Genomic DNA, 288,358 nt, shown 5'->3' on the forward strand with positions numbered 1-288,358 from the left:
GTTCACTTCATTTATCAACAGAGATCGGGGATATACGGAAATTCGACAGCGGGTTTGAGAGATCGGTAAATGATTTGAGAGATCGGCAGGGCTTTAACAAATGTTAGGACTTAGCATTGATTCAATTCCTTTTAAGGAGAGTTCGGAAATATGGTCATCTGGTAAAGAAAAATAAAGAGGAATCGGAAATGTCATTGGCTGGCCCAGGGAGACCTAGAGCTGGGGATCGGCTTCAAAGTCTTGTTGATCTTGGGGATCGGCCAAAATATGGTGTCGACACCTATCTCCATATATAACTAGTAGGAGCCAACACATACTTATATACCCATACACAGTACAAGTATGAAAGCAGTATCAAACTCAAACCACCTATATACAAGATAACTGTGTTATCTCAGGTCTAAAGATTATATGTACTGATGTGATATATGACAATGCATTGATAAGAGTAAACTCCATGTGCTTGTCATATGCGTCACTGGTTCAGCCTACTTATCATGTATAAGTGCCTATCATATTTGTTATGTGCCCTGAAACTCACCACTCTATCTTATTTATATCTCATATAAATACCAAACATGATTACAATCTTTCTAGATAAGTCATGTCCTGTGTGAAGTATCCTCGATTGTGAACCAATTTATGATACTTTGTGGTAGAAATACTGTCACTCATATTCTTAATAACTTAAGAATAGAATTTATAACAAAATATCAATGGACATTTTCTATTACACATAAATACATTATGTAAACGGAAAAGTAAAATTGCCTTTTATTAATAAAATATATACAAGATACATACTAAATGATATGCTCTAGGGCATACTACTAACAATCTCCCACTAGCACTAGAGCTATTCATTATAATATCTTAGACCCATCTTCTCAAGATGTTGGTCTAACTGAGTTTGTGACATAGGCTTTGTGCGTGGATCAGCTGGATTTTCGGCTGATGCTATTTTTTTCATGACTACATTGCCTTGCCCAATTATCTCTCTGATAATGTAGTAGCGCCTTTCTATGTGTTTGGATTTCTAGTGAAATCGGGGTTCCTTAGCCTGAATGACCACTCCATTGTTGTCACAGTAGAGAGGAACTGCTGATTGAATGGAAGAAACTACGACAATTTCTGTCATGAACTTCTTTATCCAAACAGCCTCTTTTACAGCATCTGATGCAGCAATGTACTCGACCTCTATAGTGGAATCAGCAGTCATACTCTGTTTGAAACTCTTCCAACTAACTGCATCTCCATTACAAATGAACACAAACCCAAAGGTAGACTTTCTATCATCGATATCTGATTGAAAATCAAAATCAGTATAAATATCCAATTGCAAGTCACCACCTCCATAAATCAAGAATAAATCCTTAGTTCGTCTCAAGTACTTAAGGATATTCTTGACAGCTATTTAGTGTTCCAAACTTGGATTGAATTGAAACCTCCTAGTTAAACTAATATCATATGCGATATCTGGCCTAGTACACATCATTGAATACATTAAACTTCCATAGCTGAAGCATATGGAATCCTAGCCATTTTATCTTTTTCTTCTAGTGTCTTTGGAGACATCTCTTTAAAAAGGTGGATATCATGTCTTACTAGTAATAATCCTCTCTTAGAATTAAGCATGTTAAACCTCTTTAACACCTTTTCCAAGTATAGACTTTGGGATAAACTAATTATTCTTTTTGCTCTATATCTAAAGATGCGAATTCCAAGAATATAGGTTACCTCCATGGAGAATGTATTTGACAACCATACCTTGATAGTTGTCAACATACCTATGTCATTACCTATCAATAAAATATCATCCACATATAAGACAAGGAAAGTGATAGCACTATCACTAACCTTCTTATATACACATGGCTCATCTATATTTTTTTATAAAACCAAATGACTTAATGGCTTCATCAAAACGGATGTTCCAACTCCTCGAAGCTTGTTTCAACCCATAAATGGATCGCTTTAGCTTGCACACCTTGGAACTATTTTGGGATTCAAAACCCTTAGGTTGTTCCATGAAAATGTTTTCATCATTGTATCCATTGAGAAAAGCTGTTTTGACATCTATCTGCCAAATTTCATAATCATAGTATTCAGCTATTACTAATAGAATCCTAATTGATTTAAGCATGGCAACAGGCGAGAAAGTCTCCTCATAGTCGATTCCTTGCCTTTGGCGAAAGCCTTTTGCTACTAGCCTTGCTTTATAGGTCTCTACCTTTCCATCAGAACCAATTTTTTTTTGTAAAATCCATTTATTCCCTATAGGTACAATACCTTCAGGTGAGTCAATAAGGTCCCAAACTTGATTCTTATGCATGGAATCAATTTTGGATTTCATAGCTTCAATCCATTTTGAAGAGTCTATATCTGATATAGCTTCTTCTTAGGTAAGAAGATCATCTCCATGATCTTCTTCTTCATGAGTAAACAGCTCTTATTCATCTTCATGAAGAAAACCATATCTCACTGGTGGGTGAGATATCCTGGTTGATCTGCGAGGAATTACTATAGATGTTTCATTAATAGGTGTAGGTTGACTAGATGGATCTATATCCATTTGATCTGTTGGTAGGTCAGAATTCTCCAATTCTAACTCTATTTTCCTTCCTTTGCCTCCTTCTTCAATAAACTGTTGTTTAAGAAATATAGCATCTCTGCTTACCACAACTTTTTGTGATGTAGGCAAATAAAAATAATATCCAAAACTTTTTTTTGGATATCCAACAAATCGACCTTTTTTCTGATCTGGTTTCCAATTTATCAGTGTTTAGCTTTTTGATATAAGCTTGACAGCTCCAAATCTTAACATGCTTAAGACTCAATTTTCTTCCATGCCATATCTCATAAGGTGTGGAAAAAACTGATTTTGATGGAATCTTATTCAGAATATACAAAGCTGATTCTAATGCAAATCCCCAAAAGGAGATTGGCATATCAGTATAGCTCATCATACTGCGTACCATATCTAATAGGGTACGATTTATCCTTTTAGATACACCATTCAGTTGTGGCATTCCTGGAGGAGTTGATTGGGAGACAATGCCATGCTTTTTCAAGTATTCATCAAATTCAGTACTTAAGTATTCACTTCCACGATCTGATCGAAGAGTCTTAATACTTTTTTTCTGTTTGATTTTCTACTTCACATTTAAATTCTTTGAACTTTTCAAAGGATTCATGTTTGTATTTCATCAAATGCAAATACCCAAACCTTGATTATCATCAGTAAAGGTAATAAAGTAATGAAAATAACCTCTAGCCATTTCCTTAAATGGACCACATATATCACTATGTATCAATTCCAAAATATTTTTAGCTCTTAGCCCTTGTCCAACAAAAGGTGATCTAGTCATTTTGCCTTAAAGGCAGGATTCACAAGTTGGAGTAGGTTCAGATCCCAAAGAGGATAAAATCCCCATTTTCTCTAGCTTTGCAATCCTATCTTCTGCAACATGACCTAATCTTAAATGCTAATTATATTTTAAACTTGAGTTGATTTTCATCATGGCATTACATTCATTTAGATTGCTATACACTTAGCAGTTCCTCTTCCAGTGCCCATCCTTCTGGCAGTGGAAACACTTTCCTTTGCCTCCATCAGCTTTGGTCTTTACTTTCTGTTTGCCTATCATCTTGGAAGGTCCAGGAACCTGAGGTTTCCTTTTCTTATTGCGCTTCTTCTTATTGGACTTTCCAGCAGAAGAAGATGCAATCAAAGCTACCTCTTTTCCTTTATTGCTTAATATATTCTTTTAGGCAATAACCAGCATGTTAAGCAACCGAACCAAAGTACACTCTTGCTTTGTCATATGAAAATTTGTCACAAAATTCTCAAATGACTCAGGCAAGGACTGAAGGGTCAAATCCATATGTAATTGGAAATCCATGTGAGAGTCAAGATGTTCCAGCTGCTCAATAAACCGAATCATCTTGTGGACATGATCTTCTATATTTTGTCCCTCAGACATCCTCATGCGGAATAGCTATCTAGATATCTCATACCTAGCATTCCTACTATGCTCACCATACAACTCTTGCCGATGAAGGAGGATCTCACTTGCATTCTGCATGTTTTTATATTGCTTCTGTAACTCATTACTCATAGAAGCAAGCATGTAACATTTGGCTCTCATATCATGCTCCTTCCACTTGTCCAAAGTATCATGTTCCTCTTGAGTGGCCTCTGGAGGTAAGAGACTAGAAACCTTTGAGTCTAGATCATATCCAATACTTTCTGAGTTCAGGACAAGTTTTAAATTTCTTAGCCAATCAGAAAGATTAGGTCCCGTCAACCTATTATGATAAAGTATGCTCGCAAGGATATTGGATAGTGGTGGTTGTTGTGTGCTCATTATTATTAGAAAATTAACTGTAGAAAATAACTAGATTAATTAGTAAATGTATCAAGTAATTAACCAAAATAATTATGGTATTTTAAACAAATTGGTCCTCCCACTAACTTGGCGAATCCTACACTTTCAAAGTAGGAAACGGAAATCCTAGTTTGATGGATTTCTAATGGGTGATTGAATTCTTATAGTTTTATTGATCATTCTCAAGCACATCCATTGTTGGAATTACAATAACTATAAGTGAGCAACTCCTTGCCTATCACATCTCATATGAGATTCAATCATTTATCTAGCCCCTAATGCTCAAAATCTCAGGAAAATCCATTATTGATTTTTCTTGCATTACTTAAGTTGATCCTATTGAGCCAGCAAACATACAAATAATTTTAATGTCCTCAGGCACATCCATTATTGGCCATCAACTATCTACATATTTACAACATTTTATGCTTAACAATTATTCTTAAGAAAATCTCTTAAATTAAATGTATCACATGAAAGTATTTAAAATTTCTTAAAATAATTGCCTCAATGGAGGGCCCATGATATAATTACTTTAATTATACCATTTCTAACTTAGTCATTTTTTTGGAAGATTTAGTGGTGGGCTTAATTACTATTATGGTCTCATTTTGCACATTATCCAATTAGCATGCATATATCATATACTTTGCATATAATCATAGCATACATATATCATCTCATGCATAAATGGATAAACAATTAATATGGTATGATCATGGACTTTCTAAGGGATTCAATTCTGAGCCACCAAGAATTGAATCAGGGCATTCCTAGGTGTATTTCATTCATTCATTTTACAAGAGTTGCTGAAGGAGTACATAATCAATACTTGATCTTGATTTCCTCCCACTGGTCCCACCAATGCTCTTGACCTCCTTGATCTTTTTACAATCCAATTACATTATAATCCTTAGTATACCAAATCGAATTTACAAGAATATGCACTTTAAAGTCCTCAAATAAATGAAATTACAAATCAAATTATTACAACTCTTATAATACATGCCACTAAAATAAAATTAATTATTTTACAACCCAAAGAAAAATAAAGAAATAAATCCAATCACATTGGTCTTTTATTGTCCATGATCATCCATCATGCATATTAAAATTTAGCAATTAAATAAAATATACATACTAAAAATTAAATTGAATATCACATATTCAACCGAAAAATTCATATTTGAATCTCATTCAAATCATTTAAATTTAGAAACCCTTTTCTAAATTTAGCTCTTTGAAAACAATTTTCATAAATTAATTGTGTGATAAAATTTCCTAATTAAACAATTTAATTGGGTATGGGCCTAAAGATATACAACAATTATATATTGAAGCCCAACAACCATGCGCACCTTGAGGTACCCTTCACTCTCTTGATGCTACCACCTTTGATGAATCCAACCAGCATTAGATCAATTATCATTTGATCAAATCACACAATTAAATCTCATAAACAATCCTAATGGCAAATATAGTAGCTTTGATACCAATTGAAGGAGCGGAAGCATGGTAATTGATTCATTGGAGCATTGAATTTTAAAAATTTTCTTCTAGGGTTTCATGAATCATGCCACATTTCTTATGTGCCTAATTAATTTTAATGCTCAATTGCATATTAAAACACTTTTAATATGTATTAGGATCTTCATTTGCCATTCAAGATTGTGAATTAACAAATTAATTCATCTAAACCCTAGTTTGAAAGAGGAGTTTGAGCACTAACCTCTTTGATGCACTATGGATGCAATTGGCACCTTTAGGAAGTACCTAGGACCCCAAGTGTTGTCCCTCTAGCTTGTCCACACCAAGATCACCAATGGGTAGCCTTTAATTTTGCTTCTCAAGCCTTGCCAGCCAATTATAATTTGGGGTTTTGCTTTTAGAGAGGTTATATGTGTGTATAGGACACTAGAAATAATTTCTAGCAATTTTAATTCAAAGGGAATGAATGATTTCGCTTTGAATTGATGAAGAAAGCAAGAAGAGGAGATGGGAGAGAGCAATGTGCCGCCACACTTGAGAGGCAAGAGAGAGTTATTTTGTTTCTTTTTTTTCCCCTTTTATAATTAGGTCAAATAATCACTTAAACCCTTTGCCACATGTCACCACCACATTGTATCTTATTTTTAATTGACTTAATCACACTAAGCCAAGTGTCAAAGTTAGACTTAATATTGATTTTAATCACCTTGCATGATAGGAAGATAAATGGCAAACTTATATGATGCCATGTGTCACCATCTCATGGTGTCACATGTCACCATGTGAAATGACCAAATTACCCTTATGTTTTAATTTTGAGTTCTTAACCCAAAATCATTATTTCTCCTCTTCTAGTCAATTTATATCAAATATAAATTAATTCATTAATCTCTATTAATTAATTTCTCATAATTAAATTCATATTTAAACCCTCTAAATATAAATTTAACTTATACTATACATCCAATAACCTAGATTTGGTTTCAAGCCATGCTAGAGACTTTGCAATCTTATTGCAAACCAAACCTATTTAATTAATCAATTAAACTCTTAATTAATCAATTAAATCGCATTTAACTTGGTGATTAACTTGTGAATGTGTGAGACTTACGAGGCTTATCACTAATTGGCAATGAGATATGATATCAACTATTACCATCATCAAAACTCTTTCTTAACATGAATGATTTCTCTAAATCATTTTAGGCATCTCAAAGACTATGGTTGACACCTAGCATAGCGTGCCATGGCCACCCAATCAGTAACAAAGAATACCTTAAATGAACCTATAATCATATGTTACTATGCACTAGAATCTTTCTGTTACAAAATCTCAATTCGAGTTGGAGTCATGGTTAATGTCAAACCCCATTTGCTATGAATATTATGTTCTCTTTTGATTTCAGTTCTTGATTAATTAGATTTTCTTGTTGACTAAATCTGTCTGTCCTGGCCAGGAACTTGAAACATCAAGAACAATTAAATGAACATAGGATTTTATCCCTATTTATTTAGGGTAACAGATTCCATCTTGATCAACACTTATCTCCATATATAACTAGTAGGAGCTAACACATGCCCATATACCCATACACAGTACAAGTATGAAAGTAGTATCAAACTCAAACCACCTATATACAAGATAACTAGGTTATCTCAGGTCTAAAGATTATATGCACTGATATGATATATGGCAATGCATTGACAAGAGTAAACACTATGTGCTTGTCATATGCATTACTAGTTCGACCTACTTATCATGTATAAGTGCCTATCATGTTTGTTATGTGGTATGAGACTTACCACTCTATCTTATTTATATCTCATATAAATACCTTGGGAACAAACATGATTACAATCTCTCTGGATAAGTCATGTCCTATGTAAATTATCCTCGATTGTGAACCAATTTATGATACTTTGTGCTAGAAATACTGTCACTAACATTCTTAATAACTTAAGAATAGAATTTCTCACAAAATATCAATGGACCTTTTCTTTGATAAGCACAACTGCTCAAGTGTTCTTAATTGATACATATGATGCATTTGCATCATGAATATGAATTAATGGGGATAATCCTCCTTGTGTTGGTTGACAGGGAGTAAAGAATCTCAATAAAGTGGAATGGAGGAAGGAGACCGCTCTGTTGAGCAATTAGTTGAGGCTAAGGCACAAGGGGAAGCCCTAGCTTTACGGAATGCTAGTGGGTCCGCTACACTAGCTCTACCCATGCCACAGTTTTTTGCTCAGTTCGCTCAGCAGATGGCTGCATTATTTCAACAAATGGTTGAAAGTATGCCCACCCAAGTCCCAACTCAAACACCAGCAGTGCAACCCCAGCCTCCGGCTAGACAGTATGATAAGCTGATAAAGTATGGGGCTACTGAATTTAAGGGAACTGTGGATCTGCCAGAAGCTGAGCAGTGGTTGGAGAGAATGGAAAGGGTGTTTAAGAAGCTATACTGCACAGAAGAACTAAAGTTCGAGTATACTATTTCTTTACTGCAAGGGGATGCTTATGAGTGGTGGAAGACCATCCCCCACAGTCTAATGGAGCCCCCAGTCCTCACGTGGTCAGATTTTTTTATGGAGTTTTTGCAGAAATGGATCCCCGACACATATGTTGACATGAAGTTGTAAGAATTTCTGAGCTTGATGTAAGGGGACAGAAAAGAAGCAGAGTATGAAAGGGATTTCTCCAGGCTGAGTCACTATGCTAGGAGCTTACTCACTACTGCTAGAAATCAGTGTAAACACTTTAAGACCGGGTTAAGGCCTAGCTTGAGAATGCAAGTAGTAGGGTTCAGACATCAAAATTTCTGGAACTGATTTCGCAAGCCCTGGAGTTGAAGAGAATTGAAATGGAAAGGGCATCCAAAAAGGGATAAGAGGAAATGGAAAAAAGTGGAAAGACTACTGGTTAAGTTCCTAGTAGTGGGTTAGGAAAGAGAAAAATTTTTAGAAGATCCAGTTCACATTAGTCTGGTAGAGGTAGATCTTCTGGACAGAGACCACCTCGATCCGGTTAGCAAACCCAGCAAACACCTAGAGGTGCACTATCAGTCTGACTTTGTGAAACTTGTGGCAAGACACAGTGGGATATGCTATAGAGCCACAGGAGCATGTTTTAACTATGGAAGGACTGATCATGTTGCTAAGGATTGCACAAGTGCACACCGTTCTAGGCCACCTACTACTTTAGAGGGATCAGCCCAAGTCTCTACCCCGAGGAGTTCACCATCAGTTAGTAGAGGCAAAGAAGAGGCAGAGGTAGGGATAGTACACCTAGTAGTCAGAGTATAGTGAACTAGCTAGAACAGGTGGTACCTTAGATAGATTGTATATGAAATAGAGAGAAGAGGCCGAGACTTTTGATATAGTTGCTGGTACTTTCTCAATCTTTAACCAAGATGTGTACGTATTATTTGACTCGAGGTCTATACAGTCTTATGTTAGCACTAGCATTACTTGCTTTACTGTTGTTCCTTATATGAAAATGGATTTTGGGTGTTAGTGACTAGTCCTTTGGGACAAGAGGTTAGGGTAAACAGAAAGTATAAGGATTGTCCTTTGGTGATCCAAGAACATACTTTTTTGTTTGATTTGATAGACATGCCCTTCAGAGATAATGACATTATCTTGGGCATGGATTGGTTAGCTAGGCATCATGATATGATTGACTGTAGACTGAAGACAGTCACTTTTGGTCTCCCTCTGTATGGTAATATATGGGGAGAGGCAATTATTGACATCAATTCTCATTTCGGCTGCACTAGCTAGAAAAATGATCAGAAAAGGGTGCGAAGCTTACTTAGCTCATGTGATAGACACCCAAGTAGGGAGTCCAACATTGAGGGATATTCTTACTATATGTGACTTCCCGAACGTCTTTACTGATGAGTTACCAGGATTACCTCCGAAAAGAGAGGTGCAGTTTAAAATAGAGGTTATGCCTAGTGTGAATCCAATCTCCATTACTCTGTATAGAATGGCACCTACTAAATTAAAGGAGTTGAAGGTGCAGTTGCAAGAGTTGCTTGACAAGGGCTTTATTTGCCCTAGTGTGTCACCTTGGGGAGCACTGTCACAAGGACTTTGTGGTCGCTGGACGATTCTCACCTAAGTGGGAAAAGTGAGGAGTCGCCACTCTAATTTTGAGGAAAATTAAAGAAAACCATCTGCAAAGATTAAGAACCACTTCGAAAACAGAGATTATGGGTTTGAAGTCCATATATGGGTAGGGAAGGTGTTAGGCACCCTACCTCGTCTCTCGATGAGGGTGAGAGAATTTAATGACGTGTTCTTTATAAGTTGATAGTTTAGGGGGGGGGGGGTGAATGATGATGTTAATCCTTTGTAATGGACAAAAGGAAAATTTAATATTTCACTATCACGGGTTGCTCAAGAATACAAGTACATGAGATGACCCTTCAGTGAATGGATGTTGTATTATAGGCATTTTGAGAATTACTATGAATACTGAAGTTATGATGTTCTTTTTTTTAGGGAATTTTGCTTCATAAGTATGAGCACCTTGAAAAGGACCTTCCATCGGGCCTCAACATAATACTCTAGGTACTTGGGAAGAACTCTCCTGCCAAACCCTTGTTTAAAACATATAGAGAGTTTCGTAACAGAAGTATTACAATTAAAGGAGGAAGGACTCTCTTCCGTTCTGAAATATTTTATTAGAATTTTTTGTTGAGAATTTGGGAAAGGACTCTCTCATGACCTCTCGATATATTTTAAGTTCGAGCTGAGAAGTCGAGTAAGAACTCTCTCCTGATCTCTTAATATGTCTTACTAAAACTTTAAGCTAAGAACTCGGGTAAGAACTCTCTCCCGATCTCTTAATAGGTCTTACTAAAAGTTTAAGCTGAGAACTCGAGTAAGAACTCTCCCCTGATCTCTTAGTGTATTAAGAATTTAAGTTGAGAACTCGGGTAAGAACTCTCCCCCAATCTCTTAGTGTATTAAGAATTTAAGTTGAGAACTTGGGTAAGAACTCTCCTCAAATCTCTTAATGTTTATAAGAATGGCATTTTATTAAAATTCAAATGGCATTTTATTAAAATTCTAACCTAGGGATTCAGGTAAGGGTTTTGTCTCGATCCCCTTCGTATTGAAAAGAATTACCGAAGGCGCGGAGCCCCCTTTAAAAGGCTTTTCCTGGACTATGGAATTCTGTAACTAGACGACGAGCGTTGAGCCGAGCTTCTTGCTAATCTTTCATGTGGTTGCTTTACCTGAACTCTTTGGTTTTGACTCCGTCTCTTTTGGGTCGCCTATCCAAGGTCCGAACTTTGTCTCGATTCTCGATCCATTGTCTTGCCGTCTGGGCTCACTCCAGGACCCAATCTCGTAACTTATTTTTCTCATTCTGGCCCCTTCAGCTTATTTTGCCTTTTTATAACTACTTGAGTTACAGTCGTTTTCTTATTATTTTCATTTGTTGGGACTAAAAGCTATTGGGGCAGTACTTCAACCTATACTTTTGAGAGTATTTTTGAGTAGCCGATGACTCGAACATTTATTTTGGTGGGAAATAAAATAAAGTGACGATAAAGATGAAATTTGTGAACTAACGAAAAAAAGACGAAAATGTTGATTACGAGCTAAGACAACCTACCTAAGATTCAGCGTGATTAGATACCTTAAAAAACTTGAGAAAATGAGCTAAGGATATTCGACAAATGATAGGTTAGACGCTTACTTGTAGAAAGTTGAGTGAGACGACACCGGTATCAATAAATCTTTGGGAGCTGAAGACTAAGATGGTCGAAAAACTGGAGCTGACCTGAGCTGATGGGGACGAAGTGAGGTGGGGTTGGGCTCACAGGGCAATGCCCAAATACTAAGCATGAGAGTTGCAGGGTTTAGAGCTCTTTTGAGCAAGATACTCCAAAAAAATGGTTTCAGAAGTTTCTCCAAACTTTAAGAGCTTTGAATGACAAGTAATGAGGCTATGTCAAAGTTCAGAGTTTTTTCGTGATAATCACCACCCCCCTTTTACAGTATTGCATGCAGGTATTTATAGGGAATGGGTGCTCAAAGTGGAGGGTCAGGATTACATCAAGAGGAGACGGAAGGCCTAGATTCAAAAGGACATAATCTTATGTCTAGGAATTAAAGAGAATCAAAATTGAGGGTTAGGATTTCATTCAGAATTTCTATCCTTTCGCCCCTTGATCCAACGTTCAAGGGGCTTGCCTTACAAAATGGATCCAAAGATTGGGAATAAAAGGTGTCAAATCTGTTGTCTGCTTTTGATCCGAGGGCTCCAAATCCATCCTTACAATTATAATCAACGGTGTAGATCAAGATGTACTGGGCTACTTTAGCCGTTTGGAATCTGGCGGCTAAGAGTATGTCCTTATAAATGAGATGTGTGGTGAGGATCAAATCATGCCTACAACACTTTAACCAACTTGGATCTGATGGTGAAGGGAGCTAATGATCGGAAGATATTTAACTCCCTGAGTTTTTTGATCTTATGGGTCGCCCCTCGCTTTTCTGATCTTCCCATTATGACCGACCCTTTTTAGGGTCATTATTCAGATCTTTATCTCTTGCATCGGGCCCCTTCTTATTTCCCGATCTCTCTTATTCCTGATCTTTCCTGTCCATCTGACCTATATTAGTCAAAGCAATAAATTCTTTAGTTACCGATGCGTCCGCCTCAAGTTCTGCATACAATAAATGCCGGGGCCCTATATATATGCCGAGGGATTTTCCTTCGCATATTCACAACTTTCTCCGGTGAATCTTCAATGTTTCATTCTTCGGTTCTTGGTTTTTTCGATAAGAATCCTCCCCATGACAACCACTTTAATCTTTTTCTGAATGCTTTCTTTGTTCATTTCCTGAAAATGAGCGACTTTGGAGATTAGAGGTTCATAAGGGTGTCATCCGATAATGGTGAGGGAACTGGACTAATTAATCGATCAAGGTCGAAACTAACAACCACATCGATCTCGGGTTGGCCCATTGGCATGGCTCATAGACCGATCTCTAATAAGAGGACCACTAATTTCAATCTTAATATCAGTGACCACCTCTTAAAGTTCACTTAGTTCTTTACCATCTCGAGGGTCTCGATTGCATCTCAGTTCTAGTCGATGACATCGATAATGACGCCGCTCAATATAATGAGAGTCATAGTCACCCTATCTGAGCTGTACATCTGCCCAATATTTATTACTGGCTTTCTGATCAAACACATTTTTTGATTCAGCCATAAGACTAGGCTTTGACATAGGCCAGCATTCTGGGCTTCAGAGTAGTCTTAAGTTAGGTAGAATGTAGTGCTGATTTTGAGAGATTGCCCAAATGATGTAATCTGATCTTTTGAGATCAGCCAAATTATGTAATCTGATCTTTTGAGATCACCCAAATGATGTAATATGATCTTTTGGAAATAAAATGAAATTTTACTTAAATGTTTTCGTTTTATTATTACATTAGTTATTTTTTCGATCTCTGATAAATGTGTACGATCTGATCCCTAGACGAATCGCCATTTGCCAATCCATGGGTTTGGAAACTTATTCAATCTGATGACATTCGTTGACCGATCTCATTTATCCAACCTTTTTACTATGTTTCTAGAATCTTCTTGTAACGTGTTATTGAGGCGGCCCAGTTCCGCTAAACGATGCGTCGCTTGGGACTTTGTAACACCCTCACTGTAGCAATTACGTACATTCTACTGTTTCGGTGACTGGTGTCGGTTCGGACAGTTAGAACGTCTGGAAAAATAATTAGACTAGAGTGAGGAGTCATAAATAACTCAAATATTAATAAGAAAAATTTTTAAAAAATTTTAGAAATAAAATACAACCAAGTTAAATGAGCCGGTGCCCTAGCGATGGGTAACCCAGTGGGAAGTTGCGGTTCTCGCAACTAGAAGCCCTAGACTAGGGAGAAAATTCATAAAATAATTTTTAAGACTCCAGAGAAGAGTCATTGAGGTTTCTATGACATTAGAATGCCAAGAAAAGGTTTAGAAAAATTTTTCAATCGGTACAGACAATTTTAGTCTGTTAAGCCAAACGGAGGGCATTTTGGTCATTTCGTCTTCAGAGATGATTTTTAGCTGACTTGTCCAGTTAAGTAAATAATTATTATGATCTAAAATATGAATAAATATTACTAAAAATTAAATTGAAAATGAGTAGAGAAGAAAAGAAAAAGAAAATGAAAGAAATTGAGAATTATGACATCACATGATGTCATTAACAATGCCTCCACCCAATCACCATTTGACAAACTAATAAAAATGGATAAAAATGAATTTAAAATGGGAAAAAGCTACCTTCTTCTCCAGCAAAATCTGCCGTCCCAATTCCTCCTCACCATTTTCTCTCAATTTTCTTCATTTTCACCATAGATCCACCATTCCAAGCTTTCAAACCACCACCCTCTCTTCACCAAAATTGTTGGAAACCTTGAGGGAACTTCATATCCAGCCTTGAAGTGAAGAAAACACACCAAATTTCCAAGTGAGAAATCTGGCCAGAAGTGGAATACAAGGGGGAAGTGGAGTTTGATTGAAGTGAAGGGTGATTGAAGGTTGCTTGAAGCTAGAAAAATAAGGTTAGTGCTAGAAATTCTCTTGGAATTTAAAATTATTGCAAGTTGATTTAGGGTTTGCTCAAATATGGAATTTTGTGTTGTGAATTGAATTTGATGATGTTGAGGTTGATTATTGACTATTAGAAGTGTTATAAATTTGAATTGAAGTTTGGAAGTTGGGTGAAATTGAAAATTGGGAGTGCTTCTCTTATGCAGGAAATTTGGACCTATGAGTCCAGGGTATTGTTTGACCTATAACTGAGGTTGTGTGACTCCAATTGGTATGAGGCCAATTGGAGGTGAAACTAGACACATAATGGCACAACTTTGGTGAAGAAACCATGCCCAGAAAACCAAACCAACTTGACCAAAAGTTTGCCCTAATTCGGGTGACCTGCAATCTGCCTGGGCAAAATGACCAAATGAACAGTATTTGGTCATTTGGCCATAACTCAATGTAGCAAGGTCCAATTGACCTGAAATTTTACCAGAAACAAGTGAAGATATATACCAACAACTTTCATGAAGAAACATGACCCAAATTATGATCATAACCTAGTCAAATTGCCAACCAAACTTGAGTTACCAAATCTGGCAGAAACAAGTTTACCCAGAATTTTGGGTTCTGCCCAATCCGGCCAGTCATGGTTTTTAGGCCATAACTTGAGCTACAAAACTCCAAATGGAGTGATTCAAAAAAGGAAATTCAACTAGACAAAATAAGGAACAACTTTCATGTTGAACATTTTTCCAAATTCCCACTGCAAAAGTGACAAATGGAACAGTAAAGACAAAGCATGAAAACTGAAAATTCTGCCCAATTAACATTAAGCTTGGAAATGGTATTGGCAACCAATACCAACAAATTTTGAATGCAAAATGTGGTATCTTGGAGAACTTAGGTTCAATAAATTTATTATGTATTAAAAATTCAACAATTTGAGTGAATAGTAATGTGAATAGTAGTACAAAGACACAAAGTATAATAACTAAATTGGTGGAGGAAATTAAGGTATGAAATTTGGAATCCATAAAACATTCATGGATTACTTGGAATAGAAATAGTAATTCACCTAAATGACTTAATGAATATTTAAGTTATGTGAGTATATAGTTAAGAATTGTATTCCCATTACTAGTAGGTCTAAAAAAACATAAGTAATACCACTTGAATATGAAATGACATTAACCTAGATGGATTGTTGAGTATAAATGGGATGAGGTTTACATTAGGATTTATGTTTTCATTGCAAATAAGATAATAACACCTTGTATGAGTTATGAATTCATATAAATATTGTAATGAATAAATGAATCACATAAAAATATGAATGGAACATTAGTTTTCTTTATAAGAGAAAGGAAAAATGTTTTGAGGACAATGGTATATGAACACCATTGTTATGAATTGTGATCAATATGAATGATGTAAGGAATGTATGAATATTATGATGAATGTATAAATTATGAAATTTATCATGAAATAATAAACTCATAAAACACAATATATTAATATTTAATGATATTATGTGCCCTTGTATTGCCTAGACATGTGTGTCAGATTGGATAGTTTGACATGCCAATAGGGTATTGTTTTAGCAGTACTGCGAAAGGCTTTATGCCTGTATTCATGGCTTTATGCCCGTATTCATGGGTTTATGCCTTTATTCATGGCTTTATGCCTGTATTTATGGCTTTTATGCCCGATTATGTGTTATCATAGCCTTTTTAGCCATACTGACTGCATACGTGGTTGACGTTCTGCGTCCCATGGTATGACGGCCCGAGGCACCGCGGTGTCCAGTGCCAACGACCCGTTATCCAGTTTAGTCAGCCTGTCATAGGTTACTTGGGCAGTGAAATTTATTGAAATAAGTTAAGAATATTAGCATTTAAAAATATTAGATATTAAATAAAAGAAATGAGTAAGATGACCTAAAATAAATTAGAATAGTTATTTATTAAAAAGAATCGAAATGAACTGGACTGATATCAAAATTTACTTATTATGAAATAATCCGAGACAACCTAGAAAGTATTGAGAAAATGCTAAAAGATTAACAAGAAAATTATAACACACAAAAATATTGCAAATGTGACTTACATGATAATATAAGCATATATTTATTATTTTTAAATCATTTTTCTTTGTACATTATTACTGTACATTGGCGAAATAAACACTTTCAAAAAAAGAATAAATTAGGATAAACCATATTAAATTTTAGAAACCGCATGTGAAGTATAAATAAATCTTAATTATTTGAATTATGTTTTATTTCTATCTTTATTTGTATATTATTTCCTTGTTATATTATTGCACCACTAAGCAGCAATGCTTAGCGCGATGGAATTGTTTCCTTCGCGCAGGTACTGAAGTTAGAACCCAAGGGATGTTTGACTGGGGATTTTGGGAGTTTTGATCTGCAGAAGTATCTGAAGTATTCAAGGTTGTCACTTCCTCAGCAATGCATGTAGATAGGGCTCACATTAAGCATATCATGTATTTTGTGTATGTTATTTGTTTCTTATATTGTAATGTAAATTAGCAAATTGTAACTAATTTGTATATCATGTAAATTAAGGATCTATTTAATTATTGCAAATGATGTAAATTAATGCAAATTTGAGAATTTTGCTATAAGAATGGAGCATGAATGAATTTGTACAAATGAGTATAGATTTGAATTACATAATGACTTTTCAAATGATGATATGAGTGTGGAAATGATTATGAAATTGAAATGTATGGATGAGATTTGAAATATGAGAAAATTATGAGAATAATTGATGAGATAATTATGATTAGCATGGATAAGATTTTATTTTAGAAATATTGTTGAATTTCAAACAGGTGAATATTGAAATACGCCAAACGATAATAAAATAGGGGAAACTCCGCTGGTTTCCCCGTTGAAAAATAATTGATATTAAATTAAATGAATTCAAAATTATTTAAAAAAAAAGAAGGTAAGATAAGTTAGGGTGCTCCGGCACCGATTGTAGCATGCCTTGCCCGGCTACACTGTAGTCGGGTGAGGGGTGTTACATTTATTGGTATCAGAGCGCGGTTTAGGCATTCCTAGGAATAGATAGATAGAATAAGATTGTGTGCATAATATGCATTGCATTCATATGAGTTGAGGTGACACTAATGCAGATCTGTTTTCTTGGTTATTTTAGGTTAAGGTATGGACTCAGAATCGCAGAGGGCAGTAGAAGAAGAAGTAGTAAGCCGTATCCTGACTGGGAGTGATATTGGAAATCGGGGAGATCCTGCTCCACCAGTGCAAGAGGTGCCTGTACAACCCCAACAGGCCTTGTTTGAGCAGATGACTGAATTTTATTGACAGATGATTGGGGTTATTCCACCACTGCCTCAGCGAAAATCACCTCTAGGAAAAATTAGGAAGTATGGAGCTGTAGATTTTAATGGTAGAAAGGAAGACGATTCTTCAGCTGCTGAGTATTGGTTAGAAAGGACTAAAAGAGTCCTGCAGCAGCTCCATTGCACACCAGAACAGAGTTTGGAGTGTGCAGTTTCATTGTTACAAGAAGCTGCATATCGGTGGTGGGATGTTGTAACCAAGGCAGTGCAACCAGCCAACGTAACTTGGGAATTCTTTCTGATAGAGTTCAGAAAGAAATATATTAGCTGTGTTCATGAAGAGGAACAAAAGAGGAGTGGTGATCATCAAAAGAGGAAATTTGGACAATCTAGTAATAAGAGACCGAGAGAACAGTTAAGTCAGTCATCTGATCAAAGTAGGAGATCTAGACCCAGGCCTATACACAAAAGAGATAAACCAGAGACACTAGTAGTGAGTGCACCAAGACTAGCAAGAAAATGTGGCCATTGTAACAAGTGGCATAAAGGTGAATGTAGGGGATTGACTGGAGCCTGTTATAGATGTGGAGCCATAGAACATCGTTTGAAAGATTGTCCTAAGAGAAATTTACCATGGACCCAAACAGAGGTCGTGGAAGGACCAAGTACAACAGTAACACCACTTCCAAATGTCACCCAAGCCAGAGAGGACCAAGAAGCCCCAAATGTGAATTTGAGGTAAAGTATCCTTCCCTTCTGATATGCCTAAGTGTATAATGATAGATTCAAAAAAACTAAATAGTACCATATATATAAAAGAAGTAGACAGAGGGAGTAGTAGAAAGGTAAAAGAATTATCTCAGAATCCAAAACACCTAGTAAATTTCGAGGACGAAATTTAAATTAGAGGGGAAGAATTGTAACACCCTCATTGTAGCAATTACGTACATTCTACTGTTTCGGTGACTGGTGTCAGTCCGGACAGTTAGAACGTCTGGAAAAATAATTAGACTAGAGTGAGGAGTCATAAATAACTCAAATATTAATAAGAAAAATTTAGAAAAAATTTTAGAAATAAAATACAACCAAGTTAAATGAGCCGGTGCCCTAGCGATGGGTAACCCAGTGGGAAGTTGCGGTTCTCGCAACTAGGAGCCCTAGACTAGGGAGAAAATTCATAAAATAATTTTTAAGACTCCAGGAGCCATTTGTTCCTTTATGTCATTTTCAGACCTTCCCCTAGCAACTTTAACACTCCCTTTCGCTTTCTAAAGTTTTCAGGCACCGATTCACACTCCGGTAAGGGTTTTGATCTTTTCTTGATTGGTTTTCACCTTCGTTTTTCGTGATGAGTTACTGTCCGTCCTCAAGGGGACTGATCTGTAGACTATTAGTCAAGAATACAACCTTCGAACTGACTTCTTTGAGCTCATCAAATGTCATGGCGATCTCTGAGCTGATCATTTCTTTGAAGAAAACGACATGATCATGGTATATGAAGAACAATTGAAGGCTGGGCTTCGGTTCCCCCTGGACGTGTAACACCCCTATGTTCGGTAGTGCGTTCTACTGTTCCGGTGATCAGTGTTGTCCGGACAGCTAGGATGCCTAGAACTACACTTTGATATGAGGGAGGAGACATAAAATAATGAAATACAAGAAAAACAAAGGAAAAATAATAGCAAAGAAATGTAACCAAGTTAAGCGAGCCGAGAACCCTAGCGATGGGTGACCGCACCAGGAAGTTATGGCGTAGACCGTTAACTGGCCCTGGACTGCGGGGAACCCTGGAAAATATTTTTAGGACTTAAAGAGACCCCTATTGAAGTATAAATATCATTAGAAATATCAAATAAAAATTAAACAATTAGTACAAAGAAAAGTGAGAAATCGAAAAACAGACAAAACCCAGTGTTACCGAAAAATCGGGAATGTAACCCGAACAGGGGCATTATGGTCATTTGACATCCCGAAGTGTCTTTTGACCTAAATGTCCATTAAAAATAAATAATATTACACTTGGAAAATATAATAAAAAATTAAATTAGTGGTACCTAAAGTAAATAACAAAAATTAAGGGTTTAATATGGAATAAATGGGAGTTAAACATATAATATGATTAAATTGAGTGAGTGGGCCACTATAGAATAAAGTAAGAACAAAATGGGCAGGTGTAAGTTCATCAAACAATCTGCAAATTCATTTTCTCCAAACCCTTCACCCATGGCCGAATGAATTTCTCCAAAAAGCTCCCATGGCCGCCCACCTTCAAACCTTCACAATCCTATGATCAAGCCTTCTTTTCTCACACCTATCTTCATTAAGTTTTATCTCCACATCATAAGGAAGAGTTTGATACCAAAATCAAGAAGTTTAGTGAAGGTTTAACAAGTCCCAACCATAGATAAGTTTGTATTTTTGAATATTGCTTTGTTAAACTTTGTATACATGTTATGGGTGTTTGATTTGTGAAGAAAATTTTCAAGTTTGAGGAGTTCTTGATATGTCCAATTTTGGACAGCCATGGAGTTCTATATTTGATGAAGTATTCTTACATATATTTGATGTGGATTCATGTTGAGTAGGGTGATTTAATGTCCTAGTAAGTTATTTCCATATGTAATGGTAATGGTGCATTTGAAATTGAAGTTGAGGAAATTATGTGAAACTTTGGCAAGGTAGAGCATTTCGGCAGCCTTGAGACTCCATGGTGAATGTATGAATTCATGAAGATATTGGCAGAATTATGACATTGAGGATTGATGGATATGTATATAAATTAGTTGTGGAAATTGTATGAAATAATGAGTAGTGTTTATGTGTAATTGTGGTTGTATTTGGACTTTATGAATTAGAGTTTTATTTGGTGTGTTAAGGATGTTTGTAATCTGCCCAAAGTAACTTTAAAGTGAAGTGGTATATGGTTTTGGTAATGTACCAAAACAGAATTGGGTTGAGGAGTGGATTTATGGTAAGGTAAATGTGTAATTGCTACATGTTTAAGCAAGGTAATTAAGGACAGTGTGCATTTTGGCCTATAACTCTAAATGTGTAACTCCAATTGGTATGAGACCAATTGGAGGTGAAACTAGGCACAAAATGTGCCAACTTTTATTGAGAAAGCATACCAAAATTCTGCTTGCAATGTAGCATGAAAAATGACCAATTCGGATTAAGTACAATTGAGACCTGAAAATTGACCAATTGGGAAGCAGTTAGTATTTAGGCCATAACTCACTCAAAACAGGTCCAATTGACCTGAAATTTTAACCATGAATAGTTAAGACCCATACCTACAAGTCTTATGAAGACACCAAAGCCCAGAAATGACCATAAGCAAGTGAAATAGCGGGTCCAAAAACTGGCCGAACCAAAGTTGACCAAAATTGACCTAAAATGACCTAATTTGATGCCATTTGACCAGTAATAGTAAAATGACCATAACTTGGTCTACATAACTCAGAATGACCTAAAATTTTGCCCCGCGTTCCATAAGACATAGATCTACAAGTTTGTAGTTTTGACCGAAACCCGAAAACCGAGGGAACTAGGTCGTCTGGCTAGGTTAAACTAGTATCCCGGAATCCAGCAAGTTGCAATAAAAATGCACTAAACAAGGAAATGAAATTGGTAACATGTACCAACCCTAAAAGACTATTGAATGTGACATATCAGTGACACTAAAACATAATTTACCTAGAACGCATCGAGGGTCGATATATTAGGTGATTAAGCAGATAATAGCTTTCAGTGAATTACTTATCAAGCATTATCGATAGACTGAAACACTTCAAATTGTGTTTCTCAGTTACCAAAGACTCAGGGAAAGGGAAGGAAACACTGAGTCCAGACCAAGAGACAGTTATCAGAGGTTTGTGCACAACAGCTATTTCTTTTGAATTATTTTCAATTGAAATAAATTTTGACTATTTGTATATTATTGTTTTAAATTGTGAAACTGTGAAAAATTGTTTGAATAATATTTGATGGATACTTATTGATTGAAAAGCATCAGAATGGTTTGAAACCACAGCTATCATGTATATTGATTGTATTCCTCGCTAGCTTGTCTAGTGGGACGAATTGAATTCCCTCTCTGGCTGAAGTGTTGAGGTGTGTGCCTGTTGAGGATGAATTGGATGAGTACTCATATTTTTGCTAGCTAGCTATGTTATTCCTCATTAGTCATCGACTTTTTGGGACGAATTGAATACCTCATTAGCCATCGGCTTTTGGGACGAATTGAACTTTGGAACATGATTAAGCTGTGTGTGATTTATTGATATGTATTGTGAGATTGTGAAATGAATTTAAACTCTTATTGACATATCTCCTTTTGAATTCAACCATGATCTGACTTATTGAAATTTATTGTGATATTGAGAAATGGAGTTTAAATTCTTGTGGACAATTACTGTCTTGAAATTTACTATGGTTTTAAGTATCCACTATTTATATGATTTATGAATTGTGATTTAAATTGTATTTGGTTAATGTTGTGCACCATTGAGACATTGTCTCAGCGATAGCTTTTTATTGCTACGCAGTAGACAGATGTGGCAGACAGACTAGGTCGCTAGTACCTCCAAATGAGAGATTACCGGGTATAATGAGTATACTAACATTTTGCATTTTGTACTGTAATGTATGACCACTGTATGTACATATTGTTTTTGATTTTGAGCAGTTGTAAATTCAAATTGTACCTTGAAGTTGTAAAATAATTATGAGTTATTTTGGCTTGTAAAAATTGTATTATATTTCTTTTATCTCAGTCTTTGAAAAATCACTGTGGATTTGAGTTGAGAAATATGTTGTGTTGAGAAAAATATTGGAGTTGAGATTTGGAAATATATTGAAGTGCTTTTTACAGGTTTTTCTGAAGAACTGTTTATCCAAAATACAGATGGCACTCTGCCAAAATTTTTACAGAAATTCCAAATAATTCAAATGTGTTAGTTCTATCACTTCAGTTCAAAAAGGTTTTTAACACCTGTAAATAGTGCTCACCACTGTAAAAGAAGTAAGAAAAGTTTTTAAAATCCCTTGTAGTATATTTAATGGGTTATCAGTAGACGGAGTTGGTAATTCATTAGGTATACTACGGGATCATGTTATGCCTTACAGAGGGGTAGGGTGTGACAGGATGAATTCTTTAGAGCCGTTCTAAAGTTCCATCATGTATGCATAACCCAAGTGCACCCGAACTCTTGGCAGACTCTTGTGCCTTTCAGAGGCTTATGCCGAGCTAAAGAGCTCGAGCCTACAACAAAGGTTTTTACTGAGTTGCATAGGCTCGCTAGGCTAAAGGACGACAAGTATTGGTTTTTCCAAGCCAAGCCGCATTGTAGGCTCTTCACTGATCTCTCTTATTCGTTGAAGAATTGGAAAAATCGGTTATTCATATTGAGGAGTAAGATCCCGAATGGCTTTGAGGGTATTTCGTGCAGTTGGCAGTACCTGGTCCCTTCAATTCCAAAGAAGATCACCTTAAATAGAGATGAGGATGCCATGGTAAAGGAATTGAAGGATCAGGCAACCACTCACAAGTATTCATGTTTGGATGTGGTTATGGCCGAACTGAAGTGGTGGCTAATGCAAATGATCGCCCATGAGGTTTATGAGCTGCAGCTCTCTGACCTTGGACTCGGGATCGGTACAACCTAAATCTTTGGTCTTTTGACTTAGGTGATCTCACTAACTTATTTTCTGTGTAGGTATGGCGAGAGGCGAGAGCGCGAAAGAGAGCCATAAGAGAAATAGGGAGATCGCCCAGAAATTGCGAGAAATGAAGATTACTACTGCATCTCAGACGCCAAGGCGTGACTCAGTAGAGGTGCTGGGCTCTTCGTTTCGACCTCTAGAACAGCCAACCCCAGAGATAGAGATCTGTTTGCCAGATTTTACAACCCTGCAAGTGCACGGTTCGCTAACAAGTAATAAAGTGATAAGTAGAGTATCGTTCTCACGAGGACCTTTGTTTAGCAAGCACCAATCTACATAGTAATTGTAACACCCCTAAGTTCAGTAGTGCGTTCCACTGTTCCGGTGACTAGTGTTGTTCGGACAGCTAGGATGCCTAGAACTACACTTTGATATGAATGAGGAGACATAAAATAATGAAATACAAGAAAAGAAAATACAAGAAAAACAAAGGAAAAATAATAGTAAAGAAATGCAACCAAGTTAAACGAGCCGAGAACCCTAGTGATGGGTGACCGCATTGGGAAGTCACGGCGTGGACCGTTGACTAGTCCTAGACCGCGGGGAACCCTGGAAAATATTTTTAGGACTTAAATAGACACCTATTGAAGCATAAATACCATTAGAAATATCAAAGAAAAATTAATTAATTAGTACAAAGAAAAGTGAGAAATCAAAAAACAGACAAAACCCGGTGTTACCGAAAAATCGAGAATGTAACCCGAACAGGGGCATTGTGGTCATTTGACACCCCGAGTTGTCTTTTGACCTAAATGTCCATTAAAAATAAATAATATTACACTAGAAAAATGTCATGAAAAATTAAATTAGTGGTACCTAATGTAAATAGCAAAAATGGGGTATAAATGGAGTAATTAACACTTAAAACATATTAAATCATTAAACTATGGTGAGTGGAGCACTATGGGATTAAAAAATCCTTAAGTGGGCAGGTGTAAACCCACTCACACTTCATCTTCTTCATTTTTCCCTTCTATGCCGAAATGAAACCCTTAAAAATCCTCCATAGCCGAATTGGGTGATGCTTCCTAAACCTCCACCATTTCCATCCTAAACACCAAAGTTACTTCATTAAAGTTTATCCTCACCTTGCAAGGAAGAGTTTGATAGCAATTTTAAGAAGTTTTGGTGAGGTTTTGAAGAATTTCCAAAGTGGTAAGTTTGTGTTTTTTATTATTGTTTTATTAAAGTTTGTAAGGATGTTATGGGTACTTGATTTATGGAGAGATTTTTGAGGTTTGATGTTTAAATGGGGATGTGTACTTTTGGCAGCCATGGAAACTCTTTGAGGACAGCTTATTCTTGCTTGTAAATGGTAGATTAAAGGGTTGATTAAATTTTTATGTGTGTAGGAATTTATTTGGGTGATGTATACTTAGTATATGTGAATGTGTATTTGAAATTGGAAGCTTGGAAATTAATGGAATGTAAATGCATGAATCGGCAGCTTGGTTTGGTGAACCATAAGGATGTTATTTCATGTTTGGTTTATGGAATATTAATGTTGAATTGTAGTAGTTGTTATGGCAGCTTGGGTATATGTATGGTGGTGTGAGGTTGGACATGTAAATGAGCATGATTTGGTGATTAAATTATTGTAAGTGAGTTTGACAAATTCTGCACTATATGGTGTATGTTGAGTATGATTATAAGCTGCCAAAATGATCAACAATATGTTGTAAAATATGTTTAGGTTATGGTATAAACCAGATTGGGTAAGAATGTGTAAATTGGTAAATGCTAAAAGTGATCTTTGATGAGTAATAAAGGAAATGCAATAGGGCAGTTAGGTTTTGGGCTTAGAACTTTAAGTGTGTGGCTCCAATTGGTATGAGACCAATTGGAGGTGAAACTAGGCACAAAATGTGCCAACTTTCATTAAGGAAGCTTGCCAAAATTCTGCTTGTAAGGTAACTTGAAAAGTGACCAAATCCGGATTAGTGCAATTAAGGCCTGAAAATTAACCATTTGGGCAGCAGTTAGTGTTTAGGCCATAAAACTCACTCAAAACAGATCCAATTGACCTGAAATTTTAACCATGAATAGTTAAGACCTATATATACAAGTCTTATGAAGACACCAAAGCTCAGAAATGACCTTAAGCAAGTCAAAAAGCTTGCATAAGTTCGTGTCCAAAAACTAGCCGAACCAAAATTGACCTAAAATGACCTAAAGAGACCAATTTTGATGCATTTTGACCAGCAATAGTAAAATGACCATAACTTGGTCTACATAACTCAGAATAACCTAAAATTTTGCCCCGCGTGCAATAAGACATAGATCTACAAGTTTGTAGTTTTGACCAAAACCTGAAAACCAAGGAAACTAGGTCATCCGGCTTGGTCAAACTAGTATCCCGGAATCCAGCAAGTTGCAATAAAACGCAAAATACATAGAAATGAATTTGGTAACATGTATCAACCCTAAAAGATTATCGAATGTGACATATTAGTAACATTAAAACCTAATTTACCTAGAACGCATTGAGAGTCAACATATTAGGTTGACTAAGCAAATAATAGAATTCAGTGAATTAATTATCAAGCATTTTCGTTAGAGACAGTTTAAATGAGTACTGAAACACTTCAAATTATGTTTCTCAGTTAGCAAAGACTCAGGGAAAGGGAAAGAAACACTGAGTCAAGGCCAGGAGACAATTATCAGAGGTTTGTGCACAACAGCTATTTCTTTTGAATTTTTCAATTGAAATGAATTATGACTATTTGTACATTATTGTTTTAAATTGTGAAAATGTGTTTGAATGGATATTTATTGCTTGAAAAACATTGTAAATGGTTTGAAACTGTGAAAAATTATTTGAATGATATTGATGGATACTTATTGATTGAAAAGCATTGGAAATGGTTTGAAACCACAGCTATCATGTATATTGATTGTATTCCTCGCTAGCTTGTCTAGTGGGACGAATTGAATTCCCTCTCTGGCTGAAGTGTTGAGGTGTGTGCCTGTTGAGGACGAATAGAATGAGTACTCATATTTTTGCTAGCTAGCTATGTTATTCCTCATTAGCCATTGGCTTTTGGGACGAATTGAATACCTCATTAGCCATCGGCTTTTGGGACGAATTGAACTTTGGAACATGATTAAGCTGTGTGTAATTTATTGATATGTATTATGAGATTGTGAAATGGAGTTTAAATTCTTATTGACATTCATTGTCTTTTGAATTTAACCATGATTTGATTTATTGAAATTTATTGTGATATTGAGAAATGGAGTTTAAATTCTTGTTGACATTTACTATCTTGAATTTAACTATGGTTTTAAGTATCAACTATTTATTTAACTTATGATTTGTGATTTAAAGTTGTATTTGGTTAATGTTGTGCACCACTGAGACAATGTCTCAACGATAGCTTTTCATTGCTGTCGCAGGTAGACAGACGGACAGGGCAGCAGACTAGGCTGCTAGTACATTCAGCGAGAGATCACCGGGTATATTGAGTATACCACATTTTGCATTTTGTACTGTAATGTATGTTCACTGTATGTATATATTATTCTTGGTTTTGAGCAGTTGTAAATTAAAATTGTATATTGAAGTTGTAAATTAAAATGTACATTGAAGTTGTAAAATAAAGTATGAGTTATTTTGGCTCATAAAATTTGTACTGTATTTCTTTTATCTCAGTCTTTGAAAAATTATTGTGGATTTGAGTTGAGAAATATATTGTGTTGTTTAACTATTGGAGTTGAGATTTAGAAATATATTGAAGTGCTTTTTACAGGTTTTCTGAAGAACTGTTTTATTCAAAATACAAAGGGCACTCCGCCAAAATTTTTACAAAAAAATTACCAATAATTCAAATGTATTAGCTGTTTCACTTCAATTCAAAAAAATTTTTAACACCTGTAAATAGTGCTCACCACTGTAATAAGAAGTAAGAAAAGTTTTAAAATCCCTTGTAGTGTATTTAATGGGTTATCAGTAAACGAAGTTGATAATTCATTAGGTATACTACAGGATCATGTTATGCCTTATAGAGGAGTAGGGTGTGGCAGTAATTTTGACTGTCTAGGCTATCGAATTTTTAGGGAATGAAGTTCGTTAACTTTAAACACTAGAATAGTAAACTTAAAAAGAAGTAATTTATTTTTGGAGCAATCCTGGAGTTAAGATTTCACACTTGAATCTTATTAGGTATGTTATCTAGTTTATTTACTAAATTGAGGTTCGTTTTCTTTGATGGAAATTAGCCCTAAGTTATCCTAAATCCTCTTTCAAGGCATCTAGGGTGTATTTTAATTAATTCAATCCCTACTTTCGTTGTGATCAAATTAATTAAAATTCTTTAAGATCTTTGACCAATTTTTAGGTTCCACAAAGGTATCAGCCTATGTCTAGGTCAGAATTCCTAGGTTCAAGATCTTGATTTTCTAATATTAATCTTCACCTTTCGGTCCTTTAGTCAACATCTACAATCATGTCTAAGTGGGTACCATCACATAGCATGCATTAGGATCGCAAGAAATTAAATCAAGAAACAAATCTCAAATCCAGTAAATAAAACTTAATGTTCATCTATAATAATAATTACAAGCATTACTCTCCCAAATCCAGAATAAGAAAACTACTCACTCATAGTGAGTTCAACAAACATCATGATAAAAGGTAAAAACAATAAAAAGAAAACCATTTAAAGAAATAAAGCAATAGAAATTTGTCTAGGGAGATGAAACAAAGAAACCGAAGATAGTTCGCAGCTTTGATCTTGTGGAACTTCAGCTGGAGAACTTCTTTTGGTACTGATGCGGTGTAACATCCCCACTGTACGTGTTCTGCACGTTCTATTGCTCTAGTGGCCAAATAACAGTCCAGGCAAGTCAGGATGTCTGGAACTATACTTCGGTGATAGTGAACAGACATATAATGATGAAATAAATAAAAAGAAAATACAAAAAAAATCAAACAAAAATGAAAGATAGAAAATGTGAATTAGTTAAACGAGCCAAACCCGCAGCGATGGGTGACTGCATCGGGAAGTTACGGCGAGGATCGTTGACTAACCTTGGACGTGGGGAAACCCCATGAAATATTTTCGGGACATAATCAAAGGTTTACTGAGGTGTAATTGACATTGAAAATGTCAAAGAAAAATTAGAAAGTTAGTATAAACGAAAAAAAAATAAAAATTAAAGAAATCGGCGGTATAAGGAGTAAATCGGTGTTACCGAAAAAGTCCGAACTTGACCCGAAGAGGAGCATTTTGGTCAATTGACACCTAGAGTTGACTTTTGACTTAAATGTCCATGAAAAATAAGTGGTATTATATTTTAAAAATCCCATGAAAAATGAAATTCAAGATAACATGTAATTTAAGGGAATTGGAGGGCATAATTACAATTAAAGGAAATCATGAATTAATGTAATTTTTAATTGTGATTAGTGGGGCATTAGTGGAGTATATAAGGACCACTAGGACAGATTTTTCCACTATTCATCTTCTTCCTCATTATTCTTCTTTGCCGAATTGAAATTTTTCCAAGCTTCATCCATGGCCGCCCCATATACAAGCCTTCATGCACCATTGATCAAGCCATGATTCCATGCAAGTATCTTCATTAAACTTGGTCTACACATCATGGGCAGCATGTAGGAAGCAAGAAAGAGGAGTTTTGGTGAAGTTTAATCAAGCCCAAGTTGAGATTAGTGCTTAATCTCCCCATTTTCTTTCATTAGATCTTGTTTTGAGCTTTGGGTGAGTTGATTTGTGAAGAAATTGAGTAAATTAATGTATATTTGGTGAGCCCTTCATTTTGGCAGCCAAGACATTCATGGGATTTTGATGTGTTTAAATGATGTAGATGAGTTTAAAGATGATGTTTGATATGGGTATATGTATGGGAAGTGATAGGACTTGAATTGATTGAAATTGAGAAATTTAAATTATGGTTTGAAACAATTATTGGAGATTTGTGTTGTTGCTTCATTTTGGGCAGCCATGAACCCTTTTTGAGTTTGAGTTATTTTTACTTCTAATGAATGAAAATGAAGGTTGATTAATTCAAATGAAAATTGTAGTAAGTTTGTATTTAAGTATGTGCATGTAGTGTTTATATTAAGGGTGTGAAATGGAACCTTGATGCCTTGAGCAAACTGCCATGTTTGGTAGCCCCTAATAGCATAAATTTGTGTGTGAACATGTGATTATTAATGGTATATACTAATATTAAATTTTGGGCAGCAAGTGTAAGTGACATTGAAGTATGAAAATGTTGAAGTGTATGTGTAATATTGATATTGAAGTATGTTGAATTTTGGTGGAAGTGAATGTTGAACTTAATGATGAATTGTGTGCATTGAGCACTTGAACATTCTGCCCAGAATTGTTGCTAGAATTGTGTACAATAGATGTATGGAAGTGTTGTTGATTGAATATTGTAGTAATGAGGAGGAGAAGGAACATTAAATTGGGAGTGTATGAACTTTGTGCAGGTTGTGTATTGAAGGCAGCACCTAAATTAGGCCATAAGTGCCAAACTGTGAACCCAATTGGTATGAGGCTAATGGGGGGTGAAACTAGACACCAAATAGGCCAACTTTCATGTAGAAAGGTTGCCAAATTCTCCCTAGAAACTGACCATAAAAAGTGACCAAATCCGAATTAGTGCATTTAAGGCCTAAAAACTGATCATTTGGGCAGCAGTTAGTGTTTAGGCCATAACTCACTTAAAACAGGTCCAATTGACCTGAAATTTTGACTATGAATAGTTAAGACCTATATCTACAAGTCTTATGAAGACACCCAAGCCCAGAAATGACCATAAGCAAGTCAAAAAGCTTGCACAAGTTCGGGTCCAAAAACTGGCCGAACCTAAAATGACCTAAAATGACCTAAAGTGACCAATTTTGATACATTTTGACCAGCAATAGTAAAATGACCATAACTTGCTCTACATAACTCTGAATGAACTGAAATTTTGCCCCGTGTTCCATAAGACATAGACCTACAAGTTTGTAGTTTGGACCAAAACCCAAAAACCAAGGAAACTAGGTCGTCCGGCTAGGTCAAAATAGTAGACCGAAATCCAGTAAATTGCAATAAAATGCAATACACTTGGAAATGAAATTGGTAACATATACCAACACTAAAGGGCTATAAAATATGACATATTGTTAACATTAGAATTGACTCACGTAGAGTGCATCAAGGGTCAACATTATAGGTTGACTAATGAAATGAATTGAAGGGAATAGTACCAAGAGAAATAGGACTTTAAGCTAGACAAATCTAGCAAACAAAAATTGAGAAATTGACCAAATTTTGCACTAAAGGTGCAATCTGTCTAACTTTAGTAAATTGACCATATCTTGGTCTATACAACTTAGAATGACCTGAAATTTTGCCCCGCGTGCAATAAGACATAGAGCTACAATTTTGCTTCTTTGACCAAAAGCTAAAAACCAAGAGAAATAGGACTTTAAGCTAGACAAATCTAGCACACAAAAAAATTGAGAAATTGACCAAATTTTGCACCAAAGGTGCAATCTGTCCAGTTTTAGTAAATTGACCATAACTTGGTCTATTCAACTCGGAATGACCTGAAATTTTGCCCCGCGTGTAATGAGACATAGAGCTACAATTTTGCTTCTTTGACTAGAAGCTAAATACCAAGAGAAATAGGACTTTAAGGTAGACTAATCTAGCACACAAAAATTGAGAATTTGACATTTACATACAATGATGCTTGAAGCAATTTGGCAATAAATGCCAACTTGTAAAAATGGTAAATTGCACTATATTGGCAGTATATTGAAATGCAAATTGTGACATGTTGATACTAGAATCAACTTATCCATGATGTATAAAAAGGTCAATATTTTCATTGACCAGTGAATTGTGTAATGACCAGTAAACCCTGAAAATAAAGAGATAAATATTTAATCTTGTAATATGCCCTAGTTTGCCTAGTTGACTAGTTTGGATAGGTTGGCATGCCAATAGGATTCTGACAGCTGTTCTGTAAATGACTTTACGTCATATTGTGTTTTATGGCTTATTATGCCATACTATGATTTTAATAGCCTATTGCTATATAGTTTGTGTTATTATCCTCGGCTTAATGCCTGATTGATTATATGGCTTTATAGCCACACTGTTTGCACACCGGGAGATACTTTGTGACCGATGGTGTGATGGCCCGAGGTACTAGGTACCCAGTGCTAGTATATCCGTTTATCCGATGCAGTCAGTGTATAGGCTATATGGGCAGTCATTTAAAACATTATTCAATTCGGGAAGCTAAGTTAAGTTAAGTATAATGAAATTTTAGTACAATTAAATTAAGTATAGAATGAATGAGTAAAAGAAATTAGCAAAAGAAACATAACAAAAATATAAATTGCAGAACCGTAGAGACTTGAAATACAATACAGTGAGAATAATTTGTATACTGGGTAGTATTACTGAAAAGTTATAAACTAAGCACTTCCAAAGAGGAACAAACTAGTATATAAGATCGTTGATACTAGAAATACCATGCCAAATTAAATTGATTCTTGAGTATCTGAATTATGATTTATTTATTTCTTTCATTGTATATATTATTTCTTGTTATACTATTGCACCACTAAGCAGAAATGCTTAGCGCAATGGAATTGCTTCCTCACAGTCTTCAAGGTAAAACCAAGAGATCATCGATCGAGATTTTTGGAGTCCAGATCTGCAGAAGTGTCAGAAGAATTGAAGGTTGTCACCTCCTCAGCAATGCTTGTAGATAGGGCTCATATTTATACATGTTATGTATTTTGTTCATTCTAAGTATAATGTAAATTATTTGCACATCCTGTACTTGACAAATTTATGTAATTAGTTGGCAAATTATGCAAAATAATAAAATGTAAGAATTTTGATATATGAGTTAAGTATCTGATCATGATGATTCTAATTGAGATTGAGTATGAAAAATTTTGAGACTGATTTTGAGTTGTGAATTTGAGTATATATTAAAATTGTTTTTGGCAGGTGTCGACACCATATTTTGGCCGATCCCCAAAATCAATAAAACTTTGAAACTGACCCCCAGTACTAAGTCTCCTTTTGACAACTAATCACATTTCCGATCCCTCTTTGATAGACAGTCACATTTCCGATCTCTCCTCACAAAGAATTGAATCAATGCTAAGTCCTCACATCAGTCAAAGCCTTACCAGTCTATTAGATCGCTCACCGATCTCTCAAACCCATTGTCGAATCTTCGGACTAGTCAAGTATATTCCTGATCTCTGTTGGCAAACGAAATAAACTGACAATAGATCTCTTCTTACCAGTTTTATTGCCGATCTCTCTTTCAAAAGTTTAAGAATGATTAAAGGTTCCATACCGGTTTAATGATGACCCTGATCCTAAGTGTTTAAGCCGATTTTGACCAAGTTCCATTTACCGATCTCATGCTCATTGTGTTTTCCGATCTCTCACACTTAGGTTAATAATCATTTTCAGTTATTTCAACATACTCAGACAATCAAGTGTTTAATAATTTAGAAATTTTCCGATCATAACCATTCATCGAACAAAAAAAGGGCATTCCACTTCATTTCATTTCAAAAATTTGTACAAGTTATTCAGCTGGAGGAACACCCCCAGCCTGATCTACATTTGATCCCTCTTCTCGCTCACCCTCAGCCTCCTCCTCACTATCCTCACCCTCACCTCCGGGAGCCAGGTCGGCCATCCAAGAGAAGTCCTCCTCTGGGTAACGCTTCTGGAGTTCGGTCAAGAGATCCTTGTGAGCGTTCACATAAGCACAGGCTATTCCTGTCACCATCTCTTCATCTTTTGCCTTAAGCTCCTCAGTAAGGTAAGCGACCTGAGCAGCTTTGTTGGCCCGGAGCGCCTGGACTTCTCTAAGAGCATGATCCCTTTCAGCCAGAACATGAGTCTGTTCGGCCAGCTTATCCTCATAGTACTTCATACGCCCCTCAATTTGAGATATGTAATCCTGAGCGGATGAGAGTTGGGATCGGAGGGATGCCACTTCTTGACTTTTCTTCTCGACCTCCTTACCCAGGCGGTGAGCCTCTTCCTGGACTACGTGCTTGTTCACCAGGCACTCTACATTCAAACTCATAGATCGGGTCAGGATGTCGTCAAGATTGTCCGGAGACAGTCTGTCCCGATCCTCCCGAAGGCAGATGGAAGACCCCAAGACTTTGGCAAAATCGGGGTTCTCCCAAACAGTCCAGTTGTTCTCCAGGGAAGCGATCAGCACTTGAGCGCCACGAGAAGGGGGCCTCGCAGGAGGTCGAGAACGACCCCCTTCTGTGCTTGGAACAACTGGAGGAGGTGGAGGCGGCTCTTTTCGTTGAGGAGGAGACCGGACAGCTTCTGCGATCGGTGGTCCCGAAGGTTGGGGCGGGCCTCCTTGCTTCTCCCCAGGTTCATGACCGGGTGTTTTAAGCAGTGCCGAACGCTTCATCTCTTTCACCTTCCGGGAAATCTCTCTTTCTTTCTTCCGCTTCCTGGAACTCTCACCACCCGCCATACCTGCACAAAGAAGAGGTCAGTGAGATCGCTAAGGTCCTGAGATCTGAGATGTAGAAAATACCAATGCCGAGGTCAGAGAGCGAAAGTTCGCGATCTTGGCCGGTGATCAGCTGTATGGTCCAATGGTGCAGCTCGGTAGTCACCGCATCTAAACAGGAGAACTTCGAGTGGTCGCCGATTCTTCGCCCATCACTATTAGGCTTTCCTCCTTGTTTAGGTAATACGCCGAATCAAGGGCCCCTGGTGCCACCAGCTACGAGGGAAGTCCTCGAAACAGTGCGGATTTTTGCTCCTCATAATGACGAAGCGGTTCTTCCAATTCTTAAGGGAGGAGGGCAGATCGGGGAAGAGCCCACCATGAGGCTTCACCAAAAACCAAAGGCTCATCATCCTTTCAATGAGTTAGCACATGCGATTCGGCGAACACCTTAGCCGTAGGACTGATTTCGTTAGCTCGGCACAGGCCTCGGAAGGCTACTAAGATCCGCCACGAGTTAGGGTGAACTTGAGCAATGCACACTCGGTGATATTTTAGGACCTCCTTAAAGAAGTCATCTACAGGGAACCGAAGACCGGCCTTTAACTGTTCCTCGTATACCATAACCATGTCATTCTCTTCAAAGAAGTGATCGGCTCGATGATCGCCGTGACACCGGATAAGTTCGTACGAATCAGGACGAATATTGTACTCCTGGCTGAACGATTGCAGATCGGATTCTTGCAAGATCGATGGCAGCTCGTCCATAGGAAGATTCTCCCTCCCTGAAGAAGGTGCATGCCTTGATGGTGCGATCCGCCCCCGAGCTGGAACGGAGACCCTAGGAGGTTCTGGTTGTGCGCTCGGCCCGACCACCTCTTCTTCATCAGACGACCACGAGAACTGAATGGAAGGAGGGCTCGTCGCTCTCTGACCTTCGGCGCCGCTCATTTTCAAAGGAAATAAAGAATTTAAACTAAAAAGAAGATCAAAGCCCTTACCGGAGTCTGATCGGCGTCGGAAGAACTTGAGAAAACGAGAGAACTTTGAAGTTGTGAGCAAGAGACTGAAAATGACATACAGGAGCAAATGGCTAACCCTTTACCCCTATTTATACTCGTCCGAGCATTTAATGCTCACGATGTCCCAGGCAATGCATCGGTTAACGGGATTCGCCAGCTGTTCTGACACGTCTCTCGAACACTCCAAATTCCATAAAGAGAACGGCTAATTAGAGATCGGCATATTAAGATAAATGTTTCGAATTGCGGATCAGTTAAGGGTTGTTCAGTTAGGAACCAGATCGGATAAACACATCAGAGATCGAAAAATAATCAATGCAATAATAATAAGATGATAATTGACTTTTATTTCCAAAAGATCGGATTACATCATTTGGGCGATCTCTAGGGATCGGAATAAAAGGGATCGGAAGATGGGAGATCAGCATGAGAGATCGGAATAGGAGCATGGGAGGGATCGGAAGGCAAAAAGAATAAGACAAATCCCAAATAACCGCTGCCGAATCGAGACGAGGTAGTTAAAGCGCGTGACGAGATCTCCACCGCACGCCTAAGAATCGCCCGCACGTCGACAGTGCCAGGGTATGTCATGACAGTCCTGTACATCCCAATCTCCACCGTTGATCTCACTTGTAAGGACAAACCCGGAACCCTTGGATCAAGAGAGAAGACGACAAGACCAGCGTCTTTCGCTCTTAGCCCTCAGATCGTTCCGGACAAGAGGATTTGATACCGTCAGATTGAAAGAAGAAAAGGACGAATATTCTGAAGAATAATCTCAGCCGTTCATTTTGGTTCTCTTTAATTCTCAAGCATCCGATCATGTCCTTCAAAATCCAGACCCTCCATCTCCCTCAAAATAAATCCTGGCCCTTCATGGGGAGCACCCGATTCCTATAAATACCTGCCTGAAAATTGTTCAAAGGGACGAAAAAAAAACATATAGACAAGAGGCAGTAACTATAACAGAATAACTCTGAAACTTAATTCAGTTTGTTACTCTGCTATTTTTTTTGGAGTTTTCGTAGAAAAAACTTTTGAAACTAGTTTTCTTAAGTGTTTTCTTGCAAAAGGGATTCTTGAATACTGAAATTTTTCATTTTCAGTTCGTTCATTATCTTGTGGCACTCCCACTTTCTGTCTTTGTTATCCTTTATTTCCATTGTCTAAGCTCAACTCCACTCAAGCTTGGTTATTTTGACCTGTTTACATTTTAACAAAGAATACTTCATTTCGAGGTAAACCATAGTCCTCCGGCTGCCAACCTACAATCTTGCTACTTTTTGTGATTCTGTAGTTAGTTCAATAGACTCGACTCCCTACAGGTCAGTGTTAATATCGCCATTTTATTAAGTCTACTTCTCGTTTTATGTATTTCCTTTTGTCCTCTTTCTTATGCCTGTTGTTTTCTTTAAGTTCATGTCACGCTAAAAAAATACAAAGGAAAGATATGCTCTAGTTTACTCCCGTGTTGGCTAACCCACACTTTTGTTAATCTTTATTATTTCTGAACACAAGTCATCTAGCCCCGAGTTACGTAGAAGTAGCTAGACAAAATGTAGGTAACTGTGTTTAAAGTGTCTCTTTGAAAAAAAGAGGGTCTAAATAACACGTCAGGGAAATAGCAAAATTGAATCACTAGGCTGACATGGGAGGCAATCCGGCATAATGCCATAAGGCAGAATAAAAAATCAAAACTCAGATAAGAAAAAGGGTACAGATGGGATACTGGTAAAGTGACCTTAGGGGAGGTCAGTAAAATTCAGTCCGGTGTCCCTTATTTAGTCTCAAAGTACCAATGAGTTAAAAGAAGTCTTATTTCGACCTTTGGCACCTTTAAATACTAGAACTCTTAAACTAGGACTCCTATGATATATGGCTGTGTCCAAATTTCGAAGAGGTCGGAAGAGAGCCTTTATCCGTTCCTCAAACAAAATTTTTAACAAATAATTTAAATCGGAGGAGAGTTCTTATCCGGTTCTCAATCTAAAATTTAAAATAAATACTCAAAGGAGATCGGAGGAGAGTTCTTATCCGGTCTCAACTCAAAATTTTAATAAATATTGAATAGAGATCGGAGGAGAGTTCTTATCCGGTCTCAACTCAAAATTTTAATAAATATTAAATAGAGATCGGAGGAGAGTTCTTATCCGGTCTCAATTTAAAATTTTAATAAATATTGAATAGAGATCGGAGGAGAGTTCTTATCCGGTCTCAACTCAAAATCTTAATAAATATTAAATAGAGATCGGAGGAGAGTTCTTATCCGGTCTCAACTCAGAATTTTAATAAATATTAAAGAGTTCGGAGAAGAGTTCTTATCCAATTCTTAAATTAAATTTTAATAAAATATTCCTTTCAAATAAAATTAACATACAATAGTAACTCACTAAGGTTGTCTCATTTACTTATGTATCTGGGTGATCCGAATTTAGTGAAAAATTAAAATTTCCTTTTGACAAAAGGATCAACATCTCCATCCGAGCCCTCCTAACTAATTTATGAAAAACGCGAAGTTAAATCTACTTGCCCTTATTAAGGGACGAGGTGGGGTGCCTAACACCTTCCCCACCCGTTTACGGACCCCGAACCTAGAATCTCTGCTTAGAAGTGGTTTCATCTCAATTTATCTTCATAAACGGTTTTCTTTAATTTCTCTCAAAATTAAAGTGGCAAATCCTCACTCTTTCCCACTTCGGTGAGGGTTCGTTCAGGCGACCGCAAAACACCTTGCGATACCGGTTCAAGAACCATAGTCCAAATTATCGCCAAGACTGGATTAGCATTGAAATTTTTGAATTTTCCAAATTGGTCAAATTTTGATAAAAGTAAAAATAGCCTAAACCTCAGATAAAATTTTTGAACAAGTAAATCTAGAACTATAATGAAATCAGATAAGATCAGGTGCTCTGGCACACCGTGTAGCACGTCTTGCTTGGCTACACTGTAGACGGGTGAGGGGTGTTACATGCGGAGCCCGACAGCAGCCTTCTTCAGCAGCACTCCCTGCGACCCCTTTTCTGATGTTTTCTTTTTTATTTATATTAGTTGCTCCAGGTTTAGGTCACTTTGAGTCCAAAGGGCCTTAGGAGTCTCGTTTTTATCCAAAAACAGGAGGGGAATCCGAGTTATAAAACTAGCTGCAGCATAGTACACGGCCCGTGTGTCACTACATAGGTCCCGCAAAGTAGGGCCGTGTAACTTGCTAGAGGAGAATCACGTGGTCTTGTTTTGGCACAGAAAGTTATATGGGTTTGTGCCAACTACACGAACCTGATTACATAGGCCGTGTACTATTGTTCCCATAAGTTTCTTCAAGCTTGCGTTTGGCAGAGACTTACACGGGTCTTTGCAGATTACACGGGTCTCATTACACGACTCGTGTACTTGTGTTTCTCATCGATTCTCTTGGCTTTCTTCTGGCAGAGATTTACACGGGTCTGGGGCTTGGTTTACATGACTCGTGTACTTTGTATCAACAGTAATTCTCTGTCTCTCCAAGCTTTTCTTGCACTCCTATACTTCTGTAGCTTCACCCAAACACCTGAAATGATGCAGAAAACATGGAATTAAGGGCTTTACAATGGAAATTACGAAAACTAATGAAATCAACTATTATGCAAGAAAATACTTGCCTAAATGCTATGAAATAGAATGCAAATGTACTTAAAAACATCTATACAATTCAAGTGTATCAAGATCGCTCCTTCCCCTCCTCGACAAGATGAACCACCACCTCCGCCTGTTTCTTCAAGTGCGGAAGGAGGGTCTTCCCAACCTACTGTGAGGACCATTTCTCATGTTGCCTAGATCCTCATCCACTCACTAGAGAAGAATTGCTCCTTTAGGTCTTGGGTGCCACCATCTGCTTCCGGACAACCGGAATAGACTGACTCCGGATAGTATTGACGACCTCCTAACTCAAACGATGAGCTTGAGTGTAGAGAGCCTTGTGAATCAACATATAATCAGAGAAAAGGCCCATCTCTTGAGACAAGAAATTTTGAAGGCAGTCCATGATGCAACTTTCGCCAAAACTCAACTTTCGTTTTCTCAGGACTATTTCGCTGAGATAGAAGGTCAGACGAAAGTTTTTTAGGATAGGATAGCTGAACTGGAGCAAGAACTTGAAGATGCTTGGGCCTGCCGAACTGCCGATGTCGCTCGCCTTACCGAGGAGATTAAAGTGAAAGAAGAAGAGGCCGTGGTAAGAGAAGCTGGTGCTTATGTGAATGCTCATGGCAATCTTCTGGCCGAGCTTGTGAGGCGCTATCCTGAGGAAGACTTCTCCTGTATGGTGGATCTTGTCCCTAGAGGTGAAGAGGAGAGCAAGGAGGAGCCTGAGAGAGAGAGAGAGAAGATGATAGAACTGATAATATACCCGGAGAGCAGGTTAGGGGAGACCCTCCTGCCGAATGACTTGTACATTTTTATTTTTAAAATGAATTGACGTATTTTATGTTTAATTTCTTGATAAGATCGGAAAGCATCCAAACCAAATTGCCTGAATACTTAATCAATTGAATACAGTTAAACATTAAACCCGAGAGCAGTTATTAATCATAGGATATCAAGCTACTCCAAGAGATCGGAAAAACATTACACGTGAACATGAGATCAGACAGTGTCACACCTTACCCCTCTGTAAGGCATAATATGATCCCGTAGAATACCTAATGTACTACCAAACTTCACCTACCGATAATTCATTAAGTACACTACAAGGGATTTTAAAACCATTTTCTTACATTTTGGAAGTGGTGAGCGTTTTGGTAGGAATAAAAACATTTAATTAAAGTTTCAAAATTAGTAAAAATTTTTATCCATTTTTATTTTTTCGCAAATTTTATAAAAATTTTGACAGAGTGCCGTCTGTATTTTGAGAAAACAGTTCTTGAAATACCTAAGAAAAACACTTCCAATAAATTTTTCCACAACTCTCAACCTGCAATTAATCTCAATTCTCAAATCAAACCACTTTAAAATAATTCATCATTTCATTCAACAAAGCTAATTTACATTCACAAGTTTAATTTACAGATATAAAATACAGAAAAAATATTATTACAATTTATGATACAACTGCTCAACTTTACATTGATACATAAAACATTATAATATTTACATCAATTAACTACAATGGTATAAATAAATACCCGTACAAAAGTGATCAGTGAAGTCCACTATCTCAGTAGTAGCTCACTCTGCTGTTTTTTCCTTGCCCTTATCTGCGACAGCAAAATAAACTATCGCTGAGTATAAAAATACTCAGTGGTGCATAATAAAAATTGAAATGCAATACATAAAACATTCATTGACAAAACACAATTTAAATATTGCACAATTATATTTCACAAATTATCGAAACTCATTATAGCACAATTTTGAGTCAAATAATTTAATAAACACAGTGTTGCCAATTCATACACAACTTAAGCCATAACACAAAATTTCCGATCAATGCTGTGTTGTACACCACGACAAAGCAATCTACAACCCCATTAATCGAAATCAATGAGGGAGGTGGCTAGCTAGCTAATGAGTACTCATCCGATCTACAACCTCAACTGGTAAACCAGAGAGGGAGGAAAAATAATCGATCTCAACCCCATAAATGGGGGAATAATATGGTACTGTCATGCTAAGTGTGAATCCGAAATCAATTTAAAACAATTTATTCAAATATTGCATACAAATATCAAATCAATTTCCAAAGTTATATTTTCATTCACAAAGTGGCAACACAAAAGTTCTTAAACTCATAATGCGTGCTAAATCAATTTTTCAAGGATAAAATGCTGAAATAGGGTTTATTGTGCACAAACCTGACGTGAGTCGCCTCTAGGCCTTGACTCAATCTCTTAGACCTTCCGAGCCTTTTTCAGCTGAAATACACAGTTTCACAGTGTTTCAGTACCATAACTTAGCATAAATCCAAAAATAAATTCAAATTTACTTTTATCTAGCTTATATATACTAAAATTAATGTTCTTTAAAATTTGTGTTTTGGGGTTACTATTCACTATACTATTCAAGTCAATTTGTTGACTTTCTAAGGCTTAATAGGTATGGGAATTCCAACTTCACCCACATACCACATTTTGGTCACTAAATTTGTTGGTTTTGGTTATTTTCTCAAAACTTAGGTCTTTTAGGCAAAATTGTAATTTTTTAGTTTTGGTGTCTTATGTTGCACTGTTCCATTGGTCAATTTGCTCTTAGAATTTGGAAAAATTTTCTTCATAGAAAATGTTCCCTATTGTCTTAAATTTATTCTCCTTTTTGAATCACTCTAATTGGAGTTTTGTAGCTCAAATTATAGCTATTTAAATCATGGCTGCCGGATTGGACTTAACCCAGATTTTTGGGCACCAAACTGGTTCTGGCAGTTTTAGGTCACCAACTTTAAATGGCCAAATGACTTGGTTAAGGGCATAATTCGGGTTTGTGTTCCCCATGAAAGTTTTAGGTCTATATCTCAGCTGTCCATTGGTAAAATTTCATGTCATTTAGACCTGCTTAGCGCAAGTTATGGCAAAATGAACAAACACTGTTTATTTGGTCATTTTTGTACAGGTCAGACAGCAAAAATCCAGATTTGGTCAATTTGTTCACTAGGTTTTTGTCACTTTTTGGGCACTATTCCTGAATGAAAATTGTGTCATTTTGTGTCTATTTTCATTTCCAATTGGTCTCATACCAATTGGACTTGTAAATTTTCAGTTTTGGTCCCTTAAAGGGACCTTGGTCCTACTGCCTGCAGCATGGCTATTTTCAATTCGAATTCACTCTCACTTTCAACACATCTCAATTGGTTACAAATGACCATTTCTCACCTCAAACAAGGTCAAACACACCATTTGACCATTCTTCCAATTTTTGGCTTCCAAAACCCTAGGTCCAAACCCTAATTCACATTTTGGTTACATTTACTTGATTCAAAGCATACCAACATCACTTCCACATTCATACAAACTTACCTACACTTTTAATTCAATCAAAACACATGTATACACCCATCAAACCCTAGCTGGTCAAATTTACTGCTAGTCCTCCAACACTTATTTTTATTTCATTTTAAGTTTATTTTCAAGTTCATTCAATCATAAACATTAGAATTAAACCAAAAAAATTCGAGTTGGATCACTAACCTTTGTGCAGAATTTTAATTTTCAATTCTTCTCACTTTCTTGGTTTTAATGGCATCCAAGCTTCATATCAAGGTCCACTTGCAAGGTTTTCTTAAGGGGGTTAGGGAATTTGTGGCTGAATTCAGGGTTTATGAGAGCTTGAGGTGAGCTCCCATGGTGGTTTTAAGGAAGAAAAATGAGAGAGAGAGAGAGCTAAGGGAGAGGGACGGCAAAATGGAAGAATGAAGGCTTTTGCTAATTTTTTTTTTCTTTCTTTAATAAATTAATCCCTTATGGAAGACCATAATTATCCAAATTTTATTTTTTTAATTATATTAGTGTTTATGACATCATGCATGATGTCATGCATGATGTCACTCATTTCAACTTTTTCTTTTTTTCTTCTTCTTTTTTTTTTAATTTATTTTCCCCTAGTTCTTTAATTTAATTTTTGATTTCAAAATTTTCTTTTCTTCGAATTTATTTGACAGTTAGGTCAGGAGTCAGCTCTTGGGGTCAATTGACCAAATTGCCCCTCGTCGGTTCAACCTAGTTTGCAAATAATTCAATATTTCTTCCGGCTCTCTGACTTAATTATTTGACTGACTTAACAATTCTTTTTCGTGATTTTCTCTTTTTCACTGTGTTGTAATGGTCCTAAGGACCACAGCGTCACATTTTACGGTTTGAAATTTGAGTTTAAATTTACTTCGCAACCCTTCCCGAGAAGGTTACCTATCGTTGTGACTCTCGGCTCATTTAACTTCTTATGTTCTGTTTTTCTTATTTATATTTAACTAATTGACAATTACTAATTATTTATGTTTATAGCTTATTTAGTTATCTTAAGTGTGGTTCCAATCCCCATACTTGTCTGGACCGACACCGATCATCAGAACAGTGAAATTTACCATGCTATGTAAATAGGTGTGTTACAGACAGAGCCATGACCAAATACCGAATAAAACTTTAGAATATTAGAATTGTAAAGATTTGAAAATGACTTGAACTTTTTAAGGTCGGAACCATTATTTAGAGACAGGATAAAACCTTAACTTCATTTGAGGAATATCTGGGCAATTCAAGCCAGAAACCTGATCACAACTTTAGTCAAATAGATTTTTACGATATTTGTACATAAAGAGATTGGAGAACAACATCAGGCAAGATTGGATGGTCTGGACATCCAATAATGACTCGAACTCATCAGATAAAGACTAAGGGATCGGAAAGCAATCTAACTTGAGCGTGAGATCGATTTGTTCCCGAGACAAGCCATTAGTGAGTTCGAAAAAGCTACCTGTGATCGGGACATCGGTCAAGAACGGATAACACAATGAAGTTTCAATTTTAAAAGAACCTTGCATTCGAAGGCCGACCAAAATATGGTGTCTAGAGCTGCCCCTCTTTACATAATTTCTATTAAAGAAAATGAAATTCTCTTGTATATGAATCATGTAAAGATTCAGAACCATATTTTAGGCAGTTGGGATATTAGAACCAAAGGTCGATAGCAAGAAATAAAATGCTGAAAATCAACTTAGATCTTGAACCTAGAGGTTAATGACAGGAAATTAAATGCTGAAAATTAAAATCAACTTGGATCTTGAACCCAGAGGTTGATAACAGAAAAATAAATACTGAAAATTAAAATAAACTTCGATCTTAAACCCAGAGGTTGATAATAGTAACATAAATGCTGAAAATTAAAATCAACTTGGATCTCGAACCTAGAGGTTGATGATAAGAAATTAACTATTGAAAATTAAAATCAACTTGGATCTCGAACCCAGAGGTTGATGACAGGAAATTAAATACTGAAAATTAAAATCAACTTGGATCTTGAACCCAGAGGTTGATGACACAAAAATAAATACTGAAAATTAAAACCAACTTGGATCTTGAACCCAAAGGTTGATGAGAGAAAAATAAATGTTGAAAATTAAAATTAACTTAGATCTTGAACCCAGAGATTGATGACAGGAAATTGAATGCTGAAAACAGGAAATTGAATGCTGAAAATTAAAATCAACTTGAATTTTGAACCCAGAGGTTGACAACAGGAAAATAAATACTAAAAATTAAAATCAACTTCGATTTTGAACCCAGAGGTTGATAACAGTAACATAAATGTTGAAAATTAAAATCAACTTGGATCTTGAAGCTAGAGGTTGATAACAGGAAAATAAATGCTGAAAATTAAAATCAACTTGAATCTTAAACCCAGAGGTTGATAACAGAAAAATAAATGCTGAAAATTAAAATCAACTTGGATCTTGAATCTAGAGATTGAAGACGAGAAATTAAATGCTGAAAATTAAAATCAACTTGGATCTTGAACCCAGAGATTGATGACAGGAGATTAAATACTGAAAATTAAAATCAACTTGGATCTTAAACCCAGAGGTTAATAACCGGAAAATAAATGCTGAAAATTAAAATCAACTTGGATCTTGAACCCAGTGGTTGATAATGGGAAATTAAATGCTGAAAATTAAAATTAACTTAGATTTTGAACCTAGAGGTTGATAGCAGGAAAATAAATGCTAAAAATTAAAATCAACTTGGATCTTGAATCCAGAGGTTGATGACGGGAAATTAAATGCTGAAAATTAAAATTAACTTGGATCTTGAACTCAGAGGTTGATAATAGGAAAATAAATGTTGAAAATTAAAATAAACTTGGATCTTGAACCCAGAGATTGATAACAGGAAAATAAATGCTGAAAATTAAAATCAACTTGGATCTTGAACCCAGAGGTTGATAATGGGAAATTAGATACTATAAAAATCAACTTAGATCTTGGATCCAAAGGTTGATGACAGGAAATTAAAATCAACTTGGATCTTGAACTCAGAGGTTGATAATAGGGAATTAAATGCGAAAAATTAAAATCAACTTAGATCTTGAACCCAGAGGTTGATAACAGTAACATAAATGCTGAAAATTAAAATCAACTTGGATATTGAACCCAGAAGTTAATAACAAGAAATTAAATGCTGAAAATTAAAATCAACTTGGATCTTGAACCCAGAGATTGATAATAAAGAATTAAATGCTGAAAATTAAAATCATCTTGAATCTAACTTAGCCAATTATCTTAAATAAATTTTGCGTATATATCTCAAGTGCTCGCAAAGCAAATATGATGCATGGTGTTATTCCAAATGAAGTTTACTTAACAAGATTCTAAAGACAAACGGTTAATGGAAAAGGTCAGCACAATTTATGAGACTTGGCCCAGGATTTTCTTCAGCATCCCTCTTTGGCTAATACTTCTTACCATTCTTGACTAAGAGTGCCCCTTTTAGGTTTTCACTCCTAGGTTTTTTTTTTTTTAGCACCTTTGCAGGTTTCTGCTTCTTACACGCACTAGTTGCCAAATGATTATTTGCTCCCCCTGTAAATCTCAAAGTAAAGTATATAAAGTTACCTGTGTTTCGATTCTTCTTATATAAAAAGCTCTTAATAAATTAATAGCGCTTAAACCAAAGTGGATAAAATATGCACAATTTTATTCGTGATGTAAGAAGATAATTATATTGTGGTTTTTCAATCAAAAGTATGAGGGTCCAACTTTATGGAAAATGATACAAGGATAAATCTCACAAATGCCCTTAGTTAAATTTAAAGTCTCGTAATTGTTATTGTGTCAAGTGACCTTCCGCAAAGCGTGCTGTGCATTTTACCATCCTCAGATCCTAGAATCTTCTTTGTTTCTTTGTCATCTTTGGTAAGAAGTGCCCTTTCGGTTTTTCACTCCTGGCTCCCCCCCCCCTTTTTTTTTCTTCCTTTTTTAGGGCGTCCTTTCGGATTTTCACCCTTTGCTCATTTTGCAGAAAGCGCCTTTTCTGATTTTTGCCTTTTTTCCCTCATTTTGCTAAGAGCGCCCTTTCGGGTTTTCACTCTTACCCTCTTTTTTTTATGCATAATATCTTTTCATGGCATCCAAATTCATCGGCCTCGACAATTCTTCCCCATCCATATGAGTTAAGATGAGTGCACCATCGGAAAAATGCCTTATTAACCACATAAGGCCCTTCATAAGTTGGTGACCATTTACCCCAGGGATCACTCTAATTTGGGAGGATCTTTCTTAGAACTAGATCTCCTAATTGGAATTCGCGTGGGCGTATGTTCTTATCGAATGCTCTGGCCATCCTCCTTTGGTACAGTTGTCCGTGGCATACCGCCGTTAGTCTTTTCTCATCCATCAAATCCAACTGTCTAACCTTGATTGAACCCATTTTGTCTCATCTAGTTCTGCCTCTTTTACAATCCTTAATGAAGGAATTTCTTCCTTAATTGGCAGAATAACTTCCATCCCATAGACCAGCAAATGTGGAGTTGCCCCAGTTGATGTTTGCAACGTATTTCGGTACGCATGAAGTGCAAAGAGAAGCATGTCACGCCAATCTTTATAAGTGACAATCATCTTTCTAATTATCCGCTTGAGATTTTTATTGGCTGCTTCTACAGCTCCATTCATTTGGGGTCGATATGGCGATGAATTGAGATGCCATATCTTGTATTGATCGCACAACTTTTGAACCTTCGGACCGTTTAGATTTTTGGCATTATTGATGACAAACTCCCCCGGAAGACCATACTGGCAAATAATATTCTTAAAGAACTTCAGAAAGGTATTCTGAGTGATGTGAGCATATGAAGTCGCTTCCACCCATTTAGTGAAGTAGTCGATGGCTACCAAAATGAATCTGTGCCCATTGGATGCTTTCGGATTAATAGGGCCGATCACATCGATACCCCACATTGCAAACGGCCATGGTGAGGCAAAATTGTAGAGCTGATAAGGTGGAACATTTATCTAGTTAGCATAAACTTGGCATTTGTGACATTTTTGAAAGTACTCAATGCAATCCTTCTCCAAGGTGGTCCAGAAGTAACCCTGCCTTAAGATTTGCTTTGCCATCATATACCCATTGCTATGAGTAGCGCAGTTCCCCTCGTGAGTTTCGAATAGAATTCTTCTTGCTTCTTTGGCATTTACGCACCTCAATAATTCACCATTGGAGCTTCTTTTGTATAAGACTTCTCCACTAGGAAAGTATCCCATTGCTAATCTTCTGATCATTATCCTTTTATTCTTGTTTGCCCTAGGAGGATATTCCTATTTTTGATGTAAACCTGGACATCATGATACTAGGGTTTGCCATCTGTTTCTTCTTCGATTATAAAGTAGTTTGCCAGCTCACTTCTTGCTTTGATTTGCAATAACTATGTTATTTGCCCTTCCTCCATCTGAGTCATCACTGCTAAGGTGGCTAAGGCATCAGCAAATTGGTTCTTGTCCCGAATTAGGTGAGTGAAAGAGATCTCCTCAAATTCCTTGATTAGTTTGAGGAGATATTTTTGATATGGGATCAGTTTCGGGTCTTTAGTCTGCCATTCTCCTTTGACTTAGTAAATGATCAAAGTTGAATCCCTATACACCTCTAATTTCTTTATCTTCATTTTAATGGCCGCCTGTAAACCGCTCACGTAGGCTTCATACTCCGCTACATTGTTTGTGTAGCCAAACCTTAGTTTAATGGCTATTGGGAAATGTCTCCCATCTGGGGCAACAAGTACTGCTCCAATCCCATTACCAGTTATATTGACGGCTCCATCAAAATATATTTCCCACACGTCATTTGGGCATTCAGCATCATTGCTCACCGTGTTAAAATATTCATCTGGGAATTCAAAATCCAGGGCTTCATAATCATTGATTATGTTCTCAGCCAGGAGGTCAGCTATCACACTCCCTTTCACTGCCTTTCTTATCATATAGACTATGTTGTACTGAGAAAGTATGACCTGCCATTTTGCTAATCTTCCAGGTACGAAAGGGCTTTCAAATACATACTTGATGGGATTCATCCTAGAGATAAGCCATGTCTTATGATTCAATATGTAATGTTTGAGCCGATTCGCTATCTAAGCCAACGCATAACAGGTCTTCTCTAGGGACTCGTAATCGTTGAATTTTTTGCTCAAACAGTAAATGGATATTTCTTTCCTCCTGGTATCATCATGCTGTCTCAGAACACAACCCATCAAGCTCTGTTGAATTGCCATATATAGAATTAATGGCCTATCCATCACTGGAGGAACTAGCACCGGTGGATTTGATAAGTACTGCTTAATCCTTTCGAAAACCTCTTGACAAGCTTGGTCTCATTTGGCAGTATTATTCTTTCTAAGTAACTTGAAAATGGGTTCAGCCTTGGCGGTGAGGTTGGAAATAAACCTCGAGATGTAGTTTAACTTTCCCAGGAAACTACACACATCCCTTTCCATTTTTAGGAAGGGCATTTCTTGGATGGCTCGAATTTTATCTGGATCTACTTTAATTCCCTTCTCACTTACTATAAATCCCAATAGCTTTCCTGATTTTGCTCCAAACACACATTTAGCCGGGTTCAACTTCAATTAATATTTCCTGAGCCTTTCGAACACCTTTCTTAATACCTGCACATGGCTTTCAGTCCCCCTAGATTTAATGATCATGTCATCCACATAAACTTCTACTTCTTTATGCATCATGTCATGAAATAACGTAACCATGGCGCATTGGTAAGTAGCCCTTGCATTCTTTAGCCCAAAGGGCATCACTCGGTAGCAGAAGACTCCCCACTAGGTGATGAAAGCAGTCTTTTCTTTGTCATAATTGTCCATCAAAATCTGGTTATACCCTGAGGCTCCATCAATACATGAACAACTCCCCAATCCTGCGGCATTGTCTAATAGCACATCTATATGCAGGAAAGGGAAATCATCTTTCAGACTTGCTTTATTGAGATCCCTGTAGTCAATGCATACTCTCACTCTGCCGTCTTTCTTCATCACGGGGACAATGTTAGCCACTCATTCCGGGTATTTTACTACTTCTAAGAATCCAGCATCATATTGCTTTTTGACCTCATTCCTGACTTTGAGCAGGGTGTTTGTAACACCCTCCCGGTAGCAACTCCGTACATTCTACTGTTCCGGTGACCGGTGTCGGTCCGGACAGCTAGAACGTCCGGAAAAATATTTAAACTAAAGTGAAGAACCATAATTAACTCAAATATTGGTAAGAAAAATATAGTAAAAATTTTAGAAATAAAATACAACCAAGTCGAATGAGCCGGTGCCCAAGCGATGGGTAACCTAGTAGGAAGTTGCGGTTCTCGCAACGAGGAGCCCTAGACCCAGGGGAAAAATTATAAAATAATTTTTGGGACTCCAGAGAAGGGTCATTGAGGTTCCTATGGCATTAGAATGCCAAGAAAATATTTAGAAAAATTTTTCAATCGGTACAGACAATTTTGACCCGTTAAGCCAAACGGAGGGCATTTTGGTCATTTTGCCTTCAGAGGTGATTTTTGGCCAACTTGTCCAGTTGAGTAAATAATTATTATGACATAAAATATGAATTAATGTTGATGAAAAATTAATTTGAAGTTAGTAGAAGAGAAAAGAAAAGAAAATGCAATAAAATGCCAAATATGACATATTGTGATGTCATTTAAAAATTGTCCACCAATCACAATTAAGTAACCATTTGACTAATTAATAAAAGAGATAAATAAAGACCAAGGAAGACCAAAAACAAGCAGCCATCTTCTTCTTCAAAACGTGATCCTCTCCTCCATAACCCTCCATGGAAGTTTTCTTTAATTACTTCCATTTTCCCATGAATTTGCACTATAAAACCCTAAGTCCCTTCACTAAAAACTTGTCTCTACCTCTTGGGAAGTGTTTGGCAGCCTAGAAAAGGAAGGAAAGTGAAGTTTTAGCTTGGAGAAATCTGCCCTACAAGAGGTTAAAGTGAGGTTAGTGCCTACTTATATATATACTTCTTTGATTCCATGTTAGAAGCTTGAAATAAGTGAGAAATTGTAAATTAAATGAATAAAAGTTAAGTGTATGCATCCCTTGAATTTTCGGCAGCCCTAGGAAGGAATGAGTTTGATTGTATTAATGGACTTAGAGTGAATTGGAGATTATGTTTAAAGTGTATACATATATATATACAAAGAATGGAAGAGTTAAATAAGGTGTGTTGTGAAAACCTATAATGGGAACTAGGGTTTTAAGGGTGAAAATTGGACTTGGCATTTGAAGTGATTAATGGACATTCTAGTGGTCAATTAGTGACCATTTAAGGCAATTTAATCATAATTTGAAGTGAGTTAATGTATGGCAAAGTGAATGTGTAGGCTGCCTAAGGACAGCAGCAGAGTGGCTGAAATTCTAGTCCACTTAGACTGCCATATCTTTGGATGTGTTGGTCCAATTGGTGTTTGGCCAATTGGACATGAAACTAGGCTTATAATGGCACATTTTTGCTGAAGAAACCATGCCCAAAAGACCAAAGCAAGAGGACCAAAACTTGGCCCCAATCCGGACACCCTGCAACAGCCCCTGCAGAAATGACCAAATGAATAGTAACTGTTCATTTGGCCATAACTCACTGTAGATATGGTCAATTGACCTGAAATTTTTACAGCAACAAGATAAGATATAGACAAACAACTTTCATGAATGACAACAATCTAAATTATGCCATTAACCTAATCAAATCATTGAGCAAAGTGAAGTTTACTGTACTGAGATTTCCAGAATTTTCATTTGAGCAGTAATTTTTGGATGGCTATAACTCTCTCTAGAAAACTCGGATTTAGGCGATTCTTGAATCAATGAAAACCTAAGGCATAGTAGAACATTTCATATGAAGAAAGTTAGGCCAAATTATGAACTTAACTTGATCAAATTACTGACCAAAGTTGGACCAAAACCTGCCAAAACCCAAAAGTGCAGCATGAACAGTGCACGTGAACAGTAAACTTATTTTGGCCATAACTTGAGCTACAAAACTCCAAATGGAGTGATTCAAAAAAGAAAATTCAACTACACAAAATAAGGAACAACTTTCATGTTTATCATTTCCTCAAATTCCCACTGTAAAAATAACAAATTGAACAGTAAAGATGAAGCACCAAATCTGAAAATTTTGTTCAATTAGCATTAAGCTTAGAAATGGTATTGGCAACCAATACCAACAAGTTTTAAATACAAAATGTGGTATGTTTGGGGTGTTAAAACCAATACACCTATTTTCTATCCAAAAGTCAACATTTTTGTTGACCAATGAGGTGAATAGTGACACCAAAACCAAAAATTGGCAATTTTGCCAAAATGACCTAAGCTTTGAGAAAGTGACCAAAACCAACAAGTTTTGAATACAAAATGTGGTATGTTGGGAGTATTAAAACCAATGTACCTATTGTTTATGCAAAAGTCAACATTTTAGTTGACTAATGAAATGAATAGTGACATGAAAACTTGAAATTCAAAAATTGTGAAACTTAAAAGTGCAAAATGCCCTAGTAGGCCTAATGTGATTGGTTTGGATAGATTGGCATGCCAATAGGGTATTGTTTTAGCAGTACTGCGAAAGGAAAGGCTTTATGCCTGTATTCATGGCTTTATGCCCGTATTCATGGCTTTTATGCCTGTATGCATGGCTTTTATGCCCGGTTATGTGATATCATGGCTTTTTAGCCATACTGACTGCATACATGGTTGACGTTCTGCGTCCCATGGTATGACGGCCCGAGGCACCGCGGTGTCCAGTGCCAACGACTCGTTATCCAGTCCAGTATAGGTTACTTGGGCATGGAAAAGTATAACTGTGATTGAACTGATTATTAAAGAAAATACAAAAATTAAGTATCAGGAATGATTACAAAAATACAAAGAAGCTCAAGATCATGAAGAAAATAATTAACGAAATGCATGAAGAAGTTAATATCATAAAACATGATTAGCCCTCGACTAAACAATAAGTTAGTAATTATTCATTTCTTATGAACACAATAGCAAGGAAATTATTATTTTTCTTTGCATATTATATTTTCTTGTATTATTGGCACCACTAAGCTTTATGCTTAGCGCGTCACTTTTGCAACGCGTAGGTACTGAAGATTTGGACAGAGGGCCCAGTAGACCACAGATTCGGTAAGGCAGTTCACAGTTCTGCATAGTGTTCGTGTCGCCTCACCATCCACAGTGCATTGGTAGGACACTAGGTCCCGTTTTGTATTTTGAGATTTTTGTAAATTTTGTAATTAAACTCTTATTTTATCATGTGTATTTGAAACAAATGTAATATAATTTTGTATTAATGTAAATACTTGTAATTTGTGATTATAAATCACATGTGAGAATTTATTTATGATTTGAGTCTAATGATGATGTGAAATGAATGAATGACAAATAGAGGAATTGTTAAGAAAATTGTGTTTGTGAAAGGAAAAGTGAATACATAACTGTGACTTGTACATGATTATCACATGAGATGAATGATTGAGAAACGAATGGTGAAAAATGTTGAGATTTTGATAAATGGAATTAAGATGATTGAATATGAATATAGGAAGTGTTTTTCACAGGTTCCGAAGAACGGTTTTCTCCATTTTTAGCCGGTATTCTGCCGGATTTTCTTTAAAATTTTCGAAACCTCAAATAAATAATAATTTCGATAAATGGCTTAAAATGAATTATATTTCACAAGTTATATTCAAAATTATGATAAAAATTAATTAAGATAAAATAGAGTGCTCCGGCACACTGAGTGGCATTGCTTGCTCGGCTACACTGTAGTCAGGTGAGGGGTGTCACAGTGTTGGGGTTCATTCTTCTCAACTTTTGTTTAACTGGGACTGTTCCATGGATCAAGGGAATCTTATGCGTGACTATCTGAGGATCTAGTCCTGGCATGTCATCATAGTCCCAAGCGAATACATCGATGAATTCCTTTAGCAGTTGAATCATGTCTTCCAGTTTTTCAGTATTCACGATTCTAAGTTCCCTTTTATTTTCTTCTGTCCCCAGATTCACAGTATTCATTTCATCTCCATAGGGTACTAAAGTGAGTTCATCTGCCTCTTTCGGCTCTTTCACAGACTCTTCTTCAAGGTCACTTGAATCAATGGCGATTATGGGACTCTCAAAGTTAACATAAGAGATTTCAGAGTTAATTGGATTATTATGGAGGGGTTGGTCAATGGTCTCAAAATAAAGCAAAGGGATATCTTCAGCTTCCCAATTGTCAAGCTCTTGTTCCTCTGTGGCTGGCGAAATTAGCATTTCAGACATAGCATCCAGGTGCAGAACATTGATAGATGATTTTGAGGTAGATTCTTCATCCTCTTCTTTCAAGTTCTCGATGATCGGTTTGGTGAAAACATCTAAGATCTTTGGGACATTTTTCTTCATTACAAGAGGTTTATCGAATCTCTTATCCTTGAGTAGGCTTTTCATCCGAAATCTTCCATCAGCCAAAGCATCCTCATCATATCCCAGTCCTGAGTGTCCATTCCTTCTAGTGGCTGACAATGTTTCAACAATTCCTTGTAGGGTGACACCCAATCCCTTGCCTTTTTCATAGCCATTTTTCAACATTACCTTTGCAACCATAGCTGTAACTCCCTTGTGTCCCAGAACAGTCCCTTGTAGCTCTAAAGCTTGAAATGAGCTTTCTAGAGATTGTTCAATTGTTTCCACATAAGGGACTGATTGTGGCTTGGTGACTAGCATAGCTTTTTCTCCTCTAACTATAATGATCTTGTCGTTCATGACATATTTGATCCTCTGGTGTAGAGTTAAAGGCACTGCATTTGCCAAATGGATATAGGGCCTTCCCAATAGCATCATGTATACTGGTTCAATATCCATTACTTGGAATGTTACGTTGAAAGTACATACTCCTATTTGAAGCAGCAAATCAATGTCCCCTAACACATCTCTCTTCGTGCCATCAAACTCCCTCACAATCATGGAGCTTTGGCGTATTCCAGATGGGCCTATCGCGAGTTTTGCCAGGGTTGCATTTGGCAAGACATTAAGTGCTGAGCCATTGTTAATCAAAACTTTAGCAACTAAATAACTTTTACACTTGACAGTCACATGCAGAGCCTTGATGTGCTTCAAGCCAGCCGGGTCTATTTCGTCCTTTGAGAAAGTGATGAAATTGGATGCCTGAATTTGTCTAACTATCTTTTCAAATTGCCCCAGTGTGATGTTCGGGGTTACAGAGGCCTAGTTTAGAACCTTTTGTAAGGCGTGGCGATGCACTTCCGAGCTCAGTATTGATGACAACAAGGAGATTCGAGGAGGTGTCTTCTTTAATTGTTCAATTACGTCGTACTCACTCTGCTTCATGATTTGTAATAGTAGTTCATCTTCTTCCTTCCTCCCACTGGATTCCCCCTTCTCCACTACTTTTCCCATTTTCTTCTCAGTCTCAGTTGGCTCTCTACTTCTGCTTTCCCTTTACTTTTCTTTTTCTCAGTGCCGTAACACCTCCCGCTCCTAGTAATAAATTCTACTTTTGGATTTTGAGAGTCATTTGTTAGGGTAGGTTTTGATGTGAATTAGGGAGCAGAGTCATTGGAGGGACCTGCATAGGTCATTTTGAAGTGAACATGAGGAGTGAAACATGGTTTAGGGGCAGTGATGGGTTGAGTGTAGGTATAATTAAGGGTAGGAAGGAAAGTACTGCTGGATGCACTCTGCATATAAACTTAGAAATTATAATTCTAAGGCACAGCATGGGTATTGGTAACAGGCAGCTGTGGTGGGGTACGTATGATTGTCTGAGGTGGTGTTGGCGGTGTTGATGGGGCAGGAACAGGAAAAGACATTTTTGGAGTAGATCTCGTGGTGCCTTTGCCATAAAGGGCAGTGTTCACTTCCTCTTCTTCTTTTGATCTCAATTGGCACCTTAAGATTTTAAGCGATATCATCCTTCGGATTTCTTCCTTAAATTCATCACAGGCCTGCAGCTTATGATCAGTTGCTCCATGATAAGGGCATCCCAAGCCTGGCAAATCATTTCCAGTTTCGTGCCTATAAGGATATAAATACCCTTCCGACGTCGCCATCATGAGAATCTCATCAAAGTAAGGGACTAATAGATCTAACTCCATAACTAAGCCTTCATCCTGGGATTCTATCACATTTACACCATTCCCTTTGCTGTTATCATGGTGGGGTAATGGGTTCGAAGTGACATTAGGAGTCGAGCCATTTCCTTCAATCTTCAGCCATCCATTCCTAATTAGGGATTGCACCCTTCTTCGAAGAGCTCCATAATTATCCGTTGAATGCCCTATAGCCCCGCCGTGGTATTCATATCTGGTATTGGGATCATACCACCTGGTATATAGCGGCTGGACGGGGTTTAGTAGGATGGGCATTATCTGATTGATATGCAACAAATAACGGTAAATTTCACTGAGGGGGAGAGGTAATGGTGGATCAGAATTCCTTGATGGTCTTATGCCAGGTTAAGGAGCAGGTGGTCTGAAAGGAGTATTTTGATCAGCAAGTCTGGGATTGTAGACGGTTTGGGAAGGATATTGGGGGCGAGGATAGTTTGGGGATGGGGGAGGAATATTCGCTACCATTGGATTTTGGGCTAGAGGATATGAATTTTGGGCTGGGGTGTATGGGCAAAAATTATTTTGTGGTGTTAGGTGAGTTTGTCTCGAAACGGAGAAGACATCCCCTTCCTTCCTCTTCCCGAAACTATTAGGCATTTTGTTGGAACCCTTCCCAACTACTTCTTATAACCTTCCTAATTGGAGGTTTGCTTCAATCCTTTCTCCAGTCTGGATGATATCAGAAAAACTATTAGAAGTATTCCCAATCATTAAATTGAAGTATGGGGCCTTGAGTGTCTCAATGAACACAGAGCATAGTTCATTATCCGTCACTGGAGGATATACTTTAGCCGCCTTTTCTCTCCACCTCTGGGCATACCCCTTAAAGCTTTTCCTTTCCCTCTGTACCAGGTTCTGGAGGTCTCTCTTTATGGGGGCAACATCACATTTGAATTTGTATTGCTTAAGGAAAGCATCATCCAAATCTTTCTAGGAGCGTAATCTACTCCTATCCAATTGTATGCACCAACGTAAGGCTGCCCCTGTGAGACTTTCACAGAAGAAGTGTACCAAGAGTCTGTCATCTTTCGTGAGAGCGGATATCTTAGCTATATAAGTGGCTAAGTGGATGCGTGGGTATGATTTTCTGTTGTATTTGTCGAATTCCGAAATTTTAAATTTCAGTGGGACAACCACATCTGGAACTAATCTCAGTGACGACACATCAACTGAGCTGTATATATTTAATCCTTCAATAGCTCTTAGTCTTTCTTCTAGAGCAGATAACTTCTCATTTTCTCTTTCTCTACTCTCCTCTCCTACTGCATGAGCCATTCCCCCAGTTGGAAAATTGGTTGCAGGGGAAACTGAAGGGATTGGTGTTGAAGGATGAAACTCCACATTCAGGATAGCTTGGTGGTAAGAGACAGGAATTTCGCTGATAGAGAATGTTGGATTAAAGGTGATTGTTGGATTAGGGATGGGAGATTGAAAGGTAAAAGAAGCCGAGGCCTGATCATGAAGTTTTTGGGCATGAGTATCAACTTTTGTTATGGGGGGGGGGGGGGGGGGGAATTACTGGTAAACTTTGTTTCGGTGCTGGCCGGGTGGTTTCTTTATTCTGGGACATTTCTCTCATTATCTTCATTAATTTTGAGATTTGTTCTCTTAATTCTGAAACTTGCCCCTGTAGGTTCTGCACTTGTTCTTGCTCTTCCATTATCTTCTTTACTTGGGATCTTGTTAAGTAAACCTTTCTTAGTACAACCGGTTGCTAGATTGGATTTACTTTGGGAGCAATATTTGTTTCTTATAGAAAGTTGCATTATTAGTTTTATTAGAAAGAGAAAAAAAAATTTATTGTGGTTAAAGTTTTGGCTTATCAAAGGATACTGCGATATACAATTGCCGGAAACGGTGTCTGCCTAGGGTAGATTACATTATCCTTCACAATGGCATCATTTGATAGTCCAACCGTGAATGACGAGGTGTATGCGTGATTATGATACATGTTCATATAGTGCATGCGTCTTTTTTGCATTGCTCTAACGAGGATAAATCTCACAGGAGTTACACTATTCATTCATAAGTTTTAAGGTCCCGGAACATAGTTTTATTATTTATGAGGCATACATGCTATTGCCTAGGCTCAGGAAGGCTCATTAAAATACAATGACATCTTTTGAGATACTTATACAATCTCGTTTCTTGTCTCGCAGGGTTGAATGTTTTCAAAGTGTATTCGGATTCAAGCAGCAGTTCTTGTTTCCCTTGTGCTATCATCGTTTTTAACTGGTCGACATTCTCTTGCAATTCTGGGTAGAGGGCAACTTATCTGTCCTTTTCCTTTCTTTCTTTGGTGCACTCCTTTGAGATATCACTAATTAATTGTGCCTGATTTTTAAGTTCATACTTCTTTCTCTTATTTTCTTATTGGTACTCTTCCACCAATATCTCATGATACTCTAGCTTTTCTTGTAATTTGCCATTTAGCATTTCCTTCTCCTTTATCGTGCTTTGGAGTGAAGCCGTCTCCTTCTCCCACTGAGTTTTTCGCTTTTCATATTCCATTTTAGTAGTAATCATCTCCTCTCTAAGTCTCTTTGCTTCCCTTTCTAGTGCTTGTTCTTGACTTTCTAATATTTTTATGTGCTCTTTCAATTGCTGGTTCTTAGTAGTCAAATTCTGAAGAGGGCTCTTCGATCCGATATCAACTCTTTCTAAACAGACTTCTTGGTGAGACATACTTTCCTCGGGCCCTGCTAGTTTGAAGATGTAATATTCTTTGTCTCTCCTGTTTCTCCGTAAGGAATATTCCTTTATTGTACTCGGCCCTTTAGGTGACCATTCCATTAAGGTCACCTCTTCCCAGGATTTGCGCAAAGCCTTCAATTCGTCCTCTCTGCATGGTTCATGATAGAAATGAGTTCGATGGAATTTGTCAGTATTAGGAACAAGTTGAGTCGAGCTGAATTGTCTCATTATCATAGCTGGGATGTAGCTTGTGCATCCGATTAGCCCTATTAACAGTATGAAATGATGATCTCTCGTGCTGACCAAGATGGGTTAGCTCGTGGTCCATAATTTTCTCCAACAGTAATTGTGACTACTAAAATTCAGAATTTGCTCTTGCCATTGCTGTTCATCCCTCCGTCGAATTACTAATTTGACCATCTTTTCAATAATGGATTGGTCAGAGTACCAGGTCAGACCCTTAGTTTTCAGTGGACAGATGTGACTGAGGATCCAAAGGTACAGCAGTGGAATGCAACACTTGATGATTCCTTTACCCTGATGACGATAATATGTCAAGGTTAAGAAGGTTTTAGCAAGAATAGCCAGTATTGGATTGAAATTCTATTTTTCTACCTCCCAAAATAATTCCGTGACACCATGGGTAACAATTCCCAGAGCTAAACTAGTCCATAAATCCCTAGAGCTAAAACTAATAAAGCCTTATCCCATTTCTCACTCTGAATGTACTGATCCAGTTGCTTCTTAATGTAGACCCAAGGCCACCCACGCGAGTTTCTTTTAGTGGTTTCTTTTATTCTAGCTTCCTCTACTGGGACTCCTATAGTGTGCGCGAACCATTTCCATGTCTGTCTGTGATCAAGGTGGAGATAAATACGATTCTGAGCTGCGCAAGGGACTTCTAGCAGTGCCTGATATTCCTCTATCGTAGGTGTCGTGTCGACATCATTGAAAAAAAATACTCTATAACTGGGATTCCAAGTGGAAAACATGGCCTTTATTGCTAGAGCTTGCGCTTTGACCCGTATCAAGGAGGCAATCTTCCCATATTTTTCCTTGAATTGTGCCTGGGCATGATTGGGCAATGATTTCTAAATATTCAATAAGTCATAAAAAACGGCTGTTCTGATCTCAATTTTACTAGGATTCAATGGAGGTAATGAACGGGCTTCTACTTCTATCTCATCATTCTATAGGGATTCGGAGCCATGCACTGATTCGAATCTTTGTCGAGCACCCTGCTTCTATTTTGAAACCCTTTCGGCTGACTGACTCGAAGATGCCATTCTAAAGTTTTCCCTACCCCCCGCAAATGCCAATTTTCAATACCTGTAAAAGAAAAGGTTAGCAGCATAAATTCAGGTAATTTTTGAATTATACTACTTACGTGATCGTATCTACACACCTATCAAAGTAGGAAGGTGTTTGGAGTTATCCTAGTAGTACGATTCAAAATTACCCTCATATTATTTAAGAAAAATCTAAAGATATAATCAGAGCAAGGTAAAAGCGAGTTTGTCCCTTTTGTCCTAAAATAGGGTGACCGTAACACTAGGTAGGTACTATCTAGTCAGATGGTTATACCTTCAAGGATGGCTTATCATAGGCTCTGACCAATGTGACGATTTAGCTCGAGATCTAATTTTCTAAAGCCACAGGTCCCCAAATTTTCCTTATTGTAAACAGTAGAGCCCCATTTCACCATTATGATAATGACGGGAAAAATCCACGGTTATCACGATAAGTGAAATAAGTTCCAATCTGAGTAGAAGTCTTCATGAATACTAACAGGGTAAAAACCCATGGGCACCACTACATGAACCCCTCCTACTTCCTACAAGATAAAAGAGCCGGGGTATAGGGCTAAAGTGTGTGAGGACGTTGTGTAGGTGATTTGTGTGTGAAGGGACATTTTTACCTCTTCCTTATTCAAGGGGATTTAGGCGAAGATTACTGTAATAAATAAAACAATCAAAACAAACAAAATGGTTAGAGAGAATAATAATCAAATATTAAAAACTTTGATTTTATAAGTTACCCCCCTTAGTTACCGACTCATAAGAACACATAATTAAGTTCGCTCTTTGGACTTCTAACCAGGGTTACTTTGGTATTCTTCCCCAGTGGAGTCGCTAAGCTGTCGCAAGAACTTTGCGGTCACCAGACAATTCTCATCGAAGTGGGAAAAGTGAAGAGTTGCCACTCTAATTTTGAGGAAAATTAAAGAAAACCATCTGCAAAGATTAAAAACCACTTCGAAAACAGAGATTTTGGGTTCGGAGTCCACATACGGGTAAGGAAGGTGTTAGACACCCTACCTCGTCCCTCAATGAGGGTGAGCGAATTTAATAAGGTGTTCTTTATAAATTGATAGTTTAGGGGGGGGGGGTGAATGATGATGTTAATCCTTTATAATGGACAAAAGGAAAATTTAATATTTCACTATCACGGGTTGCTCAAGAACACAAGTACATGAGATGACCCTTCAGTGAATGGATGTTGTACAATAGGTATTTTGAGAATTAATATAAATACTGAAGTTTGATTCTTTTTTTTGAGGGAATTTTGCTTCATAAGAATGAGCGCCTTGAAGAGGACCTTCCATCGAGCCTCAACATAATACTCTAGGTACTTTGGAAGAACTCTCCCGCTGATCCCTTGTTTAAAACATATAGAGAGTTTCGTAACAGAAGTATTAGGATTAAAGGAGGAAGGACTCTCTCCCACTCTGAAATATTTTATTAGAATTTTTTATTGAGAATTTGGGAAAGGACTCTCTCCCGACCTCTTGATATATTTTAAGTTCGAGCTGAGAAGTCGGGTAAGAACTCTCCCCTGATCTCTTAGTGTATTAAGAACTTAAGTTGAGAACTAGGGTAAGAACTCTCCCCCGATCTCTTAATATGTCTTACTAAAAGTTTAAGCTGAGAACTCGAGTAAGAACTCTCTCCTGATCTCTTAATAGGTCTTAAATAAAGTTTAAGATGAGAACTCGGGTAAGAACTCTCTCCCGATCTCTTAGTGTATTAAGAATTTAAGTTGAGAACTCAGGTAAGAACTCTCCCCCGATCTCTTAGTGTATTAAGAATTTAAGTTGAGAACTCAGGTAAGAACTCTCCTCCGATCTCTTAATATTTATAAGAATGGCATTTTATTAAAATTCTAACCTAGGGATTCGGGTAAGGGTTTTGTCTCGATCCCTTTCATATTGGAAAGAATTACCAAAGGCGCGGAGCCCCCCTTAAAAGGCTTTTCCTGCACTATGGAATTCCATAACTAGACGGGGAGCGTTGAGCCGAGCTTTTTACTGATCTTTCGCGTGGTTGCTTTACCTGAACTCTTTGGTTTTTGACTCCGTCTCTTTCGGGTTGCCTATCTGAGGTCCGAACTTTGTCTCGATTCTCAATCCATTGTCTTGTTGTCTGGGCTCACTCCAGGACCCAATCTCATTTATTATTTTCTCATTCCAGCCCCTTCAGCTTATTTTGCCTTTTCTATAACTACTTGAGTCACGTTCATTTTCTTATTTTTTTCATTTGTTGGGACTAAAAGCTATCGGGGCAGTACTTTAACCTATACTTTTTAGAGTATTTTCAAATCACTGATGACTGGAACATTTATTTTCGAGGGAAATAAAATAAAGTGACGATAAAGATGAAACATGAGAACATGCTTGCTTCCATGAGTAATGAGTTACAGAAGCAACATAAGAACATGCAGAGTGCGAGTGAGATCCTCCTTCACCTACAAGAGTTGTATGGTGAGCACAGCAGGAATGCTAGCTATGAGATATCTAGACAGCTATTCCGTATGAGGATGTTTGAGGGACAGAATGTTGGGGATCATGTCCACAAGGTGATTCGGCTGATTGAGCAGTTGGAACATCTTGACTTCAACATGGATTTCCAACTACAGACGGATTTGATCCTTCAGTCCCTTCCTGAGTCTTTTGGGAATTTTGTGACAAATTTCCATATGACTAAACAGGAATGCACCTTAGCTAGTTTACTCAACATGCTGGTTATTGCTCAAAAGAATATGCCAAGCAATAAAGGAAAAGAGGTAGCTTTAATTGCATCTTCTTTTACTGGAAAGTCCAACAAGAAGAAGGGCAATAAGAAAAAGAAACTTCAGATTCCTAGTCCTTCCAAGAAAATAGCTAAACAGAAAGGGAAGACCAAAGCTGACAAAGGCAAAGGAAAGTGTTTCCACTGCCAACAGGAAAGTGTTTCCATTGCTAGTAAGAAAGTGTTTCCACTGGCCAGAGTATAGCAATCTAAATGAATACAATGCCATGGTGAAAACCAACTCAAGTTCAAAATATATTTGGCACTTAAGGTTATGTCATGTTGCAGAAGATAGGATTGCAAAATTGGAGAAAATGGGGATTCTATCCTCATTGGGCTCTGAGCCTACTCCAACTTGTGAATCTTGCCTTCAGGGCAAAATGACTAGATCATCCCTTGTTGGACAAGGGCTAAGGGCTGAAAATATTTTAGAGTTAATACATAGTGATGTATGTGGTCCATTTAAAGAAATGGCTAGAGGGGGTTTTCATTATTTTATTACCTTTACTGATGATAAATCAAGGTTTGGGTATTTGTATTTGATGAAATACAAACATGAATCTTTTGAAAAGTTCAAAGAATTTAAATCTGAAGTAGAAAATCAAACAGGAAAGAATATTAAAGCTCTTCGATCAGATCATGGAAGTGAATATTTGAGTACTGAATTTGATGAATACTTGAGAGAGCATGGCATTGTTTCTCAGCTGACTCCTTAAGGAACGCCACAGTTGAATGGTGTATCTGAAAGGAGAAATCGTACCCTATTGGATATGGTACGTAGTATGATGAGCTATACTGATATGCCAATCTTCTTTTGGGGATTTGCATTAGAATCAGCTTTGTATATTCTGAATAGGATTCCATCAAAATCAGTTTCTTCCACACCTTCTGAGATATGGCATGGAAGAAAACCAAGTCTTAAGCATGTTAAGATTTGGGGTTGTCCAGCTTATATCAAAAAGCTGAACACTGATAAATTGGAGACCAGATCAGAAAAAGGTCGATTTGTTGGATATCCAAAAGATAGTTTTGGATATTATTTTTATTTGCCTACTTCACAAAAGGTTGTGATAAGTAGAGATGCCACATTTCTTGAACAACAGTTTGTTCAAGAAGGAGGCAAAGGAAGGCAAATAGAGTTAGAATTGGAGAATTCTGACCAACCAATGAATCGATGGATATAGATCCATTTAGTCAACCAATACCCGTTGATGAAACATCTACAGCTATTCCTCGTAGAACAACCAGGGTATCTCACCCACCAATGAGATATGGTTTTCTTCATGAAGAAGAACAAGAGTTGTCTACTCATGAAGAAGTAGATCATGGAGATTATCCACTTACCTATGAAGAAGCTATATCAGATATAGTCTCTTCAAAATGGATTGAAGCTATGAAATTCGAGATTGATTCCATGTATAAAAATCAAGTTTGGGATCTTGTTGACCCACCTGAAGGTATTATACCTATAGGGAACAAATGGGTTTTCAAGAAGAAAATTGGTTCTGATGGAAAGGTAGAGACCTATAAGGCAAGGCTAGTAGCGAAAGGGTTTCGCCAAAGGCAAGGAATCGACTATGAGGAGACTTTCTCGCCTGTTGCCATGCTTAAATCAATTAGGATTTTACTAGTAATAGTTGCATACTATGATTATGAGATTTGGCAGATGGATGTCAAAACAGCTTTTCTCAATGGATACATTGAAGAAAACATTTTCATGGAACAACCTAGGAGATTTGAATCCCAAGATGGTTCCAAGGTATGCAAGCTAAAGCGATCCATTTATGGGTTGAAACAAGCTTCGAGGAGTTGGAACATCCGTTTTGATGAAGCCATTAAATCCTTTGGTTTTATAAAAAATGAGGATGAGCCATGTGTATATAAGAAGGTTAGTGACAGTGCTATCACTTTCCTTGTCTTATATGTGGATGACATACTGTTGATGGGTAATGACACAGGTATGTTGACGACTATAAAGGTATGGTTGTCAAATACATTCTCCATGAAAGACTTAGGGGAGGCAACCTATATTCTTGGGATTCGCATCTATAGAGATAGAGCGAAAAGAATAATTGGTTTATCCCAAAGTCTATACTTTGAAAAGGTGTTAAAGAGGTTTAACATGCTTGATTCCAAGAGAGGATTGTTACCAGGGAGACATGGTATCCATCTTTCTAAAGAGATGTCTCCAAAGACACCTGAAGAAAGAGATAAGATGGCCAGGATTCCATATGCTTCCGCTATTGGAAGTTTAATGTATGCAATGTTGTGTACTAGGTCGGATATCGCATATCTTTGTTAGTTTGACTAGCGGTATCAATCCAATCGTGTTTGGAACATGGATAGTCACAAGAATATTCTTAAGTACTTGAGAAGAACTAAGGATTTATTCTTGATTTATGGAGGTGGAGACTTGTAATTGGATGGTTATACTGATTCTGATTTCCAATCAGATATCGATGATAGAAAGTCTACCTCTGGATATGTGTTCATTTGTAATGGAGGTGCAGTCAGTTGGAAGAGTTCCAAATAGAGCACGACTGCAGATTCCACTACAGAGGCTGAGTATATTCTTTGCATCGAGATCTTTCAAAGGAAGTATTTGGATAAAGAAGTTCGTGTGAGAACTTACAGTAGTTCCTTCCATTGAGTCAGCGGTTCCACTACACCGTGACAATAATGGAGCGATCATCTGAGCTAAGGAACCAAGGTCTCACCAGAAATCCAAACACATAGAAAGGCGCTACCACATTATTAGAGAAATAGTTGGGCGTGGCGATGTAGCCATGCAGAAAATAGCATCAGCTAAAAATCCAGCTGATCCATTCACTAAGCCTATGTCATAGACTCAGTTAGACCGACATCTTGAGAAGATAGGTCTAAGATATTGTAATGAATGGCTCTAGTGCTAGTGGGAGATTGTTAGTAGTATGCTTTAGAGCATATCATTTAGTATGTATCTTGTACATATTTTTATTAATAAAAAGCATTTCCACTTTTCCGTTTACATAATATATTTATGTGTAATAGAAAAGGTCCATTGATATTTTGTTAGAAATATTATTCTTAAGTTGTTAAGAATATGAGTGACAATATTTCTAGCACGAAGTATCATAAATAGGTTCACAATCGAGGATACTTCATAATAAGGACATGACTTATCCAGAAAGATTGTATTCATGTTTGTTCCCAAGTTATTTATATGAGATATAAATAAGATGGAATAGTGAGTCTCATGCAATATAACAAACATGATAGGCACTTATAAATGATAAGTAGGCTAACCAGTGACACTTATGACAAGCACATGGAGTTTACTCTTGTCAATGTGTTGTCATAAATCATATCGATGCATATAATCTTTAGACACGAGATAGCACGATTATCTTGTATATAGGTAGTTTGAGTTTGATCGCTTTCATACTTGTCTGTGTATGGGTATATGGGCATGTGTTGGCTCCTACTAGTTATATATGGCTGTAGGAGTTGATCTAGATGGAATCTATTCGTCTAAGTAAATAGATATAAAATCCTCTGTTGATTTAATTGTTCTTGATGTTTCAAGTTCTGGCCAGACAGATAGATTTATTCGAGAAAAGAGTTTCGATGAGAAAATCTTTTAATCAAGAACAGGAATTAAAAGAGAAAATAATAATAAAAGCAAATGTAGATTGACAAAAACAATTACTAAACCATGATTTCGGATTTTATAACAGAGAGATTCTAGTGCATGGTAACATATGATTATAGGTTCATTTAAGGTAAACCTTATTACTAATTGGGTGGCCATGGCATGCTATGCTAGGTGTTAACCATGGTCTATGAGGTTCATAAAATGATTTAGAGAAATCATTTATAGTAAGAAAGAGTTCTGATGATATTAAGAGTTGATATCATGTCTCATTGCCAATTAGTGATGAGCCTAGTAAGTCACACACATACACAAGTTATCACCTAATTAAATATGATTTAATTAATTAATTAAAGAGTTTAATTGATTAATTAAATAGGTTTGGTTTGCAATTAGTTTGCAAAGTCCCTAGCATGACTTGAAACCAAATCTAGATTATTGGATGTATAATATAAGTTAAATTTATATTTAAAGTGTTTAAATATGAATTTAATTAATGAGAAATTAATTAATAGAGATTAATTAATTAATTTATATTTGATATAAATTAATTAGAAGAAGAAAAATAATTATTTTGGGTTGAGAACTCAAAATTAAGACACAGGGGCATTTTGGTCATTTTGCAGTGTGACACGTGGCACCATGAGATGGTGACACATGGCACCATGAGATGGTGACACATGGCATAACACATAAGCTTGCCAAATGTTTTTTAATCATGTAAGATGATTAAAATCAAGATTACATATAGGTTTGACACTTGGCACAATGTGATTGGGTCACTTAAACCTAGAGCTAATCAAAGGGTGACATGTGGCAAGGGTTTAATGTGTTAACCTAGCTATTTAAGTGTTGTTATGAGAAAATAAAATACAACCAGCAGCCAAACTCCTTGGTCACGCCATTTTGCAGCCCTCCCTCTATTCTTCTTCATCTCTCATCAATTCAAAGAGATTAGCCATCAATCTCTTGAATTAAGAACACTAGAAATTGTTTCTAGTGTCCTGTTTACATCTTTAATCTCTTAAAAGGCAGAACTTGAATTTCTAATTAATAAAAAAGGCTTTAGAAGCTGTTCAAGGGCTGCCATAGGTGTTCTTGGTGTGGACAAGCTAGAGGGACAACATCCGTGTCTCAAGACGAATCTCAAAGCGCAGACACTGCGATTGCATCAAGAGGTTAGTGTAATCGTTCTTGATTTAATCTAGGGTTCTAAAATTAATCTGATTAATTTTAAAATCTTAAATGGTAAATATAGATCCAAAAACATATTAAAAGAGTTTTAATATGTTATTTATCATTGAAATCAAATAGATAAAAATAAATCTTGCATAATGCATGTGACCCTGGGTGAAAATTTTTGAATTCAATGGTATAAACTTATGTTTTTCACGCTTCCGTTCCTTCAATTATTTCGATTTCGATCTCTATCTCTTGCATCAGGTCCCTTCTTATTTCCCGATCTCTTTTATTCCTGATCTTTCCTCTCCATCTGACCTGTATTGGTCAAACCAATAAATTCTTTAGTTACCGATGTGTCTGCTTCGAGTTCCGTATGCAATAAATGCCGGGGCCCTATATATATGCCGAGGGATTTTCCTTTGCATATTCACAACTTTCTCCGATGAATCTTCAATGTTTCATTCTTCAGTTCTTGGCTTTTCCAGCAAGAATCCTTCCCATGACAACCACTTTGATCTTTTCTCGAATGCTTTCTTTGTTCATTTCTTGAAAGTGAGCTACTCTGGTGATTAGAGGTTCATGAGGATGCATCCGATGATAGTGAGGGAACTAGACTAATTAACCGATCAAGGTCAAAACTAACTACCATGCCGATCTCGGGTCGGCCCATTGGTATGGCTCGTAGACCGATCTCTAACAAGAGGACTGCTAATTTCAATCTTAATATCGGTGACCGCCTCTTGAAGTTCACTTGGTTCTTTACCATCTCGAGGGTCCCGATTGCAGCTCGGTTCTAGTCGATGACATCGATAATGATGCCGTTCAATATCATGAGAGTCATAGTCACCCCATCTGAGCCTTACATCTGCCCAGTATTTATTGTTGGCTTTCTGATCAAATACATCTTTTGATTCAGCCACAAAATTAGACTTTGACATAGGCTAGCATTTTAGGCTTCGGAGCAGTCTTAAGTTAGGTAGAATGTAGTGCTGATTTTGAGAGATCACCCAAATAATGTAATCTAATCTTTTGAGATCGCCCAAATGATGTAATCTGATCTTTTGAGATTGCCCAAATAATGTAATATGATCTTTTGAGATCGCCCAAATGATGTAATATGATCTTTTGGAAATGAAATGAAATTTTACTTGAATGTTTTCATTTTATTATTGCGTTGGTTATTTTTCTGATCTCTGATAAATGTGCTCGATCTGATCCCTAGACGAATCGCCATTTGACAATCCGTGGGTTTGGAAACTTGTTCAATCTGATGACCTTTATTGACCGATCTCATTTATCTGACCTTTTTACTATGTTTCTGGAATCTTCTTGTGACGTGTCATTAAGGCTGCCCAATTCTGCTAACTGATGCGTCACTTGGGACTTCGTGAGCATTTAATGCTCAGACGGGTAGAAATAGGGGGAAGGTTAGCCATTTGTTCCTTTATATCATTTTCAGACCTTCCCCTAGCGACTTCAACACTCCCTCTCGCTTTCTAAAGTTTTCAGGCACTGATTCACACTCTAGTAAGGGTTTTGATCTTTTCTTGATTGGTTTTCACCTTCGTTTTCCATGGATGAGTTACCGTCCTTCCTCAAGGAGACCGATCTGTAGACCATGAGTCGAGAATATAACCTTCCGACTAACTCCTTTGAGCTCATCAAATGTCATGGTGATCTCCGAGCTGATCATTTCTTTGAAGAAAACGACATGATCATGGTATATAAAGAACAATTGAAGGCCGAGTTTCAGTTCCCCCTGGACAAATTCTTTAGAGCCATTCTGAAGTTCCATCATGTATGCATAGCCCAAGTGCACCAAAACTCTTGGTGGACTTTGGTGGCTTTCAGAGACTTATGTTGAGCTAAAAAGCTCGAGCCTACAATAAAGGTTTTCACTGAGTTGTATAGGCTCACTCGGCAGAAGGACGATGAGTATTGGTTTTTCTAAGCCAAGCCACTCTGTGGGCTCTTCACCGATCTCCCTTTTTCATTGAAGAATTAGAAAAATCGGTTCTTCATATTGAGGAGTAGGATCCCGAATGGCTTTGAGGGTATTCCACGCAGTTGGGAGTACCTTGTCCCTTTAGTTCCAAAGAAGATCGCCCTAAATAGAGACGAGGATGCCATGGTAAAGGAATTGAAGGATCAGGTAGCCACTCACAAGTATTCATGTTTGGATACGGTTATGGCCGAACTGAAGTGGTGGCTAATGCAAATAATCGCCCATGAGGATTATGAGCTGCAGCTCTCTGACCTTGGATCCGGGATTAGTACAACCTAAATATTTGGTCTCCTGACTTAGGTGATCTCACTAACTTGTTTTTTGTGCAGGTATGGCGGGAGGTAAGAGCGTGAAGGAGAGTCGTAAGCAAAAAAGGGAGGTCGCCCGGAAAGTGTGAGAAATGAAGATTATTACTGCATCCTAGATGCCGAGGCGAGACTCAGTAGAGGAGCCGGGCTCTTCGTTCTGACCTCCAGAATAGCCAACCTTAGAGATAGAGATTGCTCCTTCCCCTCCTCGATAAGATGAACCACTGCCTCCGCCTATTTCTTGAAGTGCGGAAGGAGGGTCTTCCCAATCTACTGTGATGACCCTTTCTCATGGTGCCCAATTCTTTTTCCACTCGCTGGAGAAGAATCGCTCTGTTAGGGGGAATCCTGGCCTGGCCAATGTCTTGTGTGCCACCATCTTCTTTTCGGACGATCAAAATGGACCGACTCTAAATAGTATTGATGACCTCCTGACTCAAATAATGAGCTTGAGTGTAGAGAGCCTTGTGAATCAACATATAATCAGAGAAAAGGCCCATCTCTTGAAATAAGAAATTCTAAAGGCAGTCTAGGATGTAGCTTCTGCCAAAACTCAACTTCGTTTGCTTAGGACTACATCACTGAGATAAAAGGTCGAACAAAATCTTATGAGGATAGGATAGCTTAACTAGAGCGAGAACTCGAAAATACTTGGGCCTGCCGAACTGCTTATGTCGCTTGCCTTATCGAGGAGATCAAAGTGAAAGAAGAAGAGGCCATGGCAAGAGAAGCTAGTGCTTATGTGAATGCTCATGGCTATTTTTCGGCCGAGCTTGTGAGGCGCTATCCTGAAGAAGACTTCTCCTGGATGGTGGATCTTGTCCCTAGAGGTGAAGAGGAGAGCGAGGAGGAGCCTGAGAGAGAGAGAGAGAGAGAGAGGATGATAGAACTGATAATATACCCAAATAGCAGGTTAGGGGAGACCCTCATGTCGAATGACTTGTGCATTTTTATTTTGAAATGAATCGAAGTCTTTTATGTTTAATTTCTTGATAAGATAGGAAAGCATCCAAACCAAATTGCTTGAGCACTTAATCGATTGAATGCAGTTGAACATTAAACCCGAGAGCGATTATTAATCATAGGATATCAAGCTACTCCAAGAGATCGGAAAAATATTACACGTGAACATGAGATTAGACGGAGCCATGACCAAATACCGAATGAAACTTTAGAATATTAGAATTGTAAAGATTTGAAAATGACTTGAACTTTTTAAGGTCGAAACCATTACTTAGAGACCGGATAAAACCTTAACTGCATTTGAGGAATATCTGGGCAATTCAAGCAAGAAACCCGATCACAATATTAGTCAAATAGAATTTTGCAGTATTTGTACGTAGAGAGATCGGAGAACAACAGTAGGCAAGATTGGATGGTCTGGAGATCCAATATTGACTCGAACTCATCGAATAAAGACCAAGGGATCAAAAAGTAATTTAACTTAAGCGTGAGATCAATTTGTTCTAGAGACGAGCCATTATTGAGTTCGAAAAAGCTACATGTGATCAGGACATCGATCAAGAACAGATAACACAATGAAGTTTCAATTTTAAAAGAACCTTGCATTCGAAGGCTGACCAAAATATGGTGTCTACAAGCACTAGTTCTGTTTGTTAAAAAGAAAGATGGTACTTTCTGTCTATGTATTAATTACATACAGCAGAATAAGGTGACCATAAAGAATAGATACTTACTGCCTCGCATAGATGACTTGTTTGATCAATTGAAGGGTGCAATTGTGTTCTCTAAAATTGATTTGAGATTGGGCTATTATCAGTTGAGGGTACAAGAGCAGGGTATCTTAAAAACTGCTTTCAGAACTCGATATGGCCACTATGAGTTTTTGGTTATGCCATTCGGGTTAACCAATGCTCTAGCTACTTTTATGGACTTGATGAACACTATCTTCAGGCCATACCTTGGTCACTTTGTGGTTGTGTTTATTAACGACATCTTGGTGTATTCAAATAATGCAGAGGAGCATGATAAGTACCTGAGGATTGTGCTGTAGACCTTAAGTGAGAAATAGCTATATGCTAAATTATTAAAGTATGAATTTTGGCTAAAAGAAATTTCTTTCTTGGGGCATATTGTGTCAGCTAAGGGCATTAAGGTAAATTCCAGCAAGATAGAAGCTATCCTTAATTGGAAGTCATCCAGGAATGTTACAGAAGTTCACAGTTTTCTGGGTTTAGCCGGATACTACCGTCATTTTGTTAAGGGATTTTCCATGTTGGCATCTCCACTAACCAAGCTGCTTTGGAAAGATGTAAAATTTCAGTGGACTGATAAATGCCAGCAGAGCTTTGATGAGTTAAAAAGGTGTTTGACTAAAGCTCCAGTCCTGACTTTACCTACATTGGGTAAAGAATACATTATTTACAGCGATGCTTCTTATAATGAGTTAGGCTGTGTACTGATGCAAGACCAAAATGTCATTGCTTATGCATCACGTTAGTTGAAACCACATGAGAGAAACTATCCTACTCATGACTTGGAACTAGCTGCCATAGTATTTGCTCTGAAGATCTGGAGACACTATTTGTATGGGAAGAAGTGTTATATCTACACAGATCACAAGAGCTTGAAGTATTTGGGCACCTAGAAAGAGTTGAATTTGAGGCAGAGGAGGTGGTTAGAACTAATTAAGGATTATGATTGCCTAATAGACTACCAGTCAGGAAAGGTAAATGTGGTCGCTAATGCTTTGAGCCATAAAACCATGGCTAATTTAAAGATTTCTCCTTTGTCCATGGTGCATGAATTAAAAGCACTGCATGTTAGTTTGGAGGTTGATGATGAGGGGCAAATGATAGTTACTTCGCAAGTGAAACCAGTGTTGATAGAACAGATCCAAATGGCAGTCCAGAATGATGAAAAATATCAGAAATTGATGGAAAAAACTCGGGATTGCAAGAAACCCAAATTTACAATGAACGATGATGGGTTGCCGTTATACTAGGGCAGAGTGTGCGTTCCAAATAATGTGGAATTAAAGCAAATCATTATGAAGGAAGCACATGACTCTCTTTTTTCTATGCATCTTAGTGGGATTAAAATGTATAGAATGGTCAAAGAGCATTTTTGGGTGAATGGCCTGAAGAGTTGGAAGAACTCTAAGGTTAAGCGTGCTTGCTTGAGAGAAATCCTAGGATGGGTCACCTCCTCGGAAGTTCTCCATTCTACCTATGGGACAAAACCATGAGATTTATGGCCAAAGCGGACAATTCTTCTAGTGATGGGAGCCTAGCCTGTAACACCTCTATTTGTATTGCCTAGTATATTTCGCTGTTCCGGTGATCAGTGTCAGTCTGGACAATTAAGAAGATTAGAACCATGTTTAAGGCACCTAGAAAAGCCCTGAATGGAAATAAATAGTGAGTACCAGATAGTGAAGTATAAATAAGAAAAATAAAGCATAAAAGGTTAAATGAGCCGGGGGTTACAACGATGGGTGACTTTATCAGGAAGTGACTGTGAGGTCAACTGTAATCATAATTTTGAACTAGAAAAATTGACACCGCGGTCCTAAGGACTATGGCGAAGCTAGTGGAAAAGAGAAAATCACAGAAAAGAGTTGATAAGTAGGTCAGGACTCTAGAAGAAATACCGAATTATATGTAAATCGGATCAGACTGGTGAGGGCCAAATTAGTCAATTTACCCTTAGAGGTGACTCATGATCTAACTATCCAATAAAATCGGAGAAATAAAAATTTTGAAATAAGGAATTAAATTAAAAAACCATGGAAAATAAAAGGAAAAAGAAAAAGAAAAGAAAAATGATTTATGACATCGTCAAGGTCACCTCACCCATGATATCATAAATAAATTTTAATTAAACTAATTTTTGACTAAGTCAATTAAATGGATAAAAACTAAATTAAAGAAACAAACTCACTCCATCTTCTACCTCAAGTGGCCGGCTCATTTCCCTTCCCTCATTCTCTCTCTCTAAAACTCCATGGAAGCTTAATTTTAAGCATCATTAACCCCAAAATTCCCATAAATTCCCCCTTTATTTTGGATTAAACCTTACTTTGGCAACTTGAAAAGAAGCTTGATCAAGAAAAGAAAGGAGAAAAGTGAAGCAATTGAAGAATTGAAATTCAAAGAAAGGTTAGTAAGCTAAACTTGAAATTTCTAGTTAATTTGTTGTGTTTATAGTTGAATAAACTTAGAAATTATGGAAAATGGAAACAAAACAAACTTGTGGGACTAATTGTGAATTTCAGCCAGCCTATATGGGAGTTGAAATTGTTTGAGTTTGATGAAATTAAAGTAATATAGAAGTGTAATTAAGTTTGCAGAATATAGTGAGATACTTTATTTGTACTAAGTGGATGAATTACAAAGTTAGGATTCTTGAGTTCTTGAAAATGGGGGGGAAAATTGAAGGAAATGGTCAATTGATGCAATTAATCTTAATTGAGGTTAGAAATGGTTAATTGTGACCAATTGAGATGTGTTGGAATGAGTAGAAATGCAATTCAATTCGGATTGGAGAGTGTTCACCTTTGGGCAGTATGACCTAGGTCTCTTTCAGGGACCAAAACTAAAATTCTGCCAACCCAATTGGTGTGAAGCCAATTGGATATGAAAGTAGACACATAATGACACAATTTTCATGCAAAAACTATACCTAGGAAATGACATTAAGGTAGTGAACAATTAGGTCAAATCCGGGTAATGTGCACTACCACTATACCAAAATGACCAAATGAATAGTATTTGTTCATTTGGCCATAACTTGGAGTAGGAAGGTTCAAATAACCTGAATTTTATACCAATAGAAAGTTGAGACATAACACTACAACTTTTGTGAAGAACACAAACCCAAATTTTGACCAAAACCCATCCAAAAAGTGAGCTGCAATTTGCACACCAAAACTACCAGAACCAAGAAAGTGCTCAGAATTCTGGGTTTGAACTAATCCGGCTAGCCTTAGAAAAATGACCATATCTTGTGCTAGAAAACTTCAAATGGAGTGATTCAAAAAGAGAATTAAAGTTAAGACAATAAGGAATAACTTTAATGAAGAACACTTAGCCAAATTTCTACAATAACTAGACCAAGGGAATAGTGCAACACAAGGGACCAAAACTGAAAAATTGAGAATTCTCTTAGGAGACCTAGAAATTGAAATGACAACTAAGACCAACAAATTAGGCACTCAAAATGTGGTATATGGGAGTAATTGGAATTCACATACCTATTAAGCATGAGAAAATCAATATTTTGACTTGAATAGTGCCATGAATAGTAACCCTAAAATACAAAGTTTAAGGAGTGCTATTTTAAGCAATTTTAGGGGTGCAATTAAGTAGATATAAAATTTAGTATGGGAATTATTATAAGTTGTGATACTAAAACACTGTGAATTGTGTGTTTCAGTTGGAAAGGATACTGTGAAAGAAAAGGAAACACCGAGTGAAGGCCAAGAGATGACTTGTGAGAGGTTTGTGCACAACATATGATCTCTTTTTAAATATTCTTTTGCAAATTGTGTTGAATAAGTTATGAAAATTACATTGTGACTTTATTTATACTAAAAAGTGTGATTGAAAGGAAAAATGTGTTATTGACCCAAAATGTTGAGAAAATAAATTATATGTGAATAGTTAGCATTTGAATGTTTAGAAAATTGTTAAAATAGTTTGAAATCACAGTGTCATGACTAAATGTCTGAATGCCTTACTAGCTTGACTAGTGGGAGGAATTAGTTTTGTATTCCCTCTCTGGCTGAAGTGTTGAGGTGTGTGCTAGTAGAGGAAGAAATTTGAATAGGTACCCATAGATTTGAGCTAGCTAGCCTTGGTATTCCTCATAAGCCTTTGGCTATTGAGATGAAAAATATGTCGATGGCATGATATAATTGTGTGATTTTATAAAAATTATTTTATGACTTCTGAAGTGAAAATTTCTTTGATTAAAATTCTAAATTGTGTTTTGTATCTGTTTATCAATTCTAATACTGTATTTGGACTAATCATGATTTAATATATGCATAAATTGGTATTTTGTTATGTTGTGTACCACTGAGTAATTGTACTCAGCGATGGCTTTTCATTGTTATCGCAGGCTGAGAGACTAGTAGAGCAGCCGAGTAAGCTGCTGAGGACTACAGCACTGCCTTTGAGATTTTGTCGGGTATAACATTATGCCCTTACTGTACATATTTATTTTGATGTATATGACTATATGTACACATTGTAAATTGGTCTTGAGCAGTTGTACAAAACTTCTAATAATATTATTTTGGATTTTCTGATGTAAATTTAGTTCGATGAATGTAAATCAATTTTTCTTTAATGGAATGTGAATGAAATTCTTTGGTATTAGTTTTGAAAATAATTGAGTTGAAAATTGACTTGAATTGTGGAGTTGAGAAAAATTGTGTTGATTTGAGGTGTGATGGTGGTTGATTTTGATGAAGTGAATTATAGGAAGTGCTTTTCTACAGGTCAAAAATTTTGGTTTTTCTCAATTACAGCTTGCATTATGCCAAAATTTTTACAAAATTTGCGCAAAAATAAAAATAGTGAAAAATTTTATCTACTTTTAAACTTTGATTAAACATTTTTAATACCTGCTAGAAATGCTCACCACCTTTAAAAAGTAAGAAAATTGTTTTAAAATCCCCTATAGTGTATTTAATGGGTTATTGGTAGGTAAAGTTCAGTAATTCATTAGGTATACTATGGGATCATGTTATGCCTTACAAAGGAGTAAGGTGTGACATGTTTTAGTGGTATCAGAGCATGTTTTTAAAGTATATTTTGACTTGTGAATTTGCATAGTTTCTTTGATAAGTGCAACTGCTCAATGTCCTTATTTGATACATATAGGGCATTATATTATAAATATGAACTAACAGAGGAAAATCTCCTTGTGTTATTTGTTTAGGAGATATAATACCCTCGAATTGAAATGGAATAAGGGGACCACTTGGTAGAACAATCAGTAGAGGCTGAGGCACAAGGTGATGCCCCAACTCTTCAGAATGTGAGTGGGTCAGGCACTCCAGCCCCACCAATGCCGCAGTTTCCTGCACAATTTGCCCAGCAAATGGTTGTGATGTTCCAATAAATGGCTGGAAGCATGCCTACTCAAGCTCCACTTTAGGCACCTGTAGTGCAACCACAGCCTCCAGCCAGACAGTATGATAAGCTAATTAAGTATGGGGCTACAGAGTTTAAGGGTACAGTGGACCCTTTAGAGGCAGAGCAGTGGTTAAAGAGAATGGATAGAGTGTTCAAGAAATTGCACTGCACAAACGAGCTAAGATTTGAATATTCAATGTCACTACTGCAAGGGTATGCATATGATTGGTGGAAAACCATCCCCCATAGTTTGGTGGAACCACCAGTGCTATCATGGGATAACTTCCTCAGAGTGTTCAGATAAAAATATGTCCCAGATGCTTATGTGGACCAAAAGCTACAGGAGTTCTTAAGCCTGAAATAAGAAAGCAGATTAGTGGTAGAATATGATAGGGAGTTCTCTTGCCTGAGCCACTATGCAGAGAGTCTACTTTCTAAGAGCAGAGAGAGATATAAGAGGTTTGAGACTGGTTTGAAGCCCAGTCTAAGGATGCAAGTGGTTGGATTCAAACATAATAACTTCTCTGAGCTCATCTTTTAAGCACTTGAGTTAGAAAGAATTGAGTCAGAAAGGGCACCAGTGAAAGAGAAAACAAAGAAGACAGAGAAAAAAGAAAAAGAAAAAAGTGAAAAGTCAGCAGATCAAAGTTCCTGTGGCAATACTAGAAAAGGAAAGAACTTTGGGGGATCAAGCAGAGGTAAAAAGTCTGGAAGGAGAAGATTTTTTGGGCAAAGACCCCTTTGGTCTGGTCAGCAGATGACTAGAAGTTCTCACCCTCCCCACCCTTGTGAGATATGTGGCAAGACCCATGGTGGGATATGTTACTGGGCTCAAGGAGCTTGTTTTAATTGCGGGGGTATGGGGCATCTAGCTAAAGATTGTACCAGTGCCCGTAGATTTGGGCCACCTCCTACTACTACAGAAGGATCCATTCAAAGTTCTGCTACTAGAGGTTTACAACCAGTTAGCAGAGGAAGAGGCAGAGGTAGAGGCAGCACTTCAAGCCGTCAAGGTACAGTAAACCAGTCAGAACAAGGTAATGCTCCAGCTAAAGTCTACACTATGAGACAGCAGGAAGAAGCTGAAACTTCTGACATTGTGGCTGGTACATTCTCTATCTCTGATTGAGAAGTATTTATGTTGTTTGATCTGGGTTCTACCCACTCATATGTTAGTGCTAGCATTGTTAGTTCCCTTGCTGTTCCGTGTGTCAAAATGGATTTCGAAGTGCTAGTAACAAGTTCGTTAGGACAATAGGTCAGGGTCAACAGAATGTATAGAGATTGTCCTTTGGTGATCCAAGGACATGTTTTTCTGTCAGATTTGATTGAAATGCCCATCAAAGATTATGATATCATCTTGGGCATGGATTGGTTAGCCAGGCATAATGTAATGATAGACTGTAGATTGAAAATGGTCACTTTTGGTTTCCCTTTGTACGGTGATGTGGTAATACACGGGGAGAGGCATTTATTGCCATCAAACATCATTTAGGCTGCACTAGCCAGAAAAATGATCAGGAAAGGGTGTGAAGCATGCTTGGCACATGTGACAGACATCCAAGTGGGGAGTCCAGCATTGAGGGACATTCCTATAGTATGCGACTTTCCGGATATGTTCCCTGATGAGTTGCCAGGATTACCTCCGGAAAGAGAGGTGCAGTTTGAGATTGGTGTAATGCCTGGTGTGGACCCAATCTCCATAACACCATACAGAATGGCACCAGCAGAATTGAAAGAGTTGAAAATACAGTTGCAAGAGTTGCTTGATAAGGGCTTTATTTGCCCTAGTGTGTCACCTTAGGGAGCACCAGTGTTGTTTGTTAAGAAGAAAGATGGCATTCTCTACTTATGTATTGACTACCAACAGTTAAATAAGGTGACAATAAAGAATAGATATCCATTGCCCCGCATTGATGACTTGTTTGATTAGTTAAGGGGTGCAGCTGTGTTCTCTAGAATTGACCTGAGATTGGGTTATTATCAGTTGAAGGTGCAAGAGCAGAGTATCCCTAAAACTGCCTTTAGAACTCGATATGGCCATTATGAGTTCTTAGTCATGCCATTCGGGTTGACTAATGCTCCAGCTGCATTTATGGATCTGGTGAACACTATCTTCAGACCATACTTAGATCAATTTGTGGTGGTGTTTATTGAAGACATCTTGGTGTATTCGAGGAGTGCACAGGAGCATGATAGACATCTGCAAATTGTACTACAGACTTTGAGGGAGAAACAGCTATACGCCAAATTGTCAAAATATGAATTTTGGCTGAAAGAAATTTCTTTCTTGGGGCACATAGTATCGGCAGAGGGCATTAAGGTAGATCCTAGTAAAATTGAAGCTATCCTTAATTGGAAGCCACCCAGGAATGTCATAGAAATTCGCAGTTTTTTGGTTTTAGTTGGATACTACCGCCGATTTGTGAAGGGGTTATCTATGTTGGCTTCTCCACTGACTAAGCTACTTTGGAAAGATGTGAAATTTAAGTACACGGATAAATGCCAGCAGAGTTTTGATGAGTTGAAGAGATGTTTGACTGAAGCTCCGGCCTAACTTTACCTACACTAGGTAAAGAATATATAGTTTATAGTGATGCTTCTCATAATGGGTTAGGCTGTGTATTGATGCAAGATCGGAATGTCATTGCATATGCATCACGCTAGCTAAAACCGCATGAGAGAAACTGCCTAACACATGACTTGGAGCTTGCTGTCATTGTATTTTCTCTAAAGATCTGGAGACATTATATGTATGGGGAGAAGTATTATATCTACATAGATCACAAGAGCTTGAAGTACTTGGGCACCCAGAAGGAATTGAATTTGTGACAGAGGAGATGGTTAGAGTTAATAAAGGACTATGATTATTTAATAGACTACCAGCCAGGGAAAGCAAATGTGGTGGCTGACGCCTTAAGTTGCAAGACTATGGCAAGTCTAAGAATTTCTGCTTTGTCCATGGTACATGAGTTGATAACACTACATGCAAGCTCGGAGGTAAATGATGAGGGATAGACAGTAGTTACATGGCATGTACAACCAATATTGATTTGATTAGATTAAAATGGCTGCTCAGAAGGATGAAAAATATCAGAAACTACTGGGAGAAGCCCAGCAGGGCAAGAAACTTGAATTCTCAGTGAGAGCTGATGGCCTACTGCTACACCAAGGCAGAATGTGAGTTCCTAATGACGTTGACTTGAGATAAATCATTATAAAGGAAGCACATGAGTCTCCTTTTGATATGCATTCTGGTGGTATTAAGATGTACAAAGGATTAAAAGAGCATTACTGGTGGATGGGTATGAAAAGGGATGTAGCTGATTTGGTCTCCAAATGCCTAACTTGTCAGCAAGTGAAGGCAGAACATCAAGTACCAGCCAGTTTGTTACATCCATTACTAGTGCCTGAATGGAAATGGGAGTAGATAACTATGGATTTTGTGATGGGACTTCCGAGAACACAGAAGAGCCATGATGCAGTATGGGTTATAGTGGACAGTTGACCAAGTCTGCTCATTTTCTGCCAATTCGGATGGACTACAGTCTAGAGAGATTGGCTAAATTGTACATTGATGAGATAATGGGACTACATGGAGTGCCAGTATCGATTGTGTCAGACAGAGATCCTAGGTTCACTTCTAGATTCTGGGGTAGTCTTCAGAGAGCCCTAGGAACTAGATTGAACTTCAGCACGACATTCCACTCACAGATAGATGGCCACTTTGAGAGGGTAATACAGATATTGGAGGATATGCTACGGGCTTATGTGATTGAGTTTGAGGGCAGCTGGGATACACACTTGTCTTTGATTGAGTTCCCTTATAACAAAAACTATCAATCAAGCATTGGGATGCCTTTATATGAAGCTCTGTATGGCAGAAAGTGTAGAACTCCTTTGTGTTGGGATGAAGTGGGCGAAAGAAAACTGATTGGCCTAGAAATTGTTCAGCAGACAGAGGAGAAAATCAAACTGATCAGAGATCGACTCAAGGCTGCATCAGACCGTCAGAAGTCCTACATTGATCTAAAAAGGAGAGATATTGAATATGCAGTGGGTGATAAAGTATTCCTCAAGGTTTCCCCTTGGAGAAAAATTATGAGATTTGGCATAAAGGGGAAACTAAGTCTTCATTTCATTGGACCATATGAGGTTCTGGAAAGAGTGGGTCCTTTGGCATACCGATTGGCACTACCTCCAGAGTTGGAGAAGATATATAATGTCTTCCATGTGTCCATGTTGAGGAGGTATAGATCAGACCCATCTCATGTGTTATCAGTAGAAGAAATTGAGGTGAATCCAGATCTCACATATGAGGAGGAACCCATAGAGATTCTAGCATATGAGGTGAAGCAGATACCACTGGTGAAAGTGTTATGGAACCATCACTCAGGTCAGAAGGCTACTTGGGAACGAGAAGAGGACATGAGGAAACAGCACCCACAGCTGTTCAGAGACTGATACCAGGTAAAATTTCGAGACGAAATTTATTTTAAGGAGGGGAGAATTATAACACTCCTATTTGTATAGCCTAGTATATTTCACTGTTCCGGTGACCAGTGTTAGTCCAGACAATTAAGAAGATTAGAACCATGTTTAAGACACCTAGAAAAGCCCTGAATGGAAATAAATAGCGAGTACCAGATAATGAAGTATAAATAAGAAAAACAAAGCATAAAAGGTTAAATGAGCCAGAGGTCACAGCGATGGGTGACCTTACCGAGAAGTGATTGCGAGGTCAACTAAAATCCTAATTTTGAATAGGAAAAATTGACACCGCATTCCTAAGTACTATGGAAAAGCTAGTGGAAAAGAGAAAATCATAGAAAAGAGTTGATAAGTAGGTCAAATAATTAGGTTAGGACTCCGAAAGAAATACCGAATTATATATAAACCGGATCAGACCGGCGACGGGCAAATTGGTCAATTCACCCTTAGAGGTGACCCATGACCTAACTGTCCAATAAAATTGGAGAAATGAAAATTTTGAAAAAAGGAATTAAATTAAAAAACCATGGAAAAACAAAAGTAGAAAGAAAAAGAAAAGAAAAATGATTTATGATATCATCAAGGTCACCTCACCCATGACATCATAAATAAATTTTAATTAAACTAAATTTTGACTAAGTCAATTAAATGGATAAAAACTAAATTAAAGAAACAAACTCACTCCATCTTTTACCTCAATTGGCTGGCTCATTTCCTTTCCCTCACACTCTCTCTCTAAAACTCCATGAAAGCTTAATTTTAAGCTTCCTTAACCCCCAAAATTCCCATAAATTCCCCTTTATTTTTAATTAAACCTTACTTTGGCAACTTGAAAAGAAACTTGATCAAGAAAAGAAAGGAGAAAAGTGAAGCAATTGAAGAATTGAAATTCAAAGAAAGGTTAGTAAGCTAAACATGAAATTTCTAGTTAATTTGTTGTGTTTATAGTTGAATAAACTTATAAATTATGGAAAATGGAAACAAAACAAACTTGTGGGACTAATTGTGAATTTCAGTCAGCCTATATGGGAGTTGAAATTGTTTGAGTTTAATGAAATTAAAGTGATATAGAAGTGTAATTAAGTGTGTAGAACATAGTGAGATACTTTATTTGCACTAAGTGAATTAATTACAAAATTAGGGTTCTTGAGTTCTAGAAATTGGGGGGAAAATTGAAAGAAATAGTCAATTGATGCAATTGAACTTAATTGAGGTTAGAAATGGTCAATTGTGACCAATTGAGATGTGTTGGAATGAGTAGAAATGCCATTCAATTCGGATTAGAGAGTGTTCACCTTTAGGCAATATGACCTAGGTCTCTTTCAGGGACTAAAACTGAAATTTTGCAAACCCAATTGGTGTGAGGCCAATTGGGTATGAAAGTAGACACATAATGACACAATTTTCATGCAGAAACTATGCCCACAAAATGACATTAAGGTAGTGAACAATGAGGTCAAATCTGAGTAATATGCACTGCCACTGTACCAAAATGAACAAATGTTCATTTCGCCATAACTTGGTGTAGGAAGGTCCAAATGACCTAAATTTTATACCGATAGAAAGCTAAGACATAGCACTACAACTTTTATGAAGAATACAAACCCAAATTCTGACCATAACCCATCCAAAAAGTGAGCTGCAGTTAGAATACCAAAACTGCCAAAACCAAGTGCCAAGAATTCTGGGTTTGAACTAATCCGGCCAGTTTTAGAAAAAAGACCATATCTTGTGCTACAAAACTCCAAATGGAGTGATTCAAAAAGAGAATTAAAGTTAAGACAATAAGGAACAACTTTGATGAAGAACACTTAGCCAAATTTCCACAATAACTAGACCATTGGAACAGTGCAACACAGGGGACCAAAATTAAAAAATTGAGAATTCTCTTAGGAGACCTAGAAATTGAAATGACAACTAATACCAACAAATTAGGCACTCAAAATATGGTATGTAGGTGTAATTGGAATTCACATACCTATTAAGCATGAGAAAATCAATATTTTGACTTGAATAGTACCATAAATAGTAATCCTAAAATACAAAGTTTAAGGAGTGCTATTTTAAGAAATTTTAAGGGTGCAATTAAGTAGATATAAAATTTAGTATGGGAATTATTATAATTTGTGATATTGAAACACTGTGAATTGTGTGTTTTAGTTGGAAAGGATACTATGAAAGAAAAGAAAACACCGAGTCAAGGCCAAGAGGTGACTCGTGAGAGGTTTGTGCACAACATATGATCTCTTTTTAAATATTCTTTTGCAAATTGTGTTGAATAAGTTTATGAAAATTAAATTGTGACTTTATTTATACTGAAAAGTGTGATTGAAAGGAAAAATGTGTTATAGACCTAAAATGTTGAGAAAATAAATTATGTGTGAATAGTTGGCATTTGAATGTTTAGAAAATTATTAAAATAGTTTGAAATCACAGTATCATGAACAAATTTCTGAATGCCGTACTAGCTTGACTAGTGGGAGGAATTAGTTTTGTATTCCCTCTCTGGCTGAAGTATTGAGGTGTGTGCCAGTAGAGGAAGAAATTTGAATGGGTTCCCATAGATTTGAGCTAGCTAACCTTGGTATTCCTCATAAGCCTTTGGCTATTGAGATGAAAAATATGTCAATGGCATGATATGACTGTGTGATTTTATAAAAATTGTTTTATGGCTTCTGAAGTGAAAATTTCTTTGATTAAAATTCTAAATTGTGTTTTGTATCTGTTTATCAATTCTAATACTGTATTTGGACTAATCATGATTTAATATATGCATAAATTGGTATTTTGTTATGTTGTGTACCACTGAGTAATTGTACTCAGCGATGGCTTTTCATTGCTATCGCAGGTAGAGAGACTAGTAGAGCAGCCGAGTGAGCTGCTGAGGACTACAGCACTGCCTTTGAGAATTTGTCAGGTATAACATTATACCATTGCTGTACATATTTATTTTGATGTATATGACTGTATGTACATGTTGTGAATTGGTCTTGAGCAGTTGTACAGAACTTGTAATTATATTATTTTGGATTTTTTGATGTAAATTTAGACTGATGAATGTAAATCAATTTTTGTTTAATGGAATGTGAATGAAATTCTTTAGTATTAGTTTTGAAAATAATTGAGTTGAAAATTGACTTGAATTGTGGAGTTGAGAAAAATTGTATTGATTTGAGGTGTGATGGTGGTTGATTTTGATGAAGTGAATTATAGGAAGTGCTTTTCTACAGGTTAAAAATTTTGATTTTTCTCAATTACAGTAGGCACTCTGCCAAAATTTTTATAAAATTTGAGCAAAAATAAAAATGGTAGAAAAATTTACCTGCATTTAAATTTCAATTAAACGTTTTTAATACCTGCTAGAAATGCTCACCACCTTTAAAAAGTAAGAAAATTGTTTTAAAATCTCTTGTAGTATATTTAATGGGTTATCGGTAAGTGAAGTTTGGTAATTCATTAGGTATATTACGGGATCATGTTATGCCTGACAGAGGAGTAAGGTGTGACATGGCCGTTACAATTGGTGTCAGAGTTCGATGCTCCCCCAGTACGGTCCGTCGAGCGAGGAAGCTCGAGTCTTAAGGAGGAGGAGAAGCCATTGTGAAAAACTGATTGGTATGCCATAGAAGTGGTAGACCCTCACTTAGGATGGATGGGAGACCCATCCCACATCGGAAAGGGGGCAGAAAGTAATTATATATAAATTGGGGGAACTAATCACTAGAGGCGCTTTTTGGTGGAATGGCCTGGAGAGTTGGAAAAACTCCAGGGTTAAGCGTGCTCACTTGAGAGAAATCTTAGGATGGGTGACCTCCTGAGAAGTTCTCCATTCCACCTATGGGACAAAACTATGAGGCTTATGGCCAAAGCGGACAATTCCTCTAGTGGTTGGAGCCTGGCCATTACATTAGAAGAACTTAAGGAGTAAGGCAAGCTGCTAATAGACTTTACACAGGTCATGTAAACTTAGACTCAGACCCGTGTAACTTCCTGCCTAGTGAAACTTGAAGAAGTGCAGAAAAGCTAAAGTACATGGGCCATGTAATATGGGCCGTGTAAGCCTCAAAGACCTGTGCAACTTTCTATTGCCAAAGCTTGAAGAAGCAAGCAGTACATTCACAAGTGCACAAGTTGTGTAAGTTGACCCGTGTAGAGCATCCAAGGCCCGTGTAACTTACTACCTTGACCCAAGAGGAAAGGATCATGCTCCAGTAACTTACACGTCCCAGGCCGTGTAGTGACACATGGGCTGTGTAGTGACACATGGGTTGTGCCTTATATTTCAGCAATCTTTCTTTAATATGACTCCAACACCTATTTTAGCATACCAATTAGACTTCTAATTCTAATTCCTTTGGGACTCTAAAGCTTAACCTTAGGATGCCTAATATAACGAGGAGCTAGCAGAAAATAAGAGAGAGCTTTTAAAAGAGACACACACACAAAAGGGGAGAGTTTTGAAAGAAGCCTTCCTAAGGAAACCTAGCCATCTTGAAGAAGGATTACATCAGTGCCAAGGACAAACTTCTCGGTCAAAGTTCCACAAGATCACAACTGCAGAATCTTCCCTCATTTTTTTTTATTCTTATTCTTCAGATTGGTTTTCATGTGCTTTTATTTTTATTACATTATGCTTGTTAAACTTACCATGAGTGAGTAATTCCTTAAATTCTGGAATTAAGAAAGTAGCATTCTTAACTTTTGTTATGGATATATATTGAGTTTTATTCAATGGAATTGAGTTTTGTTCTTTGATTCAATCTCTTATGCTCTTATTGCATGCTATGTGTTGGTATCTACCTAGCCATGATCTAAGATACTAATTGATGAACTGAGAGGTGAAGATTAGTATTAGAAAATCATGATTTTAAGCCTAGGAAGTCTGACCTAGAGATAGGCTGATAACCTTTATGGAGTTCTAAGAATTAATCATAGATCTCAAAGGGTTTTGATTAGGACTAATCACCAACGAAAGTAGGATTTAGCTCTACTTGGAATGCACCTTAGATACCTTGAGAGAGGATCTAAGATACCTTAGGATTAATTTCCATCAAAGAAACAAAAACTCTATCTACTAATAAAGCAAGATTAAAACTATAACAAAGTTAAGGTGTGAAATCTAAAATTTCAGAATTGTTTACAAACTTAGAATTCTCCTTAAGCTTCCAAATTTACTTTCTTCAATTCTCAATAGTCGAATTGTTTTAGTTTAGAATTCACCCTTGCATAACTTATAGTAGTTTAAACAGTTAATATTATTGTGTAGTATAGTACTTACTTTTTTAACTCATCGTGGGAACGATACTCTACTCATCACTTTATTATTTATTAGCGATCTGTGCACTTACAGTGGTTGTAAAACCAATAAACAAGTTTTTAGCGCTATTACTGGGGAGTTTAGTAATATTAGACGATAGGCAATTTAGCTGCTTTAAACATTTATTTCTTTTATTATTTTAGTTTGACTTTTTCTTCTTTGGGTGCAGAAAATTAGTACATGACCAGAACAACCAAACCTGAAGAAGAATTGCTAGAATTGGATCCTAAGATAAATAAAACTCTGAGAACCATCAGGAGAGAAAGAAGAAATCAAGAGCCAGAACTTGAACCTGAAGCTGTAGAAGGTCTAATTATGGTCTATAACAACAATAATAGGCAAAGATCCCTGAGGGACTATGGAGCCCCTAATATTCAAGGATACTAATCTAGCATCACTAGGCCTACAATCGAGGCCAATAATTTTGAACTTAAACCAGCATGGCTCCAGATGATCTAGTAAACTCAGTTTGGAGGGTCACCTATGGAGGATCCACACTATCACCTACAGTGCTTCCTCGCTCTATGCGATACTTTTAAGATGAATGGAGTCTCTGATCAAGCCATTCCACTCCGAGCATTCCCATTCTCATTAAGAGATAAAGTAAGGAAGTGACTGCTTTCTCAACTAGCTAGTACTTTCACTAGTTAGGAAGGTCTCTCACAAGCCTTCCTAGTAAGGTACTTCCCACCTACAAAAATAACAAAACTGAGGTTAGAACTTAACACCTTTAGGAAAAAGGAAGGAGAATCACTCTATGATGCATGGGAGAGATACAAAGACCTTTAATGGAAATGTCCCCACCATGGCATAGAAGATTGGCTTCTTGTTCAAAATTTCTATAATGGTTTTCTACCATCCACAAGGAGTTCAGTCAATTCAGTAGCAGGAGGAGACCTTATGGGGAAAATGATAGTCAAAGCTTTAGAATTACTTAAAAGGGCCGCGTACCATAATTTTGAGTGGTTAAATAAAAGGGGAGATATAAGAAGAAGAGCAGGGGTACTAGAACTGGATGCCCTCAGTATGATTAACGCCCAGTTTGACCAACTCACAAAAAGACTTGACAAAATACAGGCCAATGTAATAGGAGTAAGTAATCAATTCTGTGATAGCTGTGGAGGAGGCCATACAACTTTAAAATGCAGTCTTTACAGTGAGCATTTCATAGAGCAACTGAACTATGTGAACAATGGAGGAAACTTCAACTAGAGGTAGGTTAATAACCCATATTCCAATATATACAACACTGGATGGAGGAACCACCCAAATTTCTCATGGTCTAACTCGCAGAATCCTCAGAACCAACCCATAAACAAATAGCAAGGATATAGGCCAGCACCATCAAGTTTCTAGAATAGAGGACAAAACTTGATGCAGCAATAACCACCACTCCCTCAACCTCAGCAAGTAGAATCGAAGTTGACTATAGAGTCCATGATGGAGAGCTTTTAAGTAGCACAGCAACAACAAAATGAAATGATCAAGTAGCTAGCTTCCAGAGTGGATCAATTAGCCACCCACAATAAAATGCTTAAAAATCAGATCGCTCAGCAGGCTAGTTCTTTAAGTAAACAGGGTGGTAAATTACCAAGTCAACCTCAGATGAATCCTAAGGAACATTGTAAAGCTATTACATTGAGAAGTGGGAAAATATTACAGGAACTAGAGGAAAAGCAGAAACACAAAGTAGAAACCCCTAGAAAACTGGACATCCAAGAAGAGAAAGAAGAGAAGCAAGTTGAGGAAAGTAAGGTAGAGGAGGAAAAGAGGGAAAAGAAACTGCGAGAACCTTATCACCCCCCCTTACCTTTTCCTCAGAGATTCTAGAAAGTTAAATTGGATAAGCAATTTGGCAAGTTTTTAGAAGCTCTACATCAACATTCCCTTTACAGAAACGTTATCTCATATGCCTTTCTACACAAAATTTCTAAAGGAAAACCTTTTAAAGAAAAAGAGATTGGAGGACTATAAGATAGTTGCTCTAACAGAAGAATGTAGTGCCATCTGATTACATCAAATTATATAGACATTTAAGGTTAACATTCATTGCATTTTGTTAGCGTTTAGTCTCCTTTTATGTTTATTTTTATGTGCTTTCATTATTATTTTAGAAAACATATTAATCCAACTCAATTCATTGATTTTTATATTTTATCAGGTGTTTTTATTTGGTTTTAGAATTAAAGAAGAGTTTGGAAGAAATTTGAAGGTCAAAGCGTGAAGAATGCAGGGCCAGAAGCATTAAACGGGCCGTGTAACCTGCCCCGTGTAACTTCCTGGACCCCGTGCAACTCTCTGGATTAAAGAAAATGTGAAAAATGAAGTGGTAGAAATTTATACGGGGCGTGTATCACTACACAGCCCGTGTAAAGTCCCCTGACAGTAATTCTGATACTACTTTTCTTGCTTCTAACTCGACCCAAATGGACTCCTAATGCTTCTAGAACTTTGAAATTTGGGTTTTTACACCAAATATAAAAATAACAAGTTAGGAATTGAGGGAGGGAGAGAATTTACATTCAAGGGGAGCTGATTTACATTCAAGGATGCACATCAACTTCAAGGGAGGCAACAGAGAAAATAGGATCTGTAAGATTTCTTAAGCGATTTTCAGCTGAAGTTCCAAAAGTCCAAGGCTGCAACTCTCTTTCTGGGTTCTTTCACTCTAGTTTCTTCTCATGTCTTCCCTTTATCTTTTTATAAACTTGATTGTAAAACTAACCATGGGTGAGTAGGTCCTTTATTCTAGGGTTAGGGTGTAGCACTCAATTTCATTATGGATCTGGTTTGATCTTATTTAATACATTAGGTATTTTATTCTTTGATTCAATCTCTTGTGATCTTAATGCATTCTATGTGTTGGTACCCACTTAGTATTGATTACAAATATTAATTGAAGGACTGAAATGTGAAGATTAATATTAGAAAATCGGGATTTTGACCCTAAGAAATCTGACCTAGAGATAGGCTGATGACCTTTGTGGAGTTTCAAAATTAATCAAAGATCTTAAAAGATTTTAATTAATTTAATCACCACGAAAGTAGGGTTTATGTTAATTAAAATACACCTTGAGTACCTTGAGAGAAGACTTAAGGTAACTTAGGATTAATTTCCATCAAAGTAATAATCTCCCATTTATTGAATGAATCATATTAATTTTATAATTGATTGAAGTGTGAACCCCTAGCTCTAGAATACCTTTGTCCATTAGTATTTTATTTTAGTTAATTATTTAGATTTTATTTCTTTCAATTTAGATATAATTATTATTTCTCTACAATTCGATCGACTAGATAATTAAAATCACTATAGTTTGGTACTCAACACGGTCCTCGTGGGAATGATACTCTATTCATCACTTTATTACTTATTAGATATTCGTGCACTTGCGGTGGTTGAAAAACCAGCAAACCAGTTTTTGGCGCCGTTGTCGGGGATCGGTGCTTGATATCAAACGATTAGTGATTTGATTAATATAGACATTGTTATTTCTTTTGCAGTTTGTTTCTTATCTAATTTTATTTTTTTACTTATTTTTCTTGTGAAGTACATTAAGATGTTTCATCAACAAGTCTTCACAAGTTTTATTCAACAACACAATGAACCATTTTATAATGCTTGGAGGAGGTCTAATGAATTGGTAGAGCAATTTGCCAATTATAGTCTTTTAAATTATGAACTCACTCTCAACTTCTATAATGGTCTAGATGAAGTGATAAGGAATTAGGTGGATTATGGAACTTGGGCTACTGGTGATCATGTTCTTCAAAGAAACCATGAGGATACCATTCACTTGTTGAATGATATGGCATATTTTGATTACCTTTGGCTTTGGGATCCTTCTGTAACACCCCTCACCCGTCAACAGAATAGCAGAGCAAGGCGTGCTACACGGCGTGCCGGAACACCTAGTCTATGATTATTTCATTACCTGAGCTCAATTTGATTTTAAGAAGTCTTTTATGTAATATTCATATCATGCTGATGCTATTTTCAGACTTTGATAAAATCAGTGTTTCAAGATTGATAATAAAAATTTGGCAAGGTGCCGTCTGTATTTTAGACAAACTGTCCTTCCAAACCTGTTGAAAACAGTTTAATATGTTAATATCAAAATCTCAAATATTTTACAGTCTCTATTTCTCAGTAAAGTCAATAGACTTTTACAGTCATTAAATAGTTCCATAATACAGTCCATAATAATTCAAATATATCCAGAAAATTTCCATGTTATTTAATTTGTACAAAATATTACAAACTTTAGAGCTTTCACAATATTACAAAATACAGGGCTGAATTTCAAAATATACAACAGAAGTACAAAATACAAGATATCCTAAGTCCTACCATGTATGTAATGCAGTGCAGATGACTCTGGACTTCTGTGCAGATGACTCTGGACTCTTGTGCAGATCTGATGTCTCAACCGGTCGTAGGTCTGTTGGGCTCCCCAGCTGAGTCTCCAATACCTACGCGTTACAAAAGCAACGCACTAAGTAATTTTGCTTAGTGGTGCCAAATATAAAGAAATATACACTAAAATAAAGTAAATGAATTGTTTATGAATTTATAACATCGATATACTTTGCAGTTGTTACTTCTACTTTTATTTGCTAACATTTCAATATTTGCTAATTTTTGGTAGTGCTATGTGTCAGTAGACTGGATTTAGCTATTTGAATTTAATAGTACTTGAATTACTGCCCGTGTAGCCTATATACTGACCAGACTGGATAAACGGATATACTGGCACTGGGTACCTAGTACCTCGGGCCGTCATACCATCTGTCACAAAGTGTCTTCCAGTGTGCAAATAGCGTGGCTAAAAATCCATATAGTCAATTTGGCGATAAGCCAATAATAAATACAAAATATGTATAGTAGTAGGCTATTAAAGTCACAGTGCGGCATAATAAGCTGTAAAAACACAGTATGGCATGAAACCATTTACAGAACAGCTGTTAGAATCCTATTAGCATGCCAACCTATCCATACTAGTCAACTAGGCAAACTAGGGCACATTATAAATTAATTGTTTAATTCTTCAATTTTTGGAGTTTACTAACTATTATATAATTCACAAGTCAATGCATATGTTGACCTTTTTAGGTAATATGGATAAGTTGTTTCTAGCATCAACATGTCACATATTGCAATTCAATATGCTGCCAATATAGTGCAATTTACCATTTTTACAAGTTGGCACTCATTGCCAAAGTGCTTCAAGCATCATTGTAAGTAAATATCAAATTCTCAATTTTTGGTGCGCTAGATTGGTCTAGTTTAAAGTCCTATTTCTCTTGGTTTTTAGCTTTTGGTCAAATAAGAAAAATTGTAGCTCTATGTCTTATTGCACGCGAGGCAAAATTTCAGGTCATTCTGAGTTGTATAGGCCAAGTTATGGTCAGTTTACTAAAGCTGGACAGATTGCACCTTTAGTGCAAAATTTGGTCAATTTTAGGTCACTTTTGGTTCGACAGTTTTTATATCTGAACTTGTGCAAGCCATTTGACTTGGTTCTGGCCATTTCTGGGCTTTGATGTCTTCATAAGAATTGTAGATCTATGTCTACACTAACCATGGTAAAAATTTCAGGTCAATTGGACCTGTTTTGAGTGAGTTATGGTCATCCCAAGGATTACTATTCATATGGTCAAAAATCTGGGTTGCAAGGTTGCCATTCCGGATTTGGTCATTTTTAAGGTCAGTTTCTAAGCAAAATTTTGGCAACATTTCTGCATGAAAGTTGGCCTATTTAGTGTCTAGTTTCACTCCCCATTGGCCTCATACCAATTGGGTTCACAATATTGCACTTATGACCTAATTTAGGTGCTATCAACATACACAACCTGCATTTGAACATCACACTTCCAATTTTAACAATCCTCCTCCTCCCAATACTTCAATATTCAATCAATGGAACTTCTATATATATATTGTACACAATTCCAGCAAGCATTCTGGGTGGAATACTCAAGTGCACAAAGCCCACAATACACCATTAAACTTCAACATTTACATCCACCCAAATTCAATGTGCATCAACACTTATGTTACACATACACTTCCATTTTAACTACACATGCTGGCCACAATTTAACACCATTACATTTTATTAATAAACTAGATATTCACACACACAAATTCATGATATTATAGGTTGCCAAACATGGTAGTTTGCCAAAGCATCAAAATCCCATTTCAAACCCTTAATTCAAGCATTAGCATGCACATACTTGGATATAAACTTACTATAACTTTCATTTGAATTAATCAACCTTCATTTCCATTCATTAGAAGTAAAAATAACTCAAGCTCAACAAAGGTTCATGGCTGCCGAGAATGGACAAGTCCATATCTCACTATTTCTTTCATTTCTCTTCACCAAACTGCTCATCTCAACCTAAACACAACTTTTACTAAAGCTAGGGAGAAGATTTGGACACTTACCACTTTTGAAGCTTATCAAAACTTCACCAAATCTTATTTTTCTTGTTGCCAATATCTTCCCCAAGGTAAGTAGGCAAGCTTTAATGAAGGGATCAAGAGGAAAGGATGGCTTGATCAAGGTTGCATGGAAGAAGAGTTCATTTGGCCATGGTGGACTTCAATGGTGGAATTCACTTCGGCTAGCTTTCTCTCAAGGTTGAAGATGACCCATTTCTGCCCACTAATGGTTATTTTATGTACCTTATAATGTAGTTAGTGGAGTACTAATCAATTTTTTAATGTTTAATTATACTAAATTTCCTTTATTTACACATTTATCTCCTTTCTTTCACAATTTACATAATGTATCACAATTTAATTTTTCATGACATTTCTAAAGTGTAATATCATTTATTTTTAATGGACATTGAGGTCAAAAGGCAGCTCTTGGTGTCAAATGACCAAAATACCCCACTTCGGGTTATATTCCCGATTTTTCAGTAACACCAATTTTTGTCTGTTTCTCGATTTTTCGTTTTTCTTTGTACTATTTTATTAATTTTTCTTTGATAATTCTAGTGTCAATTATATTTCAATAGACCTTTACTTATGTCCCGAAATTAAATTTCGAGGGTTTTCCGCAGTCCTAGGGTTAGCAACGGCCTTCCCAGTACGGTTATGCATCGCTGTGGTGCCGGCTCGTTTAACTTAGCTTCATTTTCTCTCTTTCATTTTTCTTTGATTTTTCTTGTATTTTCTTTTTATTTATTTCATCATTATATGTCTGTTCACTATCACCGAAGTGTAGTTCCAGACATCCTGACTTGCCTAGACTGTTATTTGGCCACTGGAGCAATAGAACATACAGAACACGGGCAATGGGGATGTTACAACTTCACTACAAGGGTGGAGTCACCAATACCCTCCAGACACCTATCAACCTAATATTACACACCAACCATTCGAGCTGCAATTAGAGAATAGAGTGGGACTTGAAGAGGCGATAGCTCCATTAGAAAATTTTGATAAACTAATGGTGAACAATGAGCTATCACTTTATAAAGAGGAATTAAACGAACAAGGTTGGGAAAATGAAGAAGCTTCATGAGAATTTGAACCTATAGAAGAAGTTGAACTTCAAGAAAAAAATTCCTATGAAGATGACTTACTAGTAGAGTTCCCACAAGAGCAGGAGTTACTTGAAGAAGAAATTGAACCTAATGTTGAAGAAAATAACTCCTTTATTATTGGTGGGTCATTGGAAGAGTGCTTACATGAAGAAAAATTAGAGATAAAGGTGGTATATGAAGAAATTAATGAGACTATCAATCTAATTCATTAATGATGTTTACACATACACTACCAGAAGACCCTTTTCTATCATGGACACCTCTTACATCATCATATGTCCTCCATAAGCTAAAGCAGCCCTCTTCCTAAGTAGATCACTCTAAGCCATGTGTTGTTCATTCTACATTCAATCTTATTTTAGATCTTGTCAATCTTGAGGGTACCACAAATCAAGACCCATATGTGGTGTTACATGACAATAACTATGGGCAAAAATTGCTTTTTGATTAGTAATTCTAAAAGGGGTCAAGTTAATGACCTTAAATTAGCGCTTCTTGGGAGGTAACCCAAGTTTTAAAATTAATCTTTGCATTTGTCTATCTTTTTTGTTTTATCACCCTCCCAAACTTGATTTCGATGTTTGTTCACTTTGTAGGTTCAAGAAGCACTTGAAAGGAGCAATGGAGATCAAACTCACAAATCTTCAAGGGAAGGCATGCTTTAAGGGGGAGTATTCTATATCCATTAGCGTTTCCTTGTTATTACATTTATGATGTTACTCTTGACCTGATTATGATATCTTTGTAACACCCTCACTTTAACTAGTCCGTGCATTCGACTGTTCTGGTAATTAAGGTCTGTCCTGACGGTTAGAATGTCTGGAACTATATGTAAAATAGAGTGAGGAGTTATAAATGACCAAATAATGGTGAGAAAAATTAAGGAAAAATTTTAGAAATGAAATACAGTGAAGTTAAATGAGCCGGTGCTCCGGTGATGGGTGACCTTAACGGGAAGTTGCGGTAAAGACAAATAGTAACCCTAAACCCGAGGAAAATTCCATGAAATAATTTTTGGGACTCCAAAGAAGAGCCATTGAGGTTTCGGGCATTAGAATGCCAAGAAAATGCTTCTAGAATTTTATCAATCGGTACAGATGATTTTGGCTCAATAAGCCAAATGGAGGGCGTTTTGGTCATTTCGTCTTTAGAGATGATTTTTGACCGACTTGTCCAATTAAGTAAATAATTATTATGACATAAAATATGAATAAATATTGCTAAAAATTAAATTAAAAATGAGTAGTAAAGAAAATAAAAGAAAAGAAATGAAGGTAAATTTGATTTATTAAGTAAGCATGATGTCATTATTATGCCCTCCACCAATCACCATTCAACAATACTATTAAAATTCTTTAAAAAGGGAAAAATGAGTCAAATTAAGAAACCAATTTCTAGTTTCTTCTTCCTCATCTAGCCGTGACCCTCTCTTACCTCTCCCTCCATTGATATTCCAACCAATCTTCATTTCCCACTTCAATTCACCTCAAAACCTCATCCTCCCTTCACTAAAAATTACCCTTACCACTAACTTGGGCAGAAATTAGAAGAAGAGAAAGTGAAAGAAAGTGAGGTATGAACAAGCTTAGAAAATCACCAAAGACGTTAGTGCCATATTTCTTGCCTTTATTCCCTTTTAAGCATGAATTCAAGTTAAGTTAGGTTAGAAATTGATGAAAAATGAAGTAAATATGCATGCTTAGGTTTCATGGAATTTTGGCCAGCCTTATAGAAGTGAGAGTTTGAGAGTTTTGATGGATTTGAATGGTTTAGAAATGATGTTTGATGCATAGACATCAATTAGAAATTGATTAGTATGCCAAATGTGATATGTGTTGTGTAAATCTTGAATTGGAGCTAGGGTTTGCTATAAAAATTAGGAATTTAATGATATGTTGATAAATTATTAATGTTGAGAACAATTATGGACTAATTAAAGTGCATGGAATGTGATTTGTGGATGGTAGTAGTGTGGGAAGGTGGTGTTAGAAGTGTTGTTTTTGTACAGGGAATTCTGGACCTATGAGTCTAGTGTGTTTAAATGAACATAAGTAGAGTTAGACAGCTCTAATTGGTGTGAGGCTAATTAGAGATGAAATTTAATACCTTAAGCCACATTTTTATTGAAGAAACCATGCCCAGAAAATCAACGTAAGTTGCTCTAAAAATTGACCTAATCCAGGTAACATACATACTGCCCTGGAAAATTGATCAAATTATTGTTCATTTGGCTATAACTTAGTGTAGAAATATCCAATTGACTTGAATTTTATATCAATGGAAAGATTAGACAATTTAGAATAACTTTCATGGAGAACACAAACTCAAATTCTGAACCTAACCAATTCAAATTGCTAGTCCAAATTAGGATACTAAATCTGGCAGAACCAAATTTGCCCAGAAAATCTGGGTAAGGACCAATCTGGCCAGTTATGGTAAATTGACCATAACTTGAGCTACAAAACTCCAACTGGAGTGATTCAAAAACGAAATTAAAGAAGACACATAAAGGAACAACTTTGATGAAGAAAAGTTTGCCAAATTCTCACTGTAGCTTTGACCAATAGAATAGTAAATATAGGACACAAAAACTAAAATTTTGAAAATACTTCTAGAAGGCTTTGATTTGCAATTGGCAATCAATGCCAACAAACTTAGAACCCAAAATGTAGTATAAATATGTATCAAACATTTATGTACATATTATGAATTAAAAAGTCAACCTTTGAAGGGAAATGGTCAAGTGAATAGTAATTACCAAAAACTTAAGTTGCTAATGGGGTCAATGGTACCCACTTAAAGGATTTAATGTATACTTAAATTATGAGAATAGATAGATAGGAATTGTATTCTCATCACAAATAGAAATTAGGAAAAATTGTTAATATATTTTGAAATGTGATTTGGAAATTAATATAAATGAAAATGTTGAACCTAGGGACATGTAAAATGATGTAATAAATTAAATAAGGAATTATAAAGAAAAAATAGATGATATAATTGATAAATTATGAATTATATAAATGAAATTCATGAATATATGCATTGGATGAAAATGAGTCTAGATATTATATTTCCACTAGGAAATAAAATTTAGAATGTTATAACAAATATATATAATGAAATAATTGTTATAAATTGTGATCATATGAATGACATAATGAATGAATAAATGAATCATATTAATGTATGAATGAGACATAGTTCTCGTTATTGTAGAAAGGACTAATACTTCGAGTACAATGGTATAAAAGGATAATTGATGTGAATTGTGATCATATGAATGATCAAATGAATGTATAAATTATAATTGGAATTTATCATGAAACAATGAAGTCATAAAACACAATATATTAACATTTAATGGTACTAATGTGCCTATGTATTGCCTAGACATGTGTGTTAGATTGGATAGATTGACATGCCAATAGGGTATTTTTTTAGAAGTACTGCGTAAGGCTTTATGCCTGTATTCATGGCTTTGTGCCCGCACTCATGGTTTTTATGCCCGATTATATGTTATCATGGCTTTTAGCCATACTAATATGTTATCATGGATTTTTAGCCATACTGATTGATATGTGGTTGACGTTCCGCATCCCATAGTATGATGGCCTGAGGCACCTCGGTGTCCAGTGCTAACGACCCGTTATCTAGTTTAGTCAGCCTGTCATAGGTTACCTGGATAGTGTAAATTATTGAAATAAGTTAAGAATATTAGTAATTGAAAATATTAGCAATTAAACAAATGAGTAAAAATATTTAAAATAAATTAGATTAGTAATTTAGTAGAAAGAATTGAAATGAATTGGAACGATATTAAAAATTCAATTATTATGAAAGAATTAAGCGCTTCTAAAGAGGAATAAGTTAGAACAAAAGATAGTCAATACTAGAAGTATTATATTAAATTAGATTAATTTTTAGAGTATCTAAATTATGATTTATTTCTTTCTTTATTGTATATTATTTCCTTTGTTATATTATTGCACCACTAAGCAGTAATGCTTAGTGCGATAGATTTGTTTCCTCGCGCAGGTACTGAAGATAAAACCCAGTGGACATTTGACTGAGAATTTTGGAGTCCAGATTTGCAAAAATGTCTAACGTATTCAAGGTTGTCACCTCCTTAGCAATGCATGTAGATAGGGCCCATATATATCATATTTTGTATTTTGTATAAAATGCTTAGATATTTTATTGTAATGTAGATTATGAACAGGTAATTAATAGGAATGTGATGTAAATTAATAAATTAGCTTTTTCATATGTAATTAATTTATATATCATGTAAATTATTAAATTATGTAATTATTTTGTAAAGCATGTAAATTAATGAAATTTGAAAATTTTGCTTATATGATTTGAGTATGAATGAAATTGTATGGATTTGAATACGGAATTGAAATATATGGATGATATGTGAAATATGAGATGATTAAGAGAATAATTGATGAGATTTTTAATGTGGAATATTATTAAAAAATTCAAACAGGTGAATAGTGAAATACGCCAAATGGTAATAGAAACAGGGGTAACTCTATTGGTTTCTCCTTAGAAAAATAATTGATTTTAAAATATAACAAAAATAAATTATTAAAAAAATAAAGTAAGATAAGATAGGGTGCTCCGGCACTGAGTGTGACATGCCTTGCTTGGCTACACTGTAGACGGGTAAGGGATGTCACAATCTTGATGACATTGAGGACAATATCAAATTTGAGTTTGGGGGTGCATTTCATGCATTGCATTTATATATTGCATTTCATCACCTTATTATATCTATATTATATTTGTGTGTCAAAAGTCCAGAAAATTTTTGCAAATATTGAAAATTCTGGACTTTTTCAAAAAGCTTTTAACTTAAAATTATAACTAAAACCTTGATGAGCTAATGATTGGACTCACTGGAAAAGAGGAATGAATGTAACTGAATGGCCAAAAAGGCTTTAATATGTTGTTTGTGAAGAGCTTAATCACCTAAGTGGAGTTAAACTAGTTAAACCCCTTTATAGCTATTAATTTATCACATGAACTTGTAAAATTAGTAGAAAATTTTTGAAATACAAGCAAACCTAAAAATGCCTCACCAACTCTAGAGCATGTCTCTTGGATCTATTAAGGCGAAATCCTAGTATATGCTTGATAAAGTGATGATTAAGGCATTCTTTTATATAGCCTCACTAAGCCTTAATCACCCCTAATTAAAATATATATCCCTTGTAGCCAACTTGAAGCCTATATTTACTCCTTAGAATTTATTGCTTACCCATATTATTTACCTAGCCCCTAGCCTAAACACCTACCCTACCCTTTTGAGGAAGCTAAATGCATAAGTAAAAAGTATATTAAGTGCAAAAAAAAAAAAATGGAGAGAGGATGTAGAACTCAAGAAAGAGTGCAAGTGTGCAATTGAAATAAAAGAAAAATTTGCTTTTCCAACTTAGCAAAAGCAATGAGTTTGAGAGAGAGGAGAAAAGGGACATAAATAAAATTTAAAAAAAAGGGAAGAAGAAAAAGAAGTCCCAAGATAAGTATCATGGAAGCATGCTTGGCACTATAAAAAATTAAAAGCCCCTCCTCTACATACAAAATCAATAGAATAAACTTAGTATACTTGGTATTTTATGCATAAATGCTATCCTCATATTTGTATTTCCTAAAAACCTTTCATTGGCAACCAAGTTATTATCCCTTTAGCCCCATTACAACCCTTTTAAAGACCTTTTGATCTTTTGAAAAGTGTATGCTACATTAGTAGAGATAGAAAATTGAGATATGCCTATGGAGTTGAAATTGATTCACTTCACCACAATTAATCACAATAAAGGCAAATCTATTATGATAAAACATGTTATTTATGACTTATTAATGGCCTTGTATAGAGAAATAATTAGTTGAAGCACCATTAAGGGAGTGAGGTTCTAAAGGGCAACCGTTGAGGTCCCTATGCCTTGAAAGTGGAAATTGGTATGAAGGTTGAAGAGTGTCTAATTATGTGTAAATTAAGTTTTTTATTATGTTTTTAAGTACCCCAACGAGTTTTTATAAAGTTTAATTTTGCTTGAGGACAAGCAAATATTTGAGTTTGGGGTTATTTGATTACATCAAATTATATAGACATTTAAGGTTAACATTCATTGCATTTTGTTAGCGTTTAGTCTCCTTTTATGTTTATTTTTATGTCCTTTAATGTTTATTTTAAAAAACATATTAATCCAACTCAATTAATTGATTTTTATATTTTATCAGGTGTTTTTATGTGGTTCTAGAATCAAAGACGAGTTTGGAAGAAATTTGAAGGTCAAAACGTGAAGAATGCAAGGCCAAAAGCATTACACGGGCCATGTAACCTGCCCTGTGTAACTTCTTGGACCTCATGCAACTCTCTGGATTGAAGAAAATGTGAAAAATGAAGTGGTAGAAATTTACACGGGGTGTGTATCACTACACGGCCCATGTAAAGTCCCCTGACATCAATTTTGATATGACTTTTCTTGCTTCTAACTCGACCCGGATGGACTCCTAATGCTTCTAGGACTCTGAAATTAGGGTTTTTACACCAGATATAAATATAACAAGTTAGGAATTGAGGGAGAGAAAGAATTTACATCCAAGAGCAGAATTTATATTCAAGGGGAGTCGATTTACATTTAAGGAGGCACATCAACTTCAAGGGAGGCAAGGGAGAAAACAAGATTTGCAAGATTTATCTAAGGGATTTTCAACTGAAGTTCCAAAAGTCCAAGGCTGCAACTCTCTTTCTCGGTTCTTTCACTCTATTTTCTTCTCATGTCTTCCCTTTATCTTTTTATAAACTTGATTATAAAACTCACTGAAGTTCCAAAAGTCCAAGGCTGCAACTCTCTTTCTGGGTTCTTTCACTCTATTTTCTTCTCATGTCTTCCCTTTATCTTTTTATAAACTTGATTATAAAACTCACCATGGGTGAGTAGGTCCTTTATTCTAGGGTTGGAATGTAGCACTCAATTTCATTATGAATCTGGTTTGATTTTATTTAATACATTTGGTATTTTATTCTTTGATTCAATCTCTCGTGATTTTAATGCATGCTATGTGTTGGTATCCACTTAGTATTGATTATAAATATTAATTGAAGGACTAAAAGGTGAAGATTAATATTAGAAAATCGGGATTTTGACCCTAAGAAATCTGACCTAGAGATAGGCTGATGACCTTTGTGGAGTTCCAAAATTAATCAAAGATCTTAAAGGGTTTTAATTAATTTAATCACCATGAAAGTAGGGTTTATGTTAATTAAAATACACCTTGAGTACCTTGAGAGAGGGCTTAAGACAACTTAGGATTAATTTCCATCAAAGTAATAATCTCCCACTTATTGAATGAATCAGATTGATTCTATAATTGATTGAAGTGTGAACCCCTAGCTCTAGAATGTCTTTGTCCATTAGTATTTTATTTTAGTTAATTATTTAGATTTTATTTCTTTCAATTTAGATATAATTATTATTTCTCTACAATTCGATCGTCTAGATAATTAAAATCACTATAGTTTGGTACTCAACACAGTCCTCGTGGGAACGATACTCTACTTATCACTTTATTATTTGTTAGCGATCCGTGCACTTATGGTGGTTGAAAAACTAGCAAACACCATCCTACAGAACAAGTTGCCTCCAAAATTAAAAGATCTTGGAAACTTCTCCATACCATGCTTGATAGGTGATATGAACATCAACAAAGCCCTCTATGACCTTGGAGCTAGCATGAGCCTAATGCCTTTGTCTATATGTCAGAAGCTAAATATGGGGGAACTGAGACCCAGTACTATTTCCTTGCAACTAGCGGATAGATTTGTTAAGTACCCAGTTGGCATCGTAGAAAACATCCCCATCAAAGTGGGAAAATTTTTTATCCCTGTAGATTTTGTTGTCTTGAAGATGAAAGAAGATGTCAAAATTCCCATTAGATTGGGAAGACCTTTCTTGGTAATAGCTCGAGCAATAATAGATGCAAAAAATCAACGTCTAACTCTCAAGGTAAGTGATGAAGAGGTAGAATTCAACCTATTTCAAGTACTGAAAACCCTGATAAGTGTTTAAGGGTTGATATTATAGACAAGCTAGTGGAGGAAGTAATTCAAAAGAGATATCCTAAAAATCCTCTTGAAGCTTGTATAGTCCATGGCCACATAGTGGAGAATGAGAATAAGGAAATTGCAGCATATACAGAAATTCTTGAAGCTAATCCACCTCTACCTATGGCCCAAACACTTCTGGTGGAAAATCTGCAAAAAGAGCAACCCAAGAATGGCCTCCATGAAGAAACAAAACAGGTAGAATTAAAATTTCTTCCTTCTACACTGAGGTATGCATTTTTGAACTCTGATTCTAAACATCCTGCCATCATAAATGCTAGTATGAATTCTGTAGAAGAGGAAAAACTCTTAGGTTACTTAGGACCCATAGCAAGTCTATAGGGTACACCATAGAAGACCTTAAGAGAATCAACCATTCCATTTGTATGCATAGGATACCTATGGAAGAGAACAGTACACCCACCATTGAACACCAAGGAGACTAAACCCTAACATGAAAGAAGTAGTAAAAAAGAAAATTTTGAAACTATTAGATGTAGGCATTATATACCTAATATCTGATGGCAAATGGGTTAGTCCAGTGCATATAATGCCTAAGAAGGGTGGGACAACTGTGGTTAAAAATGACAATGATGAACTAATCCTTACTAGGGTAGTCACTAGTTGACGAATGTGCATTGATTATAGAAAATTGAATGGTGCCACTAGGAAAAACCATTTTTCTCTTTTATTTATAGATCAAATATTAGAGAGGCCAGCAAAACATTCCTATTTCTGTTATTTAGATGGGTATTCTAGATTCTTCCAAATCCCTATTCACCTTGAGAACCAAGAAAAGACCGCATTCACTTGCCCTTATAGAACATTTGCTTATAAAAGAATGCTTTTTGGTCTTTGTAATGCCCTCGCAACTTTTCAAAGATGTATGATAGCCATTTTTTCAGATTATATTGAAAATATAATATAGTTTTTTATGGATGATTTTTCCATTTATGGAACTAGCTTTGATGAATGCTTGACTAACCTTTTTAAAGTGCTTCAAAGATGTGAAGAGTCAAATCTGGTTCTTAATTGGGAAAAATGCCATTTCATGGTAAGAGAGGGCATAGTCCTTGGGCACCTAGTTTTAGAAAAAGAAATAAAAGTGGACAAGGCAAAGGTAGAAGTCATTAAAAAAATGACACCACTTTCATCAGTCAAGGAAGTGCGAAGCTTTTTAAGGCATGCAGGCTTTTACAAAAGATTTATCAAGGATTTCTCTAAAATAGCTAAGCCAATAACAAATTTGTTAAATCAAAATGTCCCCTTTGACTTTGATGAAAGTTGCCTTGTTGCATTTTGCAGGATAAAAGAAGCCCTCATCTCAACACTAATAATGCAACTACCAGATTGGGAGCTGCCATTCGAGATAATGTGTAATGCAAGTGATTATGTAGTAGGGGCAGAGCTTGGATAGAGGAAAGATAAAAAAGTTCATACCATCTACTACGCAAGCAAAACAATTGATGATGCACAAGTCAACTATGCAACTACAGAAAAAGAATTTTTAGCTATTGTGTTTGCAGTTGAGAAGTTCAGATCTTACTTGGTTGACTCCAAAGTTGTCATTTACACAAATCACGCTGCCATTAGGTACCTCCTGAATAAGAAAAAAACGAAACCAAGATTAATAAAATGGATTCTACTTCTATAAGAATTCAACCTTGAAGTTAAAGATAGAAAGGGGATCAAGAATATGGTAGCTGACCATCTATCCAGGTTCAAGTGAAAGGAACATGGGGATAGTTTGGATGACCTGCCAATTGATGATTCCTTTCCAGATGAAAATTTATTTGTAATCTCCCAAGCCCCTTGGTATGCTAACTTTGCTAATTACCTTGTCTATAGGGGTTTACCACCCAACATGTCCTACCAGCAAAGGAAGAAATTCCTACATGATGTGAGATACTACACATGGGAGGAACCCCTATTGTATAAAAGATGTAATGATGGTTTAGTAAGAAGATGCACTCCGAAGGAGGAAAAAAAGAGTATCCTGCAACACTGCTACTCATCACCTTATGGAGGATACCTTAGTACAACAAAAGTAGCAGCCAAACTTCTACAAGCAGGGTTCTATTGGCCAAATCTGTTCAAAGATGTGCAATCCTTTGTACTAACATGTGATCAATGCCAAAGAACAGAAAATATCTCGAGAAAGAATGAAATGCCATTGCACGGTATACTTGAAATAGAGCTGTTTGATGTGTGGGGAATAGACTTCATGGGCCCATTCCATCTTTATTTAGAAACAAGTATATTTTGGTTGGTATTAAATATGTATCAAAATGGGTGGAAGCAATAGCCATGCCAACAAATGACATTAGAGTGGTAACCAAATTCCTCAAGAAGTACATCTTCACAAGATGTGGCACCCTAGGGGCAATCATCAGTGATGAAAGAAGTCACTTCTGCAATCAGCAATTTGAGACATTACTAAAGAAGTATGGAGTGACCCATAAAGCGGCAACACCTTATCACTCTCAAACTAGTGGTCAAGTGGAAGTTTCAAATAGGGAACTGAAGCAAATCCTTGAGAAAATAATCAATTGCTCAAGGAAGGATTGGTTTTTAAAATTAGATGATGCATTGTAGGCCTATTGCACTGCATATAAAACTCCCATTGGAGCAACCCCTTCCGCTTGGTTTATGGGAAATCATGCCACCTCTTAGTCAAGGTTGAACACAAAGCCTATTGGGCAATTCGAACCCTGAATTTTGACCTGAAAGCTACTGGAGAGAAAAGACTACTACAACTCAATGAACTAGAAGAAATTAGGCAAGATGCCTATGAAAATGCCAAAATCTTTAAGGACTGGATCAAAAGATGGCACAATAGGTGCATAATCAGGAAAGAAATCAATGAAGGAGACCTTGTCTTGCTGTTTAACTCAAGATTAAAGCTTTTCCCAAGAAAGTTGTGGTTAAAATAGTCCGGACCCTTCAAAGTCACTAAAATCTTCCCTCATAGAGCAGTAAAAAATATGGAACGAAACATCCGGTACCTTTAAAGTTAACGGGTAGAGATTGAAGCAATATTTCTCTGGAGATACAATTGAGAAAGGATTCACACAATCCTTCAGCAATCCTCCAATTCAATCTTAAAAGCTAAAAGACAGTCGAGCTAATGACTATAAACAAGTGCTACTTGGGAGGTAACCCAAGATTTTATATTTCTTTTATATACCTTTAAGTTCCTTTTCTTTATGTTATTTTTTGTTTTATAGGTACCCCACTCTTCATATTGCACAAAGTATAAGAGGAACACAGAAATGGAGAGGAGATCACTAAGTCTAATCCACGCAAGAGAGGAAAACCACAACACAGGGAAGTATTCTGCTGCTAACACCTAATTACATTCAATTCTTTCACATAAAATAAGTTAGCATAACCTTTTGGAGAGTTAGGATTAAAAAATACCCTTGGAGAGCTAAAAAAATTTTTTTTCCTAGAAAATTATGCGGGCTAGGCCGTGTAATGGTACATGCCCCATGTAACATTCTGAACTATGAAAACTCACAAATATGGGGACTTCAGGAAGTTACACAGATCACCTCGTGTGAAAAAACATGACCCGTGTAACCAGAGAACTTGTAAAGTAGGGTTAGGACAACCAAGGGCAGAAACTTACACGGGCCTTATTCCTCAGTACACAGACCCATGTAAAATAGGAAATAAATGAATTCTTAGGCAGAGAGTTACATGGGTCACCCTGTGTAACAGTACATGACCCATGTACTTATCGAGAAAAAGAACAAGTAAGACAGAAGGTTACACAGGTCGGGTCGTGCAGTGACACACGGACCCATGTAAAATGTTGCAGAGTGCACATTGAAGAGGCAGGAGAGTGATTCCAAATGCCACCTTCACCCCTTTAAATGCCCTTTAATGGTTACTTACCCCTTCAACTCCTACAAATACCCCTCTTTCTAAAGATTTCCTCACAAGTTTCCCCTCTCATTTTGATTCCCCTCTCCAAACCCTAAAAATCTCTTCATCCCTTCCTCCCCCATGGCACCAACCAAGAGACTCTCCATCCCCTCCCTCTTAACCTCCACCCCAATGCCCAAGAACTCGCCAAACACTGCCACAAAAGCCATAACCACAACCTCTATAAACCTAATGACCTCTGACACCAGAATTCTCCATTGCCTGGCCCTTTTAAAACATCAAGCACCGAGATTTACGTGCCAGGCTTAATCATTGTAAGATTTCATCTGCCAAAATACATCGACACTGCTCTGTTGGAATGATTAGGGTTGCAAGCGGAGGTAGATATACTTCTTAATAGTATTAGGTGGACTTGTTTTGCCTAAATCTATTATTTCGCATATAAGGACACCACTTTGGAGTTCCTAGGGAGTTTCCAGGCTACTCTTTGGGTGACTGATAGAGGTGAAAGGGGGATCACATTCTGCCTCCCAGAGGTCGACCGTGTCCTAAACATAGATGAGTTCAATGCCATCTTTAGTTTTGATAGCTCGAGACACCAGGAAATCCCGCAGAACAGATTGGTCTACAACAGCGTCGAGTTCTGGGGATCCATTGTGCCAAACTCAAAAATTTATAGCTCCAGCAGATTAAAGTCTAGTGGGTTAGCAAGCCCCACTCTGCGCTACATGCACTGATTCGCTATCCACACCATCATGGGACGTGACAACAGTTTGGGCGTGGTAAACGCCAATGAACTCTTCTTCCTATGGTGCATGGTGACTGGCTAGTGCTGCAGCACCGACTACTTCCTCTACAACCACTTTCATCAGATATCCCACTAAGTAACGGGAAATGTCACAGTGGGTGGCCTGATTACTACCATTGGCTTCCACTTCAGATTCATGCTTGCCCACGTCCGTTTATGTCCCATCGCTGGTGCCTCTAGGATTGACCAGACCATTTGTATCTCCATGGGGATATGCAGACTAGTCGAGGATCAGTGCCTTTTGATAGATGCTGAGGGGAATGTTATTCCCCAAGCCATACTGGGAGGGAGAAAACGAGGCAAATCCTCTAGTGCAGCATTGCAGCAGCAAAAACAGGAGGAACCAGACCCCATTTTACAAGGATCCCTAGCCAGAGTTCCTCTCTACACATCGCCCCCTACAGACCCCATGCTTGCCTTTCTGCAGAGGATAGAGGCCAGCATTGATGCTTGGATGAGGGCATTGGAGACCACTTTTGAGGACCAGCTACGCACAGTCAAAGAAAGTCTCCAAAAGGCCCACAACAAATTGGACATGATATTAGAGCACCAAGATACGGACGACCTTTCCTCACCTTTTGAGACTTTTTAGTTAATAGAACCATAGATAAGCCTTTCTTTTTTATACACTATACTGACATAGAACTTAATTTTGGCATCCAGGTCCATGACTATTAATTTTTTATTCTGCTTTGCTTTCTTCACTAATAAATAAAGTGATCTTTTCTGCATATTTTGCTTACTCTATTTGCCATTGAGGACAATGCTAATTCTGAGTTTGGGGGTGCAGTCATGCATTTATACATTTACACATTACATTGCTTAATTATATCCATATTATACTTGTGTATAAAAAATCTAGAAAATTTTTACAAATTTTCAAAATTCTAGACTTTTTTAAAGACTTTTTCAAAAGACTTTTAACTTAGAGTTGTAATCAAAATTTTAATGAGCTAATGATTGAACTCTCTGGGATTAAGGAATAAATGCATCCGAATAGGCAAAAATGCTTCAATATGTTGTTTGTGAATGGCTAACTCACCTAAGTGGAGTTAAAATAGTTAAACCCCTTCATAATTATTAATTTGTTACATCAAACTTACAAAATTAGGTGAAAATTTTTGAAATACAAGTAAACTTAAAAGTGCCTCACCAGCTCTAGAACATGTCTCTTTGACCTATCAAGGCAAAATCCTAGGATATTATAACACCCCTATTTGCATAGCCTGGTATATTTCACTGTTCTGGTGACCGGAGTCGGTCCGGACAATTAAGGGGATTAGAACCACACTTAAGACAACTAGATAAGCCATAAACACAAATAATTAGTAATTGTCAATTAGTTAAGTATAAATAAGAAAAACAGAACATAAGAAGTTAAATGAGCCGAGAGTCACAACGATGGGTGACCTTCTCGGGAAGAACTACGAAGTCATTTTAAACTCAAATTTTGAACCGTAAAATGTGACACTGTGGTCCTTAGGACCCTTATGAACATAGTGGAAAAGAGAAAATCACAAAAAAGAATTGTTAAGTCAGTCAAATAATTAGGTCAGGGAGCCAGAAGAAATATTGAATTATTTACAAACCGGGATGAACCGGCGAGGGGCAATTTGGTCAATTGACCCCGAGAGCTGACTCCTGACCTAACTGTCAAATAAAATAGGAGAAAAGAAAATTTCAGAATTGAGAATTAAATTAAAAAATTAATGGAAAAAAAAAAGAAAGAAAATGAAAATATTAAAAAGGTGATGACATCATGCATGACATCATGCATGATGCCATAAAAATAAGAATTTGTGAATTTAATTAATTAGATTTTTGGGTCTTCCTAAGACATAAAAAGACAAAAGAAAAGAAAAGAAAAAAAAAATCAAAAAGCCTTCTTCTTCTTATCCCTTGCCGCCTCCCATCTCTCTCTCCCTCACCATTGCTAACTCCATTAAAGCTTGCACTCAAGCTTTGAAACCCTCACTAAATCTCAACTTCTTCCATACTTGCTTCATAAAAACTTGATTTAGTTAGTTGAGAGGAAGATTTGTTATCAAAGAATTGAAGAAAATTTAGAGGAAGTGAAGATCAAAGACTTCACCTAAGGTTAGTAATGCAAACTTCAAATTTTTAGTTTAATTAATGTATGTATAGCATCAAGAACATAGAAATAAACTTAAGATGAAAAGAAAATTTTGTTGAGGGACTAAACTGAAATTTCGGCCAGCATGAGGGGGAGGGTGATTTGCATGGTTTGATTTACTTGAATGGGTATATGAACCTTGAATTAGTGAGTGGTTATGATTAAAGAGTTTGAAAGTAGCTAAATGCAAGAAATTGGCAACTTAGGGTTTTGGACATTAAGGTTTAGAGACAAAAAATGTGAGGAAGTGGTAAATGGTGTCTTTGACCTAATGTGAAGTGAAAAATGGTCATTTGTGACCTAATTAAGTTTGTTAGAAGTGTTGGAATTAAAGCCAAATTCAGAGGGAGTGTGGTCATGCTGCTGGTAGCATGACCAAAATTTTCTTTGAGGGAACAAAAATGAAATTTTACAAGTCCAATTAGTATGGGACCAATTGGAAATGAAAATAGGCACTAAATGACACAATTTTCATTTAGGAAGTATGCCCAAAAAGTGACCAAAACCCAGTGAATAAATTGACCAAAGTTGGAAAATTACAGGCTGCCCTGTACAAATTGACCAAATGAACAGTGTTTGTTCATTTGGTCATAACTTGAGCTAGGAAGGGTTTAAATGACCTGAATTTTACCAGTGGTTAGATTAGATATAGACCTAAAACTTTTATGAAGAACACAAACACAAATTATGCCATTTACCAAGTCATTTGGCCACCCCAAATTGGTGACCCAAAACTGCCAGCACCAAAAAATTGCCCAGAATTTTGGGTTGAGTCCAATCCGGCAGCCATAGTTTAAATGGCTATAACTTGAGCTACAAAACTCTAATTAGAGTGATTCAAAAAGGATAATAAACTTAAGACAATAGGAAACATTTTATATGAAGGAAGTTTTGACAAATTTCAACAGAAAGATGACCAATGGAATAGTGCAACTAGGGACACCAAAATTGAAAATTTGGCAATTTTGCCTAAAAGACCTAAGTTTTGAGAAAATGACAAAAAACCAACAAGTTTAGTGACCAAAATGTGGTATGTGGGTGAAGTTGGAATTCCCATACCTATTAAGTCTTAGAAAGTCAATAATTTGACTTGAATAGTGTAGTGAATAGTAGCCCGAAACACAAAATTTCAAGAACGTCGAATTTAGCACGTTAGAGCTAGATAAAAGTGAAGTTAAATTTATTTCTGGATTTATATTAAATTATGGTACTGAAATACTGTAAAATTATGTGTTTCAGTTGAAAAGAATACCAGGAAAGAACCCGAGGAACCGAGTCAAGGCCAAGAGGCGACTCGCTTGAGGTTTATGCACAACATCACTATGCTTTAAAATTTATTGATTAAGTGAATGAAATATGCATTTTACTTTTGCTTTGAATTGTTGAAATTATTGTGACCCTATTTATGATGTTTTGATTTGAATTGTGAAAGTTACTGTGTATATTTGAAATGACAATGTTTAGCAAATTGTTAAGATAAGTTTTGAAACCACAGTGTCATGACCATATATTTGAACACCTCACTAGCATGACTAGTGGGGGTAATTAGTTTCGAATTTTGATTACTTCTCTGGAGAAGTGTTGAGGTGTGCCAGTAGAAGAGGATGTGAATGGATATCCATATATTTGAGCTAGCTAGCCTTGTGATGTGTTTTCTCTTTAGCCTCTGGCTATTAAGATTTTATTTGTTTCGAATGGCATGAACTAACTGTGGGTTTTATGAAATGTGATTTGATACTTCCAAATGAAATTGTTTGGGATTAAAATCTCATAATGCATGATTTGTATTTAATTTTTATGTTCAGTCAAATTTTCAAATAAATGTGATTTAAGTTATGCATAAAGATTATTTTAGAATGTTGCGCACCACTGAGTCCTAGTACTCAGCGATAGCTTTTATTGCTGTCGCAGATATAGAGACTAGAGGAGCAGCAGACTGAATTGCTGAGGATTGAGGATTTATCAGCTTGAAATTATCGGGTATAATTTATACCCCGCCTATAAATATTTATTTTGATGTATGTATTGCACATAAATGTATGGACATGTAAATTGGTCTTGAGCAGTTTGTATAAAGTTGTAATAAAATTTAGTGGAATTTTCATACTATAGATTTTGGTATGATGTATATACGTATATATAGTTTGTGGTCTTCAATGAATGGAAATGTTTTATTTTAATTTGAATGAGATTGATAGATATCATTTTACTGATGATTGAACTTTGGAAATTGAGAAATGTTAACAGTTGAATTTGAGATTTGAGAAATTATTGAGATTGATTGTGAAATTGAAGTAGTGGTTGAGAAAATTTTTAGAAGTGCTTTTTTACAGGTATTTGAAGAACTGTTTTCTCAAAATATAAACGGAACTCTGTCAAAATTTTTATAAAATTTACGAAAAAATAAAATAGGCCAATAGTTTTAACTAGTTTTTAATTTCAATTAAATGTTTTAAATACCTATTAGAAAATGCTCACCACTTACCAAAAATAAGAAAATTGTTTTAAAATCCCTTGTAGGGTACTTAATGAGTTATCGGTAGGTGAAGTTTGGTAGTTCATTAGCTATTCTACGGGATCATGTTATGCCTTACAGATGGGTAAGGTGTGACAGATATGCTTAACAAAGAGATGATTAAGGCATTCTTTGAACTTGGCCTCATTAAGCCTTAGCCGCCCTTAATTATAATACATATCCTTTGCAACCAATTTGAAACCTATATCTATCCCTTAGAATTTATTGCTTACCCACATTATTTACCTAGCCCCTAGCCTAAACACCCACCTTACCCTTCTGAAAAAGCTAAATGCATAAGTAAAAAGTATTATTAGGTGCCAAAAAAAAATGAGAAGAGGGTATAAAACTCAAGAAAAGTGCAAGTGTGTAATTTAAATCAAATAAAAATTTATCTTTCTAACCTAGCAAAAGCAATGAGTTTGGGGGAGAGGAAAAAAGGGACAAAAAAAAAAAAAAAAAGAGAATCCCAAGATAAAAATCATAAAAGCATGCTTGGCACTATAAAAACCAAGAACCCTTCCTCTCTGCACAAAACCAGTAGTATAAACTTGGTATACTTGGTACTTTATGCATAAGATGCTATCCTCATATTTGCATTCCCTAAAAATCTTTCTCTGGTAACCGAGTCATTATCCCTCTAGCCCCATTACAACCCTTTTAAAGACCTTTTGATCTTTTGAAATGAGTATGCTACATTAGTGGAGATAGGAAATTGAAACTTGCCTATAGAGTTGGAATTAAATCAAACTCACCATAATCACATTCAGTAGAGGCAACTTGGGGGAGTAATTGTTTCTTAAATCTATCCTGATGAAATAAGCTATTTATGACTTATTAATAGCCTTGCATAAAGGAATAATTAGTTAAAGCACCATGAAGGAGATGAGGCTCTAAGCAAGCAGCTATTGAAGTCTCTATGCCTTGAAGGAGGGAAATTGGTATGAATGGTGGAAGGAGTTCTATTGTATGCAAGTTGGAATTTTGATTATGTCTCCAAGTTTCCCCTAAAAAGTGTTTCAAAAAGAGTTTTAAATTTGCTTGAGGACAAGCAAAAGTTTTAGTTTGGGGGTATTTGATATACTTGTATTATATATATATTTTTAAGCATAATTGTACACCATTTCATAGCATTTAGATAGGTAATTGCATACTTATTTAGTTATTTTATTAGTTTTCATAAAATTCATTAATGCATACTAAAATCTATGTTTTTTGTATGTTTTTAGGTGTTCTAAAAGAAATTCAAGGCATAGGAACATAGAAGGGAGCTTGGAAGAACTTAAGGAGCAAGGCAAGCTGCTGATGCACTTTACGTGGGTTGTGTAAACTCAGACTGAGGCCCGTGTAACTTCCTACTTGGTGAAACTTAAAAAGGTGCAAGAAAGCCAAAGTACATGGGCCGTGTAATATGGGCCGTGTAAGCCTCAGGGACCCGTGCAACTTTCTGTTGCCAAAGTTTGAAGAAGCAAGCAGTAAATTCACAAGTACACGGCCCGTGTAAGTTGACCCGTGTAAAGCATCCAAGGCCTATATAACTTACTACCCCTACTCAAGAGGAAGCCATCATGCTCCAGTAACTTACACACCCCAGGCTATGTAGTGACACACAGGCCGTGTACTACTTTTTAGCAATCTTTCTTTAATATGACTCCAAGTCCTATTTTGGCATACCAATTAGACTTCTAATGCCTTTGGGACTCTAAAGCTTAACCCTAGAATGCCTAATATAAAGAGGAGCTAGCAGAAAACAAGAGAGAGCTTTTAGAAGAGACACATACACAAAAGGGGAGAGTTTTGAAAGAAGCCTTCCTAAGGAACCCTAGCAATCTTGAAGAAGGATTACATCAGTGCCAAGGACAGACTTTTTGGTCAAAGTTCCACAAGATCACAGATGTAGAATCTTCCCTTGGTTCTTTTATTCTTATTCTTTAAATTGGTTTTCATGTGCTTTTATTTTTATTGCATTATACTTGTTAAACTCACAATGAGTGAGTACTTCCTTAAATTTTGGAATTAAGAAAGTAGCATTCTTGACTTCTATTATGGATATATATTGAGTTTTCTTGGCAAGGGTTCTTCATTAAAGTTGTGCCATTATGTGTCTAGTTTCATGTCCAATTAGCCTTGCACTAATTGAAGCTACACCTCTCAAGTTACAACTGCCCAAACTTGCTGGACTCACATCCAGCCCTGCAGGTCACCTAAGGTAGCATACCTAACCTCAATTCCAAAGCCACAATTTACTTCAATTCCTCATCAAACACAGCCAAATGGTCACTAATTGACCATTAGGACTTCCATTCACCAACACATGAGCAAAACTCAAAATTTGCCCTAAACCTTAACTCCAAAATTCCAATTCATGGCATACACACACCAAATTCATACTAATCACTTTATCCATCATCTATACTCATCAATAACATAAATAACCACTTAATTTCAGTAAAAACCAACAATTCTCAAACTTGCTCATGGCTTCCAACATTTAGAGGTTCCATTTACTCATGGTTTTCTTTTGATTTCATGCAATTTCTACTTGATTTAGCATGCTTACAAAGATTAAAGAAGGAAGAGAACTTATTTTATGCACAACCTTGTGTGAGCAGAATTTTCTCTTGGTTAATCCTCAATTTTACTTCACTTTCTTCCCACTTTCCTTGGGTTTAATGGCTGGCTATGGAGGTTTATCAAGGCTGCCAACAATTTTGGTGAAGGAAGGTAGGTGTTTGGAAGCTTGGTGATGGTGCTTTAATGGTGGAAAGAAGGAAAAATAAAGGAAATGGAGATGAGGTGTTGGGACGGTAGATTTTTTCTGGAGAAGAAGATGGCTTTTTCCCATTTTTAACTCATTTATCTCTTATAAGTAAGCTTGTCTAATTTTTATTGGCCAAGTATTTTTTAATTGCATCATCATTATGTCATTATTGAATTTAAATTTTGTTTTTCTTTCTTTTCTTTTTCTTTCTTTTCTACACATTTTTAATTTAATTTTTATAAATTTTTATTCGTATTTTATGTCATATAATTCACTTAATTAAATAGACAAGTTGGTCAAAAATTGTCTCTGAAGGCGAAATGACCAAAATGTCCTTTGTTTGGCTTAAGGAGCCAAAATTGTCTATACCAATTGATAAAATTCTCCTAACCTTTTCTTGGCATTCTAATGCTACCTAGGGCTCCGTAACTCTTCTCTGGTATCCCAGAAATTATTTCATGGGATTCCCCCAGGTTTAGAGCCACTAGCTATGCGGACATCAACTTCCCATTAAGGTCACCCATCGCTAGGGCACCGGCTCATTTAACTTCATTGTATTTTATTTCTTAAATTTTTCTAAATTTTTCCTTACTATTATTTCGGTTATTTATGACTCCTCACTCTATTTTTCATATAGTTCTAGACATTTTAGCTGTCCGGTCAGACATTGGTCATCAGAATAGTCGAATGTATGGACTAGCTAAAGTGAGGGTGTTATATGCAATCTATTTGCAAACTAAATTTATTAATTTAATTAATTAATTAAACTATTTAATTAATTAATTATGCCTTGATCATTTATTCATATGTATGTGACTTCTTAGATTTATTACTAATAGGCAATAGGAATAATATTAACTCTTTAATATTATTGAAACTCTTTCCATACTTAAAGTAAAATTCCTTTATCTCTCTTAGTTCTCATAAATCATTGTTGATACCTAGCATAGTGTACCATGACTGTAACACCCTCCCGGTAATCACTCAGTACATCCTACTGTTCCGGTGACCGGTGTCGGTCCGGACAGCTAGAACGTCCGGAAAAATATTCAAACTAAAGTCATGAACCATAATTAACTCAAATATTAACAAGAAAAATTTAGTAAAAATTTTAGAAATAAAATACAACCGAGTTAAACGAGCCGGTGCCCAAGCGATGGGTAACCGAAGGGAAGTTGCGGTTCTCGCAACGAGGAGTCCTAGACCCGGGGGAAAAATTATAAAATAATTTTTGGGACTCCAGAGAAGGGTTATTGAGGTTCCTATGGCATTAGAATGCCAAGAAAATACCTAGAAAAATATCTCAATCAGTACAGCCAATTTTGACCCGTTAAGCCAAACGGAGGGCATTTTGGTCATTTCGCCTTCTGAGGTGATTTTTGGCCGACTTTCCCAGTTGAGTAAATAATTAATATGACATCAAATATGAAGAAATATTACTAGAAATGAAAATTGAAATGAGTAGTGAAAGAAAAGAAAAGAAAATGCAAAAATAAGGCAAAAATGACATCATTTAAAAACGTGGACCAATCACATTTAAGCCATCCTTTGACTAACAATTAAAAAGACAAATGAAGACCAAATTCAACAAAGAAACCAGCAGCCATCCTCCTCCCCTTAGTGCAGCCGAAATCCCTCTTCAACACCCTCCATTGATGTTCACTCCAAAACTTCAATTTCTCCTTCATTTCACCCTAAAACCCTAGTACCCTTTCACTAAAATTTGTTCTAGTACCTTGCATAGTCTTTTGGCAGCCAAGGAAAGGAAGAAAAGTGAGGTTTAGGGCTTTGGAAAAATCTGCCCAAACAAGGTTAGTGCCTAATTTATACCCTCTCTCACTCAATTTATGTTTAAGGACATGATTTAAGTTGAAATTGTAAGTTAATGTATAAATTGAATTTTGAGAACTTGGAGACTTGAACAAAAATTAAGGTTTGCTTAGGAAATTGTTAGAGGACATTTTAATGGTCAATTAGTGACCATTTTAGGTAAATTGACTAACAAATGGACTGAAAAATGAGGTTGCAAATTGAGGTTGCAAGCTGCCCTATGGACAGCAGCATAGGGACTGAAATTTCAGTCCCTTTGCACTGCCATAACTTGGGCTGTGCTTGTCCAATTGATGTTTGGCCAATTGGACATGAAACTAGGCTTATAATGGCACATTTTTGCTGAAGAAACCATGCCCAAAAGACCAAAGCAAAAGGGTCAAAACTCAGCCACAATCCGTAACCCTGAAACTGCCTCAGAATTTGACCAAATGAACAGTAACTGTTCATTTGGCCATAAGTCACTGTAGATTTGGTCAATTGGTCTGAAATTTTTACAGCAACAAGTTAAGACATAGGCAAACAACTTTCATGAAGGAACCTACCCCAAATTATGGCCAGAACCCTTTCAACTAAGTGACTCAAGTCACTGTTCATGCACTGTAGATATGGTAAATTTCTGCAGACTGCATATCCGGACAGCTTGGGTTTTTGAGCCATATCTGGAGCTACAAAACTCCAAATGGAGTGATTCAAAAAAAAAAATTCAACTAGACAAAATAAGGAACAACTTTTATGTTTTAAATTTCTTCAAATTCCAACAGTAACAGTGTCCAATGGAACAGTGAAGTTATGGTACAAAATCTGAAAAATCTGCTCCTTTGGTTTAATGTTTAGAAATGGTAAAAACACTTAATGCCAACAAGTTTTAAACACCAAATGTGGTATGTTAGGAGTGCCAAAGTTGATGTACACATTTTTATTCTAAAAGTCAACATTTTTGTTGACCAATGATGAATAGTGACACCAAAAAAGTTGAAATTCACAAGTTGACAAATTTAAGAGTTTCAAATGCCCTAGTATACCTAACAAGATTGGTTTGGATAGTTTGGCATGCCAATAGGGTTCGATTAGCGATCGCACATGGCAAAAATGCCATTCTGTGATTTCATGGCTTTTAGCCATTCGACTTTGTATTGAGACTTGGCCTTGTGCACGATATTATTCTGACTTGTCGGTACATTACTGCACCGGAGATGCATATGTGACCGATGGTGTGGCGGCGAGTACTAGGTACCCGGCACGGTTACCCGTTATCGATCCGATGCGTCTAGTGTAGGTTACTTGGGGCAACCAAATGAATAAAAGTGAACAAAGTTAATGAATTAATGAATATACCAAGATCAAACAAAGAAAGCATACACCTTGTATACACATTTATATTCTTGCTATTTTCTTCTATTATATTATTGCACCACTAAGCATTATTGCTTAGCGCGTTGCTTTTGCCGCAGCGTAGTACTGGAGATCCCGATCGTGAGCCCAGTAGACCACGTGATGTGGTGAGTCCATCCGATTACGCTCGATGTCCGTGTCACCTCACTACTGCGATTGCATCGGTAGGGCACTAGGTGTCATTTTGTCATTTTGATATTTTGTGTAGATTTGTATTTTCTCATATGTATTTGAACTCATGTAATATATTTTGATGTTTATGTAAATAATGAAAGTTATGACTATGAATGCAAGATTTGAGCATGTATTTATTGCTTGTATATGAGAAAAGGTTGTTGAAACCTGAAACTGAAAAATTGTTGAAATCTTGATATTGAGATTTGTGATGACATTGAAGTTGAGAATGAATGAATTTGTTTATTGGAAGTGTTTTTAACAGGTTCCGAAGAACGGTTTTCTCCATTTTTAGCCGGTACTCCGCCGGATTTTCTTTAAAATTTTCGGAACCTTAAATGAATAATACTTTTGATAAATGGCTTAAACAAATTATATTTCATAAATTATATGCAAAAGCATGATATAAATTAATTGAGGAATATTAGAGTGTGCCGGTACACCGTGTGGCATTACTTACTCGGGTATATCTGTACGGGTAAGGGGTGTCACATTTAGTGGTATCGAGCACGGTTTAGGCGTTCGGGCCTAGATTGAGTCCATACCATGCATTGCATTTGTAAGAGTCGAGGTGACACTAACGCAGATCTGTTTTTCTTTCTTATTTTGAATAGGATATGGATCCTTCATCTCAGAGAGCTGTTGAGGAGGAAGTGGAGAGTCATGCTCCACCTGCAGCGGTGAGGCCCAGGGCATGAGAGAATCTGCTCCGCCACTCAAGCGAGCACTGCTCAGCCTCCACAGGCCATGTTCCAACAAATGGCCGACTTCTTTAGACAGATGGCTGGGGTAATGCCAGCAGCACCACCACCACCACCAGCTCCACAGTAGAAAACACACTTGGAGAGTCTAAGAAAATTTGGGGCAGTGGATTTCTATGGCAACAGAGAAGATGACTGCATTGCGGTAGAATTGGTTGAGCAGGCAGGCGAGTCCTAAACAGCTCCACTGTACTCGAGCAAAACACGGAAGTGCCATCTCTTTCTTTGCAAGATGATGCCTATGGATGGTGGGACACCGTGTCGATGAAGTGCAACGGAAGTCAGAACTTGGGATTTCTTTCTCTCTGAGTTCAAGAAGAAGTATGTGGGTACTGTATATCTGGAAGAGAGAAGAAGAGAATTTATTAACCTGAGGCAGAGACAATTGTCAGTGGCTGAGTATGAGAAAGAATTCGTCCGATTAAGCCGCTACGGAAGGGAGATAGTCCCAAATGAAGCTGAAAGATGCAAGAGATTTGAAGAGGGACTGAATGACAATATCAAGATACAGCTCACTGCCTTGGGAATCACAGAATTTAGCAAGCTAGTGGAAGCTGCAATAAGGGTTGAAAAAGTGAGAATCAATGAGCAGACCAGAAGGGAGAGACAGCAGAAGAGGGGACCGGGTCAGTCTAGTTCAGCCCCTGCATTTGGGAAGAAGTTTAAGGGTCCTCCAGCACAGAGTTCGGGTCAGCCACAGGGCCAGGGTCAGTCTCAGGGGCCCAGGCCACAGTTCACCCCTAGGAGAGGTCAGTCCACACCATCAGTGGGCAGCTCTCCAGGGATGGGGTTCAGGGGACCAGCCCCAGCATTTCCTGCATGTCCACACTGTCAGAAATGGCATAAGGGGGAATGTTGGAGTAATGCGGTGCCTGCTTGAGATGTGGGTCGACAGAGCATCAGCTGAGAAACTGTCCACGCAGAACTACTACAGCTGCTCCAACACAAGCAGACAGACCTGCTCCTGCACCACCAAGGGGTAGAAGGTCGGGTAAATCCGAAGCTGTGGGACCATCTCAGAGACCTACATCTGAGCCACTAGAGAGGCCAGATAACAGACCACCTGCCAGAAATTATGCCTTGAGAGCTCAGGAGGAGCAAGATGTCCCGGACGTCATCAGGGGTACGTTCTCCCTCTACAATACTCCTGTGCATGCATTGGTGGATCCAGATCCACTCATTCATACATCTGCATCAACCTACCCGTAGAAAGGGGATACTAGTAGGGAGAGTGACCAAGACATTACGGTCACTAATCCATTGGGCCACAGTGTAGTGGTGAACAAGGTATACAAGGGTTGCCGTTAAGGATTCAGGGCTATGAATTCTTGGCAGAACTAATAGAGTTGACCTTCAATTAGTTTGACGTGATTATGGGAATGGGTGGTTGTCACGTCATCGCAATAGTTGATTGCAAATTGAAGAGAATTTCTTTGAAAACCCACGAAGGTAATGAGATCACGGTTGTGGGGAAAGGACGATTTCTTGTCCAATGTCATCTCACAGTTGCAAGAAGAATGATGAGAAAGGTGTGAAGCCTACCTAGCACATGTGGTGGATACTAGGCAGGCTAAGCCAAACTTGAGTGACATACCCACAGTGAGAGACTTCCCAGAAGTATTTCCTGAAGAGTTGCCTAGTTTGCCACCAGAAAGGGAAGTCGAATTTGCTATTGAGACACTGCCGGGTACAGCACCCATTTCCATTGCTCCTTATAGGATGGCACCTACTGAATTGAGGGAGTTGAAAACTCAGTTACAAGAGTTGCTTGATAAGGGGTTCATACGCCCCAGTGTGTCACCATGGGGAGCTCCAGTGCTGTTTGTGAAAAAGAAAGATGGGACTTTTAGGCTTTGTATTGATTACTGGCGATTGAATAAAGTGGTATGAAGAACAAGTATCCGTTGCCTAGAATTGATGATCTGTTTGATCGGTTGAAGGAAGCAGGAGTATTTTCTAAGATTGATCTCGGATCGTATCATCGGTGAGGGTGAAAGATGTAGATGTGCCCAAGGCGCATTCAGACCCGGTATGGGCATTATGAATTTACGGTGATGCCCTTTGGCTTAACAAATGCACCAAATGCGTTCATGGACCTTATGAACCGTATCTTTCATCCATACCTAGATCGGTTCGTAGTAGTTTTTATTGATGACATTCGTGTACTCCAAGACCGAGGAAGAACATGATGAACATTTGAAGATTGTTGCAAACCTATGAGAAAAGAAGCTGTATGCTAAGTTGTCCAAGTGTGACTTTTGGCTGAATGAAATTGCATTCCTTGGACACATAGTATCAGCTGATGGGATTAGGGTGGATCCTAAGAAAATAGAAGCAGTGATGGAATGGAAGCCTCCCAGGAATACAACCGAGGTCAAGTTTCTTGGGGCTAGCTGGGTATTACAGAGATTTGTGAAGGATTTTCCTAATAGCCGCTCCAATGACCAAGTTGTTACACAAGAATGTCGATTTGATGGAATAACAAGTGTCGCACCAGCTTTGAGAAATTGAAGGCTATGTTGTGAGGCACCGGTGTTAACACGGCCGGTGTCGGAAAGGACTTTGTGGTCTATAGTGATGCCTCACATAATGGGTTAGGGTGTGTATTGATGCAAGAGGGAAGGTGGTCGCCTATGCCTCCGAGCGATTGAGGCCACCTGAGCAGAACTACCCTACCCATGATCTAGAGCTTGCAGCAATTATCTTCGCATTGAAGATATGGAGGCATTACTTGTATGGTGAAAAGTGCTACATTTACACAGACCACAAGAGCCTGAAATATTTGCCAACCCAAAGAGCTCAACCTTGAGCAGGCGATGGATTGAGTTCTGAAGGACTATGACTGTAATTGATTACCATCACGGGAAGGCAAATGTAGTTCTTGATGCTTTGAGCAGAAAATCCATGACAGCCTTGAGATCATTGAATGCCCGTCTATCTTTGGTTCGTGATGGAGCTATTTTGGCTGAGTTGCAAGTGAGGCCAAACCTGCTACAGCAGATTTTAGATGGGCAAAAGACAGATGAAAAGCTAATGGCCATTATGAGCAAAATTCCAGAAGGAAAAGCAACTGACTATGAGGCGAAGGCAGATGGGTGTCTGTATTACAAAGGAAGACTGTGTGTACCAGATGATGGGGAATTGAAGGCCAGTATTCTGAAAGAGGCACACACTAGTGTATATGCTATGCACCCAGGAAGTACAAAGATGTATCATGATCTGAAGCTTCAGTATTGGTGGCCTGGTATGAAAAGAGATATAGGTGACTATGTGACTAAATGCTTGACATGTCAGCAAGTCAAAGCAGAACATCAAGTTCCATCAGGTTTGCTACAGCCTATACGCATACCTGAATGGAAATGGGATCGGGTCACCATGGATTTTGTAAGTGGCCTACCTCTCACCCGGAAGAAGCATGATGCAGCATGGGTGATAGTTGATAGATTGACAAAGTCAGCACACTTTCTGCCAGTTAGGACTGACTACTCACTGGAGAAGTTAGCAGAATTGTATATCAGTGAGATAGTTAGACTGCATGGAATTCCACTTTCCATCATATCTGACCGAGACCCAAGGTTTACCTCGAGATTTTGGAAGAAGTTGCATGAATCCTTGGGTACACAACTCCATTTCAGCACAGCTTTCCATCCTCAGACGGATGGGCAATCAGAAAGAGTAATCCAGGTAAACAATTGAAACCCATGAAATTGATACAAATATTGAACTAAAATGATGACAATAACACGAAATATATGTCAGGTCCTTGAGGATATGCTGAGGAGTTGTGTCATTGAGTTTGAGGGAAGTTGGGATAGATATCTCCCATCGCGCACTCGCATACAACAATAGCTATCAAGCTAGCATCCAAATGGCCCCATATGAAGCACTGTATGGGAGAAAATGTAGAACTCCAGCGTGCTGGACTGAATTGGGCGAAGACAAACTGGTAGGGCCAGACCTGGTGAAACAGGCTGAGGAGAAGGTGAAAGTAATTAAAGCCAACTTGAAGGTTGCCTCAGACAGATAGAAATCCTATGCCGACCTGAAGAGGAAAGAAATAGAATATGTGGTTGGCGACAAAGTGTTCCTCAAGGTGTCACCATGGAAGAAGGTATTGAGGTTTGGAAGGAAAGGTAAGTTAAGCCCTAGGTTCATTGGCCCATATGAAGTTATTGAACGTGTGGGTCCAGTGGCCTATAGGCTAGCTTTACCACAGTGGACAAGATCCACAATGTGTTCCATGTATCCATGCTCGTAAGATACCGCTCGGATCCTTCACATGTCATCTCCAGAGAAGAAATTGAAATACAATGATTTGAAATATGAAGAAGAACCTCTACGGATCCTGGCTCGAGAAGTAAAAGAGTTGAGGAACAAGCAAATTCCATTGGTGAAAGTGCTTTGGAGGCACCATAACACCGAGGAGGCAACTTGGGAAAGTGAAGAGACGATGAGGCAACAGTTCCCTCAACTGTTTGCATCAGGTAAATTTCGAGGACGAAATTTAAATTAGAGGGGAAGAGTTGTAACACCCTCCCGGTAATCACTCAGTACATCCTCTTTGTTTGGTGACGGTGTCGGTCCGACAACTAGAACGTCCGGAAAAATATTCAAACTAAAGTCAGAACCATAATTAACTCAAATATTAACAAGAAAAATTTAGTAAAAATTTTAGAAATAAAATACAACCGAGTTAAGCAGTAGGTGCCCAAGCGATGGGTAACCGAAGGGAAGTTGCGGTTCTCGCAATGAGGAGTCCTAGACCCGGGGGAAAAATTATAAAATAATTTTTGGGACTCTAGAGAAGGGTTATTGAGGTTCCTATGGCATTAGAATGCCAAGAAAATACCTAGAAAAATATCTCAATCAGATGCACCAATTTTGACCGTTAAGCCAAGCGGAGGGCATTTTGGTCATTTAAGCATACGAGGTGATTTTTGGCCGACTTGCCCAGTTGAGTAAATAATTAATATGACATCAAATATGAAGAAATATTACTAGAAATGAAAATTGAAATGAGTAGTGAAAGAAAAGAAAAGAAAATGCAAAAATAAGTCAAAAATGACATCATTTAAAAATGTGGACCAATCACATTTAAGCCATCCTTTGACTAACAATTAAAAAGACAAATGAAGACCAAATTCAACAAAGAAACCAGCAGCCATCCTCCTCCCCTTAGTGCAGCCGAAATCCCTCTTCAACACCCTCCATTGATGTTCACTCCAAAACTTCAATTTCTCCTTCATTTCACCCTAAAACCCTAGTACCCTTTCACTAAAATTTGTTCTAGTACCTTGCATAGTCTTTTGGCAGCCAAGGAAAGGAAGAAAAGTGAGGTTTAGGGCTTTGGAAAAATCTGCCCAAACAAGGTTAGTGCCTAATTTATACTCTCTCTCACTCAATTTATGTTTAAGGACATGATTTAAGTTGAAATTGTAAGTTAATGTATAAATTGAATTTTGAGAACTTGGAGACTTGAACAAAAATTAGGGTTTGCTTAGGAAATTGTTAGAGGACATTTTAATGGTCAATTAGTGACAATTTTAGGTAATTTGACTAACAAATGGACTGAAAAATGAGGTTGCAAATTGAGGTTGCAAGCTGCCCTATGGACAACAGCATAGGGACTGAAATTTCAGTCCCTTTGCACTGCCATAACTTGGGCTGTGCTTGTCCAATTGATGTTTGGCCAATTGGACATGAAACTAGGCTTATAATGGCACATTTTTGCTGAAGAAACCATGCCCAAAAGACCAAAGCAAAAGGGTCAAAACTCAGCCACAATCCGGAACCCTGAAACTGCCTTTGCAGAATTTGACCAAATGAACAGTAACTGTTCATTTGGCCATAAGTCACTGTAGATTTGGTCAATTGGTCTGAAATTTTTACAGCAACAAGTTAAGACATAGGCAAACAACTTTCATGAAGGAACCTACCCCAAATTATGGCCAGAACCCATTCAACTAAGTGACTCAAGTCACTGTTCATGCACTGTAGATATGGTAAATTTCTGCAGACTGCATATCCGGACAGCTTGGGTTTTTGAGCCATATCTGGAGCTACAAAACTCCAAATGGAGTGATTCAAAAAAAGAAATTCAACTAGACAAAATAAGGAACAACTTTTATGTTTTACATTTCTTCAAATTCCAACAGTAACAGTGTCCAATGGAACAGTGAAGTTATGGTACAAAATCTGAAAAATCTGCTCCTTTGGTTTAATGTTTAGAAATGGTAAAAACACTTAATGCCAACAAGTTTTAAACACCAAATGTGGTATGTTGGGAGTGCCAAATTTGATGTACACATTTTTATTCTAAAAGTCAACATTTTTGTTGACCAATGATGAATAGTGACACCAAAAAAGTTGAAATTCACAAGTTGACAAATTTAAGAGTTTCAAATGCCCTAGTATACCTAACAAGATTGGTTTGGATAGTTTGGCATGCCAATAGGGTTCAGTTAGCAGTATTGCACATGGCAAAAATGCCATTCTGTGATTTCATGGCTTTTAGCCATTCTGACTTTGTATTGAGACTTGGCCTTGTGCCTGATATTATTCTGACTTATCACCTGTTGCACACCGGGAGACGCATATGTGACCGATGGTGTGACGGCCCGAGGTACTAGGTACCCAGCGCCAGTTTACCCGTTATCTAGTCCAGTCGTCTAGTGTAGGTTACTTGGGGCAACCAAATGAATAAAAGTGAACAAAGTTAATGAATTAATGAATATACCAAGATCAAACAAAGAAAGCATACACCTTGTATACACATTTATATTCTTGCTATTTTCTTCTATTATATTATTGCACCACTAAGCATTATTGCTTAGCGCGTTGCTTTTGCCACGCGTAGGTACTGGAGATCCCGATCGTGAGCCCAGTAGACCACGCAGGTAGGTGAGTCCATCCGTTACGCTCGATGTCCGTGTCACCTCACTACTGCGATTGCATCGGTAGGGCACTAGGTGTCATTTTGTCATTTTGATATTTTGTAGCAGATTTGTATTTTCTCATATGTATTTGAACTCATGTAATATATTTTGATGTTTATGTAAATAATGAAAGTTATGACTATGAATGCAAGATTTGAGCATGTATTTATTGCTTGTATATGAGAAAAGGTTGTTGAAACCTGAAACTGAAAAATTGTTGAAATCTTGATATTGAGATTTGTGATGACGTTGAAGTTGAGAATGAATAAATTTGTTTATTGGAAGTGTTTTTAACAGGTTCCGAAGAACGGTTTTCTCCATTTTTAGCCGGTACTCCGCCGGATTTTCTTTAAAATTTTCGGAACCTTAAATGAATAATACTTTTGATAAATGGCTTAAACAAATTGTATTTCATAAATTATATGCAAAAGCATGATATAAATTAATTGAGGAATATTAGAGTGTGCCGGTACACCGTGTGGCATTACTTACTTGGGTATACTGTACACGGGTAAGGGGTGTCACAATGACAACCCAACTAGTGATAAATAAATTCATCCCTTAATTCTTGAACCTTAATTATACATGCCAAGCACTAAAATCTCTCCATTACGTAATCTCGATTCTAGCTAGGGTCACAATTTATGTCAAACCCTAATTGCTTGGAGTCATATGTCCTCATCTTAATTCTAATTCTTGATTAATAAGACTGTTCTATTAAAAATTCTTTTCTGACTTAGTCTATCTATCCTAGCGAAAAACTTTATTTATCAAGAATAATTTAGATATGGATAGGATTTTATCTCTATTTATTTAGGCCTACAGATTCCATCTTGATTAAACACTTACATCCATACATAACTAGTCGGAGCCAACATACGCCCGTATATCCATACCTAGTGCAAGTATGTAAGCGCTTTGATACTCAAACCACCTATATATAAGAAAATCGTGTTATCTCAAGTTAATAGATTATATACACTATTATGATCTAGATGACAATGTATTGACAGGAGTAAACTCCATATACATGTCAACTTTTTATCACTAGTTCAGCCTACTTATCTTATAAGTGCCCTCTATATTTGTTATATGGCACTGGACTCATCATTCTATCTTATTAGTATCTCATACTAATCCATGGAAACAAAAAAAGGTAAAAGTCTATACGAGTAAATCATACCCAATGAAGTATCCTCGACTATGAACCAAAATTTATAGCACTTATACCAGATTGTTCCATTACCCATATTCTTAACATCTTAAGAATAGAACATCTAATAAGTTACTAAAAGATATTTTCAATTAAATTTATAAGAAAAGATATTTAACATTAATTGGGAATTAAAACTTATAAGATACAAATTATAAGTTATGCTCTAGAGCATACTACTAACAACTTTGCCACAAAGATAAAGCATAATGCATTAAAAGAAAAAGTTTGGGTTTAACATTATACACATTTCAATAATTTAGTATAATTAAATGAAAATTTGAACCTGAAACTTAAAGATAAAACCTACCCAAATTTATTTTCTTAATACAATGTAAATCCAAGTGAAAATGGACTCATAACGAAAAACATAAATGCCCAAAACATGCTCAACAAATTTGGCACTTTTGTTTGACAATGTGTAAAAGTCTCACAATTAATATTCTCTCAAATTCCATGGGATTGACCAATATGTTACAAATAACAGTGTGTGCACAATCTATAGAAATAAGGAATTGAAGATACTACGAGCAATTTAAAATTTGAAACCATTAGTTCACAATAACTCTTTAGATTCATGCGTAACAATTGGAATGCCTCATACTACTGTTCATAATCCATCTAAAACCTAACATACACAATGCAACTACTTATGAACTAAAACCAAATAGATTCTAGGGTTCTAAAATTACTTTACCCAATCAATCACACCAAACCAAAAATTTGTAACAGCACCCAACAGATTTAAGGGACATAAAAAATAATAATATGGTTTTGATTCATCTATAGTGCCATTCAAATCAATGGACCCAAATCACCTTCAATCCTAATTGACATTTACTACTCACAATGTGTTCAGCATACTAAATATCAACTGAACCAACAAAATTAATGTACCCCAAAGAAAATGAATTGATGAAGAAGCAGATTAAAAGAGTGAGCTTGAATGCATTCATAACCACAAGAAACCTAAATTTTTATAGTGAAATTCATAAACCCAGATAATGTAATCAACACACTCAACTATTGACAATTAAACCCTAACCATATAAGCAAAACCAAGAATTAAAGTTAAAATAAAGATTTCTCAGCAGAATTGGTAGCTGGTGTCATATCAAGAAGCTTAAGAAATTTGTAACTGAAATATAATAGTGTTATGCACCGTGAAAGCATGTAAACTACAAAGAAGCAAAGCAAACGCACAAAATAACAAGATTTATATGGTTCACCCTTTCCATAGAGGGTTACATCCATGGGTATGCCATTTTCCACTATCAATAATAAATCATTAATTACAAACTCAAAGCTAACCACCCATCAATCCAATTACACCAAAAGAACCCTCACTATATAACTATTTATGGTAAATACATTACTTAGTCCTTTCAATCTCCTTTAGACATAACCTAATATATTTACTACTTTAACTACTACAGCAAAAATGGTGTCTTCAATTCCTTCCTCCTGAGTTTTATGTCCTTTCTCCACCTTAGGCTAAAGTCTTTTCCCTTAATGGGACTACAATGGGCAAGAGCCCCTTATCAATGGGTAAAGCCATTCACTCTAGAGGTTGAAAGCCAAATAACCTTTCAACATACTCCTATTTATGGTTTTAATTCCTTCAATCATAATATAATTACGAATCCCATTCAATTTAGGAATAACACTAAAATAGAAGTTCTACTCAATATAGGAAATATTCCTCCATCTCTCACTCAAATTATGAAAAAGGTCTTCCAAATCAACTAGGGTTTTGAGTCACAAATCTAACAATCTCTATCTTGACACAAAATCCATCAACCATTGCATACCTCAAATTCTTGGGTGTCATAAATCTTTATGCTTAAGCTTGATTCTTCAAATCTTCAATTTTCATCTTGGGTATAACTTACTTCTTTCTTCAAAAATTTTTGCGTCATCAGCTTTCTTAAATTTGCATCAAGAGCTCCACCTCAATTTCAACTTTCCACTACCTTGGGCTTGTATCTTCTATGTTGCATGTGCGACTTCTACATATTACAGTAGCTCCACTTTCAATCAAATTCACCAAGATAATCCCTAAGCTTTGATACAAGTAGTTATGCACCGTAGAAGCATGTATACTACAAAGAAACAAAACAAACACAAAAAATAACAAGATTTACATAGTTCACTCTCTTCATATAGAGCTAAATCCATGAGCATGCATCTTTCACTACCAATAATAAATCATCAATTACAAACTTAAAGCTAATTACTCATCAATCCAATTATACTTTAGAGAACCCTAAGCTTTGATACTAGTAGTTGTGCACCGCAGAAGCATGCATACTGCAAAGAAATAAAACAAATGCAAAAAACAACAAGATTTACATAGTTCACTCTCTTCACATAGAGCTAAATTTATAAGCATGCATCTTTCACTACCAATAATAAATCATCAATTATAAACTTAAAGCTAATGACTCATCAATCTAATTACACTTTAGAGAACCCTCACTATATAACTACTCATAGTAAATATATTAGTTAGTCCTCTTAGTTTCTTTTAGACATAACCTAATATATTTACTTTAACTACCACACAATAAAAGGTATCTTTAACTACTAGGCAAGTGCCGTCTCACCAATGGACAAGAATTCCTTCCTTTTGAATTCCATATCCTTTCTCTACCTTAGTCTGAAGCCTCTTTTCCTCCATGGGATTGCAATGGGCAAAGCAAATACTCAGCAATTGCTAAAGCCATTCACTCTGTGACACCCCTTACCCGTGTACAGTATACCCGAGTAAGTAATGCCACACGGTGTACCGGCATATTCTAATATACCTTAATTAATTTATACCATGCTTGTGAATATAATTTATGAAATATAATTTATTTTAGCCATTTATCAAAAGTATTATTTATTTGAGATTCCGAAGATTTTAAAGAAAATCCGGCGGAGTACCGGCTAAAAATGGAGAAAACAGTTCTTCGGAACATGTTAAAAACACTTTCAATATTTGTATTCCATCATCTCAAACTCCAATATCCAAAATCTCAACATTTCAATTTCAATTCTCAGTAATCCATCACATGTGATGATCACATATATATCACAAATAAATATTTACTTTTCCATTTACAAATACAATTTTCATAATTTACATGAACATCAATATACATTACACAAGTTTAATTACATATAAGAAAATCAAAATTAATTACAGAATGCCAAAATGACACCTAGTGTCCTACCAATGCACTGCAGAAGTTGAGTTGACACGGACACTGTGCAGAACTGCAGGATGGATTCACCCAGTCTGCGGTCTACTGGGCTCACGATCTGTATCTCAAGTACCTACGCGTGGCAAAAGCAACGCGCTAAGCAATAATGCTTAGTGGTCCAATAATATAATAAAAGAAAATAGCAGAAAATAAGTATGTATAAAATGTGTATGATTTCTTTGTTTGGTATTGGTATGTCCATTATTTCATTATCTTTGTCCACTTTTATTCATTTGATTGCCCCAAGTAACCTACACGAGGCGACTGGACTGGATAAACGGGTAAACTGGCACTGGGTATCAAGTACCTCGGGCCGTCACACCATCAGTCACATAGGCATCTCCCGGTGTGCAACAGAACAGCAAACAAGCTATAAATAATATCAGGCACAAAGCCAAAGCTCAATACAAGGTCAGAATGGCTAAAAGCCATGAAATCATAGAATGGCATATTGCCATGTGCAGTACTGCTAACTGAACCCTATTGGCATGCCAAACTATCCAAACTAATCATGTTAGGTATACTAGGGCATTCGATACTTTAAAATTCTTCAATCTTTGGATTTCAAGTTTCGGTGTTACTATTCACCTCTATGGTCAACTAAAATGTTGACTTTTAGGTAGAAATTAGGTACATTGGTTTTGGCACTCCCAACATACCACATTTTGCTTTTAAAACTTGTTGGAATTGGTCATGATTACCATTTCTAACTTAAAACCAAGAGGGCAGAAAATTTCAGTTTTTGAAGCATATGTTTACTGTTCCATTAAACACTATTTCAGTGGGAATTTGAAGAAATAACAAACATGAAAGTTGTTCCTTATTTTGTCTAGTTGAATTTCCTTTTTTGAATCACTCCATTTGGAGTTTTGTAGCTCCAGATATGGCTCAAAAACCATAGCTGGCCGGATTGCCAATCTGCAGAATTGACCATATCTATAGTAACATGAACAGTGACTGTGATTGCATTTTTGAATTGGTTCTGGCCATAATTTGGAGTAGGTTTCTTCATAAAAGTTTTTAGTATATGTCTTAACTTGTTGCTGTAAAAATTTCAGGTCAATTGACCAAATCTACAGTGAGTTATGGCCAAATGAACAGTTACTGTTCATTTGGTCATTCTGCAGAATCAGTTGCAAGGTGTCCGGATTGGGGCCAATTTTTGGTCCTCTTGCTTTGGTCTTTTGGGCATGGTTTCTTCAGCAAAAATGTGCCATTATAAGCCTAGTTTCATGTCCAATTGGCCAAACACCAATTGGACCAACACAGCCAAAGTTATGGCTATGTAATTGGACTAGAATCTCAGTCACTATTCTGCTGTCTTTAGGCAGCCTACCATTCCACTTTGCCATGCCATTTTTCAGTCCAATTTATGGTCAACATACCTCAAATGGTCACTAATTGACCATTAGAGTGTTCTTTAACAGTTTCATAAGCCAAGTCAATTTTTACTTCTCAAAACCCTAATGTCCAATTCAATTTACCCATAAACCTCAATTAGCACACTAGTTCAACATCCATGCATATTCATACCTTAAACATCATTTCTAGCCACTCTAAATTCATTAGAACAATCAAACTCATCCTTCCTTAGGGCTGCCAAAAATTGAAGATACTCTAACATATATGATTTACTTCAAATTCTTACAATTTCTTAACTTAAAATGATGCTCTAGCAAGGATTAAAGGAGTGAGAGTGAAAGTATAGCACTAACCTTTAAGTGGCAGAATTTTCAGCCACCCAAACTCCTTTCTTTCTTCCTCTTTTGGCTGCCTAAAGCTTCCTTAGGGTGTGTAGATAAATTTTAGTGAAGATGACTTAGGGTTTTGGGGTGAGGTTTGAGAGGTTTTTCAAGCTTGAAAATGAAGAAAATGGAGGTTTAGGGCAAGGCTTGATTTCGGCTGCAATTGGGGAGGATGATGGCTGCTGGATTTTTAATTATTTTGGTCTTTGTTTTGTCTCTTTTAAGTATTTAAGAAAGCTTATTAGCTTGTGATTGGTTGGTAATTTATAAATGACATCACAATGATGTCATAAATTGCATATATTGTATTTTTCTTTTCTTTCCTCCACTACTCATTTTCAATTTAATTTCTAGTAATGTTTCTTCATATTTTATGTCATATTAATTATTTACTTAACTGGACAAGTCGGCCAAAAATCACCTCTAAAGGCGAAATGACCAAAATGCCCTCCGTTTGGCTTAACGGTTCAAAATTGGTCATCTGATTGAAAAATTTTTCTAGGTATTTTCTTGGCATTCTAATGCCATGGGAACCTCAATAACCCTTCTCTGGAGTCCCAAAATTATTTTATAATTTTTTCCCTGTCTAGGGCTCCTCGTTGCAGAACCGCAACTTCCCTCGTTACCCATCGCTTGGGCACCTGGCTGCTTAACTCGATTGTATTTTATTTCTAAAATTTTTACCAAATTTTTCTTATTAATATTTGAGTTAATTATGGTTCTGACTTTAGTTTAAATATTTTTCCGACGTTCTAGCTGTCCTGACCGACACCGTCACCGAATAAAGAGAATGTACGGAGTTACTACCGGGAGGGTGTTACAACTCTTCCCCTCTAATTTAAATTTCGTCCTCGAAATTTACCTGATGCAAACAGTTGAGGGAACTGTTGCCTCATCGTCTCTTCACTTTCCCAAGTTGCCTCTTCGGTGTTGTGGTGCCTCCATAGCACTTTCACCAGTGGAATTTGTTTGTTCCTCAACTCTTTCACTTCCCGAGCCAAGATCCGTAGAGGTTCTTCTTCATATGTCAAATCCGGTTGTATTTCAATTTCTTCTCTGGAGATGACATGTGAAGGATCTGAGCGGTATCTTCTGAGCATAGACACGTGGAACACATTGTGGATCTTGTCCAGCTCTGGTGGTAAAGCTAGCCTATAGGCCACTGGACCCACACGTTCGATGATTTCATATGGGCCAATGAACCTAGGGCTCAACTTACCTTTCCTTCCAAACCTCAATACCTTCTTCCATGGTGACACCTTGAGGAACACTTTGTCGCCAACCACATATTCTATTTCTTTTCTCTTCAGTTCGGCATAAGATTTCTGTCCGTTTGAGGCAACCTTTAAGTTGGCTTTGATTGATTTTACCTTCTCCTCAGCCTGTTTCACTGTGTCCGCCCTATCGCTTATCTTCGCCAATTCAGTCCAAAGACACCTGAGTTCTACATTTTCTCCCATACAGTGCTTCATATGGGGCCATTTGGATGCTAGCTTGGTAGCTATTGTTGTATGCAAATTCTGCCAGTGGGAGATATCTATCCCAACTTCCCTCGAACTCAATGACACAACTCCTCAGCATATCCTCAAGGACCTGACATATATTTCATGTTATTGTTATCATTTCAGTTTAATATTTGTATTAATTCAATTGGTTCAATTGTTTACCTGGATTACTCTTTCTGATTGCCCATCCGTCTAAGGATGGAAAGCTGTGCTGAAGTGGAGTTGTGTACCCAAGGACTTATGTAACTTCTTCCAGAATCTCGATGTAAACTTTGGGTCTCGATCACATATGATGGAAAGTGGAATTCCATGCAGTCTAACTATCTCACTGATATACAATTCTACTAACTTTTCTAGTGAGTAGTCAGTCCTAATCGCAAAAGTGTGCTAACCGTCATTAACTGGCCCACTATCACCCATGCTGCATCATGTTTCTTCCGGGTGAGAGGTAGACCACTTACAAAATCCATGGTGACCCGATCCCATTTCCATTCAGGTATACGTATAGGCTGTAGCAAACCTGATGGAACTTGATGTTCTGCCTTGACTTGCTGACATGTCAAGCATTTAGTCACATAGTCAGCTATGTCCTTCTTCATACTGTGCCACCAATATCAAGCTTCAGATCATGATACATCTTTGTACTTCCTGGGTGCATAGCATATACACTGGTGTGTGCCTCTTTTAGAATACTGGCCTTCAATTCCCCATTATCTGGTACACACAGTCTTCCTTTGTAGTACAGACACCCATCTGCCTTCGTCTCATAGTCAGTTGCTTTTCCTTCTGAGATTTTGCTCATAATAGTCATTAACTTTTCATCTGCCTTTTGCCCATCAAAAATCTGCTGTAGCAGGTTTGGCCTCACTTGCAACTCAGCCAAAATAGCTCCATCTCGAATCAAAGTGAGACGGGCATTCAATGATCTCAAAGCTGTGATGGACTTTCTGCTCAAAGCATCAGCAGCTACATTTGCCTTCCCAAGATGGTAGTCAATTATACAATCATAGTCCTTCAAGAATTCAATCCATCGCCTCTGTCTAAGGTTGAGCTCCTTCTGGGTTGGCAAATATTTTAGACTCTTGTGGTCTGTGTAAATGTAGCACTTTTCACCATACAAGTAATGCCTCCATATCTTCAGTGCGAAGATAATTGCTGCAAGCTCTAGATCATGGGTAGGGTAGTTCTGTTCATGTGGCCTTAGCTGTCTGGAAGCATAAGCGACCACCTTCCCCTCTTGCATCAGTACACACCCTAACCCATTATGAGAAGCATCACTATAGACCACAAAGTCCTTTCCTGATACTGGCTGTGTTAACACTGGTGCCTCTGTCAACATAGCCTTCAACTTCTCAAAACTGGTCTGACACTTGTCATTCCAGTCAAATCTGACATTCTTGTGTAACAACTTGGTCATTGGAGCAGCTATTAAAGAAAATCCCTTCACAAATCTTCTGTAATACCCAGCTAGCCCCAAGAAGCTTCTGACTTCAGTTGTATTCCTGGGAGGCTTCCATTCCATCACTGCTTCTATTTTCTTGGGATCCACCCTAATCCCATCAGCTGACACTATGTGTCCAAGGAATGCAATCTCATTCAGCCAAAAGTCACACTTGGACAACTTAGCATACAGTTCCTTTTCTCTCAGGGTTTGCAGAACAATCCTCAAATGCTCATCATGTTCTTCCCTGGTCTTAGAATACACCAAAATATCATCAATAAAGACCACTACGAACCGATCTAAGTATGGATGGAAGATACGGTTCATAAGGTCCATAAATGCCGCTGGTGCATTTGTTAGGCCAAAGGGCATCACCAGAAACTCATAATGCCCGTATCGGGTCCTGAATGCAGTCTTGGGCACATCTACATCCTTCACCCTCAACTGATGATACCCTGATCTGAGATCAATCTTAGAAAATACTCCTGCTCCCTTCAGCTGATCAAACAGATCATCAATTCTAGGCAACGGATATTTGTTCTTCACAGTCACTTTATTCAACTGTCGGTAATCAATATAAAGCCTCAAAGTCCCATCCTTCTTTTTCACAAACAGCACTGGAGCTCCCCATGGTGACACATCAGGCGTATGAACCCCTTATCAAGCAACTCTTGCAACCGAAGTTTTCAACTCCTCAATTCAATGGGTGCCATCCTATAAGGAGCAATGGAAATAGGTGTCTTTTGCAGTTGTCTCAATAGCAAATTCAACTTCCCTTTCTCGTGGCAAACTGTGCAATTCTTCAGAAATACCTGCAGGAAGTCTCTCACTGTGGGTATGTCACTCAAGTTTGGCTTAGCACGCCTAGTATCCACCACATGTGCTAGGTAGGCTTCACAAATTTTCTCATCATTCTTCTTGCAATCGTGGTTGAGATGACATTGGACAAGAAATCATCCTTTCACCCACAACTGTAATCTCATTACCCTCGGGAGTTTTCAGAGAAATTCTCTTCAATTTGCAATCAACTATTGCACGATGACGTGACAACCACCCATTCCCAAAATCACGCCAAACTCGTGGAAGGGCAACTCAATCAGTGCCAAGAATTCATACCCCAATCCTTAACCGCAACCCTTGTATACCTTGTTCACCACTACACTGTGACCCAATGGATTAGTGACCGTAATGTCTTGGTCACTCTCCCTACTAGTATCCCCTTTCTACGGTAAGTTGATGCATATGTATGAATGAGTGGATCCTGGATCCACCAATGCATGCACAGTGTAGTGTAGAGGAGAACGCACTCGATGACGCCCGGCATCTTGCTCCTCCTTTGCTCTCGTGGCATAATTTCCGCAGTGGTCCGTTATCCGCCTCTCGCCGGCTCGGATGCAAGCCTCGTGATGGTCCCACCGCTTGCACTTACTGCATTTTCTACCTCTGTGGTGCGTGGAGTAGGTCCATCGCTTGTGTTGGAGTAGCTATAGTAGTTCTCTCACCGATGCTCGGTGATGCTCGACCCACATCTTAAACAGCACCGCCATTACTCTCCAACACTCCCCTTGTGCCATTTCGCATGGTGTGGACATGCAGAAGATGTTGGGGCTGGTCCCCTGAACCCCATCCCTGGAGAGCTGCCCACAGATGGTGTGGACTGACCTCTCCTAGGGGTGAACTGTGGCCTGGGCCCCTGAGACTGACCCTGACCTTGTGGCTGACCCGAACTCTGTACAGGTGGACCTCTGAACTTCTTCCTGTGTGCAGAGATGAGCTAGACCGACCCGGCCCCTCTTCTCGCCTATCCCTTCTGGTCTGCTCACTGATTCTCACTTTTTCAACCCTTATTGCAGCTTTCACTAGCTTGCTAAATTCTGTGATTCCCAAGGCAGTGAGCTGGATCTTGATGTTGTCATTTAGTCCCTTTTCAAATCTCTTACATCTTTCAGCTTCATTAGGGACTATCTCCCTTCCGTAGCGGCTTAATCGAACAAATTCCTTCTCATATTCGGCCACTGATAGCTGTCTCTGCCTCAGGTTAATAAACTCTCTTCTTCTCTCTTCCAGGTATACAGTACCCGCATATTTCTTCTTGAATTCAGAGAGAAAGAAGTCCCAAGTTACAGCTTCTGGCTGCACTTCACTGGACACAGTGTCCCACCATTCGTAGGCATCATCTTGCAACATGGATATGGCAGCCTCTAGGTTTTGCTCTGGGATGCAGTGGAGTTGTTTTAAGACTCTGCCCGTTCTGTTCAACCAATTTTCGGCTGCAACAGAGTCATCTTCTCTCTTGCCAAAGAAATCCACCGCCCCAAACTTTCTTAGCCTTTCCAGGTGTGATTTATGCTGTGGAGCTGGTGGTGGTGGTGGTGCTGGCATTACTCCGGCCATTTGTCTAAAGAAGTCGGCCATTTGTTGGAACATGGCCTGTGGAGGCTGAGTAGGCTCGGCTTGAGCTGGCAGAGCAGGTTCTCCCATGCCCCCAGTCTCCGCTGCTGCAGGTGGAGCATGACTCTCCACTTCCTCCTCGACTGCTCTTTGAGATGAAGGGTCCATATCCTATTCAAAATAAGAAAGACAAACAGATCTGCATTAGTGTCACCTCGACTCTTACAAATGCAATGCATGGTATGGACTCAATCTAGGACCAGAAACACCTAAACCGTGCTCTGATACCACTAAATGTGACACCTCTTACCCGTGTACAGTATACCCGAGTAAGTAATGCCACACGGTGTACCGGCATATTCTAATATACCTTAATTAATTTATACCATGCTTGTGAATATAATTTATGAAATATAATTTATTTTAGCCATTTATCAAAAGTATTATTTATTTGAGGTTCCGAAGATTTTAAAGAAAATCCGGCGGAGTACCAGCTAAAAATGGAGAAAACAGTTCTTCGGAACCTGTTAAAAACGCTTCCAATATTTGTATTCCAACATCTCAAACTCCAATATCCAAAATCTCAACATTTCAATTTCAATTCTCAGTCATCCATCACATGTGATGATCACATATATATCACAAATAAATATTTACTTTTCCATTTACGAATACAATTTTCATAATTTACATGAACATCAATATACATTACACAAGTTTAATTACATATAAGAAAATCAAAATTAATTACAGAATGCCAAAATGACACCTAGTGTCCTACCAATGCAATCGCAGGTTGAGGTGACACGGACACGTGCGGAATCGCAGGATGGATTCACCCAGTCTGCGGTCTACTGGGCTCACGATCTGTATCTCCAGTACCTACGCGTGGCAAAAGCAACGCGCTAAGCAATAACGCTTAGTGGTGCAATAATATAATAAAAGAAAATAGCAGAAAATAAGTATGTATAAAATGTGTATGATTTCTTTGTTTGGCATTGGTATGTCCATTATTTCATTATCTTTGTCCACTTTTATTCATTTGATTGCCCTAAGTAACCTACATGAGGCGACTGGACTGGATAAATGGGTAAACTGGCACTGGGTATCAAGTACCTCGGGCCGTCACACCATTGGTCACATAGGCATCTCCCGTGCAATGTAACAGCAAACAAGTCAGAATAATATCGTGCACAAGGCCAAAGCTCAATACAAGGTCAGAATGGCTAAAAGCCATGAAATCACAGAATGGCATATTGCCATGTGCAGTACTGCTAACTGAACCCTATTGGCATGCCAAACTATCCAAACCAATCATGTTAGGTATACTAGGGCATTCGATACTTTAAAATTATTTAATCTTTGGATTTCAAGTTTCGGTGTTACTATTCACCTTTATGGTCAACTAAAATGTTGACTTTTAGGTAGAAATTAGGTACATTGGTTTTGGCACTCCCAACATACCACATTTTGCTTTTAAAACTTGTTGGAATTGGTCACCATTACCATTTCTAACTTAAAACCAAGAGGGCAGAAAATTTCAGTTTTTGAAGCATATGTTTATTGTTCCATTAAACACTGTTGCAGTGGGAATTTGAAGAAATGACAAACATGAAAGTTGTTTCTTATTTTGTCTAGTTGAATTTCCTTTTTTGAATCACTCCATTTGGAGTTTTGTAGCTCCAGATATGGCTGAAAAACCACAGCTGGCCGGATTGCCAATCTGCAGAATTGACCATATCTACAGTACATGAATAGTGACTGTGATTGCATTTTTGAATTGGTTCTGGCCATAATTTGGGGTAGGTTTCTTCATGAAAGTTGTTTGTCTATGTCTTAACTTGTTTCTGTAAAAATTTCAGGTCAATTGACCAAATCTACAGTGAGTTATGGCCAAATGAACAGTTACTGTTCATTTGATCATTCTGCAGAATCAGTTGCAGGGTGTCCAGATTGGGGCCAATTTTTGGTCCTCTTGCTTTGGTCTTTTGGGCATGGTTTCTTCAGCAAAAATGTGCCATTATAAGCCTAGTTTCATGTCCAATTGGCCAAACACCAATTGGACCAACACAGCCAAAGTTATGGCTGTGTAATTGGACTGGAATCTCAGTCACCATTCTGCTGTCTTTAGGTAGCCTACCATTCCACTTTGCCATGCCATTTTTCAGTCAAATTTATGGTCAACATACCTCAAATGGTCACTAATTGACCATTAGAGTGTTCTTTAACAGTTTCATAAGCCAAGTCAATTTTTACTTCTCAAAACCCTAATGTCCAATTCAATTTACCCATAAACCTCAATTAGCACACTAGTTCAACATCCATGCATATTCATACCTTAAACATCATTTCTAGCCACTCTAAATTCATTAGAACAATCAAACTCATCCTTCCTTAGGGCTGCCAAAAATTGAAGATACTCTAACATATATTATTTACTTCAAATTCTTACAATTTCTTAACTTAAAATGATACTCTAGCAAGGATTAAAGGAGTGAGAGTGAAAGTATAGCACTAACCTTTAAGTGGCAGAATTTTCAGCCACCCAAACTCCTTTCTTTCTTCCTCTTTTGGCTGCCTAAAGCTTCCTTAGGGTGTGTAGATAAATTTTAGTGAAGATGACTTAGGGTTTTGGGGTGAGGTTTGAGAGGTTTTTCAAGCTTGAAAATGAAGAAAATGGAGGTTTAGGGTAAGGCTTGATTTCGGCTGCAATTGGGGAGGATGATGGCTGCTGGATTTTTAATTATTTTGGTCTTTGTTTTGTCTCTTTTAAGTATTTAAGAAAGCTTATTAGCTTGTGATTGGTTGGTAATTTATAAATGACATCACAATGATATCATAAATTGCATATATTGTATTTTTCTTTTCTTTCCTCCACTACTCATTTTCAATTTAATTTCTAGTAATGTTTCTTCATATTTTATGTCATATTAATTATTTACTTAACTGGACAAGTCGGCCAAAAATCACCTCTGAAGGCGAAATGACCAAAATGCCCTCCGTTTGGCTTAACGGGTCAAAATTGGTTGTACCGATTGAAAAATTTTTCTAGGTATTTTCTTGGCATTCTAATGCCATGGGAACCTCAATAACCCTTCTCTGGAGTTCCAAAAATTATTTTATAATTTTTCCCCCGGGTCTAGGGCTCCTCGTTGCGAGAACCGCAACTTCCCTCTGGTTACCCATCGCTTGGGCACTGGCTCGTTTAACTCGGTTGTATTTTATTTCTAAAATTTTTACCAAATTTTTCTTATTAATATTTGAGTTAATTATGGTTCCTGACTTTAGTTTAAATATTTTTTCGGATGTTCTAGCTGTCCGGACCGACACCGGTCACCGGAACAGTATAATGTACGGAGTTGCTACCGGGAGGGTGTTACACACTCTATGGGTTGAAAGTCAAATAACCTTTTCACCATACTTCTATTTGTAATTTTAATCTCATTAATCATAATCTAATTAGGAATCCCACTCAATTTAGGAATAATACTAAAATATGAGTTCTACTCTATATAGGAAATATTTTTTCGTTCTATGGAGGAATATTTCTCCCACTGAAATTATGAAATGGGTCTTCCAAATTAACTACGATTTTGGGTCATAAATCTAACAAGTAGAACTATAACACCATATAATTCCATATTATCCACCCTAAAATTAGAATCACAAAGAAGAATACTAAGTTCCACAACCAGTTAAACAAAATTATAATCAATCGATGAACACTGTAACACCCCCTATTTGTATAGCCTGGTATATTTTACTGTTCCGGTAACCGTTGTCAGTCCGGATAATTAAGAGGATTAGAACCACACTTAAGACAACTAAAAAAGCCATAAACACAAATAATTAGTAATTGCCAATTAGTTAAGTATGAATAAGAAAACAGAACATAAGAAGTTAAACGAGCCGAGAGTCACATTGATGGGTGACCTTCTCACGAACGACTGCGAAGTCATTTTAAACTCAAATTTCGAACTGTAAAATGTGACGCCGCGGTCGTTAGGACCCTTATGAACACAGTGGAAAAGAGAAAATCACGAAAAAGAACTGTTAAGCCAGTCAAATAATTAGGTCAGGGAGCTGAGAGAAATACTGAATTATTTACAAACCGGGATGAACCGGTGAGGGGCAATTTGGTTAATTGACTCTGAGAGCTGACTCCTGATTTAACTATTAAATAAAATCAGAGAAAAGAAAATTTCAGAATTGAGAATTAAATTAAACAACTAATAGAAAAAAAAAAGAGAAAATGAAAAAGTAAAAAAGGTGATGACATCATGCATGACATCATGCATGATGCCATAAAGAATATAATTAAATTATTTACTTATTTGGATTTTTAATCTTCCTAAAGAGATAAAAGACAAAAGAAAAGAAAAGAAAAAAAAATATTGGTCTTCTTCCTCACCTTGTTTGCCGCCCCACTTCCCTCTCCCTTAGCTCTCTCTCTCAAACTCCATTAAAGCTTGCACTCATGCTTACAATCCTTCATTAAACATCAATAGCTTCCATAGAAACTTCATAAAAACTTGTTCTAGTCACTTGGGAAGGAGATTGGTCATCAAAGAAAAGGGGAAAAAAAAAAAAAAAGGAAAGCTCAAAGACACCTAACAAGGTTAGTGATTTAAGATGTGAAGTTAGCTTAATTGTTGCATTTTTTAGCTTGAATTACTTGTAGAAAACTTAAAATGGAAAGAAAACTTGTTGAGGGATTATATAGAATTTTGGATAGCTAGGGTTTGGTTGGAGAAAGTATAAATTTATTTGAGCTAAACATGTTTGGAAGCTTAATTGAGTTAAGAGAGCATGTTTATAAGTGTTTAATTAGCTAAATGCAACAAATGACATGAATTAGGGTTTTGAACATTATGGTTCAGAGACCAAAAATGTGAAGAAGTGCTAAATGATGTCTTTGACATAGTTTAAGGGAAGAAATGGTCATTTGTGACCTAATTAAGTGTGTTAGAAGTGTTTAAATCAAAGCCAAATTCAAATTGGGTATGAAGCATGACCAAAAGTCAACTTTGAGGGACAAAAAATGGAATTTTACAAGTCCAATTGGTATGAGACTAATTGGGAATGAAAATAGGCACTAAATGACACAATTTTCATTTAGGAAGCATGCCCAAAAAGTGACTAAAACCTAGTGAACAAATTGACTAAAGTTGAAAAATTGCAGGTTGCCCTGCACAAACTGACCAAATGAACAGTTTGTTTATTTGGTCATAAACCTAAAACTTTCATGAAGAACACAAATCCAAATTATGCCATTAACCCAATCAAATTATTGAGCAAAGTTGAGTCACTGAATCTGCAGAACTGCAGAATTGCCATATGAACAGTAAAGTTTCAATGGCTATAACTCTCTCTAGAAAACTCCGATTTAGGTGATTCTTGAACTGATGGAAACCTAAGACATAGTAGAACATTTCATATGAAGAAAAGTAGACCAAATTATGGACTTAACTTGATCAAATTGCTGAAAAAAATTGGAGCAATAAATCTGCAGAACTAAATTCTGTAGCATGAACAGTAAACGTAACTTGCATATAACTTGAGTTACAAAACTTCAATTGGAGTGATTCAAAAAGGAGAATAAACTTAAGACAATAGGGAACATTTTTTATGAAGGAAGGTTTGCCAAATTCCAACAGTAAAATGACCAATGGAACAGTGCAACCGAGACACCAAAAACTGAAAATTGACAATTTTGCCTAAAAGACTTAAGTGTTGAGAAAATGACTAAAATCTACAAGTTTGGTGACCAAAATGTGGTATGTGGGTGAAGATGGAATTCCCATACCTATTAAGCCTTAGAAAGTCAACAATTTGACTTAAATAGTGTAGTGAATAGTAACCCGAAACAGAAAAATTTTGAGAACGTCGAATTTAGCACGTTAGAGCCAGGTAAAAGTGAAGTTAAATTTTTTTTTTTTGGATTTATGCTAAGTTATGGTACTGAAACACTGTGAAACTGTGTGTTTCAGCTGAACAAGACCTGGAAGCTCTGAGAGACTGAGTCAAGGCCTAAAGGCGACTCACGTCAGGTTTGTACACAATAAACCTTATTTGAGCCTTTTGTCATTGAAAAATATATTTAGTGTGATTTATGAAAATTTGAAGTTAATTATGAATTGTGTTGCCATCTTGTGAATGAAATTATGACTTTGGAAATTTATTGTATTTCTCACGAATCATTTGAATAAAATGTTTGAAATTGATTTTTGATTCACACTTAGCATGACAGTATCTTATTATTCCTCCTCTATTTATGGGGTGAGATCGGTTATCTTTCCTCCCTCTCTGGTTTACCAGTTGAGGTTGTAGATCAGATGAGTACACATTAGCTAGCTAGCCACCTCCCTCATTGATTTCGATTAGTGGGGTTGTAGATTGCTTTGTCATAGTGTGCAACGCGGCATTGATCGAAAATTTTGTGTTATGGCTTAAGTTGTGTATGAATTGGCAACACTGTGTTTCTTAAATTATTTGATTAAATTGTGTTATTATGAGCTTTGATAATTTATGAAATGTGATTGAGAAATATTTAAACTATGTTTTGATAATGAATGATTTATGTATTGTATTTCAAATTTTTATTGTGCACAACTGAGTATTTTTATACTCAGCAACAGCTTGTTTTGCTGTCGCAGAAAAGAGCAAAGAGAAAGTAGCAGAGTGAGCTGTGGGATTGACAAGAACTCTTGAATACTTTTGTACGGGTATTGTTTTATACCCTTGTAGTTTTTGATGTAAATATTATAATGTCATAAGTATCAATGTAAAGTGAGCAGTTGTATAATAAATTATAATAATATTATTTTTGGAACTTCTTTTTGTAAATTAACATTTGTAGTTTGTGAATTTCATACTTTATGCAATGTGAATGAAGTTATTAAATATTTTGAGATGATAAACTTTGATTGGATTGTGGAATTATTTTTGAAGTGGATTAAATTGAGTTGACTCCTAAATTATTTGGTCGTTGGGAGTTGTGTAAAATTATTGGAAGTGTTTTTCACAGGTATTTGAAGAACTATTTTCTTAAAATGCAAACAGAGCTCTGCCAAAACTTTTATAAAATTTGCGGTAAAATTTAAAATGGACAAAAATTCTTACTAGTTTATAAGCTTTGAATAAATGATTTTAATTCCTATCAAAATGCTCACCACTTCCAAAATGTAAGGAAATAGTTTCAAAATTCCTTATAGTGTACTTAATGAATTATCGATAGGCGAAGTTCAATAGTTCATTAGTTATTCTACGGGATCATGTTATGCCTTACAGAGGGGTAAGGTATGACATGTTTTAGTGGCATCAGAGCATAGTTTTATAATAAATTTTGACTATGCATGTGAATACTTCTTTGATAAGTACAACTGCTCAAGTGTCTTTATTTGATACATATGACATATTTACATCATGAATATGCACTAACGGAGGTCAACCTCCTTGTGTTTGATCTCAGGAAGTAGAAAATTTGGGAAAATGGAATGGAAGGAAGAGATCATTCCATAGAACAGTCTGTTGAGGCTGAGGTTCAAGGGGAAGCCCCAGCACTCCAGAATGTGAGTGGGTCAAGTACTCCAGCTCATACTCCAGCACCGCAGTTCCTTACTCAGTTTGTACAGCAGATGGCTACGTTTTTCCAGCATATGGCGAGAAATGTGCCACCCCAACCTCATATGCAAGTACCTGTAGTACAATCACAGCCCTCAGCTCGACAATATGAAAAATTGATGAAATTTGGGGCCACCGAGTTTAAAGGCACTGTGGATCCACTGGAGGCAGAACAGTGGTTGGAAAGAATGGAACGGGTTTTCAGAATGCTGCAGTGTACTAAAGAATTAAAATTTAAATATTCAGTATCTCTTCTCCAAGGGGATGCATATGAATGGTGGAAGACCATCCCCCACAGCCTGGTTGAGCCACCTGTGCTAACATGGACAGACTTCCTGAGGGAATTCAAGCAAAAATGGTTTCTGATTCGTATGTAGATATGAAATTGCAAGAATTCTTGAGTTTGAAACAAGGGGACAGAACCATAGCAGAGTATGAGAGAGACTTCTCAAGGCCAAGCCACTATGCTGAAAGCTTAGTCTCCACCCTCAGAGACAAATGTAAGAGGTTTGAGTCCGGGTTAAGGCCAAATCTGAGAATGCAAGTTGTGGATTTCTGACATTAGAATTTCACTGAGTTAATCTCACAGGCCCTGGAACTGGAAAGGATAGAATTAAAAGAGGCAGTGAAGAAGGGTACAAAAGAGAAAGAGAAGACTGAAAAGACTACGAGACAAGCATTTGAGAGTGGTTCTGGAAAGAGGAAACAGTTTGGGGGATCTAGCTCCCGTAGATCTGGCCAAAGACCACCCCGGTCTGGTCAGCAGACTCAGCAGGCACCCCGAGGAGCTCTATCAGTATGGCAGTGTGAAACTTATGGTAGAACACATGGTGGGGTTTGTTTCAAGGCCATCGGTGCATGTTTTAACTGTGGAGGGAGCGGAAATTTCGCTAAGGATTGTACTAGTCCGCACCGATCTGGACCTTCTGCTACATCTGAAGGATCAGCCCAAGTCTACCTAGAGGGTCATAGTCAGCTGCCAGAGGTAGAGGCAGAGGTAGGGGTCCTGGTAACACTCCTGGAAGTCAAAGCACTGTTAACCAGCCATTATCTAGTGGCGCACCAGTCAGAGTGTATACCATGCATCAGAGGGAGGAGGCTGAATCATCAGACGTAGTAGCTGGTATTTTCTCCATCCTTGACCAAGATGTACATGTGTTATTTGATCCTGGCTCCACACATTCGTATGTTAGTGCTAGTGTGATGTGTTCTACTGCTATTCAGTGTGTACCAATGGACTATGATGTGCTAGTAACTAGTCCATTAGGCCAGGAGGTCAGGGTAAATAGGCTATATAGGGACTGTCCTTTAGTGATCCAAGGACACACTTTTCTGTCTGATTTGATTGAAATGCCCTTTAGAGATTATGATATTATCTTGGGCATGGATTGGTTAGCCAGGCATCATGCGATGATTGACTGTAGACTGAAGACAGTCACTTTTGGTCTTCCTCAGTATGGTGATGTAGTAATACATGGGGAGAGGCAGTTATTGCCTTCAAACATCATTTCAGCTGCACTGGCCAGAAAAATGATTAGGAAAGGGTGTGAGGCGTACTTGGCACATGTGATAGACACCCAAGTGGGGAGTCCAGCATTGAGGGACATTCCTACTATATGTGACTTTCCGGATGTATTTCCTGATGAATTGCCAGGATTACCTCCAGAAAGAGAAGTGCAGTTTGAAATTGATGTTATGCCTGTGTGGACCCAATCTCCATAACGCCATACAGAATGGCACCTGCAGAATTGAAGGAGTTGAAAGTGCAGTTGCAAGAGTTGCTTGACAAGGGCTTTATCCGCCCTAGTGTGTCACTTTGGGGAGCGCCAGTGTTATTTGTAAAGAAGAAGGATGGCACTCTCTAGTTAAGCATTGGCTATCGGCAGTTGAATAAGGTGACAATAAAGAGTAGATATCCATTGCCCCGTATTGATGACTTGTTTGATCAGTTGAGGGGTGCAGCTGTGTTCTCCAAAATTGACCTGAGATCAGGTTATTATCGGCTGAAAGTACAAGAGCAGAGTATTTCTAAAACTGCCTTTAGAACCCGCTATGGCCATTATGAGTTCTTGGTCATGCCATTCGAGTTAACTAATGCTTCGGCTGCTTTTATGGATCTGATTAACACTATCTTCAGACCATACCTCGACCAGTTTGTTGTGGTATTTATTGATGATATATTGGTCTATTTGAGGAATGCAGAAGAGCATGATAGATTGTAGATTGTACTATAGACTTTGAGGGAGAAACAGCTATATGCCAAATTGTCGAAGTGTGAATTTTGGCTGAAGGAGATATCCTTTTTGGCACACATAGTATCAGAAGAGGGCATCAAGGTAGATCCAAATAAAATTGAAGCTGTCCTTAATTGGAACCCACCCAGAAATATCATAAAGATTCGCAGTTTTCTGGGGTTAGCTGGATACTACCATCGATTTGTGAAGGGATTTTCCATGTTGGCATCTCCATTGACCAAGCTGCTTAGAAAAGATGTGAAATTTCAGTGGACAGACAAATGCTAGCAAAACTTTGATGAATTGAAGAGATGTTTGACTGAAGCTCCAGTCCTAAATTTACCTACACCGGGTAAAGAATATACAGTTTATAGTGATGCTTCTCACAATGGGTTAGGTTGTGTGTTGATGCAAGATCGAAATGTCATTGCCTATGCATCATGCCAGCTAAAACTGCATGAGAGGAATTATCTGACACATGACTTGGAGCTTACAACCATTGTGTTTGCTCTTAAGATCTGGAGGCACTACTTGTATGGGGATAAATGTTACATCTACACAGATCATAAGAGTTTGAAGTATTTGGGCACCCAGAAAGAGTTGAATTTGAGACAGAGGAGATGGTTAGAGTTGATAAAAGACTATGATTGTCTGATAAACTATCAGCCAGGGAAAGCTAATGTGGTGGCTGACGCCTTAAGTCGCAAGACTATGGCAAGTCTACAGGATACTCCTTTGTCTTTGGTACATGAGTTGAGATTATTAAATGCCAGCTTAGAGATTAATGATGATAGGCAGACAACAGTTACATGGCATGTACAGCCAATGTTGATTGATTAGATTAGAATGGCTGCTCAGAATGATCAGAAATATCAAAAGCTGTTGGAAGAAGTCCGGCAGGGCAAGAAACCAGAATTCCCAATAAGAGATGATGGTCTATTGCTACACCAGGGCAGAATGTGTGTTCCTAATGATGTTGATTTGAGACAGATCATTTTGAAGGAAGCACATGAGTCTCCTTTTGCCATGCACCATGGTGGTACAAAAATGTATAGAGGGCTAAAGGAACATTACTGGTGGATGGGTATGAAAAGAGATGTGGCAAAATTTGTTTCCAAATGCCTAACTTGTCAGCAAGTAAAGGCAGAGCATCAAGTACCAACTGGGTTATTGCATCCACTACCAGTGCCAGAATGGAAATGGGAGAGAATAACTATGGATTTTGTGATGGGACTTCCGAGGACACAGAAGAGTCATGATGCAGTATGGGTCATTGTTGACAGACTAACCAAGTCTGCTCATTTCCTGCCAGTCTGAATGGACTACAGTTTAGAAAGATTGGCCAAATTGTACATTGATGAGATTGTGAGACTGCATGGAGTGCCAGTATCCATTGTATCAGATAGAGATCCTAGGTTCACTTTTAGATTCTGGGGTAGTCTTCAGAGAGCCCTAGAAACTAAATTGAACTTCAGTACTACATTTCACCCACAGACAGATGGCCAGTCTGAGAGGCTAATTCAGATCTTAGAGGATATGCTACGGGCTTGTGTGATTGAGTTTGAGGGCAGTTGGGATACACACTTGCCTTTGATTGAGTTTGCTTACAACAACAGCTACAAATCAAGCATTAGGATTCCTCCATATGAAGCTTTGTATGGCAGAAAATGTAGAACCCTGTTGTGTTGGGATGACGTGGGAGAAAGAAAGATGATTGGACCCGAAATTATTCAGCAAACTGAGGAGAAGATCAGAGTAATTAGAGGTCGACTTAAGACTGCATCAGACCGTCAGAAGTCATACATTGATCTGAAAAGAAGGGATATTGAGTATGCAGGAGAAAGTTTTCCTCAAAGTTTCTCCTTGGAAGAGAATTATGAGATTCGGCAGAAAGGGGAAACTATGTCCTCGTTTCATTGGGCCATATGAGGTTCTGGAAAGAGTGGGTCCTTTGGCATATCGGTTGGCATTACCTCTAGAGTTGGAGAAGATACATAACGTCTTCCATGTGTCTATGTTGAGGAGGTATCGATCAGACCCATCTCATGTACTACTAGTAGAAGAAATTGAAGTGAATCCAGACCTAACATATGAAGAAGAACCCATAGATATTCTGGCTTATGAGGTGAAATAGCTACGAAACAAGTAGATACCATTGGTAAAAGTGCTGTGGAACAATCATTCGGGCCAGGAGGCTACTTGGAAACGAGAGGAGGACATGAGGAGACAATACCCACAACTGTTTAGAGATTAATACCAGGTAAAATTTCGAGACAAAATTTATTTAAGGGGGAGAGAATTGTAACACCCCTATTTATGTAGCCTGGTATATTTCAATGTTCCGGTGACCGTTGTCGGTCCGGATAGTTAAGAGAATTAGAACCACACTTAAGACAACTAAACAAGCCATAAACACAAATAATTAGGAATTGCCAATTAGTTAAGTATGAATAAGAAAAACAGAACATAAGAAGTTAAACAAGCAGAGAGTCACAGCGATGGGTGACCTTCTCGGGAATGACTGCGAAGTCATTTTAAACTCAAATTTCGAACCATAAAATGCGACGCCGCGGTCCTTAGGACCCTTATGAACACAATGGAAAAGAAAAAATTACGAAAAAAAAACTGTTAAGCCAGTCAAATAATTAAGTCAGGGAGTCGGAAGAAATACTGAATTATTTGCAAACAGGGATGAACCGGCGAGGGGCAATTTGGTTAATTAACCCCGAGAGCTGACTCCTGACCTAACTGTCAAATAAAATCGGAGAAAAGAAAATTTCGGAATAGAGAATTAAATTAAAGAACTAATAGAAAAAAAAAAGAGAAAATGAAAATGTCAAAAAGATGATGACATCATGCATGATGCCATAAAGAATATAATTAAATTATTTACTTATTTGGATTTTTGGTCTTCCTAAAGAGATAAAAGACAAAAGAAAAGAAAAGAAAAAAAAATATTGGTCTTCTTCCTCACCTTGTTTGCCGCCCCACTTCCCTCTCCCTTAGCTCTCTCTCTCAAACTCCATTAAAGCTTGCACTCAAGCTTACAATCCTTCATTAAACCTCAATAGCTTCCATAGAAACTTCATAAATACTTGTTCTAGTCACTTGGAAAGGAGATTGGTCATCAAAGAAAAGGGGAAAAAAAAAAAGGAAAGCTCAAAGACACCTAACAAGGTTAGTGATTTAAGATGTGAAGTTAGTTTAATTGTTGCTTTTTTTAGCTTGAATTACTTGTAGATAAACTTAAAATGGAAAGAAAACTTGTTGAGGGATTATGTAGAATTTTGGATAGCTAGGGTTTGGTTGGACAAAGTATAAATTTTTTTGAGCTAAACATGTTTAGAAGCTTAATTGAGTTAAGAGAGCATGTTTATAAATGTTTAATTAGCTAAATGCAATAAATGACATGAATTAGGGTTTTGAACATTAGGGTTTAGAGACCAAAAATGTGAAGAAGTGCTAAATGATGTCTTTGACATATTTTAAGGGAAGAAATGGTCATTTGTGACCAAATTAAGTGTGTTAGAAGTGTTTAAATCAAAGCCAAATTCAGATTAGGTATGAAGCATGACCAAAAGTCAACTTTGAGTGACCAAAAATGGAATTTTACAAGTCCAATTGGTATGTGACCAATTGAGAGTGAAAATAGGCACTAAATGACACAATTTTCATTTAGGAAGCATGCCCAAAAAGTGACTAAAACCTAGTGAACAAATTGACTAAAGTTGAAAAATTACAGGTTGCCCTGCACAAACTGACCAAATGAACAGTGTTTGTTCATTTGGTCATAACTCGATCTAGGCAGGTCAAAATGACCTGAAATTTTACTGGTGGTTAGATGAGATATAGACCTAAAATTTTCATAGAGAACACAAACCCAAATTATGCCATTAACCCAATCAAATTATTGAGCAAAGTTGAGTCATTGAATCTGTAGAACTGCAGAATTGCCATATGAACAGTAAAGTTTCAATGGCTATAACTCTCTTTAGAAAACTATGATTTAGGTGATTCTTGAACCGATGGAAACCTAAGACATAGTAGAACATTTCATATGAAGAAAATTAGACCAAATTATGGACTTAACTTGATAAATTGCTGAACAAATTTGGAGCAATAAATCTGCAAAACTAAATTCTGCAGCATGAATAGTAAACGTAAATTGCATATAACTTGAGCTACAAAACTCCAATTGGAGTGATTCAAAAAGGAGAATAAACTTAAGACAATAAGGAACATTTTCTATGAAGGAAGGATTGCCAAATTCCAACAGTAAAATGACCAATGGAACAGTGCAACTGAGACACCAAAAACTGAAAATTGACAATTTTGCCTAAAAGACTTAAGTGTTGAGAAAATGACTAAAATCAACAAGTTTGGTGACCAAAATGTGGTATGTGGGTGAAGATGGAATTCCCATACCTATTAAGCCTTAGAAAGTCAACAATTTGACTGGAATAGTGTAGTGAATAGTAACCCAAAACACAAAAATTTCGAGAACGTCGAATTTAGCACGTTAGAGCTAGGTAAAAGTGAAGTTAAATTTTTTTTTTTTATTTATGCTATGTTATGGTACTGAAACACTGTGAAACTGTGTGTTTCAGCTAAAAGAAACCTGGAAGCTCTGAGAGACTAAGTTAAGGCCTAGAGGCGACTCACGTTAGGTTTGTGCACAATAAACCTTATTTGAGCCTTTTGTCATTGAAAAATTGATTTAGTATGATTTATGAAAATTTGAAGTTAATTATGAATTGTGTTGCCATCTTGTGAATGAAATTATGACTTTGGAAATTTATTGGATTTCTCATGAATCATTTGAATAAAATGTTTGAAATTGTTTTTTGATTCACACTTAGCATGACAGTATCTTATTATTCCTCCTCCATTTATGGGGTGAGATCGGTTATCTTTCCTCCCTCTCTGGTTTACCAGTTGAGGTTGTAGATCGGATGAGTACTCATTAGCTAGCTAGCTGAAGGAACGGAAGCGTGAAAAACACAAGTTTATACCATTGAATTCAAAAATTTTCACCTAGGGTCACATGCATCATGCAAGATTTATTTTTATCTATTTGATTTCAATGATAAAAAACATATTAAAAACTCTTTTAATATGTTTTTGGATCTGCATTTGCCATTTAAGATTTTAAAATTAATCAGATTAATTTTAGAACCCTAGATTAAATCAAGAACGATTACACTAACCTCTTGATGCACTGCAGCGTGTCTGCGCCTTTGAGATTCGTCTTCAGGACACCAGATGTTGTCCCTCTAGCTTGTCCACACCAAGAACACCTATGGCAGCCCTTGAATAGCTTCTAAAGCTTTTTCTATTAATTAGAAAATCAAGTTTTGCCTTTTAAGAGATTAAAGATGTAAACAGGATACTAGAAACAATTTCTAGTGTTCTTAATTCAAGAGATTGATGGCTAATCTCTTTGAATTGATGAGAGATGAAGAAGAAGAGATGAAAACCCTCAAAGTGGCGTGACAAAGGAGTGTGGCTGCTGGTTGTGTTTTATTTTCTCATAACAACACTTAAATAGCTAGGTTAACACATTAAACCCTTGCCACATGTCACCCTTTGATTAGCTCTAGGTTTAAGTGACCCAATCACATTGTGCCAAGTGTCAAACCTATATTTAATCTTGATTTTAATCATCTTACATGATTAAAAAACATTTGGCAAGCTTATGTGTTATGCCATGTGTCACCATCTCATGGTGCCATGTGTCACACTGCAAAATGACCAAAATGCCCCTGTGTCTTAATTTTGAGTTCTTAACCCAAAATAATTATTTTCTTCTTCTAATTAATTTATATCAAATATAAATTAATTAATTAATCTCTATTAATTAATTTCTCATTAATTAAATTCATATTTAAACACTTTAAATATAAATTTAACTTATATTATACATCCAATAATCTAGATATGGTTTCAAGTCATGCTAGGGACTTTGCAATCTAATTGCAAACCAAACCTATTTAATTAATCAATTAAACTCTTTAATTAATTAATTAAATCATATTTAAATAGGTGATAACTTGTGTATGTGTGTGACTTACTAGGCTCATCACTAATTGGCAATGAGACATGATATCAACTCTTAATATCATCAGAACTCTTTCTTACCATAAATGATTTCTCTAAATCATTTTATGAACCTCATAGACCATGGTTAACACCTAGCATAGCATGCCATAGCCACCCAATTAGTAATAAGGTTTACCTTAAATGAACCTATAATCATATGTTACCATGCACTAGAATCTCTCTGTTACAAAATCCCAACTCAAGCTGGAGTCATGGTTTATGTCAAACTCCATTTGCTATGAATATTATGTTCTCTTTTAATTCCAGTTCTTGATTAAAAGATTTTCTCATCGAAACTCTTTTCAATAAATCTATCTGTCCTAGCCAGGAACTTGAAACATCAAGAACAATTAAATGAACATAGGATTTTATCTCTATTTACTTAGAGGAACAGATTCCATCTTGATCAACACCTACCTCCATATATAACTAGTAGGAGCCAACACATGCCCATATACCCATACACAGTACAAGTATGAAAAGTAGTATCAAACTCAAACTACCTATATACAAGATAACTGTGCTATCTCAGGTCTAAAGATTATATGCACTGATATGATTTATGACAAAACATTGACGAGAGTAAACTCTATGTGCTGGTCATAAGTGTCACTGGTTCGGCCTACTTATCGTTTATAAGTGCCTATCATGTTTGTTATATGGCATGAGACTCACCATTCCATCTTATTTATATCTCATATAAATAACTTGGGAACAAACATGAATACAATCTTTCTGGATAAGTCATGTCCTTATTATGAAGTATCATCGATTGTGAACCTATTTATGATACTTCGTGCTAGAAATATTGTCACTCATATTCTTAACAACTTAAGAATAATATTTCTAACAAAATATCAATGGACCTTTTCTATTACACATAAATATATTATGTAAACGGAAAAGTGGAAATGCCTTTTATTAATAAAAATATGTACAAGATACATACTAAATGATATGCTCTAGGGCATACTACTAACAATCTCCCATTAGCACTAGAGCCATTCATTACAATATCTTAGACCTATCTTCTCAAGATGTCGGTCTAACTGAGTCTGTGACATAGGCTTAGTGAATGAATCAGCTGGATTTTCAGTTGATGCTATTTTCTGCATGGCTATATTGCCTTGCCCAACTATATGTCTGATAATGTGGTAGTGCCTTTCTATGTGTTTGGATTTTTGGTGAGACCTTAGTTCCTTAGCCTGTATGACTGCTCCATTGTTGTCGCAGTGTAGTGGAACTGCTGACTCAATGGAAGGAACTACTGTAAGTTCTGTCACGAACTTCTTTATCCAAACAACTTCCTTTGCAAGATCTCGATGCAAAGAATATACTCACCTCTGTAGTGGAATCTGCGATGCGTGCTCGCTTTGGAACTCTTCCAACTGACTGCACCTCCATTACAAATGAACACATATCCAGAGGTAGACTTTCTATCATCGATATCTGATTGGAAATCAGAATCAGTATAACCATCCAATTGCAAGTCTCCACCTCCATAAATCAAGAATAAATCCTTAGTTCTTCTCAAGTACTTAAGGATATTCTTGACAGCTATCCAGTGTTCCAAACCTGGATTGGATTGATACCTGCTAGTCAAACTAACAGCATATGTGATATCCGGTGTAGTACACAACATTGCATACATTAAACTTCCAATAGCCAAAGCATATGGAATCCTGGCCATCTTATCTCTTTCTTCAAGTGTCTTCGGAGACATCTCTTTAGAAAGGTGGATAAGATGTCTCACTGGTAACAATCCTCTCTTGGAATCAAGCATGTTAAACCTCTTTAACACCTTTCCAAGTATAGACTTTGGGATAAACTAATTATTTTTTTCGCTCTATGTCACACCCCGGCTTAGTGGGCCCCAGCTCAAGCACCTCTATGGGTGGCCATCTTGCCAGCGTACCCCTCTAGAGGCCGGTGATGCAACTAAAATTAGTACTGTCCGCTTTGGTGGAGTTCAATCCCTTCGCCCTGCAGAGCAAGGATTCGAACCCATATCACCTCACGGATTTGCTTCGCCTCTTACCAATTGAGCTGTCTAAATGTGACACCCTTTACCCGACTACAGTGTAGCCGAGCAAGTTATGCCACTCAGTGTGCCGAGCACTCTATTTTATCTTAATTTTTTTTTATTCTTCCTTTTGAATATAACTTGTGAAATATAATTTATTTAAGCCATTTATCGAAATTATAATTTATTTAAGGTTCCGAAAATTTTAAAGAAAATCCGGCGGAGTACCGGCTAAAAATAGAGAAAACAGTTCTTCGGAACCTGTGAAAAACACTTCCAATATTCATATATTCGTATTCAATTACTCTCAAACTCCAATAATCAAAATCTCAATATTTTTCAGTTCACATTCATTTCTCAATCATCCATCTCGTTTGATAGTCATGTAACAGTCACAGATCAATATTCACTTTTCCATTTACAAGCACAAATTTGCATTATTTACATGAAAATCAAAATACATTACATAAGTTTCATTACATATGAGAAAATCAAAATTTGTTACAGAATGCCAAAATGACACCTAGTGTCCTACCAATGCACTGCAGAAGTTGAGGTGACACGGACACTATGCGAATCGTGAACCGCCTTACCGAACTGTGGTCTCACGGGCCCTCTGTCCAAATCTTCAGTACCTACGCGTTGCAAAAGCGACGCGCTAAGCATAAAGCTTAGTGGTGCCAATAATACAAGAAAATATAATATGCAAATAAAATCATAATTTCCTTGCTATTGTGTTCATAAGAAATGAATAATTACTAACTTATTGTTTAGTCGAGGGCTAATCAGGTTTTATGATATTAACTTCTTCATGCATTTCGTTAATTATTTTCTTCATGATCTTGAGCTTCTTTGTATTTTTGTAATCATTTCTGATTCTTAATTTTCGTATTTTCTTTAATAATCAGTTCAATCATAGTTATACTTTTCCATGCCCAAGTAACCTATACTGGACGACTGGACTGGATAACGGGTCGTTGGCACTGGACACCGCGGTGCCTCGGGCCGTCATACTATGGGACGCAGAACGTCAACCATGTATGCAGTCAGTATGGCTAAAAAGCCATGATATCACATAATCGGGCATAAAAGCCATGCATACGGGCATAAAAGCCATGAATACGGGCATAAAAGCCATGAATACAGGCATAAAGCCTTTCGCAGTACTGCTAAAACAATATCCTATTGGCATGCCAAACTATCCAAACCAATCTTGTTAGGTATACTAGGGCATTTGAAACTTTTAAATTCTTCAATTTGTGAATTTCAAGTTTTCATGTCACTATTCATTTCATTAGTCAACTAAAATGTTGACTTTTGCATAAACAATAGGTACATTGGTTTTAGTACTCCCAACATACCACATTTTGTATTCAAAACTTGTTGGTTTTGGTCACTTTCTCAAAGCTTAGATCATTTTGGCAAAATTGCCAATTTTTGGTTTTTGTGTCACTATTCACCTCATTGGTCAACAAAAATATTGACTTTTGGATAGAAAATAGGTGTATTGGTTTTAACACCTCAAACATATCACATTTTGTATTTCAAACTTGTTGGTATTGGTTGCCAATACCATTTTTAAGCTTAATGCTAATTGAGCAAAATTTTCGGTTTTCATGCTTCATCTTTACTGTTCCATTTGTTATTTTTACAGTGGGAATTTGAGGAAATGGTAAACATGAAAGTTGTTCCTTATTTTGTCTAGTTGAATTTCCTTTTTTGAATCACTCCATTTGGAGTTTTGTAGCTCAAGTTATGGCCAAAATAGGTTTACTGTTCACGTGCACTGTTCCTGCTGAAATTTTGGGTTTTGGCAGATTTTGGTCCAACTTTGGTCAGTAATTTGACCAAGTTAAGTTCATAATTTGGTCTAACTTTCTTCATATGAAATGTTCTACCATGCCTTAGGTTTCCATCGGTTCAAGAATCGCCTAAATCCGAGTTTTCTAGAGAGAGTTATAGCCATCCAAACATTACTGCTCAAATGAAAATTCTGGAAATCTCAGTACAGTAAACTTCACTTTGCTCAATGATTTGATTAGGTTCTGGTCATAATTTTGGGTAGGTTTCTTCATGAAAGTTGTTTGTATATGTCTTAACTTGTTTCTGTAAAAATTTCAGATCAATTGACCATATCTACAGTGAGTTATGGCCAAATGAACAGTTACTGTTCATTTGGTCATTTCTGCAGGGGCTGTTTGCAGGGTATCCGGATTGGGGCCAAGTTTTGGTCCTCTTGCTTTGGTCTTTTGGGCATGGGTTCTTCAGCAAAAATGTGCCATTATAAGCCTAGTTTCATGTCCAATTGGCCAAACACCAATTGGACCAACACTGCCAAATTTATGGCTGTGTAATTGGACTGAAATCTCAGTCCATTTGCTGCTGTACTAGGGCAGCTTACACCTTGACTTTGCCATACCATTTTTCAGTCCAAATTGTGGTCAACATACCTCAAATGGTCACTAATTGACCATTAAGATGTTCTCTAAGAATTTCCTAAGCCAAGTCAAATTTTCACTTCTCAAAACCCTAGTTTTCCCTTATGATTCACACATACACCTACTTAAGCACTTCCATTCATTATATATGTGTATATACACCTTAAACATAATCTCTAATTCATTCTAAGTCCATTAAAACCATCAAAAACACTCCATCATTGTTCCTTCCTTAGGGCTGCAGAAATTCAAGGTAAGCATACACACAAATTTGGTTCATTTAATTCACAAATTCATGTTGATTTCAAGTCCCTAACATGGAAAATAAGAGTTTTAAGTAGATAGGTGCACTAACCTCACTTGTGACCTAACTTGGACTTGCCCAACTTCAAAATTTCCTCAAATTTCTGCTGCCTTATGCTTCCTCAAGGTTTAGGGATAATTTTTTGTGAAGGAAGTTTAGGGTTTTGGGGTGGAGAGCTTAGGGAAAATCAAGCTTTGAACAAGAGCTTTCATAGAGTTTTTTTCTTCTCTCTTTCTCTCTCGACGTTTCTGCAGCCCAAATATGAAGATGGCTGTCCACTTTTTTTCAATTTTTATCTCCTTTTATTCATGTTTAAGTGGTTTATAATGATGTTTCAAAATTTGGTTGGGTGAAAATACTTTAATTGCATCATGCTCATGTCATAAATATGACTTTTATTTCATTTTCTTTTCTTTTCTTTTCTACTCATTTTCAATTCAATTTCTAGCAATGTTTATTCATATTTTATGTCATATTAATTATTTACTCAACTGGACAAGTCGGCCAAAAATCACCTCTGAAGGCGAAATGACCAAAATGCCCTCCATTTAGCTGAACGGGTCGAAATTGTCTGTACCGATTGAAAAATTTTTCTAGGTATTTTCTTGGCATTCTAATGCCATGGGAACCTCAATAACCCTTCTCTGGAGTCCCAAAAATTATTTTATAATTTTTCCCCCGAGTCTAGGGCTCCTCGTTGCGAGAACCGCAACTTCCCTCTGGTTACCCTTCGCTTGGGCATCGGCTCATTTAACTTGGTTGTATTTTATTTCTAAAATTTTTTGCTAAAATTTTCTTATTAATATTTGAGTTATTTATGGTTCTTGACTTTACTTTAAATATTTTTCCGGACGTTCTAGCTGTTCGGATAGACACCGGTCACCGGAACAGTAGAATGTACGGAGTTGCTATCGGGAGGGTGTTACAACCTATCTCTATAGATGCGAATCCCAAGAATATAGGTTGCCTCCCCTAAGTCTTTCATAGAGAATGTATTTGACAACCATACCTTTATAGTCGTCAACATACCTATGTCATTACCCATCAAAAGTATGTCATCCACATATAAGACAAGGAAAGTGATAGCACTGTCACTAACCTTCTTATATACACATGGCTTATCCTCATTTTTTATAAAACAAAAGGATTTAATGGCTTCATCAAAACGGATGTTCCAACTCCTCGAAACTTGTTTCAACCCATAAATGGATCGCTTTAGCTTGCATACCTTGGAACCATTTTGGGATTCAAAACCCTTAGGTTGTTCCATGAAAATGTTTTCTTCAATGTATCAATTGAGAAAAGCTGTTTTGACATCCATCTGCCAAATCTCATAATCATAGTACGCAGCTATTGCTAATAAAATCCTAATTGATTTAAGCATGGCAACAGACGAGAAAGTCTCCTCATAGTCGATTCCTTGCCTTTGGCGAAACCCTTTCGCTACTAGCCTTGCTTTATAGGTCTCTACCTTTCCATCAGAACCAATTTTCTTCTTGAAAACCCATTTGTTCCCTATAGGTATAATACCTTCAGGTGGGTCAACAAGATCCCAAACTTGATTCTTATACATGGAATCAATCTCGAATTTCATAGCATCAATCCATTTTGAAGAGTCTATATCTGATATAGCTTCTTCATAGGTAAGTGGATCATCTCCATGATCTACTTCTTCATGAGTAGACAACTCTTGTTCTTCTTCATGAAGAAAACCATATCTCACTGGTGGGTGAGATACTCTGGTTGTTCTACGAGGAACAGCTGTAGATGTTTCATCAATGGGTATAGGTTGACTAGATGGATCTATATCCATCTCGATCCATTGGTTGGTCAGAATTCTCCAATTCTAACTCTATTTGCCTTCCTTTGCCTCCTTCTTGAACAAACTGTTGTTCAAGAAATGTGGCATCTCTACTTATCACAACCTTTTGTGAAGTAGGCAAATAAAATTAATATCCAAAACTATCTTTTGGATATCCAACAAATAGACCTTTTTCTGATCTGGTCTCCAATTTATCAGTGTTCAGCTTTTTGATATAAGCTGGACAACCCCAAATCTTAACATGCTTAAGACTTCTTCCATGCCATATCTCATAAGGTGTGGAAGAAACTGATTTTGATGGAATCCTATTCAGAATATACAAAGCTGATTCTAATGCAAATCCCCAAAAGGAGATTGGCATATCAGTATAGCTCATCATACTACGTACCATATCCAATAGGGTACGATTTCTCCTTTCAGATACACCATTCAGCTGTGGCATTCTTGGAGGAGTCAGCTGAGAAACAATGCCATGCTCTCTCAAGTATTCATCAAATTCAGTACTCAAATATTCACCTCCACGATCTGATCGAAGAGCTTTAATATTCTTTCCTTTTTGATTTTCTACTTCAGATTTAAATTCTTTGAACTTTTCAAAAGATTCATATTTGTATTTCATCAAATACAAATACCCAAACCTTGATTTATCATCAGTAAAGGTAATAAAATAATGAAAGCCCCTTCTAGCCATTTCTTTAAATGGACCACATACATCACTATGTATTAGCTCCAAAATATTTTCAGCTCTTAGCCCCTGTCCAACAAAGGGTGATCTAGTCATTTTGCCCTGAAGGCAAGATTCACAAGTTGGAGTAGGCTCGGAGCCCAATGAGGATAGAATCCCCATTTTCTCCAGTTTTGCAATCCTATCTTCTGCAACATGACATAACCTTAAGTGCCAAATATATTTTGAACTTGAGTTGGTTTTCACCATGGCATTGCATTCTTTTAGATCACTTGCATTCAATTTGTGTTTGTCATTATTATCCAAATAATAAAGACCATCATTCATATAACCCAAACCAATATATTTATTTCTAAAATAAATATTGCAAACATCATCAGTGAACTGAAATTCATAGGCATTTCTAGTCAAACTAGATATAGAAATGATGTTCTTAAAAGCATCAGGTACATATAAAATATTATCCAAACACAAAACATGTCCAAACATGTAAAAAGATTTAGATCCTATGGCTAAAGCTTCAACAGTTGAGCCATTGCCAATCCGGACTCTAATATCTTGAGAACGCAAGCTGCTACTGTTTGCTAGTTCCTGCATATCATTAGAAATGTGAGAACTGGCACCAGTATCTAAAACCCAAGCTGTAGATGAACTATGAGTATCATCAGAATCTAAATAACAAGATATGGACACACCTTCCGAAGGTGTATCCTTCTTGTCCTTCAGAGAAGCAAGATACTCTGGGCAGTTCCTTTTCTAGTGCCCATCCATTTGGCAGTGGAAACACTTTCCTTTGTCTCCATCAGCTTTAGTCTTCCATTTCTGTTTAGCTATTTTCTTGGAAGGACCAGGAATCTGAGGTTTCTTTTTCTTATTACCCTTCTTCTTGTTGGACTTTCCAGCAGAAGAAGATGCAACCAAAGCTACCTCTTTTCCTTTATTGCCTGGCATATTCTTTTGGGCAATAACCAGCATGTTGAGTAAACCAGCTAAGGTGCATTCCTGTCTAGTCATATGGAAATTTGTCACAAAATTCCCAAAAGACTCGTGAAGGGATCAAGGATCAAATCCTCTGTAGTTGGAAATCCATGTTAAAGTCAAGATGTTCCAACCGCTCAATCATCCGAATCATCTTGTGGACATGATCCCCAACATTCTCCCTCGACTTCCTCATACGGAATAGTTGTCTAGATATCTCATACCTAGCATTCTCCTGTGCTCACCATACAACTCTTGTAGGTGAAGGAGGATCTCACTCGCACTGCATGTTCTCATGTTGCTTCAGTAACTCATTACTCATGGAAGCAAGCATGTAACACTTAGCTCTCATATCATGCTCCTTCCACTTGTCCAAAGTTTCATGTTCCTCTTGTGTGGCCTCTGGAGGTAAGGGACCAGAACATTTGAATCTAGAACATATCCTATATGTTCAAGGTTCAGACAAGTTTCAAATTTCTTAGCCAATCAGACAGTTAGGTCCTGTCAACCTATTGTGATCAAGTATGCTTGCAAGGATATTGGATGGTGGTGGTTGTTTTGTGCTCATTTTTATCGTAAAATTAATCGCAGAAAATAACCAGATTAATTAGTAAATGTATCATGTAATTAACCAAAATGATTATGGTCTTTTAACCAAATTGGTCCTCCCACTAACTTAGCGAATCCTACACTTCCAAAGTAGAAAACGGAAATCCTAGTTGGATGGATTTCTAGTGGGTGATTAAATTCTTATAATTCTATTGATCATCCTCAGGTACATCCATTATTGGAATTACAATAAACTATAAGTGAGCAACTCTTTGCCCATCACATCTCATGTGAGGTTCAATCCTTTACCTAGCCCCTAATGCTCAAAATCTCATGTACATCCATTATTGACTTATCTTGCATTAGTTAAGTTGATCCCATTGAGCGATAATTATGCAAATAATTTTAATGTCCTCAGGTACATCCAATATTGGCCACTAAACCATTTACATATTTACAACATCTCATGCTTAATAATTATTCTTAAGAAAATCTCTTAAATAAATTGCATCTTATGCAACTATTTAAAATTTCTTAAAATAATTGCCCCAATGGAGGGCCTATGTTATAATTACTTTAATTATAGCATTTCCAACTTAATCATTTGTTTAGAAGATTTTATGGTCATTCTATTTACTATTAAGGTCTCACTTTGCACATTATCCATTTAGCATGCATATATCATATAATTGCATACATTCCCATACATCTCATGCATTCATGGATAAGCAGTAAATATGGTATGATCATGGACTTTCTAAGGGATTCATTTCTGAGCCACCAAGAATTGAATCAGGGCATTCCTAGGTGCATTTCATTCATTCATTTTACAAGAGTTGCTGAAGGAGTACATAATCAACACTTGATCTTGAATTCCTCCCATTGGTCCCACCAATGCTCTTGACCTCCTTGAACTTCTTGCAATCCAATATTACATAGTAATCCTTGGCATACCAAGGCGAATTTACAAGAACTTAAATAAATGAAATTACAACCCAAAAATTATTACAAACTTAATAATACATGCCCAAAATAAATTAATTAATTTACAATCCCAAAGAAACATAAAAGAAATAAATCCAATCACATTGGTCTTTTATAGTCCATGATCATCCATCATGCATATCACTATTTAACAATTAAATAAAATATACATACTTAAATTAAATTGAATATCTCATATTCAACTTAAAAATCCAGATTTGAATATGATTCAAATAAATTTAAAAATTCAGATTTGAATCTCATTCAAACAAATTTAAAAATTCAGATTTGAATCACATTCAAACAACTTCAAAAATTCAGATTTGAATCACATTCAAACATTTTTTAAAAAATCAGATTTGAATCACATTCAAATATTTTTTAAAAAATCAGATCTGAATTTTATTCAATCAATTTTAAAAAATCAGATTTAAATATGATTCAAACAACTTTAAAAATTCAAATTTGAATCACATTCAAACAACTTTTAAAATTCAGATTTGAATCACATTCAAACAATTTTTAAAATTCTGATTTGAATTATAATTTAATTGTGTGATAAAAACTACTAATTAAATACTTTAATTAGTCAAAGAATAGGCCTTAGATCATACAACAATTGTAGAATTAAAAGCCAAACCTTAAACCACCCATGGAAGCCAAACCATGCGCACCATTGATGGTGTTTTTTCAAGTATGCCGCCAACTTGCTTTGCAACCAGCAATGAACTCTTGATCTCATGATCAAACACACAATTAAATCATATAATCAACAATCTAAATGGCAAATATAGTAGCTCTGATACCAATTTAAGGAACGGAAGCGTGAAAAACACAAGTTTATACCATTGAATTCAAAAATTTTCACCTAGGGTCACATGCATCATGCAAGATTTATTTTTATCTATTTGATTTCAATGATAAACAACATATTAAAACTCTTTTAATATGTTTTTGGATCTGTATTTGCCATTTAAGATTTTAAAATTAATCAGATTAATTTTAGAACCCTAGATTAAATCAAGAACGATTACACTAACCTCTTGATGCAATCGCAAATGTCTGCGCCTTTGAGATTCGTCTTCAGGACACCAGATGTTGTCCCTCTAGCTTGTCCACACCAAGAACACCTATGGCAGCCCTTGAATAGCTTCTAAAGCTTCTTCTATTAATTAGAAAATCAAGTTCTGCCTTTTAAGAGATTAAAGATGTAAACAGGACACTAGAAGCAATTTCTAGTGTTCTTAATTCAAGAGATTGATGGCTAATCTCTTTGAATTGATGAGAGATGAAGAAGAAGAGATGAAAACCCTCAAAGTGGCGTGACAAAGGAGTGTGGCTGCTGGTTGTGTTTTATTTTCTCATAACAACACTTAAATAGCTAGGTTAACACATTAAACCCTTACCACATGTCACCCTTTGATTAGCTCTAGGTTTAAGTGACCCAATCACATTGTGCCAAGTGTCAAACCTATATTTAATCTTGATTTTAATCATCTTACATGATTAAAAAACATTTGGCAAGCTTATGTGTTATGCCATGTGTCACCATCTCATGGTGCCATGTGTCACACTGCAAAATGACCAAAACTAGCCACCTCCCTCATTGATTTCGATTAGTGGGGTTGTATATTGCTTTGTCGTGGTGTGCAACACGGCATTGATCGGAAATTTTGTGTTATGGCTTAAGTTGTGTATGAATGGCAACACTGTGTTTCTTAAATTATTTGATTAAATTGTGTTATTATGAGCTTTGATAATTTATTAAATGTGATTGAGAAATATTTAAACTGTGTTTTGATAATGAATGATTTATGTATTGTATTTCAAATTTTTATTGTGCACCACTGAGTATTTTTATACTCAGCGATAGCTTGTTTTGCTGTCGCAGATAAGAGCAAAGAGAAAGCAACAGAGTGAGCTGCGGGATTGACAAGAACTCTTGAACACTTTTGTATGGGTATTATTTTATACCCTTGTAGTTATTTTGATGAAAATACTATAGTGTCATAAGTATCAATGTAAAGTGAGCAATTGTATAATAAATTATAATAATATTATTTTTGGAACTTCTTTTTGTAAATTAACATTTGTAGTTTGTGAATTTCATACTTTATGCAATGTGAATGAAGTTATTAAATATTTTGAGATGATAAACTTTGATTGGATTGTGGAATTATTTTTAAAGTGGATTAAATTGAGTTGACTCCTAAATTATTTGATCGTTGGGAGTTGTGTAAAATTATTGGAAGTGTTTTTCACAGGTATTTGAAGAACTGTTTTCTCAAAATACAGACAGAACTCTGTCAAATTTTTTATAAAATTTGCGGTAAAATTTAAAATGGACAAAAATTCTTACTAGTTTATAAGCTTTGAATAAATGATTTTAATTCCTACCAAAATGCTCACCACTTCCAAAATGTAAGGAAATAGTTTCAAAATCCCTTGTAGTGTACTTAATGAATTATCGATAGGCGAAGTTCGGTAGTTCATTAGGTATTCTACGGGATCATGTTATACCTTACAGAGGGGTAAGGTGTGACAAACACTGACATAGAACCTCAACTTGAATAATATGAAACCCATGGAGAAATAGATTTTAAAATTTGTTGATAATCAAATTAAATAGAGGAAGCTCAACACAAAATCAATGAAAACCCAATGAAATCTCTTCTAGTGATTATGTCCTAATTAAAGATACAAAACCCATACATTTCCTATTCAGGAGAACAAAAAACAAGCAGATGTACCTTGGATGCTCGCGAGATTAGAAGGAGAACAAAAATTAGCGGTAAAGAAAACTCAAATTGGGTGCTAACGAGCAAAAATTTGTGTATGAGACACTCTTTTGGACGTGTTGGATTAGAAATTTACATTGGCTGAGGCGTCTAAGTGGCCAGATTCTCCAAAAAAAATATGGTTTTAGCAATTTCATGTAGGAGCGGAAGCATGAAAAAACACAAGTTTAGATCATTGAATTCAAAAATTTTTCATCTAGGGTCACATGCATCATGCAAGATTCATTTTTATCTATTTGATTTCAATGATAAACAACATATTAAAACCTTTTTAATATGTTTTTGGATCTACATTTGCCATTTAAGATTTTAGAATTAACAAATTAATCCATTAGAATCCTAAATTAGATCAAGAATAAGTGCACTAACCTTTTAATGCATTGCAGTGTGTTTGGCACCTTTGGGATGTGTCTTTAGGACACCAGATGTTGTCCCTCTAGCTTGTCCACACTAAGATCACCTATGGCAGCCTTTGAACAGCTTCTAAAGCTTTTTCTATGAATTAGAAAATTAAGTTTTGCCTTTTGAGATATTACAGATATAAACAGGACACTAGAAATAATTTCTAGTATTTTTAATTCAAGAGATTGTTTGCTAATCTCTTTGAATTGATGAGAGATGAAGAAGAAGAGAAGGGAGAGCAGCCAAGGGTGGCGGCACCAAAGAGAATGAGCAGATTATGTTTTTATTCTTTCATCCTTATACTTATATAACTAGGTCACCACTTAAAACTCTTGCCACACGTCACTTTTTGATTAGCTCTAGGTTTAATTGACCTAATCACATTGTGCCAAGTGTCAAACCTATATTTAATCTTGACTTTAATCATCTTACATAATTAAAAGACATATGACAAGCTTATGTGTAGTGCCATGTGTCACCATCTCATGGTGCCACATGTCACCCTGTGAAATGACCAAAATACCCCTGTGTCTTAATTTTGAGTTCTCAACCCAAAATAATTATTTCTCTTCTTCTAATCAATTTATATCAAATATAAATTATTTAATTAATCTCTATTAATTAATTTCTCATTAATTTAATTCATATTTAAATACTTTAAATATAAATTTACCTTATACTATACATCCAATAACCTAGATTTGGTTTCAAGCCATGCTAGGGACTTTGCAATCTAATTGCAAACCAAACCTATTTAATTAATCAATTAAACTCTTTAATTAATTAATTAAATCATATTTAATTTGGCGATTACTTGTGTATGTGTGTGACTTACTAGGCTCATCACTAATTGGCAATGAGACATGATATCAACTCTTAATATCATCAGAACTCTTTCTTATCATAAATGATTTCTTTAAATCATTTTATGCACCTCATAGACCATGGTTAACACCTAGCATAGCATGCCATGGCCACCCAATTAGTAATAAGGTTTACCTTAAATGAACCTATAATCATATGTTACTATGCACTAGAATCTTTCTGTTATAAAATCCCAACTCAAGCTGGAGTCATGGTTTATGTCAAACCCCATTTGCTATGAATATTATGTTCTCTTTTAATTCCATTTCTCGATTAAAAGATTTTCTCATCAAAAACTCTTTTCTGATTAAATCTATCTGTCTTGGCTAGGAACTTGAAACATCAAGAATAATTAAATGAACATAGGATTTTATCCCTATTTACTTAGAGGAACATATTCCATCTTGATCAACACCTACCTCCATATATAACTAGTAAGAGCCAACATATACCCATATACCTATACACTGTACAAGTATGAAAGCAGTATCAAACTCAAACCACCTATATACAAGATAATTGTGCTATCTCAGATCTAAAGATTATATGCACTGATATGATTTATGACAATGCATTGACAAGAGTAAGCTCCATGTGCTTGTCATAAGTGTCACTGGTTCGACCTACTTATCATGTATAAGTGTCTATCATGTTTGTTATATGGCATGAGACTCACCATTCCATCTTATTTACATCTCATATAAATAACTTGGGAACAAATATGATTACAATCTTTATGGATAAGTCATGTCCTTATTGTGAAGTATCCTCGATTGTGAACCTATTTATGATACTTTGTGCTAGAAATACTGTCACTCATATCCTTAACAACTTAAGAATAGAATTTCTAACAAAATATTGTTTCGCTATTTTGCAATTACTGCAAGTGCACATATCGCTAACAAGTAATAAAGTAATAAGTATAGTACCATTCCCATGAGGAATTTTGTTTAGCAAGTACCAATCTACACAGAAATCTTGACTATCTAGGCTATCGAATACTTAGGAAATGAAGTTTGTTAACTTTAAACACTAAAATGGTAAACTTAAAATGAAATGATTTATTTGAAGCAATTCTGAAATTAAGATTTCACACTTGAATCATACTAGGGATGTTATCTCATTTATTTACTGAATTGAGGATTGTTTTCCTTGTTGGAAATCAGTCCTAAGCTATCCTACATCCTCTCTCTAGGCATCTACGGTGTATTCTAATTAACTCGAACCCTACTTTTGTGGTGTTCAAATCAATTAAAATCCTTTAAGACCTTTGACCAATTTTTTAGTTCCATAAAGGTATCAGCCTATGTCTAGGTCAGAATTCCTAGGTTTAAGATCTTAATTTTCTAAAGTTGATATTTACCTTTCAGTCCTTCAATTAACATCTATAATCATAACTAAATGGGTACCAACGCGTAGCATGCATTAAGATTACAAGAAATTAAATTAAGAAACAAATCTCAAATCCAATAAATAAAACTCAGTGTTCATCGATAATAATAATTACAAGAGCTACTCTCCCAAATCCAGAATAAGAAAACTACTCACTCATGGTGAGTTCAGCAAATGTTATGATAAAAAGTAAAAAAAATAAAAAGAGAGTTATGCAAAAGAAATAAAATAATAAAATTCTGTCTAAGGAGATGAAATGAAGGAACCAAAGAGAGTTTCAGCTTCGATCTTATGGAGCTTCAGCTGAAAGACTTCTTTTGGTACTGATGTAGAGCATGACAACAACAACCTTCAGCAGCATTCCCGATGATAGTGGCCGACCCCCCTTTTTCCTGGTGTTTTCTTCTCTATTTATATTGTTTGCTCTAGGGTTAGGTCATTTTGAGTCTAAAAGGCTTTAGGAGTCTTGTTCGAATCAGAAAACAGGAGGGGAATTCGAGCCAAAAAACAGGCTGTAGCATAGTACACGACTCGTGTGTCACTACATAGGTCCTGCAGAGTGAGGCCGTGTAACTTGCTGGAGGAGAATCGCGCGGTCTTATTTTGGCACAGAAAGTTACACGGGTCTGTGCCAATTACACGGGCCTAATCACACGGGCCATGTACTTTTGTTCCCGTAAGGTTCTTCAAGCTTGCGTCCGGCAGAGACTTACACGGGTACCTGCAGATTACAGGGGTCTACTTACACGACTCGTGTACTTGTGTTTCTTATCGATTCTCTTGGCTTTCTTCTGGCAGGGAATTACATGGGTATGGTGCTTGGTTTACACGACCCGTGTACTTTGTATCAGCAGCAATTCTTTGTCTTTTTATCTCTCCAGGCTTTCCTATGCACATCCATCCTTTGGGCCTTCACCAAAACACCTGAAATAATGCAGAAAATATGGAATTAAGGGCTTGGCAATAGAATTTATAAAAACTAATGAAATCAACTATTATGCATGTAAATACTTGTCTAAATGCTATGATTTAGAATACAAATGTGCTTAAAAATATCTATACAATTCAAGTGTATCAAATACCCCCAAACTCAAACTTTTGCTTGTCCTCAAGCAAAACAAAACTCTGGTTTAAAGCATATTTCAGGGGATACTTAGGAATACAGCCATCAATTTAATAAGCATAGAATTGAACTCCTCCAACCTTCATATCGATTTCCCTCTTTCAAGGCATAAGGGTTCTAACAGCTGCCTGTTTGGAACTTCACCTCATTTTATGGTGTTTCAACTAATGTAGCATGCGCCTTTTAAAAGATCAAAAGGTCTTTAAAAGGGTTGTGATGGGGCTAAGGGGGTAATGACTTAGCTACCAATGAAAGGATTTTAGGGAATGCAAATATGAGGATAGCATGTGTGCATAAAATCTAAGTATACTGAGTTTATTTCTACATATTTTATGTGGAAGGGAAGGGCTTTTGGCTTTTTATACTGTCAAGCATGCTTCCATGACACTTTTCTTAGGACTTTTTTTTTTTTTATCAATTGCACACTCGCATTCTTTCTTGAGTTTCACATCCTCTCTTCATTTTCTTTATGCATTTTTCTTCCTCAAAAGGGTATGGTAGGTGTTTAGGTTAGGGGCTAGGTAAATAATATGGGTAAGCAAAAAATTCTAAGGGATAAATATAGGCTTCAAGTTGGCTACAAGGGATATATTTTAATTAGGGATGGCTAAGGCTTAGTGAGGTTATATCAAAGAATGCCTTAATCATCTCTTCATCAAACGTATGCTAGGATTTCTCCTTGATAGGTGCGAGAGATATGTTTTAGAGTTAGTGAAGCAATTCTTGAGTTTGCTTGTGTTTCAAAATTTGTTCTCCTAATTTTACAAGTTTAATGTGATAAATTAATAGTTATGAAGAGGTTTAGCCAGTCTAGTTCCATAAAAGAGATTTGCTTCTTCACGAACAACATGTTGGAATCCTTTTTTGCCTATCTAGATACGTTCATTTCTCTTTCCCGTGGAGTCCAACTTTTAGCTTACAAAAATTTTGGTTAGAGTGCTAAGTTTCACAATTTACAATCCAAACATTTACATGTAGCTGAATTTGACACACAAGAATAATGTAGTTGAATTTAAACAATGCAATGATTTGCATATAATGATATGCAAGTGCAAATGTATCTCCCCCCCAAACTCAAATAAGACATTGGATGATGCGTACAAAAAGCATAATATTTATTAAGCATGGAAAATTTTTGAACATAAAGCAAATAAAAGAGACCTATGGTTTTAAGTTAGGACTAGGACATGTAAGATATTACAATGAAGATTATATCCTATAGTGCTATCTCTAAAAGGCCTCTGATGATGATGATGGTGATCCTTGCTCCTTTTCCTTCTCATCCTCCTCATTTAGTTTGTCCATTAGAATGTCCAGCTTTTTATATGCTTCCTGGAGGCTGTCATCGATAGCTCGCATCCTGGCGTATATTGTGTTCTCCATGCATTACAGGTATGCAAGGACTGGGTCTGTCGGTGGTGTTATGTATGGAGGCACTCGGACAGGGGATTCTTCAAACATCCGCTCTTCCCTTTCTTCTTGAGGTTGTGAAGTCTCACCAACTCCCTCCCTTGCCTCGTCTCTCCGAGGGATGGTGTTTCCTTCGGCGTCCACCAAGTAGCATTTGTTGCCCACCTTCTTACATATCCCCATGGATATGCAAATAGTTTGATCAATTCTCGATGTTCCAGTAACAAAGTGCAGTCTGTGATGTCCTGGAACAAAGCTGAAGTGGAGGGCAATGGTGGTAACAAGGCCTCCAAGCACTATGTGCCCGGTAGGCTGATGGCAAAGGTGTCAGAGATGGTTGCACTGGAAACAGCCAGTGCTGCACCGCTGTCCGGTGACCATGCACCATAGGAAAAATAACTCACTGGGGTTGACAACGCCGACGCTATCGCCACGCCCATTATGGTGTGGGCGGCAAACCGATGCATGTATCGCAATGCGGGACTAGTGATGCCCATTGATTTGGATTTGCTGGAGTTGTAGGGCACTGTGTTTGGTGTAATGGAATCCCAAAAGTTGATGTTGTTGTACAGCATGCGGTTCCTTGGGATTTCTTGGTGGCCGGTACTGTCAAAGCCGAAGATGGCGTTGAACTCGTCCATATTCATTACCCAGTCTACACCAAGTAGGCGAAACTCGATTCTGCCCTTGTCTTCCTTGTCGGTGGGCCATAAGTTGGCCTTGAAGCTACCCAAAAATTCCAGTGTTGTGTCTTCATAGGCCGAAAATTGGAGTTGGGCGAACCTTGTCCACCCAATGCTGTCAAGTAGCCCATTGATTTCTTTTAGCAAGCCGATTTGCTCTAAAAGTGAAAAGTCTATGTATTTGGTAGAGGATATTTTTCATAAATGAAGTCGGGTACACATCACTTTATGGATGTCATCTCGAAATCCCCAAGGAATAGAGATTTCAGAGTGTAGAGCGGGCTATGGTTGTGGTGGGGTGGGGCTTGTTGAGATGGTTGTTGAGTGGCCTCCCTCGTTCTTGGGCATTGGGTTAGAGGCTGGGGCGGAGAAGGTGAGGATTCTCCGCTTTGTCATGAAGAAGAGCCGATTCTTCTTACAAATCTCTTTGTAGGAGCCAAGGGTGTGTTTTTGGGGAGGAGAAGAGTATGATTTTGGTGAAAGGAGATGAGATTTGAGAGGTTTTTATAGGCTAAAAAGGGAGTAGATGAAGGGTTTTATGTTTATGAAGGGTTTTAATGCTAGAGGTGTATTTAAAGAGCCGTTAGGACTCTTCGTTTTGCATGTTTCGCGCCCCATGAGTCGCGTCTGCGATGAGATACATGGGGCGTGTATCACTACATGGGTCCCGACATGTAGGGCCATGTAAATTTCTGCCTGGAATTTTTGAAATCTATCGTAATACACGGCCCGTGTAAATGAGCTATGGGACCCGTGTAACTTCCTATTTCTCAGATTTCTTTACTGGATATATTACACGGCCAGTGTAAAATTCAAGGAGCCCCGTGTAACCTTCTGTCTCTCAGTTATTTTGCTAGAGACATTACACGGTCTATGTAATTTGGTATATGGACCCGTGTAATTTTCTGCCTCCCTAAGGGTTGAGATTGCATGGAATTTATAGACTTCCAGAAGATACACGGGGCGTGTACTATCATTACACGACCTTTGTAAGTTTCTGGTTTCTCAAATCTTTGGCAAATGAAAAGTTTATAATTCTAACACATGAAATGGATGCAAAGATTAGCAGTAGATTTACTTCCCCTGTTTTTGTTCAATTTTCCCTTTGTGGTTTTGACTTGGTGATTCCCTTCCTCTTTTGATCTCTATTCCCCTTTTCAAGAATCCTATAAAATGAAATGCTAATGAGTACGAAATAAAAATTTAATATTGAATAAAAAGAAAAGAAGAAAAGTTCAGAAAAGTTTTGGGTTGCCTCCCAAAGAGCACTTGTTTATAGTCTTTAACTAGACTTTGCTTGTTTATGGTCTGTCAATAGGAGGACTGATAGTGCAATTTACTCCCGTTTCAATGGGTTTTCCCCAAAAGTAAGGCTTTAGCCTCTGTCCATTAACCTTAAATGCACCTGAGGTTTCGCTCCATACCTCTACTGCTCCATGCGGAAAGACTTGGGTGACCTTGAAAGGTCCGGACCATCTTGATTTCAGCTTCCCTGGAATGAGTTTCAATCTAGAGTTGAATAAGAGGACAAGATCTCCTTCTTTTATCTCTTTCCTTGCTATGTGCCTGTCATGCCATCTTTTGATTTTATCTTTAAAGATTTTGGCATTTTCGTATGCATCTTGTCAGATTTCTTTCAGCCCATTTAGTTGTAAGAGCCTTTTTTCACCAGTAGCCTTGAGGTTAAAGTTTAGTACCTGAATTGCCCAGTAGGCTTTATGCTCAATTTCAACGAGGAGATGGTATGATTTTCCATAAACTAGTCGGAAGGGTGTTGTGCCAATTGGGGTTTTATATACAGTGTGATATGCCTATAGTGCATCTTCTAGCTTCATGCACCAGTCCTTCCTGGATCTGTTTACAGTTTTCCCCAGGATCTACTTTAGTTTCCTATTTGATATTTCTACTTGACCACTGGTTTGAGGATGATAAGGTGTGGCTACCTTGTGAGTCACTCCATACCTTTTCAGTAGTGTTTCGAATTGTTGGTTGTAGAAGTGGCTTCCTCCATCACTGATTATCGCTTGTGGTGTGCCAAATCTTGTGAAGATGTTATTCTTCAGGAACTTTGTGACCACTTTTGCATCGTTGGTTGGCGTTGCAATAGCTTCTACCCATTTTGGCACATAATTAACTCCAAGCAGGATATGCTTGTTTCCATGGGAAGCGAGAAATGGTCCCATGAAGTCTATTCCCCATACATCAATCAATTCTATCTCAAGTATACCATGCAATGGCATTTCATTCCTTCTTGAACTGTTACCTGTTCTTTGGCATTGATCACAAGCTAGCACAAAGAATCTTACATCCTTAAATAAATGTGGCCAGTAAAACTCTGCTTGTAAAATCATGGTTGCAGTCTTTGAAGTGCCTAAATGTCCTCCATATAGTGATGAATGGTAGTAATAAATGATACTTTCTATATCTTCCTCTGGTATGCAGCGTCTTATCAGCCCATCATTACATCTCTTGTACAGTAGTGGTTCTTCCCACAAGTAATATCTCACATCATATAGGAATTTTTTTCTTTGCTGATAAGTCATGTTTGGAGGTAGTACCCTGCATATAAGAAAATTAACAAAGTCAGCGTACCATGGAGCTTTGGAGAATGCAAGTAATTGCTCATCAGGAAATGAATCGTCAATTGGCAAATCTTCGAAATCTTCCATGTACTCTAGTTTTAGTCTAAAAAGATGGTCAGCTACTACATTTTCAGATCCCTTTTTGTCCTTTATTTCATTGTCAAATTCTTGCAGGAGTAGAATCCATCGAACCAGTCTTGGTTTAGCTTCCTTTTTGTTCATAAGGTACTAGATTGCAGCATGGTCTATGAATACAATTACTCTTGACCCGATGAGGTAAGATCTGAATTTGTCCATTGTAAATGCCACTACTAGGAATTCCTTTTCTACGGTAGCATAATTGATTTGTGCATCATCTAGTGTTTTGCAAGCACAATAGATAGCATGGAGCTTTTTATCTTTTCTTTGCCCGAGCACTGCTCCAACTGCAAAATTGCTTGCATCGCACATCACCTCGAATGATAGCTCCCAATTTGGTGGCTACATTATTGGTGCCGATATCAAGGCCTCTTTGATTCTGTTAAAGGAGACAAGGCAATTTTCATCAAAATCAAAGGGAACATCTTGGTTTAACAAGTTAGTAAGTGGCTTAACTATTTTGGAAAAGTCCTTGATAAATCTTTTGTAAAATCCTGCATGTCCCAAAAAGCTTCGTACTCCCTTGACTGACGTTGGTGGTGGCATGTTTTCAATGATCTCACTTTTAACCTTATCTACTTCAATTCCTCTTTCTGATATCAAATGTCCTAGAACTATACCTTCCCTTACCATAAAGTGGCATTTTTTCCAATTTAGGACTAGGTTTGATTATTCACATCTTTGCAACACCTTAGATAAATTAGCTAGGCAATCATCAAAAGTAGCTCCATAGACAGAAAAATCATCCATAAAAACTTTCATAATATCTTCAATATAATGAGAAAAGATAGCCATCATGCATATTTGAAAGGTAGCAGAGGCATTACAAAGACCAAAAGGCATTCTCCTATATGCAAATATTCCATAGGGACAAGTGAATGTTGTCTTTTCTTGGTCTTCTGGGTGAATAGGAATTTGAAAGAATCCCGAATACCCATCCAGGTAATAGAAATAAGAGTGTTTTACTAATCTTTCTAGCATTTGGTCAATAAAGGGGACGGGGAAATGGTCTTTTCTGGTGGCACCATTCAATTTTCTATAATCTATGCACATTTGCCAACTAGTGACTACTCTAATAGGGATTAGTTCATTGCTTGCATTACGGATAACAGTTGTCCCACCTTTCTTAGGAACTACATGTACTGGACTAACCCATTTACTATCAGAAATTGGGTATATGATAGCTGCATCTAGAAGTTTTAAAATTTCTTTCTTGACTACCTCTTTCATGTTTGGGTTAAATCTTCTTTGGTGTTCTATTGTGGGTTTATTGTTTTCTTTCATGGGTATCCTATGCATGCAAATCGAAGGGTTGATTCCCTTCAGGTCTTCTATTTTATATATGGATCCTAAGTTCTCTCAACAATTTTTCCTCTTCTATCTTAGACAGGCTAGCATTGATTATAACAGATTTACAATTTGAGTCCAGAAATGCATACCTTAACGAAAACGGGAGAGGTTTAAGCTCTACCTATTCGGCATTTTCCTGGAGCTTACCTTCGGTTCGTTCCTCCTTCAAATCCTCCATCTCAGAAGCCTTAGCTAAAGGTAGGGGTGGAGGAGCTGCCAACTATTGTGCACATGCTGCTATTTTAGTATTTTCAACATCCACTGTTTGGCTACACACAATACATGCTTCAAGAGGATCTTTAGGATGTGTCATATGAAATTCCTCTTTAACTTGTTTATCAATTATGTTAACCTTGAAGCATTTATCAGGTTTAAATTTGTGTTTCATTATGTCGAACAAGTTGAACTCCACTTCTTCTTCTCCTACCTTGAGGGTTAATCGTCCATTTTTGACATCTATGATGGCTCTGGCGGTTGCCAAGAATAGTCTTCCCAAGATGATGGGAATTTGGGCATCTTCTTCCATCTCAAGGACAATAAAGTCCACTGGAATGAAGAATTTGCCCACTTTGATAGGGATGTTTTCAAGTATCCCTACAGGATATTTAATGGATCGATCAGCCAATTGCAATGAGATTGTTGTGGGTTTCAGTTCTCCGATCTCCAGCTTTTTGCATATTGATAGAGGCATTAGGCTGACGCTTGCTCCAAGATCACAAAGGGCCTTGTCTATTTTCTTGTTACCAATTATACAGGGTATGGAGAAGCTTCCTGGATCTTTCAACTTTGGAGGCAGTTTATTTTGCATAATGGCACTGCATTCCTCTGTTAGAGCTACTGTTCCATAGTCTTCAAGCTTCCTTTCCTTTGACAATATTTCTTTAAGAAACTTGACGTAATACGACATCTGAGAAAGTGATCAGTGAAGGGGATGTTAATGTAAAGTTTCTGTAAAACTTTCAAAAACTTCCCAAACTACTTATCTAGTTTGGTTTTCTGAAATATCTGAGGAAAAGGTAGGGGAGGCTGGTATGGTTCTAGTAATTTCTTTGTCTTCCTTGCTTCCTCTTCCTGATCTTTCTTAGCTTCTTCCTCCTTTTTCTCTGCTTGGTCTTTAGATTTTTCTATGGTTTCCTTTGTCAATTCTTCCTCTGGTTGTACTAGAGTTCTCCCACTCCTTAGTGCAACTGCCTTGCAATGCTCCCTTGGGTTTATTTCTGGTTGACTGGGTAGCTTGCCAATAGCCTTACTTGAAGAACTTGCTTGCTGAGCGATTTAATTCTCTAGCATCTTGTTATTGGTAGCGAGTTGGTCCATTTTGGAAGTCAGTTGTTTAATCAATTCAGTTTATTGTTGTAGAGCTGCTAGGAATCCTTCCATCATGGTTTCCATGGTCATTTTCGGTTCAGGTTGTTGAGGTTGGAGAGGTAGCGATGGCTGTGCAAGGTTCTGACCTCAGTTCTGAAATCCAGGGGGTGCTGGAGGTTTGTACCCTTATTGCTTGTTTATTGACTGGTTTTGCTGATTGGACCTTGAGAAATTTGGGTGGTTTCTCCATCTAGGGTTGTAAGTATTTGAATACGGATTGTTTGGCTGTCTCTGGTTAAAGTTTCCTCCATTATTCACATAGTTCATCTGTTCTGTAGGTTCGTTGAAATTGTTGTATTCTGAATTCATGTACCCTCCTTCGTAGCTGCTTTCATGTTGACTATTTGTACCAACTGCATTGGCTTGCATTTTTTCGAGTTTCTTTGTGAGCTGATCAAAATGTGCATTTATCATGCTCAAGGCATCTACTTCCAGGACTCCTGCAGTTCTTCTTGCATTTCCTCTTTCGTTTGACCACTCATAGTTATGTTATGCAACCCTTTCTAGGAGTTCAAGTGCTTGTGGCACTGTTTTCTCCATTAAATCACTCTCTACAGCTGAATCAACTGTGCTCCTTGTAGATGGTAGTAATCCATTATAGAAATTTTGCACCAATAGGCAATCTTCTATGCCATGGTGTGGACATTCTCTTTGTAGGTCTATATCTTTCCCATGTATCATAGAGTGATTCTCCCTCCTTTTGTCTAAAGGTGTTGAGCTTAAGTCTCAGCTTTGCAGTCTTTGCAGGTGAAGGAACGGAAGCGTGAAAAACACAAGTTTATACCATTGAATTCAAAAATTTTCACCTAGGGTCACATGCATCATGCAAGATTTATTTTTATCTATTTGATTTCAATGATAAACAACATATTAAAACTCTTTTAATATGTTTTTGGATCTATATTTGCCATTTAAAATTTTAAAATTAATCAGATTAATTTTAGAATCCTAGATTAAATCAAGAACGATTACACTAACCTCTTGATGCACTGCAGCGTGTCTACGCCTTTGAGATTCGTCTTCAGGACACCAGATGTTGTCCCTCTAGCTTGTCCACACCAAGAACACCTATGGCAGCCCTTGAACAGCTTCTAAAGCCTTTTCTATTAATTAGAAATTCAAGTTCTGCCTTTTAAGAGATTAGAGATGTAAACAGGACACTAGAAACAATTTCTAGTGTTCTTAATTCAAGAGATTGATGGCTAATCTCTTTGAATTGATGAGAGATGAAGAAGAATAGAGGGAGGGCTGCAAAATGGCGTGATCAAGGAGTGTGGCTGCTGGTTGTATTTTATTTTCTCATAACAACACTTAAATAGCTAGGTTAACACATTAAACCCTTGCCACATGTCACCGTTTGATTAGCTCTAGGTTTAAGTGACCCAATCACATTGTGCCAAGTGTCAAACCTATATGTAATCTTAATTTTAATCATCTTACATGATTAAAAAACATTTGGCAAGCTTATGTGTTATGCCATGTGTCACCATCTCATGGTGCCACGTGTCACACTACAAAATGACCAAAATGCCCCTGTGTCTTAATTTTGAGTTCTCAACCCAAAATAATTATTTTTCTTCTTCTAATTAATTTATATCAAATATAAATTAATTAATTAATCTCTATTAATTAATTTCTCATTAATTAAATTCATATTTAAACACTTTAAATATAAATTTAACTTATATTATACATCCAATAATCTAGATTTGGTTTCAAGTCATGCTAGGGACTTTGCAAACTAATTGCAAACCAAACCTATTTAATTAATCAATTAAACTCTTTAATTAATTAATTAAATCATATTTAATTAGGTGATAACTTGTGTATGTGTGTGACTTACTAGGCTCATCACTAATTGGCAATAAGACATGATATCAACTCTTAATATCATCAGAACTCTTTCTTACCATAATGATTTCTCTAAATCATTTTATGAACCTCATAGACCATGGTTAACACCTAGCATAGCATGCTATGGCCACCCAATTAGTAATAAGGTTTACCTTAAATGAACCTATAATCATATGTTACCATGCACTAGAATCTCTCTGTTACAAAATCCCAACTCAAGCTGGAGTTATGGTTTATGTCAAAATCCATTTGCTATGAATATTACGTTCCCTTTTAATTCCAGTTCTTGATTAAAAAGATTTTCTCATCAGAAACTCTTTTCTGAATAAATCTATCTGTCCTGGCCAGGAACTTGAAACATCAAGAACAATTAAATAAACATAGGATTTTATCTCTATTTACTTAGAGGAACAGATTCCATCTTGATCAACACCTACCTCCATATATAACTAGTAGGAGCCAACACATGCCCATATACCCATACATAGTACAAGTATGAAAGCGAGATCAAACTCAAACTACCTATATACAAGATAATCGTGCTATCTCAGTCTAAAGATTATATGCAGATATGATTTATGACAAAACATTGACAAGAGTAAACTCCATGTGCTTGTCATAAGTGTCACTGTTCGCCTACTTATCATTTATAAGTGCCTATCATGTTTGTTATATGGCATGAGACTCACCATTCCATCTTATTTATATCTCATATAAATAACTTGGGAACAAACATGAATACAATCTTTCTGGATAAGTCATGTCCTTATTATGAAGTATCCTCGATTGTGAACCTATTTATGATACTTCGTGCTAGAAATATTGTCACTCATATTCTTAACAACTTAAGAATAATATTTCTAACAAAATATCAATGGACCTTTTCTATTACACATAAATATATTATGTAAACGGAAAAGTGGAAATGCCTTTTATTAATAAAAATATGTACAAGACACATACTAAATGATATGCTCTAGGGCATACTACTAACAATCTCCCACTAGCACTAGAGCCATTCATTACAATATCTTAGACCTATCTTCTCAAGATGTCGGTCTAACTGAGTTTGTGACATAGGCTTAGTGAATGGATCAGCTGAATTTTCAGCTGATGCTATTTTCTGCATGGCTACATCGCCTTGCCCAACTATTTCTCTGATAATGTGGTAGCGCCTTTCTATGTGTTTGGATTTACGGTGAGACCTTGGTTCCTTAGCTCAGATGATCGCTCCATTATTGTCACAGTGTAGTGGAACTGCTGACTCAATGGAAGGAACTACTGTAAGTTCTGTCACGAACTTCTTTATCCAAACAGCTTCCTTTGCAGCATCTGATGTAGCAATATACTCAGCCTCTGTAGTGAAATCTGCAGTCGTGCTCTGTTTGGAACTCTTCCAACTGACTGCACCTCCATTACAAATGAACAAATATCCAGAGGTAGACTTTCTATCATCGATATCTGATTGGAAATCAGAATCAGTATAACCATCCAATTCAAGTCTCCACCTCCATAAATCAAGAATAAATCCTTAGTTCTTCTCAAGTACTTAAGAATATTCTTGACAGCTATCCAGTGTTCCAAACCTGGATTGGATTGATACCTGCTAGTCAAACTAATAGCATATGCGATATCCGGCGTAGTACACAACATTGCATACATTGAACTTCCAATAGCCGAAGCATATGGAATCCTGGCCATCTTATCTCTTTCTTCAGGTGTCTTTGGAGACATCTCTTTAGAAAGATGGATACCATGTCTCACTGGTAACAATCCTCTCTAGGAATCAAGCATGTTAAACCTCTTTAACACCTTTTCCAAGTATAGACTTTGGGATAAACCAATTATTCTTTTCGCTCTATCTCTATAGATGCGAATTCCAAGAATATAGGTTGCCTCCCCATGTCTTTCATGGAGAAAGTATTTGACAACCATACCTTTATAGTCGTCAACATACCTATGTCATTACCCATCAACAGTATGTCATCCACATATAAGACAAGGAAAGTGATAGCACTGTCACTAACCTTCTTATATACACATGGCTCATCCTCATTTTTGATAAAACCAATGGATTTAATGGCTTCATCAAAACGGATGTTCCAACTCCTCGAAGCTTGTTTCAACCCATAAATGGATCGCTTTAGCTTGCATACCTTGGAACCATCTTGGGATTCAAATCCCCTAGGTTGTTCCATGAAAATGTTTTCTTCAATGTATCCATTGAGAAAAGCTGTTTTGACATCCATCTGCCAAATCTCATAATCATAGTATGCAGCTATTGCTAATAAAATCCTAATTGATTTAAGCATGGCAATAGGTGAGAAAGTCTCCTCATAGTTGATTCCTTGCCTTTGGTGAAACCCTTTCACTACTAGCCTTGCCTTATAAGTCTCTACCTTTCCATCAGAACCAATTTTCTTCTTGAAAACCCATTTGTTCCCTATAGGTATAATACCTTCAGGTGGGTCAACAAGATCCCAAACTTGATTCTTATACATAGAATCAATCTCGGATTTCATGGCATCAATCCATTTTGAAGAGTCTATATCTGATATAGCTTCTTCATAGGTAAGTGGATCATCTCCATGATCTACTTCTTCATGAGTAGACAACTCTTGTTCTTCTTCATGAAGAAAACCATATCTCACTGGTGGGTGAGATACCCTGGTTGTTCTACGAGGAACAGCTGTAGATGTTTCATCAACGGGTATTGGTTGACTAGATGGATCTATATCCATCTGATCTGTTGGTTGGTCAGAATTCTCCAATTCTAACTCTATTTGCCTTCCTTTGCCTCCTTCTTGAACAAACTGTTGTTCAAGAAATGTGGCATCTCTACTTATCACAACCTTTTGTGAAGTAGGCAAATAATAATAATATCCAAAACTATCTTTTAGATATCCAACAAATCGACCTTTTTCTGATCTGGTTTCCAATTTATCAGTGTTCAGCTTTTTGATATAAGCTGTGTAACACCCTCCCGGTAACCACTCCGTACATCCTCATCGCTCGGTGACGGTGTCGGTCGAACAACTAGAACGTCCAAAAATATTTAAACTAAAGTCAGGAACCATAATTAACTCAAATATTAATAAGAAACACTTAGTAAAAATTTTAGAAATAAAATACAACCAAGCAAAAGCAGTAGGTGCCCAAGCGATGGGTAATCGGAGGGAAGTTGCGGTTCTCAACGAGGAGCCCTAGACTGGGAAAAATTATAAAATAATTTTGGGACTCCAGAAGGGTAATTGAGGTTCCCATGGCATTAGAATGCCAAGAAAATACCTAGAAAAAATTTTCAATCGGTACAGACAATTTTGACCCGTTAAGCCAAACGGAGGGCATTTTGGTCATTTCGCCTTCAGAGGTGATTTTTGGCCGACTTGTCCAGTTGAGCAAATAATTAATATGACATAAAATATGAATTAATGTTGATGAAAAATTTATTAAAAATGAGAAATGAAAATAAGAAAACAAAAGTAAGAAGAAAAGTAAGTAAATGGGAATTATGATGTCATTAAGAAAAACTATGACCAATCAAAATTTAGCCATTATTTGACTAACTAATAAAGAGATAAAAGAAGACCTAAACAATTAAAAAACCAGCTGCTTTCTTCTTCTTCTTCTTCCTTAAAAACGTGATCCTCTCTTCTTCCTCCCTCCATGAAAATTTTCTTTCATTACCTCCATTTCCCATGAGTTTCCACCACTAAACCCTAACCCCTTTCATTAAACCTTGACCATATCACTTGGAGAAGCTTTTGGCAGCCAAGGAAAGGAAGAAAAGTGAGGTTTAGGGCTTTGGAAATTCTGCCCAAACAAGGTTAGTGCATTTATACCCATTAAACTCTTTATTTCCATGATTTTGGACTTGAACTTAGTAAGATTTGTAGTTTAAATGAACAAAAAACCTATGGGTATGAACACTTCAATTTCAGCAGCCCTAAGAAGAAACAATAAGGGAGTGTTTTGAATGTTTTTTTAATGGACTTAGCATGAGTTGGAGATTGTATTTAAGTTATATATTTACATAGATGTTGAACTAGGGTGCTAATGGAGGGTTATGGGTAAATTGCCTTGGATACTAGGGTTTTGAAGCATGAAAAAGTGACTTGGCTGACCAACCTATTAAAGAACACTCTAATGGTCAATAAGTGACCATTTTGGATATGTTGACCATAAATGGGACTGAAAAATGGTGGGGCAAAGTCAAGGTATAAACTGCCCTATGACAGCAATATAGGGACTGAGAATTCAGTCCCTTTGCACTGCCATAACTTGGGCTGTGTTAGTCCAATTGATGTTTGGCCAATTGGACATGAAACTAGGCTTATAATGGCACATTTTTTCTGAAGAAACCATGCCCAAAAGACCAAAGCAAGAGGACCAAAACTTGGCCCCAATCCGGAACCCTGAAACTGCCTCTGCAGAATTGACCAAATGAATAGTAACTGTTCATTTGGCCATAACTCACTGTAGATTTGGTCAATTGGCCTGAAATTTTTACAGCAACAAGCTAAAACATAGACAAACAACTTTCATGAAGGAACCTACCCCAAATTATGGCCAGAACCCATTCAACCAAGTGACTCAAGTTACTGTTCATGCACTGTAGATATGGTAAATTTCTGCAGAATGCATATCCGGACAGCTTGGGTTTTTGAGCCATATCTGGAGCTACAAAACTCCAAATGGAGTGATTCAAAAAAGGAAATTCAACTAGACAAAATAAGGAACAACTTTCATGTTTTACATTTCTTCAAATTCTAACAGTAACAGTGTCCAATGGAACAGTAAAGTTGACTCACCAAAACTAAAATTTTCTGCTTGTGTGGGTTATACTTTGAAATGGTATTAACACTTAATGCCAACAAGTTTTAAACACCAAATGTGGTATGTTTGGAGTGCCAAAGGCAATGTACACATTTTTATTCCAAAAGTCAACATTTTTGTTGACCAATGATGAATAGTGACACAAAAAAAGTTGAAATTCACAAATTGACAAATTTAAGAGTTTCAAATGCCCTAGTATACCTAACAAGATTGGTTTGGATAGTTTGGCATGCCAATAGGGTTCAATTAGCAGTACTGCACATGGAAAAAATGTCATTCTGTGATTTCATGGCTTTTAGCCATTCTGACTTTGCATTGAGACTTGGCCTTGTGCCTGATATTTTTTACAACTTGTTAGCTGTTCTGTTGCACACCGGGAGATGCATATGTGACCGATGGTGTGACGGCCCGAGGTACTAGGTACCCAGTGCCAGTTTACCCGTTATCCATCCGATGCCTAGTGTAGGTTACTTGGGGCAACCAAATGAATAAAAGTGAACAACGTTAATGAAACAATGAATATATCAATACCAAACAAAGAAAGCATACACATTCTATACACATTTATTTTCTTGCTATTTTCTTTTATTATATTATTGCACCACTAAGCATTATTGCTTAGCGCGTTGCTTTTGCCACGCGTAGGTACTAGAGATCCCGATTGCGAGCCCAGTAGACCACAGACTGGGTGAGTCCATCCGGCAGCTTTCGATGTCCGTGTCACCTCGTCACTGCGATTGCATTGGTAGGACACTAGATGTCATTTTGTCATTTTGTAATTAACTTTTTATTTTCTCATATGTATTTGGGATTTATGTAATGTATTTTGAGGTTCATGTAAATAATAAAGATTTATGGTCATGGATGGTATTAATTTGAGTATTTATTGGTTGTTTATATATGAGAACCCTGAGAAAGGGATGTTTTGAGAAATGAAAAGGTTGTTGAGACTCAAATTGACAAATTATTGAGATATTGATATTGAGTTTTATTGATGATATTGGAGTTGAGAATGAATGAAATTGTATATTGAAGTGTTTTTAACAGTTCAAGAACTGCTTTCTCCATTTTTAGCCAGACTCACGGATTTTCTTTAAAATCTTCGGAACCTCAAATGAATAATACTTTTGATAAATGGTTAAAATAAATCAAATTTCATAAATTAACTTCAAAAGCATGACACAAATTAAGTAAGGTATATTAGAGTGTGCCAGTACACCGTGTGGCATTACTTACTCGGGTATACTGTACACGGGTAAGGGGTGTCACATTTAGTGGTATCAGAGCACAGTTTAGGCGTTTCTGGGCCTAGATTGAGTCCATACCATGCATTGCATTTTGTAAGAGTCGAGGTGACACTAACGCAAATCTGCTTATCTTTCTTATTTTGAATAGGATATGGATCCTTCATCTCAGAGAGCCGTTGAGGAGGAAGTGGAGAGTCATGCTCCACTGCAGATGCGAGGCTGGGGCATGAGAGAATGCGCTCGCCACTCAAGCGAGCAGCCTCGGCCTCCACAGGCCATGTTCCAACAAATGGCCGACTTCTTTAGACAAATGGCCGGAGTAATGCCAGCACCACCACCACCACCAACTCCACAGTAGAAATCACACCTGGAAAGGCTAAGAAAGTTTGGAGCTGTGGACTTCTATGGCAAGAGAAAAGATAACTCGGTGGCAGCCGAGAATTGGTTGAACAGAAAGGGCAGAGTACTAAAACAACTCCACTGCACTCCAGAGCAAAACCTGAAAGCTGCCATCTCTTTGCTGCAAGACGATGCCTATGAGTGGTGGGACACGGTGTCCAGTGAAGTGCAGCCAGAAGCTGTAACTTGGGACTTCTTCCTCTCTGAATTCAAGAAGAAATATGTGGGTACTGTATACCTGGAAGAGAGAAGAAGAGAGATTATTAACTTGAGGCAGAGACAGTTGTCGGTGACTGAATATGAGAAGGAATTTGTCCGATTGAGCCGTTATGGAAGGGAGATAGTCCCTAATGAAGCTGAAAGATGCAAGAGATTTGAAGAGGGACTAAATGATAACATCAAGATCCAGCTCATTGCCTTGGGAATCACAGAATTTAGCAAATTAGTGGAAGCGGCAATAAAGGTTGAGAAAGTAAGAATTAGTGAGTGGACTAGAAGAGAGAGACAACAGAAGAGGGGACCGGGTCAGTCGAGTTCAGCTCCTGCATCAGGGAAGAAGTTCAAGGGTCCTCCTGCACAAAGTTCAGCTCAGCCACGAGTGGTCGTGGTCTCGGGGCCTGGACCACGATTCACCCCTAGGAGAGGTCGGTCCACACCATCGGTGGGCAGCTCTCGAGGATGGGGTTCAGGGACCAGCCCGGCATCTTCTCGCGTGTCCACACCGAGAAATGGCATAAGGGGGAGTGTTGGAGAGTGACGGTGCTTGCTTGAGATGTGGGTCGACGAGAACATCAATCGAGGAACCGCCCACGCAGAACTACTACTTGCTCCGACACAAGCGATGCACATGCCCTGCACCACGTAGAGGTAGAAGGTCCGTAAATCAAGGCGTGGGACCATCTCGAGGCCCGCATCTGAGCGGCGAGAGGCGGATAATGTACCACTGCGAGAAATTATGCCTTGAGAGCTCAGGAGAAGCAAGATGCCCCGGACGTCATCAGGGGTATGTTCTCCCTCTACAATACTCCTGTGCATGCATTGGTGGATCCAGGATCCACTCATTCCTACATTTGCATCAACCTACCTGTAGAAAGGGGGATACTAGTAGGGGAGAGTGACCAAGACATTCTGATCACTAATCCATTGGGCCATAGTGTAGTGGTGAACAAGGTATACAAGGGTTGCCCGTTAAGAATTCAGGGGTATGAATTCTTGGCAGACCTAATTGAGTTGCCCTTCCATGAGTTCGACGTGATATTGGGAATGGACTGGTTGTCACATCATCAGGCAATAGTTGATTGCAAATTGAAGAGAATTTCTCTAAAAACTTCAGAGGGTAATGAGATCACAGTTGTGGGGGAAAGGACAGATTTCTTGTCCAATGTCATCTCAGCCACAGTTGCAAGAAGAATGATGAGAAAAGGCTGTGAAGCCTATCTAGCACATGTGGTGGATACTAGGCAGGCTAAGCCAAACCTGAGTGACATACCCACAGTGAGAGACTTCCCAGAAGTATTTCCTGAAGAGTTGCCTGGTTTGCCACCAGAAAGGGAAGTCGAATTTGCTATTGAGACACTGCCGGGTACCGCACCCATTTCCATTGCTCCTTATAGGATGGCACCCACGGAATTGAGGGAGTTGAAAACTCAATTGCAAGAGTTGCTTGATAAGGGGTTCATACGCCCCAGTGTGTCACCATGGGGAGCTCCAGTGCTGTTTGTGAAAAAGAAGGATGGGACTTTGAGGCTTTGTATTGACTACCGGCAGTTGAATAAAGTGACTATGAAGAACAAATATCAGTTGCCTAGAATTGATGATCTGTTTGATCAATTGAAGGGGGTAGGAGTATTTTCTAAGATTGATCTCAGATCAGGGTATCATCAGTTGAGGGTAAAGGATGTAGATGTGCCCAAAACTGCATTCAGGACCCGGTATGGGCATTATGAGTTTCTGGTGATGCCCTTTGGCTTAACAAATGCACCAGCGGCATTCATGGACCTTATGAACCGTATCTTCCATCCATATTTAGATCGGTTCGTAGTGGTCTTTATTGACGATATTTTGGTGTATTCCAAGACCAGTGAAGAACATGATGAACATTTGAGGATTGTTCTGCAAACCCTGCGGGAAAAGAAGTTGTATGCTAAGTTGTCCAAGTGTGACTTTTGGCTGAATGAGATTGCATTCCTTGGACACATAGTGTCAGCTGATGGGATTAGGGTGGATCCCAAGAAAATAGAAGCAGTGATGGAATGGAAGCCTCCCAGAAATACAACTGAGGTCAGAAGCTTCTTAGGGCTAGCTGGGTATTACAGAAGATTTGTGAAGGGATTTTCCCTAATAACTGCTCCAATGACCAAGTTGTTACACAAGAATGTCAGATTTGACTGGAATGACAAGTGCCATACTACTTTTGAGAAGTTGAAGGCTATGTTGACAGAGGCACCAGTGTTAACACAGCCAGTGTCAGGAAAGGACTTTGTGGTCTACAGTGATGCCTCTCATAATGGGTTAGGGTGTGTATTGATGCAAGAGGGGAAGGTGGTCGCCTATGCCTCCAGGCAGTTGAGGCCACACGAACAGAACTACCCTACCCATGATCTAGAGCTTGCAGCAATTATCTTCGTACTGAAGATATGGAGGCATTACTTGTATAGTGAAAAGTGCTACATTTACACAGACCACAAGAGCCTGAAATATTTGCCAACCCAGAAGGAGCTCAACCTTAGACAGAGGCGATGGATTGAGTTCCTGAAGGACTATGACTGTGTAATTGACTACCATCCTGGGAAGGCAAATGTAGTTGCTGATGCTTTGAGCAGAAAGTCCATCACAGCTTTGAGATCACTGAATGCCCGTCTAACCTTGATTCGAGATGGAGCTATTTTGGCTGAGTTGCAAGTAAGGCCAAACCTGCTAAAGCAGATACTAGATGGGTAAAAGGCAGATGAAAAGTTAATGGCTATTATGAGCAAAATCCCAGAGGGAAAAGCAACTGACTATGGGGTGAAAGCAGATGGGTGTCTGTACTACAAAGAAAGACTGTGTGTACCAGATGATGGGGAATTGAAAGCAAGTATTCTAAAAGAGGCACACACCAGTGTATATGGTATGCACCCAGGAAGTACAAAGATGTATCATGATCCAAGCTTCAGATTGGTGGCTGGTATGAAAAAGGACATAGCGACTATGTGACTAAATGCTTGACATGTCGGCAAGTCAAGCAGAACATCAAGTTCCATCGGGTTTGCTCACCTATACGCATACCGAATGGAAATGGGATCGGTCACCATGGATTTTGTAAGTGGTCTACCTCTCACCCGGAAGAAACATGATGCAAAGATGGGTGATAGTTGATAGATTGACAAAGTCAAGACACTTTCTACCGATTAGGGGACTACTCACTAGAGAGGTTAGCGGAATGTATATCGGTGAGATAGTTAGATCGCATGGAATTCCACTTTCCATCATATCGATCGAGACCCAAGGTTTACATCGAGATTCGGAAGAAGTTGCATGAATCCTTGGGTACACAACTCCATTTCAATGACTTTCCATCCTCGGATGGATGGGCAATCGAAAGAGTAATCTGTAAACAATTGAAACCCATGAAATTGATACAAATATTGAATTGAAATGATAACAATAACGTGAAATACTTGTCAGGTCCTTGAGGATATGCTGAGGAGTTGTGTCATTGAGATTGAGGGAAGTTGGGATAGATATCTTCCATCGCACTCGCATACAACAATAGCTACCAAGCTAGTATCCAAATGGCTCCGTATGAAGCCTTTGTATGGGAGAAAATGTAGAACTCAAGTGTCTTTGGACTGAATTGGGCGAAGATAAGCGGTAGGGCTGACACTGTGAAACAGATCGAGGACAAAGTAAAATTGATCAAAGCCAACTTGAAGGTTGCCTCGCATGCATGTAAATCTTATGCCGACCTGAAGAGAAAAGAAATAGAATATGTGGTTGGCGACAAGGTGTTCCTCAAGGTGTCATTATGGAAGAAAGTGCTGAGGTTTGGAAGGAAAGGTAAGTTAAGCTCTAGGTTCATTGGCCCATATGAAGTCATTGAACGTGTGGGTCCAGTAGCCTATAGGCTAGCTTTACCACCAGAGCTGGACAAGATCCATAATGTGTTTCACGTATCCATGCTCAGGAGATACCGCTCAGATCCTTCACATGTCATCTCCAGAGAAGAAAATGAAATACGGCCGGATTTGACATATGAAGAAGAACATCTACGGATCTTGGCTCGGGAAGTGAAAGAGTTGAGAAACAAGCAAATTCCATTGGTGAAAGTGCTTTGGAGGCACCACAACACCGAGGAGGCAACTTGGGAAAGTGAAGAGTCGATGAGGCAACAGTTCCCTCAACTGTTTGCATCAGGTAAATTTCGAGGACGAAATTTAAATTAGAGGGGAAGAGTTGTAACACCCTCCCGGTAACCACTCCATACATCCTACTGTTCCGGTGACCGGTGTCGGTCCGGATAGCTAGAACGTCCGAAAAAATATTTAAACTAAAGTCAGGAACCATAATTAACTCAAATATTAATAAGAAACACTTAGTAAAAATTTTAGAAATAAAATACAACCAAGCAAAAGCAGTAGGTGCCCAAGCGATGGGTAATCGGAGGAAGTTGCGGTTCGCAACGAGGAGCCCTAGACCCGGGGGAAAAATTATAAAATAATTTTTGGGACTCCAGAGAAGGGTAATTGAGGTTCCCATGGCATTAGAATGCCAAGAAAATACCTAGAAAAATTTTTCAATCGGTACAGACAATTTTGACCCGTTAAGCCAAACGGAGGGCATTTTGGTCATTTCGCCTTCAGAGGTGATTTTTGGCCGACTTGTCCAGTTGAGTAAATAATTAATATGACATAAAATATGAATTAATGTTGATGAAAAATTTATTAAAAATGAGAAATGAAAATAAGAAAACAAAAGTAAGAAGAAAAGTAAGTAAATGGGAATTATGATGTCATTAAGAAAAACTATGACCAATCAAAATTTAGCCATTATTTGACTAACTAATAAAGAGATAAAAGAAGACCTAAACAATTAAAAAACCAGCTGCTTTCTTCTTCTTCTTCTTCCTTAAAAACGTGATCCTCTCTTCTTCCTCCCTCCATGAAAATTTTCTTTCATTACCTCCATTTCCCATGAGTTTCCACCACTAAACCCTAACCCCTTTCATTAAACCTTGACCATATCACTTGGAGAAGCTTTTGGCAGCCAAGGAAAGGAAGAAAAGTGAGGTTTAGGGCTTTGGAAATTCTGCCCAAACAAGGTTAGTGCATTTATACCCATTAAACTCTTTATTTCCATGATTTTGGACTTGAACTTAGTAAGATTTGTAGTTTAAATGAACAAAAAACCTATGGGTATGAACACTTCAATTTCGGCAGCCCTAAGAAGAAACAATAAGGGAGTGTTTTGAATGTTTTTTAAATGGACTTAGCATGAGTTGGAGATTGTATTTAAGTTATATATTTACATAGATGTTGAACTAGGGTGCTAATGGAGGGTTATGGGTAAATTGCCTTGGATACTAGGGTTTTGAAGCATGAAAAAGTGACTTGGCTGACCAACCTATTAAAGAACACTCTAATGGTCAATAAGTGACCATTTTGGATATGTTGACCATAAATGGGACTGAAAAATGGTGGGGCAAAGTCAAGGTATAAACAGCCCAAGTTATGACAGCAGCATAGGGACTGAGAATTCAGTCCCTTTGCACTGCCATAACTTGGGCTGTGTTAGTCCAATTGATGTTTGGCCAATTGGACATGAAACTAGGCTTATAATGGCACATTTTTGCTGAAGAAACCATGCCTAAAAGACCAAAGCAAGAGGACCAAAACTTGGCCCCAATCCGGAACCCTGAAACTGCCTCTGCAGAATTGACTAAATGAATAGTAACTGTTCATTTGGCCATAACTCACAGTAGATTTGGTCAATTGGCCTGAAATTTTTACAGCAACAAGTTAATACATAGACAAACAACTTTCATGAAGGAACCTACCCCAAATTATGGCCATAACCTATTCAACCAAGTGACTCAATTTACTGTTCATGCACTGTAGATATGGTAAATTTCTGCAGAATGCATATCCGGACAGCTTGGGTTTTTGAGCCATATCTGGAGCTACAAAACTCCAAATGGAGTGATTCAAAAAAGGAAATTCAACTAGACAAAATAAGGAACAACTTTCATGTTTTACATTTCTTCAAATTCCAACAGTAACAGTGTCCAATGGAACAGTAAATTTGACTCACCAAAACTGAAATTTTCTGCTTGTGTGGGTTACACTTTGAAATGGTATTAACACTTAATGCCAACAAGTTTTAAACACCAAATGTGGTATGTTGGGAGTGCCAAAGGCAATGTACACATTTTTATTCCAAAAGTCAACATTTTTGTTGACCAATGATGAATAGTGACACCAAAAAAGTTGAAATTCACAAATTGACAAATTTAAGAGTTTCAAATGCCCTAGTATACCTAACAAGATTGGTTTGGATAGTTTGGCATGCCAATAGGGTTCAGTTAGCAGTACTGCACATGGCAAAAATGCCATTCTGTGATTTCATGGCTTTTAGCCATTCTGACTTTGCATTGAGACTTGGCCTTGTGCCTGATATTATTTACAGCTTGTTAGCCGCTCATTGCACACCGGAGATGCATATGTGTCCGATGGTGTGACGGCCCGAGGTACTAGGTACCCGTGCGGTTACCCGTTATCCATCCGATGCGTCTAGTGTAGGTTACTTGGGGCAACCAAATGAATAAAAGTGAACAACGTTAATGAAACAATGAATATATCAATACCAAACAAAGAAAGCATACACATTCTATACACATTTATTTTCTTGCTATTTTCTTTTATTATATTATTGCACCACTAAGCATTATTGCTTAGCGCGTTGCTTTTGCCACGCGTAGGTACTAGAGATCCCGATCGCGAGGCCAGTAGACCACAGACTGGGTGAGTCCATCCGGCAGTTCTGCTCAGTGTCCGTGTCACCTCGTCACCTGCAGTGCATTGGTAGGACACTAGATGTCGTTTTGTAATTAACTTTTTATTTTCTCATATGTATTTGGGATTTATGTAATGTATTTTGAGGTTTATGTAAATAATAAAGATTTATGGTCATGGATGGTATTAATTTGAGTATTTATTGGTTGTTTATATATGAGAACCCTGAGAAAGGGATGTTTTGAGAAATGAAAAGGTTGTTGAGACCTGAAATTGACAAATTATTGAGATATTGATATTGAGTTTTATTGATGATATTGGAGTTGAGAATGAATGAAATTGTATATTGGAAGTGTTTTTAACAGGTTCCGAAGAACTGTTTTCTCCATTTTTAGCCGGTACTCCGCCGTATTTTCTTTAAAATCTTCGGAACCTCAAATGAATAATACTTTTGATAAATGGTTAAAATAAATCAAATTTCATAAATTAACTTCAAAAGCATGACACAAATTAAGTAAGGTATATTAGAGTGTGCCAGTACACCGTGTGGCATTACTTACTCGGGTATACTGTACACGGGTAAGGGGTGTCACAAGCTGGACAACCCCAAATCTTAACATGCTTAAGACTTGGTTTTCTTCCATGCCATATCTCATAAGGTGTGGAAGAAACTGATTTTGATGGAATCCTATTCAGAATATACAAAGCTGATTCTAATGCAAATCCCCAAAAGAAGATTGGCATATCAGTATAGCTCATCATACTACGTGCCATATCCAATACGGTACGATTTCTCCTTTCAGATACACCATTCAACTGTGGCGTTCCTAGAGGAGTCAGCTGAGAAACAATGCCATGCTCTCTCAAGTATTCATCAAATTCAGTACTCAAATATTCACCTCCACGATCTGATCAAAGAGCTTTAATATTCTTTCCTGTTTGATTTTCCACTTCAGATTTAAATTCTTTGAACTTTTCAAAAGATTCATGTTTGTATTTCATCAAATACAAATACCCAAACCTTGATTTATCATCAGTAAAGGTAATAAAATAATGAAAACCCCCTCTAGCCATTTCTTTAAATGGACCACATACATCACTATGTATTAGCTCCAAAATATTTTCTGCTCTTAGCCCTTGTCCAACAAAGGGTGATCTAGTCATTTTACCCTGAAGGCAAGATTCACAAGTTGGAGTAGGCTCAGAGCCCAATGAGGATAAAATCCCCATTTTCTCCAATTTTGTAATCCTATCTTCTGCAACATGACATAACCTTAAGTGCCAAATATATTTTGAACTTGAGTTGGTTTTCACCATGGCATTGCATTAATTTAGATTGCTATACTGTGGGCAGTGGAAACACTTTCTTACTGGCAATGGAAACACTTTCCTTTGCCTTTGTCAGCTTTGGTCTTTGTTTTCTGTTTAGCTATTTTCTTAGAAGGACCAGGAATCTGAGGTTTCATTTTCTTATTGCCCTTCTTCTTGTTGGACTTTCTAGCAGAAGAAGATGCAACCAAAGCCACCTCTTTCCCTTTATTGCCTGGCATATTCTTTTGGGCAATAACCAGCATGTTGAGTAAACCAGCTAAGGTGCATTCCTGTTTAGTCATATAGAAATTTGTCACAAAATTCCCAAAAGACTCAGGAAGGGACTGAAGGATCAAATCCGTCTGTAGTTGGAATTACATGTTGAAGTCAAGATGTTCCAACTGCTCAATCAGCCGAATCATCTTGTGGACATGATCCCCAACATTCTGTCCCTCAGACATCCTCATACGGAATAGCTGTCTAGATATCTCATACCTAGCATTCCTGCTGTGCTCACCATACAACTCTTGTAGGTGAAGGAGGATCTCACTCGCACTCTACATGTTCTCATGTTGCTTCTGTAACTCATTACTCATGGAAGCAAGCATGTAACACTTAGCTCTCATATCATGCTCCTTCCACTTGTCCAAAGTTTCATGTTCCTCTTGTGTGGCCTCTGGAGGTAAGGGACCAGGAACATTTGAATCTAGAACATATCCTATATGTTCAAGGTTCAGGATAAGCTTCAAATTTCTTAGCCAATCAGACATATTTGGTCCTGTCAACCTATTGTGATCAAGTATGCTCACAAGGATATTGGATGGTGGTGGTTGTTTTGTGCTCATTTTTATCAGAAAAATAACTGCAGAAAATAACCAGATTAATTAGTAAATGTATCATGTAATTAACCAAAATGATTATGGTCTTTTAATCAAATTGGCCCTCCCACTAACTTAGCGAATCCTACACTTCTAAAGTAGGAAACGGAAATCCTAGTTGGATGGATTTCTAGTGGGTGATTGAATTCTTATAATTCTATTAATCATCCTCAGGTACATTCATTATTGGAATTACAATAAACTATAAGTGAGCAACTCCTTGCCCATCACATCTCATGTGAGGTTCAATCCTTCACCTAGCCCCTAATGCTCAAAATCTCAGGTACATCCATTATTGACTTATCTTGCATTAGTTAAGTTGATCCCATTGAGCCAGTAATTATGTAAATAATTTTAATGTCCTCAGGTACATCCAATATTGGCCACCAAACCATTTACATATTTACAACATCTCATGCTTAACAATTATTCTTAAGAAAATCTCTTAAATTAATTGCATCTCATGCAACTATTTAAAATTTCTTAAAATAATTGCCCCAATGGAGGGCCTATGTTATAATTACTTTAATTATAGCATATCCAACTTAATCATTTGTTTGGAAGATTTTATGGTCATTCTAATTACTATTAAGGTCTCACTTTGCACATTATCCATTTAGCATGCATATATCATATAATTGCATACATTTCCATACATCTCATGCATTCATGGATAAGCAGTAAATATGGTATGATCATGGACTTTCTAAGGGATTCAATTCTGAGCCACCAAGAATTGAATCAGGGCATTCCTAGGTGCATTTCATTCATTCATTTTACAAGAGTTGCGGAAGGAGTACATAATCAACACTTGATCTTGAATTCCTCCCACTGGTCCCACTAATGCTCTTGACCTCCTTGAACTTCTTGCAATCCAATATTACATAGTAATCCTTGGCATACCAAGGCGAATTTACAAGAACTTAAAAAAATGAAATTACAACCCCAAAAATTATTACAAACTTAATAATACATGCCAAAAATATTTTAAAATAAATTAATTAATTTACAATCCCAAAGAAACATAAAAAAAATAAATCCAATCGCATTGGTCTTTTATAGTCCATGATCATCCATCATGCATATCACTATTCAACAATTAAATAAAATATACATACTTAAATTAAATTGAATATCTCATATTCAACTTAAAAATCCAGATTTGAATATGATTCAAATAAATTTAAAAATTCAGATTTGAATCTCATTCAAACAAATTTAAAAATTCAGATTTGAATCACATTCAAACAACTTCAAAAATTCAGATTTGAATCACATTCAAACATTTTTTAAAAAATCATATTTGAATCACATTCAAACATTTTTTAAAAAATCAGATCTGAATTTTATTCAATCAATTTTAAAAAATCAGATTTAAATATGATTCAAACAACTTTAAAAATTCAAATTTGAATCACATTCAAACAACTTTTAAAATTCAGATTTGAATCACATTCAAACAATTTTTAAAATTTTTTAATTTCAATCATAATTTAATTGTGTGATTAAAAATCCTAATTAAACATTTTAATTAGTCATATGATGAACCTTTCATCATGCAACAATTGCAGAATTTAATAACAACCATTCGCACCATGTTGGAGTTCATCAGGCATGCCGCCACACCTCTTGATCCAACTAGCAATGGATCAATCATCTAATGATCAAATCACACAATTAAATCATATAATAAACAATCTAAATGGCAAATATAGTGGCTCTGATACCAATTGAAGGAATGGAAGCGTGAAAAACACAAGTTTATACCATTGAATTCAAAAATTTTCACCTAGGGTCACATGCATCATGCAAGATTTATTTTTATCTATTTGATTTCAATGATAAACAATATATTAAAACTCTTTTAATATGTTTTTGGATCTATATTTTCCATTTAAGATTTTAAAATTAATCAGATTAATTTTAGAACCCTAGATTAAATCAAGAACGATTACACTAACCTCTTGATGCACTGCAGCGTGTCTGCGCCTTTGAGATTCATCTTCAGGACACTAGATGTTCTTAATTCAAGAGATTGATGGCTAATCTCTTTGAATTGATGAGAGATGAAGAAGAATAGAGGGAGGGCTGCAAAATGGCATGACCAAGGAGTGTGGCTGCTGGTTGTATTTTATTTTCTCATAACAACACTTAAATAGCTAGGTTAACACATTAAACCCTTGCCACAAGTCACCCTTTGATTAGCTCTAGGTTTAAGTGACCCAATCACATTGTGCCAAGTGTCAAACCTATTTGTAATCTTGATTTTAATCATCTTACATGATTAAAAAATATTTGGCAAGCTTATGTGTTATGCCATGTGTCACCATCTCATGGTGCCACGTGTCACCATCTCATGGTGCCACGTGTCACCATCTACAAAATGACCAAAATGCCCCTGTGTCTTAATTTTGAGTTCTCAACCCAAAATAATTATTTTTCTTCTTCTAATTAATTTATATCAAATATAAATTAATTAATTAATCTCTATTAATTAATTTCTCATTAATTAAATTCATATTTAAACACTTTAAATATAAATTTAACTTATATTATACATCCAATAATCTAGATTTGGTTTCAAGTCATGCTAGGGACTTTGCAAACTAATTGCAAACCAAACCTATTTAATTAATCAATTAAACTCTTTAATTAATTAATTAAATCATATTTAATTAGGTGATAACTTGTGTATGTGTGTGACTTACTAGGCTCATCACTAATTGGCAATAAGACATGATATCAACTCTTAATATCATCAGAACTCTTTCTTACCATAAATGATTTCTCTAAATCATTTTATGAACCTCATAGACCATGGTTAACACCTAGCATAGCATGCCATGGCCACCCAATTAGTAATAAGGTTTACCTTAAATGAACCTATAATCATATGTTACCATGCACTAGAATCTCTACATAAAATCCCAACTCAAGTTGGAGTCATGGTTTATGTCAAACTCCATTTGCTATGAATATTATGTTTTCTTTTAATTAAAGTTCTTGATTAATAAGATTTTCTCCTCGTAAACTCTTATCTGAATCAATATATCTGTCTTGGCCAAGAACTTGAAACATCAAGAACAATTAAATGAACATAGGATTTTATCTCTATTTACTTAGAGGAACAGATTCCATCTTGATCAACACCTACCTCCATATATAACTAGTAGGAGCCAACACATGCCCATATACCCATACACAGTACAAGTATGAAAGCAGTATCAAACTCAAACTACATATATACAAGATAACTGTGCTATCTCAGGTCTAAAGATTATATGCACTGATATGATTTATGACAAAACATTGACAAGAGTAAACTCCATGTGCTTGTCATAAGTGTCACTGGTTCGGCCTACTTATCATTTATAAGTGCCTATCACGTTTGTTATATGGCATGAGACTCACCATTCCATCTTACTTATATCTCATATAAATAACTTGGGAACAAACATGAATACAATCTTTCTGGATAAGTCATGTCCTTATTATGAAGTATCCTCGATTGTGAACCTATTTATGATACTTCGTGCTAGAAATATTGTCACTCATATTCTTAACAACTTAAGAATAATATTTCTAACAAAATATTAATGGACCTTTTCTATGACACATAAATAGATTATGTAAACGGAAAAGTGGAAATGCCTTTTATTAATAAAAATATGTACAAGACACATACTAAATGATATGCTCTAGGGCATACTACTAACAGCAGGTGGGAAATACCTTGCTAGAAAAGCTTGGGAGAGATTTTCCCAGGTAGTGAATGTTCCAGCCGGTTGAGAAAGTAACCACTTCCTTGCCCTATCTCGAAGGGAAAATGGGAATGCTCTGAGTCTTATTGCTTGATCAGACACTCCATTCATCTTGAATGTATCGCATAAGGCAGGAAAACACTGGAGGTGGTAGTGTGGGTCCTCTGTTGGTGAACCTGCAAACTTTGTTTGTTGGATCATTTGGAGCCATGCTAGTTTTAATTCAAAGTTGTTAGCTTCCACTGTGGGTCTAGTGACACTGGGCTGAAATCCTTAGACAGATGGAGCTCCATAATCTCTCAAGAGTCTTGGTCTGTCATTATTATCGGCCATGGTTGGAATTTCGGGATTTCCTTATTCATGCTCTTGATGTTTCCTTTCCTTTCTGATGGCTTTCAGAGTTCTGTCTGTTTCTGGATCACAGTCCAAAATTTCTTCTGGCTTTGTTCTGGTCATATACCAGATCGGGTACCTGAGAGAAAAGAAAAGAAAAGAGATACAACCAGTAAAATAAAATTAAATAATAAATATAATTGCCTAAATCGCCTATCGCTTGATATTACTAAAACCAAAAATTCCCCGGCAACGACGCCAAAAACTTGTTTCGCTATTTTGCAATTATCACAAGTGCACGTATCACTAACAAGTAATAAAGTGATAAGTAGAGTATCGTTCTCACGAGGAATTTTGTTTAGCAAGTACCAATCTACACAGAAAACTTGACTGTCTAGGCTATCGAATACTTAGGAAATGAAGTTTGTTAACTTTAAACACTAAAATGGTAAACTTAAAATGAAATGATTTATTTGAAGCAATTCTATAATTAGGATTTCACACTTGAATCATACTAGGGATATTATCTCATTTATTTACTGAATTGAGGATCATTTTCCTTGATGGAAATCAGTCCTAAGCTATCCTACATCCTCTCTCAAGGCATCTAGGGTGTATTCTAATTAACTCGAACCCTACTTTCGTGGTGATCAAATCAATTAAAATCCTTTAAGACCTTTGACCAATTTTTAGGTTCCACAAAGGTATCGGCCTATGTCTAGGTCAGAATTCCTAGGTTTAAAATCTCAATTTTCTAAAGTTAATCTTCACCTTTCAGTCGTTCAATTAACATCTATAATCATAACTAAGTGGGTACCAACACATAGCATGCATTAAGATTACAAGAAATTAAATCAAGAAACGAATCTCAAATTCAATAAATAAAACTCAGTGTTCATCCATAATAATAATTACAAGAGCTACTCTCCCAAATCTAGAATAAGAAAACTACTCACTCATGGTGAGTTCAGCAAATGTCATGATAAAAAGTAAAAACAATAAAAAGAGAGTTATGCAAAAGAAATAAAATAATAAAATTCTGTCTAAGGAGATGGAACGAAGGAACCAAAGAGAGTTTCAGCTTTGATCAGCTTCAGCTAAAAGACTTCTTTTGGTACTGATGTAGAGCATGACAACAGCAACCTTCAGTAGCATTCCTGACGACAGTGGCCGACCACCCTTTTTCTTGGTGTTTTCTTCTCTATTTATATTGGTTGCTCTAGGGTTAGGTCATTTTGAGTGCAAAAGGCTTTAGGAGTTTCGTTCGAATCAAAAAACAAGAGGGGAATTCGAGCCAGAAAACAAGCTGTAGCATAGTACACGACCAGTGTGTCACTACAAGGGTCCCACAGAGTGGGGCAGTGTAACTTGCTGGAGGAGAATCGTGCGGTCTTATTTTGGCACAGAAAGTTTCACGGGTCTGTGCCAATGACACGGGCCTGATCACACAGGCCGTGTACTTTTGTTCCCATAAGGTTCTTCAAGCTTGCATCCAGCAGAGACTTACACGGGTACCTGTAGATTACACGTGTCTACTTACATGACCCGTGTACTTATATTTCTCATCGATTCTCTTGGCTTTCTTCTAGCAGTGAATTACACGGGTATGGTAATTTGTTTACATGACCCGTGTACTTTGTATCAGCAGCAATTCTTTGTCTTTTTATCTCTTTAGTCTTTCCTATGCACATCCATCCTTTGGGGCTTCACCAAAACACCTGAAATAATGCAGAAAATATGGAATTAAGGGCTTGGCAATAGAATTTATAAAAACTAATAAAATCAACTATTATGCATGTAAATACTTGTCTAAATGCTATGATTTAGAATACAAATGTGCTTAAAAATATCTATACAATTCAAGTGTATCAAATACCCCCAAACTCAAACTTTTGCTTGTCCTCAAGCAAAACAAAACTCTAGTTTAAAGCATATTTCAGGGGATACTTAGGAATACAGCCATCAATTTAATAAGCATAGAATTGAACTCCTCCAACCTTCATACCGATTTCCCTCTTTCAAGGCATAAGGGTTCTAACAGCTGCCTGTTTGGAACTTCACCTCGTTTTATGGTGTTTCAACTAATGTAGCATGCGCCTTTCAAAAGATCAAAAGGTCTTTAAAAGGGTTGTGATGGGGCTAAGGGGGTAATGACTTAGCTGCCAATGAAAGGATTTTAGGGAATGCAAATATGAGGATAGCATGTGTGCATAAAATCTAAGTATACTGAGTTTATTTCTACATATTTTATGTGGAAGGGAAGGGCTTTTGGCTTTTTATACTGTCAAGCATGCTTCCATGACACTTTTCTTAGGATTTTTTTTTTATCAATTGCACACTCGCATTCTTTCTTGAGTTTCACATCCTCTCTTCATTTTCTTTATGCATTTTGCTTCCTCAAAAGGGTATGGTAGGTGTTTAGGTTAGGGGCTAGGTAAATAATATGGGTAAGCAATAAATTCTAAGGGATAAATATAGGCTTCAAGTTGGCTACAAGGGATATATTTTAATTAGGGATGGCTAAGGCTTAGTAAGGTTATATCAAAAAATGCCTTAATCATCTCTTCATCAAATGTGTGCTAGGATTTCGCCTTGATAGGTGCGAGAGATATGTTTTAGAGTTAGTGAAGCAATTCTTGAGTTTGCTTGTGTTTCAAAATTTGTTCTCCTAATTTTACAAGTTTAATGTGATAAATTAATAGTTATGAAGCGGTTTAGCCAGTCTAGTTCCATAAAAGAGATTTGCTTCTTCACAAATAACATGTTAGAATCCCTTTTTGCCTATCTAGATGCATTCATTTCTCTTTCCCGTGGAGTCCAATTTTTAGCTTACAAAAATTTTGGTTATAGTGCTAAGTTTCACAATTTACAATCCAAACATTTGCATGTAGCTGAATTTGAAAAACAAGAATAATGTAGCTAAATTTAAACAATGCAATGATTTGCATGTAATGATATGGAAGTGCAAATGTATCGCCCCCCAAACTCAAATCAGACATTGGATGATGCGTACAAAAATTTTAAGGAAGCATAATATTTATTAAGCATGGAAAATTTTTGTACATAAAGCAAATAAAAGAGACCTATGGTTTTAAGTTAGGACTAGGACATGTAAGATATTACAATGAAGATTATATTCTATAGTCCTATCTCTAAAAGGCCTCTGATGATGATGATGGTGATCCTTGCTCCTTTTCCTCCTCATCCTCCTCATTTAGTTTGTCCATTAGAATGTCCAGCTTTTTATATGCTTCCTGGTGGCTGTCATCGATAGCTCGCATCCTGGCATATATTGGAACAAAGCCGAAGTGGAGGGCAATGGTGGTAACAAGGCCTCCAAGCACTATGTGCCCGGTAGGCTGATGGCAAAGGTGTCAGAGATGGTTGCACTGGAAACAGCCAGTGCTGAACCGCTGTCCGGTGACCATGCACCATAGGAAAAATAACTCACTGGTGTTGACAACGCCGAGGCTATCGCCACGGCCCATTATGTTGTGGGCGGCAAATCGATGCATGTATCGCAATGCGAGACTAGTGATGCCCATTGATTTGGATTTGCTGGAGTTGTAGGGCTCTATGTTTGGTGCAATGGAATCCCAAAAGTTGATGTTGTTGTACAGCATGCGGTTCCTTGGGATTTCTTAGTGGCCGGTACTGTCAAAGCCGAAGATGGCATTGAACTCGTCCATATTCATTACCCAGTCTACACCAAGTAGGCAAAACTCGATTCTGCCCCTGTCTTCCCTATCGGTGGGCCATAAGTTGGCCTTGAAGCTACCCAAAAATTCCAGCGTTGTGTCTTTATAGGCTGAAAATTGGAGTTTGGCGAACCTTGTCCACCCAATGCTGTCAAGTAACCCATTGATTTCTTCTAGCAACCCGATTTGCTCTAAAAGTGAAAAGTCTATGTATTTGGTGGAGGATATTTTTCATAAATGAAGTCTGGTACACATCGCTTTATGGGCGTCATCTCGAAATCCCCAAGGAATAGAGATTTCGGGTTGTAGAGTGGGCTGTGGCTGTGGTTGTGGTGGGGGTGGGGCTTGTTGAGATGGTTGTTGAGTGGCCTCCCTCGTTCTTGGGCGTTGGATTAGAGGCTGGGGTGGAGAAGGTGAGGATTCTCCTCTTTGTCATGAAGAAGAGCCGATTCTTCTTGCAGATATCTTTGTAGGAGCCAAGGATGTGTTTTTGGGGAGGAGAAGAGTATGATTTTGTTGAAAGGAGATGAGATTTGAGAGGTTTTTATAGGCTAGGAAGGGAGTTGACGAAGGGTTTTATGTTTATAAAGGGTTTTAATGCTAGAGGTGTATTTAAAGAGCTGTTAGGACTCTTCGTTTCGCGTGTTTCGCGCCCCATGAGACGCGTCTGCGCCGAGATACATGGGGCGTGTATCACTACATGGGTCCCAACATGTAGGGCCATGTAAATTTCTGCCTAGAATTTTTAAAATCTATCGTAATACACGGCCCGTGTAAATGAGCTATGGGACCCGTGTAACTTCCTATTTCTTAGATTTCTTTACTGGATATATTACACGGCCAGTGTAAAATTCAAGGAGCCCCGTGTAACCTTCTATCTCTCAGTTATTTTGCTAGAGACATTACATGGTCTATGTAATTTGGTATATGGACCCGTGTAATTTTCTGCCTCCCTAAGGGTTGAGACTGCATGGAATTTATAGACTTCCAGAAAGTTACACGGGGCGTGCACTATCATTACACGACCTGTGTAAGTTTCTGGTTTCTCAAATCTTTAGCAAATGAAAAGTTTATAATTCTAACACATGAAATGGATGCAAAGATTAGCAGTAGATTTAATTCCCCTGTTTTTGTTCAATTTTCCCTTTGTGGTTTTGACTTGGTGATTCCCTTCCTCTTTTGATCTCTATTCCCCTTTTCAAGAATCCTACAAAATGAAATGCTAATGAGTACGAAATAAAAATTTAATATTAAATAAAAAGAAAAGAAGAAAAGTTCAGAAAAGTTTTGGGTTGCCTTCCAAAGAGCACTTATTTATAGTCTTTAACTGGACTTTGCTTATTTATGGTCTGTCAGTAGGAGGAATGATAGTGCAATTTACTCCCGTTTCTATGGGTTTTCCCCGAAAGTAAGGATTCAGCCTCTGTCCATTGACCTTGAATGCACCTGAGGTTTCGCTTCATACCTCTACTGCTCTATGCAGAAAGACTTGGGTGACCTTGAAAGGTCCGGACCATCTTGATTTCAGCTTCCCTGGAAAGAGTTTCAATCTAGAGTTGAATAAGAGGACAAGATCTCCTTCTTTTATCTCTTTCCTTGCTATGTGCCTATCATGCCATCTTTTGATTTTATTTTTAAAGATTTTGGCATTTTCGTATGCATCTTGTCAGATTTCTTTCAGCTCATTTAGTTGTAAGAGCCTTTTTTCACCAGTAGCCTTGAGGTTAAAGTTTAGTACCTGAATTGCCCAGTAGGCTTTATGCTCAATTTCAACGAGGAGATTGCAAGATTTTCCATAAACTAGTCGGAAGGTTGTTGTGCAAATTGGGTTTTTATATACAGTGTGATATGCCTATAGTGCATCATCTAGCTTCATGCACCAGTCCTTCCTGGATCTATTTACAGTTTTCTCCAGGATCTACTTTAGTTTCCTATTTGATATTTCTACTTGACCACTGGTTTGAGGATGATAAGGTGTGGCTACCTTGTGAGTCACTCTATACCTTTTCAGTAGTGTTTCGAATTATTGGTTGTAGAAGTGGCTTCCTCCATCACTGATTATCGCTTGTGGTGTGCCAAATCTTGTGAAGATGTTCTTCTTCAGGAACTTAGTGACCACTCTTGCATCGTTGGTTGGTGTTGCAATAACTCCAACCAGGATATACTTGTTTCCATGGGAAGCGAGAAATGGTCCCATGAAGTCTATTCCTCATACATCAATCAATTCTATCTCAAGTATACCATGCAATGGCATTTCATTCCTTCTTGAACTGTTACCTGTTCTTTGGCATTGATCACAAGCTAGCACAAAGGATCTTACATCCTTAAATAAATGTGGCTAGTAAAACTCTGCTTGTAAAATCTTGGTTGCAGTCTTTAAAGTGCCTAAATGTCCTCCATATAGTGATGAATGGTAGTAATAAATGATACTTTTTATATCTTCCTCTTATCAGCCCATCATTACATCTCTTGTACAGTAGTGGTTCTTCCCACAAGTAATATCTCACATCATGTAGGAATTTTTTTCTTTGCTGATAAGTCATGTTTGGAGTTAGTACCCTGCATACAAGAAAATTAACAAAGTCAGCGTACCATGGAGCTTTGGAGAATGCAAGTAATTGCTCATCAGGAAATGAATCGTCAATTGGCAAATCTTTGAAATCTTCCATGTACTCTAGTTTTAGTCTAAAAAGATGGTCAGCTACTACATTTTCAGATCCCTTTTTGTCCTTTATTTCATTGTCAAATTCTTGCAGGAGTAGAATCCATCGAACCAGTCTTGGTTTAGCTTCCTTTTTTTCATAAAGTAATGGATTGCAGCATGGTCTATGAATACAATTACTTTTGACCCGATGAGGTAAGATCTAAATTTGTCCATTGTAAATGCCACTGCTAGGAATTCCTCTTCTATGGTAGCATAATTGATTTGTGCATCATCGAGTGTTTTGCTAGCACAATAGATAGCATGGAGCTTTTTATCTTTTCTTTGCCCGAGCACTGCTCCAACTGCAAAATTGCTTGTCGCACATCACCTCGAATGATAGCTCCCAATTCGGTGGCTACATTATTGGTGCCGATATCAAGGCCTCTTTGATTCTGTTAAAGGAGACAAGGCAATTTTCATCAAAATCAAAGGGAACATCTTGGTTTAACAAGTTAGTAAGTGGCTTAACTATTTTGGAAAAGTCCTTGATAAATCTTCTGTAAAATCCTGCATGTCCCAAAAAGCTTCGTACTCCCTTGACTGAAGTTGGTGGTGGCATGTTTTCAATGATCTCAATTTTCACCTTATCTACTTCAATTCCTCTTTCTGATATCAAATGTCCTAGTACTATACCTTCCCTTCCCTTAAAGTGGCATTTTTCCCAATTTAGGACTAGGTTTGATTATTCACATCTTTGCAACACCTTAGATAAATTAGCTAGGCAATCATTAAAAGTAGTTCCATAGACAGAAAAATCATCCATAAAAACTTTCATAATATCTTCAATATAATAAGAAAAGATAGCCATCATGCATATTTGAAAGGTAGCAGAGGCATTACAAAGACCAAAAGGCATTCTCCTATATGCAAATGTTCCATAGGGACAAGTGAATGTTGTCTTTTCTTGGTCTTCTGGGTGAATAGGAATTTGAAAGAATCCCGAATACCCATCCAGGTAATAGAAATAAGAGTGTTTCACTAATCTTTCTAGCATTTGGTCAATGAAGGGGAGGGGGAAATTGTAACACCCTCCCGGTAACCACTCCGTACATCCTACTGTTCCGGTGACCCGTGTCGGTCCGGACAGCTAGAACGTTCGGAAAAATATTTAAACTAAAGTCAGGAACCATAATTAACTCAAATATTAATAAGAAACACTTTGTAAAAATTTTAGAAATAAAATACAACCAAGCAAAACTAGCCGGTGCCCAAGCGATAGGTAATCAGAGGGAAGTTGCGGTTCTCGCAACGAGGAGCCCTAGACCCGGGGGAAAAATTATAAAATAATTTTTGGGACTCCAGAGAAGGGTAATTGAGGTTCCCATGGCATTAGAATGCCAAGAAAATACCTAGAAAAATTTTTCAATCTGTACAGACAATTTTGACCCGTTAAGCCAAACGGAGGGCATTTTGGTCATTTCGCCTTCAGAGGTGATTTTTTGCCGACTTGTCCAGTTGAGTAAATAATTAATATGACATAAAATATGAATTAATGTTGATGAAAAATTTATTAAAAATGAGAAATGAAAATAAGAAAACAAAAGTAAGAAGAAAAGTAAGTAAATGGGAATTATGATGTCATTAAGAAAAACTATGACCAATCAAAATTTAGCCATTATTGGACTAACTAATAAAGAGATAAAAGAAGACCTAAACAATTAAAAAATCAGCTACTTTCTTCTTCTTCTTCTTCCTTAAAAACGTGATCCTCTCTTCTTCCTCCCTCCATGAAAATTTTCTTGCATTACCTCCATTTCCCATGAGTTTCCACCACTAAACCCTAACCCCTTTCATTAAACCTTGACCATATCACTTGGAGAAGCTTTTGGCAGCCAAGGAAAGGAAGAAAAGTGAGGTTTAGGGCTTTGGAAATTCTGCCCAAACAAGGTTAGTGCATTTATACCCATTAAACTCTTTATTTCCATGATTTTGGACTTGAACTTAGTAAGATTTGTAGTTTAAATGAACAAAAAACCTATGGGTATGAACACTTCAATTTCGGCAGCCCTAAGAAGAAACAATAAGGGAGTGTTTTGAATGTTTTTTTTAATGGACTTAGCATGAGTTGGAGATTGTATTTAAGTTATATATTTACATAGATGTTGAACTAGGGTGCTAATGGAGGGTTATGGGTAAATTGCCTTGGATACTAGGGTTTTGAAGCATGAAAAAGTGACTTGGCTGACCAACCTATTAAAGAACACTCTAATGGTCAGTAAGTGACCATTTTGGATATGTTGACCATAAATGGGACTGAAAAATGGTGGGGCAAAGTCAAGGTATAAACTGCCCTATGACAGCAGCATAGGGACTGAAAATTCAGTCCCTTTGCACTACCATAACTTGGGCTGTGTTAGTCCAATTGATGTTTGGCCAATTGGACATGAAACTAAGCTTATAATGGCACATTTTTTCTGAAGAAACCATGCCCAAAAGACCAAAGCAAGAGGACCAAAACTTGGCCCCAATCCGGAACCCTGAAACTGCCTCTGCAGAATTGACCAAATGAACAGTAACTGTTCATTTAGCCATAACTCACTGTAGATTTGGTCAATTGGCCTGAAATTTTTACAGCAACAAGTTAAGACATATACAAACAACTTTCATGAAGGAACCTACCCCAAATTATGGCCAGAACCCATTCAACCAAGTGACTCAAGTTACTGTTCATGCACTGTAGATATGGTAAATTTCTGCAGAATGCATATCCGGACAGCTTGGGTTTTTGAGCCATATCTGGAGCTACAAAACTCCAAATGGAGTGATTCAAAAAAGGAAATTCAACTAGACAAAATAAGGAACAACTTTCATGTTTTACATTTCTTCAAATTCCAACAGTAACAGTGTCCAATGGAACAGTAAAGTTGACTCACCAAAACTGAAATTTTCTGCTTGTGTGGGTTACACTTTGAAATGGTATTAACACTTAATGCCAACAAGTTTTAAACACCAAATGTGGTATGTTGGGAGTGCCAAAGGCAATGTACACATTTTTATTCTGAAAGTCAACATTTTTGTTGACCAAGGATGAATAGTGACACCAAAAAAGTTGAAATTCACAAATTGACAAATTTAAGAGTTTCAAATGCCCTAGTATACCTAACAAGATTGGTTTGGATAGTTTGGCATGCCAATAGGGTTCAGTTAGCAGTACTGCACATGGCAAAAATGCCATTCTGTGATTTCATGGCTTTTAGCCATTCTGACTTTGCATTGAGACTTGGCCTTGTGCCTGATATTATTTACAGCTTGTTAGCTGTTCTGTTGCACACCGGGAGATGCATATGTGACCGATGGTGTGACGGCCCGAGGTACTAGGTACCCAGTGCCAGTTTACCCGTTATCCAGTCCAGTCGTCTAGTGTAGGTTACTTGGGGCAACCAAATGAATAAAAGTGAACAACGTTAATGAAACAATGAATATATCAATACCAAACAAAGAAAGCATACACATTCTATACACATTTATTTTCTTGCTATTTTCTTTTATTATATTATTGCACCACTAAGCATTATTGCTTAGCGCGTTGCTTTTGCCACGCGTAGGTACTGGAGATCCCGATCGCGAGCCCAGTAGACCACAGACTGGGTGAGTCCATCCGGCAGTTCTGCTCAGTGTCCGTGTCACCTCGTCACCTGCAGTGCATTGGTAGGACACTAGATGTCATTTTGTCATTTTGTAATTAACTTTTTATTTTCTCATATGTATTTGGGATTTATGTAATGTATTTTGAGGTTCATGTAAATAATAAAGATTTATGGTCATGTATGGTATTAAATTGAGCATTTAATGGTTGTTTATATATGAGAACCCTGAGAAAGGGATGTTTGAGAAATGAAAAGGTTGTTGAGACCTGAAATTGACAAATTATTGAGATATTGATATTGAGTTTTGTTGATGATATTGGAGTTGAGAATGAATGAAATTGTATATTGGAAGTGTTTTTAACAGTTCAAGAACTGCTTTTCCATTTTTAGCCAGACTCACGGATTTTTCTTAAAATCTTCGGAACCTCAAATGAATAATACTTTTGATAAATGGTTAAAATAAATCAAATTTCATAAATTAACTTCAAAAGCATGACACAAATTAAGTAAGGTATATTAGAGTGTGCCAGTACACCGTGTGGCATTACTTACTCTGTATACTGCATACTGTAAGGGGTGTCACATTTAGTGGTATCAGAGCACGGTTTAGGCGTTTCTGGGCCTAGATTGAGTCCATACCATGCATTGCATTTGTAAGAGTCGAGGTGACACTAATGCAGATCTGTTTATCTTTCGTATTTTGAATAGGATATGGACCCTTCATCTCAGAGAGCCGTTGAGGAGGAAGTGGAGAGTCATGCTCCACCTGCAGCAGCTGAGACTGGGGGCATGAGAGAATCTGCTCACACTCAAGCAGAGCTCGCCACCTCCACGTGCCATGTTCCAACAAATGGCCGACTTCTTTAGACAGATGGTCGGGTAATGCCAAGACCACCACCGCCACCACCACTCCACCAGTAAATCACACTGGAAAGGTTAAGAAAGTTTGGAGTGGACTTCTATGGCAAGAGGGAAGATGACTCATGTACCAGAATTGGTTGAATGTAATAGGCAGAGTCCTAAAACAACTCCACTGTACTCCAGAGCAAAACCTGGAAGCTGCCATATCTTTGCTGCAAGATGATGCTTATGAGTGGTGGGACACGGTGTCCAGTGAAGTGCAGCCAGAAGCTGTAACTTGGGACTTCTTTCTCTCCGAGTTTAAGAAGAAATATGTGGGTACTGTATGCCTAGAAGAGAGAAGAAGGGAATTTATTAACCTGAGGCAGAGATAGTTATCAGTGGCCGAATATGAGAAGGAATTCGTAAGATTGAGCCGCTATGGAAGGGAGATAGTCCCTAATGAAGCTGAAAGGTGCAAGAGATTTGAAGAGGGACTAAATGACAACATCAAGATCCAGCTCACTGCCTTGGGAATCACAGAATTTACCAAATTAGTGGAAGCGGCAATAAAGGTTGAAAAAGTAAGAATTAGTGAGTGGACTAGAAGAGAGAGACAGCAGAAGAGGGGACCGGGTCAGTCGAGTTCAGCTCCTGCATCAGGGAAGAAGTTCAAGGGTCCTCCTGCACAAAGTTCAGCTCACCACGTGGTCGTGGTCACCTCGGGGCCTGCACCACGCTCACCCCTAGAGAGGTCACCCACACCATCGGTGGGCGCCTTTCGAGGATGGGGTTCAGGGACCAGCCACTGCATCTTCTGCGTGTCCACACTGTCAGAAATGGCATAAGGGGGAGTGTTGGAGAGTGACTGGTGCTTGCTTGAGATGTGGGTCGACAGAACATCAACTGAGGAACTGCCCACGCAGAACTACTACAGCTGCTCCGACACAAGCAGATAGACCTGCCCCTGCACCATAGAGAGGTAGAAGGTCTGGTAAATCCAAAGCTATGGGACCATCTCAGAGGCCCGCATCTGAGCCAGCAGAGAGGCCAGATAACAGACCACCTGCCAGAAATTATGCCTCGAGAGCTCAGGAGGAGCAAGATGCCCCGGACGTCATCAGGGGTACGTTCTCCCTCTACAATACTCCTGTGCATGCATTGGTGGATCCAGGATCCACTCATTCCTACATTTGCATCAACCTACCCGTAGAAAGGGGGATACGAGTAGGGGAGAGTGACCAAGACATTCTGGTCACTAATCCATTGGGCCACAGTGTAGTGGTGAACAAGGTATACAAGGGTTGCCCGTTAAGGATTCAGGGGTATGAATTCTTGGCAGACCTAATTGAGTTACCCTTCTATGAGTTTGACGTGATATTGGGAATGGACTGGTTGTCACGTCATCAGGCAATAGTTGATTGCAAATTGAAGAGAATTTCTCTAAAAACTTTAGAGGGTAATGAGATCACAGTTGTGGGGGAAAGGACAGATTTCTTGTCCAATGTCATCTCAGCCACAGTTGCAAGAAGAATGATGAGAAAAGGCTGTGAAGCCTACCTAGCACATGTGGTGGATACTAGGCAGGCTAAACCAAACCTGAGTGACATACCCACAGTGAGAGACTTCCCAGAAGTATTTCCTGAAGAGTTGCCTGGTTTGCCACCAGAAAGGGAAGTCGAATTTGCTATTGAGACACTGCCGGGTACCGCACCCATTTCCATTGCTCCTTATAGGATGGCACCCACGGAATTGAGGGAGTTGAAAACTCAATTGCAAGAGTTGCTTGATAAGGGGTTCATACGCCCCAGTGTGTCACCATGGGGAGCTCCAGTGCTGTTTGTGAAAAAGAAGGATGGGACATTGAGACTATGCATCGACACGGCAGCTTGAATAAAGTGGATGAAGAACAAATATCCGTTGCCCAGGATTGATGATCTGTTTGATCAGTTGAAAGGAGCAGGAGTATTTTCTAAGATTGATCTCAGATCATGGTATCATCAGCTGAGGGTGAAGGATGTAGATGTGCCAAAGACTGCATTCAGGACCCAATATGGGCATTATGAGTTCTTAGTGATGCCTTTTGGCTTAACAAATGCACCAGCGACATTCATGGACCTTATGAACCGTATCTTCCACCCACACCTAGATCGGTTCGTAGTGGTCTTTATTGATGATATTTTGGTGTATTCCAAGACCAGGGAAGAACATGATGAGCATTTGAGGATTGTTCTGCAAACCCTGAGAGAAAAGAAGTCAGATGCTAAGTTGTCCAAGTGTGACTTTTGGTGAATGAGATTGCATTCCTTGGACACATAGTGTCACCGATGGGATTAGGTGGATCCCAAGAAAATAGAAGCGATGATGGAATGGAAGCCTCCTAAATACAACCGAGGTCGAAGTTTTTGGGGCTAGTTGGGTATTACAGAGATTTGTGAAGGATTTCCCTAATAGCTGCTCCAATGACCAAGTTGTTACACAAGAATGTCAGATTTGACTGGAATGACAAGTGTCAGACCAGTTTTGAGAAATTGAAGGCTATGTTGACAGAGGCACCAGTGTTAACACAGCCAGTGTCCGGAAAGGACTTTGTGGTCTATAGTGATGCCTCACATAATGGGTTAGGGTGTGTATTGATGCAAGAGGGGAAGGTGGTCGCCTATGCCTCCGTGCGATTGAGGCCACACGAACAGAACTACCCTACCCATGATCTAGAGCTTGCAGCAATTATCTTCGCACTGAAGATATGGAGGCATTACTTGTATGGTGAAAAGTGCTACATTTACACAGACCACAAAGAGCCTGAAATATTTGCCAACCCAGAAGGAGCTCAACCTTAGACAGAGGCGATGGATTGAGTTCCTAAAGGACTATGACTGTGTAATTGATTACCATCCTGGGAAGGCAAATGTAGTTGCTGATGCTTTGAGCAGAAAATCCATGACAACTTTGAGATCATTGAATGCCCGTCTATCTTTGGTTCGAGATGGAGCTATTTTGGCTGAGTTGCAAGTAAGGCCAAACCTGCTACAGCAGATACTGGATGGGCAAAAGGCAGATGAGAAGCTAATGGCTATTATGAGCAAAATCCCAGAGGGAAAAGCAATTGACTATGGGGTGAAAGCAGATGGGTGTCTGTACTACAAAGAAAGACTGTGTGTACCAGATGATGGGGAATTGAAAGCAAACATTCTAAAAGAGGTACACACCAGTGTATATGCTATGCACCCAGGAAGTACAAAGATGTATCATGATCTGAAGCTTCAGTATTGGTGGCCTGGTATGAAGAAAGACATAGCTGACTATGTGACTAAATGCTTGACATGTCAGCAAGTCAAGGCAGAACATCAAGTTCCATCGGGTTTGCTACAGCCTATACGCATACCTGAATGGAAATGGGATCAGGTCACCATGGATTTTGTAAGTGGTCTACCTCTCACCCGAAAGAAACATGATGCAGCATGGGTGATAGTTGATAGATTGACAAAGTCAGCATACTTTCTGCCAGTTAGGACTGACTACTCACTAGAGAGGTTAGCAGAATTGTATATCAGTGAGATAGTTAGACTGCATGGAATTCCACTTTCCATCATATCTGATCGAGACCCAAGGTTTACATCGAGATTCTGGAAGAAGTTGCATGAATCCTTGGGTACACAACTCCATTTCAAAGATGACTTTCCATCCTCAGACGGATGGGCAATCCGAAAGAGTAATCCAGGTAAACAATTGAAACCCATGAAATTGATACAAATATTGAATTGAAATGATAACAATAACGTGAAATACTTGTCAGGTCCTTGAGGATATGCTGAGGAGTTGTGTCATTGAGTTTGAGGGAAGTTGGGATAGATATCTTCCACTGGCAGAATTCGCATACAACAATAGCTACCAAGCTAGTATCCAAATGGCTCCGTATGAAGCATTGTATGGGAGAAAATGTAGAACTCCAGTGTGTTGGACTGAATTGGGCGAAGATAAACTGGTAGGGCCAGACCTGGTGAAACAGACTGAGGACAAAGTAAAATTGATCAAAGCCAACTTAAAGGTTGCCTCGCATGCATGTAAATCTTATGCCGACCTGAAGAGAAAAGAAATAGAATATGTAGTTGGCGACAAGGTGTTCCTCAAGGTGTCACCATGGAAGAAAGTATTGAGGTTTGGAAGGAAAGGTAAGTTAAGCCCTAGGTTCATTGGCCCATATGAAGTCATTGAACGTGTGGGTCCAGTAGCCTATAGGCTAGCTTTACCACCAGATCTGGACAAGATCCATAATGTGTTTCACGTATCCATGCTCAGGAAATACCGCTCAGATCCTTCACATGTCATCTCCAGAGAAGAAATTGAAATACGGCCGGATTTGACATATGAATAAGAACCTCTACGGATCTTGGCTCGGGAAGTGAAAGAGTTGAGAAACAAGCAAATTCCATTGGTGAAAGTGCTTTGGAGGCACCACAACACCGAGGAGACAACTTGGGAAAGTGAAGAGTCGATGAGGCAACAGTTCCCTCAACTGTTTGCATTAGGTAAATTTCGAGGACGAAATTTAAATTAGAGGGGAAGAGTTGTAACACCCTCCCGGTAACCACTCCGTACATCCTACTGTTCCGTGGATCGGTCGGTCCGGACAGCTAGAACGTCCGGAAAAATATTTAAACTAAAGTCAGGAACCATAATTAACTCAAATATTAACAAGAAACACTTAGTAAAAATTTTAGAAATAAAATACAACCAAGCAAAACGAGCCGGTGCCCAAGCGATGGGTAATCGGAGGGAAGTTGCGGTTCTCGCAACGAGGAGCCCTAGACCCGGGGGAAAAATTATAAAATAATTTTTGGGACTCCATAGAAGGGTAATTGAGGTTCCCATGGCATTAGAATGCCAAGAAAATACCTAGAAAAAATTTTCAATCGGTACAGACAATTTTGACCCGTTAAGCCAAACGGAGGGCATTTTGGTCATTTCGCCTTCAGAGGTGATTTTTGGCCGACTTGTCCAGTTGAGTAAATAATTAATATGACATAAAATATGAATTAATGTTGATGAAAAATTTATTAAAAATGAGAAATGAAAATAAGAAAACAAAAGTAAGAAGAAAAGTAAGTAAATGGGAATTATGATGTCATTAAGAAAAACTATGACCAATCAAAATTTAGCCATTATTTGACTAACTAATAAAGAGATAAAAGAAGACCTAAACAATTAAAAAACCAGCTGCTTTCTTCTTCTTCTTCTTCCTTAAAAACGTGATCCTCTCTTCTTCCTCCCTCCATGAAAATTTTCTTGCATTACCTCCATTTCCCATGAGTTTCCACCACTAAACCCTAACCCCTTTCATTAAACCTTGACCATATCACTTGAAAATTATTTCCATGATTTTGGACTTGAACTTAGTAAGATTTGTAGTTTAAATGAACAAAAAACCTATGGGTATGAACACTTCAATTTCAGCAGCCCTAAGAAGAAACAATAAGGGAGTGTTTTGAATTTTTTTTAATGGACTTAGCATGAGTTGGAGATTGTATTTAAGTTATATATTTACATAGATGTTGAACTAGGGTGCTAATGGAGGGTTATGGGTAAATTGCCTTGGATACTAGGGTTTTGAAGCATGAAAAAGTGACTTGGCTGACCAACCTATTAAAGAACACTCTAATGGTCAATAAGTGACCATTTTGGATATGTTGACCATAAATGAGACTGAAAAATGGTGGGGCAAAGTCAAGGTATAAACTGCCCTATGACAAGAAAGATAGGACTGAAAATTCAGTCCCTTTGCACTGCCATAACTTGGGATGTGTTAGTCCAATTGATGTTTGGCCAATTGGAAATGAAACTAGGCTTATAATGGCACATTTTTGCTGAAGAAACTATGCCCAAAAGACCAAAGCAAGAGGACCAAAACTTGGCCCCAATCCGGAACCCTGAAACTGCCTCTGCAGAATTGACCAAATGAACAGTAACTGTTCATGTGGCCATAACTCACTGTAGATTTGGTCAATTGGCATGAAATTTTTACAGAAACAAGTTAAGACATAGAAAAACAACTTTCATGAAGGAACCTACCCCAAATTATGGCCAGAACCCATTCAACCAAGTGACTCAAGTTACTGTTCATGCACTGTAGATATGGTAAATTTCTGCAGAATGCATATCCGGACAGCTTGGGTTTTTGAGCCATATCTGGAGCTACAAAACTCCAAATGGAGTGATTCAAAAAAGAAAATTCAACTAGACAAAATAAGGAAAAACTTTCATGTTTTACATTTCTTCAAATTCCAACAGTAACAGTATCCAATAGAACAGTAAAGTTGACTCACCAAAACTGAAATTTTCTGCTTGTGTGGGTTACACTTTGAAATGGTATTAACACTTAATGCCAACAAGTTTTAAACACCAAATGTGGTATGTTGGGAGTGCTAAAGGCAATGTACACATTTTTATTGCAAAAGTCAACATTTTTGTTGACCAATGATGAATAGTGACACCAAAAAAGTTGAAATTCACAAATTGACAAATTTAAGAGTTTCAAATGCCCTAGTATACCTAACAAGATTGGTTTGGATAGTTTGGCATGCCAATGGGGTTCGATTAGCGATCGCACATGGCAAAAATGCCATTCGTGATTTCATGGCTTTTAGCCATTCGACTTTGCATTGAGACTTGGCCTTGTGCTCGATATTATTTATGACTTGTTAGCCGCTCATGCACACCGGGAGATGCATATGTGACCGATGGTGTGACGCCCGAGGTACTAGGTACCCAAAGCGCTTACCCGTTATCCATCCGATGCGTCTAGTGTAGGTTACTTGGGGCAACCAAATGAATAAAAGTGAACAACGTTAATGAAACAATGAATATATCAATACCAAACAAAGAAAGCATACACATTCTATACACATTTATTTTCTTGCTATTTTCTTTTATTATATTATTGCACCACTAAGCATTATTGCTTAGCGCGTTTTTTGCCACGCCGTAGGTACCGAGATCCCGATCGCGAGCCCAGAGACCACGCATCGGGTGAGTCCATCCGGCAGTTCTGCTCAGTGTCCGTGTCACCTCGTCACCTGCAGTGCATTGGTAGGACACTAGATGTCATTTTGTCATTTTGTAATTAACTTTTTATTTTCTCATATGTATTTGGGATTTATGTAATGTATTTTGAGGTTCATGTAAATAATAAAGATTTATGGTCATGTATGGTATTAAATTGAGCATTTAATGGTTGTTTATATATGAGAACCCTGAGAAAGGGATGTTTGAGAAATGAAAAGGTTGTTGAGACCTGAAATTGACAAATTATTGAGATATTGATATTGAGTTTTGTTGATGATATTGGAGTTGAGAATGAATGAAATTGTATATTGGAAGTGTTTTTAACAGTTCAAGAACTGCTTTCTCCATTTTTAGCCAGACTCACTGATTTTTCTTAAAATCTTCGGAACCTCAAATGAATAATACTTTTGATAAATGGTTAAAATAAATCAAATTTCATAAATTAACTTCAAAAGCATGACACAAATTAAGTAAGGTATATTAGAGTGTGCCAAGATAACCGTGTGGCATTACTTACTCTGCATATCAGACACTGTAAGGGGTGTCACAGAAATGGTCTTTTCTGGTGGCACCATTCAATTTTCTATAATCTATGCACATTTGCCAACTAGTGACTACTCTAGTAGGGATTAGTTCATTGCTTGCATTACGGATAATAGTTGTCCCACCTTTCTTAGGAACTACATGTACTGGACTAACCCATTTACTATCAGAAATTGGGTATATGATACCTGCATCTAGAAGTTTTAAAATTTCTTTCTTGACTACCTCTTTCATGTTTGGGTTACATCTTCTTTGGTGTTCGATTGCGGGTTTATTGTTTTCTTTTGTGGGTATCCTATGCATGCAAATCGAAGGGTTGATGCCCTTCAAGTCTTCTATTTTATATCCTAATGCTTTGCTATGGATCCTAAGTTCTCTCAATAATTTTTCCTCTTCTATCTTAGACAGGCTAGCATTGATTATAACAGGATATTTAGAATTTAAGTCCAGAAATGCATACCTTAACGAAAACGGGAGAGGTTTAAGCTCTGCCTATTCGGCATTTTCCTGGAGCTTACCTTCAGTTCGTTCCTCCTTCAAATCCTCCATCTCAGAAGCCTTAGCTAAAGGTAGGGGTGGAGGAGCTGCCAACTATTGTGCACATGCTGCTATTTTAGTATTTTCATCATCCACTGTGTGGCTGCACACAATACATGCTTCAAGAGGATCTTTAGGATGTGTCATATGAAATTCCTCTTTAACTTGTTTGTCAATTATGTTAACCTTGAAGCATTTATCAGGTTTAAATTTGTGTTTCATTATGTCGAACAAGTTGAACTCCACTTCTTCTTCTCCTACCTTGAGGGTTAATTGTCCATTTTTGACGTCTATGATGGCTCTGGCGGTTGCCAAGAATAGTCTTCCCAAGATGATGGGAATTTGGACATCTTCTTCCATCTCAAGGACAATAAAGTCCACTGGAATGAAGAAGTTGCCCACTTTGATAGGGATGTTTTCAAGTATCCCTACAGGATATTTAATGGATCGATCAGCCAATTGCAATGAGATTGTTGTGGGTTTCAGTTCTCCGATCTCCATCTTTTTGCATATTGATAGAGGCATTAGGCTGACGCTTGCTCCAAGATCACAGAGGGCCTTGTCTATTTTCTTGTTACCAATTATACAGGGTATGGAGAAGCTTCCTGGATCTTTCAACTTTGGAGGCAGTTTATTTTGCATAATGGCACTGCATTCCTCTGTTAGAGCTACTGTTCCATAGTCTTCAAGCTTCCTTTTCTTTGACAATATTTCTTTAAGAAATTTGGCATAAGACGACATCTGAGAAAGTGCTTCAGTGAAGGGGATGTTAATGTAAAGTTTCTGTAAAACTTCCAAAAACTTCCCAAACTACTTATCTAGTTTGGTTTTCTGAAATCTCTGAGGAAAAAGGTAGGGGAGGCTGGTATGGTTCTGGTAATTTCTTTGTCTTCCTTGCTTCCTCTTCCTGATCTTTCTTATCTTCTTCCTCCTTTTTCTCTGCTTGGTCTTTAGATTTTTCTATGGTTTCCTTTGTCAATTCTTCCTCTGGTTGTACTAGAGTTCTCCCACTCCTTAGTGCAACTGCCTTGCAATGCTCCTTTGGGTTTATTTCTGGTTGACTGGGCAGCTTGCCAATAGCCTTACTTGAAGAACTTGCTTGCTGAGCGATTTAATTCTCTAGCATCTTGTTATATGTTGCGAGTTGGTCCATTCTGGAAGTCAGTTGTTTAATCAATTCAGTTTATTGTTGTTGAGCTGCTAGGAATCCTTCCATCATGGTTTCCATGGTCATTTTCGGTTCAGGTTGTTGAGGTTGGAGAGGTAGAGATGGCTGTGCAAGGTTCTGACCTCTGTTCTGAAATCCAGGGGGTGCTGGAGGTTTGTACCCTTATTGCTTGTTTATTGACTGGTTCTGCTAATTGGACCATGAGAAATTTGGATGGTTTCTCCATTTAGGGTTGTAAGTATTTGAATACGGATTGTTTGGCTATCTCTGGTTAAAGTTTCCTCCATTATTCACATAGTTCATCTATTCTGTAGGTTCGTTGAAATTGTTGTATTCTGAATTCATGTACCCTCCTTCGTAGCTGCTTTCATGTTGACTATTTGTACCAACTACGTTGGCTTGCATTTTTTCGAGTTTCTTTGTGAGCTGATCAAACTGTGCATTTATCATGCTCAGGGCATCTACTTCCAGGACTCCTGCAGTTCTTCTTGCATTTCCTCTTTCGTTTGACCACTCATAGTTATGGTATGCAACCCTTTCTAGGAGTTCAAGTGCTTGTGGCACTGTTTTCTCCATTAAATCACCCTCTGCAGCTGAATCAACTGTGCTCCTTGTAGATGGTAGTAATCCATTATAGAAATTTTGCACCAATAGCCAATCTTCTATGCCATGGTGTGGACATTCTCTCTGCAGGTCTATATCTTTCCCATGCATCATAGAGTGATTCTCCCTCCTTTTGTCTAAAAGTGTTGAGCTTAAGTCTCAGCTTTGCAGTCTTTGCAGGTGGGAAATACCTTGCTAGAAAAGCTTGGGAGAGCTTTTCCCAAGTAGTGAATGTTCCAGCCGGTTGAGAAAGTAACCACTTCCTTGCCCTATCTCAAAGGGAAAATGGGAATGCTCTGAGTCTTATTGCTTGATCAGACACTCCATTCATCTTGAATGTATCGCATAAGGCAAGAAAACACTAGAAGTGGTAGTGTGGGTCCTCTGTTGGTGAACCTGCAAACTTTGTTTGTTGGATCATTTGGAGCCATGCTAGTTTTAATTCAAAGTTGTTAGCTTCCACTGTGGGTCTAGTGACACTGGGCTGAAATCCTTGGACAGATGGAGCTCCATAATCTCTCAAGAGTCTTGGTCTGTCATTATTATCGGCCATGGTTGGAATTTCGGGATTTCCTTGATCATGCTCTTGATGCTTCCTTTCCTTCGATGGCTTTCGAGTTACATGCATTCTCGATCACACCAAAATTTCTTCCGCTTTGTTCGTCATATACCGGATCGGTACTGAGAGAAAAGAAAAGAGATATAACCAGTAAAATAAAATTAAATAATAAATATAATTGCCTAAATCAGCTAAATCGTCTATCACTTGATATTACTAAAACAAAAAATTCCCCGGCAACGACGCCAAAAACTTGTTTCGCTATTTTGCAATTATCACAAGTGCACGTATCACTAACAAGTAATAAAGTGATAAGTAGAGTATCGTTCTCACGAGGAATTTTGTTTAGCAAGTACCAATCTACACAGAAATCTTGACTGTCTAGGCTATCGAATACTTAGGAAATGAAGTTTGTTAACTTTAAACACTAAAATGGTAAACTTAAAATGAAATGATTTATTTGAAGCAATTCTATAATTAGGATTTCACACTTGAATCATACTAGGGATATTATCTCATTTATTTACTGAATTGAGGATTGTTTTCCTTGATGGAAATCAGTCCTAAGCTATCCTACATCCTCTCTCAAGGCATCTAGGGTGTATTCTAATTAACTCGAACCCTACTTTCGTGGTGATCAAATCAATTAAAATCCTTTAAGACCTTTGACCAATTTTTAGGTTCCACAAAGGTATCGGCCTATGTCTAGGTCAGAATTCCTAGGTTTAAAATCTCAATTTTCTAAAGTTAATCTTCACCTTTCAGTCCTTCAATTAACATCTATAATCATAACTAAGTGGGTACCAACACATAGCATGCATTAAGATTACAAGAACTTAAATCAAGAAACGAATCTCAAATTCAATAAATAAAACTCAGTGTTCATCCATAATAATAATTACAAGAGCTACTCTCCCAAATCTAGAATAAGAAAACTACTCACTCATGGTGAGTTCAGCAAATATCATGATAAAAAGTAAAAATAAAAAAAAAAGAGTTATGCAAAAGAAATAAAATAATATAATTCTGTCTAAGGAGATGAAACGAAGGAATCAAAGAGAGTTTCAGCTTCGATCTTATGGAGCTTCAGCTGAAGACTTCTTTTGGTACTGATGTAGAGCTTGACAACAGCAACCTTCAGCAGCATTCTCGACGACAGTGGCCAACCCCCCTTTTTCCTGGTGTTTTCTTCTCTATTTATATTAGTTGCTCTAGGGTTAGGTCATTTTGAGTCCAAAAGGCTTTAGGAGTTTCGTTCGAATCAAAAAACAGGAGGGGAATTCGAGCCAAAAAACAGGCTGTAGCATAGTACACGACCCGTGTGTCACTACACGGGTCCCACAGAGTGGGGCCGTGTAACTTGCTGAAGGAGAATCGCGCGGTCTTATTTTGACACAGAAAGTTTCACGGGTCTGTGCCAACGACACAGGCCTGATCACACAGGCTGTGTACTTTTGTTCCCATAAGGTCCTTCAAGCTTGCATCCAGCAGAGACTTACACGGGTACCTGTAGATTACACGGGTCTACTTACACGACCCGTGTACTTATGTTTCTCATCGATTCTCTTGGCTTTCTTCTAGCAGTGAATTACACGGGTATGGTAATTTGTTTACATGACCCGTGTACTTTGTATCAGCAACAATTCTTTGTCTTTTTATCTCTTTAGTCTTTCCTATGCACAACCATCCTTTGGGGCTTCACCAAAACACCTGAAATAATGCAGGAAATATGGAATTAAGGGCTTGGCAATAGAATTTATAAAAACTAATGAAATCAACTATTATGCATGTAAATACTTGTCTAAATGCTATGATTTAGCATACAAATGTGGTTAAAAACATCTATACAATTCAAGTGTATCAAATATCAAAGGACCTTTTCTATTACATATAAATATATTATGTAAACAGAAAAGTGAAAATGCCTTTTATTAATAAAAACATGTACAAGATACATACTAAATGATATGCTCTAGGGCATACTACTAATAATCTCCCACTAGCACTAGAGCCATTCATTACAATACCTTAGACCCATCTTCTCAAGATGTTGGTCTAACTGTGCTTGTGATAAAGGCTTAGTGAATGGATCAGCTGGATTTTCAGCTGATGCTATTTTTTGCATGGCTACATTGCTTTGCCCAACTATTTCACTGATAATGTGGTAGCGCCTTTCTATATGTTTGGATTTCTGGTGAGATCGGGGTTCCATATATCCAAACAGCTTCTTTTACAGCATCTGATGCAATAATATACTCGACCTCTGTAGTGGAATCTACAGTCGTACTCTGTTTGGAACTCTTCTAACTAACTGCACCTCCATTACAAATGAACACATATTCAGATGTAGAATTTCTATCATCGATATCTGATTGGAAATCAGAATCAGTATAACCATCCAATTGCAAGTCACCACCTCCATATATCAAGAATAAATCCTTAGTTCTTCTCAAGTACTTAAGGATATTCTTGACAGCTATCCAATGTTCCAAACCTGGATTGGATTGATACCTGCTAGTCAAACTAACAGCATATGGGATATCTAACCTAGTACACAACATTGCATACGTCAAACTTCCAATAGCCGAAGCATATGGAATCCTAGCCATTTTTTCTCTTTCTTCAGGTGTCTTTGGAGACATCTCTTTAGAAAGGTGGATACCATGTCTCACTGGTAACAATCCTCTCTTGGAATTAAGCATGTTAAACCTCTTTAACACCTTTTCCAAGTATAGACTTTGGGATAAACTAATTACTCTTTTCGCTTTATCTCTATAGATGCAAATTTCAAGAATATAGGTTGCCTCCCCTAACTCTTTCATGGAGAATGTATTTGACAACCATACCTTTACAATTGTCAACATACCTATGTCATTATCCATGAATAGAATATCATCCACATATAAGACAAGGAAAGTGATAGCACTGTCATTAACCTTCTTATATACACATAGCTCATCCTCATTTTTGATAAAACCAAATGACTTAATGGCTTCATCAAAATAGATGTTCCAACTCCTCGAAGCTTGCTTCAACCCATAAATGGATCACTTTAGCTTGCGCACTTTGTAACCATCTTGGGATTCAAAACCCCTAGGTTGTTCCATGAAAATGTTTTCTTCAATGTATCCATTGAGAAAAGCTGTTTTGACATCCATCTGTCAAATCTCATAATCATAGTATGCAGCTATTGCTAATAGAATCCTAATTGATTTAAGCATGGCTACAGGCAAGAAAGTCTCCTCATAGTTGATTCCTTGCCTTTGGCGAAACCCTTTCGTTACTAGTCTTGCCTTATAGGTCTCTGCCTTTCCATCAGAACTAATTTTCTTCTTGAAAACCCATTTGTTCCCTGTAGGTACAATACCTTCAAGTGGGTCAGTAAGATCCCAAACTTTATTCTTATACATGGAATCAATTTCGAATTTCACAGGATCAATCCATTTTGAAGAGTCTATATCTGATATAGCTTCTTCATAGGTAAATGGATGATCTCCATGATCTAGTTCTTCATGAGTAGACAACTCTTGTTCTTCTTCATGAAGGAAACCATATCTCACTGGTGAGGGAGATACCCTAGTTGTTCTATGAGGAACAGCTATAGATGTATCATCAATAGGTGTAGGTTGACTAGATGGATCTATATCCAACTGATTTGTTGGTTGGTCAGAATTCTCCAATTCCAACTCTATTTTCCTTTCTTTGGCTCCTTCTTAAACAAACTATTGTTTAAGAAATGTGGCATCTCTACTTATCAAAACCTTTTATGATGTAGGCAAATAAAAGTAATATCTAAAACTATCTTTTGGATATCTAACAAATCGACCCTTTTCTGATCTGATTTCCAATTTATCAGTGTTCAGCTTTTTGACATAAGTTGGATAACCCCAAATCTTAACATGCTTAAGACTTGGTTTTCTTGTATGCCATATCTCATGAGGTGTGGAAGATACTAATTTTGATTGGAGTCCTATTCAGAATATATAAAGCTGATTTTAATGCAAATCCCCAAAAAGAGATTGGCAAATCAGTATAGCTCATCATACTACGTACCATATCCAATAGGGTACGATTTCTCCTTTCAGATACACCATTCAACTATGGTGTTCCTGGAGAAGTCAACTGGGAAACAATGCCGTGCTCTCTCAAGTATTCATCAAATTCAGTACTCAAGTATTCACGTTCATGATCTGATCGAAGAGCTTTAATACTTTTTCCTATTTGATTTTCTACTTCAGATTTAAATTCTTTGAACTTTTTAAAGGATTCATGTTTGTATTTCATCAAATACAAATATCCAAACCTTGATTTATCATCGGTAAAGGTAATAAAATAATGAAAACCGCCTCTAGCCATTTCTTTAAATGGACCACATACATTACTATGTATTAGCTCCAAAATATTTTTAGCTCTTAGTCCTTGTCCAACAAAGTGTGATCTAGCCATTTTGCCTTAAAGGCAGGATTCACAAGTTGGAGTAGGCTTAGAGCCCAGTGAGAATAAAATCCCCATTTTCTCAAGTTTTGCAATCCTATCTTTTACAACATGACCTAACCTTAAGTGCTAAATATTTTTTGAACTTGAGTTGATTTTCACCATGGCATTGCATTCATTTAGATCACTACACTCTGGGCAGTTCCCTTTCAGTGCCCATCCTGCTGGTAGTGGAAACACTTTCCTTTGCCTCCATTAGCTTTAGTTTTCCCTTTCTGTTTAGATATTTTCTTGGAAGGACCAGGAATCCGAGGTTTCTTTTTCTTATTGCCTTTCTTCTTGTTGGACTTTCCAGCAGAAGAATATGCAATCAAAGCTACCTCTTTTCCTTTATTGTCCGGCATATTCTTTTGGGCAATAACCAGCATGTTGAGTAAACCAGTCAAGACGCATTCCTGCTTAGTCATATGGAAATTTATCACAAAATTCCCAAAAGACTCAAGAAGGGACTGAAGGATCAAATCTGTTTGCAGTTGGAAATCCATGTTAAAGTCAAGATGTTCCAGCTGCTCAATCAGCTGAATCATCTTGTGGACATGATCCCCAACATTCTGTCCCTCAGATATCCTCATGCGGAATAGCTGTCTAGATATCTCATACCTAGCATTCCTACTGTGCTCACCATACAACTCTTGTAGGTAAAGAAGGATCTCACTCGCACTCTGCATGTTCTCATGCTACTTCTGTAACTCATTATTAATAGAAGCAAGCATGTAACACTTGGCTCTCATATCATGATCCTTCCACTTGTCCAAAGTTTCATGTTCCTCTTGTGTGGCCTTTGGAGGTAAGAAACCAGGAACCTATAAGTCCAGAACATATCCTATATGTTCAAGGTTCAGGACAAGTTTCAAATTTCTTAGCCAAACAGATAGATTGGGTCCTGTCAACCTATTGTGATCAAGTATGCTTGCAAGGATATTGGATGGTGGTAGTTGTGGTATGCTCATTATTATCATAAAATTAACGGCGAAAAATAACCAGATTAATTAGTAAATGTATCATGTAATTAACCAAAATGATTATGGTCTTTTAATCAAATTGGCCCTCCCACTAACTTAGCGAATCCTACACTTCCAAAGTAGAAAACGGAAATCCTAGTTGGATGGATTTCTAGTGGGTGATTGAATTCTTATACTTCTATTGATCATCCTCAGGTACATCCATTATTGGAATTATAATAAACTATAAGTGAGCAACTCCTTGCCCATCACATCTCATATGAGGTTCAATCCTTTACCTAGCCCCTAATGCTCAAAATCTCAGGTACATCCATTATTAACTTATCTTGCATTAGTTAAGTTGATCCCATTGAGCCAGTAATTATGCAAATAATTTTAATTTCCTCAGGTACATCCAATATTGGCCACCAAACCATTTACATATTTACAACATCTCATGCTGAACAATTATTCTTAAGAAAATCTCTTAAATTAATTGCATCATGTGCAAGTATTTAAAATTTCTTAAAATAATTGTCTCAATGGAGGGCCCATGTTATAATTATTTTAATTATACCATATCCAACTTAATCATTTGTTTGGAAGATTTTGTGGTTGTCCTAATTACTATTATGGTCTCACTTTGCACATTATCCAATTAGCATGCATAGATCATATACTTGCATACATAACCATACATCTCATGCATTCATGGATAATAAATAAATATGGTATGATCATGGACTTTCTAAGGGATTCAATTCTAAGCCACCAAGAATTGAATCAGGGCATTCCTAGGTACATTTCATTCATTCATTTTACAAGAGTTGCTGAAGGAGTATATAATCAACACTTGATCTTGAATTCCTCCCACTGGTCCCACCAATGCTCTTGACCTCCTTGATTTTCTTGCAATCCAATTACATAGTAATTCTTGGCATACCAAGGCGAATTTACAAGAACTAAACAAATGAAATTACAACCCAAAAATTATTACAACCTTAATAATACATGCCCAAAATAAATTAAAATAAATTAATTAATTTACAACCCAAAGAAACATAAAAGAAATAAATCCAATCACATTGATCTTTTATAGTCTATGATCATCCATCATGCATATCACTATTTAACAATTAAATAAAACATATATACTTAAACTAAATTGAATATCTCATATTCAACTTAAAATTCTAGATTTAAATATGATTCAAACAAATTTAAAAATTCAGATTTGAATCACATTCAAACAAATTCAAAAATTCATATTTGAATCACATTCAAACAACTTTAAAAATTTAGATTTGAATCACATTCAAATAACTTTTAAAATTCAGATTTGAATCACATTCAAACAACTTTAAAAATTTAGATTTGAATCATATTCAAACAGCTTTTAAAATCAGGTTTGAATTAAAATTTAATTGTCTGAATAAAACTCTAATTAAAAAATTTAATTAGACATAAAATGGACATAATTATGAGCATTAGATCATACAACAATTGCATTAATATTACCCAAAACCATGCGCACCATAAGGAATGAAAAAACCTTGCGCACACATGGACTCCAATCCAAGCCGCCACCTTTTTATCATTGCAACTAGCAATGATCAATCATCTTATGATCAAATCACACAATTAAATCATATATAAAACAATCTAAATGGCAAATATAGTGGCTCTGATACCAATTATAGGAGTGAAAGCATGAAAAAACACAAGTTTAGATCATTGAATTCAAAAATTTTTCATCTAGGGTCACATGCATCATGCAAGATTCATTTTTATCTATTTGATTTCAATGATAAACAGCATATTAAAACTTTTTTAATATGTTTTTGGATCTACAGTTGCCATTTAAGATTTTAGAATTAACAAATTAATTCATTAGAACCCTAGGTTAGATCAAGAACAAATGCACTGCAGTGTGTTTGGCACCTTTGGGATGCGTCTTTCGGATACCAGATGTTGTCCCTCTAGCTTGTCCACACCAAGGTCACCTATGGCAGCCCTCAAACAGCTTCTAAAGCTTTTTCTATGAATTAGAAAATTAAGTTTTGCCTTTTAAGAGATTACAGATGTAAATAGGACACTAGAAACAATTTTTAGTATTTTTAATTCAAGAGATTGTTTGCTAATCTCTTTGAATTGATGAGAGATGAAGAAGAAGAGAAGGGAGAGCAGCCAAGGGTGGCTGCACCAAAGAGAATGAGCAGATTGTGTTTTTTCTCTTTCATCCTTACACTTATATAGCTAGGTCACCACTTAAAACCCTTGCTACATGTCACCTTTTGATTAGCTCTAGGTTTAATTGACCCAATCACATTGTGCCAAGTGTCAAACCTATATTTAATCTTGACTTTAATCATCTTACATGATTAAAAGACATATGACAAGCTTATGTGTAGTGCCATGTGTCACCATCTCATGGTGCCACATGTCACCCTGTGAAATGACCAAAATACCCCTGTGTCTTAATTTTGATTTCTCAATCCAAAATAATTATTTCTCCTCTTCTAATCAATTTATATTAAATATAAATTAATTAATTAATCTCTATTAATTAAATTTATATTTAAACACTTTAAATATAAATTTAATTTATACTATACATCCAATAACTTAGATTCGGTTTCAAGCCATGCTAGGGACTTTACAATCTAATTGTAAACCAAACCTATTTAATTAATCAATTAAACTCTTTAATTAATTAATTAAATTATATTTAATTTGGTGATCACTTGTGTATGTATGTGACTTATTAGGCTCATCACTCATTGGCAATGAGACATGATATCAACTCTTAATATCATCAGAACTCTTTCTTACTATAAATGATTTCTCTAAATCATTTTATGCACCTCATAGATCATGGTTAACACCTAGCATAGCATGCCATGGCCACCCAATTAGTAATAAGGTTTACCTTAAATGAACCTATAATCATATGTTACCATACACTAGAATATTTCTGTTACAAAATCCCAACTCAAGCTGGAGTTATGGTTTATGTCAAACCCCTTTTGCTATGAATATTATGTTCTCTTTTAATTCCAGTTCTTGATTAAAAGATATTCTCATCAGAAACTTTTTTTCTAATTAAATCTATCTATCCTGGCCAGAAACTTGAAACATCAAGAATAATTAAATGAATATAGGATTTTATCCCTACTTACTTAGAGGAATAGATTCCATCTTGATCAACACCTACCTCCATATATAACTAGTAGGAGCCAACACATGCCCATATACCCATACACAGTACAAGTATGAAAGCAGTATCAAACTCAAATCACCTATATACAAGATAACTGTTCTATCTCAGGTCTAAAGATTATATGCACTGATATGATTTATGACAATGCATTGACAAGAGTAAACTCCATGTGCTTGTCACAAGTGTCACTGGTTTGACCTACTTATCATGTATAAGTGCCTATCATGTTTGTTATATGGCATGAGACTCACCATTCTATCTTATTTACATCTCATATAAATAACTTGGGAACAAATATGATTACAATCTTTATAGATAAGTCATGTCCTTATTGTGAAGTATCCTCGATTATGAACCTATTTATGATACTTTGTGCTAGAAATACTATCACTCATATTCTTAACAACTTAAGAATAGAATTTCTAACAAAATATCAATGGACCTTTTCTATTACACATAAATATATTATGTAAACGGAAAAGTGAAAATGCCTTTTATTAATAAAAACATGTACAAGATACATAGTAAATGATTTGCTCTAGGGCATACTACTAACATTTCAAAGGGCATGCCCTTAGACATGTCATTTGCATTAAAACATTGCAATTTTAACTTTAGTTTGCAGTAAATTCAAGACCCCCTTTTTTTCACCATTAACTCCATTTAAGACAAATGACAAACACAACTATTTATTTTCCAAATCAATTCTTCAATTCAATAAAATTAAATAGAAGCTTCAATTTCTTATATCCTCACCAGATTGATTAACACCCCTCAAATTAAAGAAAACTAAAAGATTTGAGGTACTTCCTTTTTGAAGCCTTTTTAAATTCTTGCTTGCTCATGAGCTTCCTTTGGTTCAACTCTCATCCTTTAATTTGCCTATGTAATTCATGTGAAAATCTCAAAAAACCAAAGGTAACTCAAACCTCAACAATAAAATAAGCATTATCCCATGTAATTTATAATTTCAATTGTGTGTGCCCTGTTTTGCTAAAAACAAATAAATGAATTATTCTTCTTGACTATAAATGGAGAAAGCATAAGCATAGAAAAATTACAACTAAAATCAATAAGAGTGGAATACCCCATGAGCACAAACATAAATTCCAATTCGAAGCAATCATAAAGCAAATGAGTACCAATGAAATTATTTGAAAAATTTTGAAATTTTAAAAACAATAATATGCCCATGAAAAGCATTGAACCCAAATCAATAGCAATTGAATTCCAAAATACAAGATTATGTCCTCTACAAAGCCCCCACTTCTCAATTCAATAAAATAACAATAGAACCTAATCATTTGACAAGGCCAATTGACACTCAATTCAAAATTAATGATGGGACTAAAAGAAAAATTTTGAAATTTCACTCTTTTCCATTGAAGTTTCACAAATCTTAAAATAAGATTGCTAACAAAATAAGCTTCGATGTAAAGAGAAAATTCACAATTAGCAACCAAGAATACCCATCAAAGAAACAACAACCCATTGAAAAAAAAAATCTGAAGGTAACCATCAATGGGATGAAAACATAGAAAATATGAGCTTTAAGAAATTCAGCATGTAAAGCCAAGATTCTCTCAAGCAAATTTTGAATTAATTCAGCAACTCCCAAATGTGAATGCTAATTAAATTTAAAAAAATTTAATACACAATAGATAGCCACTCCTCACAGTAAAACTTTAGAAGAAGAATGATGAATTTTACACAAACCAAAGAGTTCAATATTGATTACCCAATTGAAAGAATAAAAGAACTAACCTAGGTATACAAAATGAAATCACTCACGCGCAAAGTGGAAAAATAGATTCTAGAAGTTTAAATTTCCTTCACCCGACCCTTAAAGTACACTATCCATGATATAAATGACAATTATTTATCCCATAATACCCAAAGAAATTAACCCACAGTAGCTTGTGCAAAACTTAATGCATGTCCCAACACCCAAATAATTTTCAATCTATTCAAAGGAAACAAATAATTTACAATAATAAATACCTTTGAAACTGAGATTGCCAAAAGAACTAGAAGGGAGAAGAGGGCATTGATGAAAACCAAAAGTAGCTTAACTAGAGTATGAAAACTGGATTTCAGGTGGTGAATTTTCAATGATACTGCTGATGTGAAGAAAGGAAGTCTCGTATGTTGACTGCTTGGCTGGTACATTCTATCTTAACTATGTTATCAATTTACATATTGCATTCTCTTCAAGTTAATCACCCCCTTGATGCTCTTGTAATTCCTATAAAAATAATATGACAATTTCAATTCAAATTTAGGGGGAAATATACTAACATCAAAAACAAAATAGTTTAAAAGAACAAAACTGAAATGAAAATAATAATAATAATAATAATAATAATAATAATAATAATAATAATAATAATAATATAGCTAAATAAGATAATTAAAAATTTTAAAAATAAAGATTAATAAAATTGCAAAGAATCTAGAACTAAAGAAAATAATATCTAAATTGATAATAGAATTAACAATTTCTGATATTAATATGCCAATCCCTAGCAACAATACCAAAAATTCGATACGCGTCCGCAAGCGCATGAAATCGCACAAGTAACACAGTGACGAATCAGATATTGTTCCCACGAGGAATGAAATTAAGTACTTAAAATATGTGTTAATCCTACTATTATTTAGACTACAAAATTAACAAATAACTAATAAAAAGGAAAAATATATTTACAAATTGATCCAGGGTAACAACAACAACATAACCAAGAGCCAAACATGATAAGTACAAGGAAAATATGGACTTCACCTTAGCTAACCCAATTTAATCTATATGATTAACAATTCACTTTAAATTATCTAATGCAAGGAAGAATAATCCTAAACTATCTGATATTCTCTCTCGAGTAATACCAAACATATTATTTAAAACTCACTACCTATTTCCTAATAGAAATAGCAAATTCTAATTAATACATTAGGTACTGTGATTATCCCATAAAAATTCCCATAGGTCAAGTCTTTGGCTTCCGCTATCTAACTATTATTCTTATAAAGTTTATTATTATTCTCAAATCCATGATTTTCCTTTCAAGTATTAATTATGAATAAAAAATTAATCAAATACTACAAAGGTTGATACCCAAAAGCATTAAGCTTGATAATAAACTATCGCATTAATAACTAAAATCAACTCAAAAAAAATTAAATAAAATTTCAGGCTACATCAAAATAACCTAGATAAACATTTAGTTCATAATATTGAAATCAAAACCCAAATTAATCAATTCAATATAAATAGACTTCATCTGAACAATTAAAACTAAATATTGAAATTATACAAAATGAGAAAAGGAGACTTTGACTAGATATAAGCATTGAAGTTTTCCCTTGCTTCTCCAATTGTGGTTGATGTGAACTGTTAGCCAAAGACCCATCCGCCTGGTGAGAATTTTCTTTTTATAATTTTCCCTTCTCACAGCTTAAGGTTGCTTCCAAAACATGGCGTGGGCTTTCTCAAATTTTAATTTAAGCCTTCAATTGACACTAAGTGGGTTGGGCTGATACTCTTAAACACCTTTGCATGAAAGTGGTTCATGTCCACTTTAAGCCACACATCTTCATATCCTGCCAAATGTAATTTTAACCTATTTATTATTATTATTATTATTATTATTATTGTTGTTGTTGTTGTTGTTGTTGTTGTTGTTGTTGTTGTTGTAACACCCCTCACCCGACTATAGTGTAGCCGAACAAAGCGTGCTACATTCCGTACCGGAGCACCCTATCTTATCTTATTTTATTCCTTTAATCATTTTTTAGTTATTATCTTCTAATATCAATTATTTTTCGATAGAGAAACCAACAGAATTTCCCCTATTTTATTATCATTTGGCGTATTTCAATATTCACCTGTTTGAAATTCAACAATATTTTCAAAATAAAATCTTATCCATGCTGATCATAATTATCTCATCAATAATTCTCATATTTTTCTCATATTTCAAATCTCATCCATACATTTCAATTATATAATCATTTCGATACATTTCCATTCATACTTAATTCTGTTAGTAGTATGCCCTAGAACATATCATTTAGTATGTATCTTGTACATATTTTTATTAATAAAAGGCATTTCCACTTTTTCGTTTACATAATATATTTATGTGTAATAGAAAAGGTCCATTGATATTTTGTTAGAAATATTATTCTTAAGTTGTTAAGAATATGAGTGACAATATTTCTAGCACAAAGTATCATAAATAGGTTCACAATCGAGGATACTTCATAATAAGGACATGACTTATCCAGAAAGATTGTATTCATGTTTGTTCCCAAGTTATTTATATGAGATATAAATAAGATGGAATGGTGAGTCTCATGCCATATAACAAACATGATAGGCACTTATAAATGATAAGTAGGCCGAACCAATGACGCTTATGACAAGCACATGGAGTTTACTCTTGTCAATGTTTTGTCATAAATCATATCAGTGCATATAATCTTTAGACCTGAGATAGCACAGTTATCTTGTATATAGGTAGTTTGAGTTTGATACTGCTTTCATACTTGTACTATGTATGGGTATATGGGCATCTGTTGGCTCCTACTAGTTATATATGGAGGTAGGTGTTGATCAAGATGGAATCTGTTCCTCTAAGTAAATAGAGATAAAATCCTATGTTCATTTAATTGTTCTTGATATTTCAAGTTCTGGCCAGACAGATAGATTTATTCGAAAAGAGTTTACGATGAGAAAAATCTATTAATCAATAACAGGAATTAAAATAGAACATAATATTAATAGCAAATGGATTTTGACATAAAAAATGACTCAAGATTGAGTGGTGATTTTGTAACAGAGAGATTCTAGTGCATGGTAACATATGATTATAGGTTCATTTAAGGTAAACCTTATTACTAATTGGGTGGCCATGGCATGCTATGCTAGGTGTTAACCATGGTCTATGAGGTTCATAAAATGATTTAGAGAAATCATTTATGGTAAGAAAGAGTTCTGATGATATTAAGAGTTGATATCATGTCTCATTGCCAATTAGTGATGAGCCTAGTAAGTCACACACATACACAAGTTATCACCTATTTAAATATGATTTAATTAATTAATTAAAGAGTTTAATTGATTAATTAAATAGATTTGGTTTGCAATTAAATTGCAAAGTCCCTAGCATGACTTGAAACCAAATCTAGATTATTGGATGTGTAGTATAAATTAAATTTATATTTAAAGTGTTTAAATATGAATTTAATTGATGAGAAATTAATTAATAGAGATTAATTAATTAATTTATATTTGATATAAATTAATTAGAAGAAGAAAATAATTATTTTGGGTTAAGAACTCAAAATTAAGACACAGGGGCATTTTGGTCATTTCACAGTGTGACACGTGGCACCATGAGATGGTGACACATGGCATAACACATAAGCTTGCCAAATATTTTTAATCATGTAAGATGATTAAAATCAAGATTAAATATAGGTTTGACACTTGGCACAATGTGATTGGGTCACTTAAACCTAGAGCTAATCAAAAGGTGACATGTGGCTAGGGTTTAATGTGTTAACCTAGCTATTTAAGTGTGGTTATGAAAAGAAAACATAACCAGCAGCCTCTCCTCTCAATTGTCACGCCACTTTGAGCCTCTCCAGCTATTTCTCTTCATCTCTCATCAATTCAAAGAGATTAGCCATCAATCTCTTGAATTAAGAACGCTAGAAATTGTTTCTAGTGTCTGTTTACATCTCTAATCTCTTAAAAGGCGTAACTTGAATTTCTAATTAATAGAAAAGGCTTTAGAAGCTGTTCAAGGGCTGCCATAGGTGTTCTTGGTGTGGACAAGCTAGAGGGACAACATCCGTGTCCTCAAGATGAATCTCAAAGGCGCAGACATCACGGCACATCAAGAGGTTAGTGTAATCGTTCTTGATGTAATCTAGGGTTCTAAAATTAATCTGATTAATTTTAAAATCTTAAATGGCAAATACAGATCCAAAAACATATTAAAAGAGTTTTAATATGTTGTTTATCATTGAAATCAAATAGATAAAAAATAAATCTTGCATGGTGCATGTGACCCTAGGTGAAAATTTTTGAATTCAATGGTATAATCTTGTGTTTTTCACGCTTCCGTTCCTTCAAATTCATATGTAAACATTCTCAAATTATAAAAGCAAAATTTTCAAATTTCCTTAATTTAAATAATTTACAAAATAATTACATAATTTCATAATTTACATGATATATAAATTAATTACATATGAAAAAGCTAATTTATTAATTTACATCGCATTCCTATTAATTAGCTGTTCATAATATACATTACAATATAATATCTAAGCATTTTATACAAAATATAAAATATGATCTATATGGGCCTTATCTACATGCATTGTTGAGGAGGTGACAACCTTGAATACTTCAGACACTTCTGCAGATCAGAATTCCAAAATCTCTGTTTGGTATTTACTAGGCTTTAACTTTAGTACCTACGCGAGAAAACAAATCCATCGCGCTAAGCATTGCTGCTTAGTGATGCAATAATATAACAAAGAAATAATATAACAAGTAAAAATAATTGGAGCATATTTTCTATACTCAAGAATTTTATTGGGTTCACATGAAATTTTCCATACAATATATATTTTGTCATTTATGTTGCTCTCTAGAATTACTTCTTTCATAAGTTTATAATAATCATTTATATAATGTACAAATAAATCTAAAATTTATACTTATATTTATATTCTTATGAAAATCACATTTGTAATGTTATTTAAGTTATAATTCTTCTACTAGTCTTTTTATCACTTCCTTGATACTTTCTAAGTTGTTTACAATCATTTCGTAATATTTAAAATTTTTAGAACTAGTTTAATTTACTTCAAATCATTCTAAGGAATAAATTTTTGGAGCTAATAAATTTATTTCAGAACTTCTTCTAATTTATTTACTTTCTAGCATTTTTAATTGTTAATATTCATAACTTATTTTAATAAATTAGACTGCCCAAGTAACCTATAAAATGATGACTAAACTAGATAACGGGTCATTGGCACTCGACACCGCGGTGCCTCGGGCCGTCATACCATGGAACACAGAACGTCAACCACGTATGCAGTTAGTATGGCTAAAAGCCATGATAACACATAATCGGACATAAAAGCCATGAATATGGGCATAAAGCCTTTCGCAGTACTGCTAAAATAATACCCTATTGGCATGCTAATCTATCCAATCTGACACACATGTCTAGGCAATACAAGGGCACATAATATCATTAAATATTAATATATTGTGTTTTATTTCTTCATTATTTCATGACAAATTCCATAATTTATACATTCATCATAATATTCATACATTCCTTACATCATTCGTATTGATCACAATTCATTTGATCCCATGTACCATTCACATTCAAAACATCTTTCCTTTCTCTCTTGATGGGAACCTAAATCCCAAATGGCACTTTTATCTCATTTATACATTTAACAATTTATTCATGTAAATTACATTTCATACTTCAAGTTGTATTTCTAATATATTATGAACTCCATTGGTGTTGGGAGTATAAATCTCAATTAACTATTCCAAGTAATCCATGAACATTTCATGGATTACAAATTTCATGCCGTAATTTCCTCTACCAATTTAGTTCTTACACTTTCTATCTTTGTATTACTATTCACATTACTATTCACTCAAATTATTGACTTTTTAATACATAATAAATTTATTGAACCTAAGTTTATCAAGATACCACATTTTGCATTCTAAAGTTATTGGTATTAGTTGCCAATACCATTTCAAAGCTTATTTCATGTTATTCAAAATTTTCAGATTTCATACCCTAGGTTTACTATTCATTGGTCATTTGTACAGTAGGAATTTGATAAAATTGTCTTCATGAAAGTTGTTCGTTATTGTGTTTAGTTATATTTCTTTTTTTGAATCACTCCATTTGGAGTTTTGTAGCTCAAGTTATGGTCATTTTACCATAACTGGCCGGATTGACCTGTACCAAGATTTTCTAGACAATTTAGTTCTGCTAGATTTAGTGACCTAGGTTTGGTTAGCAATTTGACTAGGTTATGATCAGAATTTGGATTTGTGTTCTTCACGAAAGTTGTAGGTCTATGTCTCAGCTTTTTGTTGGTAAAATTTCAGATCAATTGAATTAGCCTGCACTGAGTTATGACCATTTGAACAAATACTGTTCATTTGGTCATTTTCCAGGGACAGCCTGTTGGTCACCCGGATTAGGGTAATTTTTAGGTCAACATAGTTTGGTTTTCTGGGCAGGATTTCTTCATCAAAGTTGTGCCATTATGTGTCTAGTTTCATGTCCAATTAGCTTTGCACTAATTGAACCTATACAACTCCATTTATGGCTATCCAAACATGCTGGACTCACATCTAGACCTACAGGGCCACTCAAGGCAACATACCATTTCAATTCCAATACCACAATGGTCTCCAATTTAAGGTTAAAATTCATCAAATGGTCACTAATTGACCATTAGAATTTAATTTAAACATCTAAGCATTAAATCCTCAATTAAATCTCAAAACCCTAACCCTAATAATCTATCACTGTATCTAACATACACAAATCAACTTCTAACTCTAATATAATTATCAAACATCATTCCCAAGCAATTTAGTTCAATCAATTCAACAATTCTCAACCTTTCCCCATGGCTTCCAAAAATTAGAATGTTCATAACATTCATATTTTCTTAAAATTTTCTCCATTTTCTAACTTAACTTAAGGTTCAAGTCAAAAATATAAAGAGAGAAGTAAGAAATTTAGCACTAACCTTATGTAGAGACTTTTCCCAACACTCCAAAGTTCACTTTCCTTGGTTTTCTTGGCTGCCAAACACCTTAACAAGTGGTGTAGATAAATTTTAATGAAGGTATCTTAGGGTTTGGTGGAGAGAAATCAAGGTTTTGGAAGGGAAAAATAAAAGAAATTTTTAATGGATGAGAGGAGTTCCGGCTGGTTTTTGGGAAGAAGAAAAAGGCAGATTTTTCTTTCCAATTTTCTCTCATTTAACTCTTTTTAATTTGCTTGGTGAGTTGTGATTAGTGGAGACCTAACTAATGACATCATGTGATGTCATAATTCCACTTTTCTTTCATTTTTCTTTCCTTTTCTTTTCTACTCATTTTCAATTCAATTTTTAGAAATATTTATTCATATTTTAGATCATAATAATTATTTACTTAACTGGACAAGTCGGCCAAAAATCACCTCTGAAGGCGAAATGACCAAAATGCCTTCCATTTGGCTTATTTAGCCAAAATCGTCTGTACCGATTGAAAAATTTTTCTAAACCTTTTCTTGGCATTCTAATGCCATAAAAACCTCAATGACTCTTCACTGGAGTCCCAAAAATTATTTTATGAATTTTTCCCTAGGTCTAGGGCTCCTAGTTTCGAGAACCGCAACTTCCCACTAGGTTACCCATCGCTAGGACATTGGTTCGTTTAACTTGGTTGTATTTTATTTCTAAAATTTTTTGTAAATTTTTCTTATTAATATTTGAGTTAATTATGGTTCCTTACTCTAGTTTAAATATTTTTCTGGATATTCTAGCTGTCCAGACCAATACCGGTCACCGAAACAATAGAATGTACGGAATTACTATAGTGAGGGTGTTACAATTATTATTATTATTATTATTATTATTATTATTATTATTATTATTATTATTATTATTATTATTATTATTATTATTATTCTTTCTTTGCTCCAATAGACCCAATAAATCAAAAATCAATTTCAAAGCACAAAATTAACAAAAATGAATAAATTGAAATAAATCAATGATAAACAAAAATAAAAAGATGCTAAAATCAATGAAATTATAACACAATGTCCTTAATATTTTCTACAAATTAACACAACATCAATTACCTTTTTGTTAATGGGCAGCTACCATCTTCAACTTTCCAGGTAGTTAATGTAATTGGAGATGGAACAATAATACTTAGATTTTTGACATGCAGAAATGGAGTTGTCAAAAAATTGAACTCAAAATTCGAATATAAGTACTTCTAAATCTATCCTTGCACCTGTTATATAGCCAGGGGATTGAACTTCTGTTCCTAAAAGCTAGGAGATTCTAATAAATGGAAAAAAAAAACTATAATAGTAGTGCCAATAAATCGTCACTTCAAGTAATTTTTTAAGGTATCTAGAGACCCTAGTACTAATGCCATAATAGTCACAGGCTATTGCGTAGATTTTTTTTTATGATGTAGTAAAAAAAAAACTACCTTACACATTGGCTTATGAGTACATCCCCCTTGTTAAAACTTGATTGTGAAAAAACAGGAACTTGCAACAATGTGGTTTATCAATTATACATAAGGGTAGGTAAATAAATCTTCTAATCTTTGAATTAAAAAAAAAAGAAGAATTTCATTAAGGTTTATTAACTCACTATGTAAGAGATTTTAAAATACAAGTTATATATAAAACAATTGTATTATAACTATTGATTATGATGGGTCCCTTAAAATCTATCTGTTATGCGTACAATGGTTGCATGGAATAATTTCTAATTATAGTGAGTCATAGAATTTTCATATGTTTCATTCCGTTTATATAATTATATTATTTAGGAAAATTACTATTAATCCCTGTATTTTAATGAAATTAACTACTTAGTCCCTCTATTTTAAAAAAATATATTATTTAGTTTTTTTAAATTTTAGTCCATGAATTGTTTAGTCCCTCCTGTTATTTTAAAGAAAAATTTTTTTCTCAACTCAATTATTTGGTTCCTATAATTTCAATAATACAACTATCTAGTCCTTACAATTTTAAATTCATCAACTATTCAATTCCTATTTACAATTATTCTCTCTTCTTTAACTAACTTTATTAACAAAAAAGTTAATGGGAGGGACTAAATAGTTCACAGACTAAAAATAAGGGGATTAAATAGTGTATTTTCAAAACACTAAATAGTGAGTTTCATTAAAATACAAGGATTAATTAGTAGTTTTCCCTTACTTTTTATATTTTCATAGGTTTGATTAATTTTTGACTTGTACACTTAATGCAATTATTGTTGGAAATTGTGCTTTGTTAAAAAAAATAAATCCACCTATGATAGTAAAAATTTTGATATGGATGTCATTTTTTTTCTTTAATGGAAAATTTTCTTTGTTGTTGCAGTAATAGAATTATGATGCTACTGTGGGAGATATGACAATTATCGCCAACAAATCCTTGTATATGGACTTCAAGTTGCCTTACACAGAATCAAGAATATCAATGATAATGCTAATCAAAGATAACGAGAATAAAAATGCATGGGTTTTCTTAAAGCCCCTAACATGGGACCTTTGGGTGACAAGCTTCCTGTTTCTTTTTGTTCATTGGGTTTGTGGTTTGGTTCTTGAACGCAGAATAAATGAAGACTTTAGGGGACTTTCTCACAACAATTTGGCCATAGCATCTAGTTTTACTTCTTAACCGTGGTTTTTCCCATCGTAAGTGCCCTTTTCCTGTCTATTTATATGACTAACTAATAATATACTTTCGAGTGATCATCTAAATTCAAACGCTGATACCCTTTAATTAGATGTTCTCATGCTAAGTTTTTCTTGGTTTCTTAAATTATTAATAAATTTTAGCTTATTAAAAAAAAAGCACTAATACCCTTTACTCTTCATACAAGGGAAATAGTGGTTAGCAACCTGGCAAGAAACACTAGGTATTTCATTGTATTGATTCTCACACAAAGCTACACTGCTTGTTTAAATAGTCTTCTCACTGTCCAGTAACTGTAGCCCACTATAGTTTATGTAAATCAGCTTATTAGAAGTGGACAGTATGTGGGCTACCCATATGGTTCTTTTATTTTGGGAATCTTGAAATGGTTGGTTTTAATGAATTAAAGCTCAAGGTATATAATTCTATTAAAGAATGCGATGAACTTTTCAAGAAAGGAAATGGAAGGCATTGCCTCTGCCTTTGACGAAGTACCATATATAAAGCTATTCTTGCACATTATTGCTCCAAATATACCATAGTTGAAACCATATCTAAAATGGTCAATTTCGAATTTGTAAGTTCCCAATCTCTACTTCTGTGTCTCTCGTGCGTGTTCTGCCTATACATATATAATTTTTGTTTTTGATTTGGGTTTCCTTTTACCCCCTTAAGTGTTAAGCCTTCCCTAGAGGATCTTCTTTAGTGCCTACTGTTTCAAGGGCAATCTTTAATGTGACCAAGGAGATGAAATAAAGGAAATTGACCAAGTATGGTGTTTGTACCATAATTTAATTTTACTATTTTGAGCCTGAATTAATTAATAGGTTCAAGATTTAAAATTAAATTGTCCAATTAAAATAGCCTAGCTTATGGGTCAAGCTAGTAGAAGATTAAAAGGTAGAGTGTAATAATTATCCTAAAGCCAGAAGTAGTAAGGGTGGTTACCGGAATCATGGGGTAGTTACACAAGATGAGAAGTTATTAGAAGATCATGGGGCACTTACAATTAATTTCTGATTTAGGTTTCTTTTCCCCCCCTTGAGTCTCAAGCCCTTCCTAGAGGATCTTCTCTAGTACCTAATGTTTCAAGGGCAATCTTGAATGTGACAATGGAGATGAAATAAAGGAAATTGACCAAGCACGGTGTTTGCACAACAATTTAATTTTAATATTTTGAGCCTAAATTAATTAATAGGTTTAAGTTAAAATTAAATTATCCAATTAAAATAGCTTGGCTCATAGGTCAAGTTAGTAGAAGATTAAAATTCAAAGTGTAGTAATTATCCCGAAGTAAGGTGGTTACCAGAATCAAGGGATAGTTACACAAGATGAGAAGCGATTACAAGATCATGGGGCATTTGTAATTAGTTTCCTAAGATCACGCTATAGGTGGATGAGGTTGTTGTGGTTGGTTACCAAGTGCAAGAAATGATGAAAGTGGGTGAAATTAGTGGATGCAAGTGGTTATAACTTGGAAAGCAAGTATCATCCAACAAAATCACTAGATTTTTATGGATAGAGTATGTAACAATGAATTTAAGGTATAGAAAGCTGATGTAGTGGATGCAGTATGGTTATTCAGCAAATTTTACTTTATTCAATTCTTGGTCACTAAGCAATTCAAGTCTATAAATAAAGGTTCAAGCTTCATTTCAAGGGACAACCAAATCAACACTCAGCAACAACATAGGCATAATATCTTAGATCAATTTCCTTAGTTCAATAGCCTTTTTACTTTTCATCAGTAATTTTATTTTTAGTCCAACAATTAGTTTACAATTTTAGTCCTTTTATTTTCATTTCAAGTAATCAATTTATAGTTCTTTTGCACATATTTCAAATCTTCTAATTAAGTTTATTTAGCTTTTAATGCAATTTCTAGTTTTTTGCGCATATTTTAATTCCTACAAATTAGTTCTTTAATTTTTACTGCCAATTTACAAATTCCTATAAATGTTTCCATTTAAGCAATCAATCCTTTAATTTTTCAAAGCACTTAGTTAACAATTTTAGTGCAAATTTAATTTTCTTAGCAATCAACTTACTTTTCAATCAAGCGCTTAATTTACATTTCTTGCATAGACTTACTTTTTCAATGCAATCTGTACATTTTTCACAATGAACAACTTTATTTTTCAAGTACAACCTTTACTTTTTAATGCATAACTGATCTTTCAATTGCAAGCTCTCAAATTCAATTTTTCTCAAGCCTTCAAAGTTGATTCGAGTGGAGATCTTAACAAAACACATTCTAATGGAGTCAAGGAACTTAAGGGAAAATTCAGTCCTTTATTTACCACCAATCGTTCAAATTAAAAGTCAGATTGGTACTTTCAGATTTCATAATTGGGATTTTAGCATCCCTGGCATACCCATAATCCAATTCACAGGTAAAGAAAGGTAACACATTCTTTTGATAAGCTCGACAATAGTAATTTTGCATGCCCAGTGGGATAGTTTCTACTTTCTCAACATGTAGTTCACATTGTTAACAAGAGTTTTAGACGATGAACCTGATTCATGATGGCTAAAACAAGAAGTTATTATGAAAAAGAAGCTATAGGGTTATACCTAAAGGAGTGGATGAAGAAGCTAAACTTAATGTAGACGAACAATAATTACTTAGCAATGAGCTACCTTTGGCACAGGAAGTAGTTCCTGTATTAGTAATACAAAACCTTGAAGCTCAGTTTATGCCATAATTCTTTCAACAAATAGAGGTGAGAATTGAAGTTATTTTGGAGAATGCCTTTATATCATTGTTGGCTCAATAGCAACAAGCTAGCAAAAGGGCAAAGGTAGCTGCTCCTCAAGGTAGGAAGCCCGAGGGGTAAGCAAGATCAATTGTTAGCCATATAATGGCTAATGTTCAAGAAACTTATGAGATGCAAGGAAAGCTAATCCAAGAGGAACAACATTATCACCCACATGATAGGAAACGCAGGGGGGCAAACAAGATTAATTTCTAGTGAAATAGTGACTAACACTCAAGAATCCAATGAAAAGCGAGTAGCACCTATCCAAGAGTAGCGCTATCATTTACCTCATAAAGAGGAATGAACACTAGTGGCAACCATGAACATCGTATTCTCTGAGGTTATCTATGCCTCGAATACTCCATGGCCTATAGGGAATGAGAATAAAACTATGCAAGAGACACACAACAAGCAAAAATGAGACAATGATGATGAATTTGCAAAGTTCATATTTTGAATGGATTGTCTAATGCACTTTTTGACCTATATTAGAAATTAACTAATGCAAAAACACTATGGGACAAATTGGAGGCAAAATACATGCAAGAGGATGCAACTAATAAGAAATTTCTTGTTAGTAGATTTAATAATTACAAGATGGTGGATGGATGTCCTATTATGGATTAATTGCATGAAATTGAAAAGCTTTTAAATAACTATAAGCAACATAACATGCATAAACTATTATTGTTTCTTCAATCATTGTTAAACTTCCATTTTCATGGCAGGATATTAAATGAGGATTAAAATTATAAGAAAAAAGATATGTCAATTGAAGAACTTGTTAAACATCTTCATGTTGAGGAAAAATATCAATTGCTACATGAAAATAAAAAATAGAATGCTTAGGTTCAAAAACTACATGTGATGGAGGAAAGGCAATCAGTCAAGTCTTTAAAGAAAAGGACCAATTAGAATATTAATCATGCTAATCATCAAAAGAATTGGAAAAAAAAGCTACATGTTTTTGATATGGAAAAGTTGGCCATTGTAAGGCAAATTGCCAATATATAAGAATAAGAAGAATAAGAGTACATCATCAAAGGAGAGTTTTGTCATCATAATCTTTGAAATAAATGTTCTTAAAGATGATAGTGCATGGTGGGTTTATTCTAGTGCAATTAGACTTAAGTACAAAATTTTTTTTAAGGATTTTAAACCAATGAATAATGATTCTATTTTGTACGTAGGAAACTCTTCCACTACTCAAGTGAAGGGTACAGCTACTATGGAACTTGGGTTCACTTCTAGAAAATCTTTTATTCTTAAGAAAGCTTGTTATGTTCCAAAAGTTAGAAAGATATTTAGTGTCTGGTAGTCTTCTGAATACATTTGATTTCAAACTTGTATTTGAGGCAAATAATTCAATCTATTCAAAGGGGGGATTTTTGTGAGGAAAGGCTATATGCATGAGGGAATGTTTAAGCTTAATATTAATAATAAAAATAAAGATATTTCTACTTATATTGTTGATTCTTTGTCTTTATGACATTTTAATTTAAGACATGTAAATTTTAGTAGAATGCATGATATGATGAAATTAGACTTAATTCCATATTTTGATAAACCTATTAAAAGATGAAATACTTGCATGCTTATTAAAATAACTAGGAATCCTTTTCCTAAAATCATAAGATGCAATATTCTAGAATTGGTTCATAGTAATGGACGTGATTTGCATTGTACTCTACTATTGGTGATAAAAGATACTTTATATAACTTTATTGATGATTATTCTAAATTTTTTTCATGTTTATTTCCCGTACTCTAAAGATGAAACATTAGAGAAATTTCATATTTGTAAAAGTGAAGTAGAATTGCAATATGAATCACATATTAAAAGACTAAGAACTGATAGGGGGGTGAAAATTACAATCCTAATTATTTTGAATCTATTGGAATGGCACATGAGACCACAACACTATATACACCATAACAAAATGGTGTGGTTGAATGGAAAAATAGTGTGCTTTATTGAAATGGTAAATGTAATGCTTTTAATTCTAGCTTGAGTTGAGGATTTTAGGGAGAAGCTTTGCTTACAGCTTGTTACATCTTAAATAGAGTTCCAACTAAAAGATATAAGACAACTCCATGTGAACTCTAGAATAAAAGAAAGCCAAATTTAGGCTATTTAATAGTTTGGGATGCAGAGCTATATTAAAAGTTCTTGAACCCAAGAGAAAAAAAATTAGGAGAAAGAGGAGTTGAGCGCATATTCTTAAGGTATGCACAAAATAGCGAAGCTTACAGGTTCATGGTAATTGAACCTAATGATTTATTTTCAGTAAATACTGTAATTGAATCAAGAGATGTTGTATTTAATGAAAATAGATTTAAATCTATTCCTAGAATCCAAGATGAATTTATTAGAAAGAATTAAGAAAATATTCTAAAACAAGAGCCAAGTAATAATGTTGATGATGAGAAATAAGTTACTGAAGCTAGAAGAGTAAAAGAATTAGAAAAGAAAAAACTTATGGCTCTAATGTCTTTGTGTTTTTAATTGAAGGAACAAGAGATACGATATAAAAACAAATACTGTATTGTTTCAATACAAAGGCAAATCCTAATACATTTGAAGAACCAATGAAGTCTTAAGATACTAGTTTCTAGAAAGAACTAATGAGATGGATTCTATAATGGAAAATAAAACATGGAAGTTAGCAGATATCCCACCAAGTTTGTAGGATGTAAATGGATATTCAAAAAAGAAGTAGATGATACAATTGATAAATTCAAGGCCATATTAGTGGTAAGGGATTTACACAAAAGTAAGGAATTGATTATTTTAACAAATATTTTCTTGTTGCAAGAATTGCAACTATCTAAATATTAATTGTACTAGCTTCAATATACAATATGGTAATTCATCAAATGGATGTAAAAACAACGTTTCTAAATGGAACAACCTAGAGGGTTTATAGTTATAAGACAAGAACATAAAGTTTGTAAGCTTATCAAATCCTTATATTAAGCAAGCACCTAAATAATGGCATCAAAATTTGATCAAGTGATACTTGTAAATGGATACAAAATAAATGAATCTAAAAATTTGTATACAACAACTTCACTATTGGTGAAGATGTCATATGATTATATGTGGATGACATAATCATTTTTGGAAATAGTCTACAACAAGTGGAAATAGCCAAATCATTTCTTTTAAGTAATTTTGCTATGAAAGAAATGGAAGTAGCCTATGTCATTCTATGAATAAAAATATTTAGAGATGAAGATGATATAACTTTATCTCAATCACATTATATAAAAAAGTGCTTAAGAAGTTCAATCATCTAGATTGTGTACTAACCTCCACACCTTTTGATCCTAGTTTGAAATTGGCTCCTAATAATGGGAAGTTAATAGCACAACTTGAATATTTAAGAGCTATTGGTTGTCTAATGTATGCAAGGACTTGCACAAGACCTAATATAGCATTTATTATGGGGAAATTAAGTAAATATACTAGTAATCCAAATAATTTACATTGGCATGCAATTCATAAAGTTCTAAAATATCTAAAGAAGACTATAAACTATGGAAGTAGTTGTAATGGATATCCTTCAGTGTTGGAAGGATATACTAATGCTATTTGGATTACTAATAGAGAAGATCATGCCTCAACAAGTGAATGGATCTTTTTGCTTGGTTTAGGAGTTGTATCATAGGGATCTAAATAGCAAAAATAGCAAACTTACATAACATACTCCTCAATGCCTACTGAATTTATTGCCTTAGCTTTAGCAAGTGATTACATCAAATTATATAGACATTTAAGGTTAACATTCATTGCATTTTGTTAGCGTTTAGTCTCCTTTTATATTTATTTTTGTGTGCTTTTATTATTATTTTAGAAAACATGTTAATCCAACTTAATTCATTGATTTTTATATTTTATCAGGTGTTTTATGTGGTTTTAGAATCAAAGACGAGTTTGGAAGAGATTTGGAGGTCAAAATGTGAAGAATACGGGGCTAGAAGCATTACACAGGCTGTGTAACCTACCCCGTGTAACTTCTTGGACTCCGTGCAACTCTCTGGATTGAAGAAAACATGAAAAATGAAGTGGCAAAAATTTACACAGGGCGTGTATCACTACATGGCTCGTATAAAGTCCCCTAATAGCAATTCTGATATGACTTTTCTTGCTTCCAACTCGATCCGAATGGACTCCTAATGCTTCTAAGACTCTAAATTAGAGTTTTTACACTAGATATAAATATAACAAGTCAAGAATTGAGGGGAAGGGGGGGGGGGGGCGGAGAGAATTAACATTCAAGAGCCGATTTACATTCAAGGATGCACCTCAACTTTAAGAGAGGCAAGGGAGAAACAAGATCTGCAAGATTGCTAGAAGGGATTTTCAACTGAAGTTCTAAAAGTCCAAGGCTGCAACTCTCTTTCTGGATTCTTTCACTCGAATTTCTTCTCATGTCTTCTCTTTATATTTTTATAAACTTGAATGTAAAACTCACCATGGGTGAAGTTTTTTATTCTAGGATTAGGGTATGACACCCCTCATCTGTCTACAATATAGCTGAGCAAGGCATGTCTCACAGAGTGCCGGATCACCTTATCTTATCTTATCTTATTTTATTTTCTAAATATTCATTTTATAGGTTTAAATAGCCTTTTATGTGAAATTCATATCATTTATATCCTTTATTTTAAATTTTGATAAATTTGAATTATCACAAATTTTACAGAAAATCTGGCAGAGTGTCAGTTATAATTTGGAAAAATAGTTCTTCAAAACCTGCTAAAAACACTCCCAATAAATTTTCAAACCCATAACTCCCAACATTGACCCAATTCTCAACAAATTGTCAAATAATTTCCATAATTTTATTCATATCATAATAATCTCAAATTCATGAAGAAATACTCAAATTTTATTTATTTACAAAATATCCAAACATTTACATAAACTTCAAATTTGATAACTTTACAATGTACATGACAAAATCCATGTCTACTACAAAATACAAAATTTCAAAATACAAAAGAAACCTAATGTCCTACCATGAATGCACTGTAGGGTAGATGACTTTGTACTTTTTGCAGATTTGACTAATCACCCAGTCTGTGGTCTGTTGGGCTCCTTATCTTTATCTCTAGAACCTACGCGTAGCATAGAGCAACGCGCTAAGCAATACTGCTTAGTCGTGCTAATATAAAATAAAAATAAAATAAAATAAAATAAAATAAAATAAAATAAAATAAAATAAATGTTTATGCAATTTGTTGTTAATATTTTATGCAGATTAAAGTTTTTGGTAATTGTTAACAATTTTATCAATTTAGCACATTAGTTAATAACAATTTATTAAGACTTAATATAATTGCCCAAGTAACCTATGCAACTGACCAGACTGGATAAACGGTTAAACTGGCAGTGGGTACCAAGTACCTTGGGTCATCACACCATCGGTCACAAAGTGTCTCCCGGTGTGCAACAGAACAGCGGATAAGCCATAACAATAATCGGGCACAAGGCCAAGTATCACAATAGTGTCGGAATGGCTAAAAGCCATAGTATCATGAAATGGCCACATAAGCCATAAATCACAGAATGGCATAATGCCATATATGTAGTACTACTATTGGAGCTCTATTGGCATACCAACCTATCCAAACCAATCGTACTAGGCATACTAGGGCATATTACAAAATTTAATGTTATTTCAAATTTTTAGATTTCATGCCTTATGTTTACTATTCCATTGGTCATTGCTACAGTAAAATTTGACCAAATGCTCTTCATCAAAGTTGTTCCTTATTGTCTCTTATTTAATTTCCTTTTTGAATCACTCCATTTGGAGTTTTCTAGCTCAAGTTATGCTAGTTTCTTTAAGACTGGCTGGATTGATATCTACCCAGAATTTTCGGGTAGAAATGGTTCTGGCAGTTTTGGTACCCTGACTTTAGTTAGCAATTTAGATGGGTTATGGTCAAAATATGGATTTGTGTTCTTCATGAAAGTTATTTTAAATTGTCTCAGCTTTCCATTGGTATAAAATTCAAGTCAATTGGACATTTCTAAACTGAGTTATGACCATTTGAACAAACACTATTCATTTGGTCACTTTTCCAGGGTAGTATGTGTGTTACTCGGATTAGGTCAATTTTTAGGTTAACCTAAGTTAGTTTTCTGGGCATAGTTTCTTCACAAAAAATGTTTCATTATGTGTCTAGTTTCACCTCCAATTAACCTTGCACCAATTTGAGCTAGACAAGTTCAGTTAAGGCTCTCCAACCACACTAGACTCCAGTAGCCCAGAATTTATCACAAAGGGCAGCCTACCCAACTCATAATCCAATGCCACAAATTGCCTCATTTTATGGTCAAACCTTACTAAATGGTCACTAATTGACCTTTAAAATGTTCATCAACCATCACATAATCAAAACCCTAATTTGACTCAAAACCCCAAATTCTCAAATTTCAATTCTTGCATTACACCTACAATTCATATTCTAATCATGAAATATATGTCAAGGGCAGCTAGTATATCAATTTAATTCAAAGAAAACCATCAAAACTCTAACCTAAACAAGGCTGCTAAAATTGAGGGTTTTTATACACACAAATTTCATTCAAATCTCTTTCAATTTCTAACTTAAATTAAGTCCCTAAGCATGAATTTAGAGAGAGAAATGAGAGATTGGACACTAACCTCTTTTGGGAGCTAACTTGAGCTTGTAAATCTCCTTAATTTCTTCTTCTAATTGCTGCCTAGAGATGGTTTAAGGTATGAGGAGGAATTTTAGTGAAGACATGATAAGGTTTTATGGTGTAATTGAGTGAGGAATTAAGCTTGGGTGAAGCTTTAATGGAGGTTTGGGTGATGGGAGAAGTTCGGTTGGTTTGATGGGAGAAGATGGCAGATGTGTTTTTAATTGTTTTCTTCATTTTATCCCCTTTTAACTGGTGTTTAATGGCTTATTGAAATTTGATTGGTTAGAAACATTTTAATTGCATCATGCTTACTTAAACATGATGTAATTATTATGTTTTCTTTTATTTGTCTTTTTCTTTTCTTTCTACTCATTCTAATTAATTTTTCATAAATATTTGTTCATATTTTATGTCATATAATTCACTTATGTAAATGGACAAGTTGGTCAAAAATCATCTCTAAAGGTGAAATGACCAAAATGCCTTTCGTTTTGCTTAACGGACTAAAATTGTCTTTATTGATTTAAAAAAATTCTTTGAGCATTTTCTTGGTATTCTAGGGCCATCGAAAGCTCAATAACTCTTCATTGAATTCCCAAAAACTAATTCACTGGGTTTTCCTATGGGTATAGGGTCGACAACTGTCTTTATAGTCACTTCCAGTTAGGTCACCCATCGCAAGGGCACCGACTTATTTAACTTTGCTGTATTTTATTTCTAAAATTTTTCCTAACTTTTTCTTATCATTATTTGAATTATTTATGACTCCTCACTCTAGTCTAAATATAATTCCAGACATTCTAGCTGTCCAGACAGACATTGGTCACCAGAATAGTAAAACGTACGGACTAGCCAAAGTGAGGGTGTTACATAGGGTGTAGCACTCAATTTCATTATGGATCTGGTTTGAATTTATTTAATACATTGGGTATTTTATTCTTTGATTCAATCTCTTATGATCTTAATGCATGCTATGTGTTGATACCCACTTAGTATTGACTATAGATATTAATTGAAGGACTGAAAGGTGAAGATTAATATTAGAAAATCGAGATTTTGAACCTAGGAAATCTGACCTAGAGATAGGCTAATGACCTTTGTGGAGTTTCAAAATTAATCAAAGAACTTAAAGGGTTTTAATTAATTTAATCACCACAAAAGTAGGATGTTAATTAAAATATACCTTAAGTGCCTTGGGAGAGGACTTAAGATAACTTAGTATTAATTTCCTTCAAAGTAATAATCTCCCACTTATTGAATGAATCAGATTGATTCTATAATTGATTGAAGTGTGAACCCCAAGCTCTAGAATGCCTTTATCCATTAGTATTTTATTTTAGTTAATTATTTAGATTTTATTTCTTTCAATTTAGATATAATTATTATTTCTCTACAATTCGATCGTCTAGATAATTAAAATCACTATAGTTTGGTACTCAACACGGTCCTCATGAGAATGATACTCTACTCATCACTTTATTACTTGTTAGCGATCCGTGCACTTGCGGTGGTTGTAAAACCGTCAAACAGCAAGTAAGTGGCTAAATGGTTAAGAGATTTATTATATGAAATACCTTTGCGGCTAAAACCAGTTCCACCAATTTCAATTCATCATGATAGTGAAGCCACTTTATCAAGATCTTATGTTATGTCTATAATGGAAAGTCAAGGATATTGGATTATGACATGGTTATGGGAGATAACTAATTACAAATGGTGTAATAGCAATAGATTTCATTAGGTCAAGTCAAAATCTTATTGATCCATCAACTAAAGGACTTCCTAGATATATGGTAACTAAAGCATCTAGAGGGATGGGACTCAAAACCCATACAATGAGATCACTAATGATGGAATCTTAACTCAATGCTTGATAATACTTCAAGTCTTATGCTCAAAAAGTTAAAATACAATGTGAAGATGATTGCAAGCACTAATCAAGTTTAATTCATCCCAAAGAATATTTATGCTTGGTTACTATGATGAAATGAAGCAAGGATGAGTTATACTATCTTGATATACCAATAATAAATATCTATTGAAATGCCATAAATGGGAGTATTTTTGATAGAGTCCACCAATGTGTATGTGAAGTGAGGCCGCATCTAAGAGCTAAAGGGTTAGCTCTTAAAGCATTCATTAAAAGGATGCAGATAGAAGGCCTTCAAAATATCAGTCAAATTTGAATATTTACATGTGCATAAAGTTCATGTGTGGAAACAATATTATGCTAATTAAATTAGGATTGCTGGTTGGTCTACTATGCTATTTAAATTAGTCATATATATATTTGCACTAAGTGATGATTCAAATTGTGAAATACCTTCATTTATGCATAAAACTTTTAGGAATGCTAAAATTTTTAGAGAAGCATTTTATTATGAAAATGGTAGGGGATTGTTGTATGATTTTCAAATAAATTCACAATGATTGAATTTTATCATTGAGATATATTGAAATAACTGCTATGTTTGTGTCCCATTGAATAGACATTACCAACTACTTATATATAAACAAAAAAACCTTCCTCTAGTACTTGAACTTCTCTAAAACCACTCTCAAATTTATTTACTATAGCCCACTACGCTGATTTAGAACTTTTCTAAAGTCAAAGGGAGGTTTTTTCCTCCACTAAAACTCAAACTCAATAGAAAGAGCTTGAAATTTTAAGTGCATTATGCTAAAATTTCTTTTTCTGTTCCCATTTTACTTTACCATTTCCTTTGTACTTTGCTTTACTTGAGCAAAGTTAAACTCTTTCTGCATCCTTTGTAAGACTATTCAGAGCCATTTATCTTTCTTTCATTAGAAAAAGGATTACTTAGAATTGTTTTCCTAAGAAAAGCATGCTCATTTCCCTTTCTTTTCTTATTTCTCCCTTTGCTATTCAAAGTATTAGGTATGTTAACTTTGGAAGAGTTCCCTTAATGAAACTCTTTTACATAACTATATCATATCATTTAACTTTAACTACATCCTATTAATCACACTCAACTTTACTTTTCTTTCATCATTAAGTTTACCCTTCATATTGAAATATATAAGAGGTCTTTGATTACTCTAATAGATTTCCATTACATATATTTCATGTTTAGTGTGATTAATAGGACACCACTTCTTTTATTCATGAGTCTTATCATTTATTCAACATAATTCAATTATGAGGTTAAGAAGATAACTTGACAAGTTAATCTTAATCTTTTGTCTTTATTATTTCTCTACCAACTACTGTGTGCATTTAGGGAACTCAAAATTCCCTTCTTACACTTATTGAACATGCCTTAACGATCATGTTTTATGCTTCATGTATTTATTATGCTCTTCCATTAAGTTCTAGGAAAACAGTTCACTTACTCATATAACCATACAATCCTACTGACAAGCACATTTACATTCTAACATATATTAGATATACATTCCCACACTAACCTTACATACATACATATAACCACTATACTTGTGACACCCCTTACTCGTCTCTAGTGTAGCCGAGCAAGATATCCCACACTGTGTACCGAAACACCATAACTTATCCCATTGATATTTATCCGTTCTTAATTTATTTATTTATTTATAGTTATTAAGTATAATTTATGAAATTGATCTCATTTAGATCATTTATTGAAATTATAAATTAATTTGCGATTCTGAAAATTTTATAGAAAATCCGACAGAGTGCCGGCTAAAAATGGAGAAAACAGTTCTTCGGAACCTGTAGAAAACACTTCCAATAATTGTTCAAATCACAACTCCAATTATCACATCAATTTTCAACAATTTCTCAATAATTCCTCCATTTGTCATTCATTTATTTCACATCATCCTCATGCTCAAATCATAAATAAATACTCATATGTTATTTATAAACACAAAGTTACAAATACTTACATTAATACAAAATTATATTACATAGGCTTCAAATATACATGATAAAATAAGAGTTTAATTACAAAACTTACAAAAATCACAAAATACAAAATGGGACCTAGTGTCCTACCAATGCACTGTAGCCTGAGAGGTGACTTTGACAATATGCAGATCTGTGGCCTCACCCAGTCTGTGGTCTGCTGGGCTCTCTATCAGTCTCTCCAGAACCTACGCGTGGCAAAAGTAACGAGCTAAGCAATACTGCTTAGTGGTGCCAATAATAAAATAAAAAGAACTAAAATAGAATAAGCATGTAGAGTGTATGCAGATTTTCCATACAGACAATTTCTAGTACTTATTTGTAGTATTACTATTAATTTGTTACTATTTATATCAATTATTTAATTAAATTTATCAACTTTCATTTTTGGTTGCTCAAGTAACCTATACTGGATGACTGGACTGGATAAACGGGTAAACTAGCACTGGGTACTAAATACCTTGGGTCGTCACACCATTGGTCATAAGGTGTCTCCCGGTGTGCAACAAAATAGCTAATGAGCTGTAATAAATATTAGGCACAAGGCCAAGTATCACAATAATATCAAAATGGCTAAAAGCCATAAAATCGCCGAATGGCCACTTAAGCCATAAATCATAGAATAGCGTGATGCCATATGCAGGACTGCTATCCGAACCCTATTGGCATGTCAATCTATCCAACCCAATCTTACTAGGTCTACTAGGGCATATTACTAAATTCTTGATTAAATTTTTGTGTTTAACATGTAAGATTACTATTCATTTTACCATTTAAGTCAAAATATTGACTTTCCCATACATAATTATAACATCCCTCACCCGTCTACAGTGTAGCCGAGTAAGGCGTGTCACACGGAGTGCCGGAGCACCTAATCTTATCTTATTTTCATTATAGTTCTTGATTTACTTGTTCAAAAACTTTATCTAAGGTTTAGGCTATTTTTATTGTTTATCAAAATCTGACTAATTTGGAAATTTTAAAAATTTTAATGACAATCTGGCAGAGTGCCGACTGTAATTTGGACTAACAGTTCTTCTGAACCTGCCAAAAATAATTTCAATATATATTCAAATTCATAACTTAGATTATCTCAAAGCATTCTCAATAGTTTCTCAAACTCAGATTCAGTCTCAAAATTTCTCAAACTCAATCTCATCCAGAATTATTATGATTAGATAATCAACTCAGATATCAGAATTCTTACATTTCATTAACTTATATAATTTGCCAACTAATTACATAAGTTTGTCAAGTACATGAAATACAAATAATTTACAATATACTTAGAATGAACAAAATACATAACATGTGCAAATATGAGCCCTATCTACATGCATTGCTGAGGAGGTGACAACTTTGTACTCTTCTGACACTTCTGCAGATCTGGACTCCAAAAATCTCAATCGACAGTCTACTGGTTTTACCTCTAGTACCTGCGCGAGGAAGCAATTCCATCGCGCTAAGCATTTCTACTTAATGGTATAATAGTATAACAAGAAATAATATATGCAAATAAAGAAAGGATAGAGCATAATTTAAATATTTAATAATCAATTTGATTTACTGGAATGTTTCTAATATTAACTATCTTATATACTAGTTTGTTCCTCTTTGGAAGTGCTAAATTTATAACCTTTCAGTAATAGTACCCAGTATACAAATTATTCTAACTATATTGTATTTTAAGTCTCTACGGTTCTATAAATTTTATTTTTGTTATGTTTCTATTGCTAATCTCTTTTACTCATTTCAGTCAATACTAAATTTTATTGTACAGAAACTTCATTATACTTAACTTAACTTAACTGCCTGAATTGAATAATATTTTAATTAACTGCCCGTGTAGCCTATACACAGACCAGACTGGATAAACGGATATACTAGCATTGGATACCTAGTACCTCGAGCCGTCACACCATCGATCACAAAGTATCTCCCAGTGTGCAAACAGTGTGGCTAAAAAGCCATATAATCAATCAGGCATTAAGCTGAGTATAGTAACACAATCCGTATAGCCATAGGCTATTAAAATCATAGTATGGCATAATAAGCCAGAAAACATAGTACGGCGTGAAGCCATTTACAGAATAGCTATCAGAATCCTATTGGCATGCCAACCTATCCAAACTAGTCAACTAGGCAATACTAGGGCATTTACAAACTTAAATAGTTAATTCTTTATTTTTAGGATTTATAGGTCATTATGCCTTTCACTGGTCAACAAAATTGTTGACCTTTTTATGCATCATGGATAGGTTGATTCTAGTATCAACATATCACAATTATTCAGCAGATCATCAAACAGATCACGTTTCCTATCAATTGTTCTGAAGTACCATTGTGCTCAAAGCATTTTTCTTGTCTCTGATAATAAGGACTATTGTCCCATTCATACATTTATGTGATTTATTAAGTCATTATGTTTCTGATTCACATTACTAGTCAAATATAAATGTTGACTTTTCCATACTAAACAGATATGTTGGTTCTAGTTGTACCAGGATTCCTCATTTTGAGTTTATACTTGTTGGCATTGATTTCCAAACTTAATTCAAGGCTAATTATAAGTGATTCTAAATTTTCAGATTTCATGGCCAATGGTTACTGTTCCATTGGGTCAGGCTATAGGGTGAAATTATCAAAATTCTCTTTATCAAATTGTTTCTTATTGTGTCTTCTTTAATTCTCTTTTTGAATTACTCCATTTTGAGTTGCATAACTCAAGTTATGGTCAATTAAACATAACTAGGCCAAATCTGAATTTTTGTTCCCTTAGTAGTCATTTTGATTCCGGACTTTACTAATTTATTTGGACTGCTTATAATGACATTTAGGCCTAGTGTCCTCTATAGGATTTGTTGCCCTATGTCTTATAGTCATTTATAAATTTTACATGTAATTTGTCAAGTCTTATAGAATTATTTATAGTCAAATTATTGACTTGGACTCAGAGGTCCTATATTGACATGGTCCTCAATCAGGTCATTGGCTTTGACCTTAAAGTCTAGCCTTATACATTTATAATTTGAGGAAGTTGCCTAAAACCAAGTGATAGGTCTTTTTCTTAGCTTTCCAGATTGGTATGGCTCATTACATTTGGAGACTTCTTGTGGGAGATATACCTATTTGAATTTTCTGGACTTAATGGTCAATTGTACTAATTCCAGATTTAGTATGTCAACTTAATCAACTTAATTGGCCTAGTTCCCTTCATTTCTAGGTTCTGGTCAAAATTTTAATATTGTAGGTTTATGTCTTATTGAACTTTTGGCACAAATTTTAAGTCATTCTGAGTTGTATAGACCAAGATATGGTCAATTTACTAAAGTTGGACAGATTGCATCTTTAGTGTAAAATTTGGTCAATTTTAGGTCAAATTCAATTCTAGCAGTTTTGGTACCCTAACTTAGGAAAGCAATTTCACTTGGTTCTGGTCATTTCTAGGCTTTGGTGTCTTCATAAGAATTATAGCTCTATGTCTAAGCTTTCCATGGAATAAATTTCAAGTCATTTGGACCTATTTTGAGTGAGTTATGGTCATTTTAGTGATTACTGTTCATATGGTCAAATTCTGGGTTGCAATGGTTCTAGACAATTTTGTTACCTCAATTTGTGCAATCAATTTGACTTACTAAATGACATTTATGGGTTCTATGATCTTCACCAAAGTTATAGCTCTATGTCTAATGTCACTCCACAAAAGTAGTCTCCCGAAGAAGTCTAATTTTTTTCTGTGAGGTTGCCTACCGAGGGAGGTTCAGTAGGTGTAAATCCTTGTGGGGTAAACGAAAGGTGCATTGCTGGAAGCAATGTGTGCAAGAGTCAATTTTTAGGGCAAACAAGTCAACCGGGCGAGCAGGAGAGTTACCAGGAGGAGCAGGCCAAAATGAGGTTAAGTCTGCCTACTGCACGCCAAAATGAGGTTCATATGGGCTGGAGGCGTGCTGGGCACCTGCTGGGCATGCCGGGCTTATGGGAGGCCCAAAATGAGATTCACAGGCCAAGTCTGGCGCACAATGGGCCTGCTGGGCGTATGGGCCGTATGGGAGTAGCAGGCGGGCAGACAAGGCACAAAATGAGGTTCATCGAGCGAGAGCTGGCGCGCGAGAGTGCTGGGTGCATGCAGGAGAGGCATGTGCAAGCGAGGTTCAAACTGGCGCGTGAGACAGGCGAGGCGCGAGGACGAAACGAGGTTCATCCGCCGAAGGTTCTGGAAGCGCCTCAGAGCGCGCGAGACGTCTGGCGAGCACGGGGCGTGCGCGTGGGCAAACGAGGTTCAAACGCATGCGGGAGTTGACCACATCGAGCGCAGGGCGCACGCAGGCTACCAGCCCTCCCAAACGAGGTTTATCCGCCCTGGCAGCCCGCCAAAATTAGGTTCCCTATCAGTTTTCTGTCAGCCCACCCAAATTTGAATTTTGGCTGCCTAAACCACCCTAACTCGGCATGAAGGCTATAAATAGGGGATTTTGGCTTTCATTTGGGCATCCAATGGTCTCAACAAGCACCCAAGTCATACCAAAGCTCTTTAGTGTGTTCTTGTACACTTAGCCCACTTTATTACTCTCTTGTAAGCCTTAGGCTTATAAAGCTATTTTCATTGAGTAGTAAAGTTACTTTCCCTTTGCCAAACTCTTTCCAAGTGCGTTCCTTGTTCCTTACTCACTCTCTCACCATTTTTACCCTTTGTCACCCTTATTAGTCTATCTATATAGACTTATAGTATGGGAGGGCTGACTTAGTCTTGGGAGAAGACTGAGGCCACATGGTTTGAAGCAAGTTTGAGGTGAGCAAACTTCTTACTCCGTGACAAGTGGTATCAGAGCTTCGGTTGCTCTTGAAGGTGATAATGGCAGATCAGAGTGAGATCACCCTTGGTGTGGGTGTTGCTCCTATGAGTGTGGGGCATGAAGGCGGCAAGAGAAAAGGTAGAGGTAAGTCAAGGGACCCTAGCCGAGCAAAAGAGGACTTGGGAGACTTACAAAAACGTCTCGCCAAGGTCAAATTGCACCTTGTTGATGGAGAGGAGAAGTTCGAGGAGATGGACACCCGCTTGGTGGAGCTCAACGGGAGGATGAAATAGCTTCATGAGGATATATAGGGTGCCTTGAACGCTACAATCGACAAGCTGGCTAGTGAAGGTGAGTCCCTACGCTTTTCTCATATGGGTGAATATGCTGCCTTAAGGGATGAGAATAGGTCCCTAAAGGAATAGGTGGATAAGGTAGTAGAGGAGAATAGCTACCTTAGGAGAGAGTTGGACCAGGCCATGGGAAAGTTAAAGGAAGTAAAGCAGTAAGTGTCCCTTGTTGCTATGGCCGTGGCATGAGGTGGAGTTGCCACTGCTTCCGGGGCTAGCTTAGTCATCCCTTCACGTGTGGAGGTTCTAAAGCCAAGTGTGTATAATGGCACTAGGAATGCGAAGGAGATTGATAATTTCCTTTGGAGCTTGGAGTAGTATTTTAGGGCGATAGGCATTACAGATGATGCCAAGAAGGTGGACCATGCGCCCTTGTATTTGGTGGATACTGCAATAGTTTGGTGGAGATGGAGGCACGACGACGTGGAGAAAGGGCTTTGCACCATTGCCTCATGGGATGAGTTCAAGAGAGAGCTCAAGAGGCAATTTTACTCAAAGAATGCCGCGCACGAAGCAAGGGCCAGATTGAGGCATCTGTCACAGAAGGGAAGTATTCGAGACTATGTGAAGGAATTTATGGAGACTCTGTTGGAGATCCCGGACTATCCAGATGCAGAAGCTCTCTTTGCCTTTACCGATGGCCTACAGACTTAGGCCCGAATAGAGATAGAGAGGCGAGGAGCACGTGATCTAGCTACCGCCATCTCCATAGCTGAATCTCTCATGGAGTTCCAAAGGAGCGAAAGGAGCAAACTCAGTCCAAAGAAGGACAGGAGCGAGGGAGGCAATAGCCAAGGCAAGGATGGAAGCTCCAAATCCTACAAGCCGAAGGAGGGGCACCCCAGGAGTCAAAGAGAAGACCGAGGTATGGAATGCCCTTTTCTTAAGCGCTTTCTTTGTGATGGACTGCATAAAGCTCGAGAGTGCCCAAAGAAGAGCAAGCTCTCGACATTGGTCGAGGAAAGGGAGGAGATACCTTTCCAACCCAGGGAGGCAACCATGGGATCCTTGCAGTTGAGTGCCCTCAAGGTCCAGGAGAAAGGGACCGTGAATTTGGAGAAGGGGCGACCTTTTGTCCAAATCAAGGTAGAAGGACAAGAGTTGAGGGCATTATTGGACACCGGGGCATCCCACAGCTTCCTTACGGTCGAGGAAGCTAAGAGGTTGGGCATCCCTTATGAGAAGGAGACGGGATGGTTGAAAACAGTCAACTCCACACCCAACCCAATACATGGTGTAGCCCGAGATGCTAAGGTACACATTGGAGACTGGCATGGTACCTTAGATTTCTTTGTTGTCTCCATGGATGATTATCAGTGCATGCTTGGGGTCGAGTTCATGGACCAAGCTAAAGTGATCCCAATGATATTCGCCAATAGCATGTGTATCACGGAGGGAGGTGGTACATGTGTGGTGCCGTTGTTGCGAGGAAAATCGTCCAACACCCTTGCAACCATGCATGTTGAGATGCATGAGCCTTCATCAACTGCTCAGGGAGAGAAGCAGCTTGGGAAAGGAGGAGGTACTCTAAAGAAGGATCTAAAGGAGTGTAAGAGGGGACACACTCCAAAGTTGCAGAAGGGGTGACCACCAAGGAAGAAGGTGGGCTGAGCAAGGAAAAATACAGTAGCCAGAAGTCTAAGGGAAGAGTCATCATCGAGGCAAGAGGGTCCGAGGTGACATCGCTCATGGAAGAGCAGGCGAAAGTACAAAGCCAAGGGAAGAGCTAGTGCACTTAGCCACAGGGACGAGGGAGGTACTGCAGGAGCACAGTTAGAGCAAGCCCGAAGCAACCATGCTGGACACGCAGGGAGGCATGGGAGGAGGTCCAAACGACGAGGGCGTCGTGCAGATTGAGTGGGGGAGAATGTCACTCTACAAAAGTAGTCTCCCAAATAAGTCCAATTTTTTTCCGCGGGGTTGCCTACCGAGGGAGGTTCAGTAGGTGTAAATCCTTGTGGGACGAAGGAAAGGTGCATTGCTGGGAAGCAATGTGTGCGGGAGTCAATTTTCGGGGCAAACAGGCCAACCGGGCGAGCAGGAGAGTTGCCTAGAGGAGCAGGTCAAAATGAGGTTAAGTCTGCCTACTGTATGCCAAAATGAGGTTCAGATGGGTTGGAGGTATGCTGGGCGCCTGCTGGGCTTGCCGGGCTGATGGGAGGCCCAAAATGAGGTTCACGGGTCAAGTTTGGCGCACAATGGGCCTGTTGAGCGTGCGGGCTGCATGAGAGCAGCAGGCGGGCAGACGACGCACGAAATGAGGTTCATCGCGCAGGAGAGGCGCGCACAGGTGAGGTTCAAACTGGCACGCGGGATAGGCGAAGCACGCGGACGAAACGAGGTTCATCCGCCGAAGGTTCTGGAAGCGACTGGAGAGCGCGAGAGACGTCTGGCCAGCGCAAGGCATGCGCGCAGGCAAACGAGGTTCAAACGCGCGCGAAAGTTGAGCGCCCGGGGCGCAGGGTACGCGCGAGCTGCCAGCCCGCCCAAATAGGGTTAACACGCGCTAGCAGCCCGCTAAAACGAGGTTCCCCACCAGTTTTCTGCCAGCCTGCCCAAATTTAAATTTTGACTGCCTAAATCACCCAAACTCGGCATGAAGGCTATAAATAGGGGATTTTTGCCTTCATTTGGGCATCCAATGGTCTCAACAAGCACTCAAGTCATACCAAAGCTCTTTAGTGTGTTCTTATACACTTAGCCCACTTTATTACTCTCTTGTAAGCCTTAGGCTTGTAAAGTTATTTTCATTGAGTAGTAAAGTTACTTTTCCTTTGCCAAACACTTTCCAAGTGCGTTCCTTGTTCCTTACTCACTCTCTCACCATTTTTACCCTTTGTCACCCTTATTAGTCTATCTATATAGACTTGTAGTGTGGGAAGTCTGACTTGCTCTTGGGGGAAGACTAAGGCCGCATGGTTTGAAGCAAGTTTGAGGTGAGCAAACTTCTTACTCCATGACACTAAGCTTTCCATGGTATAAATTTCTGGTCATTTCGACCTGTTTTGTGTGAGTTATGGCCAATTGAATGGCTACTATTCATATGGTCAAAAATTCTGGGTTCACCAATGGCAATCCGAATTTGGTCATTTCTTTAGGTCATTTCTAGGCAGAATTTTGAGAATATTTCTGCATGAAAGTTGGCCTATTTTGTGTCTAGTTTTGCCTCCAATTGGCCTCATACCAATTGGGATCACAAATTTTCATTTATGGTTCAATTTACCTACTGCCTTTAACATACATAACCTGCACATAAAAGAACACTTCCAATGTTTAATCCTTCTTCTCCCAAACTACAATACAATATTCATAGTGCTTCTAATCTCATTCATCAAGTCTCAAGTTGGTCAATTTGGGCAAAATACACAAGTGGTCAATAGACATATTACTACCCTAATTCTCAAAATTAAATTCAACACAATATATACATGTATTCACTTAATTTTTACTACATACAATTCCACTACTACTTCACATATACTGCCCTTAAACCATAATTACCATAATTCATCAATTTAATTCATGAAATCAAGCACCAATCCATGCACTTCAAGGCTACCAAAAATGGCAGTTTGCTAAGGTCTCCAAATTTCTTTCCAAAACCCCTAAATTCAATACTTACTTACATATACATGGGAATTAATTGGCTAGCACTTCAATTTAACTCCATCAACACTAATTCCCATCAATTTAATGTAAGGAAAATTCAAAGAACATGAGCTCTCATGGCTGCCAAAAATTGTACACATCAATAACTCATCAAAACCTTCAAATTTCTTCACCATTCAACTCATCTCAACATTAAAACAAACTTTAATGAAGCAAGGAATGAAAAACTAGCACTAACCTTATTTTGAGCTTTATAAAACCTCACCAAAACTTCTTCTTTTTGCTGCCTATGTGTTGCCCATGATGTGTAGACTAACTTTAATGAAGAACTCTTGAAGAAACTAGGGATTGGTCATGGAGGATTGGAGCTTAATTCATGATGTGGCCATGGAGATGTGGAAGAGAAACTCAATTCGGCAAAGGTGTTTGGAATGAAGAAATGAAGTGTTTTTTATCATGAATTTTGTCCACTTAGGTCTATATATACTCCACTAATTTAGGTTTATAAATATATTATGTGCCACTAACATTCCACTAACTTTTGGTTAACATTATAATAATTAACTTATGAATATTTCAATTATTTCCCCATAATTTCTTTTAATTACATTATGTATAAAACTTCTTATCTTCATGGCATTTGAAAAATTTAATGCCACTTATTTTTCATGGACATTTAGGTCAAAAGCCAACTCGAGGTGTCAAATGACCAAAATGCCTCTCTTCGGGTTGTATTTCGGATTTTTCAGTACTACCGATTTACTCCTTGTACCACAGATTTCTTTAATTTTTGTTTTTCATTTATACTAACTTATTAATTTTTCTTTGACATTTCCAATGTCAATTACACCTCAGTAGACCTTTAATTAGGTCCCGAAAATATTTCCTCGAGTTCCCCGCGATCCAAGGCTAGTCAACGGTCCTCGCCGTAACTTCCCGGTGTGGTCACCCATCACTACGGGTTTGGCTCATTTAACTTAGTCATATTTTATCTCTTTTATTTTTCCTTAATTTTTCTCATTACATATTTCATTATTTTATACTTCCTCACTGTCAATTAAGTGTAGTTCCAGACACTCCGACTTTCTGGGGCAGACATTAGCCATCGAAACAGTAGGATGTATGGACTACAAAAATGAGGATGTTACAATAATAGTTACATGAGTTTTAATCACATGAAATTACCACATTTTGGTTCCCAAAAGTATTGGCATTAGTTGCCAATCAATACTTCAAACCAATAGGAAATAAATCAAAATTTTCAATTTTGGGTGCTAGAGTTCACTGTTCCATTAGGCCATTTTACAGTGAGAATTTGGCCAATTATTCTCAATCAAAGTTGTTATATATTGTGTATTCTTTAATTCCTTTTATGAATCACTCCATTTGGAGTTTTCTAGCTCAAGTTATGGCCATTTTACTATAACTGGTCGAATGGACTTTTACCCAGAATTTCTGGGCAATTCTGGTTCTGCTAAATTTGGTAGCTCAACTTTGGTTAGCAATTACATTTGGTTAAGTTTAGAATTGGAGTTTGTGTTCTTCATGAAAGTTGTTCTAAATTGTCTAAGATTTTTATTGATATAAATTTCAGGTTAATTGGACATTTCTAAACTGAGTTATAACCAAATGAATGAACACTGTTCATTTGGTCATTTTGCCCAGGCAGAATGTGTATTACCCGAATTTGGTAAATTTTTAGGTCAGTTTATTGTGGTTTTCTGGGCAGGGTTCCTTCATAAAAGTTGTGCCATTATGTATCTAATTTCATTTCTAATTAGCCTTGCATGAATTGAACCTACACAACTCCAGTTATAACTACCCAAATCTACTGGACTCACACCCAGTCCTGCAGGTCACACTAGGCAGCATACCTAACTTCAATTCCCATGGCACAAATCACTTCACTTCCTAATCACACATAGCCAAATGGTCACTAATTGACCATTAGAACTTCCTTTCACCAATACATGAGTAAATCTCAAATTTGTGCCCTAAACCCTAACTCTAACCATTTCAATTCTTCAAACATATACAATTAATGGATCAATTCATACTTCCAATGATGCATACACAAAGTTTAAAAGATTAATTGACACTAACCTTGTTGTGTGCCAACCCAAGCTTGAAAAACTCCTTTATTTTCACTTCTTTTTGCTGCCGAAGTATTGCTCTAATGGTGAAGACCAATTTTTGTGAAGGGATGGTAGGGTTTTATGGTGGAATGAAGGGAGAAATCAAGCTTACAAGGAAGCTTTCATGGAGGTTGAGAGAGAAGAGAGAGAGGCTACTGAAACTTGGAAAAGAAAGTGAGCAGAATTTGTGTTTTGTTTTTGACTTTTTTTCCCCTTTTTTAATGAATTTAATGGTGTTGTTAAATGGTGATTGGTGGAGAGCACACTAATGACATTATGTGATGTCATAATTTCAAATTTTCTTTTCTTTTCTTTTCTTTTCTTTTCTACTCATTTTCAATTAAATTTTTAGCAATATTTATTCATATTTTATGCCATAATAATTATTTATTTAACTAGACAAGTTGGCCAAAAATCATCTCTAAAGATAAAATGACCAAAATGCCCTCCATTTGGCTTATTAAGCCAAAATCGTCTGTACAGATCTAAAAATTTTTCTAAGTATTTTCTTGGCATTCTAATACTGTCGAAAACTCAATGACTCTTCTCTGGAGTCTCAAAAATTATTTCATGAATTTTCTCCTAGGTTTAGGGCTCCTAGCTACAAAGACCATAACTTCCCACTGAGTTACCTATCGCTAGGGCACCGGCTCATTTAAATTAGATGTATTTTATTTCTAAAATTTTTTCTAAATTTTTCTTACCATTATTTGAGCTATTTATGACTCCTCACTCTAGTCTAAATATTTTTTCGGATGTTCTAGCTATTCGGACTGACACCGATCATCGGAACAGCAGAATGTACGGAATGGCTACATTGAGGGTGTTATAACTCTTCCCTCTAATTTAAATTTCGTCCTCGAAATTTACCTGATACAAACGGTTAAGGGAACTGTTGCCTTATCGTCTCTTCACTTTCCCAGTTTGCCTCCTTGGTGTTGTGTTGTCTCCAAAGCACTTTCACCAGTGGAATTTATTTGTTCCTCAATTCCTTCACTTCCCGAGCTAGGATCCGTATAGGTTCTTCTTCATATGTCAAGTCCAATTGAATTTGAATCTCTTCCATGGAGATGACATGTGAAGGGTCTGAGCGGTATCTTCTCAGCATAGACATGTGAAACACATTGTGGATCTTGTCCAGCTCTAGTGGTAAAGCTAGCCTATAGGCCACTGGACCTACACGCTCAGTGACTTCATATGGGCCAATGAACCTAGGGCTCAACTTACCCTTTCTACCAAACCTCAGTACCTTCTTCAACGGTGACACCTTGAGGAATACTTTGTTGCCAACTGCATATTCTATCTCTTTTCTCTTCAGGTCGGTATAGGATTTTTATCTGTCTAAGGCAACCCTCAGATTGTCTTTGATTAACTTTACTTTCTCCTCAGTCTGTTTCACTAGGTCTAGCCCTAGCAAGTTAGCTTCGCCCAATTCAGTCCAACACACTAGGGTTCTACATTTCCTTCCATACAGTGTTTTATACGGGGCCATTTGGATGCTAGCTTGATAGCTATTGTTGTATGCAAATTCTGTCAGTGGGAGTTATCTGTTCCAACTTCCCTCAAACTCAATGACACAACTCCTCAGCATATCCTGAAGGACCTATCATATGTTTCATGTTATTATTATCATTTCAGTTTAATATTTGTACTAATTCAATAAGTTTCAATGTTTACCTGGATTATTCTTTCTTATTGCCCATCCGTCTGAGGATGGAAAGCTGTACTAAAGTGGAGTTGTGTGCCCAAGGATTCTTACAACTTTTTCCAAAATCTCGATGTAAATCTTGAGTCTCGATTAGATATAATGGAAAGTGGAATTCTATGCAATCTAACTATCTCACTGATGTATAATTCTGCTAGCTTCTCCAGTGAGTAGTCAGTCCTAGCTGGCAGAAAGTGTGCTGACTTTGTTAATCTATCCACTATCACCCATCCTGCATCATGCTTATTATGGGTGAGAGGTAGACCACTTACAAAATCCATAGTGACCTGGTCCCATTTCCATTCAGGTATGCTTATAGGCTGTAGCAAACCCGATGGAACTTGATATTCTGCCTTAACTTGCTGACATGTTAGGCATTTAGTCACATAATTACCTATGTCCTTCTTCATACTAGGCCACCAATAATGAAGCTTCAAGTCATGATACATTTTTCTGCTTCCTGGGTGCATAGCATAAACGCTAGTGTGTGCCTCTTTCAGAATACTGGCTTTCAATTCCCTATCATCTGGTACGCATACTCTTCCTTTATAGTACAGGCACTTGTCTGCTTTTATCACATAGTCAGTTTCCTTCCCTTTTGAGATTTTTCCCATAATAGCCATTAGCTTCTTGTCTACCTTCTACCCATCTAGAATCTGCTGTAGCAGGTTTGGCTTCACTTGTAAAGCAGCCAAAATAGCTCCATCTCGAGCCAAGGATAGATGGGCATTCAAAGATCTCAAGGCTACAATGGATTTTCTACTCAAAGCATCAGCAACTACATTTGCCTTCCCAGGATGGTAGTCAATCACATAGTCATAATCTTTTAGGAACTCAATCCATCGCCTCTATCTAAGGTTGAGCTCCTTCTGGGTTGGCAAGTATTTCAGACTTTTATGGTCTGTGTATATGTAGCACTTTTCACCATACAAGTAGTGCTTCCATATCTTTAGTGCAAAGATAATTGCTGCAAGTTCCAGATCATGGGTAGGGTAGTTTTGTTCATGTGGCCTTAGTTGCCTGGAAGCATAGGCGACCACCTTTCCCTCTTACATTAATACACACCCTAACCCATTATGCGAGGCATCACTGTAGACCACAAACTCCTTTCCAAACACTGGCTGTGTTAACACTAGTGCCTTTGTCAACAAAGCTTTCAGCTTCTCAAAACTGGCTTGACATTTGTCGTTCTAGTCAAATCTGACATTCTTGTGTAGCAATTTGGTCATTGGAGCAGCTGTTAGAGAAAATCCCTTCACAAATCTTCTATAATACCCAGCTAGTCCCAAAAAGCTTCTAACCTCAGTTGTATTTCTAGGAGGCTTCCACTCCATCACTGTTTCTATCTTCTTGGGATCCACTCCAATCCCCTCAGCTGATACTATGTGTCCAAGGAATGCAATTTCACCCAACCAGAAGTCACACTTGGATAGCTTAGCATATAGCTTCTTTTCTCTCAGGGTTTGAAGAATAATTCTCAAATGCTCATCATGTTCTGCCCTGGTCTTGGAATACACAAGACTGTCATCAATAAAGACCACTACAAACCGATCTAGATATGGATAGAAGATACAGTTCATAAGATCCATGAATGCTGCTGGTGCATTTGTTAGGCCAAAGGGCATTACTAGAAACTCATAATGCCTATACCGGGTTCTGAATGCAGTCTTTGGCACATCTGCATCCTTTACCCTTAGCTGATGATATCCTGATCTGAGATTAATTTTGGAAAATACTCCTGCTCCCTTCAACTGATCAAACAGATCATCAATTCTTAGCAACGGATACTTATTCTTCACAGTCACTTTATTTAACTACTAGTAATCAATGCATAGCCTTAAAGTCCCATCCTTCTTCTTTACAAATAGCATTAGAGCTCCCCATGGTGACACACTAGGGCGTATAAACCCCTTGTCTAATAACTCCTGCAATTGGATTTTCAGCTCCTTCAATTTCGTAGGTGCCATCCTATACGGAGCAATGGAAATTGGTGTTGTACCCGGCAGTACCTCAATGGAAAATTCGACTTTCCTTTCTGGTGGTAACCCAGGCAATTCTTCAGGAAACACATTTGGGAAGTCTCTTACTGTGGGTATATCACACAGGTTTGGCTTAGCCTGCTTAGTATTAATCACGTGTGCTAGGTAGGCTTTACAGACCTTTCTCATTAGTTTTCTTGCAATTGTGGCTAAGATGACATTGGATAGGAAATTTGTCCTTTCACCCACAACTGTGATCTCATTACCCTCAGGAGTTTTCAAGGAAATCCTCTTCAGTTTACAATCAACCATTGCCTGATGACGTGATAACCAGTCCATTCCCAAAATCACGTCAAACTCGTGGAAAGGCAATTCGATTAGGTCTGCCGAGAATTCATACCCTTGAATCCTTAATGGGCAACCTTTGTACACCTTATTCACCACCACACTGTAGCCTAATGGATTAGTGAATAGAATGTCTTAGTCACTCTCCTCTACTAGTATCCCCCTTTCTACAGGTAACTTGATGTAGATATATGAATGGGTAGATCCTGGATCCACCAATGCATGTACAGAAATGTTGTAAAGGGAAAACGTATCCCTGATGACATCTGGGGCATCTTGCTTCTCCTAAGCTCTCATGGCATAAGCCCTGGTAGGTACTCTAGCCTTTGGCCTCTCGGCTGTCTTAGATGCAGGTTTCTGTGATGGACCAACTGCCTCAGTTTTATCAGACTTTCTACCCCTTTGAGGTGTAGAGGCAGGTCTATTTGCTTGTGCTAGAGCAGCTGTAGTAGTTCTACATTGATAGTTTCTTAACTGATGCTCTGTAGACCCACTGTAACATCCCCATTGCACGTGTTTTATACGTTCTGTTGCTCCAGTGGTCAAATAACAGTCCAAGCAAGTTAGGATGTCTGGAGCTACACTTCGGTGATAGTGAACAGACATATAAAGATGAAATAAATAAAAAGAAAATACAAGAAAAATCAAACAAAAATGAAAGAGAGAAAATGAAGCTAAGTTAAATGAGCCGGTACCGCAGCGATGGGTGACCGCACTGGGAAGGCCGTTGCAGACCCCAGGACCGTGGGGAACGCTTTGAATCTAATTTTCAGACATAAATAAAGGTTTATTGAAATGTAATTGACACTAGAAATATCAAAGAAAAAAATTAGTAAATTAGTACAAAGAAAAATGAAAAAAATAAAAAAATAGACAAAAATCGATGTTACCGAAAAATCGGAAATATAACCCGAAATGGGGTATTTTGGTCATTTGACACCTAGTGTTGCCTTTTGACCTCAATCTCCATTAAAAATAAATGATATTACACTTTATAAATATCATGAAAAATTAAATGGTGATACATCATGTAAATAGTGAAAGAATTGAGCTAAAGGTGCAAATAATGAAAGTTTAACTAATTAAATAATTAATTTAGAGTTAGTGCTCCACTAACTCAAGCCTTGGGACATTTATCTAAGCCATTAGTGGGCAGAAACCACTTCATCATCAACCTTCCACAAACCAGCCGAATTTCCACTATGGAAGATCTCTATTGCCGCACCTTGCTCTGCCTCCATGCAAGCATGTTCTAGCCATCCTTTCCACTTCTTTCCTTCATTAAAGCTTGCATACTCACCTTGGGGAAGATATTGGCAACAAGAAAAACAAGATTTGGTGAAGTTTGAAGGAAGCTTTCAAGTGGTAAGTGTCCAAAACCTCTCCCTTGCTTTAGTAAACCTTGTGTTTAGGTTGAGGTGAGTATTTTGGTGAAGAGAAATGAAAGAAATAGTGAGAAATGGACTTGTCCATTTTTGGCAGCCATGAACCTTTGTTGAGCTTGAGTTATTTTTACTTCTAATGAATGGAAATGAAGGTTGATTAATTCAAATGAAAGTTGTAGTAAGTTTATATCTAAGTATGTGCATGTAGTGTTTGAATTAAGGGTGTGAAATGGAACCTTGATGCCTTGAGCAAACTGCTATGTTTAGCAGCCCCTAATAGCATGAATTTGTGTGTGAACATGTAGTTATTAATGAAATATGCTAATGTTAAATTGTGGGCAGCAAGTGTAAGTGATATTGAAGTATGATTATGTTGAAGTGTATGTGTAATATTGACATTGAGATATGTTGAATTTTGGTGGAAGTGAATGTTGAACTTAATGGTGAATTGTGTGCATTGAGCACTTGAATATTCTACCCAAAATTGTGGCTGGAATTGTGTACAATATATATATGGAAGTGTTATTGATTGAATATTGAAGTAATGAGGAGGAGAAGGAATATCAAATTGGAAGTGTATGTGCTTTGTGCAGGTTGTGTATTGAAGGCAGTACCTAAATTAGGCCATAAGTGCCAAACTGTGAACCCAATTGGTATGAGGCCAATGGGGAGTGAAACTAGACACCAAATAGGCCAACTTTCATGTAGAAATGTTGCCAAAATTCTGCCTAGAAACTGACCTTAAAAATGACCAAATCCGAATTAGCGACCTTGCAACCCAGATTTTTGACCATATGAATAGTAGTCCTTTGGATGACCATAACTCACTCAAAATAGGTCGAATTGACCTGCAATTTTTACCATGGTTAGTTTAGACATAGATCTAAAATTCTTATGAAGACACCAAACCCAGAAATGGCCAGAACCAAGTCAAATGGCTTGCACAAGTTCGGGTACAAAAACTGCCGAACCAAAAGTGACCTAAAATTGACAAAATTTTGCACTAAATGTGTAATCTATCTAGCTTTAGTAAATTGACCATATCTTGGTCTATAAAACTCAGAATGACCTGAAATTTTGCCTCGCATGCAATAAGACATAGAGCTATAATTTTGCTTCTTTGACCAAAAGCTAAAAACCAAGAGAAATAGGACTTTAAGCAAGACCAATCTAGCACACAAAAATTAAGAATTTGACATCTTACATACAATGATGCTTGAAGCATTTTGGCAATGAATGCCAACTTGTAAAAATTGTAAATTGCACTATATTGGCAGCATATTGAGATATAAATTGTGACATATTGATGCTAGAAACAACTTATCCATATTACCTAAAAAGGTCAACATATGCATTGACTTGTGAATTATATAATAGTTAGTAAACTCCAAAGATTGAAGAATTAAACAATTAATTTATAATGTGCCCTAGTTTTCCTAGTTGACTAGTATGGATTGGTTGGCATGCTAATAGGATTCTGACAGCTGTTCTGTAAATGGCTTCATGTCATACTGTGTTTTTACGGCTTATTATGTCGCACTGTGACTTTAATAGCCTACGGCTATACATATTGTGTATTTATTCATGGCTTATCGCCAGATTGACTATATGGCTTTTTAGCCACGCTATTTGCACACTGGGAGACACTTTGTGATCGATGGTGTGACGGCCCAAGTACTAGGTACCTAGTGCCAGTATATCCGTTTATCTAGTCTGGTCAGTATATAGGCTACACGGGCAGTAATTCAAGTACTATTAAATTCAAATACCTAAATCCAGTCTACTGACATACAGCATAACCAAAAATTCGTAAACACTTTATTTACTTTATTTTAGTGTATATTTCTTTATATTTGGCACCACTACGCAAAATTGCATAGCGCGTTGCATTTGTAACGCGTAGGTATTGGAGACACAGCTGGGGAGCCCAGCAGACCTACGACTGGGTGAGACATCAGATCTGCACAGGAGTCCAAAGTCATCTGCACTGAATTGCATATATGGTAGGACTTAGGATATCTTGTATTTTGTACTTTTGTTGTATATTTGAAATTTGGCCCTGTATTTTGTGATGTTATGAAAGCTCTGAAGTTTGTAATATTTTGTACATATTAAATAACATGGAGATTTTCTGTATATATTTAAATTATTATGGACTGTATTATGGAACTGTTTAATGACTGTAAAAGTCTGTTGACTTTACTGAGAAATAGAGACTATGAAATATTTGAGATTTTGATATCATCATATTAAACTATTTTCCACAAGTTTGGAAGGACAGTTTGTCCTAAATATATACGGCACCTTGCCAAATTTTTATTACCAGTCTTAAAACACTGATTTTATCAAAGTATAACAATAGTATCAGCATGATATGAATATTACATAAAAGACTTCTTAAAATCAAATTAAGTTCAAGAAATAAAATAATCATAGACTAGGTGTTCCGGCACGCCGTGTAGCATGCCTTGCTCGGCTATACTGTAGACGGGTGAGGGGTGTTACATTTAGTGGTATCAGAGCACGGTTTAGGCATTTCTGAACCTAGATAGTTTGCATATCATGCATTGCATTGTAAGTGTTAAGATGACTCTAATGCAGATCTTTTGATTTGTTTTGTTATTTTGATCAGAATATGGACTCCACATCGCAGAGAGCGGTCGATGAGGAAGTGGAAAGTCATGCTCCATCTATGATTGAACTAGGAGACAGGAGGGAACCTACTCCATCAGTACCAAATGCACCAGCCACATTTCAGCAAATGGCTGAGTTCTTTAGACAGTTGGCAGGAGTTATGCCACCACCACCACCTCCACATCAAAAATCTCATATGGAGAGACTCAGGAAGTTTGGAGCAGTGGATTTTCTGGGCAAAAGGGAAGATGATTCTGTCACAGCTGAAAACTAGTTGGACAGAACTGGAAGAGTCTTGAAACAACTTCATTATACTCCAGAGTAGAATTTGGAAGCTGCTATATCACTACTACAAGATGATGCATACCAGTGGTGGGATACAGTAACTAGTGAGGTGCCACCAGAACAGATAACTTGGGATTTCTTTCACACTGAGTTCAGAAAGAAGTATGTGGGCAGTGTATACCTGGAAGAGAAGAGAAGGTAGTTTATTACCCTACGCTAGAGACAGCTGACAGTGGCTAAATATGAAAGAGAATTTGTCAGACTGAGTCGCTATGGGCGGGAAATAGTCCCTAATGAGGCAGAGAGATATAAGAGATTTGAGGAAGGACTCAATGATAACATTAAAGTAATGATTATAGCCTTAGGGATTACAGAGTTTGCCAAGTTAGTGGAAGCTACACTGAAGGTTGAAAAAGTTAGAATGAATGAGCAGAACAGAAGGGACAGACAGCAGAAAAGAGGTCAGGGTCAGACCGGTACATCTTCTGCCCCTAGTAAGAAATTCAGAGGATCACCTACTCAGGGTTTTAGTAGAGCACCAAGTCAGGGTCAGTCGCAGAGGCCCAAATCTCAGTTTACAACAAGGAGAGGCCAGTCCACCCCTTCAATGGCTAGCTCTCCAGGAAAAGGGTACAGGGGACTAGCCCCAATAGTATCTGTTGCTTGCCCACATTGCCAAAAATGGCATAAGGGTGAATGTTGGAGGATGATAGGTGCTTGTTTACGGTGTGGATCTACAGACCACCTAGTCCGAGATTGTCCTCGCAGAACTGCTACATCCACTCCGGTATCAAGCGATAGGCTGCCCCTCGGCTCCAAGGGTAGAAGGCGGGTAAGGAGAAGCGTGTACTTCCACGAAACTGTGTCGAGAATGCGTGGAGAGAGCGGAAGGCGAAAACCAGCTAGAGCCTATGCTATACGGGCACGGGAGGAACAGGATGCTCGGATGTCATCAAAGTGCGTTCCTCCTTTATAATACTTCTGTGCATGCATTAGTGGATCCTGGATCTACTCATTCATATATTTGTATCAAGCTGCCCGTAGAAAAGGGAATACCAGTGGAGGAAAGTGACCAAGACATCCTGGTCACAAATCCGCTAGGCCATAGTGTGGTAGTAAACAAAGTGTATAAGGGTTGTCCATTGAAGATTCAAGGGAAAGAGTTCTCAGCAGACTTAATCGAACTGCCTTTCCATGAGTTTGATGTGATTTTGAGAATGGACTGGTTATCCCATCATCAGGCAATAATAGATTGTAAATTGAAGAGAATCTCTTTGAGAACTGCTGAGAATGAAGAAATAATAGTAGTGGGTGAAAGGATAGATTTCTTGTCCAATGTTATCTCAGCTACAGTTGCAAGGAGATGGTTGAGAAAAGGGTGTGAAGCCTATCTGGCACACGTGGTTGACACTAGGCAGGGTAAACTTAACTTGTCTAATATACCCATAGTAAGGGATTTCTCTGAGGTATTTCCTGAGCAATTGCCTAGTTTACCACCAGAAAGGAAAGTTGAATTTGCTATTGAGATTATGCAGGGTACAGCTCCCATTTCAATTGCTCCATATAGGATGGCACCTGCTGAATTGAAAGAGTTAAAAATCCAGCTGCAAGAATTACTAGACAAGGGGTTCATACGCCCCAGTGTGTCACCTTGGGGAGCTCCGGTACTGTTTGTAAAGAAGAAAGATGGGACACTGAGGTTATGTGTTGACTACAGGCAATTAAACAGAGTAACAGTGAAGAACAAATATCCGATGCCTAGAATTGACGATTTGTTTGATCAGTTGAAGGGAGCCGGTGTGTTTTCTAAGATTGATCTCAGATCAGGGTATCATCAACTAAGGGTTAAGGATGCAGATGTGCCTAAGACTGCATTTAGAACCCGGTATGGGCATTATGAATTCCTAGTGATGCCATTTGGGTTAACAAACGCTCCAGCAGCATTTATGGACCTTATGAACCGTATCTTCCATCCATACTTAGATCGGTTCGTAGTGGTCTTCATTGATGACATCCTAGTGTATTCCAAGGATAAAGCAGAACATGATGAGCATTTGAGAATTGTTCTGCAGACTCTAAAAGAGAAGAAATTGTATGCTAAATTGTCCAAGTGTGAGTTCTGGTTGAATGAGATTGCATTCCTTGGACATGTAGTATCAGCTGAAGGGATTAGAGTGGATCCCAAAAAGATTGAACCAGTGATGGAATGGAAGCCTCCCAGAAATACAACTGAGATAAAAAGTTTCTTGGGGTTAGCTGGATATTATAGAAGATTTGTAAAGAGATTTTCCCTGATAGCTGCTCCAATGACCAAATTATTACACAAGAATATGAAATTTGACTGGAATGACAATTGTCAAGCCAGTTTTGAGAGGCTAAAGGCTATGTTGACAGAGGCACCAGTGTTAACACAGCCAATGTCTGGAAAAGACTTTGTAGTCTACAGTGATGCCTCACACAATGGGTTAGGCTGTGTGCTCATGCAAGAAGGGAAAGTGGTCGCATATGCTTCTAGGCAGTTAAGGCCACATGAAAAGAATTACCCTTCTCATGATTTAGAATTAGTAGCAATTATCTTCGCATTGAAGATATGGAGGCATTACTTGTATGGAGAAAAATGCTACATATACACAGACCATAAGAGTCTGAAGTATTTTCCAACCCAGAAGGAACTTAATTTGAGACAGAGGCGATGGATTGAATTTCTGAAAGATTATGATTGCGTGATTGACTACCACCCTGGGAAGGCAAATGTAGTCACTGATGCTTTAAGCAGAAAATCTATTATAGCATTAAGATCTCTGAATGCCTAACTATCCTTAACTCATGATGGAGTTATTTTGGCTGAGTTGCAAGTGAAGCCAATCATATACAGATACAGGATGGGCAGAAGACAGATTGGAAATTAATGGTTGTTATGGGCAAAATCACTGAGGGGAAGGAAACTGAATATGAAGTGAAAGAAAATGGGTGCCTGTACTATCAAGAAAGAGTATGTGTACCAGATGATAAAGAATTGAAAACCAGTATTCTGAGAGAAGCACATAATAGTGTGTATGCTATGCACCCAGAAAGCACAAAAATGTACCATGACCTGAAACTCCGATACTGGTGGCCAGGTATGAAGAAGGACATAGTTGACTATGTAACTAGATGCTTGACATGTCAGCAAGTCAAAGCAGAACATCAAGTTCCATCAGGTTTGTTACAGCCCATAAACATACCTGAATGGAAATGGGACTGACTCACTATGGACTTTGTCAGTGGTCTACCTCTCACTCAGAAGAAGCATGATGTAGTATGGGTGATTGTGGATAGGTTGACCAAATCAGCACATTTTCTGCCAGTTAGAACGGACTACTCACTGGAAAAGCTAGCAGAATTGTACATCAATGAGATAGTTAGACTACATGGAATTCCACTTTCCATTATATCTGATAGAGACCCGAGGTTTACATCTAGATTTTGGAAGAAATTACAAGAATCCTTGGGCACACAACTCCATTTTAGTACGACTTTTCATCCTCATACGGATGGATAGTCAGAAAGAATAATCCAGGTAAATTTTGAAACTCATTGAGTTATTGCAAACAATAAACTGATAATAATGATAGTAATAACTGAATATGTGTGATAGGTCCTCGAGGATATGCTGAGAAGTTGTGTTATCGAGTTTGAGGGAAGTTGGGACAGATACCTTCCACTAGCAGAATTTACATATAATAATAGCTATCAAGCTAGCATACAAATGACACCCTATGAAGCACTGTATGGGAGAAAATGCAGAACACCTGTATGTTGGACTGAATTGGGTGAAGATAAGCTAGTGGGGCGGACACGATAAAGCAGACAGAGGAAAGGTGAAAGCGATAAAGGCCAATTTGAAAGTTGCCTCGAATGTAAATCTTATCTTGACACGAAAAGAAAGGACATTGAGTATGAAGTTGGCGAGAAAGTATTTCTCAGTATCACCGTGGAAGAAAGTGTTGAGATTCGGAAAAAGGAAAATTAAGCCCTAGGTTTATTCGCCCATATGAAGTTATTGAGCGTGTGGGACCCGGTAGCCTCTGATTAGACTTACACTTTGGTGGACAAGATACATAATGTGTTCCATGTCTCGACGCTCAGAAGATACAGATTAGATCCTTCACATGTCATCTCAGCAGAAGAAATTGTGGTACAACCTGAACTGACATATGAAGAAGAACCAATTAAAATCTTGGCACGAGAGGTAAAAGAGCTCAGAAATAAGACAATTCCACTAGTGAAAATCCTATGGAGACACCACAACACGGAAGAGGCAACATGGGAGAGTGAGGAGACAATGAGACAACAGTTCTCTCAGCTCTTCACATCAGGTAAATTTCAAGGACGAAATTTTTATTTAGAGGGGAAGAGTTGTAACATCCCCATTGCACGTGTTCTGTACGTTCTATAGCTCCAGTGGTCAAATAACAGTCTAGGCAAGTCAGGATGTCTGGAACTACACTTCGGTGGTAGTGAACAGACATATAATGATGAAATAAATAAAAAGAAAATACAAGAAAAATCAAACAAAAATGAAAGAGAGAAAATGAAGCTAAGTTAAATGAGTCGGTACCACAGCGATGGGTGACCGCACTAGGAAGGCCGTTGCCGACCCCAGGACCGCGGGGAACCCTCTGAATCTAATTTTGAGACATAAATAAAGGTTTATTGAAATGTAATTGACACTAGAAATATCAAAGAAAAAATTAGTAAATTAGTACAAAGAAAAATGAAAAAAATAAAAAAATAGAAAAAAATCGGTGTTGCCGAAAAATCAGGAATATAACTCGAAGTGGGGTATTTTGGTCATTTGACACCTAGTGTTGCCTTTTAACCTCAATCTCCATTAAAAATAAATGATATTACACTTTATAAATGTCATGAAAAATTAAATGGTGATACATTATGTAAACAGTGAAAGAATTGAGCTAAAGGTGCAAATAATGAAAGTTTAACTAATTAAACAATTAATTTAGAGTTAGTGCTCCACTAACTTAAGCCTTGGGACATTTATCTAAGCCATTAGTGGGCAGAAAACACTTCATCTTCAACCTTCCACAAACCAGCCGAATTTCCACCATGGAAGAACTCCATTGCCGCACCTTGCTCTACCTCCATGCAAGCATCTTCTAGCCATCATTTCCACTTCTTTCCTTCATTAAAGCTTGCATACTCACCTTAGGGAAGATATTGGCAACAAGAAAAACAAGATTTGGTGAAGTTTGAAGGAAGATTTCAAGTGGTAAGTGTCCAAAACCTCTCCCTTGCTTTAGTAAACCTTGCGTTTAGGTTGAGGTGAGTATTTTGGTACAGAGAAATGAAAGAAATAGTGAGAAGTGGACTTGTCAATTTTTGGCTGCCATGAACCTTTGTTGAGCTTGAGTTATTTTTACTTCTAATGAATGAAAATGAAGGTTGATTAATTCAAATGAAAGTTATAGTAAGTTTGTATCTAAGTATGTGCATGTAGTATTTGAATTAAGGGTGTGAAATGGAACCTTGATGCCTTGAGCAAACTGCCATGTTTGGCAGCCCCTAATAGCATGAATTTATGTGTGAACATGTAGTTATTAATGAAATATGCTAATGTTAAATTGTGGGCAGCAAGTGTAAGTGATATTGAAGTATGATTATGTTGAAGTGTATGTGTAATATTGACATTGAGATATGTTGAATTTTGGTGGAAGTGAATGTTGAACTTAATGGTGAATTGTGTGCATTGAGCACTTGAATATTCTACCCAAAATTGTTGCTGGAATTGTGTACAATATATGTATATATGGAAGTTTTATTGATTGAATATTGAAGTAATGAGGAGGAGAAGGAATATCAAATTGGATGTGTATGTGCTTTGTGCAGGTTGTGTATTGAAGGCAGTACCTAAATTAGGCCATAAGGGCCAAACTGTGAACCCAATTGGTATGAGGCCAATGGGGGGTGAAACTAGACACCAAATAGGCCAACTTTCATGTAGAAATGTTGCCAAAATTCTGCCTAGAAACTAACCTTAAAAATGACCAAATCCGAATTAGCGACCTTGCAACCCAGATTTTTGACCATATGAATAGTAGTCCTTTGGATGACCATAACTCACTCAAAACAGGTCTAATTGACCTGAAATTTTTACCATGGTTAGTTTAGACATAGATCTACAATTCTTATGAAGACACCAAAGCCCATAAATGGCCAGAACTAAGTCAAATGATTTGCACAAGTTCGGGTACAAAAACTGCGAACCAAAAGTGACCTAAAATTGACCAAATTTTGCACTAAATGTGCAATCTGTCCAGCTTTAGTAAATTGACCATATCTTGGTCTATATAACTCAGAATGAGCTGAAATTTTTCCTTGCGTGCAATAAGACATAGAGCTACAAGTTTTCTTCTTTGACCAGAAGCTAAAAACCAAGAGAAATAGGACTTTAAGCAAGACCAATCTAGCACACAAAAATTAAGAATTTTACATCTTACATAAAATGATGCTTGAAGCATTTTGGCAATGAATTCCAACTTGTAAAAATTGTAAATTGTACTATATTGGCAGCATATTGAGATATAAATTGTGACATATTGATGCTAGAAACAACTTATCCATATTACTTAAAAAAGGTCAACATATGCAATGACTTGTGAATTATATAATAGTTAGTAAACTCCAAAGATTGAAGAATTAAACAATTAATTTATAATGTGCCCTAGTTTGCCTAGTTGACTAGTATGGATAGGTTGGCATGCTAATAGGATTCTGACAGCTGTTTTGTAAATGGCTTCATGCCATACTGTGTTTTTACGGCTTATTATGCTGCACTGTGACTTTAATAGCCTACGGCTGTACATATTGTGTATTTATTCATGGCTTATCGCCAGATTGACTATATAGCTTTTTAGCCACGCTATTTGCACACCGGGAGACACTTTGTGATCGATGGTGTGACGGCCTAAGGTACTAGGTACCCAGTGCCAGTATATTCGTTTATCGATGCAGTGGTATATAGGCTACAGGCGATAATTCAAGTACTATTAAATTCAAATACCTAAATCCAGTCTACTGACATACAGCACCACCAAAAATTTGTAAACACTTTATTTACTTTATTTTAGTGTATATTTCTTTATATTTGGCACCACTAAGCAAAATTGCTTAGCGCGTTGCTTTTGTAACGCGTAGGTATTGGAGACACAGCTGGGGAGCCCAGCAGACCTACGACTGGGTGAGACATCAGATCTGCACAGGAGTCCAGAGTCATTTGCACTGCATTGCATATATGGTAGGACTTAGGATATCTTGTATTTTGTACTTTTGTTGTATATTTGAAATTTGGCCCTGTATTTTGTAATGTTATGAAAGCTCTGAAGTTTGTAATATTTTGTACATATTAAATAACATGGAGATTTTCTGTATATATTTAAATTATTATGGACTGTATTATGGAACTATTTAATGACTGTAAAAGTCTATTGACTTTACTGAGAAATAGAGATTGTGAAATATTTGAGATTTTCATATCATCATATTAAACCCATTTTCAACAGTTTGGAAGAATGATTTGTCCTAAATATAGACGGCACCTTGCCAAATTTTTATTACCAGTCTTGAAACACTGATTTTATCAAAGTATGATAATAGTATCAGCATGATATGAATATTACATAAAAGACTTCTTAAAATCAAATTGAGTTCAAGAAATGAAATAATCACAGACTAGGTGTTCCGGCACGCCGTGTAGCACGCCTTGCTCGGCTATATTGTAGACGGGTGAGGGGTGTTACACCCACACCTTAGGCAAGCACCCGTCACTCTCCAACACTCCCCCTTATGCCACTTCAGGCAGTGTGGGTAGGTAGAAGATGCTAGGGGTGGTCCCCTGAACACCATCCTTGGAGAACTACACACTGATGGTGTGGACTGGCCTCTCCTAGGTGTGAACTGTGGTCTAGGCCCCTGGGACTGACCCTGACCTTGAAGCTGACCTGAACTCTGAACAGATAGACCTTTAAATTTTTCCCTATGTGCAGAGGATGAACTGGACTGACCTGGACCCCTCTTCTACTGTCTCTCCCTTCTAGTCTGCTCATTTATCCTGACTTTCTCAACCTTTAAAGTAGCTTCCATTAATTTAGTGAAGTCTGTAATTTCCAAGGCAGTGATCATGATTTTGATGCTGTCATTTATCCCTTCTTCAAACCTTCTACACCTCTCTGCTTCTATGGGGACTATCTCTTTCCCATACCTACTCAGTCTTACAAATTCCTGTTCATATTCTGCTATAGTTAGCTGTCTCAGCCTCAAGCTGATAAACTCTCTTATTCTATCTTCCAGATACACACTTCCCACATACTTCTTCTTGAACTCAGCGAGGAAGATATCCCAAGTTACTAGTTCTGGCTAGACTTCACTAGATACAGTGTCCCATCACTGATAGGCATCATCTTAAAGTAGAGACACCGCACCCTCCAAGTTCTGCTCTAGGGTGTAATGTAGTTGCTTTAATACCCGGATGGTTCTGTCTAACCAATTTTCAGCTGCCACTGAGTCTTTTTCTCTCTTACCCAAAAAGTCCATAGCTTTAAATTTCCTCAATTTTTCCAGGTGAGATTTCTGCTGTGGAGGTGGTGGTGGTGGCATAACCCCAGCCATTTGTCAGAAGAAATCCACCATGTGCTGAAACATAGCCAGCGAAGGCTATTCATACACCTCTGGTGCTGGTGGAGTAGGTTCTCCCCTACCTCTAAAGGACCATTCATGCAGATGAGAGGGAAAGAGTGAGGCGACAACAATGGGAAGAAGGAGAGCTTTTAGTTTTTTTTTTTCTTTTCTTTTCTTTTCTTTTTATCTTATGGAAGACCATAAATTCCAATTAAATAAAATTTTAATTAAAATACTTATGGCATCATGCAAGATGTCATGCATGATGTCATCTCCCTACACCTTTTTCATTTTCTTTCTTTTTTTTTTTAATTTTTCTATTAGTTCTTTAATTTAATCCCCCACTCCGAAATTTTCTTTTCTCCGATTTTATTTGACAGTTAGGTCAGGAGTCAGCTCTCGGGGTCAATTGACCAAATTGCCCCTCGCTGGTTCAACCCAGTTTGCAAATAATTCAATATTTCTTCCGGATCTCTGACCTAACTATTTGACTGGCTTAACAACCTTTTTTCCATGATTTTCTCTTTTCCACTGTGTTCATAATAGTCCTAAGGACCGCAGCGTCACATTTTATGGTTCAAAATTTGACTTTAAATTGAGTCGTTCCCGAGAAGGTCACCCATCGCTGTGACTCTCTGCTCGTTTAACTTCTTATGTTCTGTTTTTCTTATTTATACTTAACTAATTGACAATCACTAATTATTTGTATTTATGGCTTATCTAGTTTTCTTAAATGTGGTTCTAATCCCCTTAATTGTCCGGACCGACTCCGATCGCCGGAACAGTGAAATATACCAGGCTATGCAAATAGGGGTGTTACAACCATAAATACTTCCATAATATTCTCAATAAAGTCATAGAAAATAGCCATCATGCATATTTGAAAAGTAGCAAGGGCATTGCATAGATGAAAAGGCATTCTCTTATAAGCAAAAATACCATAGGAATAAGTAAAAATGGTCTTTTCCTAGTCTTTTAGGTGAATTAGGATTTAGAAAAATCCTGAATACCCATCCAAGTAGCAAAAATAGGAATGTTTGGCTAATCTCTCAAGCATTTGGTCAATAAAGAAGGGAGAAAATTATCCTTCAGGGTAGTACTATTTAATTTTCTATAATCAATGCACATTCACCAGCCGGTGACTATCCTAATAGGGATTAGCTCATTATTTTCATTTTTTATAATAGTCATCCCACTTTTCTTAGGCACTATATGTACTGGACTAACCCAATTATTGTTAAAGATAGGGTAAATAACACCTGCATCTAATATTTTTAGAATTTCTTTCTTTACAACTTCTTTCATGTTTGGATTTAGTCTTCTTTGATGTTCTATGGTGGGTTTACTCTTTTCTTCCATAGGTATTCTATGCATATAAATGAAAGGGCTAATTCCCTTAAGGTCATCAATTGTGTACCCAATGATCTTCCTATGGGTTCTTAATTCTCTTAAAAGTTTCTCCTCTTCTAACTCAGTTAGACAAGCATTTATAATCATAGGATAAGTTAAGTTTGATCTAAAAAATGCATACCTAAGAGCTAAAACTATTAGATGCAGTGTTATTTGATGTTTTATGGTGGGTTTACTGTTCTCTTCCATAGGAATTCTATGCATACAAACGAAAGGGCTAATTCCCTTAAGGTCATCAATTATGTACCCAATGATCTTCTTATGGGTTATTAATTCTCTTAAAAGTTTCTCCTCTTCTAACTCAGTTAGACTAGCATTTATAATCACAGGAGAAGTTGAGTTTAAGCCAAGAAATGCATACCTAAGAGCTAAAACTATTAGATATAGGTGTTATTTGATGTTCTATGGTGGTTTTACTGTTCTTTTCCATAGGTATTCTATGCATAAAAGGCTAATTCCCTTAAGGTCATCAATTGTGTACCCAATGATCTTCCTATGGGTTCTTAATTCTTTTAAAAGTTTTTCCTCTTTTAACTCAGTTAGACTAGCATTTATAATTACAAGATAAGTTGAGTTTGAGCCAAGAAATGCATACCTGAGAGTGGAAGGAAGAGGTTTTAGTTCTACTTGTGGTGTAGCCTCTTTTGGTTCTGCCATGATAGGAGTTTGTTTAAACTTCTCCACTTAAAGTGCTTTAGCTATTGGTAGAGATGGGCTAGCTTCTAAGGTTTATGCATAAGCTATAATTTCCTTATTTTTCATCTTCAATAGTACTGTTGTGCACAAAACATGCTTCAAAAGGATCTTCTAGATATCTCTTATTGAACTCCTCTTATACTAGCTCATCAATAATATCAACCCTTAAGCACTTGTTTGTGTTTGACTTATATTTCATTACTTGAAATAGGTCGAATTCTACTTCTTCCTCTCCTACTTTAAGAGTCAACCGCCCATTTTTAACATCAATGATTGCTTCGATAGTTGCTAAGAAAGGTCTTCCCAAGATTATGGAAATCTGAACATCCTCCTCCATTTCCAGAGTAACAAAGTTGACTGGTATAAAGAATTTGCCAATTTTTATGTGGATGTTCTCCAGGATGCCTATTGGATATTCAATAGCTCTCTCCACTAGTTGCAAAGAGATTGTAGTCAATTTAAGCTTTCAAACATCCAACTTCTAACAGAGAGATAAGGGCATAAAATTGACACTTGCTCCCAAGCCACAAAGGGCCTTATTGATATTCGTGTTGCCAATTAAATAGGTATTGAGAATATTCCAAGACCCTTAAGCTTTGGAGGTAGCTTGTTTTGTAATATGGCATTACATTCCTCTATAAGAGCTACTGCCTCATATTCATCCAATTTTCTTTTGTTTAAGAGGATCTCCTTTATGAACTTTGCATAGGATGGCATTTGAGATAGAGCTTCAGTGAATGGAAAGTTTATATAAAGTTTCTACAAAACTTTCAAAAAATTTTCAACTTGCTTGTCCAGTTTAGCTTTCTAAAATCTTTAAGGAAAAAGCAATGGTGGTTGGTAAGGTTTTAGTGCAATGGTGGTTGGCAAGATTTTGGTAGTTCTTTCTTCTTTGACTCTTTCTCCTCCTTATTTTTATTAGCTTCATTATATTCACCCTTTGGTTGGTTTTCAGATTCACCAGAGGTTTCTTCTATTACTTTCTAGTTTGGTTATGGCCTTTGGCCCTCTAGCATCCTACCATTTCTCAAGGTAACTACCTTGCAGTGCTCCTTTAAATTCATCTCTAACTGACTAGGTAGTTTACCAATGGCTTTACTTAAAGAACTAACTTGTTGAGCAATCTAGTTCTCAAGCATTTTATTGTGTGTAGCCAACTGGTCCATTCTAGAGGTCAGCTATTTAATCATTTCATTTTATTATTATTAAGCTGATAGAAAACTTTCCATCATAGATTTCATAGTCAACTTTGATTTAGGCTGTTAAGGTTGAGGAAGTGGTGGTGGTTGAGTCATGTTCTAATCCCTATTCTGAAAGCCGAGTGGCACTGGTCTGTATCCTTGCTATCCATTAATTAGTTGATTCTTTTGATTTTGCATGTTTGACCATGAGAAATTTGGGTGGTTCTGTCACACCTTAACCCTCTGTAAGGCATAACATGATCCCGTAGAATACCTAATGAATTACCGAACTTCACCTACCGATAACTCATTAAGTACTCTACAAGGGATTTTAAAACAATTTTCTTACTTTTGTTAAGTGGTGAGCATTTTCTAATAGGTATTTAAAACATATGATTTAAAGTAAATCTAGTTAATGTTTTTAGTCCATTTTATTTTTTCGCAAATTTTATAAAAATTTTGACAGAGTTCTGTCTGTATTTTAAGAAACCAGTTCTTCAAATACCTGTAAAAAGCACTTCTAAAAATTTTTTCTCAACAACTACTTCAATTTCATACTCAATCTCAATCAATTTATCAACACATTTATCAACTTTCAAATTCTAAATCCACTATCCAATGATCATCAAAATACTAGCAATCCATTTCATTCAAATTAAATAAAATAGTTTCATTCATATTTCATTAGATGCAAAACAATTTAGATACATCATTACAAAATTTACATTAAGAGAATTTCAAACTACAATATATATTACAACTTTATACAAATTTTATACAAACTGTTCAAGACCCATTTTTACATGTCCATACATTTATGTGCAATATATACATCAAAAGAAATATTTACAGTTAGGGTATAAATTATACCCGAAGACTTAAAGCTGAATGATCCTCAATCTTTAGCAGCTCAGTCTGCTGCTCCTCTAGTCTCTAAATCTGCGACAGCAATAAAAGCTATCGCTGAGTACTAGGACTCAGTGGTGCACAACATACTAAAATAATCTTTATGCAAAACTTAAATCATATTTATTCAAAATTTGAACTGAGCATGCGAGTTAAACACAAAACATAATTTATGAGGTTTTAATCCCAAACAATTTCATTTTGAAGTATCAAATCACATTTCATAAAACCCACAGTTAGATCATGCCATTCGAAACAAATAGAATCTCAAGAGCTAGAGGCTAAAGAGAAATCACATCACAAGGCTAGCTAGCTCAAATATATGGATATCCATTCAAATCCTCTTCTACTAGCACACCTCAACACTTCTCCAGAGAAGGAATCAAAATTCGAAACTAATTACCCCCACTAGTCGTGCTAGTGAGGTGTTCAAATATATGGTCATGACACTGTGGTTTCAAAACTTATCTTAACAATTTGCTAAACATTGTCATTTCAAATATACACAATAACTTTCACAAATTAAATCAAAACATCATAACTAATGTCACAAATAAATTTTCAACAATTCAAAGCAAATGTAAAATACATATTTCATTCACTTTATCACTACATTTTAAAGCATAGTGATGTTGTGCACAAACCTCAAGCGAGTCGCCTCTTAGCCTCGACTCGGTTCCTCGGGTTCCTTCCCGATATTCTTTTCAACTGAAACACACAATTTTACAATGTTTCAGTACTAGAACTTAACATAAATCCAAAATAAATTTAGCCTCATTTTTACCTAGCTCTAACGTGCTAAACTCGACGTTCTTGAAATTTTGTGCTTCGGGTTACTATTCACTACACTATTCAAGTCAATTTGTTGACTTTCTAAGGCTTAATAGGTATGGAAATTCCAACTTCACCCACATACCACATTTTGGTCATTAAATTTGTTGGTTTTGGTCATTTTCTCAAAGCTTAAGTCCTTTTTGGCAAAATTGTCAAATTTTCAGTTTTGGTGCTCCTAGTTGCACTGTTCCATTGGTAATTTTACTGTTGGAATTTGGCAAAACTTCCTTCATAGAAAATGTTCCTTATTGTCTTAAGTTTATTCCCATTTTTGGATCACCCCAATTGGAGTTTTGTAGCTCAAGTTATGGCCATTTGAACCATAGCTGCCGGATTGAAAACAACCCAGATTTTCTGGGCAATTTTGGTGCTGGCAGTTTTGGGTCACCAAATTAGAGTGGCCAAATGACTTGGTTACTGGCAGAATTTGGGTTTGTGTTCTCCATGAAAGTTTTAGGTATATATCTCATCTAGTCACTGGTAAAATTTCAGGTCATTTTGACCTGCCTAGCTCGAGTTATGACCAAATGAACAAAGACTGTTCATTTGGTCAGTTTGTACAGGGCAGCCTGCACTTTTCCAACTTTGGTCAATTTGTTCACTAGGTTTTGGTCACTTTTTGGGCATGGTTTCTAAATGAAAATTGTGTCATTTTATGTCTATTTTCATCCTCAATTGGTCCCATACCAATTGGACTTGTAAAATTTCAGTTTTGGTCCTTCAAAGTTGACTTGGTCATGCTGCCAGCAGCATGACCACACTCCCTCCGAATTTAGCTTTCACTCCAACCATTCCAACACAACTCATTTGGTCACAAATGACCATTTTTCACTTTACAATAGGTCCAAGAAAACATTTACTCATTTCTTACATTTTTGGTTCATAAACCCTAAGTTCCAAAACCCTAACTCACTTAATTTGTTACATTTTACTAATTCCAACCATACAAACACAATTCCTCAACTTATTCAAGCTTTCTAACATATTTTATTCAATCAAACTCATGCAATTCTCACCCCTACATAGGCTGGACGAATTTTCCTTTGGTCCTCTAAAGATGTTTTCTTTTCATTTTAAGTATATTTCTAGGTTAATTAAGCTATAAACATAACTAAATCAACTAACAAATCAAGTTTAGTTTACTAACCTTGTGTGCAGAATTTTCTTCTCCCTTTTCTTCAAGTTTTCTTTTCTTTCTTTCCCTTAGATCTTGTTTTCTAGTTGCCCAAACAAGTTTTATCTATGGTAGACTATTTTTTTGTGGTGGGATTTTTAGTTCTTCAAGCTCACAATAGAGCTTGAATGGAGATTTTGTGAGGGAGAGAAGAGAGAGGCGGCAATAATGGGAAGAAGATGACTTATTAAATTTTTTTTTCTTTTTTTTTTCTTTATGTATTTTAGCTTATGGAAGACCCAAAAAAAATCCTAATAAATTAAATATATTAATTATTACTTTTATGACATTATGCATGATGTCATCTCCCTACACTTTTTCTTTTTCTTTTTTTATTTATTTTTCTATTAGTTCTTTAATTTAATTCCCGACTCTGAAATTTTCTTTTCTCCAATTTTATTTGACAGTTAGGTCAGGAGTCAGCTCTCGGGGTCAATTGACCAAATTGCCCCTCGCCAGTTCATCCCGGTTTGCAAATAATTCAATATTTCTTCCAGCTCCCTGACTTAATTATTTGACTGACTTAACAGTCCTTTTTTGTGATTTTCTCTTTTCCACTGTGTTCATAAGGGTCCTAAGGACCGCGACGTCACATTTTACTGTTCGAAATTTGAGTTTAAAATGGCTTTGCAGTCGTTCCCGAGAAGGTCACCCATCGCTATGACTCTCGGCTCGTTTAACCTCTTATGTTCTGTTTTTCTTATTTATACTTAACTAATTGAACATTACTAATTATTTATGTTTATGGCTTCTCTAATTGACTTAAGTGTGGTTCTAATTTCCTTAATTGTCCGGACCGACACCTGTCATCGGAACAGTGAAATCTACCAGGCTATGCAAACGGGGGTGTTACAGGTTCCTCCATCCAGGTTTATAAGTGTTTGAATGAGGATTATTAACTGCCCTTTGATTGAAGTTCCCACTATTATTCACATAGTTCATCTGTTCTATAGATGCCTCATTGTAGTTGCTACATTTTGAGCTTAGGTGCCCTTCTCCATAGAGTTTGTAGGTACTGGTATCAGTTTCGATTGCATTGGCTTACATTCTATCTAGTCTCTTTGTGACTGGTCAAATTGTGCACTAATCATGCTAAGAGCATCAAGTTATAATACTCTAGTTGTTCTCATTGTGTGCCCTCTTTTATTTGACCATTCATAATTATGGTATGCAACTCTCTTCAGATGTTCAAGAGCTTCTATGGCTGTCTTCTCCATCAGATCTCCACCAGCTACTGAATCAACTGTACTTCTTGTTAATGGTAATAAACCATTGTAGAAGTTTTGAATTAATAGTCAATCTTGAATGCCATGGTATGGGCATTCCCTCTGAAGGTCCTTGTACCTTTCCCATAAATGATGGAGTGAGTCAGTGTCCATTTGCTTGAATGTGTTCAGTTTTGTTCAGGTGGAGTATCTTAATAAAAAAGTTTATGAAAGGTCTGCCTAGTTAATGAATGATCCTACTAGTTGAAATAGCAACCATTTTCTTGCTTTATCTCTGAGAGAGAATGGGAATGCTCTAAGTCTGATAGCATCCTCATAAATACCATTCATCTTGAATGTGTCGCATAGAGTAAGAAAACATTAGAGGTGATAGTGTGGATCCTCCACTAGTGACCC

The 288,358-nt window shown here is 36.8% G+C and overlaps 2 non-coding genes across 2 annotated transcripts; one reads left to right on the forward strand and one right to left on the reverse strand.

Moving 5' to 3' along the window:
• Window positions 1-86,644: 86,644 nt before the first annotated feature.
• On the reverse strand, window positions 86,645-86,751 carry LOC131179731 (small nucleolar RNA R71). The gene has a single exon (XR_009148618.1). It is a non-coding gene; the product is annotated as a small nucleolar RNA R71 (small nucleolar RNA).
• Window positions 86,752-218,628: 131,877 nt separating this feature from the next.
• Window positions 218,629-218,733, forward strand: LOC131179736 (small nucleolar RNA R71). The gene has a single exon (XR_009148623.1). It is a non-coding gene; the product is annotated as a small nucleolar RNA R71 (small nucleolar RNA).
• The last annotated feature ends 69,625 nt before the right edge of the window (window positions 218,734-288,358 follow it).

This window comes from Hevea brasiliensis, chromosome 4, assembly GCF_030052815.1.
Source record: "Hevea brasiliensis isolate MT/VB/25A 57/8 chromosome 4, ASM3005281v1, whole genome shotgun sequence".
NCBI lineage: Eukaryota > Viridiplantae > Streptophyta > Magnoliopsida > Malpighiales > Euphorbiaceae > Hevea > Hevea brasiliensis.